Raw genomic sequence first — 264890 nt, 5'->3', positions numbered from 1 at the left:
TTGTTCCTGGTTCAGATCCTGTCTGAACAGTGTCCTTGTCCGTTACTTGTTTGTCTCTATGTTTGTATCTTCCCTTTTCCTGCAGTATCTGTACCTGCACCTAACTCCAACTCGTCTCTGTACTTCTGTTTGTGAGTTTTGTGTCCACTCGCTACTTCATTGCAAGTACCTTGTGTGTATCTGGTTCTGCTCGTTCTGTTTCCCTGCCTCTGTATCTAACTCCTGTGTTCCAGCTACCTTCTTGTGTTTTTCAGTCTGTTCCATGTGAACAGAGCCCTGTCCTGTCTACCACATCTGCGGGTTTTGCTTTGCTCTGCTTGCTCACCGTACCTGCGGTTTTGCTCTGCTTTGCTTGTTCACAGCTTCTGCGGGTTTTGCTCTACTTTGCTAGTTCACCGCATCTGCGGTTTTGCTCTGCTTTGCTTGTTCACTGCATCTGCGCGTTTTGCTCTGCTTTGCTTGTTCACCGCATCTGCAGTTTTGCTCTGCTTTGCTTGTTCACCACATCTGCGGGTTTTGCTCTGCTTTGCTAGTTTACCACATCTGCGGTTTTGCTCTGCTTTGCTTGTTCACCGCATCTGCGGGTTTTGCTCTGCTTTGCTTGTTCACCGCATCTGCGGGTTTTGCTCTGCTTTGCTTGTTCACCGCATCTGCAGTTTTGCTCTGCTTTGCTGTTCACCGCATCTGCGGGTTTTGCCCTGCTTTACCTGTTCACCGCATCTGCGGTTTTGCTCTGCTTTGCTTGTTTACCGCACCTGCAGCTCTGTTCCTGTATTCCAGTCTGTACTGGTCCCTATCCTGCCTACGTTCCTACTTGCCAGTGCCCACCTGTCTGCATACCAGCTGTGCCTGTCAATATCCATCTGTCTGCATACCAGCCGTGCCTGCCAGTACCCACCAGTCAATATGCTAGTTTAACCTGCCTGTTCCTGCATTCCTCGGTGTGGGTCAACAGCTGTGACCGGGGTCTGACCTGGAGTAGCACCTGGTCCCTCTGTTCGGTTCCTCCCTGGTTCATGGAGTCGACTGAGCCGCCGTGCGACCTTGGTCGGATCGGGTTGATACTTAGTTACGCCCCTCCAGGCACTCCTCGGTTCATGGTACAGTGGGATCACTAATCACGCTCACGCCAGTCAGTCCGGGCGCGAGCGTAACAGTTTGTATGGTGACCCGGGGGTTTAACCAGCTCACAGCTCTGACATCTTCGACAAGTGTCTTCTATTGTTGCTCGCAGTCGGGGATGATATACCAGCCTCTGCAACCACTGAAACGTCTTCTCTGGTCCAAAGTGAGCCCCTTGTTCATGAGCCTCCTTAGCCACTACTCCGACCAACTTCTCTGGAATCGCCACTTGCCAGGTGGTCCCAAACTCTCGTAGTAGCTGCACCCGTCGGTACAGCAGTCCGTCTCGCAAACACAGTCTCTCCCATTGTCCCAGCATTTTCAGTGCTCCCGGGGACAGGGTACTCCTCTCTTCTCGACTGGGGACTTGCCGCAAAGCCACCCATTGACGTAATTGAGCAACTTCTCTGTCAGTCTGTTGAAGTCAGATCCAGTCATCTCTTGGCCGCCCTAGCACTTCTTCTTCCGACGTCGCTCCGATCTGTCCCTACGCCGCGGCCAGCGGCCCCACGAAACTTCGGAAGATAGGGGTCTCATCCGCCTCCAAATCTTCATCGCGGTCATGATCAGGCCGTTCATAAGTCACTCTGGAGAGGGCGTCGGCGTGAGTATTCTCTGCCTTAGGCCGGTAGGCGATCTTATACCGGTACCTGGCCATGAGGGCCACCCACCGCTGCTCCAGGGCCCCCAATTTCGCATTCTCCAGGTGGGCCAGCGGGTTGTTATCTGTTCTCACCAGTACTTTGGACCCGGACAAATACTCTGCAAACTTGTCGGTCATTGCCCAAACCAGAGCCAGCAACTCAAATTTAAAAGAGCTATAATTATCTGGGTTCCTCTCAGAGTCGTGAAGGGAGCGGCTGGCGTACGCAATCACGCTCTCTTTCCCCTCCTGTACTTGGGATAACACGGCTCCCAGACCATGTAGGCTCCCATCAGTGTGGAGTATGAATGGTTGGGAGAAAGCCACATAGGCAAGTATTAGGGCCTCGGTCAGGGCCATTTTTAGGGCACGGAAGGCCTCTTCCTGGCTGCTTCCCCACCGAGTCACCTGATTCTTGGAGCCCGCCGGCACTCCCTTAAGTAGCTCCAGCAATGGGTTGGCTATGCGGGTGAAGTTACCCGGCAAGTCCCAGGAAGGCCCAAACGTTCTTCACTGTCTTCGGAGTAGGCCACTCCTGTACGGCAGCCACCTTTTCCTGGGTGGACCTTACTCCTTCACCGGACACAGTATGACTGAGATATTCGATCTGTTTGCGGAACAGGTGTCACTTCTGGGGCTTCACCTTTAGGCCATGACTCTGTAGGCGACTCAGTACTTGCTCTAGTCGCTGGAGGTGCTCCTCGAAGGTGGTGGCATAGACAATTATATCGTCAAGGTAAATCAGTGTCACCTCGAAGTTCAAATCGCCCAGGCACCTCTCCATCAGACGCTGGAACGTCCCGGGGGCGTTAGTCAGGCCGAAGGGCATCCGATTCAATTAGAACAGTCCCATGGGTAATATGAACGCCGTCTTGTTCGGCCACGGGCACCGGCCAGTACCCACTGCCCAGATCCAGGGAGGAGAAGTATCTTGCCTTCCCCAAGACCGACAGGGACTCTTTGATTTGGGGTAGTGGGTAAGAGTCCCGTACTGTACAGGCATTCAGTCTATAGTCCACACAGAACCGCAGGGTCCCATCTTTCTTCCGAACCAGGACAATCGGGGCTGCCCACGGACTCTGACTCTCCCGTATCACACCATTCTGTAACATATGGGCTAGCATCTCCTTGACCTCTTTATACATCTGTGGAGGTATCTGCCGGTATCTCTCCCGCACTGGGGCAGCGCTCCCCCTGGGAACCTCGTGGGTAATGGCTTCGGTGCAACCAAAATCATCCTCATGGCGAGCAAAGACTTCCTGGTACCGCTCCAGTACCTCCTCAACCTGCTGCACCTTTAAAGGTGTAAGTCCAGTCAATTCAGCCCACATTCGTTCTAGGATTCTTCGTCCCCCCTTCGCACTAGCCCGGTGGGATTCCGGCGGCACGGTGACTGCCAGAGTCCAGGGGTCTCCTCGTACAGCGGACAGCTGTACCACATCAGGTCGCACCAACTTCTCTGGCATTCCCAGAATCTGGGATATTTCCGCCCTGGGAGGAAGTGTGAGATCATCTTCACCCAGATTATAACATTGCCACCCTGAACGGTGGCCAGTGTCCGAGCCACCAAGAGTCCGGGGGGTACTTTGTCCATCGATGTTGGTTCTATCTGAACTTCGACCCCCTCAAGAGGTGTGCAGGCCCGTTCGGATAACATGAGTACAGTTTGTCCGGGCGGTAAGGTGAGCGCCGTAGCTGCTGGCACTATTATTTTCCCCAGGATCTTCCCTTCACTCGACGTCTCCTGAGCCTGAGCAGCTCGGATTAGTTGTTGAAAGACCCTCCTTTGGGGCGTTCGCGGGTCCCACTGGTCTAGAGGAATCTCCTTTGGCTCACTAATCAGGATTTGCCCGATCTCTTTCAGCACATTCATTCTGAGGGTCAACGGGGGTCCACTTCCGGTTCCCCCTATGACCAGGACGACTCCTTTTTTTCCCACATCTTTTCCACACACTCGGATCTTCATCCACACCACCCCTGCGATTGGAATGGGTAATTGATTAGCTGCCGTGAGTCTAATTACTGGTCCCCATTCAGGCCGTGCTATCTCTGGAAATCGCTGTTGAAAGTAGGCTTCTGTCATCGTAGTCACCTGGGATCCCGTGTCAATCAGGCAATGAACAGCCCGACCACTTATTTCGGCCCAGACAGTTGGGCTGGTGGAAACCAGGTCCTTGGGACTTCCTCTTTTTCTTTCCCCTTCCTCAGGCTTCGGGCTGTGTCCCTCAAACACGGAGCCTGCTAGTTTAACGGTTGCCGCGACAAGGGCCACCCTCTGCTAGAACAGCCCCTGGCGTAATGTCCTGTGCCTCCACACTTCCAGCAGGTCGTGCTTCTGTCTGTGTAGGGCTGCCTCACTTCTCTACGGAACTCTCCTGCAGGGGGGGTCCTGAATTCAATTCTTTCCATAACTGGAGCAATCGATCTGGGTATCTCTGGTGTCGGGGCAGGGGTCTTCTTGAGACTGGACCATTCATCCCGCATCTCCTGTATCTCATTTCGCATCTCTCGAGCATATTCCGGTTCAGCTGCAGGCGGGGTGGGTACCTCGTTACTCTGGACCATCCCTGCCAGGGCCGTCACCCCTATCTCCTGCTCTCTCACACGTGCCTCTGCCCCCACTTCTAGAAAAGTCATACGTGGGTTAGCGCGCAAGCGCTCCCGCAAGGCCTGCTTCAGCTGCACATCCCTGAGGCCTGCCACAAACTGGTCCCTTAAGATCACGTCAGGGGGGCCCATTCCCAAATTCCCCATGTCGTCTTTTCTAGTGATATAGACATGCACCCTCTGTAAGGCATTAACATACTGCGTCAGAGTCTCCCCCTCCTGCTGCACTTGGTGAAACAGCCGTATCCTCAGCTCTCTTACATTGGTGGGATCCCCATGCATCTCCTCCAGTATCCACACCACTTTTTCTACAGTATCCTGGTCATGGGGAGGACGGTACATCACGGATTGTCGGGCCTTGCCGTCCAGGGCCAGAAAGGTTATTTCGGCTTGCATAGCTGGGGTCATCGGATGCATACGTAACATACTCCTAACTCTCTCAATCCAGTCCCACAGCATCATATTGTCCCCGGTGAATTTTGGGAGATTGCTGAGCATGGCCCCCAGCGGCAAGCTAGATTTAGGGGCTCCCAGGATGGATTGCTCTGCAGTGTCTGTGTCTAACGACGGCATCCTGCCGACTACGCCAAATGTAACACGGGTACTTTAGATGCAGTGACACAGAAACACAGAGCAGGAAATGCAGGGTTAATAAACAGGGGACGTTTATGATAACAGGGTCAATCTCCACGCAGGGAGTAACGGGAAAATATGGGGGAAAACAAGGGAAGTAGCAAGTAAAAGTCTTTAACTGACAGTTTACAGTTTAACTAGATATAGCAAAGTCGAACCGGTTGTAAACGACAGTTTTTACACTTAGCTGACTCTCTTCCTCCACAAGGCAGTTGCCAGCTGATGCCGGTGTTGATTTCTTCACGGTTCCCCGCCCAAACAATGCTTCGTCTTCTGGCGGCAGCGGGCGGTCTCCGGTTTTACCCGCTGAGCCCCTAGTCCATAACACGGCACCTTACGTGCTCGGCTCCACAGACCCTGCGTCTCTTCTCCCTCTAGTCGGCTTGACTCCTCCGGTCCACTGCACTCTGCTCTTGCTCCCAGTACTGGAGCCAAGAGCCTGGACCCTCTCACACTGCTCTCCTGAGCGGGACTCTGCTCTCCCTTTCCCGCACAAAAGTCCTCGTCTCTCCCTCTCTCTAGCCACGCCACCAGTTTTCCGGTCACCTGACCTCCCAGCTCTCACTCTGGACACGCCCCCGGTCTTCCCTCTTACACTAGGTCAAAGGCTTCACATACTCCTGCTGCGGGGTTGCTTTGCCCTCTGGAGGTTCCTAGTGCCGTGGACGCATCTCACAATGGATTTTATTACTGATCTGCCTGTGTCCGAGGGTTTTACTGTCATCTGGGTGGTCGTGGACCGTTTTAGTAAAATGTGTCATTTGGGTCCATTCATTAAGTTGCCCTGCGCCAAGACACTCGCTAAGGCGTTTGTTAAGGAGATTGTCAAGCTCCATGACGTTCCCACGGATATTGTTTCTGATAGAGGACCTCAGTTTATGGCTCGCTTTTGGCGTACTTTTTGTGACAGGTAGGGAGTCCATTTGTCATTTTCGTCTGGGTATCATCCTGAGTATAATGGACAGACTGAAAGAAAGAACCAGGATGTAGAAAAGTTTTTGCGTTGTTTTGTGGCGGACAATCAGGAGGTGTGGTCTGAGGTTCTGCCTCTCGCAGAATTTGCTCTTAACAATCATACATCCTCCTCTGTGGGTGTTCTCCTTATTTTTGTTGTACTGGGAGACATCCGTCTTTTGGTTCGTTCTCCAAATTGGGGTCGGCGGTGCCGGAGGAGGAGAATTTTTCCGGTGATTTGGAGAGAGTTTGGACTAATGTACGTTGCCACCTTCAAGAGGCTAACAAGAAATCCAAGAAGTATTTTGTCAGGAAACGTAAGGAGGTTTTGTTTACTGTGGGTGACATGGTTTGGTTTTCCTCAAAGAACCCGCAGTTGAGAATTCCCTCTAAAAAACTGGGTCCTAAGTTTGCGGGTCCATTTAAAGTGCTTCAGGTTGTTAACCCGTCTGTGGTTAGGTTGGATGTCCCTACTTCCTGGAAGATTAATACTGTGTTTCATGTTTCCTTGTTGAAAAAGGCTGATGTTTCAAATAGGGATGCCACTGTCACAGTTCCCCCTGTGGAGAAAGGCCGTACTCAGCCCCTGGCTTCAGAGGGAGGCCGGCATGACAGGGTTAATGCGGGATAAAGGGAGGAGGGCTTATTGAAGTGGGGTGTGAATAGGGTTCGGAAAGGTACTTATGTTGGATTTGGTTGGTGAGGATTGTAGGGGAGGGTATTTAAGGGGCAGGGGCACTTGTAGGGGAGGTGTGGGGTTTATAAGGGACGGCCATTTGGGATTTGGCTGCCATTTTAGGTTGCCATCATCCCATACATATCATCTGTGTTAGGATGGAGGCCATTGATGTGATGCTGCAGCAGCTGTGGGAAGCTGCTGGTCTGAATGGGGCGGAATGGTTGCAGGCATCGGTCCAAAGCCTGCTTGCGGGTACTGGAGCTGGTAATGCTTCATCAGCTCCTGAGCCACATAGGACCAAGCCTCCAGCGCGCCTTAGTCCCAAGGAAACCCCCAGGGTCCGGCGGCGAGTTAGGGGCCCCTCTAGGGACCCTCCGGTAATCCACCTTCACAGCGGGACCTGCATCAGGAGGAGGTGTCGGCCTCCTCCTCTACAGCGTGGAGCGACATGACATCTGGACCTGGTGCGGCAGACCCCAGGCCGTGGCGGGGGCCTGCCTGACGCAGTGAGTTGAGGAGGACGCTAGGACGGGGGCCTAACCTGAGGGCCCCTCAGCGTGGGAGCAGCGTCAATCGCGCAGCTGGCTCCGCCCATCCTCCGGCGGTCCGGGCTGCAGAGAGAGTGGAATCACCAGCGGGCGGTCAGGATCTGGCTCGCTCCGCCCACAATTCAGGCTCCGCCCACAGTGCGGCCTTGGCGACTGTCAATCTGGCTCTCAATTGCGGGCAGCAGGCGGCTGGCTCTCCGGATGGGGGGGTAGGCAGCAGCACACATGCAGATGTGGGATCGACACACGGGCAGCACAGTGCTGGCCAAGCCCCCTTATCAGATATATCAGCAGTGCATGGCATTAGCCAGGCTGGCTACAGCCATTGGTCGGCTCACTCCCCACAAGATGTGGGGTCGGGAACAGAGTGCTTAACGGGGCAGCAGGCTGCTGGCCCTTCAGATCTCCCTTTTACAAGATATGGTGGTCAGCAAGGATCGGATGGAGGTCGTCAGCAACAGGATTCAGGATCAGCGGCTGCTGGGTTCACAGCACCTAGGCAGCCAGGTGAGTCGTTGCTAATTTTTCCTTTCAGGCCCCTGTTACCTTCTTTGGCGTTTAACAGTCAGGACATTTCTGGGGCAGTTAGCGGGGGTATTGGTATGCTGATGCAAGGTTTAAGGGATTTAGCTTCACTATTGGGGATGGGGACGAATACGTCACAGGGCATAGTGTCGCTTACCCCAGCATGGCTGGGTAATTTTCAGTCGGCCCAGTCGGGACATAGCGGGATGGGTTGTAATAACGCTGAGTTTTTGAGGGGTTCTAATAGAGCGGGCGCAGGGGGGAGGAAATCCGTCAATGAGTGAATCTAGCATGGGGGTACCAGGATGAACACAGGCTGTGGGGGGCGAAGGCGAGAAGGACAAAGATGACAATGTAAGGCTAGACGATATGGCAAGAGGGGAAGTATATGTTTGTTTTGAAGGGCCTTTGGGGTCTCATTTGAAGATCGAGGTGAGGGAAAAAATATGGAAAGGAGAATATGTAGAAATATTCTCGTTACTCCCATTGGAATGTTTTAAACTAGACAGGGCTAGAAAGGATGATTCCAAAAAAGAGGATGAAGAGAAACGAAGGTACCGGCTGATACCACGGACCTTTACGAACTGGTTACAGGCCTTGGCAATACTAACCAGTGTGATAGGCGAAAAAGCTCCAGAAAATTGTTCCGGTCTTTTTTGTTACATGGATGCAATTGGGGAGGCATATAGAGTGTATGGGGGACAGGGGTGGTTATGTTATGACAAACAATTTCATCAGAGGAAAGCGGTACGATCTAGTATCCGTTGGGATCACAAGGATATTGCCTAATGGCTGAGGGTAACAGCGCTGAGCAGGAGTGGGCAAACTATCCAGTCCTTTCCTGGGGGCAGCGGCAGTCTCGGCCAAACAGGACACTCGGCAGCTGTACAAAAAGGGTTATGTTTCCTCTTCAATGAAGGATCTTGTAAATTCGGAAATAAATGTAAATTTAAACACGACTGCTCCTCATGCGGTGGCAACCATAGTGCATCCAAATGTTTTAGAGGGGGAAAGTTCAGAAGCAACGAGGGTAGTGAAAAGAGGGGTGACACCGGTGTGTCTGGCAGAGATGCAGCTATTCCTAAGTAGATACCGGGACAGGGCGGCGGCCTCACTATTAGAAGAAGGTTCTGGAGTTGGTTTTAGGATACCGTTTATTGATAGCGAAGTTCAATTTAATGCAAAAAATTTAAAATCCGTGTTACAGTTTCCTGAGGTGGTTGCGGAAAAATTAGCAAAAGAGGTAGCTTTAGGGAGAAGGCTGGCCCTTTCGTTTCAAAGCCCATAAAGAACTTGCGGGTGTCCCCGCTAGGTATTGTCCCAAAAAAGGAACTGGGTAAATATAGGCTAATTCATCACCTCTCCTTTCCAAAGGACATCGGTGAATGATGGTATTGATCCAGACTTGTGTTCGGTGAGTTACACTTCCTTTGATATGGCAGTTAGCTGGGCCCGTTTTTTTTAGAAAAGGGGCATTATTGGCAAAGAAGGACATAGAGGCGGCTTTTAGATTGTTACCAGTATACCCGGAAAGCATGCATCCATTGGGTTGCTCTTGGAACGGCAGCTTTTTTCTAGATCGGTGTCTCCCAATGGGTTGCTCGCTGTCCTGTGCATACTTTGAAACTTTTAGCACCTTTTTTGAATGGGTTGTTAGGGATGTGTCCAGTCTAAATTCCTGCATCCATTATTTGGATGATTTTTTGTATGTTGGTCCTGCTAATTCTCCTGTCTGTTCTGTGTTGTTGCATACAATGGAGAGTGTGGCTAAGAAATTTGGTGTGCTTTTGGCAGTTGAGAAGACCGTGGGTCTGGTGACGTCTTTGAGTTTTCTCGGGATTTTAATTGATACAGCTAAAATGGAGTGTAGGCTACCCGTTGATAAGGTGGTTGATTTGTTGGGCGAGGTATCCCGAGTTAGAAAGCTACATAAAGTTATATTGCGTAAATTACACTCTCTTCTGGGAAAATTGAATTTTGCGTGCCATATTATGCCAATGGGCAGGGCATTTTGTAGGCATTTGTCACTAGCGACGGCAGGAGCAAAATCGCCTCGTCACTTCATTAGGCTACGGAAGGATTTGCGTGACGATTTGGAAGTTTGGGCTCAGTTTTTGGAAGCTTATAACGGCAAGTCGGTTTGGATTGCTCCAGTGGTGAATGCCGGCGAATTGGGATTGTTCATCGAGGTGTCGGGACAGCGTGGTTTCGCTATCTTTTTCTGTGGTAGTTGGATTGAGGAGAAATGGCCAGCATTATGATGTGATCGGAACTTGTTGGGTAATCATACATTGATCAACCCTTTTCCCATCATGGTCTCTTTGGCTCTATGGGGAGAGTATTCTCAGAACAAAAAAATCTGTTTTTCTTGCGAGAACCAAGGGGTAGTGTGTCTGCTATCAATTCTCTGTCAGCTGCATCGCCATTGGTGGTGAAAATACTACAAAGGCTGGTGCTGATTAGTTTATCATTGAACATGTGGATAGTGGCGGAGCTTAAATTGGCCCCTTTAAACCCGATCATCAATGCTATTTCTCATTCGCAGTGGGATCAGTTCCGGTTGCTGGCACCTCAGGCGTCATCGACAGGTTTGGTATGCCCTCCAGAACTATAGAATCTTCCCTTGGAGCTGTAAGGAATCTGATTGGTCAATCATTATCTACGAGGACCTGGTCTTCATATGAGGTCGCTTGGCAGCTGTGGGAGGAATGTAAATTTGCTACGGGAAACCCTTTAGAAAGCGATAGCCGATTATTATTATTGGTTGGTCATTGCTGGGAGGAGGGTTAGTCGGTTCCAAAAATAAATAATTTCATGGCAGGTTTGGCCTTTGGCTTTAGAATAAGGGGTCTTCCGTACATAACAAAAGTGACATTGGTTCGCCAAGCGCTAAAAGGTTGGCGGTAGGGTTGGAAGGTGAGAGATTGTAGGCGGCCCATATCATATGGACTATTGTTAACATTGGGGCAGCTTCTCGAGTCGGTATGTAAGTCCCCGTGGGATATCAGACTATTCCGGTTAGCTTTTTCTCGGGCCTTTTTCTGGGCCTTTCATTTAGGTGAGTTGGTTAGCCCATCAAGATTCGTCAGTGGGGGTCTTTCAAAAGAGGATGTGAATTTATATTTGGATAGAATAGAAGTATTTTTTCGTTGTTCAAAGACGGATCAATTTAAAAAGGGGTGTAAAGTGGTGTTGTTCGCAGTGGCTGGATCTGACATGTGTCCGGTACGCTGTGTGAGAGAATTTGGTTTGGGTTCAGGGGGGCATAAATCACCGTTGTTGGTTCACAAGGATGGCTCTTTTCTATCTCGCTAACAGTTTTTAGCGGTACTAAAAAAGTGTCTTGAGGCTTAGCGGTCACTCTTTCAGGATTGAGGCAGCTAGGAGGGGGCTGGGTGACGAGTTAGTCAAGAAGATCGGACGGTGGCAATCCATACGGTTTAGGTCTTCTATTCGCCCGGCTTGGTTGTAATCTAGAAGAATGTTCCGAGTTCTTGTTTGATGTTACCGTTTCTTAGATTTGTATTTTATTTGACTTCACAGATGAAAGTCCCTGGCTCATATGGATCATGGGCCATTCTTTTGTCTTCTGGGCTGCATTACGGGCAGCGGTGAGGCCTGCCGGCCGTCAGTTAGGATTCTCGGAGGATGAAGCCATTCTACGGTGGATTGGGAAACGGGGAATGGTGTGGAGGCAATTCCTGGCTCAGTTCCATCACTTTATGAGGCTTGATCGGTGCTACATTTGGGGGGCAATGACCTGGGTAAGAAGTCTTGTAGGGAACTCATAAAGGACATCAAATTTGATATATTGAGATTGTGGGCAATGTTCTAAAGGTTTTGGTTATTTGGTCTGATATTGTTCCACGACAAGTCTGGTGAGGGGCTCGATCAATTGAGGGAATCAATAGAGCCCGGATAAAAGTAAATAGGGCGGTGACATGTTTCATGGTACGAAACTGGGCTTTTGCCATATGCCATAGAGAACTTGAGTCTGGTGAAGGGGAATTTTGGAGGAGGGATGGGGTGCACTTAAACGCAGTCGGTAAGGATATGTGGTGCCTAGCAATTCAGGAGGGCATAGAAAAATGTTTAAGAGTGTGGAGGGACACAAATATTTGAGGTGTCAGAATATTTGTGCTCATGGCATGGGGGGGTCCTCGAAGTTGGTGATCATGGTTAATGGTGGATCAGTGGAGGGGGGACCTCGGGAAGTTCTGGACCCCCCTACATGGTATTCCGTGGTCGTGGGTGGTTGATCCCATGGGAATGGATCAGGGGGCCCGTGGTTTGGGGGCATGTTTCATTGGCCAGGCTGTTTGAATTGGTGCCTCCGAGCTGGTGATTAGCTGCTGGAGGTAATACGCAATCTGGCCTGAGACAAAGACATTATTGGTTTTTTGGTTTAAAATAGTTTGGGGCTTCGAGGACCACCCCTATAGGATGTGGTTTATAATGTTTGTATTTTATGTTAATAAACGGCTGTTGTGGCCAATTTAATCCAACAAAGAAATGTGTGGTGTGTTTATTTTAAAGGAGGACAAAATAGTTATAGTAAAAGAGTACTATTTATCCCTTGATTCGCAGACACCTGCTGTCATGGAAGATGGCGAATATGAAATTTCTCGTATCTTGAATTCTAGATGGCATAGAGGGAGATTACAGTATCTTGTCTCCTGGAAGGGTTTCGGTCCCAAAGATAACTCCTGGGTGTGGGCAGATGATGTCTCTGCTCCTAGGCTTGTTAGAGCTTTCCACAAGAGGTTTCCGGATAGGCCTGGGCCTGAAGGATCCGGATAATCCTCATAAAAGAGGGGGTACTGTTAGAACCCTCCTGTTTGTTTTTTCCATCTTGTGTTTTGCGGTCACGTGACCATCTGCCTTTATATTTCAGCTCCGCCCTTTTGGCTGTGGTGGACGTCAGTGTTGTTTGACTATTTTGCTAGCCAGGTGCTTCGGTGCCTATCTCTGTCAGTTCGCTTGGTCCTTCTGGGACCTCTAGTACCTTTTTGTCAGTTTATCTTTTTGTGTTCTGCAACAACTTTCTCTGTTCTGGAGGTGTCCCATTTTTGTTCCAGTCCTTAGTTCTTTTAGGGACTCCTTCCTTTACTCTATAGGTCTTCGTTCAGACTAGCCGAGGACTAAGGCGGGTCCGTTCGCAAGGAACAGGCAGCCCGCTACATCATAGGGATTCAGCTTAGTCTTACTGTAGGGACAGCTTTGCCCTTCTTTCCTTAGTACATGTTGCAGATCATAACAAATATAACTCCAAGTAAATCAAACTTCTGTGAAATCAAACTGTCCACTTAGGAAGAAACACTGATTGACAATCAATTTCACATGCTGTTGTGCAAATGAATAAACAATAGATGGAAATTATTGGCAATTATCAAGACACACTCAATAAAGGAGTGGTTCTGCAGGTGGGGACCACAGACCACATCTCAGTACCAATGCTTTCTGGCTGATCTTTTGGTCACTTTTGAATGTTGATTGTGCTTTCACACTCGTGGTAGCATGGACGGACTCTACAACCCACAGAAGTTGCTCAGGTAGTGCAGCTCATCCAGGATGGCTCATCAATGCGAGCTGTGGCAAGAAGGTTTTCTGTGTCTGTCAGCTTAGTGTCCAGAGGCTGGAGGCGCTACCAGGAGACAGGCCAGTACACCAGGAGACATGGAGGGGGCCGTAGGAGGGCAACAACCCAGCAGCAGGACCACTAGCTCCGCCTTTGTGCAAAGAGGAACAGTAGGAGCACTGCCAGAGCCCTGCAAAATGACCTCCAGCAGGCCACAAATGTGCATGTGTCTGCACAAACAGTTAGAAACCGACTCCATGAGGGTGGTATGAGGGCCCAACGTCCACAGATGGGGGCTGTACTCACAGCCCAACACCGTGCAGGACGCTTGGCATTTGCCTCAGAACACCAGGATTGGCAAAGTCGCCACTGGTGCCCTGTGCTCTTCACAGATGAAAGCAGGTTCACACTGAGCACATGTGACAGACATAACAGAGTCTGGAGACGCGGTGGAGAGCGATCTGCTGCCTGCAACATCCTTCAGCATGACCGGTTTGGCAGTGGGTCACTGATGGTCAGTAATGGTGTGGGGTGGCATTTCTTTGGAGGGCCGTCCAGCCCTCCATGTGCTCGCCAGAGGTAGCCTGACTGCCATTAGGTACCGAGATGAGATCCTCAGACCCCTTGTGAGACCACATGCTGGTGTGGTTGGCCCTGGGTTCCTCCTAATGCAGGACAATGCCAGACCTCATGTGGCTGGAGTGTGTCAGCAGTTCCTGCAAGATCAAGGCATTGAAGCTATGGACTGGCCTGCCCGTTCCCCAGACCTGAATCCGATTGAGCACATCTGGGACATCATGTCTCGCTCCATCCACCAATGTCACGTTGCACCACAGACTGTCCAGGAGTTGGCGGAAGCTTTAGTCCAGGTCTGGGAGGAGATCCCACAGGAGATCATCCGCAACCTCATCAGGAGCATGCCCAGGCGTTGTAGGGAGGTCATGGAGGCACATGGAGGCCACACACAATAATGAGCCTCATTTTGACTTGTTTTAAGGACATTACATCAAAGTTGGATCAGCCTGTAGTGTGTTTTTCCACTTTAATTTTGGGGGTGACTCCAAATCCAGGCCTCCATTGGTTAATAAATTTGATTTCCATTGATGATTTTTGTGTGATTTTGTTGTCAGCACATTCAACTTTGTACAGAACAAAGTATTCAATGAGAATATTTCACTCATTCAGATCTAGGATGTGTTATTTGAGTGTTCCCTTTATTTTTTTGAGCAGTGTATTTGTAATGGTAAGGAAAATGTGTGATCATTGCTCCCATAGATAAGTGAAAAGTGACATGGTCACACTTATGCACTACTGCTCTACTCACAAAAAGCTCATGAGACCCTTCTTCTTGTTATTATGGTGGTCACATTGGTCAGAGCGCTGTCAAGGCCGATTTATAGGTAGAAAGAGGCTAGCTTAGCTGGTCAGTTATACAATGATAAATTACTGCCAGATTGGGTAAGGTTTTCTTCAAGAGAATGAACATATCTGACAACTATTCCTGTGTAGTTGTAAAGCTGACCATACCAGATGCCACTCAGATTACTCAAAAACAAATTTAACTCATGTGATAGTATTGGGTATGTTTTTGGGATTATTATCCCACTCAAGGACTTATATTTACTGGTGATTTTATTCTGGGGTATAAATGAGTAGGATCTGTCTTGCTTAGATTTACCTTATATTATTTTAATTCCCACAGTTGTTCCATAATGTTTCTCAAACTGTCACTATCAAAATAACAAAGAAGCCAGTGAGAAGAAAAAGAAAAGTCTTTAATTGACATGCGGCAAATCTCAGCAAAACTGAACACAAAGAACTACGCAATTTATTTTGTCATATTGTTCTGCCATCTTGTGGATTGTCAACTAAAATCTGTACTGCATATGTGTCACTTTAGAGTTTTTATTCAACCAGTATTAGGCTCTTTAAATGAGATTTTTATTATTAGTTGGTACACAGTGCCACCTGTTCCACAAATAGTAAACATACATGACAAACCCTGAAGCAAAAATAATTCTGTATTAACAAAATTGTTGATATGGTGGTATATGATGACTACTAGTGTTGAGAATAAAGATTGTGTTGCCCTGGTCCGGCATCCTGTCTGGTCATCTGTGGCAGTCGGACAAGGGCATACTTCACATCAGCGTCCGGCATCCTGGGCGCCTGTTGTGCTTACTTGGTTCCATGACATCACATGAGGCCTAGTCATTAGGCCTCCTACCATGTCATGATGTGTATTGCGCCATGAAGTCGCAGGCCTAGTAAGTGGAAGAGTTGCCCAGAATACCAGGCCGAATATGCCTGCCACAGAAGTGAAGACTACCTAGTTCGGCTGCCACAGAGAACTGGACTGAATTCCAGACCAGGGCAGCGCAAATCTTTTTCCACAACTCTAATGGCTACCATACAACACAGGAGTCCTTAGTTTAAAACCGACCAGGTCGGCATCTACATGTAGAAGTGAAAGAGAAAGACCCCTGCAAGTCACAAGTTAAAATGATAAATTTATGTATACAGTCATGAAAGTATTGGGACCCTTGCAATTGTACTTGAAAAAAAGTACACACATTTAGAATGACCTCATCAATAAAACTGTCACACTCGTTAACCCCTTCAGTGAACAACGGAAAAAAAGTGGCAAAAAAACTAAACTTTTTCATCATATCACTGAACAAAAAGTGGAATAAAATGCAATCAAAAAGTCAAATGTAAAAAAAACAAAAAACAAGCCACCATACAGCTCTGTCGGTGGAGAAATAATAAAACCATACCTCTCAGAATACAGTGATGCAGAAACAACTTTTTTCTAGAAAATATTTTTTATTGTGTAAAAGCAGCAAAACATAAAAAAATATACATACATGTGGTATCGCTGTAATTGTACTGACATGAAGAATAAATCTTTCTATCACTTTTACCACACAGTGAACAGCAAAAAAAAAACCTCAAAAGAACAATTCTTGAATTGCTGGATTTTGTTCAATCTGCCTCCCAAAAATCAAAATAGAAAGCGATCAAAAAATGTCATGTGACCGAAAATGGTACCAATAAAAATGTCAACTCATCCCGCAAAAGACAAGCCCTCACATGACTCTGTCAGCAGAAAAGAACATCTTTTACTGTATGACAGCAGCCAAACATAAAAAAATTATATAAATCTGGTATCGCTGTAATCGCACCGACCTGAAGAATAAAGTCGTCTAATCACTTATACCACACGAGGAACGGCGTTAAAAAATAAATAAAACCAATTCTTCACCTGCTGTTTATTTGTTTTTTTTCTGCCTCTCAAAGATCGCGGTAAGGCTCAGCGCACATTTATCCTGCACTTTGTGCTTAGCGTATAATGAGGCAGATGGAGACACTATGGACTCTGTCAGGTGGTGTCCATCTTTTTAAGCGTGCATAAAACCTCAGTTGGGCCACAGTTTAACAGCTTACCGACCCTGCCCACTGTATATAAACATTAAGGGTTGCCTGGGCTCTGTGCAGCGCAGATGCTTATAAACGGTCAATGGTCCCGAGGAGCTCAGGACCCCCAGGGTCCTGCAAGCTCTGCGGTTGCGGTGCAGAGCAGTAACTCTGACAGGGGACATCATCGGGACCTGATTGGATCAGGTCCCAATGATGTTAACCCTTCGCTATCTTCTAGATGCCGCGATCCATAGCGATCGCGGCATTTAGAAGATAGTGAGAGGAGAGGAGGTCATCCACTTACCTTTCCGACGGCCCCCGTGATGCCTGAGAGGACCTGGCGTTGTCATGGCAGCCGGAGGTCACATGACCACTTCCGGGTCTGCCATGTACGGTGTCCTACTAGGCTCAGCCAGCAGCTGAGTCTAACAGGAGATCTGACAGTGTAAAACTGTCAGCTCTCCTGCAATGTAATACATGTCTATTACATTGCATGAGACCAGTGATCAGAAAAATAAAAATTGAAGTCCCATACAGGGACTAAGTAAAAATGTAAAAAAAAATTCTAAAAATGTTTTCGAACTATTAAAAAAATCACAAAATAAAAAAATATATATATTAAAACCAATAAATCTGTATATTTATGCAAAAACAAAAAAGTACACATATTTGGTATCGCCGCATCTGAAACAGCCCGATCTATAAAACTGTCACACTAATTAACCCCTTCTGTGCACACCGTAAAAAAAAAAAAAAAAGGAGCAAAAAACGATGCTTTTTCATCATATCGCCAAACAAAAAGTGGAATAAAATGCGATCAAAAAGCCAAATGGAAATAAAATGGTATTGCTGAAAACGTCATCTTGTTCTGCAAAAAAAAAAGTCGCCATACAGCTCCATCAGCCGAAAAATAAAAAAGTTATAGCTCTCAGAATAAAGTGTGGCATCCCTGAGGGTTCAGTCGCCACAGAGGTACTGCACCTCATCCAGAGTTGTGGTGTCTCTCTTCTCTCAGGTAAGGAGGGAGTGCTGCACGGAACCCCAAACACCTGCATCCAACACTATACTGCTCCAGGCCGGCTGGAGGGGCAACATGCAGAGCGCAGCTGCTGAGCCCTGACCCTGGCTGGAGTGGGGGGAACCCAAAGGTAGGGGGAACCAGTAGTGGGTGTGGGTGGAGGAAGTAGTTAGAGGGAGAACTTTAGTAAGAGTATAAAATAGGGAAGCCATCTTAGGGTGCAGAGCAGTTAAGTGAGTTCTAGGGAGCAGTTCAGAAGAACAGCTCGGGACGGTTCGGAAGAACAGTCCGGGAGCAGAGTCTCATTAGGAGATCTGCTCCACAGTTAGGACCAAGTCAGGAGGCCCAAGAGGGGAGCAGAGAGTAGGCTCCGTTCTAAGAAAGGATCCCAGGGGGTACGGCGCGTGCAGGATGGCACCCGTACGCCCTGCATCTGTCAGAAGACAGAGGGATCGCAGCCGCATTCTAGTCCCCTGAGGGTCAAGTAAGTCTGTGTAACTCCGACGGACAGGAGGGACTTCACAGTACCCGAACAGGACTGAGAGTGGGCAGCGCAGAGCAGGAGGGAGAAGGACCATTCAGAGGCCCGGCTGCCGAGTACCCCACGGCCCTGGGGGCGAGTCAAAAGCGATGCAAAACAAAATTTTTTTCTATAAAATAGTTTTGTGTAAAAGCGTCAAAGATAAAAAAAAACTATATAAGTGTAGTATCGCTGTAAACATACTGAACCGAAAAATAAATCTGCCTTATCAATTTTACCACACCCAGAACGAATTGTTGGTTTTTGTTCATTTTACCTCCCAAAAAACAGAATAGAAAGTGATCAAAAAATGTCACGTACCCAAAAATGGCACCAATAAAAACGTCAACTCGTCCCGCAAAAAACAAGCCATCACATGACTCTGTCGGCCAAAATATGGAAAAAATTATAGCTCTCAAAATATGGTGATGCAAAAACTAGATTTTGCAAAAAAAAGTGTCTTTTAGTGTGTGAGAGCTGTCAATCATAAAAACCCGATATGAATCTGGTATCTCTGTAATCGCACCGACCCGAAAAATAAAGTCATCTAATCACTTATACCGCACGAGGAACGGTGTAAAAAATGAGGCAGATGGAGGCACTGTGGATGCTGTCTGGCCTGTGATCCCACGGTGTCAATTTTTTTAGGCGTAAATAAAAGTGCGGTTGGCCACAGTTTTGTGCACTTCTGAAAAAAAGGACACCGCTATACAGAGGCCAGGCGGAGTCCAGAGTAACTTGGACGGGATCCATTCACTCTGCTTCATTATAGTGAATGGATCCCGCACGGGTTTCATCTGAATTACATCACTTGGAGATTTAGATAGAAACCCCAATGTAAGTGCTCAGCCTAGAGCGCCGGATAAACTTTATGTAAAATATTCCCAATAAAAGCTTCAACTCAGTCCTCAATAAAAGCAAGTCCCCACTCAGGTCCATCATCTGTTAAAAATATAAGGGACTTCCAAGTTACTGGTAGCACAAAGGCTCTGCAAAAGCGAAATGGCCCTTGCCCCCCAAAAGAAATTCAGAAAATGTTGTGCTCCCAAATCCAAATGCCTCCCTCCCTTCTGAGCCCCACAATGTGCCTAAACTACATTTAGAGTCCACATGTTTGGCATTCCTGTAGCAATGAGAGCCCGCCTAATTTACAGGTGCATGTCTCCAGAAGCATGAGCTGGGCACAATGTACTGGTCACTACAGCGTACTGGTCACTTCAATAATTATTTTTTCTTCACTGCCCAATGGTATAAATTTAAAAATTTAAAAATACTCACTACTTCCCTAGATGAATTCCTTGAGAGGTGTAGTTTACAAATTGGGGTCACTTGTGATGGTTTCTGCTGTTTCAGCATGTCAGCGACTCTTCAAATGTGACATGGTGTCTGCAACCTATCCCAGCCAACATAGCGCTCCTTTCTCTTCCAAGCCCTGCCGTGTGCCACAGCAGTAGTTTTCCACCACATATGGGGTATTGGCGTACTCAGGAGAAATTGCAAAACAAATTTCATGGTGCAATTTCTCCTGTTACCCTTAACCTTCGTCAGGCTGCATAATTTTACAAAAATATCTCGACCCCTTATCTCGGAAGGGGGTGGAGATATTTTATTGAAATTTGGCCAATATATTCTGGACCAAAACTGCAGAGATGTCACGAAATTTCAGCCCTCTACGGCTTTTCGAAAAAAAAAGTTATTGCAATTTTAAAACAGAATAGTTACAATTGTACCTACTCAGCCGGACGAAGGTTAAGATAATGCAAAATTGGGGGCTGAAAAACATTTTTATGGGAAAAATTTGAAAATTTTATTTTTACGGCTCAATATTATAAACTTCTGTGAAACACCTGGGGGTTCAAGGTGCTCACCACACATCTAGATAAGTTCCCTAAGGGGTCTAGTTTCCAAAATGGTGTCACTTGTGGGGGATTTCCACTGTTTAGGCACCTCAGGGGCTCCCCAAATGCGACATGGCGTCCGCTAATTATTCAAACAAATTTTACATTCAAAAAGTCAAATGTTGCGCCTTCCCTTCAGAACCCTGCTGTGCACCCAAACAGTGGTTTTCCCTCACATATGGGGTATCAGCGTGCTCTAGAGAAATTTCACTACAAATTGTGTAGTACATTTTTTCCTGTTACCCTTGTGAAAATAAAAAAAATGGGGTCTAAAGTAACATTTTTGTGAAAAAAAGTTAAATGTTCATTGTTTTCTTCCACATTACAAAAATTCCTGTGAAGCACCTAAATGGATAATAAACTTCCTGAATGTGTTTTTGAGCACCTTGAGGGGTGAAGTTTTTAGAATGGTGTCACTTTTGGATGTTTTCTGCCATAAAGGCCTCTCAAAGTCACTTCAAATAAGATGTGGTCCCTAAAAAAATAGTTTTGTACATTTTGTTGGAAAAATGAGAAATCGCTGGTCAACTTTTAACCCTTATAACTTCCTAACAAAAAAAAATTTTGGTTCCAAAATTGTGCTGATGTAAAGTAGACATGTGGGAAATGTTATTTTTTAACTATTGTGTGTGACATAGCTCTCTGATTTAAGGGCATGAAAATTCAAAGTTTGAAAATTGCTAAATTTTCGCCAAATTTCCGTTTTTTTCACAAATAAACGCAAGTCATATCGAAGAAATTTACCACTGTCATGAAGTACAATATGTTACGAAAAAACAATCTCAGAATCAGTGGGATCCGTTGAAGTGATCCAGAGCTATTACCTTATAAAGTGACAGTGGTCAGAATTGAAAAAATTGGCCTGGTCACGCAGACGAAAACAGGCTCTTGCGCAAAAGGGTTAAAAGAGGGCACCGCTGAACAGAGGCCAGACGGAGTGCAGAGTAACTCTGCTGCCTCCTTATATTGAATGGATCCCTCTGGGTTTCATCTGAATTACATCACTCGGACATTTAGATGGAATCCCTGATATAAGTGCTCAGCGGTGTAGAAAGCTGGATAAATGTGATCCAAAATGTTATGCAGATGACACAATTTTAACATTAACAGACCGTATTTAATCTTTATGAGAATTAACTTTAATTGGAATATTTTTAAAAATGTCATATTATAAAATCAACCTACTTAAATCAAAAATTCTAAGTTTCAACTTAGACCCAGAGACGAAAAGTATAATAAAAAATGAATTTCCTTATTCATGGGAGAAATCTAATATTACATATCTCGGGATAAAACTGACCAAACCTGGAAATAAGATCCTAGACATTAAAGGGAATCTGTCACCCCCTGGGACACTCTTAAGCTATTACTATGGGCATACAGGTAATAGGATTGTTCAAATAGTCCTACCTGTATGCCTCATAGCTTCTGTCTTGATGCTGAGAAATAGACTTTTAATCGTTTATATTACTAAGTTCTTCCAGGCTCCGGGACGTGAGGTGCCTAGAAGTAGCAGTAACTCGCCAGTGCCTGCGCAGAAGAAAGGTGAAGACACTGCCCATAGCAGGACGTAAAAGGCATGCACAATCATGGGAGTGCAGGGAGCAGGCATGGAATTCTGGCACCACAACTGCATGTCACAGGGCAGGGGAGGGGGCTGGTATGCAAATAAACACAGGAGGCCGAGTTTTCTTCCAGACTCCGCTCGCCCCAGAGCCTGGAAGAACTAATTAACATAAGCGATTAAAACTATGTTTCTCAACATCAAGACAGAAGCTATGAGGCATACATGTAGGACTATATTAAAAACACTTAACAAACAAAGTAGCACTCTGCAACGCTAAGTATTTAAATATGAAGTATGAAATATGAATAGCATTACTGCTGTAGAAAAGAGAAATAAATTAGAAATCTTAGCGCATAAATTGGCCAATTCATGTGTACTTGACAGCCGCGTTAAGGCGTTTCTCAATGTCAGGACCCTACCAATCTGAATACCTCTCTAAGGGACATTTATTTCTATTTTCTACACAAGTAATGCTATTCATATTTCATACTTCATATTTACATACTTAGCGTTGCAGAGTGCTACTTTGTTAATTGTATATGGAGGTAGCTTCACCTTGTAAGCACCTGTTCACACCTATTTCTTGTATTGGAAGTGCCGTCAGTTTTTTCTGTTTCTATATTAAAAACACTGCTATTACCTGCCCATAGTAATAGCTTAAAAGCATCCTAGATGGTGAAGATTCCCTTTAACTTAGCCAATATTTATAAGGAAGTACAAGATAGCATTAATAAAATAGAAAAAGTTGAAACATCTTGGTTGGGGAAGATAGTCTTACACAAGATGTCTCTACTTCCCTAACTACAATATATATTCCGCAATATACTGTAACAGGTCTGGGAGGTGGAACCTCTGAGCAACGATACAAAGGGGCAGTCCTTGTAAGGAAGCGGGTGGCTCCCAGGGTAGGCGGGCAGGTAGTCACGGCAAGTGACGGGGACAGTCTCTGGGTAGAAGGGCAGGAGGTCACGGCAAGTGACGGGGACAGTCTCTGGGTAGAAGGGCAGGAGGTCACGGCAAGTGACGGGTACAGTCTCTGGGTAGAAGGGCAGGAGGTCACGGCAAGTGACGGGGACAGTCTCTTGACAGGCAGGTGGTCACGGCAAGTGACGGCTAAGCCTCCAGATAGGCTAGCAGGCGGGTAGCAGGTGGACGCTCCCAGGTGAGCGGGCAAGAGTCTCTGGACAGGCAGGTGGTCACAGCAAGTGATGGCTAAGCCTCCAGGTAGACTAGCAGGCAGGTAGCAGGTGGACGCTCCCAGGTGAGCGGGCAAGAGTCTCTGGACAGGCAGGTGGTCACAGCAGGTGATGGCAGAGCCTCCAGGTAGGCTAGCAGGCAGGTAGCAGGCGGACGCTCCCAAGTGAGCGGGTAAGAGTCTCTGGACAGGCAGGTGGTCACAGCACGTGACGGCAGAGCCTCCAGGTAGGCTAGCAGGCAGGTAGCAGATGGACGCTCCCAGGTGAGGTGGACAGGCAGGTGGTCACAGCACGTGACGGCAGAGCCTCCAGGTAGGCTAGCAGGCAGGTAGCAGATGAGCGCTCCCAGGTGAGCGGGCAATCAGATCCATAGACAGACTGGCAGGGCTGGTAGGCAGACTGTCGGACCGCAGGAATGCAAGTAGATAGACAAGTATCAGGCAGGTATCAAGCAGGAATCTGGCAGGTAACTGGCAGGTATCTGGTAACGGGACCTGAGGGCTGAAGCAGAGTGACAGGCTATGCAACAACATTGCTCGGGCACCTCCATTTTGGAGGAGGTGCCTTATATATGGTGAGGTCCTCCGGCCATTGGCCGGGGACTCCTTAGGACGGCGCGCGCGGCCCCTTTAAGAGAGGGGGAGCGCGCGCGCGCCCTAAGCACAGTAGCCGGGAAGCAGTGCGCGCTGCCAGCAGAGCGGGAGGAAGACGCCGGGCACGGAGCGGAGAGGTGAGGGGAACAGCGTCCCTGCCTAGCAGGAGGCAGGGACACCGACGCTACATATACCATTTCTCATACCAAAAGTAAGGATGAACAAATTAGAAAAACAATTGTTAAATGTTATATGGAACCATAAACCACAAAGAATTGCCAAACAGACTGTGAAGGCATACCTTCTAATCTTAATTAGCCAAACGTCTAAATTCGTTAGGCCAGGAGAAATATACTGTGTTTATGTTGACTTTTGAATTTATGTGTTTTTCTTTCTTCGGGTAGAACAAGAAATATGGACTTTTGCAATAATTCTGAATGTTGACTTCTCTTGGCCTGTGAACAATGAATGTTTGCTAAATATGTTGATTAACCATTGTGTGGACCCTGTGGCTTGTTGACTCACAGAGCTGAGGAGTATAAGTTATGCAAATTGATTAAATGCTCAAACGATGAGACATGAGCCCGGCACCTTCCTCCCTGACCTGTGAATGATGACCTGAGCCACAGATGTACATAACAACAAGGATTACTATCGTGCTACAAAGAGAATAAGATAGACTATTCAGGACAGCAGCTTGGTAGCATGGCTCAATTCTGAGGGACACAGATTTGGATTCTACAGGATGCCAGCCTAATGGAACATTGTCCTGGCTGGAAGGATACAGATCTGCTTCATTGACCATTACTGACCCTATGGAGACATTTGGGGAAACGAGGATTGTGACCCTCTGGTCACCTGGTCCCATGGATATGTTCTGAGACACCAGCTTGGGACCATTGGGTCACCTGGTCCCATGGATATGTTTGGGTTAGCCAGGTTGGGACCATCCGGTCACCTGGAACCCATGGATACACTCAGAGAAATTCAGGTTGGGGCCATTCAGTCACCTGGATCCATGGATTTGTTTGGAGAAAGCAAGGGTGGGATCTTCGGGTCTCCTGGCCACGTACCTCAATGGACTGTCAGCTTCCTAAGCTTTCCTCTACCTCCTCTCTGTAGGTGCCCGCCAAAACCCGGGTGCCACTTGTTGAGGTAGTTAGCCCTGGAAGTCCCAAAGTCGCAGTTGCTCTATTCCTGGTGTGCCAGCAAAAGAATGAGACTGTGTAATTTTGAACCATCTTGGGTATTTGCTAGGACTGTTCTATATGTTATTGTCTGTTTGGTTGTTCAATAAAGCATTGCCACACTGTTTAACCCTCACTCTGTGTTGTCTGAGTAGTATTATGCCCATGGAAGACCCTGTGTCTTCACATGTACCATTTATAAACCCAAACTAAATGGAGGTAGGAGTGTCTCTAATTTAAGAACTTATCATTTAGCCAAATTGATTATGCAAAGCAGAAACTGCTTTTTAAATCCACCAATAAAAATATGTTGGACTGAATTGGAAAATCGTTCAACATGGATCTACCCATTCTTCCAACGATATCATATTTTTCTGATACATTTTTAAAATTACCTATCAATTCAGCTGAAAACTCATTAGTATTAGCATGGAAATTACTATACGGATCTACAAATTCTAACACTATACCAATTACTCTAGACAGTATTGCTATTTCCACTCTTAAGATAGCTATTGACAATTTTGATACTAAACTAAAAAAAGGAATTCAAGACTTCTCATGTATATGGAAAGAAAATAAAGAAAATTCTTTCTACTCTTTTCAACAACTCAAAGAGAAATATAAGCTTCCACAAATCGAGCTGTACACATTTCTTGAGATAAGGAGATATATAAGAAACAAATATAAATTTACTTTAATAATTCCCAGAGAAATATAGCAATTTCTAAAAAAAACCTAGAGAAGAATATCATTTGGAACACTAAACATATCTATACATTATACACAACTTATTCTCAAAACTCAATTACATGGATAATTGGGAAAGAGACCTCAGTACACAATTTTCGACAGATAGATGGCGTAAAGCATTAAAAATAACATATGCAAACTCAATTAATGCAAATTTACAAGAAACACATTACAAAACTCTAACTGGATCGTATTTCATGCCAGTAAAATTGAAGAAATTATTTAAGAGGCATTCAGAACCTACTGTAATTAGTTATAACTAGTGATGAGCGAGCACTAAAATGCTCGGGTCGAGCAAATTGGAATGCTCGAGTATTCAGTCCGCGCAATGAGCCCAATGTAAATCAATAGGAAACTCAAGGATTTTTCCGGCAGCTTCCCCCGGCGGTCTGCAGAGGGCCTAAAAATTCTCCAAATCGATGTGAACAGTGCTCAAATGACATGGGAACAGCATGTGGAAGACTACTGGAAGTATTTCTGACTCCCAGGTCACTGCTGTCAACAATGTTGTCAGAGTATTATGCCACTTTTAAGGACTCACAATAAAACATAAAAAAACTAAACCAAAATGGATTTTCCTGGGAAAAATGTTAAGGAACATCCTTTCCAGGGTAAAGACTTGTATATAAAGCAAAATAAATAACCAAAAACAAAAATGCTCCTCCACACCTTGGGCTATGTTCACACGTAGCGTTTTTGATGCATTTTTACACTTTTGCATTGCTTTCAACCGTGACAAATGCATTCACCGGGAAATGTCATTTTAACATTTTACAACCCTATCTGGCCAAGTGGTGTGTGATCATCAGACACATCCTGTCTCATTTATGAAGGAGGCATTGTGAAAGTCACAAACACTATTTTTACAGCCTTACTATTCTTAAAGGGCCAGCATTCGGCTATGCTTTGTTGTTCCCATTATTAAAGAGTTGGTCTCCTATACTGTTATTGCGTATACAGTGACTGCTAGGGCTGCCAAAAATTTGGATGCACCCCAATACCCCTTTGAAGAGACATAGAGGAAAATCTCAGTAAAAAAAATGTTCCTATTATAAAGGAGTGGGTCTCCTATAGTGGTAATGCCCATGCAGTGACTGCAAGGGCTACCAAAATTTCTGAAAACCCCCACTAACAATTTAAAGACACATAGAGCTGGGCCACAGTAACGACATATTCCTATCAGAAAGGAGAGGGTCTGTTATACAGTTATAGGGTATGCAGTGAGTCCAACGGCTGCCAAAATTTAGGAAAAACCCCACTAACAATTTAAACACACATAGAGCTGGGCCACAGTAATGACATATTCCTGTCAGAAAGGAGAGGGTCTGCTATACAGTTATAGGGTATGCAGTGAGTCCAACGGCTTCCAAAATTTAGGAAAAACCCCACTAACAATTTAAACACACATAGAGCTGGGCCGCAGTAATGACATGTTCCCATTAGAAAGGAGAGGGTCTGCTATACAGTTTGCCTATGGAGTGAATGCAACGGCTGCCAAAAATTTGGAGGAACTCCAATGTCTCTTGCAAGAAATGTAGAGGTCAGAGGGCCTCCTGAAAACAATGTTCCCATTATTAGGAAGTGGGTCTCCCATACAGCTGCCAAAAATTTGGAGGAACTCCAATGTCCCTTGCAAAAGACGTAGATATGGTGACATGGAAGATATGGTGGTGATATGGAGGAGGATGTGGAGGATGAGGAGGAGGAGGAGGACAAGAGCAAATAGACAAAATCAGGAAGTGTATGCCCATGTCTGGGTGTGAAGACAGAGGTGCATGGAAATAGAGTTAAACCTCCCAAAAAAAGACACTGTATTCGAGTTTATGTTACGCTATCATTCGGTGGTGTTGAGAAGTCTGGCCCAATCCAGCCCTTCTTCATTTTTATAAGAGTCAGCCTGTCAGCATTTCCAGTTGACAGGTGGATGCGCTTATCAATTATAATTCCACCGGTGGCACTAAAAACCGGCTCTGACAAAACTCTAATGGAAGGGCAGGCCAGGACCTCCAAGGCATAGAGAACCAGGCGTGCAGAGCGAGTTCATTCCAAGTGTCCAGCTTGGATACCCAATAATTATAAGGCACAGAGGAATCACGGAAAACGTTGGTACGCTTGGCAAGGTACTCCCTCACCATGTTCCGAAACTTTTCCCTCCTTGGAAGAGTACCCCGCGCCTCAGGGCCTGTGCAATGGAAGGACCTGAGAAAACTGTCCCAGAACTTTGACAGTGTTCCCCTGCCTTTGCTGGATTGCATTTGTGTCTCTCTCGCCTGTACTCCTTGTTTGTCCAACTAACTGTGACCTCTGCCGCCAGCGTTTTCAGATGGGAATTTTTTAAATAATTCCGCAACAAGGGACTTCTCATACTATACCATTTTATTAGGCCTGTCCTGCAAGGGAATAAGAGACAGAAAGTTCTCCTTGTAGCGTGGGTCTAGAAGTGTCACCAACCAGTAATGACTGTTACCCAAAATTTGGACAATGTGAGGGTCACGGGAAAGAGGGCGTAACATAAACTCAGCCATGTGTGCCAGACTGCTAACAGGCAAGACTTTCGAGTCCTCACCGAGAGGACGACTGACCATGCTCTCCCTTCCCTGTCCTCGAGCCATCCACGCTGAACAGACGGTATGACAGTTGTGCAGGTAGTACTGTCTATAGCGCATGAAACTAGCTCCTGTTCTTCCTCCTCCTCCTCATTGTCACCCAATCCACGTTGGGATGAGATGAGGCTGGGCTGTATGGTTCCTTGCTCCACCTCATCGTGCTCCGCCTGCAATGCATCCTTTTTAATTGTGAGCAGAGAGCGTTTTAAAAGACAGAGAAGGGGGGTGACGCTAATGATGGCGTCATCGCCGCTCACCATCTTGGTGTAGTCCTTAACGTTTTGGAGGATGGTACAGATGTCTGACATCCATGTCCACTCCTGAAGTCTTATGTGTGGAGTCTGACCTGAAAACGGACAGCCTTGTTGATGCTGATAGTCAACAACTGCCCTCTTCTGCTCACAAATCCTTCCCAACATCTGCAATGTAGAGTTCCAATGCGTGGGGACATCACAGATCAGTCGGTGAGCTGGAAGCTGCAAACGCTGCTGAAGCACGGCAAGGGCAGCGGAAGCTGTATCTGACTTTCTAAAATGGGCACACATGCGGCGTACTTTGGCAAGCACATCCGGCAGATCCGGGTAGGTTTTGAGAAATCGCTGAACCACGAGGTTAAGCGCATGGGCCAGGCATGGTACACGTGAGAGCTTGCGCCTCAGCACCGCAACCAGGTTCTGGCCATTGTCACACACGACCATGCCAGGCTGTAAGGTCAGCGGTGTCAGCCACAGATCTGCCTGCTCTTTCAGAGCTGTCCACAACTCTTCAGTGTTGTGCGTTTTTTTTCACCTAAGCATATTAGCTACAGCACAGCCTGTTGCCGCTTGGCCGAGGCAGTGCTGCAGGGCTTCCAGCTTGTGACTGAAGTGGTAATTTCGGAGATGGAAGCTGAAGAGGAGGAGGAGGTGCAGGAGCTGTACAATGTGGGGGCAACCCTGACTTGACCCAGGGCCCACAATCCTCGGCGTCGGAGAACATGTTCCATCCCAAGGTCCGACTAGGTCCCGGCTTCCACTATATTAACCAAGTGTTCCCTCAGCAAGATATACCATCCCTGCCCACAAGTACTTGTCCACGTGTCCGTGGTTAGGTGGGCTTACCCAGTAACTGCGTTGTTGAGGGCACGGCTAATGTTGTGGGACACGTGCTCGCGTAATGCGGGGACGGCACACCGGGAGAAATAGTGGTGGCTGGGAACCGAATACCGAGAGACGGCTGCAGCCATAAGGTTGTGGAAAGCTTCCGTCTCCACGAGCCTAAAAAGGCAACATTTAGAGCGCAAGCATTTGCGAAATGTGTGGATTTAGTAGTGTAGCCCGTGGGCCAATTAGCTGCGTATTTGCGCTTGCGCTCCAAGGACTGGGGTAGGGACAACTGAACGCTGCGCTGGGACAAGGACGTGCTTGCTGATGGTGCTAGTTAAGAGTGTGCAACGACACGTGCAGGGCGGGAGGCATCTTGGCATGCGCCATGGACAGGGGATTGGTGTGCACGCACAATAGCGGAAGCAGTGGTGTCACCCACAGACACTGTTTCTGGACCCTGGGGTTCGGCCCACTAGTCGGGTGCTTTGCTGCCATGTGCCTGATCATGCTGGTGGTGGTCAGGCTGCTAGTTTTGCTATCACTGCTGATGCTGGCCTAGCAGGTGGTGCAAATGGCCTTTTTTGGGTTATCTGCAGAGTCTTTAAAAAGCAACCAAACTCGGGAAGACCTAACATTTGTACTGGCAACTTCCGTCATGTTGGCGTTACGAGGAACACTTTCCCGCCTTGAAACTGCAGCCACCACACTGCTTCTTCCTGCTTGTTGTGGTCCTATGCCTCCCTCCCCCTGTGTGCTGCTGTCCTCGCTCTGTATGTCCCTCTGCCAGGTTGGGACAGTTACTATATCATCCACCACCTTGTCTTCCACATCCACACCCTGGTCCTCCTACATACTTTCTGGCAATTGTGTCTCATCATCATCATCATCCACCTCTTGCGACAGTAAATGCACTTTCCCACTGTTGCCTTCATGTCACCGTGGCTGCTCCAATATTTGGGCATCGCTACAGGCGTGGAAAACTCCCATGGAGTCAATATTGTCACTACACCTGTAGATAAATTGCCAGAGGGGTGTAATTTCCAAAATGGGGTCACTTGAGGGGGGATTCTGCTCTTCTGGCACTTAGGGGCTCTGTATATGAAGTCCGCAAACTATTCTACGATAATTTGTTCTCCAAGAGTCAAATAGCGCTCCGTCCCTCCCAAGTCTCACTTTGTGGCTATGCAGTACTGTACAGCCACATATGGGGTATTGCCTCATTTTGAGGCTCCATAGGCTTTGAACGACGGAATCGAGGAACATCAGGGGAAGCACTATGTCAGACTTGTGTGGTACCTTTTTTCATAATAAATTGGTGAATGAGGCACAGTGTCTTGTTTTTATTTATCTCTTTTTGTGTTTTTCAGGTTTCCATTTGTGGACTACGTCGGATTACCTGGACTACATCAGACCTGCTTGTTTTTTTGTTTTTTTTTAACAAATTGGTGAATTAGAGAAATTGTGGGGGAGTGTTTATTCAAATAAGCTATTTTTTTGTGTGTGTTTTTTTTTTTAATGACTGGGTTAGTAATGGAGGTGTCTGATAGACAACTCTCCATTACTAACCCCAGGGGGTTGATGCCAGCTGTGATCTTAGACAAATCACAGCTGACATCAACGATAAGCCCCATTACCCCAATTGCCAACACACCAGGGGAATCGGGAATACCGAAGACAAAGCGCCAGAATTGGCGCATCTAATTTGATGCTCCATTTCTGGGCCGGCTGCGGGTTGGTATTTTTAGGCTGGGAAGAGCCCAATAACCATGGACCTTCCCAGCCTGATAATATCAGCCCACTGCTGTCTGATTTACCTTTGCTGGTTTCATAAAATAGGGAGGACACCATGTTGATTTTTTTAAATATTTATTTATTATCTAATATCTTTCTATCATCTATTTATCTATATCTTTATATAAGATTGCTTTATTTTTGCCAGCATAGAGTATTATAGTATGTAAAAGATTATGTTATGAACACATTGCATATGCACGGACCTAGCACCGCCTCTGACATGGAAGCTTGGGAGAAGGAAAGGGACCAGGAGAGGGAGGCCCGCTGTCTCTACTTGGAGTCCAGAAACAACTAGTATCCTGAGCCAACACTTCAGGAAGCCAAGAAACCTGCACCCACCACTGCCAGGCTGTCTCCAACCTCAGCGTCCATCCACGAGACCGCCACCTCCAGCACCACCATGCTCTTTCCTGCGACCACTGCCTTTCCAACTGTTCAATGTACAGTCAACCACATTTCCATGGTGTACCTTCCGGCCTCTGCTCAGCCTAGTCCTGTCTTGCTTGACGTGCCGCCTGTTTTCAAAGTCTGCTACAGAGAAAGAGAAAGAAACCTCTACTAACTGAGCCATTGAAACAAACAACCAAAAGGAAATGGCCCCTTTAAGTTCTGCTTGTTGCATTATGACTGTTTGTAGAGACAGTACCCTGTCTTTCCTCTAACTGACTGTTTTCTTTCTGGGCCAGTCGGGCCCTAGACTCCAAGCTATTGTTTATTCCTGCTTAGGCAAAAAGAGCCGCTGTTCATTTCTAAAGAGAAAAAAAATGTGAGAGACTGTTGCTGTTACATATATACAGTGGGGAAAATAAGTATTTGATACACTGACGATTTTGCAAGTTTTCCCATCTACAAAGAATGAAGAGGTCTGTAATTATTATCGTAGGTACACTTCAACTGTGAGAGACAGAATCTAAAAAATTAAAACCAGAAAATCACATTGTATGATTTTTAAATAATTAAATTGCATTTTATTGAAAGAAATAAGTATTTGATCAACTACAAACCAGCAAGAGTTCTGGGTCTCACAGATCTGTTAGTTTTTCTTTAAGAAGCCCTCCTACTCTGCGCTCATTACCTGTATTAATTGCAACTGTTTGAACTTGTGACCTGTATAAAAAAACACGTGTCCACCCACTCAATTAATCACTCTTTGACCTCTCCACCATGGCCAAGACCAAAGAGCTGTCTAAGGGCACCAGGGACAAAATTGTAGACCTGCACAAGGCTGGAATGGGCTACAGGACACAATTATTAGAAAATAGAAGAAACACAAGATGACTTTCAATCTTCCTCGGTCTGGGGCTCCATGCAAGATCTCACCTCATGGGGTAAGAATGACTCTGAGATAGGTCATAAATCAGCCCAGAACTACACAGGAGGACCTGGTCAATGGCCTGAAGAGAGCTGGGACCACAGTCTCAAACATTACCATTAGTAACACACTACGCCAGCATGGATTAAAATCCTGCAAGGTCCACCTGCTCACGCCAGCACATGCCCAGGATCATTTGAAGTTTGCCAATGACAATCTGGATGATCCAGAGGAGGCATGGGAGAAGGTCATGTGGACAGATGAGACCAAAATAGAACTTTTTGGTATCAACTCCACTCGCCGTGTTTGGAAAAAGAAGAAGGATCAGTACAACACCGAGAACATTGTCCCAACTATGGAGGTGCTTTTCTGAAGCCAATAGAAAATCTTTGGAGGGAGCTGAAACTCAATGTTGCCCAGCAGAGCTGCCACCAGGAATTTCGGGGCCCCAAACTGGCAAAATTTTCAGGCCCCCTTGAGACTCTGCCCAGGCTCCACACCAGCTCTGCCTCCACCCCTCGAACCTTCCATAGTGCCACCGCCCACTCTTGGAAAAACTCCACTTTCTGCACAACGTCCTCGCCAATCACAACAGTTCCCATTGAACACCACATCATATACATAGCCAGCAGCTATTGTTTTGGCCAAAAGATTTTTTAAGCCGCCATCACGACAAAGTGCAATTTTTTTGGCTGGGCGCTACTCTATCCTAACCTATTAAAAATTTCTTATAATACCCAATACTCTTTTTAGGTATATTTTTATTTATTTTCTTTAAGGAAATGTGTCACATACATTTTTTAAAATGACCAATAATACCACATACAAGGGCCAAATACTGCCACATCATGACCAGATCACATATTACAACCACATAGTGACCGAATAATATCACATACAAGGGACGAATATCGTCACACTATGACCAGATCACATATTACCACTACATAGCAACTGAATAATAAAACATACAAGGAACAAATGCCACCATACATAGGCAGGTTAAAATGAGGGCAATCTGGGCTACTGCCCGGGGCCCGAAGCTCCGGGGGACCCATGGCCAGATTGCCACTGGCGACACACATATCCCGGCAGGCAGGAGCAGGCTGGGCAAGGAGGAATATGCCCCCTGGGGCTAGTCCCTTAGCAGCTGTTTAGGGCCGCTGGGGGACCGCATTCAGGGGCGGACATACCGCCGATGCAGCTGCCCCGGGGCTTGGATGTGGAGGGAGGCCCTTGCAGGGCGGCTGATATTGAGGGCAATCTCGCCTGTTTCTCAGAGTCCGAGGCTCCGGGGGGCCTGTAGTCAGATTGCCCTCATCATGTGCGGCGGGCAGGGAGTGATTCCTGCAGCCCCGCTGTTGACAGGAGAAAATGGCATCGGAGTGGAGCTACAGGGATCCGTCCACTGCTTCCTGCCTGGCAGTTTCTGTCTGACACAGGCAAGTGCGGCTTGATGATGTCAGCATGCAGTGCAGGCCTGTGTCACAGAAAGTTACCAGCAATGACAATGCTGTGGGAGAGGTGATTGTTGTCTTTTTTGTTTGTTTTTTTACCAATACACTGGAGAGAGGTCCAGGACAATGAAAGGTGGTTGGGGAGGAGAACAATGATGATGGAGGGGGAGGAGAACAATGATGATGGAGGTTGGGGAGACAATGATGGAGGTGGGGGAGAACAATGATGGGGATGGGGGAGAACAATGATGGAGGTGATGACAATGATGGAGGTGTGGGAGACAATGATGGGGATGAGGGAGAACAATGATGGAGGTGGGAAGGTGACAATGATGGAGAACAATGATGGGGATTGGGGAGAATAATAATGGAGATGGGGAGATGACAATGATGGAGAACAATGATGGGGATGGGGGAGATTACAATGATGGAGAACAATGATGGGGATGGGGGAGAACAATGATGGAGGTGGGGAGAACAATGATGGAGGTGGGGGAGAACAATGATGGGGATGGGAGAGAACAATGATGGAGGTGATGACAATAATTGAGGTGGGAGAAAAATGATGGAGGTGGGGAAGATGACAACGATGGAGGTGGGTAAGAACAATGATGGAGGTGGGGGAGAACAATGATGGGGATGGGGAGAACAATGATGATGGAGGTGGGGGAGACAATGATGGGAACAGTGAAGAACAATGATGGAGGTGGGGGAACAATGATGCAGGTGGGGGAGACAATGATGGGGATGGGGGAGAACAATGATGATGGAGGTGGGGGAGACAATGATAGGGAAGAACAATGATGGAGGTGGGGAGAATAATGATGGAGGTGGGAGAACAATGATGGAGGTGGAGGTGATTAAAATGATGGAGGTGGGAGAGACAATGATGGAGAAGGGGGAGAACAATGATGAAGGTGGGGGAGATGACAATGATGGAGGTGGGGAGAACAATGATGGAGGTGGGGGAGAACAATGATGGAGGTTGCTGAGAACAATGATGGGGATGGGGTAGAACAATGATGAGGATGGGGGAGAACAATGATGGGGTGGGGGAGAGGACAATGATGGAGGTGGGAGAGAGGACAATGATGGAAGTGGAGGAGAGGACTATGATGGAGATGTGGGGGAGGACAATGATGGAGGTCCACACCCAAAAACACACAGATAAAAAAGTGTCAGTTATTTTTTTAGTTTTCAAAATGTGTTCGGCCGGCGATAATGTCATGCAAGGTGTGGGAAAGACTTAGTGCAACACAAAGGGAAGAGGGAAGGGGAGCCCAGACTCTAGGGAAAGGGGGGAAAGTGGAGATCTCCTAGGTTTATCTAGCGTCACCCTGTCTTCCCTAATGCTCCTGTATTGGCTCTTAACCAATCGCCGCACGCTTACCTCACGCTGTATTTCCCTGGCGTTTGGCTCAAGCTAGGGAAGGGAGGAGATGAGCACTAGTCAATCTCCACTAAACACTACAGACAACAAGGAAGGACAAACAGGGGAAAAGTGCTTAGCTTTAGATGACTCCAGATACATGCACAAACAAGTCCTTAAACTCCACAGAGGAAAAGGTACTGTTCTTGCTAAGCCTTCACAAGGAATAATGAATATCGCCGACATCTCCCTCTAGCACACACCAGGTATTTATACACCAAGGTCAGGGAGTTAATTAGCCAAAGGGAGGTAGCTGCTGGGTCCTAGAGACAGACGAGACAGACTCTAAGAAGATGTCTGTAATGTCAAATGTAGAGATCTCCAGCAACCAACTGCAGGGCGACTGTCTGTCACCTCTGACACACCCATGACAGGTGGAGGAGATGACAATGATGGGGATGGGGGAGAACAATGATGGGGATGGGGGAGAGGACAATGATGGATATATTTCTATTGGTGCATGGCTAATAGTATATTAATGGTGGGGTACATATCTGTAGTCGGGGACACAGTGCGGGGAAGATGCATCTATATGTAGCACCCTGAGGGTTCGGTTGCTACAGAGGTATTGCACCTCAACCAGAGGTGTGATATTCCACTCCCAGGTAAGGATGGAGTGTGGACCAGGGCTCAGTTAGCTGCATACACACACATACACACTCCCCATTTCCGGGGGACAGCTCGACGGTGCTCCCATATAATTGCAGGCACAACTGACCATGTCCCTGGCTGGAGTGGGGAGGGAGGAGAGAACCCAGTGGTGTAGGAGCAGAAGGGGACGGTTTCTGGAGCATAGGAAGGAGCTCATTGGGTGCAGGTCACCTGAGCTCAGACACAGAGAAGTAGATAAAAGGTGGGCACCATCTTAGATCAGTGGTTATTTGGGAGAGAGTTCAGTCAGTGAGAGCTGACAGGGAGCTGCGTCTCAGTCTGAGCTGAGCTCCATGAGGCAGGCCTAGAGAGAAGGCCGGGGCCAGAGAGAAGAAGGGAGAAGGAGAAGGAAGGAAAGAGAAGAGACAGAGGAGTAGAAAGGCTCCAGAAACAAGAAGGCAGAAGGGACCCTGAGAGAGCAGAACGGACAACAACCGTTGCAAGCCCACGTTATATCGGGTGAAGGGTCAGGCCGTGGAAGGGTACCGGATTCCCAAGTTGGTGGAGGTAAATCATCCCTCAGCCAAGAACCGGAGGTCGTGATCATTTATTGGTGCGACCCCTTGCTACACCCGCTAGGAAGGCACCACATAGGGTCAGGGAAACTTGCACCAAGTTTTACCAGAGAAGGCACGAGGCAGCTGGACAGAAGCGTGGTCACTGGTGGGGCACGAGAGGCCAGAGAAAGGATAGAATGGGGTCCTGTGCCATACTCCTGAACTGCCTGGGGGTTGACCGAGCCCCTCACCTGGTGGACGCAGCACGGCTTGGGCAGTCCTTGCTGACAGAAGTGACTTGGAAAACAACTGTGAGTAAAAGGCCTGAACTGCACCATTAGACTCTGTGTGATTTATGCTGCGCCTGCACCATCACCCCCAGCATCCTCCTACATTGCCCTGAGGCTACACTCTTCCCGTGGGGAGTTATCCTATCCCTGTGCTGCACACCAACACCAGCCTCACAGGTCTGCCTTGCAGCGGCGGTCATCCCTAACCGCAATCCACGGGTGGCGTTGTCGGACATTCATAACTCTACAAATAGATTGCCACAGCATTTGGTCTGACCACCCTGAGCCACGGGATCGGGTTGCCACTATTACCCCCATCATCGCACTGAAGCCCGGTTCCGGGTGCCCCACAGCCCAGGGGGCGAGTCATATACAATATATGAGACCTTGTTATTTTTAGGGCTGCGGTGATCATCGTGACAAGACGAGTCGTGGCTGGGAGATGTCGGCGTAAAGGTATGACCAGATGGAGAAGAAGCAGCAGAACATAAGTAAACAGATGAGTCATCAGCGGTAAGTTCATGGATGTACAGTGGGTACGGAAAGTAATCAGACCCCTTTAAATTTTTCACTCTTTGTTTCATTGCAGCCATTTGGTAAATTCTAAAAAGTTCATTTTTTTTCTCATTAAAGTACACTCTGCACCCTATCTTGACTGAAAGAAACAGAAATCTAGAAATTTTTGCAAATTTATTAAAAAAGAAAAACTGAAATATCACATGGTCATAAGTATTCAGACCCTTTGCTCAGTAATAAGTAGAAACACCCTTTTGAGCTAGTACAGCCATGAGTCTTCTTGGGAATGATGCAACAAGTCTTTCACACCTGGATTTGGGGATCTTCTGCCATTCTTCCTTGCAGATCCTCTCCAGTTCCGTCTGGTTGGATAGTGAACGTTGGTGGACAGCCATTTTCAGGTCTCTCCAGAGATGCTCAATTGGGTTTAGGTCAGGACTCTGGCTGGGCCAGTCAAGAATGGTCACAGAGTTGATCTGAAGCCACTCCTTTGTTATTTTAGCTGTGTGCTTAGGGTCATTGTCTTGTTGGAAGGTGAACCTTCGGCCAAGTCAGAGGTCCAGAGCACTCTGGAAAAGGTTTTCATCCAGGATATCTCTATACTTGGCCGCATTCATGTTTCCTTCAATTGCAACCAGTCATCCTGTCCCTGCAGCTGAAAAACACCCCCATAGCATGATATTGCCACCACCATGTTTTACTGTTGGGATTGTATTTGGCAGGTGATGAGCAGTGTCTGGTTTTCTCCACACATACCACTCAGAATTATCACCAAAATTTCTATCTTCACCTTATCAGACCAGAGAATCTTATTTCTCATAGTCTGGTAGTCCTTCATGTGTTTTTCAGCAAACTCTATGCGGGCTTTCATATGTCTTGCACATATGGCTTCCGTCGGGCCACTCTGCCATAAAGGCCCAACTGGTGGAGGGCTGCAGTGATAGTTGACTTTGTGAAACTTTCTCCCATCTCCCTACTGCATCTCTGGAGCTTAGCCACAATGATCTTGGGGTTCTTCTTTACCGCGCTCACCAAGGCTCTTCTCACATGATTGCTCAGTTTGGCTGGACGACTAAGTCTAGGAAGTATTCTGGTGGTCCTAAACGTCTAAAATTTAAGGATTATGGAGGCAACTGTGCTCTTAGGAACCTTGAGCAATGCAGAAATTCTTTTGTAACCTTGGCCAGATCTGTGCCTTGCCACAATTCTGTCTCTGAGCTCCTTGGACAGTTCCTTTGAGCTCATGATTCTCATTTGGTCTGACATGCACTGTGAGCTGGGAGGTCTTATATAGACAGGTGTGTGCCTTTCCAAATCAAGTCCTATCAGTTTAATTAAACACAGCTGGACTCCAATGAAGGAGTAGAACCATCTCAAGGAGGATCACAAGGAAATGGACAGCATGTGACTTAAATATGAGTGTCTGAGCAAAGGATCAGAATACTTATGACCATGTGATATTTCAGTTTTTCCTTTTTAATAAATTTACAAAAATTTCTACATTTCTGTTTTTTTTCAGTCAAGATAGGGCACAGAGTGTACTTTAGTGAGAAAAAAAATGAACTTTTTAGAATTTACCAAATGGCTGCAATGAAACAAAGAGTGAAAAATTTAAAGGGGTCTGAATACTTTCCGTACCCACTGTAAATGTTATTCTGTATCTGCACTGTGTGACTTGGAGTGATAATGTTGTCTGTAAAATCCCTGAGGCTGCATTCTCAAATTTGTGTGAAATGTCCATGTGCTGTTACACGGACTCTTAGAGTTTTCTAGGTCCATTCAAACATCCATGAAAATCACGGATCTGAGAATGAGATCCGTGAGGGTCAGAGACTGTCCTATTGTGACATGCAGAAGTAGTCCTGTTACAGTGTGTGACATGCAGAAGTAGTGCTGCTGCTTTAAAAGCATTCAGCAACTATTAGAAGTAACACAAGCACAGGTAGTGTTGTGCTCCAGAAGCATCCAACAACTAGAGGGGTTAACACAGTCACAGGAGAAGGGGGGTGTTTAGCAGAGGATCAGGGGGATTGTGGGGAAGTGGTTTACTGTCTGGCTGGAGCCGAAGAAAAAGGTGGTGTGTGTGTTCTGTATCTCACAGAAGCGCCCCTGCAAGTGAAAAGGATTCAAGTCAGGAGTGAAGCTAAACACAGGTCAGGTAGAGTTCCTGAACTAGCAGTGCAGAGTATTGTCAGGCAGAAAGATAAGAATAGGAAGAAATGGGGTCACAGGGATCATCTCCCTCAGCAAACCCTCCCCCCTCCTCCATCTCACTGTGCTGTAATGAATGTGACTAGCCCAGGGGAAAGGGATTACTCGGTACCCGGGCCTTGGGGATGTCGCGGTGGTCGGCTCCCGGGCCCGTACCCTGGGGTCACTCTTTAAAAGGGTGGATATTTGTTAATTTTAAGAAAGAGTTCGTGACGCCACCTGTGGTTTCTGGTGAGAATCACCAGCGCTGCGCAGTCCACTGAGGCCGGTGATAAGGCAGCTTGATGGTATAGCTCCCCACAGGTGGGGCTGGGCCTCAGGGCAGTGTATGAAGGGGGATGCAGGGCAGATGAGACCCAGCCGGGTCTGAGCAAGAACAGGGACAGACACGATAGTCACTTCAGTACCTTTTACTGATGGAAATTCAGGCACGTCCCGGAGCACTGAAGGGTGAAGGGTGCATGTCAGGATCCTCCCCAATGAGCGGGTTTTGGGCCTCCTGTTACTTGCCTCTGCCTAGTAAGTTTCTGACCTGCCTGGAGCTAGGCCTAACTTTGTCTCTGTCCTGCGCTGGCTGACCTTGTGGTAGGGCCTTTTCTTGGAGTACACGCACCTTAGCTGCGGGCCTATGTGTCTCCCGGCTCTGTTACGTATCAGCACTTTAGCGATCCTAGGACTTGTAGTTCCCCAGGGAATCCGGTTATATCTTACTGGGTCGTGGAGATCCCGGTAAGCTTCGGACCCGGTGTCTGGTAACTTCTTCGGGGTGAGCCAGTTAAGCTCCTCTGCCCCCTTTGTACTAACTCTCCACTCGCCTTCGGCCTACTCAGGGCCCTCACTAGGCTACTCACACTGCAGCCGGGACACTGCTCTTCTTCGCTGCTCTCAGAGCGTCGGCACACTCCTAGCTCTCTATCCTGAGCTCTGTGAGTTCTAGTCTGGACTCACTCTACAGACTATACTGAACTCTTTCTGCAGGAACTGCTAGGCTCTGGCTCGACTGCACTGAGTCCTTCTGTGTCTGAGCAGGAAACTGCTGAATCACTTTCTGGGCTGCCTGGCTCCACCCTCCCTTTATATATCCCTAACGGACTCCCTCTGGTGGTCTGAGGTGGAAGGTGGAGGTGTGTGAATGCTTATGAAGTCCTCTTGTGGAGGAATCCGGTAATGCACCCCTCTAGGATCTGTGATACCAAGCGCAGCTGGGCGTCACAAATGCTGTGTTTATTAATGTGCCTTTGCATTAGAACTGTGCTGTCCTGTACTACTGGGAAGACTGTGAACTGCTGTGCTGCTAAGGAAACTGTACTGTTTGTAACTGGAGCCTGTTGCTCATAAGACTTAACTTGCACTGGCTGTGCGGCTTCTTATTAAATGTTACTGTTCTACCGTTTATGAGGACTCTTGTCAAGTGTGTCAGGTCAGCAAGTGAAACAACCTACGTGTCTGTGCCTGAGGGTCAATACCCCTTTGTGCCTGAGAGAAGCTGCAGCACATGGTCAATGGTCGCCCTGAGTAACGGTTCCCCCAGGATTCCAAAGAATTCATGTAACCCCCTGCTGCTCAGGTCCGGATTCCAGCATCGCCGGCGTCGTCCATCTCTGCGCTGCCTGTGATGGCTCAGGGGAGGGCGCCGTGGAAAGACGTCACCGCACCCTCTGACCTGAGACGTCACAGGGAGCACGCAGCAGGAAAACAGCGGATCTGCAGAGGCACGTGGAGAGGTAAGTATCCGGCTGCCGGGGCCCTGAGCAAGCGGGGGAGAAGGGCGGGCGCTGGACCGCTCTCCTCCACCCATAGCCCGGCGGGGTGCCCGACCGCAAGTGGGCCCCCCCGTCTGCTCAGGGCCCCGGCACTTGCCCGGGTGTGCCGGGTGCTGACGCCGGCCCTGCCTAGCGGCATGCCTGTAACATTAGTGGCTCATATGAAGAGTCCTAAGCGGGAATTAGCATGTAGAGGGAAAAGAGGAAAAGTGTCTGGAAAAACACAGCAGCACAGCACCACAACTCAAATCTGCTACACCAGTTAAAGGGGACCAGCCCTATAGAAAACTCACTAGCAGCAATGGATGTGGAAATACAAATGGACAGAATTAGTGAGCTGCTTCTTCAGTTAACCTGTGAAGAATTGAGAACAGTAGCAGAACATATAAAGATGTCAGAAGAACCGATTTCTAAAACACACAACCACAGGCAACTGTTAGCTGCCATTAATGCAAAAATGAATGAACTGGGGGAGAAAGAAGCTGAATACGTCATAGGGACATTCCTCCAGGAACTAACACAGTTTCTAACCAGGTTGAAATTGGAGGATGGAGGGGCGGCACCAATTACCAAAAGCAGGAATCTCTGTCCACAGACTGAACTACAGGAATTGAAAGAACAATTCAAAGCCCTAACAACAGCCCTGGAGGAATCAACCAAAACCTCTAAACGGGTGATAGACTCAGACACGACCTTTAACCTGCTCGGGTTAGGTAAATCAGGGAGAGAGTCCTCTCTAACACCACAAATCACCATAAGTAAAGAATTCAAGATCCTGGGACAGATTGGAGAGTGTGAACAGAAAGAGAGAGGTCTTCTAGGAACTAATTGCACTAGATCGATTAAGGCTTGCAGAAAGGCTAGCAGCCAGATGAGATTGTTAAGGGGGTGGTGAAAGCGATCAGCCCAGGACTGAACCTCTGTAGTATGCTAGAAATGAAGAGTCAATTGACCTTTAAACAGCTGAAGATGATTTTAAAAGGGCGCTATAAAGAAGAGAGTACTTCAGAATTGTTCCACCAACTCATTAACCTCTCACAGAAAAATAATGAATCACCCCAAAGTTTCTTGTTCAGAGCAATTGAACTGAAGGATAGACTGTTGTTTGCATCCAGAGATGTAGAAGCGGAAGAGAAGTTTGATGCTGGACTAGTCCAGAAGAAGTTCTTGAGATCATTGGGAACGGGGGTTAATCAGCAAAGACATCAAGTTGCAGCTGAAACAGTACCTAGAAGATCCTGAACTGAAAAAATGAATGAGGCAGCTAGTTTGGAGTCAGAGAGAGAACAGAAGTTAAAGAAAGGCTCTGCTCCTAAAATCACCAAAATGAGTCAGCTGACGTTGGAGACCCTTAGTGGCCAGTCCGAAGATCATCATAGAGACCCTCCAGTGCCACCTCCGAGAGGGAACCTTAAATCACCAACAAAAGAGAGGACCGCCAGCGCTGACTGGGAGGAAGTAATAGGAGAACTGCGAGCCAAGTTGATTGAGGTGAAAAAGTTGATTCGTTCCAGGCCAGAACCGGTATCCCTCAGACCCAATGGTGGGTTCCAAAACAGAAGATACCCGGCTTGTGAAGCGTGCCATTCATCAAATCAGAGTACGGTGTGCGTCCACTGTCTAAGATGTGTTGAGGAAGGACATTACGCCAAGGAATGCGAATGGTCACGGTCGTTTGGGTTAAAAGACAGGAGGTTACCAGTGCGGGGCGACTGGTAACCGCAACACGGAGGAGGCCCCAGAAGCAAATCCAAGTCTCACCAAACCCCAGAACAACGCATGAGGTAAAACTGCTGCGTCAGTTCTATCCCCAAGTGTGTTCCCGCCTACAACAGCTGCAAGGGAGACAGGGGCATCAGTTACTTAATGCCCAGTGCGGAGGTCAAACTATGTACTCCTGGGAGGAGGATTCCTCGGTCAGTAAACATAGCCTCATCAGCCTAATCGGTGAAAGGTGCTTTATACAGTGCCAGCTAGATGGACTCCTAGTAAAAGCACTGTGGGACACAGGAGCCCAAGTGAGCCTTTTAAATGAAGAATGGAGAAGGCACTACCTGCCACACACTTGCCTTCGGTCACTGAAAGAATTCTTGGGATCAGTGGAACTCCACGGCAAAGCCGTCAACCAGACCGAGATCCCTTTCATAGGCTGGGTGGAATTGACTTTCCAACTCAGGGCCATGAAGAACAGCAACACCATTGAGCTTTTGGTACCTTTTCTCATGACCAGTGATCAGAACGTGGCAGAGGATCCTATCCTGGGTTATAATGTAATCAGTGAGGTCATCACGAAACACAAGGCAGGGGCACTGTTGGTGGATGCAATCGCCACATCGTTCGCCATACCCAACGCCGTGGCGGAAAATATGATTCATCCTGTATCCTGTAAAGAAAGCACAGGATACAATGGACCTAAAAGAAGTCAGTCTGGAAGCAACTGAGAGCACTGCCCAAGCAGTACAAGCTTATCAAGAGGAAGACACACCATTTTGGTGTCCGTTGACGGTGGAAACCACCATAAAAGCAAGAGAACAAGATCACCCTTGGTCTGTTCAACAACTACCAAAAGGGAAAATCCATAGAGCACAACAAGAAGATCAGATAATTGGTAGAATACTACTTTATGTGGACAAAGATCGGTTTTCAAGTAAACGAGAGAGAGACAATGATTCACTAGCAGTATCTGTTTTAATTAAAGAATAGACGAAGCTCTACCTCAGTGAAGACGGTATCCTGTATCATAAACGAGGACAAAACCAGCAGTTGGTACTACCCAGAGTATTTCGTAGATTGGTCTTCAAAGAACTCCATGAAAACATGGGACACCTGGGAGTGGAAAGGACCACCAACTTGATCCGTAAACGTTTCTTCTGGCCGTACATGCAGAGAGATATTGAGAGGTACATGACCAGGGAGTGTGGGTGTCTGAAAGATAAACGACCCAACACATCAACCCGGGCACCTATGGGCAACATCCAAACTACGTATCCGTTTGAGATGGTCTCAATAGACTTTCTACATCTCGAGACGTGCAAGGGTAGTTACGAATGCATCTTGGTGGTTGTGAGGACCTGGCCGCTTACTAAATACTTTTCCAGCATTGAGCACCCATTTTCATCGATCTTATTTTTGTATTTTGTTAGAAATTTGCTTGCTGTGTTTTGTTAGTGATTTGTTTGCTCATCAGTTGAATCTCAGGTATTCATTCCATTCAGTGACCTTATCTCAGGGGCCTTGGACCATTGTTCTTTCAGCCAAGGGACCCCTTATGTAGATGGAAAGAGTGGATACAGTGGAGCTGTCACCACAGGAGGTCTTACATGCAGTCTCATGTTAAAGTAAATGCCTAAGGGGGAGGGTGTCATCACTTCTGACCTTTGGAGGGGGCTGACCCCAGGGAGGAAAACAGACACATGCTTTTGAGAAGAGTTGTGTGGAAGGATTGAAGGAAGAAGATGGAGACCGTGGACTTGGAAGGATGGATTGATAAACATGTTACCATTATGGATTATATCGTTTGGATTTAAACTTTCTTAAAAGGACTGCTGCTACTGGATACCTGTGCTTTCATCATTTTATCTGCCGTCTAGAGGATCATGGATTGTGGCTACAGACTATACTGGCTGGAGTTACGAAATCTGTTGGCCAACCAAAAGTTGGGAGACAGTGAGTATGGCCTTATACAAAGCCAGTGGAACTACTGAACCCAGATTGGGAACTTGAGGACTGAGAGATCTGTATTTTGGCCATTTACCTGGAATTGCATTATCACCATGGCTGTGATCAATAAAATATTGTTGCATCGTTAACCTGCCTAGGTGATTACTTACAATGCACAACCTCAGATCTTTACAAGTGGTGGCAAGTGGTGGGATCACCTGTCTCTGGACAGCATACCAGGGAAAGTTACTGAGTGGTGACTTGGCAGAAGAGATGGCAGACTCCATCTACAAAAGGCTCAAGAATGAGGAGCTGAGAGCCCTTTGTTCTGGGAGAGAGCTAGAGTGGTTGCCAGAGGATAACCGTGCGACCCTAATACAACGCTTGGATGAATGGGACCGTGAACAGCCACAGGAGGAGGTCAGTTCAGACATGGAGGAAGGCATCTCTGTAGAGGGACACAGCCCAGGGCTGTCATCCAGATGGCAGAGGATCAACCAACTGAGTTGAGGCGGCTGCTGGACGCGCTAGGAGAGCGGGCCACGGAGATGGAGCGAGCAGAAGTGTTAAGCAAATATCTGGGTGTGCATGTAGCGATAACCCCACTGCCCCAGTGCAGAGGACAATGGATAACAGGAGAGAAGGGCCTACATCTTTAAGGTACAGAGATATACCACAGTTTAATGAGGACACATCAAATATTGATGAACATCTCCGGTTATTTGAGAACCTCTGTATGCTGCATAAGGTGTCAATCGGTGACTGGCCCAGATTTTTGAGCATTGGCCTGACCGGAAAAGCAAGAGAAGCTTTTAACCCCTTAAGCCCCGGAGCATTTTCCGTTTTTGCATTTTCGTTTTTGCTCCCCTTGTTCCCAGAGCCATAGCGTTTTTATTTTTTGGTCAATATGGCCATGTGAGGGCTTATTTTTTGCAGGACGAGTTGTACTTTTCAACGCCATTACTAGTTTTACCATATCCTGTACGGGAAAACGGGAAAAAAATTCCAAGTGCGGTAAAATTGCAAAAAAAGTGCAATACCACAGTTGTTTTTTATTTATTTTTTTTACCACGTTCACTGAATGCTAAAACTGACCTGCCCTTCTTATTCTACAGGTCATTACGAGTTCATAGACACCAAACATGTATAGGTTCTTTTATATTTAAGTGGTGAAAAAAAATTCCAAAATTTGGTAAAAAAAAAAATAAAAAAATAGCGCCATTTTCTAAGACCCGTAGCGTCTCCATTTTTCGTGATCTGGGGCTGGTTGATGGCTTATTTTTTGCGCACCGGGCAAACGTTTTTATTGATAACATTTGGGGTAGATCCGATGTTTTGATCGCCCGTTATTGCATTTTATTGCAATTTTGCGGCGACCAAAAAACGTAATTCTGGCGTTTAGAATTTTTTTCTCGTTACGCCGTTAACCGATCGGATTAATTCTTTTTTTATATTGATAGATCGGGCGATTCTGAACGCAGCGATACCAAATTTGTGTATGTGGGTTTTTTTTATATATATTTTATTTTGAATGGGGCGAAAGGGTGGTGATTTAAACTTTTATATATTTTTTTTTTTTTTTATATTTTTAAAAACTTTTTTTTTTTTACTTTTTGCATGCTTCTATAGTCTCCATAGGAGACTAGAAGCAGCAACTATCCGATCGCCTCTGCTACATACAGGGGGCGAGCAGGTCCCCTGCATGCAGCAGAAATGGTCCTGTGCTATGAGCGCCGACCACTAGGTGACGCTCATAGCGACAAGATCATGACAACCACAGGCGTCTGCTGCAGACCCTGAGTTGTCATGCACGCCCATCGGCGACCCGTGATCACGTGACGGGGTCGCCGGTGGGCGGGGCTTATGACGCGCTACCCGGAAGCTCGCGTTAAATGCTGCTGTCGGAGATTGACAGCGGCATTTAACATGTTAACAGCCGCGGGTGGATCGCGATTCCACCCGCGGCTGTTGCGGGCACATGTCAGCTGTAAGAATCAGCTGACATGTGCTCCGTTCAGTGAGGGCTCAGCGCAGCAGCCCTCACTGAACCCGGGGCACGCAAATATGCGTACTAATACGTCCCCGGTAAGTAACTTGTCTTCGGTGGATCAGAGATGTTACTCTACCATTCGCAGTGCATGACTAGAGAGGTATGCAGTCACGCCGGAAACCTACCAGAGGAAGTTTTGGGAGACTGACAAGCCCACTGCACACACACATCGGGAGTTTGCCAACATGCTACGTACGGCATGCACTCGGTGGACTTAAGGACTGGGGGCTCGGGAAGCAGAACATGTAATGGACATAATCATGCTGGTATAATTTATGTCAAAGCTCCCAGGTAATTTAAAAGAATGGGTGGCAGATAGAAAGCCACTCAGCCTGGATGAGGCTGCCAGATTGGCTGATGATTGGTCTGCCAATCGACCCGGACAACATGGAAGTACAGCCCCAGTGAGTCGGGAACCTGGGCTTACACGGATACCAGTGAGACCCATGGACCACCGAGAGGAGGTACTGCAGGGATTTTGGACTTCACAAAGAGGGGGAGGTTTCCCAAGCCCTCAAGTACGGCCCACGTCAGGGCGACGAGGGCTTAACTGCCATAACTGTGGACGCATGGGACACTTTGCCATGGAATGTCAGAAACATTCTAGGCCACATCATCCGCATCCCCAACCTGTGAACCCTGTGCTGCAATGGGGCTGGAATGCTGAGGGAGAGAGGATCCCACTAACCCGACCGCAAGAAGAAGAGGCATATGTGGTACAAGGAGAAGTGTCCCGGACTAGATGGGAAACCTCAGAGTCTATTAATCAGCATCTGCAGCTGGTCTGGGTAGAGGGCGTGCAGGCTGTGGGGCACCGTGACTCCGGAGACTCAGTCACATTGATAAAAGACCATTTAGTACCGGACCAATGTATTGTCCCCAGCAGCCGTATGTTAGTCAATATAGCCGGAGGAGAAACTTTGAACATTCGGAGGGCCCGACTACATTTAGACTGGGCTCACAGTCATGGAATGGTGGATGTAGGAGTAGTGCGGCACCTACCAGTAGATGTGTTGCTGGGAAACAATCTGGGAGCAGGATTGGTGTGCCACTGGGCCAATGTCGTAACCGGAAGCCAAGGACCGGTTCACACTGCATCAGCCAATAGGGAAAGGAGCAATATAAACATATCAGCGGTGAGTGATATACAAAATGCAAAGACTGTCACAATGAAGGAATGTAATCTGGAGGAGGTAAATTACATCAGGGAGGAGGCCCAGGGACTCCGGGACACTAGATCTACTATCACCCTGGGCAGCCCAGATACTGTCCCCCAGAGCTCCCTTTACCAGGCCGCCAAGTGACCATCCTCCTAACTGGGTGTCAGCACTCTGGGGTTGGCCGCAATGGATCCAAGTTTGGTTCTCATTGGGCACATGGGGAGTTTCCCAGGACAACCCGGGGATCGGGGGGGGTATGGAGGGCCCCGCAGAAGGGACAGTCCCCTGAACCAGCTAACTAAATACAGAGTTCTCGTCTCAGGGCTTCCCCCATCGGGAAGTTGGCAGGATCTGAAAGATCATATGAGAAAAGCTGGAGATGTCTATTATACTGATGTATACAAGAGTGGAATGGGGACTGTGGAGTATATTCACAAGGGCGACATGGAATATGCTTTGAGGAAACTGGATGATACAAAGTTTCGTTCTCATAAAGGCGAGACCTCTTACATTCGTGTTTGTGCTGAAAAAGTGGGGGAGGAGTGTGAGGACCTGGCCACTTACTAAATACTTTTCCAGCACTGAGCACCCATTTGCTTGCTGTGTTTTGTTAGTGATTTGTTTGCTCATCAGTAGAGATGAGCGTTGTTCTACTCGAACTGTTCGCCAATCTCAAATTCGAGCTGTTTTGGGCGGTGTTCGAGCCGGTCGGCGAACACGAACAATTTGAGAAAAATTCGGCTGTTCGAGGTTATGTTCGATAACTGTTCGTGCACCAAAATCATAACTGGATTTTTTCTCAGTAATGATGAAAATTAATGTTAATACGCAGTTTGAGTGTACAGCGGGGCGGGGGGAGGGGCAGGGGATGGATCTCTGCAGGAACAATGAAGATCTCCATTTTTTTTTCTCTTTCCCGCATTTGCAGTGGGGAGGTGCAATCTGTCAGCCTATCAGCAGCGCACACACGGAGCGAAGTGCTTTTTTTCACACAAGCAAGGGCATGTGTGATTGGCAGTGTATGTCACATGTCCTTGCCCTATAAGACCAAGCCATTTTCCCCGTCGCCACCATTTTCTCACTGCTGCAGCTGCGTGTTAGACGGCACCGCTGTTGCTGTGTGCGCTATACCTTGTTAATTTCAAGCCAATTTTCGCACAAATATACAGATAGCTTGGGAGTAGGGAATAGTTGTGATTGCAGTCCTTTTAAGGACTAGGTTACAGCATTTCCTACGACTTTTATCAGGCAGGTCTGTGCTCTTAAATAGATAGATTGTGGGAGTAAAGACTAATTGTAATTGGAGTCCTTTTCAGGACTAGGTTACATCAGTTCCTATCAGTTTTTGCCAGGCAGGTCTGTGCCAGTGCTGTGCAAGTTTTTTTCACAGCATTTGGCTGAATCTAGCAAAGCTAATCCTTTTTGGCCTATTGCAGAGTGTGTTAGTCAGTGGAGTAGCCTATCTGTGTTGCAAGATATACCACCTGTGTATAGAATACCAATTTTTTTACTGCACCTAGTGAAGTAAAATCTTTTGGGCATAGCATCATTCTATTAGTCCATCTATACTGACCTCCATCAGGTTGCAAACTGAATATAATTTTTTTCTGCATCTAGCTCTGAAAAAATATTTGGGCTTCTAGCAGTGTGTGGGACTTGGTCTATTAGTCCATCTATACTGACCTCCATCAGGTTGCAAATTAAAAATAATTTTTTTCTTCATTTAGCTCTGAAAAAATATTTGGGCTTCTAGCAGTGTGTGGGACTTGTTCTATTAGTCCTTCTATACTGACCTCCAGCAGGTTGCAAATTGAATATAATTTTTTTCTGCATCTAGCTCTGAAAAAATATTTGGGCTTCTAGCGGTGTGTGGGACTTGGTCTATTAGTCCATCTATACTGACCTCCATCAGGTTGCAAATTAAAAATAATTTTTTTCTGCATCTAGCTCTGAAAAAATATTTGGGCTTCTAGCAGTGTGTGGGACTTGGTCTATTAGTCCATCTATACTGACCTCCATCAGGTTGCAAATTAAAAATAATTTTTTTCTTCATTTATCTCTGAAAAAATATTTGGGCTTCTAGCAGTGTGTGGGACTTGGTCTATTAGTCCATCTATACTGACCTCCATCAGGTTGCAAATTGAATAAAAAAAATTTCTGCATCTAGCTCTGAAAAAATATTTGGGCTTCTAGCGGTGTGTGGGACTTGGTCTATTAGTCCATCTATACTGACCTCCATCAGGTTGCAAATTAAAAATAATTTTTTTCTGCATCTAGCTCTGAAAAACTATTTGGGCTTCTAGCAGTGTGTGGGACTTGGTCTATTAGTCCATCTATACTGACCTCCATCAGGTTGCAAATTGAATAAAAAAAATTTCTGCATCTAGCTCTGAAAAAATATTTGGGCTTCTAGCGGTGTGTGGGACTTGGTCTATTAGTCCATCTATACTGACCTCCATCAGGTTGCAAATTAAAAATAATTTTTTTCTGCATCTAACCCAGCCAATAGTTTTGGCCTAATACCACAGTTTGGCCACTCAGCTCTGCTCGGTTACCATCCATTGTTTTTTTGTGCAAACAACTCCAGAGTTGTGAATTAGTTAACCACCAAAATGAGTGGAAAAAGGCCTGCTGCTGGTGGAAAGGGGAATAGGCGTGTTGGGAAGGGGAAAAAAGATTGTGTCCGTGGGGTAGGTGCAGAAGAAAGACCATCTTCCAGCCAAACTAAAATGTCTACTTCTTTTAGCGGACAATGTGATAAGATCCCTTTCTTACGGCCACGCCAATCGCTACAAATTCCAGATGAGGCACAAAAACAGCAGGTGCTTCAACGGATATCAAGTGCTCCTTTAAGTGGGCTCTCCTCCACATCAACTTCAACATCACAAATACTCCAGTCCTCAAAGGTGTCACCCAAATCGCACTTGCTTCCTCACAGCTCCCAAATCTCCAGCTGCCCGTCTGAGTATGAGGTAGAACAGATGGTTGAGTCTGCAGAGCTGTTTACTCATACTATAGCCTGGGAATCAGAGGTCGACTCCAGCGCTTCTGTGAATCCAGACGAGGAAATGATCTGCACTGATGCCCAGAATCTTTATGAGTCGGATCCAGGACCAGACGCAGAAGGTTCTGACCATAATGTAGACCCTCATTTCCAAACTGTAACTCCTGTTGGTGGAGACAATGAGGAAGACGATGATAAGACTCAAATACCTGATTGGAGCGACAACTTTAGTTTTTTGTCAGGGCAGGAACAGGTTGGCTCTGAGGACGACGGGTGTGATAACGCACAGGGTGATGATGATGAGGTCGGAGATCCCACTTACTGTCAACCCACAGTCAGCCAAGAGATGAGGTCAGCAGAGGAGGTGGAGGAAGATGCTAGTGACGACGAGGTCAGGTTGCGCCTTCCTGGACAGAGACGTAGTACTGGAAGCACGTCAACAGCTGCATCCTCAAACACAACTCTGCCTCTCACCACAAGTCGTGGTGGCTCTTCAGGTCGCATGGGTGCTAAGCCTTGCATAGCCTGGGCATTTTTTCAGATCGATAAAGATGACCCAACTCGTGTTATCTGTAACATTTGTCAGCAAAAGCTAAGTAGAGGCCAAAAAATACATAGTTTGAGTACTTCATGCATGAACCGGCACATGGACATGAAGCATAAGTTGCAGTGGGAAGCTCAGTGTGCTACAATGCGGTCTAGCCGGCCGGGCCAACCACCGTCTGCCATATCTTGTGCATCCGCGGCCTCTTCATCCTCTGTGACTGGGGGGACAGCAGTCACACCTGTTTTGGGGCGCAGACCTGCCACCTCTTTACCCGCAACAGCCAGCGTGATTGGCAGGTCATCATTTTCTTTGGAGGTGGTAACACCAGCTGGTCTTGAGCGCTGTCCGACATCGATAGCACCACCTTTGGATCAAGGCAACCTAACATGTCCGCCTGCATCTTCCTCACAGACCGGCAGTTTGCCGGGGACACCCTTATCAACCCCGTCTAAGCACAATAGCCAGCCCTCGGTCCCTCAGATGTGGACAAGTAAAAGACCATTTCCTCCTAGCCATGAGAAAGCTAAGAGGTTGAATTTCACCATCTGCAAGCTCTTGGCTACAGAAATGCTGCCTTTCCGCCTGGTGGACACAGAGGATTTTCGAGACCTTATGTCCGTCGCAGTGCCCCAGTACCAGATGCCCAGTCGGCACTACTTCTCAAAGAAAGGTGTGCCTGCGCTCCACCAGCATGTCGCACACAACATCACCGCTTCTTTGAGAAACTCTGTGTGTGACAGGGTGCATTTCACCACAGACACTTGGACGAGTAGGCATGGACAGGGGCGTTACATGTCGCTGACTGGGCACTGGGTAACTATGGTGACAGCAGGACAAGGGGCTGCTGTCCAAGTCTTGCCGTCCCCACGAGTTGTGCGTGAATCCTCTTTATGTCATTTTTCCTCCACTGCTTCTGCCTCCTCAACCTCCTCTCGGTCTTCCACCTGCACCCAAAGCCTGTCTGGTCATGCCACAAGCTTTCTAACTGCGCAGAAGGGATCCTGCACACCTCCTTACTATGCTGGCAGTAGGGCTCAACGTCATCAGGCGGTTTTTACATTGAAATGTCTGGGAAATGTGAGTCACACAGCTGAGGAGTTGTGGTCAGCTCTGGAGAACCAATTTCATGAATGGTTGTCTCCACTGGACCTGAAACCAGGGAAGGCCGTGTGCGACAATGCTGCAAACCTGGGTGCGGCCCTTCGCCGGGGCAATGTCACACACGTGCCTTGTATGGCTCACGTGTTGAACCTGGTTGTCCAGCAATTTTTAGCCCACTATCCCAGACTAGATGGCCTTCTGCAGAGGGCACGGTCGCTGTGTGCTCACTTCCGCCGTTCGCATCCCGCAGCTCAGCGACTTACATCTCTACAGAAGTCGTTGGGCCTGCCACTTCACCGGCTAAAATGCGATGTGCCTACCCGGTGGAATTCAACTCTGCACATGTTGCAGCGACTGTGGCAGCACCGACAAGCCCTGGTGCAATACGTTCTGACGTATAGCCTGGGCCAACGAGATTCAGAGGTGGGGCAAATCACGCTGGAGGAGTGGTCTCAGATCAGGGACCTATGCACCCTTCTGCACAGTTTTGAAATGGCGACGAAGATGTTTAGTGCTGACGATGCCATTATCAGCATGACTATTCCGGTGATTTACATGCTGGAGCACATGTTAAACAGAATTCGGAGTCAGGTGGTGGCACAAGAGGAGGTGGAGGAAGTAGAGGAGGAGGAGTTGTATGCGGAAGGGCTAACATCTGCAAGGTCCAGACGGTCGGCAGCACCAGGGCGGCAGGCATGTGAGGGTGGGGGAGATGATTTTACCAGGGCGCATGGTAGCAGCCAAACTAGTGAGGAAGGTGCAGGAGCCCAGGAAGAAGTGGAGGACGAACTGATGGAAGACTCATCAGATGAGGGAGACCTTGATCACATTTCTGTTGTGCGAGGTTGGGGGGAGAGGACAGAGGAAGGAAGCATGATTGTTACCTCGCCACCAACACAACAGGGACTTGGTGCTCCTGGATGCGCAACACACATGAGTGCCTTCTTGCTGCACTACCTGCAACATGACCCTCGAATTGTGAGAATTAGAAATAATCCTGACTACTGGGTTGCCACACTGTTAGATCCCCGGTACAAAAGTAAATTTGCAGAAATTATTCCTGCCATAGAAAGGGATGCACGCATGCAGGAGTATCAGCAGAGACTGTTGCAGAATCTTACATGTGCTTTTCCACAAAATACCAGTGGTGCACGTAGTGAATCTCACAGTTCCAACTTGCCAACCGTGGTCTGTATGGAATTGTTCAATAAAGGGCCCAAAATTAAGATAACATAGATGGGAGAGGTCTCTATGAATAGGAATTCCTAAGTATTTGATACCCTGTGAGGGCCAGGCAAAGGGAAAGTTGGACTGGATGGAATCCTATATGGATTTAGGGAGGGAGACATCGAGGGCCTCAGACTTCGCTGCATTGATTTTAAAATTTTACCATGTAACAAAGTGATCTATTTCAGCCATAACAGCAGGGATGGATATATGTGATTGAGTGATATATACTAGGACATCATCAGCAAATAGAGAGCACTTGTACTCGGTGCCTCCCACCTCAATCCGCCTAATATTGGGGTTATGGCGAATTGATGAGAGCAGGTGCTCCGTCACTAGGATGTATAAGAGAGGGGACAGAGGACATCCCTGCCTTGTCCCATTGGTGATTGTGAAAGGTGATGAAAATGTTCTGACGCACCCCCTGGGCCTTGGGACACCCGGAGCCGGACCCTTTTTGGTAGATGCTGGTGGTTGTAGTCTTCGTGGCGGCGATCCGGTTCCGTGGCTCAGGGCGGTCAAACCAGTGGCGGAACTATTTATGTGGTTTTGATGTTTAAATGTCCGACTACGCCACCCGTGGATTGCGGTCAGAGTGAACCGCCGCTACAGGGCAGACCGCTAAGGCTGGTGTTGTGGGTGCAGCAGAGCGTAGCATAACTCCCCACGGGAGGAGTATAGCCTCAGGGCAGTGTATGCGGAGGATGGGGGTGATGGTGCAGGGCAGCAGCAGTAACGACACGGAGTCAGTGATGCAGTTCAGGGCCTTTACTCACAGTTCTTATTATCCAGACCACGTCTGCAGGTAACGGCTGCCCACGTCGTACTGTGCTCACCAGGTGAGGGGCTCAGACAACTCCCAGATAACTTTGGAGCGCTTCACAGGACCCCCTTTGTGTGTCCTTTGTCTGGCCTTTCTTACCAACACTTCTGTCCGGCTGCCTCGGGCCTCCTCTTGGTAAACTTGGCGCCAGTTTCCCTGACCCTATGTGGTGCCTTCCTAGCGGGTGGAGCAAGGGGCTGCGCCACATAAAATGTCAGAGCCTCCGGTTTCTAGCTGAGGGTCGTTTCCTGCCTCCACTAGTTCGGGGACCGGTCTCCCCCTTTGGCCTGACCCCTCCACGCAGGTGGATTCGGGCGTGCGGTGGCGACTCGCCCGTCCGCACCCCTGGGATCCCTTCATTCCTCGTTCCTGGAGCCTTCTCCGCTCCTCTTCCTTCCTTCTCCCTCTTGCAGGCCTGGGCCTCTGTTACTAGGCCCGCCTCCGGAGCAGAGCTCATGCAGAGCCCCTGCTCCCTGCCACTTCTGCACAGACTTCTCTGCACTGAACTAAGATGGTGCCCACCTTTTATACTCCCTTCTCAATGCACCCAGGAACTGCTTCCTCCCTGCTCCTGCACTGCAGGGTTCCCCTTCCTCAGTGTTCCCTCCCCCCACTCCAGCCAGGGACAGGGACTGTCGTGCCCATCTCAGGGGCATATTGGTCGCCCTGCCCCACGGCAATGTGGTGTAATGCATGCAGGTGTCGGGTCCTGATCCACACTCCATCCTTATCTGAGAGTGAGATATCACACCTCTGGGTGAGGTGCAATACGTCTGTAGCAACCGAGCCCTCGGTGCTACAGTTCCATTTATCTTCAGCCTAGGTGACGTATTGTGATACAGGGCCGTGATTTTGGCTATAAAAGGGTCCCCTAGACCCCTACCCCAAGCTTTTTAAGAGAATCATATATGGCGTGCCAGGAGACTCTATGGAATGCTTTCTCAGCATCCAACGAGAGTATCTACTTACAAATTTTTAACTGCATCTAGCCCAGGAAATACTTTGTGCCTAGTAGCAGTGTCTGCTAGTCAGCGGATTATCCCGGCTGTTAAGCAAGCTACACCACCTGTAGTTTGGACACTTAATTTTTTCAAAGGAAATGCTTCGGGACCACGGGATACTTAGTGAAGAGCATCAGGAGGCACCCCAAGGCATAGGGGCTGGGACTGGCACTAGGATGCCTTGCGGTGGACAGCCGAGCTCGATCCTTATAAAAGCTTTTTAACTGCAGCAGCTTTAGTGGATGCTACTGGAGCTGGAATTACGCGGCTGCTGGCATGAGACTTGCCCTCCAATAGATCCTTGTAAATGGATTTAAAGTGTATTCATTCAAATTAGAGGGACAATTTAAATTAAAAAGCTTAGAGCTGCCTCCACCACAGGGGGGCTCTCTCGACCCACCAGCAGACAGGCACCAGTATTGGGAGAGGGGGGCTGGCCGTCAGGGTTCACCGCGGCTCTGGCACAAACCCGGCGACACGGAGGTGGCACGGGCAGGAGCGGACTGGCCGTCTCGGCTTCTCACTTTTTGGATTTTAGAAGGGCATGACATGCCTATATCTGTGTCTCCCCCTCCTTTTACTCCTCCACCTCTTTTCTTTTCGCATGACTATATGTACTTGTCACTTTTCCATGTGTTAGTTGTGTCTTCTGAGCAGTTTGTCAGCTTTTGGACACCTTTGAAGGTGTTTTCTATGTGTTTCTATGTGTTTTTGTTCGCCTGCCATTGGTTTTAACGGTGTTCGAAGGTGTTCGACGAACAGTTCGGCGAACACACGGGTGTTTGACGAACCGAACCGAACTCGAACACTACGGGGGTGGCTCAACACTACTCATCAGTTCAATCTCAGGTATCCATTCCATTCATTGACCTTATCTCAGGGGCCTTGGACCATTGTTCTTTTAGCCAAGGGACCCCTTATGTAGATGGAAAGAGTGGATACAGTGGAGCTGTCACCACAGGAGGTCTTACATGCAGTCTCATGTTAAAGTAAATGCCTAAGGGGGAGGGTGTCATCACTTCTGACCTTTGGAGGGGGCTGACCCCAGGGAGGAAAACAGACACATGCTTTTGTGAAGAGTTGTGTGGAAGGATTGAAGGAAGAGGATGGAGACCGTGGACTTGGAAGGATGGATTGATAAACATGTTACCATTATGGATTATATCGTTTGGATTTAAACTTTCTTAAAAGGACTGCTGCTACAGGATACCTGTGCTTTCATCTTTTTATCTGCCGTCTAGAGGATCATGGATTGTGGCTACAGACTATACTGGCTGGAGATACGAAATCTGTGGGCCAACCAAAAGTTGGGAGAGAGTGAGTATGGCCTTATGCAAAGCCAGTGGAACTACTGAACCCAGATTGGGAACTTGAGGACTGAGAGAACTGTATTTTGGCCATTTACCTGGAATTGCTTTATTACCATGGCTGTGATCAATAAAATATTGTTGCATCGTTAACCTGCCTAGGTGATTACTTACAACCCACAACCTCAGATCTTTACAGTGGTGATGGACCATTTCACTCAGTTTGCTCAAGCATATGCCACCACCAATAAATAAGGTCAAACAGTGGCAGAGAAGATCTTCAATGATTTTGCTTTGAGGTTTGGGTTCCCTACAAGGTTACACCACGACCAAGGAAGAGAATTTGAGAACCAGCTCTTTGCCAAGCTAGGAAAGTACTGTAGAATTCAGAGATCCCACACAACGCCCTATTACCTAGAGGGTAGTGGACAAGTGGAACGTTTTAACTGGACATTATTGTCGATATTGCGCACTTTAACAGCTGATGAGAAGAAAGACTGGAAGAGTTCCTTGTCAAAAGCGGTACATTCCTATAACTGTACAAAGAGTGATGCAATGGGTTACTCACCCTTTTTCCTATTGTATGCACGATCGCCAAGACTGCCAATCGACATCATGTTCGATACTCCGGTGTCAGAGACTTACAGAACATATCCGGAGTATGTTCGGAAATGGATGGAACGGATGGCAGAGGCATACAACATAGCGTCCAAAGTGGTTACGCAAGGACAGAGCAAGAGTAAGGAGTACTATGATCGAAAATGTGATGGAGCAGAATTGGCACCGGAAAGCCGGGTGCTTTTCAAGAACGTACGTGAGAAAGGCGGTCCAGGAAAACTTTGTTCGTACTGGGAATACATGGTGTATGTGGTCGTAAGGAGGAAAACTGATGACAGCCCAGTGTATGAAATCCAATTGGAAACAGGAGACAAGAAAACCAGAATAGTCCATCAGAATTTATTATTACCCTGTCATTATGTCCCACTACAACAACACTTCCCAGAAGTAGACCAACATCATCCGAGATCGACTAAGGGACCACCACAGACTGAAGCTCCGGAGGTGGATAGTGACCTTGAAAGTTCCGATGGAGAAGAACACACCGTTGTATTTCTCGGACCGGCAAGGAGAGGGATGTACTATCCTCAGGAGAGTGAACTAAGTCCTGAGGCTCCAGAGTTCGTACTAAGGAGTCAAAATCAGATCTGATGATCGAACACCGGCCACTGAAGAGACTGATCGACACTCAGGAGGAGTGGAATTACCAGACCGTGCGGAAACAAGTGACTGAAACAAAGAGTGAAAAATTTAAAGGGGTCTGAATACTTTCTGTACCCACTGTATGTATAACACCGTCCCTTATTATATAGCTTCCTCTGCTGTTATGTACAGTGCTGTCCCTTACATAGCGTATTCTTGTTATTTTTGTCAGTCATAGCGCCCTCTTTTATTACACAGTCCTCTCTTGTTCGATATAAAATGACTGCTGATGGAGCAGCCGGTGACCAGAAGACCGGTCCATCAGCTTCTCCATCAGAAAATAAGCTTTCCCTACGCTCCATCAGCAGTCATTGCATTATATATCGAAGAGGAAGTGAAGATAGATCCAGCTCAACACACCAGGCAATTGATTAAAATTCAACAATCTTTATTGGCAAATCCTTTTAAAAATTTGTAGAAAAAAAAAAAATGGACATCTCAGATGACAAAGCATATATTATGGGGTAGTGTGTATAAAAAATGCCATACGCGTTTCGAGTAAAAAAACTCTTGAACACTTCCTCATTGACCCAGGCGCTGTGCAGCAGCGAGGATTTCATGCTCCATGCTGGACTGGGATTGCATCTCAGGGGTGAGCTGAAAATTTTCTCTTTATTCATATTATATATCGAACAAGAGAGGACGGTATGTAATAAAGTCAGGGCTCTATATAATCCTACAGTGGGTATGGAAAGTATTCAGACCCCTTTCAATTTTTCACTCTTTGTTTCATTGCAGCCATTTGGTAAATTCTAAAAAGTTCATTTTTTTTCTCATTAAAGTACACTCTGCACCCCATCTTGACTGAAAAAAAAACAGAAATGTAGAAATTTTTGCAAATTTATTAAAAAAGAAAAACTGAAATATCACATGGACATAATTATTCAGACCCTTTGCTCAGTATTGAGTAGCAGCACCCTTTTGAGCTAGTACAGCCATGAGCAGCTGTTCTATCCCAGGAGGGCGGAGCGGAAGGGTGAGACTGTGTAATGTTGTCCCATCTTGGGTATTGCTGGGACTGTTCTATGTGTTTATTGTCCATTGTGTGCTTCAATAAAGTATTTCCACACTGTTTTACCCTCACCCTGTGTTGTCTGAGTCATGTTACTCACAGCCCCCATCCTGTCATGTGCTGCCCCCACCCTGGTATGCTTTCCCCCACCCTGTGCCCCCTTCCTGGTATGTGCTGCCCCCATTCTGGTATGTGCTGCCCCCACCCTGTGCCTCCATCCTGGTATGTGCTGCCCTCACCCTGATATGTTCTGCCCCCATCCTGGTATTGTATGATTTTTACATAATTAATTTGCATTTTATTGTATGAAATAAGTATTTGGTACAATAGAAAAACAGAACTTAATATTTGGTACAGAAATCTTTGTTTGCAATTACAGAGGTCAGACGTTTCCTGTAGTTCTTGACCAAGTTTGCACACACTGCTGCAAGTATTTTGGCCCACTCTTCCATAAAGATCTTCTCCAGAGATTTTCTATTGTGTTCAGGTCTGGAGACTGGTCCAGGACATTGAAATGCTTCTTATGGAGCCACTCCTTAGTTGCCCTGGCTGTGTGTTTCGGGTCATTGTCATGCTGGAAGACCCAATCATGACCCACCTTCAATGTTCTTTGAAGAGGTTGTTGGCCAAAATCTCGCGATACATGACCCCCATCCATCCTCCCCTCAATACGGTGCAGTCGTTCTGTCCCCTTTGCAGAAAAGTCCCCCAAAGTATGATGTTTCCCCCACCATGCTTCACGGTTGGGACAGTGTTCTTGGGGTTGTACTCATCCTTCTTCTTCCTCCAAACACTGCGAGTGGAGATGATACCCAATAGTTCTATTTTGGTCTCATCTGACCACATGACCTTCTCCCATGCCTCCTCTGGAGCATCCAGATGGTCATTGGCGACCTTCAAACGGGCCTGGACATGTGCTGGCATTAGCAGGGGGACCTTGCGTGCCCTGTAAGATTTTGGTCTATAGTATCTATATTGTACATATGTTCATTATATATTATCTGATCACCTATTGAGCAGTTCAAGTAGTGGTAGGGCTACATAGGGGCAGTCGACGAGGAGAGGGGACACCATACCGTTTCAACATAGGGTGCCAACCTCCGCTGTCAGGAAGAGAATTGTGAAGTGAAGGGCAAAAACTAGTCCTCGTCTCCCCTCATTTCTGCTTGTTTTTTAACTCACTGTTTTTCTGTGCAGATGTGAGTGCATTTATGTCTTTATGTATTGGGTTTTTAAAATAATTAAAGAGAGAATTTTTTTATATATTTTTTTATTATGGTTTACATGTATAAGGGCCCCATAGGTTGTTCGCTTTGGTTGTTGATTGAAGGGGCTATGTGGGGGCTTATGCTGTATATAGGGGCTGTTGGCATACTTATTTCTGCTCAATATTAAATGATACAATTAATATAAATTAATGTTAATATTGAGCAGAATTAATTTCAGCCTATTGGTTTGGTCTCCACAACAGTCAGTTTCTCATGTGACCCCTTTTGAAAATTAATCTCCCTCCTCTGCTCTATTTTATATAGCGCTATGTTATGTACACCCCCAGAAGAAGGCTTACGCCGAAACGTGGGTAGGGGCTGGTAGCACTGCCCAGTAATACGTAATGTATGATTCTTTTGATTGTTTAGTCTATATTTATATGCGGGGATAGCGAATTGTCCTGTATGTCAGTCCACTACATTAGAAACTAAGTTTCTCTCTATAACTTATGTTCCCTGCTTCACCATAAACTTTACTCCCCTTTTCTTGTTTTCACTATTATGGGCTTGTGCTGCCATCTTGTGGTTTCCCACTGTAACTTTTAATGTGATTTGCTTAATTTTATAAATTTTTTTTTTTTTTTTTTGTATTCAATAAAATATTTTATTTTTCATATCTTGGTTCTTGAGTACTTTATTCTTATATGATAATTAATTATATGTGGATTCTGCTGGAAGTGTCATCCACATCAATCAATGCTGGAGAACGGCTTTTGGGGCAAAGGCACGGCACAGACGCCGAGGAAATGACGCCCATTGGACTAGACCAAAAGCATTTACATACAGCGCGGGGAAAATAAAAAGGTATTTTTGGTGGTATACAAGGGAATACAGGGGATAATGGACACATTTGTGTAATGCAGTACAGGCGCTCAGAAAGGTGGTGGCATTGGTTCACACACTAAAAAATGAAAGCTTTTCTCTGCTAAAAAATACATAGAAAATCTGCACCAAAACGTGTCACATAATGGGGGAAATGTATCAAAAATGCTATAACCACTGAAGGTTTTTATCACATAGTATGGTGCAGACGCTTGAAGCAAACATGAGATGAAAAGCAGCCTCCCCATAGAAGCCCAGAGAAAAACCGCACAGTTCAGCAGCGTCTTTACACGCACAGCGGGCACTCTTCATAGAAAAGCATCCACTGTGCTGGGACAGATAAACACGGCAGATTTTCCACAAGAAAAAAATGCAGCTGAAAAAAAAAAACAACATTTACCCTACATGTGAACATGACCTAAAAGTTGCTGGACGCTCCAATGAGAAAATCTGGTGGGGTAATATTTGTCGCAGAGTGCATCTTCTTACAGTCACCACTGTACTTATGAGAGCTTCAATCAGCAAGATATCTTGAGTAAACAGTATTTACTTCATACTGGTTAAACATGAGATACAATTCAGTGTCACACAATCCGTGTGCTGCTGACATAACACATTCAGGAAAAAAAAGGAAAACACAGGAAGTAAAAACAACCAACAATTGAGAGCTTTCCTCCCACACATTACAGCAAGCATATAACTTTACACACTATCGCCATCTGCTGTCTGGTTAGTATAAAGTCCTCCTTTCACTTATAATAAGTCCTAATCTGTTGTATATGCCAACACCCTTTCTCAACAGTAAGGACTTATTCAATCAAACCCAACTTTTTTATTAGTCTCTGGTGGTTATCAGCATTCAACGCCTTCGGGAAGATGTCTGCTGTCATTTCTTCAGTAGGACAATACTCTAACTTCAAGACTCCTTGTTCCTGATAATCTCACAAGAAATTATATTTCACATCAATATGCTTGGTTCTTGGATTGACTCTTTCCATCTCTTTCCATCTGAGCAAGAACAAGACATCCTTGATTGTCCTCTTTCAGTTTTGTTGGTTCCAACTGTGGTTGTCCTAATTCTGTCAACAATTGTCTTAACCACAGTACTTCTTGACTCGCATGTGCTGCGGCAACATATTGACTGTTTCTTACTTGTCCAACTTATTGGTCCACCTGAGAGGAAAAAAATATGTCCACTGGTAGATCTTCTGTCAGCTGGATCTCCAGCCCAATCTGTATCAACATATCCTGTTAAAATGCAATTATCACTTGTGGGTAATTTCAGCTTAACATTGCTAGTTCCTTTCAAATAACGCATTACACTCTTCACGGCATTCCAATCAGCTTTATTTGGTTTTTATACCTTTCTACTCAGGATTCCTACTGCTGCTGCGATGTCTGGTCTTGTAACGGTCGCTAGATACAGTAGTTTTCCTATTGCTGTTCTGTATTCTTCATTATTTGGTAGCATATTTTTTTCACTGTTCATCTCTTTGAGATAATTAGTTTCCATTGGAGACTTTACTGTTTTTGCATTCTTTAATCCAAATTTTTCTGTTATGTCTTGAATCATGTGATTTTGATTCAGTAGGAAACTTCCGTCTTCTTCTCTTTCTACCTGTATTCCTAGGTACTGTTTCACATTTCCCAAGTCTTTGATTTCGAAATGTTGCTTCAGGATTTTTAGAATGTTTTCTTTATCCCTTTCTTGTTTAAAACAAATCAAAATGTCGCCTACATATATGAGTACATAAATCCATCTATTAATCAGCCTTTTTGTGTACAAGCATGGATCAGCTTTGCTTCTTTGAATGTTTTCATTTGTAAGTACATCCGTGATTTTGTCATTCCACGCTTTAGCTGCTTGTTTTAAACCATATATGCTTTTCTGTAGTTTGCAAACTTTGTTTGGATTTCTTTCATCTTTGAATCCTGGAGGTTGTTCCATGTAAATGTCTTCTGTTAAATCTCCATTCAGAAAAGCTGTCTTTACATCCAGATGTCTCAGTTCCATCTGTTTCATTGCTGCAACTGTAAGTAAAGTTCTTATTGTAGTGTGTTTGACAACTGGAGCAAATGTCTCATCATAGTAACATAGTAACATAGTTTTTAAGGTTGAAGGAAGACTAAGTCCATCTAGTTCAACCCATAGCCTAACATGTTGATCCAGAGGAAGGCGAAAAAAACCCATGTGGCAAACACTAAGCTCCACATTGGGGAAAAAAATTCCTTCCCGACTCCATATGACAATCAGACTAGCTCCCTGGATCAACGCCCTATCAAGGAATCTAGTATTTATAACCTGTAATATTATACTTTTCAAGAAAGGCATCCATGCCCTTCTTACATTTTAACAGTGAATCACTCATTACAACATCATGCGACAGAGAGTTCCATAGTCTCACTGCTCTTACAGTAAAGAATCCCCGTCTGTGATTATGATTAAACCTTCTTTCCTCAAGACATAGAAGATGCCCCCTTGTCCCTGTCTCAGGCCTCAGAGTAAAAAGATCAGTAGAAAGGTCTTTGTACTGTCCCCTCATATACTTGTACATAGTAATAAGATCACCCCTAAGCCTTCTTTTTTCCACAGTTTAGTGTCATCTGCAAATATTGAAATACTACTCTGTATGCCCCCTACAAGGTCATTAATAAATATGTTAAAAAGAAGGGGGCCCAATACTGACCCTTGTGGTACCCCACTGTTAACTGAGACCCAATCTGAGTGTTTTCCATTAATAACCACGCTTTGTTTCCTATCCCTGAGCCAATTCTTAACCCACATACATATATTTTCCCCTATCCCCATTGTTCTCATTTTATGGATCAACCTTTTGTGTGGAACCGTATCAAAAGCTTTTGAAAAGTCCATATACACAACATCCACTGCATTTCCTTGGTCCAGTCCCGAACTTGCCTCCTCATAAAAACTGATCAGATTAGTTTGACAGGAACTGTCCCTCGTAAACCCATGTTGATATTGGGTCATGAGGTTATTCTTCTTCAGATACTCTATTATAGCATCTCTTAGGAAACCCTCCAGGATTTTACCCACAGTAGAGGTTAAGCTTACCGGCCTATAATTTCCAAGTTCAGTTTTTGTCCCCTTTTTGAATATTGGCACCACATTTGCTATACGTCAGTCCTGTGGTACAGACCCTGTCATTATGGAATCTTTAAAGATTAAAAATAATGGTCTATTATTATTATTATTATTATTATCTATGACGTTACTTAATTCCTGCAGTACTCACGGGTGTATCCCATCTGGGCCCGGGGATTTGTCAACTTTAGTGATTTTTAGACGCCGCCGTACTTCCTGTTGGGTTAAGCAAGTGACATTTAATGGAGAATTTTTGTTATCACTAATCATGTTTTCTGTCATGCGATTTTCTTGTGTAAATACAGTTGAAAAAAAATCATTTAGCATATTGGCTTTTTCCTCATCCTCATCCACCATTTCACCCAGACTATTTTTAAGGGGGCCAACACTATCATTTTTTAATTTTTTACTATTTACAGTACAGACCAAAAGTTTGGACACACCTTCTCATTTAAAGATTTTTCTGTATTTTCATGACTATGAAAATTGTACATTCTCACTGAAGGCATCAAAACTATGAATTAACACATGTGGAATTATATACTTAAAAAAGCGTGAAACCACTGAAAATATGTCTTATATTCTAGGTTCTTCAAAGTAGCCACCTTTTGCTTTGATGACTGCTCTGCACACTCTTGGCATTCTCTTGATGAGTTTCAAGAGGTAGTCACCGGAAATGGTCTTCCAACAATCTTGAAGGAGTTCCCAGAGATGCTTAGCACTTGTTGGCCCTTTTGTCTTCACTCTGTGGTCCAGCTCACCCCAAACCATCTCGATTGGGTTCAGGTCTGGTGACTGTGGAGGCCAGGTCATCTGGCGTAGCACCCCATCACTCTCCTTCTTGGTCAAATATCCCTTACACAGCCTGGAGGTGTGTTTGGGGTCATTGTCCTGTTGAAAAATAAATGATGGTCTAACTAAACGCAAACAGGATGGAATAGAATGCCGCTGCAAGATGCTGTGGTAGCCATGCTGGTTCAGTATGCCTTCAATTTTGAATAAATCCCCAACAGTGTCACCAGCAAAGCACCCCCACACCATCACACCTCCTCCTCCATGCTTCACGGTGGGAACCAGGCATGTAGAGTCCATCCGTTCACCTTTTCTGCATCGCACAAAGACACAGTGGTTGGAACCAAAGATCTCAAATTTGGACTCATCAGACCAAAGCACAGATTTCCACTGGTCTAATGTCCATTCCTTGTGTTCTTTAGCCTAAACTTGTCTCTTCTGCTTGTTGCCTGTCCTTAACAGTGGTTTCCTAGCAGCTATTTTACCATGAAGGCCTGCTGCACAAAGTCTCCTCTTAACAGTTGTTGTAGAGATGTGTCTGCTGCTAGAACTCTGTGTGGCATTGACCTGGTCTCTAATTTGAGCTGCTGTTAACCTGCGATTTCTGAGGCTGGTGACTCGGATAAACTTATCCTCAGAAGCAGAGGTGACTCTTGGTCTTCCTTTCCTGGGGCTATCCTCATGTGAGCCAGTTTCTTTTTAGCGCTTGATGGTTTTTGCAACTGCTCTTGGGGACACTTTCAAAGTTTTCCCAATTTTTCGGACTGACTGACCTTCATTTCTTAAAGTAATGATGGCCACTCGTTTTTCTTTACTTAGCTGCTTTTTTCTTGCCATAATACAAATTCTAACAGTCTATTCAGTGGGACTATCAGCTGTGTATCAACCAGACTTCTGCACAACACAGCTGATGGTCCCAACCCCATTTATAAGGCAAGAAATCCCACTTATTAAACCTGACAGGGCACATGTGTGAAGTGATAGCCATTTCCGGTGACTACCTCTTGAAGTTCATCAAGAGAATGCCAACAGTGTGCAAAGCAGTCATCAAAGCAAAGGGTGGCTACTTTGAAGAACCTAGAAAATAAGACATATTTTCAGTTGTTTCTAATTTTTTTGTTAAGTATATAATTCCACATGTGTTAATTCATAGTTTTGATGCCTTCAGTGTTAATGTACAATTTTCAAAGTCATGAAAATACAGAAAAATCTTTAAATGAGAAGGTGTGACCAAACTTTTGGTCTGTACTGTATGTAGTTAAAGAATATTTTGGGGTTATTTCTACTTTCTCTGGCAATGATTCTCTCTGCCTCAATCTTTGCTGCCTTGATTTGTTTTTTACATAATTTATTTAATTTTCTATATTTATTTAATGCCTCATCACTACCTACTTGCTTTAGTTCTCTAAATGCTTTCTTTTTGTCACTTATTGCGCCCCTTACAGCTCTATTTAGCCATAGTGGTTTCCTCCTATTTCTAGCATGTTTATTCCCAAAGGGTATATATTGTGCACAGGTACTATTCAGGATGTTAATAAATGTCTCCCATTTGCTTTGTGTAGCTTTATGTCTCAGGATATCATCCCAGTTTATTGCACTAAGATCATCACTCAACCGTTGGAAATTAGCCTTCCTGAAGTTTAGTGTCCTTGTAACCCCTCTACTACACAACTTATTAAAGGTTACATGAAAACGTATTATTTTGTGATCACTATTACCCAAGTGACCCCCAACTCGTATATTTGATATGCGGTCTGGCCTATTGGTTAATATTAGGTCTAGCAGTGCCCCCCTTCTTGTTGGGTCCTGAACCAGTTGTGAAAGGTAATTGTCTCTCATAGTTGTCAAAAACCTATTACCTTTGCTTGAACTACATGTTTCTGTCACCCAATGTATTTCAGGGTAGTTGAAGTCTCCCATAATAATGACTTCTCCTTGAGTCGCTGCTTCATCTATTTGCTTTACGAGGATATTCTCCGCTACTTCCATTATTTTTGGAGACTTATAACAAACCCCTATCGGTAATGTATTATTTTTTCCCCCTCCCCTTATCTCCACCCACAGGGACTCTACATTTTCATTAGTTTCACATATATCCTCCCGCAAGACAGGTTTTAAGGATGATTTTGCATATAAACACACACCCCCCTCTCGCTTGTTTGTACGGTCATTTCTGAACAGACTATAGCCCTGTAAATTAACTGCCCAGTCATGGCTCTCGTCCAGCCACGTCTCAGATATCCCTACCATGTCATAATTATTTTCCAACAAAATTAATTCTAATTCCTCCATTTTGTTGGTGAGGCTTCTGACATTAGTGTACATACATTTTATGTATCTCTCTGTACCCCTATTCCTTCTTACTTTATTGACTGTTCTAACCCCACCCCCAATTTCTTTATTTGTGCCCAGGTCACTATCTGCACTATCTTCCCCACCTATAAAATGAATACCCCCCCCCAATCCCTAGTTTAAACACTCCTCCAACCTTCTAGCCATTTTCTCCCCCAGCACAGCTGTACCCTCCCCATTAAGGTGCAGCTGGTCCCTAGCGTAGAGTCTGTAGCCAACTGAGAAGTCGGCCCAGTTCTCCAGGAACCCAAATCCCTCCTTCCTACACCAGTTCTTGAGCCACTTATTTATCTCCCTAATCTCCCATTGCCTCTCTGGCGTGGCACGTGGTAACGGTAGTATTTCAGAGAATACCACCTTGGAGGTCATTGCTTTCAGCTTGCAGCCTAATTCCCTGAAATCATCTTTAAGGACCTTCCACCTACCTTTAACTTTGTCATTTGTGCCACTGCGCACCATGACCGCTGGGTCCTCACCAGCCCCTCCCAGTAATCAGTCAACCCGATCAGCGATGTGCCGGACTCAAGCGCCTGGTATGCAGCACACTGTTCGATCCCTGTCTTTGTGACAGATTGCCCTATCTGTTCCCCTAATAATTGAGTCCCCCACTACGAGCACCTGCCTAGCCTGCCCTACTCTCCTATTTCCCTCTTTACTGGAGCTGACACTCCTCCGGCATTCAGGGGACATGCCCTGCTGCAGCAGTGCTACCCCTGTACCGTCACTCCCCTCATCTGCCAACTTTGCAAACTTATTGGGGTGTGCCAGATCAGGACTAGCCTCCCTGGCACTCTTTCCTCTACCCCCCCTTCTAACTGTCACCCAACTAACGGCCTCACTGTCCTGCAGCTCCCGACTACCACCCTCCCCCACATCTACCCCAGTGAGCTGCTGCTCAGTGAGCAGCAGACTCCTTTCCATGTTGTCAATGGATCTCAGTGTTGCCAGCTGCTCATTTAAATCCAGTATCTGGGCTTCCAAACGCACAACGTGCACACATCTCGCGCAGCAGTAAGCAACCCCGACCGGCTGTTCAAGGATTGCATACATGTGGCAAGATGTACACTGGATAGCATTGTCAATAATGGAGTTCATTTCCTAATGGGGATTGCAATTAACAGAATGTTAAGTAAAAAGAAAAGCAAAGAATTAATGAAATACAGACAGCAATTCAGTCCAAAGTACTCCCTTCCAAACTCCCTGAATCCAAGTCACTGAAAAACAAGTCACACACTTACTTTCGTTCGCACTTACGCTCGTTCACACTCGCAGATTAAGAGATTTAAAGAGTTTTTTTTTTTTTTTTTCCTCTTTTCCAGCAATGCACCCTTCACCTCAATGCACTTCCAAAAAAAGGAATAGTCTTCTCCATATTTTTGAGAATACCCTTTACCTACGAGTCTTGCTCGGTATCTTTCAACTGTGCCATCTGTTTGGTATTTTACTTTAAAAATCCATTTACATCCTATGGCTTTTCTTCCTTCTGGCAAATCTGTTAGTGTCCATGTATTTGAATCATGCATGGATTTAATTTCTGTTTCTGTTGCTTCTATCCATTTATTAGCTTCTTCTTCAGGAAGTTTAGATATGTCTTCCCAAGAGGTAGGCTCATAGATTTTTCTTATGCTTGTCTTGTATGAGAGACGTTTTGGTGGTTTTTCTTTGTTCTCTCTCATTGAACGTCTTGGTTCTGTGTCTGTATGTAGTTGTGATTCTTCACTTTCAGCATTTTGTTCTTCATTGATTTCTACTTCTTTCTCATCAGATATTTCTTCAGTTATGTCACTATTGTTTTTCTCATTTTTTGTTTCAGCTGAAATCATAATGTCTTCATTTAAATCTTCAATGAATGTCACACTGTTACTCACCGTAACTCTGTCTGCTTTGGGATCTAGGATTCTATATCCTTTGCAATTTTCACTATATCCAATGAATATTCCTTCCATGGATCTGTTTTGAAGTTTGGAATGTTTTTCTGTTGGAATGAATATAAAAACTTTACATCCAAAAACTTTTAAATGATTGACACTTGGTTTCATACCTTGCCACAGTTCATATGGAGTTTTCGTCAGTTTTCTGGAAAAAAGTCGGTTCTGTAGATATGTAGCTGTCATTGCTGCCTCACCCCAATATTTCTCTGGTAGTTTGGAATCTGTCAGCATACATCTTATCATTTCTGTTAGAGTTCTGTTTTTCCTTTCTGCTACTCCATTTTGTTCAGGTGTGTATGGAACAGTTTTCTGGTGATCTATTCCATTTTGTCTTAAGCAGTCTTCTATTCTGTGACCTGTAAATTCACCTCCATTATCACTTCTGATGACAATTGGCTTCCTTTGAAATTTGTTACTTGATCTTGTTACATAGTCTACAAGTGTTAGAACCCTCCTGCTAGTTTTTTTCTATTTTGTGGTCACTTGACCTGCTGCCTATTTATTCCAGCTCCGCCCTTCTGGCTTTGCTGGACTTCAGTGTTACTTTGACTCTTAATCTAGCCAGGTGCTTTGTACCTATCTCTATAGTTTGCTTGGTCCTTGGACCTCTAAGTATTTTTGTCTGTTTGTCTTTTTGCTCCACTACAACTTCTGCTAGGAGGTGTCCAATTTTGTCCCAGTCCTTAGTACTTTTAGGGACCTCTCCCTTATATCTATAGGTCTGCTTTCAGACTATCTGAGGACGAAGGCGGGTCTGTTCACAAGGAACAGGTTGCCCACTGCATCGTAGGGAATCAGCTTAGTCCTATTGTAGGGACAGTTTTCCTATCTTTCCTTAGTTCTTGTAGCAGATCATAACAGTAAGTCCAGCCAAAAATCAAAAAAAAAATCCTAAGGAACGAGATCCGGAGATCAGCATGGTGTCTGTTCAGGAGTTGGCTCAACGCCTGCAGGGATTGTCTCTTGAGGTGGCCGAGCTCCAGCAACACGTGAGTAGCTGTCCTGGAGCGCATTTTGTTGAACCGAAGGTAGGACTGCATGATTGGTAAACAACAAGATTTTTTTTTCCTTTAAAAATGCTTGTTTATTATATTTTCGTTTGAGACCCAGGTCCTCTGGGAATGAATCACAGCGCATTGGGTTTATTATGTCACTTTTGAGCAAGGAACCACAGGGATGGGCCTTTTCTCTCCAACCTAATGATCCGTGTTTTAGATCAGTGGAAGATTTTTTTTCCGCTATGGGGTTGTTGTATGACGATCCTGATTGAGTCTCTTCTGCTGAGACACAACTTTGACGTTTAAAGCAGGGGGCAGGTGATGTTGAAAATTGTTGTACACACTTCAGAAGGTGGTCTTCTGAAGTGAGATGGAATGATTCGGCGTTAAAATGTTTGTTTCTTGCTGGTCTAAGTGAAAGGGTTAAGGATCTGCTGATTGCTTTCCCTGCACCTGGAAACTTGCAAGAAGCCATGCAATTAGCTATAAGGGTGGACAGGAGACTGCATGCCAGGGTTAATGAGGAGAAAACTCCTGCTATGGCAGCTCCTAGTCATCAGAGGGTCTGCTCGGAAGCGGGGGAACCGATGGAGATTGGGGCGATGTCACTCCGCTCTCAGGAAAAAGACCGCAGGTTTTCCAAGGGATTGTGTTTTTATTGTGGTAAATCTGACCATTTTGTTAAGAACTGTGAGATTCTGTTAAACAAAGAAAAAAAAAAGGTCAGTTACACCCGTATAGCTTGTTTAAACTCTAAGGGAGTATTTCTTTCAGGGAGTACCTCATTGCAGGAGGAGTTGATTGAATTTCAGGTTTTTGTGGTTTGTGGTTCTACACTGAATGTGATTGATAAGGGATTTTTGGAAAAACTTAAATTGGAACCTAAACCTTTGTCATCTCCTATTTCTGTGGTTGCTGTTGATAACACTCCTTTGAAATGTGTTACTCACAAGGTTTTTGAATTTCCCCTCACTATTAATGGTATTCACCAAGAGAATTTGGATTTAGTGGTATTAAATAATTTACCTTCTCCAGTAGTTTTAGGTTTGCCTTGGTTAAAACTGCACAATCCTTTACTGGACTGGTCTACTAATGAGATTAAATCTTAGAGTCCTAAGTGTTATGATAAATGTTGTAACGGTCGCATTGCTGCTGTGGAAAGAGGGGAATTACCTGTACCTATTCAGGATTTTTGGAAGTTTTTTTCAGAGGAGGAGTCGCAAATTCTACCTCCTCATAGGGACTATGATTGCACCATTGAGTTTGTTCCTGGAGCTACTCTTCCCAAGAGTCGCTTATTTAATCTTACTATCCCTGAAAGAAAAGCCTTGCAGGAATACATACAGACGAGCTTGGCTGCTGACCACATTAGAACTTCTAAGTCACCTGTGGCTGTTGGATTTTTCTTTGTAAAAAAAAAAGACGGCGGTTTACGTCCATGTCTGGACTTTTGCGAAATTAATAAAATTACCGTACGCAGTTCCTACCCACTGCCGTTAATTCCTGACTTGTTTAACCAGTTAGTGGGGGCCAAGTGGTTCTCTAAAATTGATCTCCGGGGGGCATACAATTTGTTGCGAATGAAGGAGGGTGATGAATGGAAAACTGCTTTTAACACTCCGGTAGGTCATTTTGAGAATCTGGTTATGCCTTTTGGTCTTACCAATGCACCAGCGTTTTTTCAGAACCTTATTAATGACATCCTGAGACCTTTGATTGGTAAGAATGTGGTTGTGTATTTGGATGACATTTTGATTTATTCGCCAGATCTGGAGTCTCATTGGCAGAGCGTACGTGAGGTATTGCAGTTATTAAGTGACAATTCACTTTTTGCTAAGCTGGAGAAATGCGAGTTCGCTGTGCAGAGAATTAGATTTTTGAGATACATTATCCCCAGCGAGGGCTTTGAGATGGACCCGGTGAAGGTTCAGGCTGTGCAGGAATGGCCTAGGCCTATTGGTTTAAAATCGATACAGAGATTTTGGGGTATCGCCAATTATTACAGAAAATTCATTAAGAATTTTTCTATAATTGTTAAGCCGCTGACCGATCTCACCAGGAAAGGTGCGAATACGGTCCAGTGGACTACTGAGGCCATTGAAGCTTTTGTGTATCTCAAGGAGAGGTTCAGTTCTGCCCCCATCCTTATGCAGCCTGATGAGACCAAGCCTTTTTTGGTCGAGGTTGATGCTTCTTCGGTGGGGGTCCGTGCGGTTTTGTCTCAGGAGAACAAGGATGGGGTTCATCCCTGTGCTTTTTTTTCGAAAAAAAATTCTGAAACCGAACTTAATTACGATGTTGGTAATCGGGAATTGCTGGCTATCAAACTCGCATTTGAACATTGACGTCATTTCTTGGAAGGTGCTAAATTTCCCATTCAGGTTTTCACTGATCATAAGAATCTGATCTATCTAGATGCTGCCAAGCGCTTGAATGCCCGTCAGGCTAGGTGGGCAATTTTTTTTTTGCAGTTTAATTTTTCTGTTACTTACATCCCGGGTACTAAGAATGTTAAAGCTGATGCTTTATCTCGCAGCTTTTCTCCCATGGTTGGTACCGAGGAGGAGGAGAGCATTTTACAGGAAGGAGTTGTGATAGCAGCATTGGACTCCGTTTTGGAAGACGGGATTCTGAAAGCCCAGGAGGATGCCCCATCTAACACTCCCCATGGGAGGTTGTTTGTACCTAGAACCTTTAGGAGAGAGTTGTTTGTGGAGTATCATGAATCTCGGTTGGCAGGTCATCCAGGAATTTCTGAGACTAAGAGATTGGTAGGTCGCAGTTTTTGGTGGCCTGGGTGGCAGAAGGAAATCATTAAATGGGTGTGTCAATGTACGGTGTGTGCTAGATCAAAGGCTTCACATGCTCCTGCTGCGGGGTTGCTTTGCCCTCTGGAGGTTCCTAGTGCACCTTGGACGCATCTTGCAAAGGATTTTATTACTGACCTTCCTGTGTCCGAGGGTTTCACTGTCATCTGGGTGGTCGTGGACCGTTTTAGCAAGATGTGTCACTTGGTTCCTTTCATTAAACTACCCTGCGCTAAGACGCTCGCTAAGGCTTTTGTCAAGGAAATTGTCAGACTCCATGGCGTTCCCACCGACATTGTTTCTGATAGGGGACCTCAGTTTGTGGCTCGTTTTTGGCGTGCCTTTTGTGACAGGTTGGGAGTCCATTTGTCATTTTCATCTGGGTATCATCCTAAGTCTAATGGACAGACAGAAAGAAAGAACCAGGATGTTGAGCAGTTTTTGCATTGTTTTGTGGCAGACAATCAAGAGGGGTGGTCTGAGTTTCTGCCACTTGCTGAATTTGCTCTTAACAACCACACATCCTCTTCTGCTGGGTGTTCTCTCTTTTTTTGTTGTACTGGGAGACATCCGTCGTTTGGTTCGTTCTCCAAATTGGTGTCGGCTGTGCCGGAGGAGGAGAATTTTTCCTGTGATTTGGAGAGAGTTTGGACTGATGTACGTTGTAACCTTCAAGAGGCTAACAAAAAGTCCAAGAAGTATTTTAACAGGAAACGTCAAGAGGTTTTGTTTACGGTTGGTGACATGGTTTGGTTGTCCTCAAAGAATCTGCGGTTGAGGATTCCTTCTAGGAAATTGGGTCCGAAGTTTGTGGGACCATTTAAGGTGCTTCAGGTGGTTAACCAGTCTGCTGTTAAATTGGAGGTTCCTTCCTCCTGGGAAATTAATCCGGTGTTTCATGTTTCCTTGTTGAAAAAAGCTGATGTATCGGATAGGGATGCCACTGTCACAGTTCCTCCGGTGGTGGAAGACGGTGAATATGAAATTTCTCGTATCCTGAATTCCAGAAGGCATAGAGGGAGATTGCAGTATCTCGTCGCTTGGAAAGGTTTCGGTCCTGAGGATAACTCCTGGGTAAGGGCAGATGATGTCTCTGCTCCTAGACTTATCAGAGCGTTTCACAGGAGGTTTCCTGATAGGCCTGGGCCTGAAGGATCCGGAGGATCCTCATAGAAGAGGGGGTACTGTTAGAACCCTCCTGTTAGTTTTTTTCTACTTTGTGGTCACTTGACCTGCTGCCTATTTATTCCAGCTCCGCCCTTCTGGCTTTGCTGGACTTCAGTGTTACTTTGACTCTTAATCTAGCCAGGTGCTTTGTACCTATCTCTATAGTTTGCTTGGTCCTTGGACCTCTAAGTATTTTTGTCTGTTTGTCTTTTTGCTCCGCTACAACTTCTGCTAGGAGGTGTCCAATTTTGTCCCAGTCCTTAGTACTTTTAGGGACCTCTCCCTTTTATCTATAGGTCTGCTTTCAGACTAGCTGAGGACGAAGGCGGGTCTGTTCACAAGGAACAGGTTGCCCGCTGCATCGTAGGGAATCAGCTTAGTTATATTGTAGGGACAGTTTTCCTATCTTTCCTTAGTTCTTGTAGCAGATCATAACAACAAGTTTATCAAAAACTTCACTTTTGTTCTTAATTAAGTATGTGACTGTGTATCTTGAGTAGTCATCTACTGTATAAAAGTCAACATGTATCTATTGCCTCCTGATGTAGTCACTTTCATGGGTCCACATACGTCAGTATGCACCAAATCAAGTGGTCTTTCGCTTTTCATCTCAGTTTCTTTTGGAATAGATATCCTTGTGGCTTTGGATTTTATACAACATTCACATCTTACGGTAATTGAGCAATCTGATATCTTTAAATCTTTTGTCAATTCTTTTCTCTGTAGTTCCCTTATACTGTCAGGGTGTCTATGTCCTAGACGTCTACGCCACATGTGAATACAGTTTTTGTGATCATGTGTACATACCTTCATCTGTTCCATTGGTGTGTCAAAATGATATAATTGTTCATCTGCCTTGACTTTGGTGATCACCTTGTTTCCTGCAATAATTGCACACTCATTGTCTTTGAATTTTACTGTAAGTCCTTTTGCTGTTAAACGTTTCACAGATAATAATCCGCCTTCCAATTTTGGAACATACAACACATCCTGTACAAGTATCTTTGAATCTTGTCCGAACTTGTTTGAACAATTTAGCATACCTTGTCCGATACCTTCTGCGGTTATTTTGCTTCCATCTGCAAGATAAATGGCTTCTTTCTTATCTAAATCAAGATCAGTAAAGAAATTCTTGTCACTTGTCATATGACTCGTTGCTCCTGAATCAATAAACCAACCAAGTGATGATTTCTTGTCTGTTACTTTAAATGTGCCATTCCAATTATTCTCACATGAATCAGAAATTGTGTTTTTTACTTTCTGTGTATGCTTTTTATGTTGTAATTTTTGTTGTTCTGCTTTCCTTATGGTACAGTCTTTCTTTAAATGACCTTTTTTCTTACATCTGAAGCATTCTCTTGTCTCTTTATTATAGGGTTTTTTAAATTATGTAGCTTTAAGAGCGTTTTCACTGTCCTTTTCAGTAGAAGAATCATTTCTTTGTTCTTTTCTTCTCTGATATTCATCTATTAGTCTTGTTTTCACAAAATCTAATGTAATGTCAGTTTCTGGTCTCGTCTCAAGGGCATTTATCAAGGCTGTATACGAATCTGGTAAACTGCACAATAATATAGCTGCTACATGACTTTCTTTAATGTCTTCACCAATAGATCTTAGCTGTGATATCACTTCCATCATTGAGAATATGTGCTTCTGCATGTCGTCATTTGCACTCAATCTCATACTGTAAAGCTTTCTTAATAAAAATAACTTGTGATTCAAGCTAGGTCTTTCATACAGTTTTCTTAATTCTTCCCACATTCCTTTAGCTGTTTCTTCATTTCTTATATGTATTAATTGAGCATCATCCACTAATAAGCTAATGGTGGCTCTCGCTTGTCTATTCTTCTTATCCCATGTCTGATTATCTTGATCTGGTCTTTCTGTAACAATTACTTGCCATAAATCATCCTTAGATAACAACATCTCTACTTTGAATTTCCATAATTGATAATTTTCACTATTCTGTTTAGCTACTGTGAATTTCAGTTCTGTGTTACTCATCATCTTTATATAGTCTTACTTGTTTAGAGAGTTGTACTGAAGATATTCTCCTGTTTTTTTCTTCTTGATAGTTCCTGTATGTCCTGCCTGTGTTGAATTCTCTGTAATTATATCCAGCTCCTGGGATCATGAATTCCTTTGTCACTCTGTATCTGGATTTATTTCCTTCTGTTTACAGAGGTTATCAGTGTGCTCCGTTATCTGGGATTATAAACCAGGATCCTCTTGTAGTGCAGGCCTGTAGTGTCTGGGCTTTAGTGTCTGGGTTCCGGCCTGGGCCCATAACCTGTCGCAGAGTGCATCTTCTTACAGTCACCACTGTACTTACGAGAGCTTCAATCAGCAAGATATCTTGAGTAAACAGTATTTACTTCATACTGGCTAAACATGAGATACAATTCAGTGAAAAATAACCTTTAATATTGACGTTTAAAACTATTAAGAGTCTCACAACAAATACTAAGTAACAAGAAAAAGACCTAAAATATAGGCATGTGATCCGAACCTGTTTATATAAATCACCCCAATCTTAATATTCACTCTGTGAGGGTGTCTTAAAAATCCATTAGTACAACCCAGGAACACCTAATAACAGCATATAAGGCCTCACAGGCCGCCCCAATTATCTTAATGACATGGATCTCTGTTTCCCCATCAGGTAAAGGCTTCCAGACTGCATTTTATCAGCAGGACATCATATCAGTGCTGATCATGCTGAAACAAACACTTTTCTCCTGATGAACCTTTGACTGAACGGGGAAACGCATTGAGAAAATCTAGAGAGAATTAAACATCCCTGATCTGATTAAACACTTGGAAGCCTTTACCTGATGGGGAAACAGAGATCCACGTCATTAAGATAAGTTGTTTCCTCATCTATTGTTTTTGGATTTAAATTATGTCATGAACTAATGAATAGTGATTTAAATACCGGGGAGGTCTATATATGTCTTATTTTTTAATAAGGCTTGGCTCATTGTGAAGGCTATATAGGTATTCCTGTGGGGAATATTACTGCAGGGGGTTACATAGTTACATAGTTTATAAGGCCGAAAAAAGACAAGCGTCCATCCAGTTCAGCCTATTTCTTGTGCACTGCAGCTATTCCGCAGCGTTGATCCAGGGGAAGGCAAAATAAACCCATGCGGTATAGGCCAATTTACATCACTGAGGAAAAATTCATTTCCCGACACCAATCTGGCAGTCAGATTAAATCCCTGGATTAATTAACTATCACTAAGCATAAGATGTAATTTTATTGTTCTCAAGAAAGGCGTCCAGGCCTCTCTTGAACTCTTTAAGTGAGTTGGACATCACCACTTCCTCTCCCAGAGAGTTCCAGAGTCTCACGGCTCTGACCGTAAAGAATCCCCTTCTATGCTGGTGCAGGAACCTCCTTTCCTCCAGACGCATAGTGTGCCCCCTCATCTTTGTCACCATCCTTGGTATAAACAGGTCATGGGAGAGATCTCTGTACTGCCCCCTGATGTATTTATACATGTTTATGAGGTCTCCCCTAAGCCTTCTCTTTTCCAATGTAAATAGGCCTAATTTTGACAACCTCTCTGGGTATTCTAGTCCCTCCATTCCCTTTATTACCTTAGTCGCCCTCCTTTGTACCCTCTCTAGCTCCAATATGTCTGTCCTGAGCACCGGAGCCCAGAACTGTGCACAATATTCTAAGTGCGGCCTTACCAGCGCTTTATACAGAGGAAGAACAATGTTCTCATCATATGCCCCTATTCCTCTTCTGATGCATGCCATGACTCTATTTGCCTTCGCAGCTGCTGCCTGACACTGGGCACTCCAATTTAATTTGCTATTAACCAAGACGCCCAGGTCCTTCTCCATGTCAGATTTCCCCAACGGTTTCCCATTTAATATGTATGGGTGACTGCTGTTTTTCTTTCCCATGTGCATGACCTTACATTTATCGGCATTGAACCCCATTTGCCATTTTTTGGCCCAACTCCCCAATTTATCTAAATCCTCCTGTAGCTGTGCCCTATCCTCATCTGTATTAACTACTTTACAAAGTTTAGTATCATCTGCAAATATTGCTATTTTACTATGCAACCCTTCCACTAGATCATTAATAAATATATTAAATAATATAGGGCCCAAGACAGACCCTTGAGGCACCCCGGTAGTAACCCTGACACACCCTGAGCTTACTCCATTGATAACCACCCTCTGCTTTCTATCACTCAGCCAGCTATTTACCCACTTGCACACATTATCCCCCAGACCAAGCATTCTCATTTTATATACCAACCTTTTGTGTGGCACGGTATCAAACGCTTTGGAGAAGTCAAGGTATACAACATCCACTGACTCTCCCCGTTCCAGCTGTGAGCTCACCTCCTCGTAGAAGGCGATCAGGTTTGTTTGGCAGGAGCGATCCCTCATGAATCCATGTTGATATGGAGTTATTAATATTATTATTATTTATTATTATAGCGCCATTTATTCCATGGCGCTTTACATGTGATAGGGATATACATAACAAAAGCATTTACATAATCTTAACAAAACGAGTCAGCGACTGGTACAGGAGGAGCAAGGACCCTGCCCGCGAGGGCTCACATTCTAGAAGGGATGGGTGAGGATACAGTAGGTGAGGGTAGAGCTGGTCGTGCAGTGGTGTTTACTGCAGGTTGTAGGCTTGTCAGAAGAGGTAGGTCTTCAGGTTCCTTTTGAAGGTTTCCACGGTCGGCGAGAGTCTGATATGTTGGGGTAGAGAGTTCCAGAGTAGAGGGGAAGCACGGGAGAAATCTTGTATACGATTGTGGGAGGATGAGATAAGAGGGGAGTAGAGAAGGAGGTCTTGTGAGGATCGGAGGTTGCGTGCAGGTAAGTACCGGGAGACTAGGTCACAGATGTATGGGGGAGACAGGTTGTGGATGGCTTTGTATGCCATGGTTAGGGTTTTGAACTGAATTCTCTGGGCAATGGGGAGCCAGTGAAGGGATTGACAGAGAGGAGAGGCCGGGAAATAGCGGGGGGACAGGTGGATTAGTCGAGCAGAAGAGTTTAGACAGTTATTATCATTAAGATATTCTACAATAGCATCTCTAAGAAATCCTTCAAACAATTTACCCACAACAGACGTTAAGCTGACTGGTCTATAGTTCCCAGGGTCACTTTTAGACCCCTTTTTGAATATTGGTACCACATTTGCTTGGCGCCAGTCTAGTGGGACAGTCCCTGTCCATAAAGAGTGCTTGAATATAAGATACAGCGGCCTGTCTATCACATTACTTAATTCTTTTAGTACCCGGGGGTGTATGTCATCTGGGCCTGGTGACTTGTCTATTTTGATATTATTTAGGCGTTTCTGAACTTCCTCCTGGGTTAGGTGGGTGATATTTAGCGGAGGGTTTACTTTATCACTCTGCAATTCCTCTGATAAATTGTTTTCTTTTGTGAAAACAGTGGAGAAGAAGCTATTGAGTAGGTTTGCTTTACCCTCATCGCCCTCTATGATTTTACCCAGGTTATTTTTCAATGGGTCAACGCCATCAGTTTTAATCTTTTTACTGTTTATATAGTTAAAGAACAGTTTGGGATTCGTTTTACTTTCCTTGGCAATTAGTCTCTCTGTCTCCTCTTTAGCTATTCTTATTTGTTTTTTGTTTTCTTAGTTATCCCTGATAAAATGCTGCTATAAGGGAATCTGCAATGCACTTTATATTGTCAGGCCCCCAAATTGGGGAGGCCTGTGAGGCCTTATATGCTGTGTCCTGGAGATATATCCTTTAAAATACCAATTAGGATTATTAATTCCTCTTAGTGAGGTGGATGTATCAACTTAATTAGGGGATCTATGGTGCCCCATTGTTATTATAGAGTGTCTTTTTCTATGCTCTGTGGATAAAAGTGTACTATTCCCTTTATGTATTGTGCTATGGTGATCCTGTCTGGATACGTCCAATCTTCTGTTATTAGGTGTTCCTGGGTTGTACTAATGGATTTTTAAGACACCCTTACAGAGTGAATATTAAGATTGGGGTGATTTATATAAACAGGTTCGGATCACATGCCTATATTTTAGGTCTTTTTCTTGTTACTTAGTATTTGTTGTGAGACTCTTAATAGTTTTAAACGTCAATATTAAAGGTTATTTTTTAATGGGTATTTATTGTAAAAAGGTTTCTAGGCTACCCACGTTATTTATCGATTTTTGTAAATTGATACAATTCAGTGTCACACAATTCGTGTGCTGTTGACATAACACATTCAGGAAAAAAAGGAAAACACAAGAAGTTAAAACAACCAACAATTGAGAGCTTTACTCCCACACATTACAGCAAGCATATAACTTTACACACTATCGCCATCTGCTGTCTGGTTAGTATAAAGTCCTCCTTTCACTTATAAAAAGTCCTATTCTGTTGTACATGCCAACAATATTACCTGGGGCCCTGTGGCCCCACTGCTGTAGGGCCCCGTGATGTCACTAAATGACTGCAGCACTTCTCAGGCTGCCTACTCTGTGCATGTGTAGTCTGAGACACTCCTATACTGGGAATCATAAAGGTAGGATGGTCAGTGGTCTGAGAAGCGCAGCAACACCAAAGGGAGCCACAAAAGGCCAGGGGTAATATTACTCCACATACACCCTCACAAGACTACCTGGACGGCAGGCAGGGTTGTTCTCAGAACTATGGAACAAAAAGTAGAGCTACCTCAGAAATCAGCCAATCCGATCACAGCTTTCATGTCCCATTGGAGGTTCTAAAATAAAAGCTGTGATCGGATTGGTTGCTATCAGTAGCACTGTTGTACACCTAGTAACAAGCCGCTTCCAACAGTCACCTTCCCGTTAAACTGTCAGCGCCGCTCAGTGAGAGAAGGATATGAGCAGACACTTCCCGTTACGTCGGCCAGCATCCTATCGCTGCGCACGTTAACCAACAAGGTAACTCACACATACTCCCCCCATTCCTACTAATTACTACCGAGGGGTCTCAGACTGTGCGCATCACGTAACGCTCTACCTGGGCCACGCCCTCTTTCAGCCCAGGTGCCAATCATGTTCATCGCTCACGTCCGGGCCACGCTGCTCCTCCTGCTCCAGTGCTCGGCGGCTGGAGGTAATAGGGATGGGCAGTCCGGCTCTCTTTGGTGATCTGGCTCACTCGGCTACGCTCACCAAACAGAGCCAGCTATTTTTGGCACAAAAAAAGTATCTTCTTACACATAGTGCTACTTTTCCCGCTGTTCTCACTCCAGGCCTCATTATACACCTATATAGGCATCTAGTGAAGCAGTACAGATGGCTTTTTAGCATTGCTGTGTCCTCAGAGTGTCAGCTCCTGTGCACATGCCGCTCACTCCTGGTTATTGCTGACCTGTGTTACTGTGTAATATCTGATATTGTTTGTCCTTTCTGCATTAGTCAGTGCTGTGATATCTGCTGGCGCTGGAGAAGATTCTGATTCTTAACAATAAATACTTGGAGACGCGTTCCAGGCTCTTACAGAGTAACTATGACACATGACCGCACACACACAGATTAAAGGGAACCTGTCGTGTCCTTTTTGTCTATTAATCTGCCCCCAGTGTGTTGTTATGCAATGTGCTTTACTAACATTGTTTTCTCTAAGAAAAGCTCCCAGTAGATATGTGTGAGAAACACATTATATCATTAGGGGATACCCTCACATACCTTTTGTTTCAGTCATAGGGGCGGCAGTCAGTCATGGTCCTGTTCAAAATTCCATGTGATTGATTGCTGTGACTGGCTTGACGTCATGGCACCCACCTAGCAAATACCGCGTGTACGCACTGCACATCCCTGGGCATGCGCACTGACGCTGGGAGTACAGCCCCATATCAGATGTGTGCATGCTCCAGAGGCTTGACCTTCTTTTATCTTGAACTGTATTGATAGCAGCTGCAGCAAAACAGCAGGAAAGCAGCGGGCCGCAGAGCAGAGGGGATGCGGCAGCCCGCAGAGTGGACGCGGTTGCGTGTACAGCAGAGGGCACACGGTGGCGCGTAGAGAGGAGGGGACGCGGCGCGCAGAGAGGAGGGGACGTGGCGCGCAGAGAGGAGGGGACGTGGCGGCGTGCAAAGCAGAGGGGACACGGCAGCGTGCAGAGCACAGGGGACGCAGCGGCGTGCAGAGCGGAAGGGACACGGCGGCTCGCAGAGCGGAGGGGACACAGCGGTGCGCATAGTGTGCGAGTTCAATATAGCCATTGACTCACAGCAGCTCTGGATCATGCACACATGTGATATGAAGCTGGGGCTGTACACCCAGAGGCAGTGCACATGCCTGGGGAGCAGATGGGCAGTTTTCTAGGTGGTTGCTGTGACGTCAGGCCAGTCATTGCAAACAATCACATGTGGTGGACGTGAATAATTTTGAACCGGACCATGACTGACCGTGACTGAACCAGTAAAAAGTGCCACCTCTATGACTGAAACTAAAAGGTCTGTGATGCAATATACTAATGATATCAAATGTTTTTTACACGTACAGTACAGACCAAAAGTTTGGACACACCTTCTCATTTAAAGATTTTTCTGTATTTTCATGACTATGAAAATTGTACATTCACACTGAAGGCATCAAAACTATGAATTAACACATGTGGAATTATATACTTAACAAAAAAATGTGAAACAACTGAAAATATCTCTTATATTCTAGGTTCTTCAAAGTAGCCACCTTTTGCTTTGATGACTGCTTTGCACACTCTTGGCATTCTCTTGATGAGCTTCAAGTGGTAGTCACCGGAAATGGTCTTCCAACAATCTTGAAGGGGTTCCCAGAGATGCTTAGCACTTGTTGGCCCTTTTGTCTTCACTCTGCGGTCCAGCTCACCCCAAACCATCTAGATTGGGTTCAGGTCTGGTGACTGTGGAGGCCAGGTCATCTGGCGTAGCACCCCATCACTCCCCTTCTTGGTCAAATAGACCTTACACAGCCTGGAGGTGTGTTTGGGGTCATTGTCCTGTTGAAAAATAAATGATGGTCCAACTAAACGCCAACCGGATGGAATATCATGCCGCTGCAAGATGCTGTGGTAGCCATGCTGGTTCAGTATGCCTTCAATTTTGAATAAATCCCCAACAGTGTCACCAGCAAAGCACCCCCACACCATCACACCTCCTCCTCCATGCTTCACGGTGGGAACCAGGCATGTAGAGTCCATCCGTTCACCTTTTCTGCGTCGCACAAAGACACGGTGGTTGGAACCAAAGATCTCAAATTTGGACTCATCAGACCAAAGCACAGATTTCCACTGGTCTAATGTCCATTCCTTGTGTTCTTTAGCCCAAACAAATCTCTTCTGCTTGTTGCCTGTCCTTAGCAGTGGTTTCCTAGCAGCTATTTTACCATGAAGGCCTGCTGCACAAAGTCTCCTCTTAACAGTTGTTGAAGACATGTGTCTGCTGCTAGAACTCTGAGGGGCATTGACCTGGTCTCTAATCTGAGCTGCTGTTAACCTGCGATTTCTGAGGCTGGTGACTTGGATAAACTTATCCTCAGAAGCAGAGGTGACTCTTGGTCTTCCATTCCTGGGGCGGTCCTCATGTGAGCCAGTTTCTTTGTAGCGCTTGATGGTTTTTGCAACTGCACTTGGGGACACTATCAAAGTTTTTCCAATTTTTTGGACTGACTGACCTTAATTTCTTAAAGTAATGATGGCCACTCGTTTTTCTTTACTTAGCTGCTTTTTTCTTGCCATAATACAAATTCTAACAGTCTATTTATTCTGTAGGACTATCAGCTGTGTATCAACCAGACTTCTGCACAACACAGCTGATGGTCCCAACCCCATTTATAAAGCAAGAAATCCCACTTATTAAACCTGACAGGGCACACCTGTGAAGTGAAAACCATTTCCGGTGACTACCACTTGAAGCTCATCAAGAGAATGCCAAGAGTGTGCAAAGCAGTCATCAAAGCTAAAGGTGGCTACTTTGAAGAACCTAGAATATAAGACATATTTTCAGTTGTTTCACACTTTTTTGTTAAGTATATAATTCCACATGTGTTAATTCATAGTTTTGATGCCTTCAGTGTGAATTGTACAATTTTTATAGTCATGAAAATACAGAAAAATCTTTAAATGAGAAGGTGTGTCCAAACTTTTGGTCTGTACTGTATCTACTGGGAGCTTTTCTTTGAGAAAACAATGTTAGTGATTGCACACTGCAGAATATGGCATGCAACACTAGTTACATACTAACTTTAGTTACAGTGCAGTTACAGTAAAAATCATTGAGGTAGTATTGCATGTAGAATAGGCTTAAAGAGGTGTCCACAACTTTAACATTGATGGCCTAGTCTTAGGATAGGTGATTATCTAAAGTCAGCAAATGATGTGGGCTTTTTTATCACTGCTGGAGTGATTCTTTAAACCCAAGTCCCCTGCTCCCTGTCTTATACTCACCTTCCAGCATCTTCCTTGTTTTCCGGTCCCGCAGCGCCATCTTGTGAACGCTGCTTTTGATTGGTTGGAAGTCCGAAGCTACGTCACAGCCTCTCAGCGAGGCTCCCATAGACTTACATGGAGTAGTGACCTGCAGCAAACACTGGAGCAGTTGGCAGGTCACAAACTGCAGGAGACTGATTGGAGGAGCTGTGAAAACAGATGAGGACGCTAGAGGGTGAGTATATAACAGGGGTCAGGGGACTGAGGTGTAAAGCGCCACTCCAGCAGTGAAATAAGAAAAAACTGCTGGAGTGGTGCTTTAACTACACTAACAGCTTTTCTTGTTTTCTACTTCCTATTGACCACACTTCATTTGAGAATCTCATTGTCTACTGGGATGCTCAAAGGGAGCATCATCAGATAACAACCGGGATCACTCCCACCTTTACCCTGGTGAACAATAAAGAAGTGTTCAAAAAAATAAAATCACATTTGGTATCAACGTGTCCACAAAAGTATGATCTATTGAAATCGAAAATTAACCCAATCTGAAAAAACTACAAGGGCTTGCTCACACGAGTGAATATATCAGACAAGTGCAATCCGATAAAAAAATTGGATTGTACTTGACCAGTGTAATAATATGGGGCAGTGTACATCTGTGCTTATTTTCTCTCACCGATTCGGCATGCGAAAATTAATGTCTCCGTCTCTTCTGCTCATGCGAGAGGATCGGAGCACAGAGCACTGACACTCGGCTCACGCTCACAGCAGACCAGGAGCCGAGTGTTATTAGCATATCGCATCCAATGTGACTTTGGCCTAAAAGAGAGAAAAAAATGCATGGAATGTATGAATTGTGGAGTCACCGCAATTCCACAAAGAAAATGCATTAGGAAGCAATCAAAGCATTGTGTGCACCCAAAATAGTATAAATAAATAAGAAAAATGTAAAAAATCCCTCACTCAGCTCCGTCCACCTAAACTGACACATGCTCTGGGTTTTAGAGAAATGCAACTCCAGTAAAGTTTTTTGTTATGAATTTCTCAATTTTTTTTCATCACAAAAATAAAATAAAAGGAAATTTAGTGTCATGGTGAGCGATGCACCTGAACAATCATATCTCCAGGTCAGTTTTACTGCAGAATGAATGCTGGGAAAAAAAAACATTGTTGAATTGATTTTTTTCTTTTTTATTGCATATTTTCTAGCAAACCATATAAAACGGATGGTGTCAATCAAAAGTAGCACTGGTCCCACAAAAAGAACCGAGCGCAGCGGGAAAATATAACGTTACAGCTCTGGGAAGAAGGGGGAGGAAAGAAATACTAACATTGCATGACTGCCCCCTGCTGAAGGGGTTAAATGCTTGGCCATGTCAGGTAGGGGCCACGTGTGACACTCAGTGCTGGCTTATACTATACTCTCTCTATATATAAACTGCTCAAAAAAATAAAGGGAACACTTATACAACAGAATATCACTCCAATTAAATCAAACTTCTGTGAAATCAAACTGTCCACTTAGGAAGCAACACTGATTGACAATCAATTTCACATGCTGTTGTGCAAATGGAATAGACAATAGATGGAAATTATTGGCAATTATCAAGACACACTCAATAAAGGAGTGGTTCTGCAGGTGGGGACCACAGACCACATCTCAGTGCCAATGCTTTCTGGCTGATGTTTTGGTCACTTTTGAATGTTGGTTGCGCTTTCAAACTCGTGGTAGCATGAGACGGACTCTACAACCCACAGAAGTTGCTCAGGTAGTGCAGCTCATCCAGGATGGCACATCAATCCAAACTGTGGCAAGGTTTGCTGTGTCTGTCAGCATAGTGTCCAGAGGCTGGAGGCGCTACCAGGAGACAGGCCAGTACACCAGGAGATGTGGAGGGGGCCGTAGGAGGGCAACAACCCAGCAGCAGGACCACTACCTCCGCCTTTGTGCAAGGAGGAACAGGAGGAGAACTGCCAGAGACCTGCAAAATGACCTCCAGCAGGCCACAAATGTGCATGTGTCTCCACAAACGGTTAGAAACCGACTTCATGAGGGTGGTATGAGGGCCCGACGTCCACAGATGGGGGTTGTGCTCACAGCCCAACACTGTGCAGGACGCTTGGCATTTGCCACAGAACACCAAGATTGGCAAAGTCGCCACTGGCGCCCTGTGCTCTTCACAGATGAAAGCAGGTTCACACTGAGCACGTGACAGACGTGACAGAGTCTGGAGACGCTGTGGAGAGCGATCTGCTGCCTGCAACATCCTTCAGCATGACCGCTTTGGCAGTGGGTCAGTAATGGTGTAGGGTGGCATTTCTTTGGAGGGCCGCACAGCCCTCCATGTGCTCGCCAGAGGTAGCCTGACTGCTATTAGGTACCGAGATGAGATCCTCAGAACCCTTGTGAGACCATATGCTGGTGTGGTTGGCCCTGGGTTCCTCCTAATGCAGGACAATGCCAGACCCCATGTGGCTGGAGTGTGTCCGCAGTTCCTGCAAGATGAAGGCATTGAAGCTATAGACTGGTCCGCCCGTTCCCCAGACCTGAATCCGATTGAGCACATCTGGGACATCATGTCTTGCTCCATCCACCAACGTCATGTTGCACCACAGACTGTCCAGGAGTTGGCGGAAGCTTTAGTCCAGGTCTGGGAGGAGATCCCACAGGAGACCATCCGCAACCTCATCAGGAGCATGCCCAGGCGTTGTAGGGAGGTCATACAGGCACGTGGAGGCCACACACAATACTGAGCCTCATTTTGACTTGTTTTAAGGACTTTACATCAAAGTTGGATCAGCCTGTAGTGTGTTTTCCACTTTAATTTTGGGGGTGACTCCAAATCTAGGCCTCCATTGGTTAATAAATTTGATTTCCATTGATGATTTTTGTGTGATTTTGTTGTCAGCACATTCAACTTTGTACAGAACAAAGTATTCAATGAGAATATTTCATTCATTCAGATCTAGGATGTGTTATTTGAGCGTTCCCTTTATTTTTTTGAGCAGTGTATGACGCACCCCCTGGGCCATGTGCAAGGGATACCCGGAGCCGGATTTGGACAGGGGTAGTAGTCCTTGTGGCGGTGACCCGGTCCGTGCCCAGGGTGTCAAACTAAGTGGCAGTCTATGGAAGTAGATGTTAATTTGATTGTCGACTACGCCACCCGTTGAGTGCGGCTTTGACGCCGCCGCTGCAGAGCAGTCCGCTGAGGCCGGTGGTATATGTGCAGCAGTGATGGTATAACCCCCAACGGGAGGGGTATGGCCTCAGGGCAGCAGGTGTGGATGATGGGGGTTGTGATGATGCAGAAAGAAGACTCAGAGTCAGGAGATGCAGTTCAGGGTTTTTACTTACTGGTGTTCTTTTGGTCACTCTGGCCTTGAGTGACCACCCGAGCCGTGCTGCGTCCACCAGGTCCTGGACTCGGCTAACCCCCAGGCGATTCCGGAGCGTGGTCCTGAGCTCCCTTCTGACTCTCTCTCTCTCTGGCCGTTCCCACCAGGGATCCACCTGTGTCCGGCTCCCTCGGGTCTCTTGTTGGTTGAACCTTCCCTGGCTTCCCTGACCCTATGCTCGGTGTGCCATTCTGGTGGATTTGGTGAGGGTCGTGGCAGATCCTGCCCACGACCTCCGGTTCCTGGCTAAGGTTTGTTTTGGCCTCTGCCAGCTTGGGATCCGGTACCCTTGTCCGCCAACCCTTCACCCTTTTGTCTTTATTCTGGGGTCTTGGGGTTCCCTTCTTGTCTTTCTCTCTGGGTCCTTCTTTTCTCCTCTCTCCCTCTGCAGGCTTGGCTCTGGAGCTGGGCCCAGCCGGAGCCACAGCTCCCTGTCAGCCCTCCTGGCTGAACTCCTCTGCTCTGCTCCTCAGGCTAAAAAGACCCTGTCCTAAGATGGTGCCCACCATATATACTCCCTCTATGTGTGAGCCCAGGTGACTAGCACCCAATGAGCTCCTAGCTTTACCCAGACTACTCCCCCTATCTGCCCCTACACTACTGGGATGTTCCACCCCCCTCCCACTCCAGCCAGGGACAGACGCTGTCGTACCTGCACATATACTGGTGGGAGTACCGTAGTTCTGTCCCCCGGAAATGGGATGTATGTAGTGCATGCAGCCTACTGAGCTCAGTCCCACACTCCATCCTTACCCGGGAGTGGAATACCACACCTCTGGAGTGAGGTGCAATACCCCTGTAGCAGCCGAATCCTCAGGGTGCTACATGTATATATGTCGGCTGCTGCTGACATAATATCAGTGTAAGGGTATGTGCACACGATGCAGAAATGAAGCAGAAAATTTCTGCATCATTTCTGCATCTCCCTGGCAGAAAAAACGCATGCAGATTGTGCATGCGTTTTTCCTGCAGAATACATGCGGATCCACATGCAGATTCACATGCGTTTCCGCATGCAGATTGACAAGCACTTTCCAGGCGATTTTAGCATCACCTGGAAAGTGCTTGACAACTAGGTCACACTATATAAATCCATGCAAACTGCATGGATTTATATAGTGTGCCCCGAGAGAGTGTATATACTTACCTCCGATGGCCCGCGCTGTCCTGCTTTACAAAGTTCCCGGCTGCCGGCAACTTTGAATTGAAAGACCTGCCGACGTCAGCGTCACGTGACCCGTCACATGACTCTGACGTCAGCGCAGGTCCTACAACTCACTGCAAGTGCCGGGAACCAAGCGGGAGCGCTGTGCGGGCCGACAGAAGGTAAGAATACATTTATTTTTTATTTTATTCTTTTTTTACAGCTTTTTTAATGGTACCTGGGTGTGGATGAGACTCTCCTCTCCTCCACACCCGGGTACCATCCGCATATTAGAACGCGCCAATAGCGCAAGTACAGATGCAGTCTTGTGGAATTGGCGCGTTCTAATGCAAGTCAATGGCGGCGAAATCGCCGCGTTTCCGCAAAATTAATTGACATGCTGCGGATTTTTACTGCGGAAAAATCCGCATCATGGGCACAGCACATGCGGATTTCCATTGGGTAACATTGCTGCCCTTCTACCATGCGTTTTTCATGCGTTTCCGCGGCGTTTACGCAACTGCAAAAACGCCGCGGAAACGCATGAAATACGCATCGTGTGAACTCAGCCTAAGGCTGTGTGCCCACGTAGGGTTTTTCAAGCGTTTTTGATGCGGAATTTCCGCAGCGGAAACGCTTGTAAAACGCTTGGTAACCCGCACCCCATGGTCCCCAAGGGGATTCCGCAACTTCTATGCACATGCTGCGGATTTTTCCGCAGCGTTTATGCCGCGTTCAAAAATCCGCAGCATGTCATTTAATTTTGCGTTTCCGCAAGCAGAATTGCCTTAGTCCAATGCATAAAAAACGCAAGGCAATTCCGCATGTGGAAAACGCGTGATAAACGCGCGAAAAATGCGCGATAAACGCGTGCGGAATTCCGCATGCGTTTTTCCGGGAGAGGACTTGCATTTATGCAGCAGAAATTTTCTGCTTCATAAATGCAACGTGGGCACATAGCCTTACACTATCACTGCTGTCACTGACTCCTGTACCTTATACATTATGCCAGCAATTTCAGCACTTACTTCAGGACCTTAATGATGTCACCGATCATGTGTGCTGTAAGCAGCCAACCAGAATCCATGTAAGCGTTCATGTGGGAGGAGCCCGGTCACAGCCACGGCCAATCATTGCACAGTACATGCTCCCTGCTCTCCTGTCTCCTCGGCTCCTCCCAGTCCCCAGTCATGCCTGAATAAACTCGCAGCCAGGGAAAAAAAAAATTGGCTGAGCTCCCAGTGGTGAGCCGGCCCCCATCATTCACACACAGGAGCCGGCTCTTCGTCTCGGATCGTTCAGTAACGAACGACACATCACTAGGAGGTAACCGGGAGCAGGGTGTGGCAGGACGGGGCTGACTCCGCCCGGGGGGACCCCGCAGCATGGGGACAGCCATTACAGTATCAGGCTTGGCGGAAGTTTTGCCTCTGTGAATGCAGTGTAGTTGCATGGAGGCTAGTGCGAGGCTGGCTGGTGATTCACAGAGTGCCAAGATGACGTGGGAGCCGCGAATGTGGGAAGTGCCGGCTTGTCCCCTGTAATCCTTCATGTGGCTGTGACCTGCAATAAATAAAAGGGTTTGGATGCCAGTCAGGGTGCTGCCTGTGTGCCCGCCCCCGTGTATGGGGAAACTAAGGGTGGCATCTCAGCTGGTGTGCCCATTGTGCATGGTGTGTGCCCGCCCCCGTGTATGGGGAAACTAAGGGTGGCATCTCAGCTGGTGTGCCCATTGTGCATGGTGTGTGCCCACCCCCGTGTATGATGAAACTAAGGGTGGCATCTCAGCTGGTGTGCCCATTGTGCATGGTGTGTGCCCGCCCCCGTGTATGAGGAAACTAAGGGTGGCATCTCAGCTGGTGTGCCCATTGTGCATGGTGTGTGCCCGCCCCCGTGTATGAGGAAACTAAGGGTGGCATCTCAGCTGGTGTGCCCATTGTGCATGGTGTGTGCCCGCCCCCGTGTATGAGGAAACTAAGGGTGGCATCTCAGCTGGTGTGCCCATTGTGCATGGTGTGTGCCCGCCCCCGTGTATGAGGAAACTAAGGGTGGCATCTCAGCTGGTGTGCCCATTGTGCATGGTGTGTGCCCGCCCCCGTGTATGAGGAAACTAAGGGTGGCATCTCAGCTGGTGTGCCCATTGTGCATGGTGTGTGCCCGCCCCCGTGTATGAGGAAACTAAGGGTGGCATCTCAGCTGGTGTGCCCATTGTACATGGTGTGTGCCCGCCCCCGTGTATGAGGAAACTAAGGGTGGCATCTCAGCTGGTGTGCCCATTGTGCATGGTGTGTGCCCGCCCCCGTGTATGAGGAAACTAAGGGTGGCATCTCAGCCGGTGTGCCCATTGTGCATGGTGTGTGCCCGCCCCCGTGTATGAGGAAACTAAGGGTGGCATCTCAGCCGGTGTGCCCATTGTACATGGTGTGTGCCCGCCCCCGTGTATGAGGAAACTAAGGGTGGCATCTCAGCCGGTGTGCCCATTGTGCATGGTGTGTGCCCGCCCCCGTGTATGAGGAAACTAAGGGTGGCATCTCAGCCGGTGTGCCCATTGTGCATGGTGTGTGCCCGCCCCCATGTATGATGAAACTAAGGGTGGCATCTCAGCCGGTGTGCCCATTGTTCATGGTGTGTGCCCGCCCCCGTGTATGAGGAAACTAAGGGTGGCATCTCAGCCGGTGTGCCCATTGTGTATGGTGTGTACCCGCCCCTGTGTATGAGGAAACTAAGGGTGGCATCTCAGCCGGTGTGCCCATTGTGTATGGTGTGTGCCCGCCCCCATGTATGATGAAACTAAGGGTGGCATCTCAGCTGGTGTGCCCATTGTTCATGGTGTGTGCCCGCCCCCGTGTATGAGGAAACTAAGGGTGGCATCTCAGCCGGTGTGCCCATTGTGTATGGTGTGTGCCCGCCCCTGTGTATGAGGAAACTAAGGGTGGCATCTCAGCCGGTGTGCCCATTGTGTATGGTGTGTGCCCGCCCCTGTGTATGAGGAAACTAAGGGTGGCATCTCAGCTGGTGTGCCCATTGTACATGGTGTGTGCCCGCCCCCGTGTATGAGGAAACTAAGGGTGGCATCTCAGCCGGTGCGCCCATTGTGCATGGTGTGTGCCCTCCCCCTTGTATGGGGAAACTAAGGGTGGCATCTCAGCTGGTGTGCCCATTGTGCATGGTGTGTCCCGCCACTCTGCCATAAAGGCCTGACTGGTGGAGGGCTGCAGTGATAGTTGACTTTGTGGAACTTTCTCCCATCTCCCTACTGCATCTCTGGAGCTCAGCCACAGTGATCTTGGGCTTCTTCTTTATGTCTCTTACTAAGGCTCTTCTCCCACAATTGCTCAGTTTGGCTGGACGGCCAGATCTAGGAAGACTTCTGGTGGTCCCAAGCTTCTTCCATTTAAGGATTATGGAGGGCACTGTGCTCATAGGAACCTTGAGTATTGCAGAAATTCTTTTGCAACCTTGGCCAGATCTGTGCCTTGCTACAATTCTGTCTCTGAGCTCCTTGGGCAATTCCTTTGAGCTCATGATTCTCACTTGGGCTGACATGCACTGTGAGCTGTGAGGTCTTATATAGACAGGTGTGTGCCTTTCCAAATCAAGTCCTATCAGTTTAATTAAACACAACTGGACTCCAATGAAGGAGTAGAACCATCTCAAGGAGGATCACAAGGAAATGGACAGCATGTGACTTAAATATGAGTGTCTGAGTAAAGGGTCTGAATACTTATGACCATGTGATATTTCAGTTTTTCTTTGTTAATAAATTTGCAAAAATTTCTACATTTGTTTTTTCTCAGTCACGATGGGGTGCAGAGTGTACATTAATGAGAAAAAAATGAACTTTGTAGAATTTACCAAATGGCTGCAATGAAACAAAGAGTGAAAAATTTAAAGGGGTCTGAATAATTTCCGTACCCACTGTATGTTGTGTGCCCACCCCTGTGTATGAGGAAACTAATGGTGGCATCTCAGCTGGTGTGCCCATTGTGCATGGTGTGTGCCGGCTTTTACTGCAGCTGCTAATAGTGTGGCCAGCTATGGGGGAATGACCACCATCAGGGGGGTAGCGATTGTTGGCAACTTTCTTATGGGAAGAGATGGTATGTTTGGAAAAATATGGCACATAACACAGCGCGCATTAATTTCCAAAGCATGTGCCCGGATGCATATTATTTGTGTGTGAGTATGTAAATCATATCTGGGTCCTATATATTCTTACAAACTCTTCTAGCATACTCTCATCTTGTGTCTCTCTGTTGTTAAGAGTGTGGAGAAATTGCCCTTAAAGGGTACCTATCATTTGAAACATTTTTTTTTAGAAGTTATAGTGGCAATGTTCTTTGGACCAGTAGAGCCCATACACAGCCCTATGTGCGCAACTCATGCAGGAACTAGACTATTCTGACTTGTGACCCTGACACCCACTGATCTGCAGCCGTTATGGCAAAAAAAAAAAGATCAAATGATACATGCTTTTTAAACCTTCACGACTCTGATGGGAGTATGATGGATGTGTGTTGTGGCCATAAGGGTACATGCAGTACTGCACATTTAAGCCAGTAACCTTTGTACTTACTCTATCCTTTAGTGGTCTCCTTGCAAAAAGCGTTAAGAATAGCTGAGATCCTGGCGCAAGAGGAGCAGGAACCATCGTGGGCCACTGGGGAAACAGAGGTAAGAGATGGGGCAATAGAAGTTAGTTTTATTATAGGGTATACATTTTACTGGACGTACTCGTTTTGTCTTTCAGGAAGCGGAGGCTGACTTTCATGACTTACTGGCATTTTACGGCTATGATGTATCAGATTGTCTATCAGACAGTGAAGTAGATAATACTCAGCCTGAAACTACGCAGACTATTGGTTTTCTACAACCGGTAAGATACTGTGGGCAGGAAAATATCCCATCGAATAATGTTCTTTATAATTATTAGAGATGATCGAATCTTTTGAAATTCAAATTCACTAGGTTCCTTGATTTATATATTTTTATATATATATATATATATATATATATATATATATATACAGTACAGACCAAAAGTTTGGACACGCCTTCTCATTTAAAGATTTTTCTGTATTTTCATGACTTTGAAAATTGTACATTCACACTGAAGGCATCAAAATATGAATTAACACGTGGAATTATATGCTTAACAAAAAAGTGTGAAACAACTGAAAATATGTCTTATATTCTAGGTTCTTCAAAGTAGCCATCTTTTGCTTTGATGACTGCTTTGCACACTCTTGGCATTCTCTTGATGAGCTTCAAGAGGTAGTCACCGGAAATGGTTTTCACTTCACAGGTGTGCCCTGTCAGGTTTAATAAGTGGGATTTCTTGCCTTATAAATGGGGTTGGGACCATCAGTTGTGTTGTGCAGAAGTCAGGTGGATACACAGCTGATAGTCCTACTGAATAGACTGTTAGCTGCTTTTTTTCTTGCCATAATACAAATTCTAAGTAAAGAAAAACGAGTGGCCATCATTACTTTAAGAATTGAAGGTCAGTCAGTCCGAAAAATTGGGCAAACTTTGAATGTGTCCCCAAGTGCAGTTGCAAAAACCATCAAGCGCTACAAAGAAACTGGCTCACATGAGGACCGCCCCAGGAAAGGAAGACCAAGAGTCACCTCTGCTTCTGAGGATAAGCTTATCCAAGTCACCAGCCTCAGAAATCGCAGGTTAACAGCAGCTCAGATTAGAGACCAGGTCAATGCCACACAGAGTTCTAGCAGCAGACACATCTCTTCAACAACTGTTAAGAGGAGACTTTGTGCAGCAGGCCCAGGGGGGGGGAGAGTCAGCCTGAGACTGCGCTCGTAACATCCCCCTGTCGCTGTTGCTTTTACGTCCAACAGCTGGTATGTAAAACCATGCGTGCATTCGAATGCAACATTGTCAAAATTTCAAAGCAATTGGTGAGGAACTTTCGGAGATTTTAAGATTTTGAACAAACTAATATTTACTTTTTTATTTATATAGATTTTTTTTAATTTAAAAAATTTAATTTGCTGCAAATCACAGGTACTCCAATTGCCCTGAGAAGAGATATATATACCGTATTTTTAGGACTACAAGACATCTCCAGAATCCGATCTTTTCTCACTTTTGAAACTGCTAAAACTCTTACTGTCGCTCTTATTCACTCTCGTCTGGACTACTGCAACTCTCTTCTGATCGGTCTCCCTCTTACCAAAATTTCCCCTCTCCAATCTGTCCTGAATGCGGCAGCCAGGGTCGTATTTCTGTCCAGCCACTTCACCGATGCCTCCACCTTGTGCCAGTCATTACACTGGTTATCCATTCGCTACAAGGTCCAATATAAACTCATTGCTCTCACCCACAAAGCTCTCCACAGTTCTGCACCACCTTATATCTCCTCTCTCATCTCAGTCTATCGTCCTACACGTGCCCTCCGTTCCACAAATGACCTAAGACTAACATCCCCCATAATCCGAACCTCGCACCTCCGTCTCCAAGACTTCTCCTCGTGCTGCGCCAGTTCTCTGGAATGCTCTACCCCAGACGATCCTATTGATGCCTAGCCCTGATGTCTTCAAGCGCGCTTTAAAAACCCATCTCTTTAAACAAGCCTACCACCTCAAATACCCAGTAAACTAACTTTCCCCTGTTCCCTCCTAAATACTATTCAGAATCTGCTCCCTACTGTTCATCTGTCTCCACACCCTCCATGCACACAATAACTGCACTCGGTAATTGAGTATTGCACTTGAACATACAGGCTGATGACCGGATCATACAGCTTTATATGATAATCCCGACTTATTATAATTGCCAGACCTGAAATAACAAGCACTTTCCACCTATTGTGTCCCCCCATTTCCTTGTAGAATGTACAGTTATATGAAAAAGTTTGGGCACCCCTATTAATCTTAAGCTTAATGTTTTATAAAAATTGGTGTTTTTGCAACAGCTATTTCACTTTGACATATGTAATAACTGTTGGACACAGTAATGTTTCTGCCTTGAAATGAGGTTTATTGTACTAACAGAAAATGTGCAATCTGCATTCAAACAAAATTTGACAGGTGCATAAGTATGGGCACCCTTATCATTTTCTTGTTTTAAATACTCCTACCTACTTTTTACTGACTTACTAAAGCCCTTTTTTTGGTTTTGTAACCTCATTGAGCTTTGAACTTCATAGCCAGGTGTATGCAATCATGAGAAAAGCTACTTAAAGTGGCCACTTGCAAGTTGTTCTCCTGTTTGAATCTCCTCTGAAGAGTGGCATCATGGGCTCCTCAAAACAACTGTCAAATGATCTGAAAACAAATATTATTCAACATAGTTGTTCAGGGGAAGGATACAAAAAGCTGTCTCAGAGATTTAACCTGTCAGTTTCCACTGTGAGGAACATAGTAACTAAATGGAAGAACACAGGGACAGTTCTTGTTAAGGCCAGAAGTGGCAGGCCAAGAAAAACATCAGAAAGGCAGAGAAGAAGAATGGTGAGATCAGTCAAGGACAATCCTCAGACCACCTCCAGAGAGCTGCAGCATCAACTTGCTGCAGATGGTGTCACTGTGCATCGGTCAACTATACAACGCACTTTGCACAAGGAGAAGCTGTATGGGAGAGTGATGCGAAAGAAGCCGTTTCTGCAAGCACGCCACAAACAGAGTCGGCTGAGGTATGCAAAAGCTCATTTGGAGAAGCCAATTTCTTTTTGGAAGAAGGTCCTGTGGACTGATGAAACTAATATTGAGTTGTTTGGTCATACAAATAGGCGTTATACATGGCGGCAAAAATACACAGCATTCCAAGAAAAACATTTGCTACCCACAGTAAAATTTGTTGGAAGTTCCATCATGCTTTGGGGCTGTGTGGCCAATGCCGGCACCGGGAATCTTGTTAAAGTTGAGGGACGCATGGATTCCACTCAGTATTAGCAGATTCTTGACAATAATGTTCAAGAATCAGTGACAAAGTTGAATTTATGCAGGGGATGGATGTTTCAGCAAGACAATGACCCAAAACTCCGCTCCAAATCTACTCAGGCATTCATACAGAGGAACAATTACAATGTTCTGGAATGGCCATCCCAGTCCCCAGACCTGAATATCATTGAACATCTGTGAGATCATTTGAAGAGGGCTGTCCATGCTCGGCGACCATCAAACTTTACTGAACTGGAATTGTTTTGTAAAGAGGAATGGTCAAAAATACCTTCATCCAGGATCCAGGAACTCATTAAAAGCTACAGGAAGCGACTAGAGGCTGTTATTTTTGCAAAAGGAGAATCTACTAAATATTAATGTCACTTTTCTGGTGAGGTGCCCATACTTATGCACCTGTCAAATTTTGTTTGAATGCAGATTGCACATTTTCTGTTAGTACAATAAACCTCATTTCAAGGCAGAAACATTACTGTGTCCAACAGTTATTACATATATCAAACTGAAATAGCTGTTGCAAAAACACCAATTTTTAAAAAACATTAAGATTAAGATTAATAGGGGTGCCCAAACTTTTTCATATAACTGTAAGTTTGCGAGCAGGGACCTCACTCCTGATGTAACTGTTTAAGCTGTCTTACCTTGTATTGAATTTATCGTCTGTACATGTCCCTGCTTAATTGTAAAGTGCTGCGGAATATGTTGGCGCTATATAAATAAAAATTATTATTATTATTCTTACCCCCCCCCAAAAAAATTTTGGGGGGAAAATTGGGGTGCATCTTGTGGATCGAATGTAACTTACCAGGGGGCCAGCGGCAGGAGTCGGGCGATGCTGAGGGTCCTGCGCTTGGAGGAGGTGATGTCTGGAGGTGTGACGTTGCATGTCCCAGGGTGGTAAGAGTGGCTGCTTAACGGTCCTTGTCGGTGTGGGGGCTCTGCCGACATTTTGTGAAAGTCTGGAGCCCCCGCACTTCCATGTTCTCTATGTGGTGGACTCCGGGAAAATGGCCGCCCGAGGCACTGAGGTCTCGGGAGATTGTGGAAGTCCGGAGCCCCGGCACCGCCGAGGACAGTCAGACGCCCCCTCTTACCAGCCTAGGACATACAATGTCGCACCTCCAGACATCCCCTCCTCCAAGCACAGGACCCACAGCATCGCCTGCGATATCGCCCGACTCCTGCCCTGAGCACCGCTGAGCAGCCCTTTGTTCCAGCCTGGAATGGGAAACCCAGAATCACCCCGCAGCGTTTCACGTCCGAACACCTTCTGTGTCCCTGCTCCACCGCTGCCGCTCCTCGCCTGTAAATTGAATTCGAACTGTAAGACAGACCCCCATTTGACGCATTCAATTTTTTTCCCTATTTTTCTCCTGAAAATTTGGGGTGCATCTTGTAACACTTTGAGGACGCATAAGACTGTATCCAACCCATCTCGCACTCCTTAACGCAAACACAGCCCTAGGGCTCATTCAGACGTCCATGGATCTTGGTCCAAACTCGGACCTCAATTGATGGACTGGCTGCAACTCTCCTGACCCAGGCATGACAGCCTCATAAAAATATATGAAGCTGTCACGGCCAGTCCATGCATTGCGGTCCGAAATTGTACCGGAATCCAAGGACATCTGAATGAGCCTTTAGTTATGTCAGTCACCTCACCATAGAAACTGATAGTGCACGGTGATATTGAATGGGCACTGACAGACTTTTCATGTTTTTCAAATTTAAAAAAAAAAACACTCCCAAGAACCATCCCTCGTCATCATTTCTCATCAGGTAGACACTTCTGTGCACAACATTGATTGAATCTGACACGATCGCTGTCAGAGGTAACATCATTCTGCTGTGAGTGAGATGAGTGATGTGCCATATATTCCATATTGACCTCCACTTCCTCCCCACTAGTACACTTGCAGAAGCCAGTTGTGTCCTACACTTGGTAGTACTAATGCCCGCATGACTAGTGGTGATGCTTCTGCAGCTGCTAGCTGCTCCCATATACCTAGCCGTGGTATTTTATTTTATTTTTTTCTGTTCTTTACACTAACCTGTTCATGGCCATTGCAACTTTTTCTTTTTACTATACATTTTGTACAATACTATAATTGACATTTGCCAGTCTTGTCAACCTCAGTTACTCAACCCTTGCTAAAAAAAAGGGCATAATATGAATTGCAGGGTAGATAAATGGCAAAATAAAGGTACAGCACTAGCAATATAGCAGAAAGATACAGGTGGGTGCAAAGCCTCACAGGCAATACCAAACTTTGTAATAAGTCCAAGGATATCAATTCCGTGTGCTTTTACTGACCCATCATGTCAAGGGTGGCATAGTTTCGTCGCTAGAGACGAAACATTGCCACCCTTGACATGATGGGTCAATAAAAGCACGTTGAATTGATATCCTTTGAGTGCTGCCTCTATTTTTCTTGGACTTGCTGGGTAGATAGTTACATGTACAGAAAGCAAAATGTAGCAGCAGTATAGATGTGGCATGTACGGTATTGGACAAGTAAAACAAGCATGAGCACTTAAATGTCTACTTTTTTTTTTTCCCAATAAAATTCAACCCCTTCCCAAAAATACAAAATAAGAGATGCTTAGAAAGTACACTACCTACAACTGGGCGCTGTATTTGTGTGACCTGTACAAATCTAAATTTGACTAGTAAAACATATTCAAAAAAAATTGTTTGCAAAACACACATTTTGTGACATAAGGGGATTTTATTTGTATTTCTCAAAAGCATTTTTTTCCTCCCTTTACAAAAACTATTGCACAAGAACTGTAAGAATTGTGCTGCTGTCACGGGTGTGTCAGAGGTGACAGTCGCCCTGCAGTGGGTTGCAGGAGATCTCTACATTTGGCATTACAGACAGCTCCTTAGATAAGAGGCTGTTTTTAGGACCGAGCGGCTACCTCTCTTGCTAATTAGCTCTCTGGCCTGGGTGTATATATACCTGGTGTGTCTGAGAGGGAGTCACAGGCTATATCCATTTCAACTTGTGAAGCTTAGCAGGAGCAGTACTTCGTCACCTCTGGAGCTTGAGGCCGTGTGCTTATTTGAAGTTCATCTAAAACTAAGCCATTTCCCCTGTTTTGTCCACCCTTGTTGTCTATAGAGTTTAGTGGAGGTTGACTATCGCTCATCTCCTTCCATCCCTAGCCGTAGCCATACGCCAGGTAGAGTAGGGCGAGGTAGGCGTGCTGCGATTGCTGAAGAGGCAATATAGGAACGATAGTTGAGACAGGGTGATGCTAGACCAAACTAGGAGGTGGAGTGGAGACCTTCCCCCCCGCACACACACACACACACACACACACACACACACACACACACACACACACACACACACACACACACACACACACACACACACACACACACACACACACACCTTTCCTTAGTGTCTGGGCTCTCTTTCCCTCTTCCCTCTGTGTTGCAGAGTCTTTCCCACACCTGACGTGACATTATAGCCGACCGAGCATGTTTTGAAAAGGGGAAAAAAAAAAAAAAAACTGACATTTTAGGTTTTTTTTTTTTTCTTTGTGTGTTTTTGGGCGTGCTCCCTTTTTTTAAATTTTTTTATTTTTTTACTTTCTCCCTTGGATATGGGTTCAGTTGCAGAGCGGCCGCATAGGCTGTCTCTGGAGGTGAATGACCTCCGTGGGGAGGTATAGCAGCAGCATCAGCGGTTACAGGTCGCCAATATGGTGGTCTCTGCAGGTAGGCCTGTCCAGCCTGAACCCAAGGTTGCCCTCCCGGACAGGTTTTCAGGAGGTAGGGACAAGTTTTTTTGTATTTAAGGAGGCATTCAAATTGTATTTTAAACTTCGTCCCTACTCCTTCGGTAATGAAGAACAATGGATTGGTATTGTAATCTCTCTATTGCAGGGCGATCCTCAATCATCGGCGTTTTCGTTACCGCAGGGCTTGGTTTGTCTCCAATCCGTGAAGGGGTTTTTTCGGAGCTCTGGCCCTCATCTATGATGACCCTGACTGAGTCTAGGCTACGTCTCCTTCAGCAGGGGATTCGTTCAGTGGAAACATACAGTTCGGAGTTCTGTAGATGGGCAACGGATTCCAAATGGAATGACTCGGCCCTTAGAAGTCAATTTTGTGAGGGGCTAACTGAAAGGTTGAAAGATGCCTTGGCTGTATATGAAACTCCTCAGTCCTTGGAGGCTGCCATATCTTTGTCCATACGTCTTAATAGACGCCTTCGGAATAGACTGGTGCGACCACCTTCTCCGGGGCCTTCTTGCTGGGATTGTGCACCTCTGCCAGGGGCGCCGTCTGGGGGAGGTGGAGGAACCCATGCAGTTAGGGGGTGTCTCTACATCCTACATCTCCCCGGAGATTCGCAAGAAAAAGGCATATGTTTTTTGTGGGAAAAAGGGACACTTTGTTGGGACCTTCCTTCAATTCCTAAACAAAAAGAGACTTGATTAACTCTCGGTAATCTGGAGTTGGATAAACAAGGGGTGCATTTGTGGCCAAACTGCAGTTCCCGCTTTGTCCTGACAGCAGAGGTGGTGCTAGAGAGCAAAACAGAGAAAATGTCTGTGTTTGACAGTGGAGCCGGAGTCAGCATGGTTGATTCTGAGTTTGTGAAAACTCATGGTCTTGCTTGCTGTGCTTTAGCTGAACCTATTCCCATCTTTGCTATTGACTCGGCACCACTTGCACAGAAAGCATTTACTCAGATTGTACATAATGCAAAACTGAGGGTGGGGTCAGTTCATTGTCTAGAACATAGCAAGGGATGATTTTACAATCTTCCCAATCCGATTGTCTTGGGTATACCTTGGCTTGTTAAACATAATCCGTTGGTGGATTGGCAAACCGGGGAGATTATTGAATGGGGAGATTACTGCCATAACTGTCTAGATATTTCCATTGCTACTGTCTCTATGGAAATATTACCTGCTTTTCTGTCTGGTTTTGAGGACGTTTTTTCTGAGAAGGGGTGTCAGGATTTGTATCTTCATCGTGCTTATGACTGTCCTATTAACCCCTTAAATACCGGGGACGTATTAGTACGTATATTTGCGTACTGCCCGTTCAGTGAGGGCTGCTGCGCTGAGCCCTCACTGAACGGAGCACATGTCAGCTGATTCTTACAGCTGACATGTGCCCGCAACAGCCGCGGGTGGAATCGCGATCTACCCGCGGCTGTTAACATGTTAAATGCCGCTGTCAATCTCCAACAGCAGCATTTAACGCGCGCTTCCGGGTAGCGCGTCATAAGCCCCGCCGACCAGCAACCCCGTCACGTGATCGCGGGTCGCCGATGGGTGGGCATGACAACCCAGGGTCTGCAGCAGACGCCTGTGGTTGTCATGATCTTGTCGCTATGAGCGCCACCTAGTGGTCGGCGCTCATAGCACAGGACCATTTCTACTGCATGCAGGGGACCTGCTCGTCCCCTGTATGTAGCAGAGGCGATCGGATAGTTGCTGCTTCTAGTCTCCTATGGAGACTATTGAAGCAAGCAAAAAGTAAAAAAAAAAAAAAAAAAAAGTTTTTAAAAATATAAAAAAATATAAAAGTTTAAATCACCCCCCTTTCGCCCCATTCAAAATAAAATATAAAAAAAAAAAACCCCACATACACATATTTGGTATCACCGCGTTCAGAATCGCCTGATCTATCAATATAAAAAAAGAATTAATCAGATCGGTAAACGACGTAACGAGAAAAAAATTCTAAACGCCAGAATTACGTTTTTTTGGTCGCCGCAAAATTGCAATAAAATGCAATAACGGGCGATCAAAACATCGGATCTACCCCAAATGTTATCAATAAAAACGTCAGCCCGGCACGCAAAAAAATAAGCCATCAACCAGCCCCAGATCACGAAAAATGGAGACGCTACGGATCTTAGAAAATGGCGCTATTTTTTTATTTATTTTTTTTACCAAATTTTGGAATTTTTTTTCACCACTTAAATATAAAAGAACCTATACATGTTTGGTGTCTATGAACTCGTAATGACCTGTAGAATAAGAAGGGCAGGTCAGTTTTAGCATTCAGTGAAGGTGGTAAAAAAATTTTATAAAAAACAACTGTGGTATTGCACTTTTTTTGCAATTTTACCGCACTTGGTATTTTTTTTCCCGTTTTCCCGTACAGGATATGGTAAAACTAGTAATGGCGTTGAAAAGTACAACTCGTCCTGCAAAAATAAGCCCTCACATGGCCATATTGACCAAAAAATAAAAAACGCTATGGCTCTGGGAACAAGGGGAGCAAAAACGGAAAATGCTCCGGGGCTTAAGGGGTTAACCTGACCCCCGGAGCTAAACTACCCAAGTCCAGACTGTATAATCTTTCTGGCTCTGAGAGACAAGCCATGAAGGATTTCATTGCGGAAAGTCTGGGGAAGGAACATGTCAGACCCTCATCTTCGCCCGTGGTGGCAGGGTTCTTTGAAGAAAAAATATGGTGGTCTACGTCCCTGTTTAGATTTCCGGGAATTAAATCAAAGTACCATCCGTGATCCATACCCTCTTCCGCTGATTCCTGATTTGTTCAGCCAGGTTGTGGGAGCTAAGGTATTCTCCAAGTTGGTTTTAAGGGGAGCCTACAATCTGGTTAGAATCAGAGAAGGGGATGAATGGAAGACAGCGTTCAATACCCCGGAAGGTCATTTAGAGAGTCTGGTTATGCCTTTTGGTTTGACCAATGCACCTACGATTTTCTAGCATTTCATAAATGATATTTTCCATCATTTGGTGGGGAGGTTTGTGGTGGTCTATCTGGACTATATATTGGTTTACGCCCCTGATTTTGAGACTCATCGGGGGCATGTTTAACAGGTGCTCCAGATATTAAGGGATAACAAACTTTATGCCAAACTAGAAAAATGTGTTTTCTCTGTTCAGGAGGTGCAGTTTTTGGGGTACTTGTTGTCATCTTCAGGTTTTCGGATGGATCCGAAGAAGATCCGTGCAGTCATTGACTGGGAACATCCCGAGAACCTGAAGGCTCTACGTTTTCTGGGCTTTATTAATTTGTACAGGAAATTCATCCAAAATTACTCGGTGGTAGTGAAACCCCTTACTGATATGACTAAGAAGGGGTCTGATTTTTCCAACTGGTCAGATGCTTCCCTCCAGACTTTTTCTTCCTTAAAGAATCATTTTGCCACTGCACCTATACTCATTCAACCTGATGTTTCTCAACCTTTTATTGTGCAGGTCGAAGCTTCGGATGTCGGGGTTGGGGCTGTGTTGTCTCAGGGTTCGACCCCTGGTAAATGGCGTCCATGCGCCTTCTTTTCTAAAAATTGTCTTCGGCTGAGAGAAATTATGACGTGGGTAATGGGGAACTTTTGGCGATCAAATTGGCGTTCGAGGAATGGCGACATTGGTTGGAGGGGGCGGTCCATCCTATTACTGTTATTACTGACCATAAGAACCTGTCATATCTCCAGTCAGCTAAACGTCTCAACCCTAGGAAAGCCAGATGGTCCCTGTTTTTTACTAGGTTCAATTTTGTTGTCACTTTTCATCCAGGGGTCAAAAACGTCAAGGCTGATGCTTTGTCCCAGAGCTTCCCTGGTGGTGGTGACCATGAGAACTCTGCCCCGATATTACAGAAGGGGGTAGTCGTTTTGGCTCTTTATCCTGAACTGGTGGGTGAGGTGTTGGAGTCTCAGGGGGACGCCCCTGCCTCCTGCCCTTCAGGAAAGTTATTTGTACCATCTGATCTGCGCCGTAAAGTGATCAAGGAACATCATAACTCTGTGCTTGCTGAGCATCCAGGTGATAAGGCAACCGCGGACCTCCTCTCTCGTTGTTTTTGGTGGCCGGGGTTTCATCGGGATGTAATTTAACATGTAGATGCTTGTAGTATTTGCGCACGTTCTAAGGTTTCGCATACCCGTCCACCTGGTACTCTTCTTCCGCTACCACTCCCTAGTAGGCGATGGACACACTTGTCCATGGATTTTATTACTGACCTACCGGTTTCTGCAGGCAAAGTGATGGTTTTGGCCGTAGTAGATAGGTTCAGTAAAATGGTTCACTTCGTCAGATTACCTGCACTTCCCAATGCCAAGACTCTTGCTCAGGTGTTCTTAAATGATATTGTGAAGCTTCATGAGGTTCCCTCCGATGTGGTGTCTGATCAGGGGACCCAGTTTGTTTCCAAGTTCTGGAAGGCATTCTGTTCTCGACTGGGGGTGCAGCATATTTGTAATTCCAATCCAGGAAGACATATGCCATCTTCACCATATCACTGAGTCTGGCACTGGTATATGCTGTTACCTATCTCTCTCTCCCCCTATCAACTGAATCTCTGTATTATTTCCAGACAATTACTCTTCTCTTCACTGTTGCAATTGTACAGCATATTACTGTGTGTATTTGTCCAATGTTTTACAGTTTTGTCTTCCTAACTTTCTGAGCTGTAAGCTCTGTTCTACTCCCACTATCCTAAAATGATTGCTATATACCCTGCCTACATTTTTTTGCAAGCTATGAATCTCCCTTCTGATTGGCTGCACTATGCCGTGTGATGTGATAGCTGCAAAGCACTAGGCGGAAGCTTGCGTGGTCAACCTTATGTGACTGATACAATTTTCTACAATGTGTTTAAAAGACAGCGGGCAATCCATGACTTGAGAATGTAATAGGTTTTCAACCCAAATTCCGTTGGCATCTAATTGATTGGATTCTTTTATACTTAAGTTGTTTTTTTTTTTTTGTATTTTTTTAGGAGGAAGTGTCTGAACCTGCACAGATGTCTCCCTCCCTGACCTCAGGAGGGTCCACTGATCTCTCCCCACGCTTTGCGGACTGTAAGTATATGCAATAGGACTTTGTGAGTAATTCCTCCACTCTACATACAGACAGTTTATTTTCTATGGCAGATTCACACTTGTATTTCAGTGATAACATTCACACTGATGAAATTTGGCATGCACTTGAAGCTATTCTTGGAAAGCCCATTGTGGCCCTCAATGTAAGAATATTATAGAGGGCTCATTCACACACAATCACAAAAGGATATTCTTGTACAACTTGGAACAGAACCAAAAAACCCCAACAAAGCCACATTTGATGTCGCTTTTCACTGCCATAATTAGGACTCTATAAGATAATGAGTCCAGGAGACAACCGTACAGGTTTTTACACCTTTCATTTTCAGTAGCATATATCTAAGGTGACATGGAAACAATCAAGTGGGCATTTATAGAAATACATTGTCGCTACTCAGACACGTATCAGCTACTAGTCCTCATGAGAGTATTGCTGCATTAGAATCCAAACAAGTTTTCCAAATCCAACATTTTACCTACATGACATCAAAAGGAGACATGTCATTGGAATAATTTTTTTTTTATTTTTACTTTTTCTGTTTTTGTTAGCCTATTGTGACTTTAGCTGTGATCCAGGTTACACAGGCAAAGACAGGTATATGTAGCTGCTGCATCGCAGTGCAAAACAACCTGTTTGGATTTTTGAAAACTTGTCTGGCACGGTACTCTAAGGGTTGCAATGTGACCCCACTCACTTGTATTGTGCTGCGATGCAGTAGCTACATGTCACGTTCTGTGGCCAGGTGACCGGTGTCGCAGCCAAAGTCACTGTGCAGTCCCAGTATAATATTAGATGTCAGCACAGTCTCTATTATGTATTGGACAGATTTATAATGTTATTCGTTAGAAACTCCACTCTGTAGTACTGGGTCAAGATTAGTGCCAGGCCATAGAGACCCAACACTTTCTTAGACAAGTGAATACACTTTTTATTATATATGAATGACTTAAGGAATAGAGCAGTATATTGCTAATCAGATGTATCATATGGATATCCATGTTACTGCCTAATAAACGACTATTGAGGGACAGATTGTCCAATAGATAATTAAGGGAGGAAACTGCAAAGCAGAAAAAATGACAGTCAATTTTTGTGATACCTTAAACAGCCACAGACCACTGTCACCTCGACGCGCGTTTCAGCACGAGCCTTTCTCAAGGGGCGAGAAAGGCTCGTGCCGAAACGCGTCAGGGTGACGTGCACAGTGGTGGAATTCTGATAGCGGTCTGCAGCAGTTTAAGGTATCACAAAAATAGTTTGAGCCTATGTCTATAGATATATGCAATCATATGTTTATCACTAGGCATGTGAGCCTTATCACTCAGTTACTAGCTTTGGTGTCCATATAAAAGATAATCATTTCATAGTTGTACTAATTTTGTATAAGATTCCATCTATGATGCTGGCCCTGAGTTGTTTGCTGTATGACCACTATACAGTGGGTACGGAAAGTATTCAGATCCCTTTAAATTTTTCACTTTGTTTAATTGCAGCCATTTGGTAAATTCTAAAAATTTCATTTTTTTCTCATTAAAGTACACTCTGCACCCCATCTTGACCAAAAAAACCCCCCAGAAATATAGAAATTTTTGCAAATTTAATAAAAAAAGAAAAACTGAAATATCACATGGTCATAAGTATTTAGACCCTTTGCTCAGTATTGAGTAGAAGCATCCTTTTGAGCTAGTACAGCCATGTTTCTTCTTGGGAATGATTCAACAAGTTTTTCACACCTGGATTTGGGGATCATCTGCCATTTTTCCTTGCAGATCCTCTCCATTTCCGTCAGGTTGAATGGTGAACGTTGGTGGAAAGCCATTTTCAGGTCTCTCCAGAGATGCTCAATTGGGTTTAGGTCAGGGCTCTGGCTGGGCCAGTCAAGAATGGTCACAGAGTTGTTCTGAAGCCACTCCTTTGTTATTTTAGCTGTGTTCTTAGGGTCATTGTCTTGTTGGTAGGTGAACCTTCGGCCAAGTCTGAGGTCCAAAACACTTGGTGGAGATTTACAAGGAGTGGACTGCTGCTGGAGTCATTACTTCAAGAGCCACCACACACAGACGTACCCACACTCTGTTTGTAATGACTCTATAGGAGTTTCACTTTTTGTATTGAAAAACTGAAATTAACTTTTTGATATTCTAATTTAGTGAGAAGCACCTGTATATGGGCTTACTCCTTATATATTTATATAATCAGGTATTCTACACACCTTTTGGCATTCTCTGAAGCAATGATGCAACAAATATTTCACACCTGGATTTGGGGATCCTCTGCCATTTTTCCTTGCAGATTCTCTCCAGTTCCGTCAGGTTGGATGGTGAATGTTGGTGAATTTTCAGGTCTCTCCAGAGATGCTCAATAGGGTTTAGGTCAGGGCTCTGGCTGGGCCAGTCAAGAATGGTCACAGAGTTGTACTGAAGCCACTCCTTTGTTATTTGAGCTGTGTGCTTAGGGTCCTTGTCTTGTTGGAAGGTGAACCTTTGGCCAAGTGTGAGGTCCAGAGCACTCTGGAAGAGGTTTTCATCCAGGATATCTCTGTACTTGGCCTCATTCATGTTTCCTTCAATTGCAACGAGTCATCCTGTCCCTTTAGCTGAAAAACACCCCCATAGCATGATGCTGCCACCACCATGTTTCACTGTTGGGATTGTATTGGGTAGGTGATGAGCAGTGCCGGGTTTTCTCCACACATACCGCTTAGAATTATCACCAAAAAGTTCTATCTTCGTCTCATCAGACCAGAGAATCTTATTTCTCATAGTCTGGGAGTCCTTCATGTGTTTTTCAGCAAGCTCTGTGCGGGCTTTCATAGGTCTTGCACTGAGGAGAGGCTTCCGTCTTGCCACTCTGCCATAAAGGCTCGACTGGTGGAGGGCTGCAGTGATAGTTGACTCTATTGAACTTTCTCCCATCTCCCTACTGCATCTCTAGAGCTAAGCCACAGTGATATTGGGGTTCTGCTTTACCTCTCTCACCAAGGCTCTTCTCCCATGATTGTTCAGTTTGGCTGGACGGCCAGGTCTAGGAAGACTTCTGGTGGTCCCAAACTTCTTTCATTAAAGGATTATGGAGGCCACTGTGGTCTTAGGAACCTTGAGTATTGCAGAAATTCTTTTGTAACCTTGGCCAGATCTGTGCCTTGCCACAATTCTGTCTCTGAGCTCCTTGGGCAGTTCCTTTGAGCTCATGATTCTCATTTGGTCTGACATGCACTGTGAGCTGGGAGGTCTTATATAGACAGGTGTGTGCCTTTCCAAATCAAGTCCTATCAGTTTAATTAAACACAGCTGGACTCCAATGAGAAGTAGAACCATCTCAAGGAGGATCACAAGGAAATGGACAGCATGTGACTTAAATATGAGTGTCTGAGCAAAGTGTCTGAATACTTATGACCATGTGACATTTCAGTTCTTCTTTTTTAATAAATTTCCAAAAATTTCTACATTCTGTTTTTTTTGAGTCAAGATGGGGTGCAGAGTGTACTTTAATGAGAAAAAAATGAACTTTTTAGAATTTACCAAATGGCTGCAATGAAACAAAGAGTGAAACATTTAAAGGGGTCTGAATACTTACCGTACCCACTGTAAAATTCTGTGACACACCCATGGTGTTAATATGATCACTACACCCTTAGATGAATTCGTTGAGCGGTGTAATTTGTAAAATTAGATCATTTATGGGAGGTTCTGCTGTTCTGGCACGAAAGTGGCTCACCCATTGGTTCATGGCACCGGCAAACTAGAACAGTAAAATCTGCACTATAATATGGCACTCCTTCCCTTCTGAGCTTTCCACTGTGCCTCAAAAGTATTTTCCGATTAATGCAGGGTATTGGCGCAATCAGAAGAAATTGCACAACAAACTGTGAAGTCCATTTTTTTTCTATTAGCCCATATCAAAATTAAAAACCTGTGGCTATAACAATATTTTAGCGGTAAAAAAAGTGATTATTGTTTCTTCAACGCTAAGTGGTATAAAATTCTGTGAGGAACATGTGGTGTAACCTTCACTGCACCTCTAGATTAATTCACTGGGGGAGTGTAGTTTGTAAAATTGGGTTAGTTATGGAGGAGTTCTGCTGTTCTGGCACCTCAGGAGCTCTGTCAATGTAACATGGCTTCAAACCATTCAGCAAAATCTGAGCTTTGGGGTATTGGCGCACTCAGGAGTAATTGAGTAACAAATGGTATGGTCCATTTTTCTCCTATTATCCCTTTTTAAAAATTAAAAACTTGTGGCCAAAACAACATTTTGGTGGAAACAATGGTAATTTTCCATTTACTTAGCCCAATGTTATACAATTCTGTGACTCACCTGAGGGTTAAAAATGGTCACTGTACCCCTAGATGAATTCACCAAGAGGTGTAGTTTCCAAAATAGGGTCACTTATCGGGGGTTTCCACTGTTTAGGCACAGCAGGGGCTCTTCAAACGCAACATGGCGTCCGCTATCTATTCCAGCTAATTTTGTGCTCCATAAGTCAACCTTCCGAGCCATTTTGTTGGAAAAATGAAAAATTGCTAATTAACTTTTAACCCTTCTAACTTCCTAATAATAATAATAATAATAAAAAAAAAAAAAAAAAAAGTTTTGACAAATGATGCTCATATAAAGTAGACACGGCAAATGATGTTTGTTTTTTTGTGTGACATAGCTATCTGATTTAAGGGCATAAAAATTCAAAGTCAGAAAATTGCAACACTTTTTTTTCCTTGTGAAATTTTCAATCTTTTCACAAATAAACACCAAACATATCAACCTAAATTTGCCACTAACAAAGTACAATGTGTCATGAAAAAATACTTCATTGTCATGAAGAATCACTGGAATATATTGAAGCGTTCCAGAGTTATTACCTCATAAAGTGACACTATTCTGAATTGTAAAATTTGCCTCATCAGGAAGCTTAAGAGGCTTGAGGATAAAGAGGGTGAAAAGTTATGTAAACCACATATGAGTTCAAACTACTCAACACACCCCTAGATGGTTGTAGTTTCTAAAATGTGGTCGCTTGTAGGATTTTCTGCTGTTTTGGTACCTCAGGGGCTCTGCAAATGAGACATGGTGTCTGCAATCTATTCCAGCCAAATTTACATTCCAAATACCAAACGTGGCTTCTTCCCATTCGGGCCCTGCAATGTGTCCAAACAGTACTTTCTGACTACATGTGGGGTGTCACTACGATTGGAAGAAAGTTGGTAACAAACTGTGGGCTCCGCTTTTTCGTGTTACCTCATACAAAAGTGAAAAATGTGGGGCTAATGCAACATTTTCGTGAAATTGAAATTTTTCAATATAACGACTAGTGAGTTTGCCTAGCATGCTCTGGTATGTTAGAGAGCCACAAAACATGTGGGGATTGACCATGTTTGTCAGGCAATTCCCGCATGTTTTGTGTCTAACAGCCAAGGAACATATGGCTGTGGGGACACGAACATGTCACTCAAGCACCAGCGATAATACTCTGCATACCTGAGCACTCTAGGCGAACTTGAGTAACAAGCACTTGCACTCATCACTAGTAATGACCTAATGTTATCAAATTCTGTGTTGTACTTGTGTTTCCAAAATGGGAGTCAGTTATTTTTTCTGCTTTTTAGGCACATTAGGGACCCTGCAATTGTGACATGGCGCCCGCAAGTTGTGTTCCAAAATTCAAATCGTGCTCCTTCCCATCCGAGCCCTGCTGTTTGTCCAAACAAACGTTTCTGACCACATGTGGAGTATCAACGTGCTCAGAATTAGCTGGGTGACAAATTGCGGGGTCCATTTTCTTGTGCTAATCCTTGTAAAAGTTAAAAATTTGGGTCTAAAGCAACATTGTAGAGGAAAAATTTACATTTTTCTTTTTCATTCCAAAAGGGTTAAGAAATTCTGACTGCTGTTTTAAGTATTTGAGGGGTATGGTTTTGAAAATGGTATCGACTTTGGAGCTTTTCCAATGTATAAGCCCCTTCAAAGTCCACTTAATCCCTTCAACCTGGGCGATTTTCTGTTTGTTTTTTTTTGTATGTTCACTATACAGTAATGCATGTATGCAGATACCAAACATGCAGTTTTGTTTTTATTTAGAGAGAAAAAAAATGATTTGTCTCCATTTTCCGAGAACCATAACATTTTTTTAATTTTTGGGCTATGGGGCAGTGTGAGGACTTATTGTTTGCACCCTGAGCTGACATTTTTATGATCTCATTTTGGAGTAGATACAATGTTTTGATCACCTTTTATTGCATTGTTGCGGCGGTCAAAACGTCTAATTCTAGCCTTTGAAATTTTTTTTTCGTTACGCCGTTTACCGATCAAATTAATCCACTTTATATTTTGACAGATTGGACTTTTATGAACGCAGATTTTTTTTCTCCTTTTTTTCACTTTTTACTGTATTTGTTAGTCTTTTTAGGGAACTTGAAACTGGGATCGTCTAATCGCTTGTGGTAACATAGGGCATCAGCACTGCTATACTTAACAGAAATCACAGTCTCCTATGAAGGCGAGCCGCCGCCTGGCTTTCACAGGAGAATTGTAATTACATTCACAGGGGTCATCAGTAGACCCCCGGCTGTCATTACCCCACAATAACATCACGGGTGCGCCATTGGGAGCGTGGAACGACACATGCCCCCATGCCGGCACATGTTAAATGCCAGTGTCAAAGATGGACAGTGGGCTTTAACAGATTAATATTCGCGGCTGTTAAAGGCAAATAATGGCCAATTAATTCAGCCATCATGTGTGGGGAAAGATCTGGGCTCTGTGCGCGCCCGCATCACAGTCAGTGACACGACTTTTGATTTACACGTATGCCAAAATTGTGAGAACGATAAGAAATGTTTCTGTAAAAATTGCTGTTAAACTTTTAACCCTTCTAACATACCAACAAAATAAAATATTTGAAAAAATTATGCAAAAGTAACGTAGACATATTGGAAATGTTATTTATTTTGTACAGCATGACTATCTGGTTTAACTTTTAATGACCAGGCCAAATTTTTTAAATCTGACCAGCGTCACTTGATGGTAATAACTCTGGAACAGCTCAACACATCTCAGTGATTCTGAGATTTGTTTTTTCGTGACATATTGTGCTTCATGATGGTGGTAAAATTTCTTCGATATGACTTGTTTATATGTGAAAAAAATGGAAATTTTGCAAAAATGTAGTAGGGAAATATATATATATATATATATATATATATATATATATATATATATATATATATATATATATATATATATATACAGTACAGACCAAAAGTTTGGACGCACCTTCTCATTTAAAGATTTTTCTGTATTTTCATGACTATGAAAATTGTACATTAACACTGAAGGCATCAAAACTATGAATTAACACATGTGGAATTATATACTTAACAAAAAAGTTTGAAATAACTGAAAATATGTCTTATATTCTAGGTTCTTCAAAGTAGCCACCTTTTGCTTTGATGACTGCTTTGCACACTCTTGGCATTCTCTTGATGAGCTTCAAGAGGTAGTCACCGGAAATGGTTTTCACTTCACAGGTGTGCCCTGTCAGGTTTAATAAGTGGGATTTCTTGCCTTATAAATGGGGTTGGGACCATCAGTTGTGTTGTGCAGAAGTCTGGTGGATGCACAGCTGATAGTCCTACTGAATAGACTGTTAGCTGCTTTTTTCTTGCCATAATACAAATTCTAAGTAAAGAAAAACGAGTGGCTATCATTACTTTAAGAAATGAAGGTCAGTCAGTCCGAAAAATTGGGCAAACTTTGAATGTGTCCCCAAGTGCAGTTGCAAAAACCATCAAGCGCTACAAAGAAACTGGCTCACATGAGGACCGCCCCAGGAAAGGAAGACCAAGAGTCACCTCTGCTTCTGAGGATAAGTTTATCCGAGTCACCAGCCTCAGAAATCGCAGGTTAATAGCAGCTCAGATTAGAGACCATGTCAATGCCACACAGAGTTCAAGCAGCAGACACATCTCTTCCACAACTTTTAAGAGGAGACTTTGTGCAGCAGGCCTTCATGGTAAAATAGCTGCTAGGAAACCACTGCTAAGGACAGGCAACAAGCAGAAGAGACTTGTTTGGGCTAAATAACACATGGAATGGACATTAGACCAGTGGAAATCTGTGTTTTGGTTTGATGAGTCCAAATTTGGGATCTTTGGTTCCAACCACCGTGTCTTTGTGCAACGCAGAAAAGGTGAACGGATGGACTCTACATGCCTGGTTCCCACCGTGAAGCATGAGGAGGAGGTGTGATTGTGTGGGGGTGCTTTGCTGGTGACACTGTTGGGGATTTATTCAAAATTGAAGGCATACTGAACCAGCATGGCTACCACAGCATCTTGCAGCGGCATGCTATTTCATCCGGTTTGCGTTTAGTTGGACCATCATTTATTTTTCAACAGGACAATGACCCCAAACACACCTCCAGGCTGTATAAGGTCTGTTTGACCAAGAAGGAGAGTGATGTGGTGCTACGCCAGATGACCTGGCCTCCACAGTCACCAGACCTGAACCCAATCGAGATGGTTTGGGGTGAGCTGGACCGCAGAGTGAAGGCAAAAGGGCCAACAAGTGCTAAGCATCTCTGGGAACTCCTTCAAGATTGTTGGAAGACCATTTCCGGTGACTACCTCTTGAAGCTCATCAAGAGAATGCCAAGAGTGTGCAAAGCAGTCATCAAAGCAAAAGGTGGCTACTTTGAAGAACCTAGAATATAAGACATATTTTCAGTTGTTTCACACTTTTTTGTTAAGTATATAATTCCACATGTGTTAATTCATAGTTTTGATGCCTTCAGTGTGAATGTACAATTTTCATAGTCATGAAAATACAGAAAAATATTTAAATGAGAAGGTGTGTCCAAACTTTTGGTCTGTACTGTGTGTATGTGTGTGTGTATATATATATATATATATATATATATATATATATATATATATATATATATATATATATATATATATATATATATATATATATATATATATATATAAATTATTCTTGTACCGCGTTAGCTAGTAGATAGAAAAATATTTAGATTTGAGAGTCCTCAGTGGTTGATACCTTTTAATCGCTAACTGAAAAGATGGTAACAAATTGCAAGCTTTCGAGACCACCTTGGTCTCTTCATCAGGCTGGTATACCACAAAATCTGACCTGATACCAGAGAGTCCAAGAATAGGGACATGCTATATGCTCCCCAAAATCCACAAATCTGGAAATCCAGAAATACCGATTATTTCATGTGTGGGCACCCTTACTGAGCAAGTTTCTGGATGGGTAGAGTGTGTTCTTAAACCACTGGTAAAGACTACACCCAGCTACATTCAGGACACGACAGACTTACTGACTAAACTAGCAGGAATAGGTCCTCTACCAGAAGGAACCATCCTGGCCACCATGGATGTGGAATCTTTGTACTCTTAATACCCCACACCAGGATGGATTAAATGCCTGCAAAATCTTCATCGAAAATACAGGAATTGTTGCTGATTCTGTAGTCAAACTTACAGAATTCATCCTCACCCACAATTACTTTGAATTTGATAACAACATATATCTACAGTAGACTGGTACAGCAATGGGAAGTAAAATGGCTCCACAGTACGCAAATCAGCAGCAGAATGGAAGGAAGGGAGACACAGACATTACTAGTGGGTAGGCGGAGCCCACACAGGATAGAACACCTCAGATTACAAAAAAGTGTTGACCGGCCCCTCCAGCTTGGGCTCCTCCTACTCCAGCTCCCCAGTCTAAAATTTGAGATCGCAGAGGATAGTCGCTGCGGGAGAAGGTTTGCTGTGTTTAGCTTACAAGGGTGGTCAGCTGTTTGGGTCTGACCTCACGGAACTGATTGCTAAGGCCAAGGCAAAAGAAACGGCCTTACCGCAGCGAAGAGCTGTGGCTTCTGCGTCTGGCAAGTCTAGTGTCGGTAGTAGTCGGCGGCCCTTTCGGCCCAGGGGACGGTTCGGTCAGCCCTCTTGGGGATCGGGTCGTCCCTCGTTTTCAGGAAAAAAGACCTCTCAGAAATCCCGCACTCCCTGGAAACAACTTCCGTCAAGACAAACGGGAAGCTGACAAAAAGCCTGCTAAGGCGGACTGACGCCAGGGTCTCACTCGAGGGTCCTCGAGTGGGGGGGTCGCCTGCTCCAATTCGAGTCGACTTGGGCGTCCCACTTTTCAGACGCCTGGGTGACGCGGGTTGTGTCGGCAGGCTATTTCATAGTTTCTTTCTCGACCCCCGGACAGATTTTGCCAATCTCGCATTCCGTCAGAGCCCGAGCTAGCTGCCGCTCTACGGCGGGAGGTCGATTCCCTTCTGCAGAATGGTGTGGTGGTGCCGGTTCCGCCGGAGGACTGGGGAAGGGGGTTTTACTCCAACCTCTTTGTGGTCCCCAAAAAGGAGGACAAATTTCGCCCCATTCTGGATCTCAAAAAACTGAATCTGCATGTCCGGACCCGGAAATTCCGCATGGAGTCGCTTCGCTCGGTTGTGGCGGCTCTGTCGCAGAACAATTTTTTTAGTGTCAATCGATATTCGCGACGCTTATTTGCATATTCCCATCGGAAGGGCCCACCAGCGCTTCCTACGTTTTGCCATAGGTCAGGACCATTACCAGTTTGTGGCCCTGCCATTCGGGTTGGCCTCAGCGCCCAGAGTTTTTACAAAAATTCTGGCACCTCTCATGGCGATCCTTCGAAGGCAGGGGGTTACAATTCTTCCCTACCTGGACGACCTTTTGATTGTGGCGTCCACAGAGGAGGAGGCGATGAGGGCTCGCAACCTATCCCTTCAGCTCCTGGAGGACTTCGGATGGCTAGTCAATTGGAAGAAGTCATCTCTGGAACCGTCGCAGTCTATCCTGTTTTTGGGGATGCACTTCGACACGGTACGGGCAGTGGTGTCCTTGCCTCCGGACAAGCAAGCAAGTCTTCGTCAACATGTACGGGTTATGAAGTCTTCGACAGCAATGTCCCTTCGAAGGTGTATGCGCCTTCTGAGTTTGATGGTGGCGTCAATGGAGGCGGTCCCACTTGCTCAATTTCATTCCAGGGGTCTCCAAATGCTCATTCTGACCCGTTGGGATCGATTGCAGGCTTCGCTGGATCGCAGTGTCATCATCTCACACAGGGTGAGTGGTTACATCAAGAAGCGTTATCCCAGGGGAAGTCCTTCCTTCTTCCACGGTGGTCGGTCATAACGACCGATGCCAGTCTGACGGGCTGGGGGGGGGTCTGGAACGATCTCTGGGTTCAGGGAGTATGGTCGTCAGAAGAGTCTGTCCTGCCGATCAACATCCTGGAGTTGAGGGCGATTTTCCTTTGCCTCCAACACTGGACGGTCCCTTTAAGCGGTCTGCCAGTCCGAGTGCAGACAGACAACGCGACAGCGGCCGCGTATATCAACCATCAAGGTGGGACGAGGAGTTCCAGGCTCATGATTGAAGTCTCTCAGATCATGGTATGGGCCGAGGCCAGGGTTCCAGCCATCTCCGCGATTCACATCCCAGGAGTTCAGAATATCACGGCGGACTTCCTCAGTCGCGAGAAGGTGGATCCCGGAGAATGGAGTCTTCATCCGGAAGTTTTTGCATTGCTGTGCTCCCGTTGGGGAACTCCCCAAGTGGATTTGATGGCATCCAAGTTCAACGCCAGGTTACCGACGTTAATGTCCAGGTACAAGGACCCGGAGGCTGTGGCGGTGGATGCTCTAGTGGCTCCGTGGGACCAATTCGAGCTGATCTCTGTGTTTCCGCCGATATCCTTACTTCCTCTGGTGTTACGTCGGATCAAACTGGAGATAGTCTCGGCTATGTTGGTGGCCCCAGATTGGTCAAGGAGGACGTGGTTCTCAACGCTGGTGTCGCTTCTGGCAGCGCCTCCGCTTCCACTTCGCCCGGACCTGTTAACCCAAGGGCCCATTCGTCATCCGGACCTGAAGTCTCTGTTTTTGACGGCGTGGCTCTTGAGACCGAAATCTTGACCCGTCAAGGATTTTCAGCCGAAATCATTGCCACTCTGCGAGCGGCCAGAGGTCCTGCTACCACTAGGATTTATCACAAGACTTGGGAAGCCTTCTTCTCGTGGTGTTCGGGTTCTTCAAGGAACCCCAGGATTTTTTCCATTCCCAATTTGTTGGCCTTTTTGCAGTATGGGCTGGACAAGGGTTTGGCAGTTAGCACCCTGAAGGGTCAGGTTTCCGCTCTATCCTTGCTGTTTCGGAAGGCTATCGCCTCGCGTAGGGACGTACGTTCCTTTTTTCGCGGGGTAACCCGTCAGTTTCCGCCGCGGAAGGCACTTGTGACTCCTTGGAGGCTCAATCTTGTCTTGGAGGCTCTTCAACATGGGCCTTTTGAGCCTATGGACTCTGTTAGCCTTTCATTGCTTTCCTGGAAGGTTGCCTTCCTGGTGGCGGTCACCTCTTTGAGAAGGGTTTCTGAGTTGGCGGCTCTTTCTTGCTCGCCTCCTTTTCTGGAGTTTCACCCGGATCGCGTAGTGCTTCGCACACGGGGCAACTTTCTACCTAAGGTGGTGTCACAATTTCATGTTAACCAGGATATTGTGTTGCCCTCGCTCTGTCCAGAACCGAGGAATGCGAAGGAACGGGTCTTGCACACATTGGATTTAGTGCGGGCGTTAAAGTTCTATTTGTCTATTACTCAAGGTTTTCGGAAGTCTGACTCACTTTTTGTGATTCCAGCAGGTCGTCGTTGTGGTCAACGAGCTTCCAAGGACACTATATAGCTCGATTGGATTCGGTCGGCCATTTTAGAGGCTTACCGACTTAAGGGCGGGCCTTGCCCAATTAAGATTCAAGCTCACTCCACGAGAGCTGTGGGTTCATCGTGGGCTTTTCATCAAGGGGCCTCGGCAGCTCAACTCTGCCGGGTGGCTACCTGGTGCTCCGTCCACACTTTTACAAAGTTTTATAAGGTGGACGTCAGTGCTTCCGCTGATGCTGCCTTAGGACGTAGGGTCCTGCAGGCGGCTGTAGTTTAGGTTATCTCTTTAACTTGTGTTTAGCGCTGGTTGCGCATTTATCTAAGTTCTTGGGAATCTGCCTCTGTTGTTTTTTTCCCACCCTTAATTTCTGGACTGCTTTGGGACGTCCCACTAGTAATGTCTGTGTCTCCTTTCCTTCCATTCTGCTGCTGAAAGACGGATTTTGGTAAGAGCTTACCTGTAAAATCCTTTTCAGCGAAGGAAGGAAGGGAGACACAGCTCCCTCCCATGGCAGAAGTGTGCTGTTGTGTTTTCAGATGCGGCATGACCCTTCTCTGATGGCGGTTATCTGGGCTGGGGTTGGCGCGCTAAGGCTCTGTTCCAGCATTGCCAGCTCATCGCAGTGGTCAGGTCCAGTGAGTAGTACCTGGGACTGTGTGGTTTTTTCTGTTATATGCATAACCTGTCTTCTTGCTTTTTTCTGAGTTTTTCAGAAGGGGTTGTGTTGCTCCGCTGGTGTTAATTGCTCTTCCTTAGCTTGTGTACAGACTGGGGAGCTGGAGTAGGAGGAGCCCAAGCTGGAGGGGCCGGTCAACACTTTTTTGTAATCTGATCTGTTCTATCCTGTGTGGGCTCCGCCTACCCACTAGTAATGTCTGTGTCTCCCTTCCTTCCTTCCTTCGCTGAAAAGGATTTTACAGGTAAGTTCTTACCAAAATCCGTCTTTTCATGGCCAACCGTGAAAGTGACTTTTTGTCCTCATGTCCCATCAGGCCTATGGCCCACTATCATTTCATTGATGATATTTTAATCATCTGGACGGGTTCTGAGCAACAGCTGAAGACGTTCCATGAACACTTTAATCGATTTTGATCCCACCATCAACCTAACACTCAACTACTCCTGTACTGAAATTAACTTTTTGGACACCATCATCAAGCTACAGAACAATGAAATAGTCATCCTTGTACCGGAAACCAATCGACCGTCCTACATACCTTAAATGGGACAGTTTCCATCCAAAACACATAAAAAACTCTATTGTTTACAGCCAAGCCATCAGATACAATCGGATATGTTCCAACCAGATGGATAGAGACAAACACCTTGATGGCCTCAGACAGACCTTTTTGAATCAGGGCTCCCATCCAAGAACAATTGAGAACCAGATTACAAGAGCCACCAGAATATCAAGGAATCATCTCCTACATTACAAAACCAAACAATAAAGCAACCGGGTGCCTTTAGTAGTCGACCTACAATCCAAATCTGGAGGCGCTAAGGAGAGCTGCACGGAAACTACAACCCTTACTACAAAAAGATGCCCGATTGCAATCCATATTTCCAGAACCCCCACTTCTGTGTTTCAGGCAGCCCCTAAATCTAAGAAGCATCATTGTCAGAAGCTCCCTGTCATCTCCTCCAGCTACAGGTACCTTTCCTTGCTAACAGAAAAAATGTAAAACCTGTCCGTTTATAATGACCACAGACAAGATAAAGATCCCCAATTCACATCAGGACTAAGATCCCAGGTACATTCAACTGTATCACATCTAATGTACAGTCATGGCCAAAAGTATTGAGAATGAGACAAATAGTAATTTTTCCAAAGTTTACTGCTTCATTTTTTGTAATGGCAATTTGCATATACTCCTGAATGTCAAAGAGTGATCAGCTTAACAGCAATTACTGTACTTGCAAAGTCAATATTTGCCCAGAAAATGAACTTTAACCCCCAAAACACATTTCGACATCTTTGCAGTCCTGTCTTAAAAGGAGCAGCTAACATCGTTTTAGTGATTGATCCATTAACATAGGTGTGGGTGTTGATGAGGACAGGGCTGGCGATCAATCAGTCATGATTAAGTAAGAATGACATCACTGGACACTTTAAAAGGAGGCTGGTTCTTGGTATCATTGTTTCTCTTCAGTTAACCATGGTTATCTCTAAAGAAACACGTGCAGCCATCATTGCACTGCACAAAAATGGCCTAACAGGGAAGAGTATCGCAGCTACAAAGATTGCACCTCAGTCAACAATCTATCGCATCATCAAGAACTTCAAGGAGAGAGCTTCCATTGTTGTCAAAAAGACTCCAGGGTGCCCAAGAAAGACCAGCAAGCGCCAGGACCGTATCTTAAAACTGTTTCAGCTGCGGGATCGGACTACCAGCAGTGCCGAGCTTGCTCAGGAATGGCAGCAGGCTGGTGTGAGTGCTTCAGCACGCACTGTGAGGCGGAGACTCTTTGAGCAAGGGCTGGTTTCAAGGAGGGCAGCAAAGAAGCCACTTCTCTCCAGAAAAAACATCAGGGACCGACTGATATTCTGCAAAAGGTACAGGGAGTGGACTGCTGAGGACTGGGGCAAAGTCATTTTCTCTGATGAATCCCCTTTTCGATTGTTTGGGACATCTGGAAAACAGCTTATTCGGAGAAGAAGAGGTGAGCGCTACCACCAGTCTTGTCTCATGCCAACTGTAAAGCATCCTGAAACCATTCATGTGTGGGGTGGCTTCTCAGCCAAGGGAATCGGCTCACTCACAGTCTTGCCTAAAAACACAGCCATGAATAAAGAATGGTACCAGAATGTCCTCCAAGAGCAACTTCTCCCAACCGTCCAAGAGCAGTTTGGCGCCCAACAATGCCTTTTCCAGCATGATGGAGCACCTTTCCATAAAGCAAAGGTGATAACTAAATGGCTCATGGAACAAAACATAGAGATTTTGGGTCCATCGCCTGGAAACTCCCCAGATCTTAATCCCATTGAGAACTTGTGGTCAATCATCAAGAGACGGGTGGACAAACAAAAACCAACTAATTTCTGGCAAAATGCAAGCATTGATTATGCAAGAATGGACTGCTATCAGTCAGGAGTTGGTCCAAAAGTTGATTGAGAGCATGCCAGGGAGAATTACAGAGGTCTTGAAGAAGGGGCAACACTGCAAATATTGACTTGCTGCATTAACTCATTCTAACTGTCAATATAACCTATTGGTACTCATAATATGATTGCAATTATATTTCTGTATGTGATATAAACATCAGACAAACACTAATAAAAACCAGAGGCCAGCAGATCATGTGAAAATATAATTTTGGTGTCATTCTCAAAAATTTTGGCCATGACTGTAGTGTACTTAATTAGATGTACCAAATGTCCAGCTGGGGGTCTTTATGTAGGGGAGACAGGACAAAAACTTAGGACAAGGATGAATCATCATCACCACACAATTAAAGAAAAAAAGAATAGATCTGCCTGTAGCCAAGCATTTTTGTTCCCCTGATCACAGCATAAAAGACATGAAATTACTGGTATTAAAAGGTAACTTCAAATCTCAAAGAGAAAGAAGAATCTCAGAATATAAACTGATGATGACCTTTAACACTTTCACAGCAGAAATGAATGTGTCGCATGGATTTATGTCATTCTACATCAACTAAGGAATGTGCCCCTCAGACTTGTGAGGCCATCACAACACTGGACCTAGTCACAGGACAATAAAACCTTCACACTCCTTATCTATTAACTGCTAAAATATTTATAGCCAGAACTGTTTATCTCTTCCATAATAACTCTGCTTTCCATCACCTGTCTTATCTATTGCATTATTTTTGTGTCTTACTGTGTATAAATATGTGACTCTTCAGATTTTGTGGTATACTAGCCTGATGAAGAGACCAAGGTAGTCTCGAAATCTTGCAATTTGTTACCTTTTAATCGCTAACTGAAAAGATGGTATCAACCACTGAGAACTCTCAAATCTAAATATTTTGCAAAAGTGTAGCAAACTTTCAATTCTTTCAATGCCCTTTAATCAGAGTTATCTCACACAAAATAGTTAATAAAAAACATTTCCCACATGTCTAGTTTTACGTCTGCATTATTTTTTAAACTAAAAATTAGTAAGTTAGAAGGGTTAAAAGTTGACCAGCAATTTCTTATTTTCCCAAAATAATTTAAAACATTTTTTTTAGGTACCGCATCACATTTTAAGTCGCTTTGATGGGTCTGTATTCAATCAGAGAGATATGTCACACAAAATAGTTAATAAATAACATTTCCCACATGTCTACTTTTACATCAGCACAATTTTGGAACCAACATTTTTTTTCCGTTAGGGAGCTATAACGGTTAAAAATTGACCAGCGATTTCTCATTTTTGCAGTAAAATTTACAAAACCATAAACATAATTTATTTTAGCCCCCATTTTTTTTATTTTCACAAGGGTAAAAAATGGACCCCAAAACTTGTTGTGCAATTTCTCCTGAGCACGCCGATACCTTATATATGGGGGAAAACTACTGTTTTGGTGCACGGCAGGGCTTGGAAATGAAGGAGTAACGTATTTGAAACAGACTTTGATGGAATTGTCTGCGGGCATCTTGTTTGGAGAGCCCCTGATGTGCCTCAAAGACCCCATTTTGGAAACTACATCGCTCAAGGATTTTATCCAGGGGTATGGTGGGCATTTTGAACCCACAAGTACTACATAGAATTTGATAACATTAGGTCGTCATTAGTGTTGAGCCACCCCCGTAGTGTTCGAGTTCGGTTCGGTTCGTCGAACACCCGTGTGTTCGCCGAACTGTTCGTCGAACACCTTCGAACACCGTTAAAACCAATGGCAGGCAAACAAAAACACATAGAAACACATAGAAAACACCTTCAAAGGTGTCCAAAAGCTGACAAACTGCTCAGAAGACACAACTAACACATGGAAAAGTGACAAGTACATATAGTCATGCGAAAAGAAAAGAGGTGGAGGAGTAAAAGGAGGGGGAGACACAGATATAGGCATGTCATGCCCTTCTAAAATCCAAAAAGTGAGAAGCCGACACGGCCAGTCCGCTCCTGCCCGTGCCACCTCCGTGTCGCCGGGTTTGTGCCAGAGCCGCGGTGAACCCTGACGGCCAGCCCCCCTCTCCCAATACTGGTGCCTGTCCGCTGGTGGGTCGAGCGAGCCCCCCTGTGGTGGAGGCAGCTCTAAGCTTTTTAATTTAAATTGTCTCTCTAATTTGAATGAATACACTTTAAATCCATTTACAAGGATCTATTGGAGGGCAAGTCTCATGCCAGCAGCCGCGGTAATTCCAGCTCCAGTAGCGTCCACTAAAGCTGCTGCAGTTAAAAAGCTTTTATAAGGATCGAGCTCGGCTGTCCACCGCAAGGCATCCTACTGCCAGTCCCAGCCCCTATGCCTTGGGGTGCCTCCTGATGCTCTTCACTAAGTATCCCATGGTCCCGAAGCATTTCCTTTGAAAAAATTAAGTGTCTAAACTACAGGTGGTGTAGCTTGCTTAACAGCCGGGATAATCCACTGACTAGCAGACACTGCTACTAGGCACAAAGTATTTCCTGGGCTAGATGCAGTTAAAAATTTGTAATTAGATACTCTCGTTGGATGCTGAGAAAGCATTCCATAGAGTCTCCTGGCACGCCATATATGATTCTCTTAAAAAGCTTGGGGTAGGGGTCTAGGGGACCCTTTTATAGCCAAAATCACGGCCCTGTATCGCAATACGTCACCTAGGCTGAAGATAAATGGAACTGTAGCACCCTGAGGGCTCGGTTGCTACAGACGTATTGCACCTCACCCAGAGGTGTGATATCTCACTCTCAGGTAAGGATGGAGTGTGGATCAGGACCCGACACCTGCATGCATTACACCACATTGCCGTGGGGCAGGGCGACCAATATGCCCCTGAGATGGGCACGACAGTCCCTGTCCCTGGCTGGAGTGGGGGGAGGGAACACTGAGGAAGGGGAACCCTGTAGTGCAGGAGCAGGGAGGAAGCAGTTCCTGGGTGCATTGAGAAGGGAGTATAAAAGGTGGGCACCATCTTAGTTCAGTGCAGAGAAGTCTGAGCAGAAGTGGCAGGGAGCAGGGGCTCTGCATGAGCTCTGCTCCGGAGGTGGGCCTAGTAACAGAGGCCCAGGCCTGGAAGAGGGAGAAGGAAGTAAGAGGAGCGGAGAAGGCTCCAGGAACGAGGAATGAAGGGATCCCAGGGGTGCGGACGGGCGAGTCGCCACCGCACGCCCGAATCCACCTGCGTGGAGGGGTCAGGCCAAAGGGGGAGACCGGTCCCCGAACTAGTGGAGGCAGGAAACGACCCTCAGCTAGAAACCGGAGGCTCTGACATTTTATGTGGCGCAGCCCCTCGCTACACCCGCTAGGAAGGCACCACATAGGGTCAGGGAAACTGGCGCCAAGTTTACCAAGAGGAGGCCCGAGGCAGCCGGACAGAAGTGTTGGTAAGAAAGGCCAGACAAAGGACACACAAAGGGGGTCCTGTGAAGCGCTCCAAAGTTTTCTGGGAGTTGTCTGAGCCCCTCACCTGGTGAGCACAGTACGACGTGGGCAGCCGTTACCTGCAGACGTGGTCTGGATAATAAGAACTGTGAGTAAAGGCCCTGGACTGCATCACTGACTCCGTGTCGTTACTGCTGCTGCCCTGCACCATCACCCCCATCCTCCGCATACACTGCCCTGAGGCTATACTCCTCCCGTGGGGAGTTATGCTACGCTCTGCTGCACCCACAACACCAGCCTCAGCGGTCTGCCCTGTAGCGGCGGTTCACTCTGACCGCAATCCACGGGTGGCGTAGTCGGACATTTAAACATCAAAACCACATAAATAGTTCCGCCACTGGTTTGACCGCCCTGAGCCACGGAACCGGGTCGCCGCCACGAAGACTACAACCACCAGCATCCACCAAAAAGGGTCCGGCTCCGGGTGTCCCAAGGCCCAGGGGGTGCGTCAGAACATTTTCATCACCTTTCACAATCACCAATGGGACAAGGCAGGGATGTCCTCTGTCCCCTCTCTTATACATCCTAGTGACGGAGCACCTGCTCTCATCAATTCGCCATAACCCCAATATTAGGTGGATTGAGGTGGGAGGCACCGAGTACAAGTGCTCTCTATTTGCTGATGATGTCCTAGTATATATCACTCAATCACATATATCCATCCCTGCTGTTATGGCTGAAATAGATCACTTTGTTACATGCTAAAATTTTAAAATCAATGCAGCGAAGTCTGAGGCCCTCGATGTCTCCCTCCCTAAATCCATATAGGATTCCATCCAGTCCAACTTTCCCTTTGCCTGGCCCTCACAGGGTATCAAATACTTAGGAATTCCTATTCATAGAGACCTCTCCCATCTATGTTATCTTAATTTTGGGCCCTTTATTGAACAATTCCATACAAACCACGGTTGGCAAGTTAGAACTGTAAGATTCACTATGTGAACCACTGGTGTTTTGTGGAAAAGCACATGTACACTGCGTTCCAATTTATTATGCAAAAAGTGTTTAGGAGTGATAAGGGAAGAATTTGTTTGTTTGTCAGTTAAACTCATTGATGGTGATGTGTGTCAGGGCTCTTTATATCACTGTAAGCAATTGCAGACACCAGTGCTAATTAGTTTGGCAGGTGTGTCCAATGAAAGGCAAGACTACTTAAGAAGGCTCTCTCACATTATTAAGCAGCCTACATTTTCTGCCAAAATGGGAAAGAAAAAGGATGTGTCGGCTGCTGAGAAGCAACAAATTGTGGAGTGTTTAGGTCAAGGCATGACTACAATCAACATTGTGCGATGATCAGGATGAAGTGTCTTGGCAATCAAGAAGTATGTAGCTGATTCACAGTACACACGTGTGCGTGCTGATAAGGGCAAATTGAGGACTCTTTCCTACAGGCAATTACGTCAGGTTAAAAGAGCAGCGGCAAGAAAGCCTTGTCATAGCAGCAGACAAGTTTTTGAAGCTGCTGGTGCCTCCAACGTCCCCCGAACAACAAGATGCAGGGTCCTTCAGAGGTTTGCAGCTGTGCATACGCCATCCTGTCTACCTCCTCTATCCACTTCACACAAGCAGAAACGGCTCCAGTGGGCCAAACATTACATGAAGACTGATTTCAAAACTGTTTTGTTCACGGATGAGTGCCGTGCAGCGCTCGATGGTCCAGATGGATGGAGTGGAGGATGGCTGGTTGATGGACACCCCACGCAAACACGGCTACAGCGCCAACAAGGAGGAGGTGGAGTAATGTTTTGGGCTGGAATCATGGGGAGAGAGATTGTCGGCCCCTTTAGGATCCCTGAAGGCGCTAAAGATGAACTCCATAATGTATGTGGATTTTCTCAAACAGCACTTCCTGCCATGGTTCAAGAAGAAGAACCGTGTATTTCACAGCAAGATCATTTTTCTGCATGATAATGCACCATCTCATGCTGCACATAAAACATCTGCATCTCTGGCTGATATGGGCATAAAAGGGGACAAACTTATGGTGTGACCCCCATGCTCCCCTGACCTCTACCCCATTCAGAACCTTTGGAGCATCATTAAAAGGAGTGTCTATGATGGCGGGAGGCAGTTCACATCTAAGCAACAGCTCTGGGAGGGTATTCTGTCCTCATGCAAAACAATTGAAGCAGAAACCATCCAAAACCTGACAAATTCAATGGACGAGAGAGTTCAGAAGCTCCTTTCGAACAAGGGGTCCTATGTGAAAATGTAACATCACCTACAATAAAGTTTTGAGTTGAAAACTGTTTGATTTCAGTTTCTAACAACCTGCTAATGCTTATAATTTCAAAAATGACCATTTTTTTGGTCTTTATTAAAATGAAAAGGTTGATCGAAAAGTTTGGGGGATCTAAGAGTGTGGCAACCCAGTAGTCATGATTACTTCGAATTCTGACAATATGAGGGTCATGCTGCAGGTAGTGCAGCAAGAAGGCACTTATGTGTCTTGCGCATCTCGGAGCCCCAAAATTATTTTCCGGGCTAGATGCAGCTAAAAATTATTTTTAATTTTAAATCTGGTGGAGCTTATTATAGATGGCCTAATAGGATCAGTGCTGCACACTGCTACAAAGCCCAAATTATTTTCCAGTCAAGATACAGATAAACATGATTAGTAATTTGAAAGCTTAAAACGGTTGGTAGGGTGATTTTAACCAATCATCAAGCTTTTACTCTCCCCAGGATGACACAGGGGTAGAAAAGTCGTTTCGGATCCATGATTTGTTCATCTTTATGAACGTGAGTCTGTCTACATTATCAGTGGAGAGCCGCGTGCGCTTGTCTGTCAGCACACCACCAGCAGCGCTGAACACACGTTCAGACAGAACGCTGGCTGCGGGGCATGACAAGATCTCCAAGGCGTAAGTGGCTAGCTCCGGCCATTTATCCAGATTGAAAGCCCAAAAAGAGCAAGGGTCCAGTGACACAGTCGTGGCTTCAATGTTTACTTGGAGATACTCCTGTACCATCGTCTCTAGGCGTTGACTATGTGTCAGACTTCTTGTCTCCTGTGGCCTTGCAAAGGATGGGCTAAAAAAGTGGTGAAATGATTCCGCAAAATTGATGTTACCAGCAGATACTGTGGTTCTGTTACGGTTTGAGTGCTGAACACTTGACGGTCCCACGGTTGGCAAGTTGGAACTGTGAGATTCACTACGTGCACCACTGGTATTTTGTGGAAAAGCACATGTAAGATTCTGCAACAGTCTCTGCTGATACTCCTGCATGCTTGCATCCCTTTCTATGGCAGGAATAATTTCTGCAAATTTACTTTTGTACCGGGGATCTAACAGTGTGGCAACCCAGTAGTCAGGATTATTTCTAATTCTCACAATTCGAGGGTCATGTTGCAGGTAGTGCAGCAAGAAGGCACTCGTGTGTTGCGCATCCAGGAGCACCAAGTCCCTGTTGTGTTGGTGGCGAGGTAACAATCATGCTTCCTTCCTCTGTCCTCTCCCCCCAACCTCGCACAACAGAAATGTGATCAAGGTCTCCCTCATCTGATGAGTCTTCCATCAGTTCGTCCTCCCACTTCTTCCTGGGCTCCTGCACCTTTCTCACTAGTTTGGCTGCTACCATGCGCCCTGGTAAAACCATCTCCCCCACCCTCACATGCCTGCCGCCTTGGTGCTGCCGACCGTCTGGACCTTGCAGATGTTAGCCCTTCCGCATACAACTCCTCCTCCTCTACTTCCTCCACCTCCTCTTGTGCCACCACCTGACTCCGAATTCTGTTTAACATGTGCTCCAGCATGTAAATCACCGGAATAGTCATGCTGATAATGGCATCGTCAGCACTAAACATCTTCGTCACCATTTCAAAACTGTGCAGAAGGGTGCATAGGTCCCTGATCTGAGACCACTCCTCCAGCGTGATTTGCCCCACCTCTGAATCTCGTTGGCCCAGGCTATACGTCAGAACGTATTGCACCAGGGCTTGTCGGTGCTGCCACAGTCGCTGCAACATGTGCAGAGTTGAATTCCACCGGGTAGGCACATTGCATTTTAGCCGGTGAAGTGGCAGGCCCAACGACTTCTGTAGAGATGTAAGTCGCTGAGCTGCGGGATGCGAATGGCGGAAGTGAGCACACAGCGACCGTGCCCTCTGCAGAAGGCCATCTAGTCTGGGATAGTGGGCTAAAAATTGCTGGACAACCAGGTTCAACACGTGAGCCATACAAGGCACGTGTGTGACATTGCCCCGGCGAAGGGCCGCACCCAGGTTTGCAGCATTGTCGCACACGGCCTTCCCTGGTTTCAGGTCCAGTGGAGACAGCCATTCATGAAATTGGTTCTCCAGAGCTGACCACAACTCCTCAGCTGTGTGACTCACATTTCCCAGACATTTCAAAGTAAAAACCGCCTGATGACGTTGAGCCCTACTGCCAGCATAGTAAGGAGGTGTGCAGGATCCCTTCTGCGCAATTAGAAAGCTTGTGGCATGACCAGACAGGCTTTGGGTGCAGGTGGAAGATCGAGAGGAGGTTGAGGAGGCAGAAGCAGTGGAGGAACTTTGACATAAAGAGGATTGACGCACAACTCGTGGGGACGGCAAGACTTGGACAGCAGCCCCTTGTCCTGCTGTCACCATAGTTACCCAATGACCTGTCAGCGACATGTAACGCCCCTGTCCATGCCTACTCGTCCAAGTGTCTGTGGTGAAATGCACCCTGTCACACACAGAGTTTCTCAAAGAAGCGGTGATGTTGTGTGCGACATGCTGGTGGAGCGCAGGCACACCTTTCTTTGAGAAGTAGTGCCGACTGGGCATCTGGTACTGGGGCACTGCGACGGACATAAGGTCTCGAAAATCCTCTGTGTCCACCAGGCGGAAAGGCAGCATTTCTGTAGCCAAGAGCTTGCAGATGGTGAAATTCAACCTCTTAGCTTTCTCATGGCTAGGAGGAAATGGTCTTTTACTTGTCCACATCTGAGGGACCGAGGGCTGGCTATTGTGCTTAGACGGGGTTGATAAGGGTGTCCCCGGCAAACTGCCGGTCTGTGAGGAAGATGCAGGCGGACATGTTAGGTTGCCTTGATCCAAAGGTGGTGCTATCGATGTCGGACAGCGCTCAACACCAGCTGGTGTTACCACCTCCAAAGAAAATGATGACCTGCCAATCACGCTGGCTGTTGCGGGTAAAGAGGTGGCAGGTCTGCGCCCCAAAACAGGTGTGACTGCTGTCCCCCCAGTCACAGAGGATGAAGAGGCCGCGGATGCACAAGATATGGCAGACGGAGGTTGGCCCGGCCGGCTAGGCCGCATTGTAGCACACTGAGCTTCCCACTGCAACTTATGCTTCATGTCCATGTGCCGGTTCATGCATGAAGTACTCAAACTATGTATTTTTTGGCCTCTACTTAGCTTTTGCTGACAAATGTTACAGATAACACGAGTTGGGTCATCTTTATCGATCTGAAAAAATGCCTAGGCTATGCAAGGCTTAGCACCCATGCGACCTGAAGAGCCACCACGACTTGTGGTGAGAGGCAGAGTTGTGTTTGAGGATGCAGTTGTTGACGTGCTTCCAGTACTACGTCTCTGTCCAGGAAGGCGCAACCTGACCTCGTCGTCACTAGCATCTTCCTCCACCTCCTCTGCTGACCTCATCTCTTGGCTGACTGTGGGTTGACAGTAAGTGGGATCTCCGACCTCATCATCATCACCCTGTGCGTTATCACACCCGTCGTCCTCAGAGCCAACCTGTTCCTGCCCTGACAAAAAACTAAAGTTGTCGCTCCAATCAGGTATTTGAGTCTTATCATCGTCTTCCTCATTGTCCCCACCAACAGGAGTTACAGTTTGGGAATGAGGGTCTACATTATGGTCAGAACCTTCTGCGTCTGGTCCTGGATCCGACTCATAAAGATTCTGGGCATCAGTGCAGATCATTTCCTCGTCTGGATTCACAGAAGCGCTGGAGTCGACCTCTGATTCCCAGGCTATAGTATGAGTAAACAGCTCTGCAGACTCAACCATCTGTTCTACCTCATACTCAGAAGGGCAGCTGGAGATTTGGGAGCTGTGAGGAAGCAAGTGCGATTTGGGTGACACCTTTGAGGACTGGAGTATTTGTGATGTTGAAGTTGATGTGGAGGAGAGCCCACTTAAAGGAGCACTTGATATCCGTTGAAGCACCTGCTGTTTTTGTGCCTCATCTGGAATTTGTAGCGATTGGCGTGGCCGTAAGAAAGGGATCTTATCACATTGTCCGCTAAAAGAAGTAGACATTTTAGTTTGGCTGGAAGATGGTCTTTCTTCTGCAGATGTTACTGTTGCTTTAACACCTACCCCACGGACACAACCTTTTTTCCCCTTCCCAACACGCCTATTCCCCTTTCCACCAGCAGCAGGCCTTTTTCCACTCATTTTGGTGGTTAACTAATTCACAACTCTGGAGTTGTTTGCACAAAAAAACAATGGATGGTAACCGAGCAGAGCTGAGTGGCCAAACTGTGGTATTAGGCCAAAACTATTGGCTGGGTTAGATGCAGAAAAAAATTATATTCAATTTGCAACCTGATGGAGGTCAGTATAGATGGACTAATACAACAAGTCCCACACACAGCTAGAAGCCCAAATATTTTTTCAGAGGTACTGTAGATGCAGATAAAAATTATTTTGAATTTGCAACCTGATGGAGGTCAGTATAGATGGACTAATAGAGAAAGTCCGACACACTGCTAGAAGGCCAAATATTTTTTCAGAGCTAGATACAGAAAAAAATTATATTCAGTTTGCAACCTGATGGAGGTCAGTATAGATGGACTAATACAACAAGTCCCACACACAGCTAGAAGCCCAATATTTTTTCAGAGGTAGATGCAGAAAAAAATATATTCAGTTTGCAACCTGATGGAGGTCAGTATAGATGGACTAATACAACAAGTCCCACACACAGCTAGAAGCCCAATATTTTTTCAGAGGTAGATGCAGAAAAAAATATATTCAGTTTGCAACCTGATGGAGGTCAGTATAGATGGACTAATAGAATGATGCTATGCCCAAAAGATTTTACTTCACTAGGTGCAGTAAAAAAATTGGTATTCTATACACAGGTGGTATATCTTGCAACACAGATAGGCTACTCCACTGACTAACACACTCTGCAATAGGCCAAAAAGGATTAGCTTTGCTAGATTCAGCCAAATGCTGTGAAAAAAACTTGCACAGCACTGGCACAGACCTGCCTGGCAAAAACTGATAGGAACTGATGTAACCTAGTCCTGAAAAGGACTCCAATTACAATTAGTCTTTACTCCCACAACCTATCTATTTAAGAGCACAGACCTGCCTGATAAAAGTCGTAGGAAATGCTGTAACCTAGTCCTTAAAAGGACTGCAATCACAACTATTCCCTACTCCCAAGCTATCTGTATATTTGTGCGAAAATTGGCTTGAAATTAACAAGGTATAGCGCACACAGCAACAGCGGTGCCGTCTAACACGCAGCTGCAGCAGTGAGAAAATGGTGGCGACGGGGAAAATGGCTTGGTCTTATAGGGCAAGGACATGTGACATACACTGCCAATGACACATGCCCTTGCTTGTGTGAAAAAAAGCACTTCGCTCCGTGTGTGCGCTGCTGATAGGCTGACAGATTGCACCTCCCCACTGTAAATGCGGGAAAGAGAAAAAAAAATGGAGATCTTCATTGTTCCTGCAGAGATCCATCCCCTGCCCCTCCCCCTACCCCGCTGTACACTCAAACTGCGTATTAACATTAATTTTCATCATTACTGAGAAAAAATCCAGTTATGATTTTGGTGCACGAACAGTTATCGAACATAACCTCGAACAGCCGAATTTTTCTCAAATTGTTCGTGTTCGCCGAACGGCTCGAACACCGCCCAAAACAGCTCGAATTTGAGATTGGCGAACAGTTCGAGTAGAACAACGCTCATCTCTAGTCGTCATATTGAAAAATGTTTTTTTTTTTTTTGTTCACCAAAATGTTGTGTTAGCCTCACATTTGTAATTTTCGCAATGGATAATAGGTGAAGACAGACCCCATAATTTGTTACGCAATTTCTCCTGAAAGCGATGATACCCCATATGTGGTCAAAAACTTCTGATTGGGCACATGGCAGGGCTAGGAAAGGAAAGAGCACTATTTGTCTGGAATAGATTGTGAATGCCATGTTGCATTTGTAGAGACCCTGAAATGCGAAAACAGCACAGCACCCACCTCCCCCGCAAGAAATTCATCTAGGGGTGTACTAAGCATTTGTAACCTACATGTGATTCGCAAAATTTTATAACATTTAGATGGGAGACTGTTTGTTTTAGCATCAAATGTATAATTTGCACGAGGAGTAATAGAAGAAATTGTGCCCCACTATTGTTTATGCAATTTCTCCCAAATGTGGCAGTACCCCATATGTGGCTGAAAACTACTGTTTGAGTACATGGCAGGGATCGGATGGGATGGAGCGCTACTTGGCTTTTAGAATGCAGGCTTCATTTCGTCTGACTAGATTGTGGGCTTCAGTAGCCGAGCCCCTGAGGTGTCAGAACAGCAGAGCTCATCTAGGGGTGTAGTGAGTTTTTTGAACCCACAGGTGCCTCACAGAATTTTATAACATTGAGACGCGGAAATATGATATTTTAGCACTAGAGTTCAAGTCCTATTCCTCTCTGAAGAGACGATTTGCATATTTAATTTCCCAGAGGAGTATGCAAGGCGTTTAAGCCTCCTCATAGTGGCGTGCTAGGCCTGGCATGTCACTCTCCATATGGAGAACACTTACCCCTTAGATCCCGACTTAGCCTCTCACCCAGCCAAATCAGACCTGCGTTGCACTGACGAGGGGCAATAGGCCGAAACACCGTGTCTGCAAATTGATATTCTGATTTGGCCTTTATCCTAAGTCATATTACAAGGCTCGTTAAAGGGTAGATATTGACTTGTAGGATTGCTACTTCCAATAGGTGCACTACAGTTCAAGTCCTCTTCCTCTCTAAAGAGACAATTTTCAAAGTGGTAAAAATGTTATTTTTATGTTTGCTGCAAATTTGTCAGGTACATAAGGGTTAATAAGTGAAATTGGACCCATAATTTATGGCGCAATTTTTCCCGAGCGTGGTGATGGCCCATATGTCGTCAGGAATTAATGTTAGGCCACACGTCAGGGCTGAGAAGGAAGGAGCGCTTTTTGGCTTTTGGAGCACAGATTTTGGTAGAATAGTTTGCGGGTGACATTTGTAGAGCCCCGTAGGTGCTAGAACAGCAGAAAAAAAAAAATGGCTCCATTGTAGAAATTGTACCTCTCAATGATTTAATCTACAGCTGCAGTGACTATTTTGTAACATCCACGCCTTTATTCTGGAGAATTGCTAATATGCCAGTTTAGTGCCCATATATTGTGCCCCCATACAGTGTAGAACCCCAAAATATTGTAGTGCCCCCATACATTGTGCCTAGCTTGTGCTTTTGGCTATACACGCCCCGTGAATGAACCCCTTTCTGACGTGAGGCATAATAATACGCCCCTGTGCCCTGGGCCTTAATGACCAGGTACATATTATTATATCCCACAACGTTCCTGGCACTTTAACCCCCTAAATGCTGCAATCGCTGCATTTAGCGAGCAAGCAGAGGGACGCAGGGCTCAGAAGGGAAGGAGCACAGTTTGCCTTTTGGAGCGCAGAATTGGCTGGAATAGACAGCGGACGCCATGTCGTGTTTGAAGAGCCCCTGCTTGCCTAAACAGTGGAAACCCCCGATAAGTGACCCTATTTTGGAAACTACACCTCTTGATGAATTCATCTAGCGGTGTAGTGACCATTTTTAACCCTCAGGTGATTCACAGAATTGTATAACATTGGGCTAAGTAAATGGAAAATTACCATTGTTTCCACCAAAATGTTGTTGTGGCCACAAGTTTCTAATTTTCAAAAGGGATAATAGGAGAAAATGGACCATACCATTTGTTACTCAATTACTCCTGAGTGCGCCAATACCACAAAGCTCAGATTTTCCTGAATGGTTTTAGGGTGCCATGTTACATTGACAGAGCTCCTGAGGTGCCAGAACAGCAGAACTCCTCCATAACGAACCCCATTTTACAAACTACACCCCCCCCCCCCCACCCCCAGTGAATTCATGTAGAGGTGCAGTGAATGTTACACCACATGTTCCTCACAGAATTTTATACCATTGGGCGGTGAGGAAAAAATAATTACATTTTTTACCACTAAAATGTTGTTATAGCCCCAGGTTTTTAATTTATATATGGGCTAAAAGATAATTTTTGTGGAAAAAAAGTTTTCTTTTTTTTTTTTTTTTACGGTTTAATAAACTTTTGTGAAACATTTGGGGGTTCAAAATGCTCACCACACATGTAGATAAGTTCCTTAAGGTGTCTAGTTTCCACAATGGTGACACTTGTGGGGGGTTTTCACTGTTTAGGCACAAACAACAACATGGCACCCACTAATTATTTAACCCCTTAACAACATTTGACGTACTAATACGCGTCTGTGCCCTGGGACTTAAGACCCAGACCCGTATTAGTACGTCATCGCCATCGCGCGCGCACACAGGCTGTGTGGGCACGATCGCCACCGGGTGTCAGCTGATTGTCACAGCTGACACCCGGTACTATGTGCTGGGAGCGGTCCTGCACCGCTCCCAGCACATTAACCCCCGCTATGCTGCGATCGAAGTCGATCGAAATCGATCGCGGCATTGCGGGGGCAAGGGGAGGTGATCGGCGATACTCACCTCCTCTTCCGGCTTCCAGCGCAGTCTGCAAAGGCTTCCCGGGTGTTGCCATGACGACCCGATGTCGTCATGACAACATCCGGGACACCAGAGAGCAGGAAGATTGCTTGGACATGCGCAGTGCATCTCCAAGCAATCTTCACACTGTGCACTTCTGACAGTCTTCATGGCATAGGGATGGTGCTCCATTCCTGTGCCATGCAGGCGATCAGAAAAAAAAAGTGAAAGTCCCAGAGTGGGACAAAGTAATAAAGTGTACAAACTGTCTGAAAGTGAAAAAAAAAAAAAAAAAAAATGTGCAAAAATATTATAAAAAAATAATACACCAAAAATAAAAATATAATGTACCCATCAATAAATATTATTATAAAAAAAATTAAAAAAAAACAATAAAAGTACACATATTTGGTATCGCCGCGTCCGGAACAACCTGACCTATAAAACTGTCCCACTAGTTAACCCCTTCAGTGAACACGGTAAAAAAATAAAAAAAAAAACGAAGCAAAAAACAATGCTTTATCACCATACCGCCAAACAAAAAGTGGAATAACACGCGATCAAAAAGACGCATATAAATAAAAATGATACCGCTGAAAACGTCATCTCGTCCCGCAAAAAACAAGCCGCCATACAGCTCCATCAGCCGAAAAATAAAAAAGTTATAGCTCTCAGAATAAAGCGATGCTAAAAAATATTTTTTTCTATAAAATAGCTTATTGTGTATAAGCGCCAAAACATAGAAAAATGATACAAATGTGGTACCGCTGTAAACGTACTGACCCGAAGAATAAAGCTACCTCATCAATTTTACCACACGCGGAACAGAATAAAAAAAAAAAAAAACAATTCCTGAATTGTTGTTTTTTGTTTATTCTGCCTCCCAAAAATCGGAATAGAAAGCGATCAAAAAATGTCACGTGCCTGAAAATGGCACCAATAACAACGTCAAGTCATCCCGCAAAAAACGAGCCGTCACATGACTGTCTGCCAAAATCTGCAAAAATTATAGCTCTCAAAATATGGCGATGCAAAAACTAGATTTTACAAAAAATGCGTCTTTTAGTGTGTGACAGCTGTCAGTCATAAAAACCCCATATGATTCTGGCATTGCTGTAATCACACCGACCCGAAGAATAAAGTCGTCTAATCACTTATACCGCACAAGGAACGGCGTAAAAAATAAACTCTTGGGTTAGGATTGGGCTAGGGTTAGGGCTGGGTTTGGGGCTAGGGTTGTGCTGGGGCTAGGGTTGTGCTGGGGCTAGGGTTGTGCTGGGGCTAGGGTTGTGCTGGGGCTAGGGTTGTTCTGGGGCTAGGGTTGTGCTGGGGCTAGGGTTGTGCTGGGGCTAGGGTTGTGCTGGGGCTAGGGTTGTGCTGGGGCTAGGGTTGTTCTGGGGCTAGGGTTGTGCTGGGGCTAGGGTTGTGCTGGGGCTAGGGTTGTGCTAGGGTTAGGGCTGGGGTTGGGATTTTTTTCAAAAGTAAGAAAAAAAGATGACTATATGGCGACTAGTGTTGAGAGCAAGTGCTCGCTACTTGAGTTTGCATCGGGTGCTCTGGTATGCATTGAGTATCGTGGGTATTTGAGTGACATGCTCGAGTCTCTGCCCCATATGCTTCGCGGCCAAAAAACTTTACAGGGATTGCCTGCCATGCACGAGCGATCCCCGCATGTTTTTTTTTGGGTGTCTAATAACCGTGAAACATGCGGAGCAGGGACTCGAGCATGTCACTCAAGCACACGCTGTACATGGTGCATACCTGAGTACCCGATGCAAACTCAAGTAGCGAGCACTTGCGCTCAAGAATAATGACAACTTATTCAATATGATGACCTAATGTAAACAAATTCTGTGCCGTACCTCTGGGTTCAAAATGTTCACTATACACCTTAATAAAATCCTTGAGGGGTATAGTTTCCAAAATTGGGACACTTGTGGGGGAGCTCCACTGTTTAGGCACATCACGGGCTCTCCAAACGCGACATGGTGTCCGCTAACAAATTGAATGGAAAATCGGCTCAAATTGTTAGCGGATATCATGTTGCATTTGGAGAGTCCCTGTGTGCCCAAACATTGGAGCTCCCCCACAAGTGACCCCATTTTGGAAACTAGACCCCAAAAGGCACCTATCTAGATGCATAGTGAGCACTTGGAACCCCAGGTGCTTCACAAATTGATTCATAAAAATGAAAAAGTGATTTTTTTTTTCACTTTTCCATTATTACGAATCAATTTGTGAAGCACCTGGGGGTTCCAAGTGCTCACTATGCATCTAGAAAGGTGCCTTGGGGGGTCTAGTTTCCAAAATGGGGTCACTTGTGGGGGAGCTCCAAAGTTTGGGCACACATGGGCTCTCCAAACACAACATGGCGTCCGCTAATTATTCAAGCAAATTTTACAATCAAAAAGTCAAATGGCGCTCCTTCCCTTCCGAGCCCTGCCGTGCGCCCAAACAGTGTTTCTTCCCCAAATATTGGGTATCTGCGTGCCCAGGGGAAATTGCACAACAAATTTTGGGGTCCATTTTTTTTTGTTACCCCTGTGAAAATAAAAAAAATTGGGTCTAAAGTAACATTTTTGTGAAAAAAGTTAAATGTTCATTTTTTTCTTCCACATTCAAAAAATTCCTGTGAAGCACCTGAAGGGTTAATAAAGTTCTTGAATGTGGTTTTGAGCACCTTGAGGGGTGCAGTTTTTAGAATGGTGTCACTTTTGGGTATTTTCTGTCATAAAGACCTCTCCAAGTGACTTCAAATGTGATGTCCCTAAAAAAAATGGTTTTATAAATTTTGTTGGAAAAATGAGAAATCGCTGGTCAACTTTTAACCCTTATAGCTCCCTAACAAAAGAAAATTTTGGTTCCAAAATTGTGCTGATGTAAAGTAGACATGTGGGAAATGTTATTTATTAACTCTTTTGTGTGACATATCGCTCTGATTTCAGGGCATGAAAATTCAAATTTTGAAAATTGCAAAATTTTCAAAATTTTCGCCAAATTTCCGTTTTTTTTCACAAATAAACGCAAGTGATATCGAAGAAATTTTTCCACAATCATGAAGTACAATATGTCACGAAAAAAACAATCTCTGAATCGGGGGGATCCGTTGAAGCGTTCCAGAGTAATTACCTCATAAAGTGACAGTGGTCAGAATTGTAAAAATTGGCCCGGTCATTAACGTGCAAACCACCCGCGGGGCTTAAGGGGTTAAGTACATTTTACATTCAAATAATCAAATGGCGTTCCTTCCCTTCCGAGCCCTTCCGTGCGCCCAAACAGTGGTTTCCCCCCACATATGGGGTATCTGCATGCTCGGGAGAAATTGCAAAGCACATTTTGGGGTCCATTTTTTCCTGTTAGGCGAAGTGCCCACAATGCAGAAATGTTGCATATGTTTTCCACTTCTCCCTGGCAGGAAAAACGCATGCGGATTTTACATGCGTTTTTCCCGCCAGGTAGAAACGTTTGTCAAGCCTTTTTGCATGCATTTCTGCATGCGGGTTATCAAGCTCTTTTCCAAAGTGCTTGACAACTTGGTCACACTATATAAATCCATGCAACCGGCATGGATTTATATAGTGTGACCAAATAAATAGTTAAAAAAAAAAAAAAGTAAGAATGGTAAAAAATAAAGATTATACTTGCCTTCCAATGGCCCCCGGTCTTTTCTCCGCTGCGTCCGGTCTCTTGTACAGACCTGTCACATGACTAAATGACATCAAGGAAGGTCCTTTTAGACCATCGTGAGCCGCCCTACACACCGGATGCATCGCTATGGAGACCGGGGGCCATCATAAGGTGAGTATAATCTTTATTTTTTTATTTTAAATTCTTTTTCTAACAGGTACCATGGTACCCGAGTCTGGAGGAGAGTCTCCTCTTCTCCAGGCCTGAGTACCATCCGCACATTGAATCGCTTAATATCCGCATGTGCTGATGTAGTGATGCGGATATTAAGCGATTCAATGCAAGTCAATGGCGGCAATTATGCTGCGTGTCCGCAAAAATAATGGACATGCTGCGTATTTTTCCGCAATGATAATCCGCAGCGGAAATTTCCGCAGCATGTGCACAGCACAGCGGATTATCATTGGGGACCATGGGGCACGTATTACCAAGCGTTTTCGCTGCCGAAATTCCGCTGCAAAAAACGCATAGTGGGCACCCAGCCTTACCCCTGTGAAAATAAAAAATTTGGGTCTAAAGTAAAAATTTTTTGAAAAAAGTTAAATGTTCATTGTTTTCTTCCACATTCCAAAAATTCCCATGAAGCACCTGAAGGGTTAATAAACTTCTTGAATGTGGTTTTGAGCACCTTGAGGGGTGCAGTTTTTAGAATGATGTTACTTTTTAGGTATTTTCTATCATAAAGGCCCCTCAGTCATTTCAAATAACCCTTATAACTTCCTAACAAAAAAAAAATTTGGTCCCAAAATTGTGATGATGTGGAGTAGATATGTGGGTAATATTATTTATTAACTATTTTGTGTGACATATCTCTCTGATTTAAGGGCATAAAAATTAAACGTTTAAAAATTGCGAAATTTTCGCCAAATTTCCGATATATTTTTTATTTTTTTGACAAATTTAACGCAAGTCATATTGAATAAATGTTACCACTATCATGAAGTACAATATGTCACGAAAAAACAGTCTCAGAATCAATGGGATACGTTGAAGCGTTCCAGAGTAATTACCTCAAAGTGCAAGTTAATGACCAGGCCAATTTTTACAATTCTGACTAGTGTCAAACAGCCTTTGGGGGTAAAGGGGTTAAGAGCGCTCTCCCCGTTACAATAATGCCAAGCATGTTGCCGTTAAGGCTACGGTATGTGCCCACGATGCAGAAATGCTCCGGATTTTTCCTGAACGTTTCTGCATCTCCCTGGCAGATAAAAACGTATGCGGATTGTACATGCGGATTGTACATGCGGATTGTACATGCGTTTTTCCTGCCAGGGACATGCGGATGTGACGCGTTCTTCACTTGCATTTCCGCATGCGGGTTATCAAGCGCTTCCCAAGCGATTTTAGCATCACTTGGAAAGTGCTTGTCAACTTCACACTATATAAATCCATGCAACCGGCATGGATTTATATAGTGTGACCGAAAGAATGGTAAAAAATAAATCTATACTTACCTTCCGATGGCCACAGGAATCTTGCTTCAATCCGTCCTCGCTTGCCGGCAGCTCACGGTACACTGAAGGACCTGCCATCACATGACTATGATGTCAGCGCAGGTCCTTCAGTCCACCGCGATCTGCCGGCAAGCGAAGACAAGGAGACCGGGGGCCGTCAGAAGGTAAGTATAATATTTATTTTTTATTTTATTCTTTTTTTCACAGGTTCTATGGTACCCGGGTCCGGAGGAGAGTCTCCTGTCCGCCACACCTGAGTACCATCCGCACATTGAAACGCATGGATTCCGCATGTACAGATGCAGTGATGCAGATTCCAATGCAAGTCAATGGCGGCGAAAACGCAGCGCTTCCGCAATATAATTGGTAGTGCTGCGTTTTTTTTCCGCAGCGGAAATTTCCGCAGCATGTGCAGAGCACATGCGGATTATCATTGGGGAACATGGCAGGCCTTCTACCATGCGTGTAAGCGTTTCTGCAGCGTTTTTGCCGCTGTGGAAACGCTTAAAAAACGCATCGTGGGCACACAGCCTTACTATGGTTTAGGCACAGTTGGGCTCAGAAGGAGAGGTGATTTGGATTTGGGAGTGCTGATTTCACTGTATTTTATTTGAGGGGGTGTGAGCGGTCGCTTTTCCAGAGTCTTTGTTTTACCAGTTACGTGGGAACCTCCTGTATTTCCAGTGACAGATGATGGGCCTGAGTGGGGGCTGGTTTTGTGTGGGATAATTTAGGGTTTTTATTGGTAACCTTTTGGGGTACATCATACTTTTTGATCTCTTCCAGAGAGGCTGGGATCACAATTTTGTATTCTACGCTGAGCACTTGCGTCGGGGTTTACGTGTAAATCCCACAAAAATGTGGACTGCATGATGGCTTAGTGGTTAGCACTGCAACCTTGCAGCGCTAGGGTCCTGGGTTCATATCCCACCAAGGACAACATCTGCAAGGAGTTTGTATATTCTCCCTGTGTTTGTGTGCGTTTTCTCCGGTTTCCTCCCACACTCCAAAGACATACTGATAGGGAATCTAGATTCAGTGCCCATAATGTCTGTAAAGTGATGTGGAGTTAATGGCGCTATATAAGTGAGTAAAATAAATAAATAAATGCGATTGACTAAATCACCAACGGAACCACCCACCATAATGAGGCAGATGGAGACATTTTGGACTTTTTGCTATCTGGTTCCGGTGGTATCCATCTTTTTAGGCGTACACAGATCTGTGGTCACCCACACTTGTGCGCTAAAAAGACACCTAAAATTATGGGACACCGCCAAAACAGAGACCAGTCCAAAGTGACTCCACCTGCCTTATAAGTGAGGGGTTCCGTCCGTTTTTTTGCGGTTTTGGGTAATTTACACGAAAACCCCAACGCAAGCTCTGAGCGGAGATCAGCAGTGACCCGAGCCTTGTTAACGATTTTTGGGAAGTAGAATGAACAAATGGACAGCAGTACAAGAATAGTTCTTATTTTTATTTTTGTGCTGTATAAGTGATAAAGGAGGATTTTATATATATTTTGCTGATATCACACAAGTGCTTTTTTTCTAAAAAAAAAAAAAATTTTGTCGCTGTATTCTGACAGCTGTAACTTTATTTTTTTGCTGAACTGAGCTGTATGAGGCTTTATTTTTTGCGAAACAAGTTGCAGATTTTTTGGGGTACATAATTTTTGATCGCATTTTATTCAGATTTTTCAGACACAGAATGAACAAGAAAAACAGCAATTCAGTTATTATTTTTTACGTTGTTCACCGTGCGGTAAAAATTATAAGACCGATTTTGTTCTGTCTGTACGATTACAGAGATACCAGATTTTTATATATATATAATATATTTTATGCTTTTGCTTTTTTTTTACACACTAATCAATATTTTACAAAAATTAATTTGTTTTTGCATAGTCATATTCTGAGAGCTGTAGCTTTTTTATTTTTTTGCCGAATAAGCCATATTAGGGCTTGTTTTTCGCAGGACAGGCAGTATGTTTTCATTGATACCATTATTTTTTATTTATTTATTTTTTTTTTTTTACATATGACTTTTTGAGCGCGTTTTATTCACTTTTTTTATGAGTCAGTCTGATGAAAAAGTGAAATGTTTAGCATATTTTTTTTTTTTTTATGGCATTCACCATACGGAATAAATAACGTGCACGTTTTATAGAGCTAGTCGTTTCGGACGCAGCAATAGCAATTATTGTGTATGTTTTTTTTGTTTTATCACACATGCTGTGTTTTGAGTGGTGAAATGGCTTTTCGTGATTTGTGTGCATTTTTTTTTTTTTTTACATATTTTATGTAACTTTTTTACTTAGTCCCACTGTGGGACATGTATAATTTTTATATTGATTATTGGTCTCATACATACACTGCTGTTCTCGTGTACTGCAGTGCACGAGACTGGCAGTGTCTCACTGACATAGCCTGTGAGACCCAGCTTATAGCTGGATCTCACAGTCCACCTTACCTGGGGGTCATCAAATGACCTCAGGGTACCACGGTAACCATCAGCACCCGCGATGGTTACAGAAGGGGGTCTTGTAACCCCCTTTGGAACCATTTAAATATGGCTGTCGTGATTGATAGGGGCCGATTAAACCCTTAAATACCGCTATCAGTTACAAAACTGTCCGTGGCCGATACCGCAGGATGTTGGCTGTCATGTACAGCTGACACCCGTGGGAATTGCAGCTGCCGGGTTGCGCTATAATCTTATTTCCGATCCCGAGGGAATAAGGCCCCTTAACGACAGCCGTTTTAAAATATATTGGCGGTCGTTAAGGGGTTAATACTTTTTTTTATTTCTTTTTTGTGTGATATATACCTAGAATTACTAGAGTGTCATGGTGGTAATCGTGACAGTGGTCTCCTCTATTTTTCCAGGGTCAAAAGATCGCAGCGTTTGGCTACTGGCATGCCTGCACTGGTTGGATCTGCTTTGCTTTCTAGTTAGCAGTGCAGATTTCCCTTGTTCGTTTGTTGCAAGAGTTAAATTCACCTGCTTGTCTCCTAAAGTCTCCTGTCCTGAGTTATTTCAGCTTTTTTGATTTTGTCCACTCTCCTCTGGTATAAGTGCTCACCTCTTAGCTTGGGTAGTTGCCAATGATAGCTTGCTATTTCTTGGAATTGATTTGGAGCTGTGAGCCGTTGAAAGAGCAGTCATTTAGGAGTAGTCTCCGGAGATTGCCATTTGGAAGTTTGTCTGGTGTCTTGCGTTTCATTTTCTCCCTTTTTGGTTTTCCTCTCCCCTCCTTTCCCTTTATGTACCATTACATCGTTTTAGTTTGGGAGTGCGTTGAGTGATTGCGGTTTTCTTTTACCCTTGTCTGTTTCCCTTTGTGTCTTTATTATAGAGCAGGGCTAGTGTTCCTGCTGCCCTACGCACTAGCCAGGGCCGTGCTTAGGGCAAGACAGGGATAGGAACTCAATTGCCGCACAGGGTGAAAGAACCTGTCTAGGGAGCTCAGGGTTATGCAGGGCAAGTTTCAGGGGTTGCCCCTCTAATCTTTCCCTAGTGGCAGTGCTTCCCTTCCCATCCGTCTTGCTGTGCGCTGTCTGGCTCCTTGGTGGAGTGTGACAGAGATTAGGAGATCACATATCGCTCTCCTTTCCCTGCCGCTTGCCATCTCACCCATAGGATAGGTAGTAACTTAATAATCACTGGGAAATATGACCATGGGAATCCACAATGATCTCAAGAGCGGAGCAGAGTTCAATCTTGCACACATTCACTCCAGTATTCACTGTGTATGGCACTGCCAGATATTGATGCTCTTGGTACTCTGTCAGTTCCATAAAGAATGAATAGAGTGGAGGTTTGCATACTCTTACCACTGTTCTCTAGATAGTTTGGGGACACAACGTCCGGACTCCCAAGTGGAAAACAGTTTTAAATTAAAACCAAATTCGACTTCAATAAGTGATGTTGCCTAGTATATGATTTACTTTTGGGTTAAAGTTTAGATGATGTACCAGTGTGTTACTAAAGCTAGATGATCCAAAATATGGTACTATTGTATAGTCACTTTATCCTTAGTGTGGAGCATAATAATCTTGTGTTCAGAAGGTTTCTCTCTGAATGTGAAATCATTCATCTTTTTTACATGTTGATTTTGCAGTGACGTAGATGAGAACATTATTTTGGCACTAAACAATATATCTCATCAGGCATACTTTATGCCTTTTCTTATATATATGTGTTTTGTTTTGTTTTTTCCACAGCTCCAGATGACTGGACCATGGAGTCTGAAATGAGGGCCGAGGTAAATGTTCTGTGTCATTCTTGTACACATTAGATTATTTTAAACACCTAAACAAAATATCACATGAGGGGCCTAATAAATAGAGACAACCAGCAGACACATAGCCCCCCTAAAAAATAACTTTTATTAATAATCTCTAAAAAGGACCTAAAAGTCCATAGACAAACAACAATAATACTCTAAATGATAGGACATATAGAATCAGGTAATACACCGACCGGGAGGGAATACAGATTCAAGCTGTCCCTGTTATGTCCCTAAATCCTGTCCCTACCTGACAGCGGAGGTTGGCACCCTAATTTGTACTTCGTGGCGCCCCCGCTCAACGTCGGTATCCCTAATGTCCCTACAAGGACCCTTGTCTTAAATTAAACAAAACCACAATAGTGAGAAAGGGTAGAAAAAGTGAACGTATAAATACAGAAGCCGATAGTAGGTCAATGATTATAGATGGCCAAATTCATTTGGTCGGGTAAACATAAATGCTCTAGGGTAGAGGAGCACAGTGCTTATTTCTCTATAGCCAAAACAAATCAAATAGCAGCCAGAGCAATCAAATATGGACACATGCTACACTTTGATAGTCCAGCTATATACCTCAAAAGGGGGCTCAGAAAGCAAAATCCCACCCAGATAGATGTTTCCCCATACATCAAATGGAATTTAAGTATTGGTATTTGAAAAAGCATAATATCTATATCAAAGTATCAGGTCCAGACTCTGTCTGTCATAGATGTACATAATAGTAGACAGAAGGAAGGACACTTATCATTATTAGTCCCTATACCTTTTCAAAGAGAGACACTCATCATTATTAGTCCCTATTCCTTTTCAAAAGACCAGAAAATGGCAATCAGAATATACATTTTCATTAGTAAAAAAACAATAACACTAAAACCTTAATGGTCCCCAATTCCAGCAGTCAGAAAGTAGATATCATTAGTAAGTAAAAAAATGACACTTATCCTTAGTAGTCCCAACGCGTTTCCCCCTAGTTTCCACCAGGGTTCATCAGGGGATCTGGGGAAGACCTCAATCCCTCACCCCAGATTGCCAGACAATGCTGCATGTGTAGGAAATTCTTGCACATATACCTCCCTTATAAACTCAGCTCAGCCCCATAATTAGTGATAATCGCAAACGCCTGTGTACTGCTGTCATCGTACACATGCCCGGCGTCCACCGCCAAATGTAAGTCCGTGGACTGCACATGGAACGCACGCACCCGGAAATGACGATATGCTAATGACACCCACCGGAAATGACGTCACCAGACTGCATCAGAGTATCTGAAGCGCATCTGGAACGCACACACCCGGAAGTAACGGTGTCTAACTAGCGTCCATCGGGATATGATGTCATCCAAATGTGGCGGTACATGGTTAGGAGGCAAAGTCTACACCCATCCCCATATACGTTTGTCAGTAATTGTCATGGTAGCCAGCAATGCAAACACCGGCCAGACGGGCATACCTCCCACCAACATACCCCATATATTTAAAGTGCCATAGACGGACAGGTCGGCACCAGGGCTAAGATGTCCAAAAGTTATTCAGCGCAAAATAAATGTACACGCTGTACACCGGAGGACAAAGGCATTCAGTATATAATAAATAGGAAGGTTGGAGTCTGACTATTATATAATTGAAGTGTTATCCACATATTACAATGTTGTTTATCATCCACAGAGTATTTAACGCTGTTAGAGTAGGAGAAAAATAAGTCCCAAACATATAAATACATATTTAGCCACAATGGGTATATACATATGGTGATCATTAGACCAATACCATATAGGCTGGTTCTATTCGGCCCCTAATATCACATTCTTGGAATCAGATAAAACTCGAGAAGCTCAACTGTTCATTAATGCCCCCAGGGGCCATTGACTCCATCCAAAAGATCCAACGGGCCTCCCGTTGGAGTATTTTTTTATTCCAGTCACCCTGCCTGATTGACCGTGCCACAACCTCCAAAACCCTAAATGAAATGCATCTCACATCACCCCCATGTTTAGATATTATATGTCTGGCGAGTGGTGTATCCCTGCCATGCCTAACGTCTCCAAGGTGCTCGCCTATCCGGACGCGTAATTCACGTTTCGTTTTCCCGATATAATCCATTGGACACGTACACGTGCAGAGGTACACCACTCCTGACGTTTTGCAGTTGGCGAAATCTTTCATCTCGTATGTGCGTTTAGTCACTGCACTCACAAAACTCTTTGAAGGTGTGACAAATTTACAGAAGGAGCAGTGACCACATCTGAACGTACCCTTAGACCTACTTCTCAACCATGTGATCTCCTTCGTCTGAGGCGTAAAGTGACTATGTACGACTGTATCCTTCACGGATCTCCCCCTCCTATATGTAACCGAAGGTGTTTTTGGGACCAAGCCCACCACATCCGGATCTGCTCGTAGGATCCCCCAGTATTTTTCAAGAATGCCCATTACTTTTACTCCGCTGTCAGGTAGGGACAGGATTTAGGCACATAACAGGGACAGCTTGAATCTGTATTCCCTCCCGGTCGGTGTATTACCTGATTCTATATGTCCTATCATTTAGAGTATTATTGTTGTTTGTCTATGGACTTTTAGGTCCTTTTTAGAGATTATTAATAAAAGTTATTTTTTAGGGGGGCTATGTGTCTGCTGGTTGTCTCTATTTATTAGGCCCCTCATGTGATATTTTGTTTAGGTGTTTAAATTGATTTTCTAGTATGGCTGGCTTCTTATCAGGCCCTTTTGATACTAATAAATGGATGGATGATGCTCGAGAGGTTTTTTCTGAAGCTGAATTGGAGAATAGCTCCTCAGCAACTCCTACCCTAAAAACAGTGTTTACTGAGCTACTGAGTGCGTTTAAAGACAACATTAAATCTTGGTGGGAGGTACAATCCCTTGAGAGTTATATTAAACAAAAAATAGTCCCAAGAGGCCTGAGAATACACATTGCACCAGCACAAAGGTGTAGAACTCCGGGTCTGTTGTCTAGGTGGGAGGAGTAGTCTACAGCTTCCTCCGTTAGGTTTATGCAGATTCTATTGAATGAGGAAAAAATAACATTGGAAAGAACTTCTAGTAGACTGAGAGAGCTAACTGAGGAAGTATTGAAATATAGGACTAACCCTGACTTTTCTAACAAGGAGGATAATCTAAAAACTGCGGTTGAACGTTTTCAACTAAATATTAAAGATAGAAAACATAAGAGGTTTTTGAGGGTCTGTGCAGACTTTCGTGAAAAGCGTGCTTATCCGGGCCTTAGTGAGGGGGCTAACTTCCCTGTAGATATCTCCTCCTCCGACCCTAAGTCTTCAGATGCTGAAGGGGGAGTAAGGCACCTCGGTGGTAAGGTTAACCATAGAGGTAGGGGACGAGGGAGGAGGGGATACCAAAGGAGATGGCAGGGACAAATTTTGGAACAAAGAGGGGGCAGTCTTATATCCCCATCTGCACAGTCCTCCTCTTCCTCATCGTCTTTTTTAGAAACAAGGGGCCTTCTTCCTTACAAACTGCGGGAACGCACTGGGCCCCAAACACACAGGTAATGGGTTATAGGACTAATGATCTTCCAGAGGATAATGAAAACCAGATAATTAATATATCTTCTTATGCTTTGTCTGATTGTGAGAGGTCTGTCCTCCGGAAAGGCCTCACATTTGTCCCAACAACGAGATTTGACCCTTTTTCTTGGATAAAAGATATTAACCTCTTTACCAGAAAATTAAAATGGAGAAAGTTTTTTCTGCATAATGACGGATTGAAGTGCCAACATTTGGGCATATCCCTGGAGGATCTCCCGGATGTGTTAACATTATCAGAATTATCAGAGGAGGGACAGAGGAGTCCTGGCCTCGGACCCTTCTCTGATCTGAAACCTAGGAGCACTAGGATGCCCCCAGTCGGTGACATAGGGGGCATAGATATCTTCCTTAAATTGGTTTCTGAAGAGATCCGTAATATTAACCCAAGATATGAACCAGCACGTTCTAATTTGTCTTTGGGGGAAAAAAGGGCGTTGGAATCCCTGGGTGCTAATAATGCAGTAGTGCTGAAGCCCTCTGATAAGGGCGGCAACATTGTTGTCTTGGACGACACCCAGTATATTGAAATGTGTCAGGGTCTCCTATCAGATGTGTCCACATACGAAGTCTTGCGGAAGGATCCCAGCAGTGAATATATGGTGGGACTATCTAAGATTCTGTCATGTGCACTGACAATGAATCTGCTTTCGAAAAATGAATATGATTTCCTCATTCCGAAATGGCCTGTAACAGCGACGTTCTATGCACTTGCCAAGATACACAAGGGCATCAGCCCCCTCAAGGGAAGACCTATTGTTGCAGGGATTGATGCCCTATGCCAAAATTCGAGTGTGTATTTGGATAAGGTCTTGAGACCATTTGTCCTAGCCCTCCCATCATATCTGAGGGATACTATGGACCTTTTGAACAAATTAGAAGGTGTGTCCATTGATTCCAATACGATTTTGGCCTCAATTGATGTTGAGGCTCTATATAGTAGTATTCGACACGAAGTGGGTTTAACAGCCGTCGAATACTATTTGAAAAGTAGAGGGACACACCTGAGGCCACACAATAAATTTCTCCTGGAACTTTTGGATTTTGTATTACGACATAATTATTTTCTATACAATGGGAGATACTACCACCAACTCAGGGGCACAGCGATGGGGAGCCCTTGTGCCCCTACGTACGCTAATTTGCTCCTGGGTTGGTGGGAGGATACTGTTGTGTTCAAAGACGAGGATGTCGTCTGGGCCCCACGGATACTTTTCTGGGGCAGATATATCGACGACATCCTCGTCCTGTGGGCAGGGGATGAGGCATCTTTTCGGATGTTCGTGGCACATCTGAATGTTAACCCTTTTGGACTATCCTTCACTTGTGAGGTGGGAGTGGACGAGATCTCCTTCCTGGATTTAAAAATCTCAAGAAATGGTGATGGTACTTTAAAAACTTCACTGTATCGTAAACCTTCTGCGACCAATAGCCTTCTAGAGTGGGGGAGCTTCCATCCTCCGCCTCTAAAAAGAGGCATTCCTAAGGGACAGTTCCTTAGGGTGCGGAGGAACTGTTCCTCGTGGAATGACTTTCAATCTGAGTCATGTAATCTATCTTATAGGCTTAGAACTAGGGGTTATCCTGAAGGAGTAATAGACAAGGCATATCAACAGGCAAGGACGACAGATAGATCGTCCCTCCTCACTCCAAGAGATAGATGTAACTCTGAGTCCATCACACGACTGATAGGCACCTATGATGATCAGTCAAGAAAAGTAATGGGCATTCTTGAAAAATACTGGGGGATCCTACGAGCAGATCCGGATGTGGTGGGCTTGGTCCCAAAAACACCTTCGGTTACATATAGGAGGGGGAGATCCGTGAAGGATACAGTCGTACATAGTCACTTTACGCCTCAGACGAAGGAGATCACATGGTTGAGAAGTAGGTCTAAGGGTACGTTCAGATGTGGTCACTGCTCCTTCTGTAAATTTGTCACACCTTCAAAGAGTTTTGTGAGTGCAGTGACTAAACGCACATACGAGATGAAAGATTTCGCCAACTGCAAAACGTCAGGAGTGGTGTACCTCTGCACGTGTACGTGTCCAATGGATTATATCGGGAAAACGAAACGTGAATTACGCGTCCGGATAGGCGAGCACCTTGGAGACGTTAGGCATGGCAGGGATACACCACTTGCCAGACATATATCTAAACATGGGGGTGATGTGAGATGCATTTCATTTAGGGTTTTGGAGGTTGTGGCACGGTCAATCAGGCAGGGTGACTGGAATAAAAAAATACTCCAACGGGAGGCCCGTTGGATCTTTTGGATGGAGTCAATGGCCCCTGGGGGCATTAATGAACAGTTGAGCTTCTCGAGTTTTATCTGATTCCAAGAATGTGATATTAGGGGCCGAATAGAACCAGCCTATATGGTATTGGTCTAATGATCACCATATGTATATACCCATTGTGGCTAAATATGTATTTATATGTTTGGGACTTATTTTTCTCCTACTCTAACAGCGTTAAATACTCTGTGGATGATAAACAACATTGTAATATGTGGATAACACTTCAATTATATAATAGTCAGACTCCAACCTTCCTATTTATTATATACTGAATGCCTTTGTCCTCCGGTGTACAGCGTGTACATTTATTTTGCGCTGAATAACTTTTGGACATCTTAGCCCTGGTGCCGACCTGTCCGTCTATGGCACTTTAAATATATGGGGTATGTTGGTGGGAGGTATGCCCGTCTGGCCGGTGTTTGCATTGCTGGCTACCATGACAATTACTGACAAACGTATATGGGGATGGGTGTAGACTTTGCCTCCTAACCATGTACCGCCACATTTGGATGACATCATATCCCGATGGACGCTAGTTAGACACCGTTACTTCCGGGTGTGTGCGTTCCAGATGCGCTTCAGATACTCTGATGCAGTCTGGTGACGTCATTTCCGGTGGGTGTCATTAGCATATCGTCATTTCCGGGTGCGTGCGTTCCATGTGCGGTCCACGGACTTACATTTGGCGGTGGACGCCGGGCATGTGTACGATGACAGCAGTACACAGGCGTTTGCGATTATCACTAATTATGGGGCTGAGCTGAGTTTATAAGGGAGGTATATGTGCAAGAATTTCCTACACATGCAGCATTGTCTGGCAATCTGGGGTGAGGGATTGAGGTCTTCCCCAGATCCCCTGATGAACCCTGGTGGAAACTAGGGGGAAACGCATTGGGACTACTAAGGATAAGTGTCATTTTTTTACTTACTAATGATATCTACTTTCTGACTGCTGGAATTGGGGACCATTAAGGTTTTAGTGTTATTGTTTTTTTACTAATGAAAATGTATATTCTGATTGCCATTTTCTGGTCTTTTGAAAAGGAATAGGGACTAATAATGATGAGTGTCTCTCTTTGAAAAGGTATAGGGACTAATAATGATAAGTGTCCTTCCTTCTGTCTACTATTATGTACATCTATGACAGACAGAGTCTGGACCTGATACTTTGATATAGATATTATGCTTTTTCAAATACCAATACTTAAATTCCATTTGATGTATGGGGAAACATCTATCTGGGTGGGATTTTGCTTTCTGAGCCCCCTTTTGAGGTATATAGCTGGACTATCAAAGTGTAGCATGTGTCCATATTTGATTGCTCTGGCTGCTATTTGATTTGTTTTGGCTATAGAGAAATAAGCACTGTGCTCCTCTACCCTAGAGCATTTATGTTTACCCGACCAAATGAATTTGGCCATCTATAATCATTGACCTATTATCGGCTTCTGTATTTATACGTTCACTTTTTCTACCCTTTCTCACTATTGTGGTTTTGTTTAATTTAAGACAAGGGTCCTTGTAGGGACATTAGGGATACCGACGTTGAGCGGGGGCGCCACGAAGTACAAATTAGGGTGCCAACCTCCGCTGTCAGGTAGGGACAGGATTTAGGGACATAACAGGGACAGCTTGAATCTGTATTCCCTCCCGGTCGGTGTATTACCTGATTCTATATGTCCTATCATTTAGAGTATTATTGTTGTTTGTCTATGGACTTTTAGGTCCTTTTTAGAGATTACACATTAGATTATATTAGCTTTCCTAAAATATATCAGAATACTTTGTAAACCATTTTTTGTGATTTTTGTACCCATTTGCAATGCTGTTTTTCCAGTAATCTTTTACAATATTAAAGGGGTTTTCCCACAAGCAAAAGTTCATTTTATTAATTGTCTGTGTCTGAACATGGTCTGATCATACCACATCTCCTGGGCAGGGGAGGAAGCAAAAGACTATACAGACATTTCAGCATGTGATCACAGCTGATTCTTTCTGTGAGGTAAAACATTTCCCTGCCTGTTTGTTTTACCTCACAGAAATATTGTTTATAAACAGGCAGGGAAATGTTTTACCTCACAGAAAGAATCAGCTGTGATCCCATGCTGAAATGTCTGTATCCTCTTTTTCTCCCCCCTGCCCAGGAAATATAGTATAATTAGACCATGTTCCTGCACGATCAGACACAAACATTACACAGGGGAACATTTATAAGATTATCTCCGCACAGAAACATATTATTTAAACTCATCCAATTGTGGAACTTATTAATATTTAAAGATCTATTGATTAAAATGTTGATTGAAATTAACTTTGTGGGAAAACACTTTTAACTCCAACCTATTAGCAAGTAATAGAATTTCTTAGCAATGTGCCATCAGTTTATTGGATGCTAAAATCTTTCAATCCTCTCTAATGTAGATGTTATCTTGATCTATTAAACTCTTTCTGCAAATAAACATCCAAAGTCTTCTAACCCAAAATGGACATAAATAATAGAACATTCTGGTGTTTTCTCCTTCCCCCATGACTGCACCATGGAGAGAGGGGATCTGCCCTTCAAGGACAGGGAACCTACAGATAAAAAAGGCGGTACCTCTCTCCCGCATCAGTTGGTTTCCTGTCCTTGACGGGGAACCTGCAGTACGGCTTACCTGTGTAAGAAGAAAGGATGAATCCTTGTTGGACCTGGGCCAAACCAGTCTGACTCAGGCAGTGGGGGTTCCCTGCCTCAGCTGGTGCGGTGACCCGAGGCGCCACCGCTGGGGTCAGTGGGCCTCTAGGGTGTGCGGGGGAAGAGGTAGTGGAAGATGGAGTGATGCACATGCTACCTCTCCCTGGATTTTCATGGCGGCGACGGTGAGCTGAGGTCGCGCTGAGAAGACGTGCAAGGAACTTCCGGGGTTCCAGTGCGCGCGCAGGAGTGACACGCCCCCTTGACACGTCACGCCATACCCATGATGCTGCGCGCTCCTATGGTGGGCGGGTGTGATGCGCCTCTATGACGCGACCACTCCCATGGTGGGCGCGCCCCCTGCTGACGCAGCACCGCAAAGCCTGACTGGGAGTCCAGTCAGGCGTCCGTTTCGGGGACAACTTGCGAGGGCAGATGCATGGCGTCCTTTAGGAAAGGGATATGAGGGCGCTATTTGCGCTCAGAAAAAAAAAGGAAAGCGGCAGACGGAGAGGAGACCAGGTATACAGTACAGACCAAAAGTTTGGACACACCTTCTCATTTAAAGATTTTTCTGTATTTTCATGACTATGAAAATTGTACATTCACACTGAAGGCATCAAAACTATGAATTAACACATGTGGAATTGTATAGTTAACAAAAAAGTGTGAAACAACTGAAAATATGTCTTATATTCTAGGTTCTTCAAAGTAGCCACCTTTTGCTTTGATGACTGCTTGCACACTCTTGGCATTCTCTTGATGAGCTTCAAGAGGTAGTCACCAGAAATGGTCTTCCAACAATCTTGAAGGAGTTCCCAGAGATGCTTAGCACTTGTTGGCCCTTTTGCCTTCACTCTGCGGTCCAGCTCACCCCAAACCATCTCTATTGGGTTCAGGTCTGGTGACTGTGGAGGCCAGGTCATCTGGCGTAGCACCCCATCACTCTCCTTCTTGGTCAAATAGCCCTTACACTGGTTCAGTATGCCTTCAATTTTGAATAAATCCCCAACAGTGTCACCAGCAAAGCACCCCCACACCATCACACCTCCTCCTACATGCTTCACGGTGGGAACCAGGCATGTAGAGTCCATCCGTTCACCTTTTCTGCGTCGCACAAAGACACGGTGGTTGGAACCAAAGATCTCAAATTTGGACTCCTCAGACCAAAGCACATATTTCCACTGGTCTAATGTCCATTACTTGTGTTCTTTAGCCCAAAGAAGTCTCTTCTGCTTGTTGCCTGTCCTTGGCAGTGGTTTCCTAGCAGCTATTTTACCATGAAGGCCTGCTGCACAAAGTCTCCTCTTAACAGTTGTTGTAGAGATGTGTCTGCTGCTAGAACTGTGTGTGCCATTGACCTGGTCTCTAATCTAAGCTGCTGTTAACCTGCAATTTCTGAGGCTGGTGACTCGGATAAACTTATCCTCAGAAGCAGAGGTGACTCTTGGTCTTCCTTTCCTGGGGCGGTCCTCATGTGAGCCAGTTTCTTTGTAGCACTTGATGGTTTTTGCAACTGCACTTGGGGACACATTCAAAGTTTGCCCAATTTTTCGGACTGACTGACCTTCATTTCTTAAAGTAATGATGGCCACTCGTTTTTCTTTACTTAGCTGCTTTTTTCTTGCCATAATACAAATTCTAACAGTCTATTCAGTAGGACTATCAGCTGTGTATCCACCTGACTTCTGCGCAACACAACTGATGGTCCCAACCCCATTTATAAGGCAAGAAATCCCACTTATTAAACCTGACAGGGCACACCTGTGAAGTGAAAACCATTTCCGGTGACTACCTTTTGAAGCTCATCAAGAGAATGCCAAGAGTGTGCAAAGCAGTCATCAAAGCAAAAGGTGGCTACTTTGAAGAACCTAGAATATAAGACATATTTTCAGTTTTTTCACACTTTTTTGTTAAGTATATAATTCCACATGTGTTAATTCATAGTTTTGATGCCTTCAGTGTGAATGTACAATTTTCATAGCCATGAAAATACAGAAATTTCTTTAAATGAGAAGGTGTGTCCAAACTTTTGGTCTGTACTGTATATATATCGCCAGAGAGCACTGCAGAGGACTTCTGATGGGCTCTGGCAGTCTCCTTCGGTCATAAGTGAACAGGAGCACCACCCCCTTCACCATGTTAACCTCAGTCGCAGCAGCAACAGAGGATGAAGCGTGATAAGGAAACGGGACGTCAGGACGCTCGTGATGACAGCGGGAGTGAGCGTTCCTGCAGATCGTCCCAGCAGAGCAAGGACGTCAGCGTGTCGCCAAATCCAAGAGAGAACCAGTCTACAAAAACTGTTCCTCCTCCTAACCCGGTACCTCTTCTTTCGTCTGAATGGTAAGGGATCTTCGTGAAAGTTCACCTTATAATTGGATCCCCCCTTTTTTCTCTTATCTCATTAGGGAAGGAAAAGTGTGGGCAAGACAAAACATAGGACCTGTGCACTTTGCGCAGAAGAGTTACCCACTACATGGGAAAAGTGACTCTGCGGCTCTTGTATAGAGCAAACGATTTGTGAAGAGACCCCAAAGTTTGCTTCAGAACTTAGGTCAATTATAAGTCACATGTAGAAGACACTGTTAGTTCCCTCCAGGGGAAGGGGAAAAAACCCAAATGTGTGTCCCTGAATCCGGATCCAGTAGTCCTGAGGATGATGATGATCTATCCAGTTCATCGTCATCCTCATCTAGGAATAGAAACGGGCGTAGCTGCTTTCCCATAGCAGAAACAGATGGTCTCATCAAGGCCGTCAAGGCAACTATGGGGCTGACTGACCCCCGTCACAAAAGATCTGTCCAAGATATAATGTTTGAGGGTCTTGAACAAAAAAAAGAAAAACCTTTTTCCCTTAATGAGAAATTCCACTCTTTTTAATTAAAAAAGACCAGAGAGAACGGGCCTTTTATTCCCGAAGAGAAAATACCCATTTGATGTTTCGGGATGTTCCTTCTGGGAAAAAGCGCCAAAACCGGATGTGGCTATAACTAAGGCCTCCAAAAAGTTTTCTCTTCCACTTGAGGATATGGGGGTATTAAAAGATCCTATGGACAAAAAAGCAGACACCTTCTTAAAAGCTTTATGGGAAGCCGCTGGGGGAGAGTTGAGTCCCACGGTACAGCCATTTGTACAGCCAGATCTTTGATGGTCTGGTTGGATCAGTTAGAAACACACTTGAGGGAAAAAAACTTTGAGGGATACTATATTAGACTTCATCCCTGTAATGAAAGCTGCTGTTTTTTTGGCAGATGCCTTGGCTGACTCGGTCAGGTTAGCAGCCGGGGCAGCAAGTTTTTCCAATGCTGCCCGGCGGGCCATCCGGCTTAAATGTTGGCCTGGAAATCTCCAGACAAAGTCAAGATTATGCTCCATTCCCTGTGAGGGCGAATTTTTGTTTGGTCCTACTCTGGACGATATCCGGGACAAAGCCGGGGACAAGGAAAAAATGTTTCCCTGTCCTGTCCAACAATAGGAAATCTTTTCGGAGTAAGAAATATATCCGTAGGAAACACCCCCCCACACCACCAGGGACCAGGATAAGTGGAAGGATAGAAGGAGAAAGGCCAAAGAATTCCTGTTCAGCAGACCCCCCAATGATAATAGAAAGCCCTCACAATGAAGGTTTTCCCCGGGTGGTGGGAAGGTTATCCTTGTTTCTTCCGACCTGGGAAGGAATGTCCTACAGCTCCTGGATCTTAAACATAATAAAATCAGGGCTGAAATTCCAATTCCACTCAAATTCCCCATCCAAATTTCATAGGGACTCCCAAAAGGCCCTCAAACGAAGAGCAGCTAGTCTTAGAGCAGGAAGTTCTAGGCCTGATAGAGGAAGCAGTCCTTCAAGAAGTCCCTTCCCAGAGAAAAGGCGAAGGTTTCCACTCCCCTCTTTTCCTGAGGAGAAAACTGGACGGGACTTACAGGACAATTGTAAATCTCAAAAAATTGAACAAGCTGTTGAAGATTCAAACCTTCAAAATGGAGTCAATAAAGATGTCAGTAAAAATACTGTTTCAGGACTGTTTCATGACGGTTCTGGACTTAAAAGATGCTTACTATCACGTCCCTATCGATGGGGAGGTGGTCAAGCACTACCAGTATACAGCTCTCCCATTCGGTCTAGCCATAGCCCCAATTGTATTTACCAAAATAATTTTGGAGGTAACTGCACACCTGAGAGAACAAGACGTACTGATTGTCCCATACCTGGACGATTTTCTGACAACCGGAAAAAAGGGCATGGATTCCTTGAGCAGCTTAGGCTGGCTTTTAAATCTAAAAAAAAAAAAAATCCAGAACAGAGCCGAATGAAGTACAGGAATATCTAGACATCATATTAGACTCAAAAAATCAAGAAGGTCACCTCCCGGCAGGAAAGATTCAAAAGATCATAGCTCAGATTTCTCGGATATAGGATCACCCATCGATGCCTCTACTAAAAGCTATGTCCCTCCTTGGTTCCATGATGGCCTGTTTTCCGGCCGTTCAATGGTCTCAGATACATACCAGACAGTTGCAGTGGGAGATTCTAGGAGACGAAAGCTCGCTAAACGGGCATTTAGGTCAGCTAACCTTGTCGTTAAACTAGGTTTTCTCTGGGATTTTGAATGAGGAAGGACAATTTGACCCGGGGTATTCCATGGGTGATTTGAGTCCATCAGATCCTGACCACAGATGCAAGCCCCAGAGGCTGGGGGGCTCACTGGAACGACCAGGTTGCTCGGGGGGTTAGGACAGATGACCTGAGTTCAGCATCCTCAAACATGAAGGAGCTGCTAGCAGTGGAATTCGCCCTTTTGGAATTCCTGGACACTTTGCGGGGTCTCCACTGAGTTTTTTCAGACAACCGGGTTGTAGTAGCATACCTGAACCACTAAGGGGGTACCTGGTCCCGTCATCTGATGCTAGTGACAGAGTCTATCTTTCAGTTAGCTGGAAGCAATCTGAAGTCCCTATCTGCCCTCCCACAAGGGGGATAGAAAATCACAGGGCAGACTACCTGAGCAGAACCCAGCTGAGACAGGGCGAGTGGGAACTGAAAGAATCAGTGTTCAATCAGATCACAGAGATGTGGGGACATCCAATCATAGACCTATTCGCCAACAGTCAGAACCGGAAAGTGGAGGCGTTCTGCTCAATAGACCCCAAAGGGAACCCCGTACCATTAGACACCTTTACGATTCCATCTCATACCCCTCTAGGCTATTATTTTTCCTTCGATTTGCCCTGATTCCGGCTGTTCTTAAAAAGATCAGGGAGGACAGAGCAAAGGTAATCTTAATAGCTCCCTTCTGGCCGAAGAGGACATGGTTCTCTTGGCTGAGGATGATGTTCTTCTCTGACCCCTGGGTTCTTCTGGAACTTCCGGACCTTCTTTCTCAGGGGCCAGTTTATCATCCTCAGGTGAAAGACTTGCACATGACAGCCTGGAATTTGAAAGGGCTCTCCTGAGGGTTTTTCGCAAAAGTTTAACCTCCCCGCTACTACAGAGTAGGAAGCCAGTAACCACCAGACTTTATGGGAAAACTTGGAGGAAGTTCCTTTCATCGTCCGGTTTCGGGTTGGACTGAGGGGTTCCATTGTCAGCGATTTTAGAATTTCTGCAGAAGGGATTGGAAAACGGTCTACCTACAAGTACCTTGAAAGTTCAGATCGCAGCATTAGGCTATGTGCCCACGATGCAGAAATGAAGCAGAACATTTCTGCAGCGTTTCTGCATCTCCCTTGCCAGAAAAAACGCATGCAGATTGTGCATGCGTTTTTCCTGCAGAATACATGCGGATTCACATGCGTTAACGCATGCGTTTCCGCATGTGGACTGACAAGCACTTTCCAGGCGATAGCATCACTTGGAAAGTGCTTGACAACTCGGTCACACTATATAAATCCATGCAAACGACATGCATTTATACAGTGTGACCGTAAAAAAAAAAAAAAATAAAGCTATACTGGCCTCCGATGCCCCGCCGCGTGTGCTGTCGCGCTCGTCCTGGCTTCTTCCTGGTTGCCGGGCTCTCGCGAGACAGCCTGCGGTCACATGACCACGACGTCATCTCAGGTCCTGGAAGATGAGCGCTGCCTGCAAGCAGAGAGAAGCCGCCGGACAGGTGAATATGAACTTTATTTATTATTTTATTCTTTTTTTTACAGGTACAATGGTACCCAGGTCTGGAAGAGAGTCTTCCAGAACTGGGTACCATCCGCACATTGAAACGCATATAATCCGCGTGTACAAATGTACAAACACGGATTATATGCGTCTCAATACAAGTCAATGGCGGCAATTCCGCTGCGCTTCCACAAAATTAATGAACATGCTGCGGATTTAGGAGTCCTGCAGAAACGCTGCGGAAAAATCCGCAGCATGTGCATTGACATTGCGGAATGCCATTGGGGACCATGGGGTGCGGATTACCAAGCGTTTTTGATGCGTTTCCGCTGCGGAAATGCATGAAAAGCGCATCGTGGGCACGCAGCCTTAGGAGCCCTATCAAACTGCGACCTGGCTAGAAATGGATGGATATCTAGGTTCATCCAGGCATTTGCCAGATCTAGACCTATCCCCTCTCGGAACACGCGTCGTCCTTGGGGTCTATACGTGTCTTCACAGCTCTAACCAAACCTCTCTTCGAGCCATTAGCAGACACATCTCTAAGAACCCTGTCCCTTAAAACATCACTGCTAGTAGTACTCACATCAGCACGTAGAGTCAGCGATATCCAGGCACTATCTGCAGGCCTTTCCTTTTACTCCAATCCCAAAAACAAGGGAGAAAGGGACTTGAATACACTAGACGTCAGAAGGTGTCTAGTCCAGTACCTAGCGGCCACGCAAGAGTGTAGGAAGGGCAGGGCTCTCTTTGTGTGCTTTCAGGGAGCTCGGAAGGGGCGGAAAGCTTCTAAAGGCACGTTGGCGTGATGGATAACAGACACCATCACCCTGTCATACTCCTCACTTGGGGAAGCCACCTGGAGAATCTGAAGGTTCATTCAACAAGAGCAGTGGCAGCCTCCTGTGCAGAAAGAGCTGGGGCTTCGATAGAACAGATATGTAGAGCTGCTACATGTTAATCTACCTCTACATTCTTTAATCATTCTCGGCTGGCCCTAGCCTCTTCTTCAGACCTTACTTTTGGTAGAAGGGTTCTGGAAGCAGTGGTCCCTCCCTAACATTGCATTTCTCTGTAATTCTCTCCGTGGTGCCGTCATGGGGGAAGGAGAAAGACGTAATTACTTACCGGTAACGGGATTTCCCAGAGTCCATGACGGCACCCGTACATTCCTCCCTTCACGCGTTGGTGTGCACACTCACTTTTATAGTTTATACGTAGTCACATGATGTTCCTAATAATCATCATAATAATGTTGTGTATTATGTTATTACTCTGGCGGTCCTCTCGTGCTCTGTAAACAACTGGTGCGGGAGAGAGGTACTGCCCTTTTATCTGTAGGTTTCCTGTCCTTGAAGGGCAGATCCCCTCTCTCCGTGGTGCCGTCATGGGCTCTGAGAAATCACGTTACCGGTAAGTAACTACTAGTGTTGAGCCACCCCCGTAGTGTTCGAGTTCGGTTCGGTTCGTCGAACACCCGTGTGTTCGCCGAACTGTTCGTCGAACTGTTCGTCGAACACCTTCGAACACCGTTAAAACCAATGACAGGCAAACAAAAACACATAGAAACACATAGAAAACACCTTCAAAGGTGTCCAAAAGCTGACAAACTGCTCAGAAGACATAACTAACACATGGAAAAGTGACAAGTACATATAGTCATGCGAAAATAAAAGAGGTGGAGGAGTAAAAGGAGGGGGAGACACAGATATAGGCATGTCATGCCCTTCTAAAATCCAAAAAGTGAGAAGCCGACACGGCCAGTCCGCTCCTGCCCGTGCCACCTCCGTGTCGCCGGGTTTGTGCCAGAGCCGCGGTGAACCCTGACGGCCAGCCCCCCTCTCCCAATACTGGTGCCTGTCCGCTGGTGGGTCGAGCGAGCCCCCCTGTGGTGGAGGCAGCTCTAAGCTTTTTAATTTAAATTGTCTCTCTAATTTGAATGAATACACTTTAAATCCATTTACAAGGATCTATTGGAGGGCAAGTCTCATGCCAGCAGCCGCGGTAATACCAGCTCCAGTAGCGTCCACTAAAGCTGCTGCAGTTAAAAAGCTTTTATAAGGATCGAGCTCGGCTGTCCACCGCAAGGCATCCTACTGCCAGTCCCAGCCCCTATGCCTTGGGGTGCCTCCTGATGCTCTTCACTAAGTATCCCATGGTCCCGAAGCATTTCCTTTGAAAAAATTAAGTGTCTAAACTACAGGTGGTGTAGCTTGCTTAACAGCCGGGATAATCCGCTGACTAGCAGACACTGCTACTAGGCACAAAGTATTTCCTGGGCTAGATGCAGTTAAAAATTTGTAATTAGATACTCTCGTTGGATGCTGAGAAAGCATTCCATAGAGTCTCCTGGCACGCCATATATGATTCTCTTAAAGAGCTTGGGGTAGGGGTCTAGGGGACCCTTTTATAGCCAAAATCACGGCCCTGTATCGCAATACGTCACCTAGGCTGAAGATGAATGGAACTGTAGCACCCTGAGGGCTCGGTTGCTACAGACGTATTGCACCTCACCCAGAGGTGTGATATCTCACTCTCTGGTAAGGATGGAGTGTGGATCAGGACCCGACACCTGCATGCATTACACCACATTGCCGTGGGGCAGGGCGACCAATATGCCCCTGAGATGGGCACGACAGTCCCTGTCCCTGGCTGGAGTGGGGGGAGGGAACACTGAGGAAGGGGAACCCTGCAGTGCAGGAGCAGGGAGGAAGCAGTTCCTGGGTGCATTGAGAAGGGAGTATAAAAGGTGGGCACCATCTTAGTTCAGTGCAGAGAAGTCTGAGCAGAAGTGGCAGGGAGCAGGGGCTCTGCATGAGCTCTGCTCCGGAGGCGGCCTAGTAACAGAGGCCCAGGCCTGCAAGAGGGAGAAGGAAGGAAGAGGAGCGGAGAAGGCTCCAGGAACGAGGAATGAAGGGATCCCAGGGGTGCGGACGGGCGAGTCGCCACCGCACGCCCGAATCCACCTGCGTGGAGGGGTCAGGCCAAAGGGGGAGACCGGTCCCCGAACTAGTGGAGGCAGGAAACGACCCTCAGCTAGAAACCGGAGGCTCTGACATTTTATGTGGCGCAGCCCCTTGCTCCACCCGCTAGGAAGGCACCACATAGGGTCAGGGAAACTGGCGCCAAGTTTACCAAGAGGAGGCCCGAGGCAGCCGGACAGAAGTGTTAGTAAGAAAGGCCAGACAAAGGACACACAAAGGGGGTCCTGTGAAGCGCTCCAAAGTTATCTGGGAGTTGTCTGAGCCCCTCACCTGGTGAGCACAGTACGACGTGGGCAGCCGTTACCTGCAGACGTGGTCTGGATAATAAGAACTGTGAGTAAAGGCCCTGAACTGCATCACTGACTCCGTGTCGTTACTGCTGCTGCCCTGCACCATCACCCCCATCCTCCGCATACACTGCCCTGAGGCTATACTCCTCCCGTGGGGAGTTATGCTACGCTCTGCTGCACCCACAACACCAGCCTTAGCGGTCTGCCCTGTAGCGGCGGTTCACTCTGACCGCAATCCACGGGTGGCGTAGTCGGACATTTAAACATCAAAACCACATAAATAGTTCCGCCACTGGTTTGACCGCCCTGAGCCACGGAACCGGATCGCCGCCACGAAGACTACAACCACCAGCATCCACCAAAAAGGGTCCGGCTCCGGGTGTCCCAAGGCCCAGGGGGTGCGTCAGAACATTTTCATCACCTTTCACAATCACCAATGGGACAAGGCAGGGATGTCCTCTGTCCCCTCTCTTATACATCCTAGTGACGGAGCACCTGCTCTCATCAATTCGCCATAACCCCAATATTAGGTGGATTGAGGTGGGAGGCACCGAGTACAAGTGCTCTCTATTTGCTGATGATGTCCTAGTATATATCACTCAATCACATATATCCATCCCTGCTGTTATGGCTGAAATAGATCACTTTGTTACATGGTAAAATTTTAAAATCAATGCAGCGAAGTCTGAGGCCCTCGATGTCTCCCTCCCTAAATCCATATAGGATTCCATCCAGTCCAACTTTCCCTTTGCCTGGCCCTCACAGGGTATCAAATACTTAGGAATTCCTATTCATAGAGACCTCTCCCATCTATGTTATCTTAATTTTGGGCCCTTTATTGAACAATTCCACGGTTGGCAAGTTAGAACTGTAAGATTCACTACGTGAACCACTGGTGTTTTGTGGAAAAGCACATGTACACCGCGTTCCAAATTATTATGCAAAAAGTGTTTAGGAGTGATAAGGGAAGAATTTGTTTGTTTGTCAGTTAAACTCATTGATGGTGATGTGTGTCAGGGCTCTTTATATCACTGTAAGCAATTGCAGACACCTGTGCTAATTAGTTTGGCAGGTGTGTCCAATGAAAGGCAAGACTACTTAAGAAGGCTCTCTCACATTATTAAGCAGCCTACATTTTCTGCCAAAATCGGAAAGAAAAAGGATGTGTCGGCTGCTGAGAAGCAACAAATTGTGGAGTGTTTAGGTCAAGGCATGACTACAATCAACATTGTGCGATGATCAGGATGAAGTGTCTTGGCAATCCAGAAGTATGTAGCTGATTCACAGTACACACGTGTGCGTGCTGATAAGGGAAAATTGAGGACTCTTTCCTACAGGCAATTACGTCAGGTTGAAAGAGCAGCGGCAAAAAAGCCTAGTCATAGCAGCAGACAAGTTTTTGAAGCTGCTTGTGCCTCCAACGTCCCCCGAACAACAAGATGCAGGGTCCTTCAGAGGTTTGCAGCTGTGCATACGCCATCCTGTCGACCTCCTCTATCCACTTCACACAAGCAGAAACTGCTCCAGTGGGCCAAACATTACATGAAGACTGATTTCAAAACTGTTTTGTTCACGGATGAGTGCCGTGCAGCGCTCGATGGTCCAGATGAATGGAGTGGAGGATGGCTGGTTGATGGACACCCCACGCAAACACGGCTACAGCGCCAACAAGGAGGAGGTGGAGTAATGTTTTGGGCTGGAATCATGGGGAGAGAGATTGTCGGCCCCTTTAGGATCCCTGAAGGCGCTAAAGATGAACTCCATAATGTATGTGGATTTTCTCAAACAGCACTTCCTGCCATGGTTCAAGAAGAAGAACCGTGTATTTCACAGCAAGATCATTTTTCTGCATGATAATGCACCATCTCATGCTGCACATAAAACATCTGCATCTCTGGCTGATATGGGCATAAAAGGGGACAAACTTATGGTGTGACCCCCATGCTCCCCTGACCTCTACCCCATTCAGAACCTTTGGAGCATCATTAAAAGGAGTGTCTATGATGGCGGGAGGCAGTTCACATCTAAGCAACAGCTCTGGGAGGGTATTCTGTCCTCATGCAAAACAATTGAAGCAGAAACCATCCAAAACCTGACAAATTCAATGGACGAGAGAGTTCAGAAGCTCCTTTCGAACAAGGGGTCCTATGTGAAAATGTAACATCACCTAGAATAAAGTTTTGAGTTGAAAACTGTTTGATTTCAGTTTCTAACAACCTGCTAATGCTTATAATTTCAAAAATGACCATTTTTTTGGTCTTTATTAAAATGAAAAGGTTGATCGAAAAGTTTGGGGGATCTAAGAGTGTGGCAACCCAGTAGTCATGATTACTTCGAATTCTGACAATATGAGGGTCATGCTGCAGGTAGTGCAGCAAGAAGGCACTTATGTGTCTTGCGCATCTCGGAGCCCCAAAATTATTTTCCGGGCTAGATGCAGCTAAAAATTATTTTTAATTTTAAATCTGGTGAAGCTTATTATAGATGGCCTAATAGGATCAGTGCTGCACACTGCTACAAAGCCCAAATTATTTTCCAGTCAAGATACAGATAAACATGATTAGTAATTTGAAAGCTTAAAACGGTTGGTAGGGTGATTTTAACCAATCATCAAGCTTTTACTCTCCCCAGGATGACACAGGGGTAGAAAAGTCGTTTCGGATCCATGATTTGTTCATCTTTATGAACGTGAGTCTGTCTACATTATCAGTGGAGAGCCGCGTGCGCTTATCTGTCAGCACACCACCAGCAGCGCTGAACACACGTTCAGACAGAACGCTGGCTGCGGGGCATGACAAGATCTCCAAGGCGTAAGTGGCTAGCTCCGGCCATTTATCCAGATTGGAAGCCCAAAAAGAGCAAGGGTCCAGTGACACAGTCGTGGCTTCAATGTTTACTTGGAGATACTCCTGTACCATCGTCTCTAGGCGTTGACTATGTGTCAGACTTCTTGTCTCCTGTGGCCTTGCAAAGGATGGGCTAAAAAAGTGGTGAAATGATTCCGCAAAATTGATGTTACCAGCAGATACTGTGGTTCTGTTACGGTTTGAGTGCTGAACACTTGACGGTCCCACGGTTGGCAAGTTGGAACTGTGAGATTCACTACGTGCACCACTGGTATTTTGTGGAAAAGCACATGTAAGATTCTGCAACAGTCTCTGCTGATACTCCTGCATGCGTGCATCCCTTTCTATGGCAGGAATAATTTCTGCAAATTTACTTTTGTACCGGGGATCTAACAGTGTGGCAACCCAGTAGTCAGTATTATTTCTAATTCTCACAATTCGAGGGTCATGTTGCAGGTAGTGCAGCAAGAAGGCACTCATGTGTGTTGCGCATCCAGGAGCACCAAGTCCCTGTTGTGTTGGTGGCGAGGTAACAATCATGCTTCCTTCCTCTGTCCTCTCCCCCCAACCTCGCACAACAGAAATGTGATCAAGGTCTCCCTCATCTGATGAGTCTTCCATCAGTTCGTCCTCCACTTCTTCCTGGGCTCCTGCACCTTCCTCACTAGTTTGGCTGCTACCATGCGCCCTGGTAAAATCATCTCCCCCACCCTCACATGCCTGCCGCCTTGGTGCTGCCGACCGTCTGGACCTTGCAGATGTTAGCCCTTCCGCATACAACTCCTCCTCCTCTACTTCCTCCACCTCCTCTTGTGCCACCACCTGACTCCGAATTCTGTTTAACATGTGCTCCAGCATGTAAATCACCGGAATAGTCATGCTGATAATGGCATCGTCAGCACTAAACATCTTCGTCGCCATTTCAAAACTGTGCAGAAGGGTGCATAGGTCCCTGATCTGAGACCACTTCTCCAGCGTGATTTGCCCCACCTCTGAATCTCGTTGGCCCAGGCTATACGTCAGAACGTATTGCACCAGGGCTTGTCGGTGCTGCCACAGTCGCTGCAACATGTGCAGAGTTGAATTCCACCGGGTAGGCACATCGCATTTTAGCCGGTGAAGTGGCAGGCCCAACGAATTCTGTAGAGATGTAAGTCGCTGAGCTGCGGGATGCGAACGGCGGAAGTGAGCACACAGCGACCGTGCCCTCTGCAGAAGGCCATCTAGTCTGGGATAGTGGGCTAAAAATTGCTGGACAACCAGGTTCAACACGTGAGCCATACAAGGCACGTGTGTGACATTGCCCCGGCGAAGGGCCGCACCCAGGTTTGCAGCATTGTCGCACACGGCCTTCCCTGGTTTCAGGTCCAGTGGAGACAACCATTCATGAAATTGGTTCTCCAGAGCTGACCACAACTCCTCAGCTGTGTGACTCACATTTCCCAGACATTTCAATGTAAAAACCGCCTGATGACGTTGAGCCCTACTGCCAGCATAGTAAGGAGGTGTGCAGGATCCCTTCTGCGCAGTTAGAAAGCTTGTGGCATGACCAGACAGGCTTTGGGTGCAGGTGGAAGACCGAGAGGAGGTTGAGGAGGCAGAAGCAGTGGAGGAACTTTGACATAAAGAGGATTGACGCACAACTCGTGGGGACGGCAAGACTTGGACAGCAGCCCCTTGTCCTGCTGTCACCATAGTTACCCAGTGCCCAGTCAGCGACATGTAACGCCCCTGTCCATGCCTACTCGTCCAAGTGTCTGTGGTGAAATGCACCCTGTCACACACAGAGTTTCTCAAAGAAGCGGTGATGTTGTGTGCGACATGCTGGTGGAGCGCAGGCACACCTTTCTTTGAGAAGTAGTGCCGACTGGGCATCTGGTACTGGGGCACTGCGACGGACATAAGGTCTCGAAAATCCTCTGTGTCCACCAGGCGGAAAGGCAGCATTTCTGTAGCCAAGAGCTTGCAGATGGTGAAATTCAACCTCTTAGCTTTCTCATGGCTAGGAGGAAATGGTCTTTTACTTGTCCACATCTGAGGGACCGAGGGCTGGCTATTGTGCTTAGACGGGGTTGATAAGGGTGTCCCCGGCAAACTGCCGGTCTGTGAGGAAGATGCAGGCGGACATGTTAGGTTGCCTTGATCCAAAGGTGGTGCTATCGATGTCGGACAGCGCTCAAGACCAGCTGGTGTTACCACCTCCAAAGAAAATGATGACCTGCCAATCACGCTGGCTGTTGCGGGTAAAGAGGTGGCAGGTCTGCGCCCCAAAACAGGTGTGACTGCTGTCCCCCCAGTCACAGAGGATGAAGAGGCCGCGGATGCACAAGATATGGCAGACGGTGGTTGGCCCGGCCGGCTAGGCCGCATTGTAGCACACTGAGCTTCCCACTGCAACTTATGCTTCATGTCCATGTGCCGGTTCATGCATGAAGTACTCAAACTATGTATTTTTTGGCCTCTACTTAGCTTTTGCTGACAAATGTTACAGATAACACGAGTTGGGTCATCTTTATCGATCTGAAAAAATGCCCAGGCTATGCAAGGCTTAGCACCCATGCGACCTGAAGAGCCACCACGACTTGTGGTGAGAGGCAGAGTTGTGTTTGAGGATGCAGTTGTTGACGTGCTTCCAGTACTACGTCTCTGTCCAGGAAGGCGCAACCTGACCTCGTCGTCACTAGCATCTTCCTCCACCTCCTCTGCTGACCTCATCTCTTGGCTGACTGTGGGTTGACAGTAAGTGGGATCTCCGACCTCATCATCATCACCCTGTGCGTTATCACACCCGTCGTCCTCAGAGCCAACCTGTTCCTGCCCTGACAAAAAACTAAAGTTGTCGCTCCAATCAGGTATTTGAGTCTTATCATCGTCTTCCTCATTGTCTCCACCAACAGGAGTTACAGTTTGGGAATGAGGGTCTACATTATGGTCAGAACCTTCTGCGTCTGGTCCTGGATCCGACTCATAAAGATTCTGGGCATCAGTGCAGATCATTTCCTCGTCTGGATTCACAGAAGCGCTGGAGTCGACCTCTGATTCCCAGGCTATAGTATGAGTAAACAGCTCTGCAGACTCAACCATCTGTTCTACCTCATACTCAGACGGGCAGCTGGAGATTTGGGAGCTGTGAGGAAGCAAGTGCGATTTGGGTGACACCTTTGAGGACTGGAGTATTTGTGATGTTGAAGTTGATGTGGAGGAGAGCCCACTTAAAGGAGCACTTGATATCCGTTGAAGCACCTGCTGTTTTTGTGCCTCATCTGGAATTTGTAGCGATTGGCGTGGCCGTAAGAAAGGGATCTTATCACATTGTCCGCTAAAAGAAGTAGACATTTTAGTTTGGCTGGAAGATGGTCTTTCTTCTGCACCTACCCCACGGACACAACCTTTTTTCCCCTTCCCAACACGCCTATTCCCCTTTCCACCAGCAGCAGGCCTTTTTCCACTCATTTTGGTGGTTAACTAATTCACAACTCTGGAGTTGTTTGCACAAAAAAACAATGGATGGTAACCGAGCAGAGCTGAGTGGCCAAACTGTGGTATTAGGCCAAAACTATTGGCTGGGTTAGATGCAGAAAAAAATTATTTTTAATTTGCAACCTGATGGAGGTCAGTATAGATGGACTAATAGACCAAGTCCCACACACCGCTAGAAGCCCAAATATTTTTTCAGAGCTAGATGCAGAAAATTTTTTTATTCAATTTGCAACCTGATGGAGGTCAGTATAGATGGACTAATAGACCAAGTCCCACACACTGCTAGAAGCCCAAATATTTTTTCAGAGCTAGATGCAGAAAAAAATTATTTTTAATTTGCAACCTGATGGAGGTCAGTATAGATGGACTAATAGACCAAGTCCCACACACCGCTAGAAGCCCAAATATTTTTTCAGAGCTAGATGCAGAAAAAAATTATATTCAATTTGCAACCTGCTGGAGGTCAGTATAGAAGGACTAATAGACCAAGTCCCACACACTGCTAGAAGCCCAAATATTTTTTCAGAGCTAGATGCAGAAAATTTTTTTATTCAATTTGCAACCTGATGAAGGTCAGTATAGATGGACTAATAGACCAAGTCCCACACACTGCTAGAAGCCCAAATATTTTTTCAGAGCTAGATGCAGAAAAAAATTATTTTTAATTTGCAACCTGATGGAGGTCAGTATAGATGGACTAATAGACCAAGTCCCACACACCGCTAGAAGCCCAAATATTTTTTCAGAGCTAGATGCAGAAAAAAATTATATTCAATTTGCAACCTGATGAAGGTCAGTATAGATGGACTAATAGACCAAGTCCCACACACTGCTAGAAGCCCAAATATTTTTTCAGAGCTAGATGCAGAAAAAAATTATTTTTAATTTGCAACCTGATGGAGGTCAGTATAGATGGACTAATAGACCAAGTCCCACACACCGCTAGAAGCCCAAATATTTTTTCAGAGCTAGATGCAGAAAAAAATTATATTCAATTTGCAACCTGCTGGAGGTCAGTATAGAAGGACTAATAGACCAAGTCCCACACACTGCTAGAAGCCCAAATATTTTTTCAGAGCTAGATGCAGAAAATTTTTTTATTCAATTTGCAACCTGATGGAGGTCAGTATAGATGGACTAATAGACCAAGTCCCACACACTGCTAGAAGCCCAAATATTTTTTCAGAGCTAGATGCAGAAAAAAATAATTTTTAATTTGCAACCTGATGGAGGTCAGTATAGATGGACTAATAGAACAAGTCCCACACACTGCTAGAAGCCCAAATATTTTTTCAGAGCTAGATGCAGAAAAAAATTATTTTTAATTTGCAACCTGATGGAGGTCAGTATAGATGGACTAATAGACCAAGTCCCACACACCGCTAGAAGCCCAAATATTTTTTCAGAGCTAGATGCAGAAAAAAATTATATTCAATTTGCAACCTGCTGGAGGTCAGTATAGAAGGACTAATAGAACAAGTCCCACACACTGCTAGAAGCCCAAATATTTTTTCAGAGCTAAATGAAGAAAAAAATTATTTTTAATTTGCAACCTGATGGAGGTCAGTATAGATGGACTAATAGACCAAGTCCCACACACTGCTAGAAGCCCAAATATTTTTTCAGAGCTAGATGCAGAAAAAAATTATATTCAGTTTGCAACCTGATGGAGGTCAGTATAGATGGACTAATAGAATGATGCTATGCCCAAAAGATTTTACTTCACTAGGTGCAGTAAAAAAATTGGTATTCTATACACAGGTGGTATATCTTGCAACACAGATAGGCTACTCCACTGACTAACACACTCTGCAATAGGCCAAAAAGGATTAGCTTTGCTAGATTCAGCCAAATGCTGTGAAAAAAACTTGCACAGCACTGGCACAGACCTGCCTGGCAAAAACTGATAGGAACTGATGTAACCTAGTCCTGAAAAGGACTGCAATTACAATTAGTCTTTACTCCCACAATCTATCTATTTAAGAGCACAGACCTGCTTGATAAAAGTCGTAGGAAATGCTGTAACCTAGTCCTTAAAAGGACTGCAATCACAACTATTCCCTACTCCCAAGCTATCTGTAGATTTGTGCGAAAATTGGCTTGAAATTAACAAGGTATAGCGCACACAGCAACAGCGGTGCCGTCTAACACGCAGCTGCAGCAGTGAGAAAATGGTGGCGACGGGGAAAATGGCTTGGTCTTATAGGGCAAGGACATGTGACATACACTGCCAATCACACATGCCCTTGCTTGTGTGAAAAAAAGCACTTCGCTCCGTGTGTGCGCTGCTGATAGGCTGACAGATTGCACCTCCCCACTGCAAATGCGGGAAAGAGAAAAAAAAATGGAGATCTTCATTGTTCCTGCAGAGATCCATCCCCTGCCCCTCCCCCCGCCCCGCTGTACACTCAAACTGCGTATTAACATTAATTTTCATCATTACTGAGAAAAAATCCAGTTATGATTTTGGTGCACGAACAGTTATCGAACATAACCTCGAACAGCCGAATTTTTCTCAAATTGTTCGTGTTCGCCGACCGGCTCGAACACCGCCCAAAACAGCTCGAATTTGAGATTGGCGAACAGTTCGAGTAGAACAACGCTCATCTCTAGTAACTACGTCTTTTGTTCCGTTACTGCTTGAGCACGGCTGTGATTGACAACCAGGTTCCTGCTGTAATGGCTAAAATGAAAGGGACATCCAATCCCTCCCTATTTAACTCCATAGGCCACGTTCACACGTTCAGTATTTCGTGAGTTTTTTTACCTCTGTATTTGTAAGCCAAAACCAGGAGTGGGTGACAAATATTGAAGTGGTGATGTGTTTCTATTATACTTTGCCTCTGATTGTTCTAGTCCTGGTTTTGGCTTACACATGCTGAACTAAAATACTCACCCAATACTGAACATGTGTGTATGTGGCCTTAGATGCCAGTCACTCATTGACTGCAAGATTGGGAATTAGTTACCAAAGCCATCGGGTGCCTAATAAAGTCATAGGCTGATAGCTTATCTAACATACTGAAAGGCAGTATTGCTGTGGTATAAATAGGTATTCCAAAGCATTATACACTGCTCAAAAAAATAAAGGGAACACTTAAACAACAGAATATAACTCCAAGTAAATCAAACTTCTGTGAAATCAAACTGTCCACTTAGGAAGCAACACTGATTGACAATCAATTTCACATGCTGCTGTGCTAATGGAATAGACAATAGATGGAAATTATTGGCAATTATCAAGACACACTCAAAAAAGGAGTGGTTCTGCAGGTGGGGACTACAGATCACATCTCAGTACCAATGCTTTCTGGCTGATGCTTTGATCACTTTTGAATGTTGGTTGTGCTTTCACACTCGTGGTAGCATGAGACGGACTCTATAACCCACAGAAGTTGCTCAGGTAGTGCAGCTCATCCAGGATGGCACATCAATGCGAGCTGTGGCAAGAATGTTTGCTGTGTCTGTCAGCATATTGTCTAGAGGCTGGAGGCTCTACCAGGAGACGGGCAAGTCCACCAGGAGATGTGGAGGGGGCTTTAGGAGGGCAACAACCCAGCAGCAGGACCGCTACATCCGTCTTTGTGCAAGGAGGAACAGGAGGAGCACTGCCAGAGCCCAGCAAAATGACCTCCAGCAGGCTACAAATGTGCATGTGTCTGCACAAACGGTTAGAAACTGACTCCATGAGGGTGGTATGAGGGCCCGTCGTCCACAAATGGGGGTTGTGCTCACAGCCCAACACCGTGCAGGACGCTTGGCATTTGCCACAGAACACCAGGAATGGCAAAGTCGCCACTGGTGCCCTGTGCTCTTCACAAATGACAGCAGGTTCACACTGAGCACATGTGACAGACGTGACAGAGTCTGGAGACGCCATGGAGAGCGATCTGCTGCCTGCAACATCCTTCAGCATGACCGGTTTGGCAGTGGGTCAGTAATGGTGTGGGGTGGCATTTCTTTGGAGGGCCACACAGCCCTTCATGTGCTCGCCAGAGGTAGCCTGACTGCCATTAGGTACCGAGATGAGATCCTCAGACCCCTTGTGAGACATATGCTGGTGCGGTTGGCCCTGGGTTCCTCCTAATGCAGGACAATGCCAGACCTCATGTGGCTGGAGTGTGTCAGCAGTTCCTGCAAGATGAAGGCATTGAAGCTATGAACTGGCCCGCCTGTTCCCCAGACCTGAATCTGATTGAGCACATCTGGGACATCATGTCTCGCTCCATCCACCAACGTCACGTTGCACCACAGACTGTCCAGGAGTTGGCGGATGCTTTAGTCCAGGTCTGGGAGGAGATCCCGCAGGAGACCATCCGCAACCTCATCAGGAGCATGCCCAGGAGTTGTAGGGAGGTCATACAGGCACGTGGAGGCCACACACAATACTGAGCCTCATTTTGACTTGTTTTAAGGACATTACATCAAAGTTGGATCAGCCTGTAGTGTGTTTTTCCACTTTAATTTTGGGGGTGACTCCAAATCCAGGCCTCCATTGGTTAATAAATTTGATTTCCATTGATGATTTTTGGGTGATTTTGTTGTCAGCACATTCAACTTTTTACAAAACAAAGTATTCAATGAGAATATTTCATTCATTCAGATCTAGGATGTGTTATTTGAGTGTTCCCTTTATTTTTTTGAGCAGTGTATGTTGCTAGTGATTGCAGCTGCTAAAAATGTATCTAGAATTTTGTTTGTTAAATTTTAATACCTTTTACAATAAAGCTTACTTGCACCACGTGACGAATAACATATTACAATAATGGCAAAAAAAAAGTGACAAATTTGAGAGGGGCAGCTGGTGATTGATCAGGGAATATTGGTGTGCTGCTGAGGGACATAATTCTCATGGCATTGCAGAACCTGTAGCTGACACTGGTCATGGTTTTAGCTCTGCTCGGTGTAGCAGCTCTTCAGTTTTTCTGTATTGGGACAGTATAAAGGGTTTGCTATGTTAACCCTTTCGCGCCAGAGCCTGTTTTCGCCTTCATAACCAGGCCAATTTTTTAAATTCTAACCGGTGTCACTTTGAGGTAAGAACTCTGGAACGCTTCAACGTATCAGTGATTCTGAGAATGTTTTTTCATGACATATTGTACTTCATTATAGTGGTAAAATTTGTTCTATATAACTTGCGTTTATTTCTGAAAATATCAGATATTTGGCAAAAAATTTGAAAATTTTCAAACTTTTAATATTTATACCCTTAAACAAGAGAGATGTCACACACAATATAGAATTAATAACATTTCCCAAATGTCTACTTTACATCACCACAATTTTTGAAACATTTAATTTTTTTTGTTAGGAAGTTATAAGGGTTAAAAGTTGATCAGCAATTTCTCATTTTTCCATCAAAATTTGCAAAACCAAATGTGATGTGGTCCATAAAAAAAAATTGAATTGACTTTTGGGTATTTTCTGTCCTATAGACCCCTAAAAGTGACACCATTCTATAAACTGTACCCCCTCAAGGTGCTCAAAACCACATTCAAGAAGTTTTTTAACCCTTTCAGGTGCTTCACAGGGATTAATGGAATATGGAAGGAAAAAAATAAAGTTTTACCTTTACAAGGGTAACAGGAGAAAATGGAACCCACAATTTGTTGTGCAATTTTTCCTAAGATACCCCAAATGTTGTTGAAAACTAGTGCTTGGGCACACAGCTGGGCTTGGAAGGGAAGGAGCGCTATTTTAGCTGGAATAGGTTGCAGACACCATGTCACATTTGAAGAGCCCCTGACATGCAAAGACAGCAGAAACTTCCACAGGTGACCCCATTTTGTAAACTACACCTCTCAAGAAATTCATCTAGGGTAACAGTGAGTATTTTTAACCCTCGGGCAATCCTCAAACTTTATAACATTGAGCTGAGTAAATGAGATATTACTCTTTTTTCCACTAAAATATTGCTCTGACCCCAAGTTTGCAATTTTTTAAAAGGGGTAATAGGAGAAAATTAACAGTACAATTTTCTCCTGGTCACATAAATACCCTATATGTGGTCGAAAACTACTTTTGAGGCATAGTGCAAAGCTCAGAAGGGAAGGAGTGCCAAATTGGAGTTCAGATTTTGCTGGAATGGTTTGACGGTGTCATTGGTAGAGCTCTTTAGGTGCCAGAACACCTGAACTCTCTCCCCCATAAGTGACTCCATTTTATAAACTACACCTCTCAATGAATTCATCTATGGGTGCAGTGATCATATTAACACCACATGTAACTCAAAGAAATTTATACCATTGGGTGGTGAAAAAAAAAATTACATTTTTAACCACAAAAAATTAGCCCCAGATTTTACATTTTCACACGGGACATAAAGGACGAAAAAACACAGAGATCAAGAATCCAAAGTAAATGCGCAAATCTTAATTTTATTGGGTCAAGTTTTAAATATATACCGGGGTGGGAGAAACAACCAGAAGAAGAAGGACCTAATACCAGGTGGCAATCCGGAGAAAAAAAAACACTTGTACGAGAATATAAATATATAGATTAATCACTGTTTTTGGTGTAAGTTATATTGCCACATTTCAAACTATTTATCAGTTGGTGCAGTAGATTCTAAGAAAACCAACACTCAGCATTCATGATCTGCATGATTTGGAGTCTGTGTATTTGAATAATTAATTGTAAGGGGTTGTGTTCAATATAATAGCAGTGTGGAGTTCAATTAGTGAGGTCATTCATTCTGTGAAAAAACAGGTGTGAATCAGGTGGCCCTTATTTAAGGGTGAAGCCAGCACATGTTGTACATGCATGTCTCCTTGAAAGCCTAAGAAATATGGGTCGTTCGAGACCTTGTTCAGAAGAACAGCGTACTTTGATGAAACAGTTGATTGGAGAGGGTAAAACGTATGAAGAAGTGCAGACAATGATAGGCTGTTCAGCTAAAATGATCTCCAATGCTTTAAAATGGAAAGTAAAACCAGAGTGACGTGTAAGAAAATGGAAGACTATCATTCGAATGGATCGAAGAATGGCAAAGGCTCAGCCAGTGATCAGCTCCAGGATGATCAAAGATGGTGTCAAGTTACCTGTGAGTACTGTGACAGTTAGACGCCTGTGTGAAGCTAATCTCTCAGCAAGAAGTGTCCGCAAGTACTGAAGCGGTTATAATTTGCCCAAAGACACATCAACTAGCTTAAAGAGAAATGGAGCAACATTTTGTGGACTGCCGAAAGTAAACTTCTTTTTGGGTCCATGGGCCGAAGACAGTTCGTCAGACGACCCCCAAACTCTGCATTCAAGCCACAGTACACTCTGAAGACAGTGAAGCAAGGTGGTGCAAGCATCATGATATGGCCATGTTTCTATTACTATCAGGGCTGTGGATCGTTGCCCATTTCGGTGGAGTCGGTATAAAATGGACCGACTTCGACTCCTAAAATATATAATAAATTGGGTACAGTAGTTCAATGCAGTTTGTGGGGAATATTTTTTCAGAAGAATTTTGGAAAGTTATCAAATGTCCTATACATGTCTATCCTATTCCTGATCTAAGGGTCTAGACTTTTAGTTTAGATGAATCTGTGCTACAGTAAATTCATCACTTAAACATGAGCCATGTATGAGGGAGTCGGTGTCATGGAAATTGAGGAGTCTGAGTCGAAGGTTTGGCTTACCGAATCCACAGCCCTGCTTACTATGGTGCCGGACCTATTTACCGCATACCAGGGATCATGGACCAGTTTGCATATATTAAAATACTTGATGTCATGTTGCCTTACGCTGAAGAGGATATGCCCTTGAAATGGATGTTTCAACAAGACAACGACCCTAAACACACCAGTAAACAAGCAAAATCTTGGTTCCAGCCCAACAAAATTGAGATTATGGAGTGGCCAGCCCAATCCCTGGACCTTAATCTGATAGAACACTTGTGGGGTGACATCAAAAATGCCAATGTGCTTTTTTTTTTCTTTTTTTTTTTTCTCTGGCCTCACTCCTCTGTGCTTAGTCATCCGAGTAGATTTATTTATTCTTCTGTCACAGCCCTTCTCCTTGGCTCACTGGTATACGTGTTTACGATTCAGCTCTTCTGTCAGTTGAGACACAGGTCCTGGGAGTTGTTTCTTCAGCAGCCTGTCCTCACACATTACTAGGACAGGCTTCTGTGTGAATTATGTGACAGGGAATTACATTTTGGGGAAACGCCTTTAATTTTTCACACTGCTGCTGCATATTGGCCTAGCTTATGTTAAATATATAGTGACTGTGTAATTTGTGATGTGTTTTTGTTGGTCTGAGGTAGTATTTACCTTTAATTTTAAGACCTTCGGACCATATTTTCTTAAGAATTATGTCCTGATATGTAAAACCATAGACTACTTAGTTTCTCATGACTGAATATATGTATGTTCTAAAATAAAATGTTGCAATACATCATGGCTATAGATTCATAATCACAAAATTCAGGCCCTCATACTGCTTTCTCAATCTCCACTTGGAGCCTGTCTATAAAAATACATTTATTTTCCATAAAATATGCTTTTTTCTGTATGAACATCTATGTATATCACGTGTTTTATTTGGTATTGCCTTAACTTTATGCTTTGGATTGTAACAATTATCATGTTGTCGATTCCACACGTTAAAGAGAACCTGTCGAACCTGTCGGCAAAAAAACTGTATTTACCTACAGCTGTAGTGGTAATTGCAAGTAAATAATATTTTAAATGTGTGTGTCCAGTTGGAAATGTAGCTGCAGAAAGAAAATAATGAACAAAGAGAGAGACTTCGAAAAACGTCCCAATTAGAAAATATATCAACTTTTATTTAGCACAATATAGAATTAGAAGGGGACACATATGGATCACACACAAATATATAAAAAAACAATGGAAAAAGAGCTTGGAGACAAAACTGGCCTTATCTTCATTGTTATATAGAGGTGAATCAAATGAAAATACACTGGAAGCACAAATACAGTAGGTCGTAGGGGACAATGTGCATGTCTATACTGGGATATTAATTACATTCTCATGCTCATTGAATATGTCTCATATATGACTGGTCAGTATTAATACTCTAAGGCAACAGTGTGTATTACAGGAATTTCCATATCTTAGACATTTAATTGCCTTAAATTAATCCCCACAATAGTGCTCTGTATATAGAGGTGTCATGATTACACCATATGTACTCATAATGATACTTGATTGCAGAGGATACCTGAACTCATATGTATACCCAGTCACTGTGAAAAATAATGAAGGAGTTGTGCACCATAAATATGCATAGTGTGATCAGAAAAGATCACTTACTTACAGCAACTGGGAGAGTCACGCCACTTGCTCCTGCTCAGCCCTACGTGCGTTTCAGCTGGAATTGCCTTCGTCAGGGAAGCAGGAGCAAGTGGCGTGACTCTCCCAGTTGCTGTAAGTAAGTGATCTTTTCTGATCACACTATGCATATTTATGGTGCACAACTCCTTCATTATTTTTCACAGTGACTGGGTATACATATGAGTTCAGGTATCCTCTGCAATCAAGTATCATTATGAGTACATATGGTGTAATCATGACACCTCTATATACAGAGCACTATTGTGGGGATTAATTTAAGGCAATTAAATGTCTAAGATATGGAAATTCCTGTAATACACACTGTTGCCTTAGAGTATTAATACTCAGCAGTCATATATGGGACATGATATTCAATGAGTTTGAGAATTTAATTAATATCCCAGTATAGACATGCACATTGTCCCCTATGACCTACTGTATTTGTGCTTCCAGTGTATTTTCATTTGATTCACCTCTATATAACAATGAAGATAAGGCCAGTTTTGTCTCCAAGCTCTTTTTCCATTGTTTTTTTATATATTTGTGTGTGATCCATATGTGTCCCCTTCTAATTCTATATTGTGCTAAATAAAAGTTGATATATTTTCTAATTGGGACGTTTTTCGAAGTCTCTCTTTGTTCAATCTTTGGTATATATATACTTCGGTAGTCCTTTGTTATTAACAAATAAGTCATAGTATGGGGTTTTATGTATTTTCACGACTGAATTACCCCAAATGTTCCATATTGTTAACTATTAGAAAGAAAATAATAAAGCTACACTCTCCTTGCAATCACTCTCTTCCCCTTCTCCCATGACCGCACCACCTGAGACAGGGTATCCGCCCATCAAGGACAGGAAACCTACTGATATAAAAGGGCGGTACCTCTCCTCCGCATCAGTTTGGTTTCCTGTTTTATAAAGGAAACCTCTGAAGGAGCGTTGCTTCATGGAGTTTACCAGCCTGGAGGGTGGCCATTGATGGAGTATACCTTCTTGTCTGTGATGTGCTGCTGGGCAGGAGGTTGGCGGTGCAGTGGCATGCAGGTGGGGTCCTCTTGCTACTGTCCCTGGCCAACATGCATCCCGGGACTGCGCACACCGGGGTCTGCCAGAATGCCAGGGCATGTCCCCGGGTCTGTGCAGTAACGCTAGTGTATTAGACCTCAGATGGGGTGGGCCAGGACCTGCTTCCGAGACTGCGTACACGTGGGCACGCTGGTGGTCATATCCGGTGCGGCCGATGACAAAGCAGGAAGGCAGGGCCACCCGGGTCTGCGCAGGGCGCGTGACAGGAAGTCCCGGCGCTCCGGAGAATAAGCGGTGTTCCATGTCTACGCATGCGCAGAGGCAGCCGGGGCACTCTGCGCTGACCCGTTCTCGAGGTGGAATAGTGTTCCTCAAATATAAAATAGAGGGGCAGCCACAGAATTGGTGGTGCCTGCACATCTTATCCACGCTATGGTCCAAGAGCAGCAGTCACCTGAGCAGCAGCACCACGGTCAGGGACACAGCAGTGGCAGTCAGACAAGTGGCACCAAGACCAGCCAGAGGAACAGGGCAGGTCGTGAGTCCACCTCCAGGAGAGCGAGATCATGTGAACTGATCCAGCCTCCATCTCTGGTATCTTAGACTGAACAGCAGAGTGGTGAGTGATCTTTGTGAAAGTTCACCATGTTAAACAGGTCCCTTTCTCTGTGTTTTTTTTACTAGGGAAAGTCCATGGAATGAAGCGCCAAACAGAAAAATAAAGAATGTGCGCTGTGTGGGGTTAATCTACCCAACACATAAACCAAAGGACTCTGCCCTGGGTGTATTCAAAAGACCATATGGGAAGAAACCCCCAGTTTTGCCATGGATTTAAAGTCTATAATCAAAACAGAGGTTAGAGACTCCCTTAGAACACTGATTTAAATGGAAAAATGGAAAGCAGCCAAAACATCAGACATTTGATTAATTTTAGAGGATAGGGAAGAATCGAACTCCTCTTCTGACTCCTCTTTGTCGTCATCATCTTCCTCAGAGAGTGATACGGGGGATAGACCGTGTTTTCCGGCAGAGGACATGGATAAATAAGGCCATAAAAATGACCATGGGCATAGCAGATACCAAAACCCCTAGAACAATCCAGGACATGTTCGGGGGACTAGATCAGAAGAAGAGGCGCACATTCCCCGTCAAATGAAAAAATGAAGATGCCCATTGATAGGGAGTGGAGAAGACCTGAAAAGAAAGGGCAGCTACCATCATCCTCAAAAAGGAGGTATCCATTTGACGAAGAGGATACAGCTAGGTGGGATAAACTCCTAAAATTGATGTGGTGAAATCATCTAAAAAATCCACCCTGCCGTTTTGAGGATCTAGGTACCCTCAAAGATCCTCTGGACAAAAAAGCTGAAACTTATCTAAAACAGACATGGAAGTCCTCAGCGTGAGCATGAAAGCCAGCAGTCGCAGCCACTTGCACAGCCAGGTCAATGATCTGTTTGCAACAGTTAGAGGATCAGATGGGAGATGACATTCCTAGGGAGAAGATCCTAGCCAATGTCCCACTAATGCAGGGAACTGCTGCCTTCCTCGCGGGTGCATCTGCAGATTCGGTGAGATTGGCAGCCAGGTCAGCGAATTTGTCCAATGCTACCCGCTCAGCACCGTGGCTTAAGAGCTGGCCAAGAGATGTCCAGTTCAAAACCAAGTTGTGCTCGATCCCATGTGAAGGTGAATTTCTCTTCGGTCGAGCACTGGACGACATACTGGACAAGGCGTGAGATAAAAATAAAGGATTCCCCAATATATCTTTCTGCAGTACAAGAACTCCTTTTGTAAAAGGAGATATACAGTGAGGAAAAGAAGTATTTAGTCAGCTACCAATTGTGCAAGTTCTCCCACTTAAGTTTAGAGGGGCCTGTAATTGACATCATAGGTAGACCTCAACTATGAGAGACAAAATAAGAAAACAAATCCTGAAAATCACTTTGTCTGATTTGGAAAGAATTTTTTTTCAAATAAGTATTTGGTCAATTACAAACGAGCAAGATTTCTAGCTCTCACAGACCTGTAACTTCTTCTTTAAGAGGCTCCTCTGTCCTCCACTCATTACGTGTAGTACTGGCACCTGTTTGAATTTATCAGTATCAAAGACACCTGTCTGCAACCTCAAACATTCACACTCCAAACTCCACTATGGTGAAGACCAAAGAGCTGTCGAAGGACACCAGAAATAAAATTTCAGCCCTGCACCAGGCTGGGAAGACTGAATCTGCAATAGGCAAGCAGCTTGGTGTGAAGAAATCAACTGTGGGGGGCAATAATTAGAAAATGGAAGACATACAAGACCACTGATAATCTCCCTCGATCTGGGGCGCCACACAAGATCTCACCCCGTGGGGTCCAAATGATCTCAAGAACGGTGAGCAAAAATCTCAGAACTTCCCTGGGGGACCTAGTGAATGACCTGCAGAGAGCTGGGACCAACGTGACACAGGCTACCATCAGTAACACACTACGCCGCCAGGGACTCAGATCCTACAGTGCCAGACGTGTCCCCCTGCTTAAGCCATTACATGTCTGGGCCCGACTGAAGTTTGCTAGAGCGCATTTGGATGATCCAGAAGAGTGTTGGGAGAATGTCATATGGTCAGATGAAACCAAAGTAGTACTGTTTGGTAAGAAACACAACTCGGTGTGTTTGGAGGAAAATGAATGCTGAGTTGCATCCAAAGAACACCATACCTACTGTGAAGCATGGGGGTGGCAACATCATGCTTTGGGGCTGTTTTTCTGCCAAAGGACCAGGACGACTGATCAGTGTACATGAAAGAATGAATGGGGCCATGTATCGTGCTATTTTGAGTGCAAACCTCCTTCCATCAGCAAGGGCATTGAAGATGAAACGTGGCTGGGTCTTTCAGCATGACAATGATCCCAAGCACACTGCCAGGGCAACAAAGGAGTGGCTTTGTAAGAAGCATTTCAAGGTCCTGGAGTGGCCTAGCCAGTCTCCAGATCTAAACCCTATAGAAAACCTTTGAGGAAGTTGGAAGTCCATGTTGCCCAGTGACAGCCCCAAAACATCACTGCTCTAGAGGAGATCTGCATGGTGGAATGGGCCAACATACCAGCAACAGTGTGTGCCAAACTTTTGAAGACTTGCAGAAAACGTTTGACCTCTTTCATTGCCCACAAAGGATATATAACAAAGTATTGAGATGAACTTTTGTAATTGACCAAATACTTATTTTCCACCAAAATTTTAAAATAAATTCTTTCCAAATCAGACAATGTGATTTTCAGGATTTCTTTTCTCATTTTGTCTCTCATAATTGAGGTCTACCTATGATGTCAATTACAGGCCTCTCTCATCTTTTTAAGTGGGAGAACTTGCACAATTGGTAGCTGACTAAATACTTCTTTTCCCTACTGTAACTGGAGCAAATTCTCCAGAGAAATGGTGGAAATGGAAGGATTGGAAGCCGAAAAGTGGAGGCTTCATGTTCGGCGGTCGATCCTCTGAAAATGGAAAAACCTCCAAATAACGAGCCTCCCCAGGTAGAAGGAAGACTGTCCCACTTCCTGCCTGCTTGGGGAAAAATTACATCCAGTGCCTGGATTTTGGGGATCATAAAATCAGGGCTGAAACTGGAATTCACATCTGTCCCTCACAAACCTTCAGGATTTCATGTCCCAGGGAACATGCAGCCCTAGAAAAGGAAGTATTAAGTGTAGTAGAAAAACAGATTCTGAAGGAAACACCGGTGAAGGAACCAAGGGAAGGGATTTTATTCTCCCTTGTTTCCAATAAAAAAAAGACTGCACCTTCAGGACCATAGTCAACCTGAAAGGCCTGAATAAATTTTTGATCTACAAACCCATGAAGATGGAATCTATAAGGTTGGCCATAAACTTGCTGTTCCTGGGATGTTATAAGTGTCCTGGACCTGAAGGACACCTATTACCACGTCCCAATCTATGTCAAGGATTAGCAATTCCTGAGAGTAGCTGTATGTATCAACAAGTGAGTCAGGCATTTTCAATACAGCTTTGCCCTTCGGCCTGTCTATGGCCTCAAGGATCTTTACAGAGATCATTCTGGAGGTCACGGCACACCTTCGGGAACGGGATACCTTCGTAATCCCATAACTGGACGATTTTCTGGTGGTAGGCAGGTCAGTATACCACTGCAATCTCAAGGTGACAGAGGTCAGAACCAGTCTGGCCAAACTAGGATGGATACTGAATCTAGAAAAATCAAGGCTGGAACCACTGAAGGTGGTCGGTCTTAGGGCTTACCTTGGACTCGGGGGAACAGACTTGTCTGCTACCGAAAGAGAAAAGATCATGTCCTTGGTTTCAGCAGCAGTCACAAAGCCATATATGACCCTATGGAAGTCGATGTCTCTACTAGGGACAATGACTTCATGTATTCCAGCAGTGCAGTGGGCTCAGATACACAAACGACCTCCGCTGTCATATAGAGGGGAAAATAATTGATCCCAGTCAGCTATCATTTCAGCCGCATATTGACTAGAATTAGGGAACCTGTCTCATGGGGTTCCATGGTCTCATCAAATTCAGGACATAATTCGAATAGACACAAGCTCATGTATGGGGAACACATTTGAGGGATTGTGTAATCCAAAGAGTCAGGTTGGACGCAGAAAGGAGTTACTTCAAATATGAAGGAGTTGTTGGCAGTGAAGAGTGAAGTGATGAAACTCATTCTCAGTTTACAAGGGCGTCATGTTCGCATCATGTCGGACAACCATGCAAGTCGCCTATATCAACCATCAAAGGGGCATGAGATCTCGACTCCTGATGTTGGTGACAAAATAGATCTTACAATTTGCAGAACAGCACTCAGCGCTGCATACACGACTGAACGAGAACGAAAGGGCAGATTTCTTGAGTCGGAATATACCGAGACCGGAAGAATGGGAGCTAAACCCAGCAGTATTTAAACAAATTGTGGACGGCTGGGGTCTGCCAGAAATGGATCTGTTCTCAAACAGGAAGAACAGGAAAACAAAGGACTTCTGCTCTTTGAATTCAAAGGAAAAACCCTATGCAGTGGATGCGCTGCAGATTCCCTGGAACTTCAAACTGGCCTATGCTTTTCCGCCCATTAATGTTGATTCCAGCAGTGTTGAGGAAGGTCCGAGAAAAGCAAGCAAGAGTTATTTTGATGGCTCCATTCTGGCCCAGGCGACCATGGTTCACCTGGATAATTATGATGTCCGAATCAGATCCATGGGTCTTTCCAGATGTTCCGCATCTCCTCAAACAGGGTCCAGTCTTCCATCCTCAGAGGTCAGGCCTGCATTTGATGGCTTGGAGTTTGAGAAGTCATTGCTGATCCAAGAAGGTTTTTCCCCAAACCCAGTCACTACTCTGCTTAAAAATAGAAAGCCAGTGACGACTATTTATGGTTGAACATGGGCAAAATTCTTGTCCAGTTCAGGGCAATCGGCAAAAGTTAGAATCCCTATAAAAGCCATACTAGAGTTTCTCCAGAGGGGCTTGGAAATGGGGTTGGCTACCAGCACCCTTAAGGAGCAAGTGTCGGCTAGCCCTGTATAATTACAATTTGACAGCAGATAGGTGGGTCACTAGGTTGATAAAAGCATGTGACCGATCCAGATCGATTATTTCCCCAAGAATGCCTCCCTGGGATCTGAACCTTGTCTTAGAAGCCCTGACTAAGCCTCCCTTTGAGCCTTTAGAAAAGTTGACAATAAAGGCTCTCACCTTGAAGATGGTAATTCTGGTAGCTCTCACATCAGCCCGCAGGGTTAGCGACTTAGGCCACAGTCCCACTATCCAGTATTCGGTCAGTATTTTTTCTCAGAAGTGGGAGACAAAACCAGGTGAGGAACAATCAAAGAAAAGTATCATAGAAACCACTGCACCAATTCTGCATTTCTCACCCACTCCTGAGAAATACTGCAAAATACTGATAGTGAGGCCTTTGTCTTACAGGCACTATCGGTTAACCACCCGTTCACACAGGTCACTGAGGATTGGGTTACATTAAGACCAGACCCGGTCTATCTCCCGAAAGCACCTGTACTTGATTTGAACAGTCATTCTGTGCCGACACTGTCCCATTGACTGTAAGCTAGTGGCTGCAGGGAGACTAGCCACACTTCCAATTAGACACCTGCACATGTAAATAGCCAGCTCCCTGTAAACTGAATTGAAATAAATAATGAAAAGTGAGAATTGTCCACAGAATTGCCCCAACCTTAAGAAAAAATTTAAGTTATTAAATTGTCTCCCAAAATGGAGTTTTTGGAAAATACATCTTGTCCCCCCCAAAAAAGCAACCTCTATCACCTTTGTCGATAGAGGGAAACAAAAGATATGGCCCATGGAATAAGATGATGTAACAGAAAACAACTCTGTTGTGAAGACCCAACACCGGCTGCATCTTTATCCAGCAAGACCCCTCCAACAATTCATTAAAACAGAACACAGAAACTCAAATACTGTACAAAGTACAACTAACAGTAAAGCTTATATATATATATATATATATAATATATTATATTAGTACAGACCAAAAGTTTGGACACACCTTCTCATTTAAATATTTTTCTGTATTTTCATGACTATGAAAATTGTACATTCACACTGAAGGCATCAAAACTATGAATTAACACATGTGGAATTATATATTTAACAAAAAAGTGTGAAACAACTGAAAATATGTCTTTTATTCTAGGTTCTTCAAAGTAGCCACCTTTTGCTTTGATGACTGCTTTGCACACTCTTGGCATTCTCTTGATGAGATTCAAGAGGTAGTCACCGGAAATGGTCTTCCAACAATCTTGAAGGAGTTCCCAGAGATGCTTAGCACTTGTTAGCCCTTTTGCCTTCACTCTGCAGTCCAGCTCACCCCAAACCATCTCGACTGGGTTCAGGTCTGGTGACTGTGGAGGCCAGGTCATCTGGCGTAGCACCCCATCACTCACCTTCTTGGTCAAATAGCCCTTACACAGCCTGGAGGTGTGTTTGGGGTCATTGTCCTGTTGAAAAATAAATGATGGTCCAACTAAACGCAAACCGGATGGAATAGCATGCCGCTGCAAGATGCTGTGGTAGCCATGCTGGTTCAGTATGCCTTCAATTTTGAATAAATCCCCAACAGTGTCACCAGCAAAGCACCCCCACACCATCACACCTCCTCCTCCATGCTTCACGGTGGGAACCAGGCATGTAGAGTCCATCCGTTCACCTTTTCTGCGTCACACAAAGACACGGTGGTTGGAACCAAAGATCTCAAATTTGGACTCCTCAGACCAAAGCACAGATTTCCACTGGTCTAATGTCTATTCCTTGTGCTCTTTAGCCCAAACAAGTCTCTTCTGCTTGTTGCCTGTCCTTAGCAGTGGTTTCCTAGCAGCTATTTTACCATGAAGGCCTGCTGCACAAAGTCTCCTCTTAACAGTTATTGAAGAGATGTGTCTGCTGCTAAAACTCTGTGTGGCATTGACCTGGTCTCTAATCTGAGCTGCTGTTTACCTGCGATTTCTGAGGCTGGTGAATTGGATAAACTTATCCTCAGAAGCAGAGGTGACTCTTGGTCTTCCTTTCCTGGGGCTATCCTCATGTGAGCCAGTTTCTTTGTAGCGCTTGATGGTTTTTGCAACTGCACTTGGGGACACGTTCAAAGTTTTCCCAATTTTTCGCACTGACTGACCTTCATTTCTTAAAGTAATGATGGCCACTCGTTTTTCTTTACTTAGCTGCTTTTTTTCTTGCCATAATACAAATTCTAACAGTCTATTCAGTAGGACTATCAGCTGTGTATCCACCAGACTTGTGCACAACACAACTGATGGTCCCAACCCCATTTATAAGGCAAGAAATCCCACTTATTAAACCTGACAGGACACACCTGTGAAGTGAAAACCATTTCCGGTGACTACCTCTTGAAGCTCATCAAGAGAATGCCAAGAGTATGCAAAGCAGTCATTAAAGGTGGCTACTTTGAAGAACCTAAAATATAAAACATATTTTCAGTTGTTTCACACTTTTTTTGTTAAGTATATAATTCCACATGTGTTAATTCATAGTTTTAATGCCTTCAGTGTGAATGTACAATTTTCATAGTCATGAAAATACAGAAAAATCTTTAAATGAGGTGTGTCCAAACTTTTGGTCTGTACTGTGTGTGTGTGTGTGTGTGTGTGTGTGTGTGTGTGTGTGTGTGTGTGTATATGTATGTGTATATATATATATATATATATATATATATATGTATAAAACATGCATGTTTTTCTCGATATCTGACATGAAATCAGAATAAACCTTTTAGGTCAATTAGGATTACCATAATTTTTAATATTTGCCAAATGCCACAATAATGAGAGAGGGAGAATGTTTTAAGGCATTTTTATTACTTACTGCAAAGTCAAATATTTATATATATTTCAATAGTATTTGGTACCATTTTCCTTTTAAACTGAATGACTTGGGTCAAATGTTTGGGATATTCTTCATGTTGATACAGTATTCATGTTACCCATGTTGATACAGTACTCGTTTCACTGTGGTTATTGGCACAATCTTACCAGCTTCCGCCATCATCTTCATAAGGTCTTTTGCTTTTGCCCTTGGGTTGATATGCACATGTCGGACCAAAGCACGTTCATCTCTGGGACACAGAACCTGTCTCCTTCCTGAGCGTTATGTTGGCTGAACATTCCCATCTTGTTTATACTTGCGTATAATTGTTTGTACAAATGAATGAGGCATCTTCAGGTATCTTGAAATTGTACCCAAGAATGAGCCAGACTTGTGCAAGTCCACAATTCTCTTGTATTGAACTGAAATAAATGAACTTTTTGATATTTTAATTTAGTGAGAAGCACCTGTAGGGTATGTAAACTACTGGTTTCAAGTGTGTGTATATATATAATATATAATATATGTATGTATGTAATGGTACCCCTCATTTAATGAAAGAAAAACCCTCAATGGTCACAGAAATAACTTGAATCTGACAAAAGTAGTAATAAATTAAAAATCTATGAAAATGAAAGTCAGACATTGCTTTTCAACCCTGCTTCCACTGAATTTTTAAAAAAATTTAACTCCTGAAATAGGCCGGGACTGAAATGATGGTCCCTCTGAAAGTAGTGTGACAAAGGGACATGTTAAATCAAGTTGTGTCCACTAATTAGAATCACAGGTGTCTACAATCTTGTAATCAGTCAGGTGGCCTGTATATAGGGCTACAGATACTCACTGTGCTGTTTAGTCACATATTGTGTACCACACTCAACATGGACCAGAGGAAGCAAAGGAAAGAGTTGTCTCAGGAGATTCGAAAGAAAATTAGACAAGCATGTTAAAGGTAAAGGTTATAATACCATCTGCAAGCAGCTTGATGTTCCTGTGACTACAGTTGCACATATTATTCATAATTTTAAGATCCATGAAACTGTAGCCAACCTCCCTGGACGTGGCCGCAGGAGAAAAATTGATGACAAATCAACGAGACAGATAATACAAATGGTAACAAAAGAGCCCAGGAAAACTTCTAAAGAGATTAAAGGTGAACTTCAAGGTCAAGGAACATCAGTGTCAGATCGCACCATCCGTCGTTGTTTGATCCAAAGTGGACTTCATGGGAGACGACCAAGGAGAACACCATTGTTGAAAAAAAATCATAAAGCCAGACTGGAATTTGCCAAACTACATGTTGACAAGCCACAAAGCTTCTGGGAGAATGTCCTATGGACAGATGAGACAAGAATGGAAGTTTTTGGCAAGGCACATCAGCTCTATGTTCACAGACGGAAAAATGAAGCATATCAAGAAAAGAACGCTGTCCCTACTGTGAAAAATGGAGGAGCCTCTGTTATGTTCTGGGGCTGCTTTGCTGCATCTGGCACAGGATGTCTTGAATCTGTGCAGGGTACAATGAAATCTGAAGACTATCAAGGGATTCTAGAGAGAAATGTGCTGCCCAGTGTCAGAAAGCTTGGTCTTAGTCGCAGGTCATGGGTCTTGCAACAGGATAATGACCCAAAACACACAGCTAAAAACACCCAAGAATGGCTAAGAGGAAAACATTGGACTATTCTGAAGTGGCCTTCTATGAGCCCTGACCTAAATCCTATTGAGCATCTTTGGAAAGAGCTGAAACATGCCGTCTGGAAAAGGCAACCTTCACACACGAGACACCTGGAGCAGTTTGCTCATGAGGAGTGGGCCAAAATACCTGTCGAGATGTGCAGAAGTCTCATTGACAGAATCGTTTGATTGCCTCAAAAGGTTGTTCAACAAAATATTAAGTAAGAGTATCATCATTCCTGTCCAGGCCTATTTCATGAGTCTAATTTTTTTTAAAATTCTGTGGAACCTGGTTTGAAAAGCAATGTCTGACTTAGATTTATTAATTTTCATAGATTTTTAATTTATTACTTTTGTCAGATTCAAGTTTTATTTCTGTGACCATTGAGGGTTTTTCATTCATTAAACGAGGGGTATCAACAATTTTGACCACGTGTGTGTGTGTGTGTGTGTGTGTGTGTGTGTGTGTGTGTGTACAGTACACACACAGTCACTGCCAAACTCCACTCTGCAATAACCCAAGAAAAACTAGCTTCCTCTATCCATCGTTTGTACAGGCTGACTGGACACCTGTTTCTGGCAACACATGATCTCATGAGGCTTCGGAGATGTGGTTTATAGGGCAAAAAGAACAAAGCTTTTAAATTTAATTTGTTTAATTAAAGTGGGCAGTGTTTATAAGAATACACAAAAGGGGACAAAACAATACAATATATACAATCACATAAAATAAAAAAGGGTACCAAAGGCAAAGTACTAGACCTGATGTCACGTAAATGGTTCCGGTATTTGTGGAGCACTTTGTTTTGGAAACTGTACAGAATTACAGCAAGCTGGATTTCCCAGCACTGAACAATGACAATAATTCAAAATCTTCTTTTATCAGATGTCACCCCCACATACCTCCCTTTGGTGAGGTAATCTCAGATGGGGCAGGTAAATGGGATGTGGCTCAGGTCCCCAAAAAATTAGGAGATCTCCAGTCTTCAGAATATCTGCCTCCATGGAGGTCCCAGGCGGCCATATTTCTTATCATAATTTTAGTACTCAAAAAAATAGGAAACAAGGCATATATATCGTTATCCATCTGGCCAATATTAATTCGGGAATAATCGGAAGACTGCACTGTGATGCAAGTAAATGCATTGTGTCCGCCACTTCGTCACAATGCCGAAAATGTCTCCCATAACTATAAGACCTACTACTGAAAAAAAAAAGTTCACAAGGGGACACCGGTGTCAGAGTGTCTGACATTCTTGGCAAAATGTGACTTTGAAAGAGTGAAAACTTATTTTTATAGGCGAGAAGTCACGCCTCCCACCCACTTGTACAGACTTTGTCCGAACTTAGTTTCTGCCCTCCATCAGATTGCCTACTTCCATTACTTGTTCATAGCAGTAGGTCATAGTGCAACCGGGGTCAGGTTGGAGTGTTGGCTCTTTTTCTGTATATGATAAAGCCATGCTTCAATCCCCAATAAGATGGTGACACATCCCTTCTCAAAAGATGGTTTTATAAATTGGTCCTATTTTACCATTATATTATGACGGCACCCAATTCATTATTCTCCTGTTTTTTTGTTTACCGCTTTGCAGGAGGAGTCTAGCAATTCTAGATGTTTTAGCCTGATTCATCATTTGCAACTTTTTAAAGTCACAAAATTTGACACAACTTCACTCCAGCCACTCCCCCTTCCTCTGTATTTTTGAATATGCCCACATTTTGGCACAGTTATTGTGGCTTTTGGCTCCAAAAGTCACAAAAACAATTGGACATCCCATTTTTGACTTTGCGCCAAATTCATAAATTACCCATGCGCTTTTTTAATGATTCTGGCACCAAAATGGCAACTAATACCTCTAGACAAAGGAAAGTGACCTAAAAGAAAAATGAAGAATCTGTTTAACCATTTAAGTGAAACGTCATGAGAAGATATGCCAATATAGCTGAAATAAGATGCATGCCATAGTTGGATATCTGTGCTAGATACGTTATCACACTAGATACGTTATCACATTAACTCCTTCATCACCTTAGACGTATCCATATGTCCAGGTGGGGAAGGACTTCCCAACCTTGGATGTATTTATACACCCTGGCTATTTTGCGCGCACAGGCGCAATTGCTGCCGGGTGTTCAGTGAATTTGACAGCTGAAACCCGGCTCTCGCTGCAGGGGCGGTACGGTTGATATTGGTCACAGCATTTAGAAGGCAAGGAGAGGGATAGGGCTCACTCTCCCCTCTGATCGGCGACCCGCGAGGTTATCTGCCTCCCAAAGATCGCAGTAAGACTCGGCTCACATTTATCCTGCACTCTACTCTGAGATCTCACCCCAGGGATTCCATGTAAATCTCTGAAATAAGTGTTTTAGACGGAACCATTGATGGAAGATTCCCTATAATGAGGCACTTAGGATGTTGTCTGGTCTATGATCCAGCGGTGTCAATCTTTTTAGGCGTACATAAAACCTGCCGTCGCCCACAGTTTTGTGCTCTTCTGAAAAGGACACCGCTGAACAGTGGCCAGACGGAGTCCAGAGTAACATTGCTGCCTCAAAGTTAATGGATCCCTCGGGTTAGATGGAAACCCCGAAGTAAGTTCATCATAGAGCGCTGGATAAATGTGATTCCAATCGTTATGTAAAATGTTTTCAATAAAAGCTTCAACTCATTCCACAAAAAAAGAAAGTCCCCACTCTGGTCGGTCAACTGTTAACAGAAATATAGGGGGCTTCTACGTTACTGGTAGTTCAAAGGCTCTGGAAAATCGCTATGGCTCCTCACCCCCCAAAAGAAATCCAACAAATTCTGCACTCCCAAATCCAAATTGGTAGTGCAGGGCCCTTTTGAGCCACACAGTGTGCATAAACCACATTATGGTCCACATGTTTGGCATTTCTGTAGCGATGGGAGCCCATTTAATTTATGGTTGCTTGTCTCCAGCAGCACGAGCTGGGCATAATGTACTGAGCACCTCAATTTTGCAATTTTCACTCAGCAACATCCACTGCTGGCTGTTTCTGGAAAATGCCCATGGAGTCAAATCCTCATTATGCTCCTTTGGTAATTTATCTACAGGTGTAATTTCCAAAATGGGGCCACTTAAAGGGGGTTTTCTACTCTTCTAGCACTTAGGGGCTCTGTATATGGAGTCTGAAAACTATTCTAGGAAAATCTGTGCTCCAGGAGGCAAATAACGCTCCATCCCTACTGAGTCTCGCCGTGTGGCTAAGCAGTACTGTACAACCACATATGGGGTATTTTCACGTTCAGCAGAAATTGTGCGACACAGTTTAGTGCCAGTTTTACCTATTTCCCCTTGTGAAAATGTAAAATATGGGGCTAAAACAAAATTTTGTGGTAAAAATGTAATTTTTTTTTTTTTTCACTGCCCAATGGTATAAAATGCTGTGACACACCCGTGGTGTCAATATGATCACTGCACCCTTAGATGAATTCATTGAGAGGTGTAGTTTGGAAAATTGGGGTCCCAGTGGGTCATGGCACCCGCAAACAATAACAGTAAAATCTGCACTAAATTATGGGGCTCCTTCCCTTTTGAGTTTTTACTGTGCCTCAAAAGTAGATCCCAATTTACTTGTAGGGTATTGGCATACTCAGGAGAAATTGTACAACAGTATTGTAAACTTTCTTTAATCTGGCATAGATGCCAGAATAATCAAAATACTGTGGCTTATTAAGTGGCTATAGAAACAAATATGTAATTTATCAGGGTAGAGCACTATTCAAAAATAGAATCTGCTCATTCTGCTCATTCTTTGTGTGTTTTTGTGCGTGCACCTTTTTTTTTTTTTTTTTTTCCTTACTCCCTTTAGTATGGGATCAGTTGCAGAGCTCGCAGAGCAGTTCCACTGTCCGTCTCTGGAGGTGAATGACCTCCGCTGTGAGGTTCAGCAGCAGTATCAGCGGTTACAGGCCGCCAATGCGGGGGTCTCTGCAGGCAGGCCTGTCCAGCCTGATCCCAAGGTTGCCCTCCCAGACAGGTTTTTTGTGTTTAAGGAGGTATGCAAATTGTATTTTAAGCTTCGTCCCTACTCCTCCGGTAATGAGGAGCAACTGGTTGGCATTGTGATCTCTCTACTGCAGAGAGATCCTCAGTCGTGGATGTTTTCGTTACCGCAGGATTCAGTTTGTCTCCAATCTGTGGAGGGGTTTTTGGAGCTCTTGGCCTCATCTATGCTGACCCTGACCGAGTCACCTTGGTTGAGTCTAAGCTTTGTCGCCTTCAGCAGGGGATTCGTTCAGTGGAAACATACAGTTTGGAATTCTGTAGATAAGCAACGGATTCCAGATGGAATGTTTCAGCCCTTAAAAGTCAATTTTGTGAGGGGCTAACGGAAAGGTTGAAAGATGCCTTGGCTGTATATGATACCTCTCAGTCCTTGGGGGCTGCCATGTCTTTGGCCATACGTCTGGATAGGCACCTTCGGGATAGACGGGTGCAACCTCCTTCCCTGGGGCCTTCTTGTCGGGGTTGTTTACCTTTGCCAAGGGAGCGGTCTGGGGGTGAACCAGTACTGGGGGAGGTGGAGAAACCTATGCAGTTAGGGGTGTCTTTACATCATACATCTCCCCGGAGATTCAGAAGAAAAAAGGCGTATGTTTGTTTTTTTTTGTGGGAAAAAGGGACATTTTGTTGGGACCTGTCCTTCAATTCCTAAACAAAAAGAGACTCTATTTAACTCTTGGTAGTCCGGAGTTGGATAAACAAAGAGTTTATTTGTGGCCAAACTGCAGTTACCGCTTTGTCCTGACTGCAGAGGTGGTGCTAGAGAGCAAAATCGAATAAATTTCTGTGTTTGACTGTGAAGCCGGGGTCAGCATGGTTGATTCTGAGTTTGTGAAAACTCATGGTCTCGCTTGCTGTGCTTTAGCTGAACTTATTCCCTTCTTTGCCATTGACTTGGCGTCACTTGCACAGAAAGCATTTACTCAGATTGTACATAATGTGAAATTGAGGGTGGGGTCAGTTAATTGTGAAATCATTCCTTGCTATGTTTTGGAGAATCTCCCTACTCCGATTTGTTTTAGGTATCCCCTGGCTTGTTAAACATAATCCATTGGTGGATTGGCAAGGCGGGGAGATTATTGAATGGTGGATTGGCAAGGCGGGGAGATTATTGAATGGGGAGATTGCTGCCATGAGAACTGTCTGAATGTTTTCATTGTTGCTGTCTCTGCGGAGATACTGCCTGCTTTTCTGACTGTTTTTGAGAACGTTTTGTCTGAGAAGGGGTGTCAGGATTTACCTCCTCATCGTGCATATGACTGTCCTATTAACCTGACCCCCGGAGCTAAACTACCCAAGTCCAGACTGTATAATCTTTCTGGCCCTGATAGACAAGCCATGAAGGATTTCATTATGGAAAGTGTGGAGAAGGGACATATCAGACCCTCCTCTTCGCCCTTGGCGGCAGGGTTCTTCTTTGTGAAGAAAAAGGATGGTGGTCTATGTCCCTATTTAGATTTCCGGCAATTAAATCAAATTGCCATCCATAATCCAAACCCTCTGATTCCTGATTTGTTCAGCCTGGTTGTGGGAGCTAAGGTATTCTCCAAGTTGGTTATAAGGGGAGTCTACAATCCGGTTAGAATCCGAGAAGGGGACGAATGGAAGACAGCGTTCAATACCCTGGAAGGTCATTTCGAGAGACTGGTTATGCCTTTTGGCTTGACCAATGCACCTGTGGTATTCCAGCATTTCATAAATTTATATTTTTCATAATTTGGTGGGGAGGTTTGTGGTGGTCTATCTGGACGATATATTGGTTTACTCCCCTGATTTTGAGACCCATCGGGGGCATGTTAAGCAGGTGCTCCAGATATTAAGGGATAACTAACTTTATGCCAAGCTAGAAAAATTTATTTTTGCTTTTCAGTAGGTGCAGTTTTTGGGGTACTTAACTCCAGGCTTTTTGTACGTTAAAGAATCATTTTGCCACTTCACCTATTCTCAGTCAACCCGATGTTTCTCAACCCTTTACTGTGGAGATCGATGCTTCGGATCATGGGGTTGGGGCTGTGTTGTCTCAGGGTTCCTCCCCTGCTAAATGGTGTCAGTGCGCCTTCTTTTCTAAAAATTGTCTCCGGCTGAGAGAAATTATGACGTGGGTAATAGGGAACTTTTGGCGTTCGAGGAATGGCGACACTGGTTGGAGGGGGCTGTCCATCCTATTACTGTTATTACTGACCATAAGAACCTGTCATATCTCCAGTCAGCTAAACGTCTCAACCCTAGGCAAGCCAGATGGTCCCTGTTTTTTACTAGGTTCAATTTTGTTGTCACTTTTCGTCCAGGGGTCAAAAAACGTCAAGGCTGATGCTTTGTCCCGGAGCTTCCCTGGTGGTGGTGACAATGAGAACCCTGCCCCGATATTACAGAAAGGGGTAGTTATTTCGGTTCTTTTTCCTGAACTGGAGGGTGAGGTGCTAGAGGCTCATGGGGACGCCCCTGCCTCCTGCCGTTCAGGAAAGTTATTTGTACCACCTGATCTGCGCCATAAAGTAATCAAGGAACATCATAACTCTGTGCTTGCTGGGCATCCAGGTGGTAAGGCAACCGCGGACCTCCTCTCTCGTCTTTTTTGGTGGCCGGGGTTGCATCGGGATGTAATTGAACACGTAGCTGCTTGTAGTATTTGCGCACGTTCTAAGGTTTCGCATACCCATCCGTCTGGTACTTTTCTTCTGCTACCTATCCCTAGCAGGCCATGGACACACTTGTCCATGGATTTTATTACTGACCTACCGGTTTCTGCAGGCAAAACGGTGGTTTTGGTAATAGTAGATCGGTTCAGCAAAATGGTTCGCTTCTTCGCTTAACCCGCACTTCCCAAAGCTAAGACACTTGCTTAGGTGTTCATAAATGAGATTGTGAAGCTTCACGAGGTTCCCGCCGATGTGGTGTCTGATCGGGGGACCAAACTTGTTTCCAAGTTCTGGAAGGCATTCTGTTCTCAACTAGGGGTGCAGCTGTCCTTTTCCTCTGCCTTCCACCCTCAGTTGAATGGTCAGACCGAGCGGGTCAATCAGAACTTGGAGACATACCTCGGGTGTTTCGTCTCCGAAAATCAGGAGGATTGGGCATCCTACTTACCGCTGGCAGAATTTGCCATCAATAATCATCGTCAAGAATCCACTGGCAGATCACCGTTTTTCGGTGGATACGGTTATCATCCACAGTTTGGTACTTTCGGTGGGGGAGGCGCTTCAGGAGTTCCTGAAGAGGAGCGGTTTGCTTCATCGCTCTCCTCGGTGTGGCAGGGTGTTCTGTGTAATTTTGAAGACCATGGATGACAGGTATAAATGTATGTGTGGTTGTCTACCAAGAATATAAGATTGAAAGTTCCTTCTTGGAAGCTGGGACCTAGGTGTATTGGTCCCTACAAAATTACCGCCGTCATTAACCCAGCAGCGTTTCGTCTTGAACTTCCTCCGGCCCTTAAGGTTCACAATGTGTTCCACAGGTCCTTACTCAAAAGGTACGTAGAACCTCTTGAGCCCTCACCTCTACCACCGCCCCCAGTAATGGTTGATGGTAATTTGGAGTTCGAGAGTTCACTCTTTTCACACCTCTTTTCCTGAGACACCCGGTCCTGAGTGTACGGAGGCCACTCGTAGAGGGGGGGGGGGGGTACTGTCACGGGTGTGTCAGAGGTGACAGTCGCCCTGCAGTGGATTGCAGGAGGTCTCCATGTTTGGCAATGCAGACAGCTGCCTAGATAGGAGGCTGGGTTTAGGACCCAGCGACTACCTCCCTTTAGTCTGGGTGTATATTTACCTGGTGTGTCTAGGTGGGCGTCACCGGTTATACTCATTTCTACTTGGAACTTGGCTGAAGCAGCATCACGTCCTCTCTGGAGTCTTGAGGCCGTGTGCCCTGTTGGAGTTCTTCTAAAGCTGAGTTGTTGTTCCCCTGTGTTGTCTTCCCCTTTTGTCTTTAGAGTGCTAGCAGAGGTTGACTAGTGCTCATCTCCTTCCACCCCCAGCTTCAGCCTTACGCCAGGGATAGTAGGGTGAGGCACGTGATCGGCGAAAACTGTGGAGGTTGTGTAGGGACTTTAGGGGGAGACAGGGTGATGCTAGTCCAGATTAGGAGTTCACCTCTTCCCCCTTTCCCTAGTGTCTGAGCTCCCTTTCCCTTTCCCCTCTGTGTTGCACTCACACCTGGCGTGACAGCTCAGGAGCTGTGGTCCCTCCACACCCTGCAGATGCCAACTATATTAAATAGCCGACATGTGTCTTTAACAGCCGGAAATGAGCTCTGGCCGCAGTTGTTAACCATTTAAACGCCGCTGTCACTCTGACAGCAGCATTTAAATGGAACTTGCACCACTGCTCACTCTTACGAGCTCCCATCGGTGCCATGTTATGCAATCGTTGGGCATCGATGGGTTAAATTGGCAGCCAGGGACTTTCTGAAGGTCGCTGTTGCAGCCATCTGCAGCCATCTTGGTACTCTTCTGAAGCTATGTTATATGTTGAGGTTCAAAGGAGACAGAGGTTTATACTTCATAAAAGTTTTAAATAAAAAAATCTAAAAGTTCAGCTTGCTCCACTTTCATCCATTGAAATTAAAGAAATGTAAAAAAAATAAACATTTGATATCACTGCACTCATTAAAGTCCGATCTATCAAACTTAATATAACCTTAACCCAATCGGTAAATGGTGTAACGAGAGAGAGTCAAATGTCTGGGTTTGTTGGTTTTTTGGTTTTTTGGTTTTTTTTTATAAAAAGCAATAAAACAGATCAAAATGTTGTATATAGCCAAAAATGGTATCAATAGAACAGTCAGGTTGTCGTGGAAAAATAAGCCCTCACCCTGCTCAATTGATGGGAAAGCAAAAATGTTATGGGTCTCAGGATATGGCAACACAAATGTAAACCCTGTAATCATACTGACCTTGAGAATCATGATTCAGTGTAACTTTTTTCACAGAATGTACATTGTAAAAACAAAGCACAATAAACCATAATACAATTGCATTTATACCCAGTTACATCGCCCCTTAGACTTTTTTTTTTTCTCTGTGTTTCAGTACGTTTAATAGTAAAATGAACCGTGTCATTCAAAGCCACTACTTATCATACAAAAAAATATGCGGTCATACAGCTACAGGTGCTTCTCACTAAATTAGAATATCATCAAAAAGTTAATTTATTTCAGTTCTTCAATACAAAAAGTGAAACTCCTATTATATAGAGTCATTACAAACAGTGATCTATTTCAAGTGTTTATTTCTGTTAATGTTGATGATTATGGCTTACAGCCAATGAAAATACAAAAGTCATCTCAGTAAATTAGAGCAATTAATAAAAAAAAAAAAAAAAAAACGCCTGCAAAGGCTTCCTAAGCATTTGAAAAGGTCCCTTAGTCTGTTTCAGTAGGCTCCACAATCATGGGAAAGACTGCTGACTTGACAGATGTCGAGAAGGCAGTCATTGACACACGCCACAAGGTCCCAAAGTTCCAATTTTCTTTTGGAAATCAAGGTCCCAGAGTTTGGAGGAAGAGTGGAGAGGCCACAATCCAAGCTGCTTGAGGTCTAGCGTGAAGTTTCCACAATCAGTGATGGTTTGAGGAGCCATGTCATCTGCTGGTGTAGGTCCACTGTGTTTTATCAAGACCAAAGTCAGCACAGCCGTCTACCAGGAAATTTTAGAGCACTTCATGCTTCCCTCTGCCGACAAGCTTTTTGGAGATGGAAATTTCATTCTCCGGTAGGACTTGGCACCTGTCCACACTGCCAAAAGTACCAATACCTGGTTTACACACAACAGTAGCACTGTGCTTGATTGGCCAGCAAACTCGCCTGACCTTAACCCCATAGAGAATCTATGGGGTATTGTCAAGAGGAAGATGAGAGACACCAGACCCAACAATACAGACGAGCTGAAGGCTGCTATCAAAGCTACCTGGGCTTCCATAAGACCTCAGCAGTGCCACAGGCTGATCGCCTCCATGCCACGCCGCATTGATGCAGTAATTGATGCAAAAGGAGCCCCGACCAAGTATTGAGTGCATTTACTGAACATACATTTCAGTAGGCCAACATTTTTGGATTTTAAAAACATTTTTCAAGCAGTTATAAAGTATTCTAATTTACTGAGATAATGACTTTTGTGTTTTCATTGGCTGTAAGCCATAATCATCAACATTAACAGAAATAACCACTTGAAATAGATCACTCTGTTTGTAATGACTCTATATAATATGAGTTTCACTTTTTGTATTGAAGAACTGAAATAAATTAACTTTTTGATGATATTCTAATTCAGTGAGATGCACCTGTATGTGGACAGAAAAAAATAAAAAAGTTATGACTTTTGGGAGAAGGGTAGGGAAAAAAAAACGTAAAAACAAAAATTGTCTGCGAAAGGAAGGCGTTAACACTGCTGTAGGTCTCTCTTGTTTTTTGTTTTTTTTTCGTATTCGAACTTGACCTCCCTCTAAAATTCATAAGTAATGCCAATGTTATGACAAATTGATAAATTTAAGCCACTTCTTGATGTCTTCATGGTGCTTCATGGTATATCTGTCTTAGACATTTTTTTGTACCCTTCTCTTGATTGATAACTTTCAGTAATGAGATTCCTTTGCTGTATTGTAATATGCTTACAGATCATGGCATTTGCTGTAAAATGCAACTACACAGCTGTGTATTGACTACTATTTAACATGAGATTGGCTGATTCTGAACACAACCGCATCCCCCAATTTCAAGAGCGTGTTCACACTTGTGCAACTACATTGTTTAATTTTTTTTTTTATTTTCCCCCTGAAGATTATTTGAATTTTGTTTCTCAATGGATTTGACAAATATTGTTAAAGGGTTGTCTGGTCTTCTACCAAAAGTCTATAGTCACTGTCAGGTTTCTGCTGTATTGAATAGAGTCGGCGGTCACGTGACCACAAGTATGCGATTTGCATACTTCCGGCAACATTCCAACTAGACGTGCTCAGCATTACTCTAGTTCAGGCATCATTTTGACTAGATGTGCTTGGACTTGCTCAGTTCTGCTGAGCATGTTTGGTCAGATTGTGGCAGGTAGTATGCAAATCGCATAGTTGTGATCAAGTCTCCTCCTGCTCTTAACAGCAATACCTTAGAATCCTGAGAGCATGCGGTGTACACACTTTAAGGATTCAGAACTCTGCAGTCACACAGACTGACAGCAGGCTTATAGCAGAAAACCCCTTTTAGGCTAAGTGCACACGATGCGTATTTGAAGCGGAAATTTCCGCTTCATTTCCGCATGTCCTTTTTCCTGGAAAACGCATGCGGAATTTGGCATGCGTTTTTCGCGCGTAATTCGCGCGTTTTGCACATGCGGAATTGCCTTGCGTTTTCTACTGCATTGTAGATGGCAATTCCGCATGCGTAAACGCACAAAGAATTGACATGCTGCGGAATTCTCCGCACAACAAAACGCTGCGGAAAATTCCGCAGCGTGGGCATTACAATTGCGGAATGCCATAGGGGACCATGGCAGAAGGCTAACATGCGTAATTCATGCGTTTACGCTGCGGAATTTTCCGCACAAAATACGCATGAAATACGCATCGTGTGCACATAGCCTTTAAAGGTGGAAACATTTCTGAAATTATTCTTCTTGGTATGTTTTTGTTTTTTTTTTACATGTCAAAAACCTGGCATTTTTAATAGGGGTGTGTAGACTTTTTATATCGACTGCATTATAGACAACATTTTATTACATAATAACCATCTATTGATTCTTTTTTCCCCAGGAGGCCATGTTTGGATCTGAGCCTCAGCTGCCATATCTAAGATATACTCCAACAGGTGGGAGAGGTAGGGAATGTTCTAGCATGTGTTCTAGTGTTAAGTATTCCTATGGATTTAACCAGGGGTAGTTATAATGAATTGCTTCAAAATTTGCCTTTTAAAATGATTAATACTGCATCACTTTACAATACGCATGTATATTTTCAGTAGTCTTATAATTTCTGTACTGCATTTTTAATTATTTAGAATACAGAAGTACTCATCTCGGTAGGTAGTTGCCAAACTACCTGCTTGTTCTGCTGTGCTCCGATCTCTCCCGTCTCTGAGCAGTCACAGAACCGCTTCTGGCAGTAGTTTTCCCACTTCCTGTGATGTCTACTCAACAGAGCAGTTCCTTCTATTCCACTCTGCTCTATCGGCCGGATGTCAATGACGACATGTTGATTAACTGCCGGCTAATCGCTGCCTAAATTGGCACTGGTCCACTGAGTTTGTGCAGTTACGTTGTATGTGCAGTGAGAGAAGTAGTAGCACTTATACTCAGCATAGACTCTGGGAATCAGTCACGTGCGGAGATCTTTGCACTGCTCATGCGCCAGCCGTCTCTCTGCTGCCTATCAACCTATTCTGTAGACAGTGCAGAAGAGAAGGAATTGCTCAATCAACGAGGCGCCACAGTAAGTGTAAGAATGGCCACCAGAGAGATCTGCTCATGGCGGAACAAGCAGGTAGTTGGCAACTACTTACCGTTTGTTTGCTTTAACACACATCACAAATTGAATTAAACTGTGCTAATATTAACTTCCCAGGCTCATGTGAGGAGACGAAGATATTTTGGTTTAAACTTGGGAAAATCAGAAAAATAAATGGGTTTCACATCCTGCTGTCGACATGCCACAGTTTTCCAATTCAGTTAGGGGAAAAACCACGAGATTTCTGAAATCTCATAGCTTTTGCTGGTTTGATTTAACTGACTGAATTTTTTAATTCAATGGGTGAAAAGCGCGGCAAAAACGCATAAATAATTGACATGCTGTAGATTTAAACGCACTGCAAATACTCAAACGAAAATTACTGATCATGTGCACAGCACTTAATTTAATTAGCTGGCAGAAGGATTCCCTAGCATTTTTGTCCCAATTCCGCGTGGAAAAAACTCAGTGAAAACACACAGTGTGCACACAGCCTGAGAAGCAGCTTTTAATTTGCATAAAGCAGCAAAAACGCAACATGTGAACATAGCCTTTTGAAGCATTTCATATCTTTTTATTGACAAATACATCAAGTTTATATAAAGACTCCACATTTACCTTTTATTTTACAAGACTTCTGCAGTTCACCCTGCTATCCTGGATATCTGCTTATGGCCAAATACTGACTGATAGCAACCCATCAGTACAAGCACTGAATGCCTAATCAGTGCTTGTACAAACAAAAACACAGAAATTTTGATAAACTCCATCTGCTTCTTGAGTATTGACCAGCGGTTCTCAATGACATTGAAATCTAGCGAGTTTTTTGGCCACGGACCCAAAAAGTAAATTTTTTTGTTTAGTTATCACTTTTGCTTTGTGTCATTGTACAAGCCTTATTTATTACTAAATTACTTCTGGATCGTTGGGAGAAGTTGCTCATGGAGGACATTTTAGATACCACTTTTTATTTATGACTGTGTACTCACAGGCAAAATTGTGAGTGAGCGCCTTCCCTTGGATAAAAAGCAACCGTACGTATGAATGGTTTTAAGATTCTTTAAGCTGAATTAACACTGAAAGATTATTGTGAATAAGCTGTCCTAAGAACACTCGTTCACAATAATCTTTCAGGGTTAACAGGCTGCCAATCACCCCATAATCCGGTGAAATTGTTTGTATAGCGCAAAAGATCATCGTTCTTGGTCGTGTATTCTCTTGTATAAACAGGAGTCACAGTGCCAAAACAATGGTAGCCTATACACATTCAGTGATCATCTACAGATCTTTTAGTGCGCGACATAATTTTGGTTTGCCGGTGTAAACAGGCTATTAACCCCTTAATAACATCTGACGTAGTAATACGCGTCTGTGCCCTGGGACTTAGGAGCCAGACCCGTATTAGTACGTCATCGCGATCGCGCGCGCACACAGGCTGTGCGGGCGCGATCGCCGCCGGGTGTCAGCTGATTGTCACAGCTGACACCCGGTACTATGTGCAGGGAGCGGTCCTGCACCGCTCCCAGCACATTAACCCCCGCGATGCTGCGATCGAAGTCGATCGCGGCATTGCGGGGGCAAGGGGAGGTGATCGGCGATACTCGCCTCCTCTTCCGGCTTCCAGCGCAGTCTGCAAAGGCTTCCCGGGTGTTGCCATGACGACCCGATGTCGTCATGACAACATCCGGGTCACCAGAGAGCAGGAAGATTGCTTGGACATGCGCAGTGCATCTCCAAGCAATCTTCACACTGTGCACTTCTGACAGCCTTCATGGCATAGGGATGGTGCTCCATTCCTGTGCCATGCAGGCGATCAGAAAAAAAAAGTGAAAGTCCCAGAGTGGGACAAAGTAATAAAGTGTACAAACTGTCTGAAAGTGAAAAAAAAAAAAAAAAAAAATGTGCAAAAATATTATAAAAAAATAAAAAAAATAATACACCAAAAATAAAAATATAATGTACCCATCAATAAATATTATAAAAAAAAAAAAAAAATAAAAGTACACATATTTGGTATCGCCGCGTCCGGAAAAACCTGACCTATAAAACTGTCCCACTAGTTAACCCCTTCAGTGAACACGGTAAAAAAAAAAAAAAAAAACGAAGCAAAAAACAATGCTTTATCACCATACCGCCAAACAAAAAGTGGAATAACACGCGATCAAAAAGACGCATATAAATAAAAATGATACCGCTGAAAACGTCATCTCGTCCCGCAAAAAACAAGCCGCCATACAGCTCCATCAGCCGAAAAATAAAAAAGTTATAGCTCTCAGAATAAAGCGATGCTAAAAAATATTTTTTTCTATAAAATAGCTTTTATTGTGTATAAGCGCCAAAACATAGAAAAATGATACAAATGTGGTACCGCTGTAAACGTACTGACCCGAAGAATAAAGCTACCTCATCAATTTTACCACACGCGGAACAGAATAAAAAAAAAAAAAAAAAAAAAACAATTCCTGAATTGTTGGTTTTTGTTTATTCTGCCTCCCAAAAATCGGAATAGAAAGCGATCAAAAAATGTCACGTGCCTGAAAATGGCACCAATAACAACGTCAAGTCATCCCGCAAAAAACGAGCCGTCACATGACTGTCTGCCAAAATCTGCAAAAATTATAGCTCTCAAAATATGGCGATGCAAAAACTAGATTTTACAAAAAATGCGTCTTTTAGTGTGTGACAGCTGTCAGTCATAAAAACCCCATATGATTCTGGCATTGCTGTAATCACACCGACCCGAAGAATAAAGTCGTCTAATCACTTATACCGCACAAGGAACGGCGTCAAAAATAAACTCTTGGGTTAGGATTGGGCTAGGGTTAGGGCTGGGTTTGGGGCTAGGGTTGTGCTGGGGCTAGGGTTGTGCTGGGGCTAGGGTTGTGCTGGGGCTAGGGTTGTGCTAGGGTTAGGGCTGGGGTTGGGATTTTTTTCAAAAGTAAGAAAAGATGACGATATGGCGACTAGTGTTGAGAGCAAGTGCTCGCTACTTGAGTTTGCATCGGGTGCTCTGGTATGCATTGAGTATCGTGGGTATTTGAGTGACATGCTCGAGTCTCTGCCCCATATGCTTCGCTGCCAAAAAACTTTACGGGGATTGCCTGCCATGCACGAGCGATCCCCACATGTTTTTTTTTGGGTGTCTAATAACCGTGAAACATGCGGAGCAGGGACTCGAGCATGTCACTCGAGCACACGCTGTACATGGTGCATACCTGAGTACCCGATGCAAACTCAAGTAGCGAGCACTTGCGCTCAAGAATAATGACAACTTATTCAATATGATGACCTAATGTAAACAAATTCTGTGCCGTACCTCTGGGTTCAAAATGTTCACTATACACCTTAATAAAATCCTTGAGGGGTATAGTTTCCAAAATGGGGACACTTGTGGGGGAGCTCCACTGTTTAGGCACATCACGGGCTCTCCAAACGCGACATGGTGTCCGCTAACAAATTGAATGGAAAATCGGCTCAAATTGTTAGCGGACACCACATTGCGTTTGGAGAGCCCCTCTGTGCCCAAACTTTGGAGCTCCCCCACAAGTGACCCCATTTTGGAAACTAGACCCCCCAAGGCACCTTTCTAGATGCATAGTGAGCACTTGGAACCCCCAGGTGCTTCACAAATTGATTCGTAATAATGAAAAAGTGAAAAAAAAAACACTTTTTCATTTTTATGAATCAATTTGTGAAGCACCTGGGGTTCCAAGTGCTCACTATGAATCTAGATAGGTGCCTTGGGGGGTCTAGTTTCCAAAATGGGGTCACTTGTGGGGGAGCTCCAATGTTTGGGCACGCAGGGACTCTCTAAATGCAACATGGTATCCGCTAACAAATTGAATGGAAAATCGGCTCAAATTGTTAGCGGACACCACATTGCGTTTGGAGAGCCCCTCTGTGCCCAAACTTTGGAGCTCCCCCACAAGTGACCCCATTTTGGAAACTAGACCCCCCAAGGCACCTTTCTAGATGCATAGTGAGCACTTGGAACCCCCAGGTGCTTCACAAATTGATTCATAAAAATGAAAAAGTGTTTTTTTTTTCGCTTTTTCATTATTACGAATCAATTTGTGAAGCACCTGGGGGTTCCAAGTGCTCACTATGCATCTAGAAAGGTGCCTTGGGGGGTCTAGTTTCCAAAATGGGGTCACTTGTGGGGGAGATCCAAAGTTTGGGCACAGAGGGGCTCTCCAAACGCAATGTGGTGTCCGCTAACAATTTGAGCCGATTTTCCATTCAATTTGTTAGCGGATACCATGTTGCATTTAGAGAGTCCCTGTGTGCCCAAACATTGGAGCTCCCCCACAAGTGACCCCATTTTGGAAACTAGACCCCCCAAGGCACCTATCTAGATGCATAGTGAGCAGTTGGAACCCCCAGGTGCTTCACAAATTGATTCGTAACAATGAAAAAGTGTTTTTTTTTTCACTTTTTCATTTTTACGAATCAATTTGTGAAGCACCTGGGGGTTGCAACTGCTCACTATGCATCTAGATAGGTGCCTTGGGGGGTCTAGTTTCCAAAATGGGGTCACTTGTGGGGGAGCTCCAATGTTTGGGCACACAGGGGCTCTCTAAACGCAACATGGTGTCCGCTAATTATTCAAGCAAATTTTACAATCAAAAAGTCAAATGGCGCTCCTTCCCTTCCGAGCCCTACAGTGCGCCCAAACAGTGTTTTTTCCCCAAATATTGGGTATCTGCGTGCCATGGGGAAATTGCACAACAAATTTTGCGGTCCATTTTTTCTTGTTACCCCTGTGAAAATAAAAAAAACTGGGTCTAAAGTAACATTTTTGTGAAAAAAGTTAAATGTTCATTTTTTTCTTCCACATTCAAAAAATTCCTATGAAGCACCTGAAGGGTTAATAAAGTTCTTGAATGTGGTTTTGAGCACCTTGAGGGGTGCAGTTTTTAGAATGGTGTCACTTTTGGGTATTTTCTGTCATAAAGACCTCTCAAAGTGACTTCAAATGTGATGTGGTCCCTAAAAAAATGGTTTTGTAAATTTTGTTGGAAAAATGAGAAATCGCTGGTCAACTTTTAACCCTTATAGCTCCCTAACAAAAAAAAATTTTGGTTCCAAAATTGTGCTGATGTAAAGTAGACATGTGGGAAATGTTATTTATTAACTCTTTTGTGTGACATATCGCTCTGATTTCAGGGCTTAAAAATTCAAATTTTGAAAATTGCAAAATTTTCAAAATTTTCGCCAAATTTCCGTTTTTTTCACAAATAAACGCAAGTGATATCGAAGAAATTTTTCCACAATCATGAAGTACAATATGTCACGAAAAAACAATCTCAGAATCAGGGGGATCCGTTGAAGCGTTCCAGAGTAATTACCTCATAAAGTGACAGTGGTCAGAATTGTAAAAATTGGCCCGGTCATTAACGTGCAAACCACCCGCGGGGCTTAAGGGGTTAAACGACCACCGATTGGTAAACATTTACCAATCTGCAGTCGTTTAGTGCTGCTTGATTGGTCTCTTTTAAATAGACCATTATTTTTGAATTGACACAGGACTCATTGTAGCACTCGCCTTTTCTTCTCTGCACAATCATTCTAACAGATCACAAACAGTCTAAAGGGGGCTTCATCAGAGAAAATTTCAGTCTATCCTTTGTTTTGTTTTTCGGAGAGAAGTTTCTTGACATCAAGGTAGCATTCAAATGCTTTGCCTTACAGTGTGTGCAGATGCACTGACACTATTCCTGAGCAAGCTCTGCACTGGTTTTGAACCAATCCCATAAATGAATCCCCTTTAGGAGATGTCCTGGCACTTGCACGCTCAAGCCTTCTTCATAGCAATTGAACCTCCTTTTGAAGTTTTTGAAAATTTGCATTTCATCTTATCAATCATCATAACAATCTCTAGTTAATGCAAATTGCCACTATAAAAACTGAAGCAACAAACTTTGTGAAAAACAAAAATTTTTGTCCACAGTTCTACATGTAGAAAACTTAGATTGGTAACTTCATGGTGTGTATTTCAATGATTTTGTCAGATTCTCAGGAAAAGGACCATCTGCTTTGGGATCCTAATATTCTACCAGAAAGAGAAGTGGAGAATTACCTCAGTCAGGCAGCGGAGTACCAACACAGAGTTGGTGGAAGATACAGCCAAGATGAAGGAACTGTCAGGGATAATGAGCAGGTGAATGTGCAGATGTTTCTGGTGTTTCACCTTTTGTTAAGACTATTTCTGTGTCTTTACTGGTTTTACCTTTACCATGGTTTTAAATTCTCATCAGGTTGCTTCCCTATTATTTGCACTCTGATTAGACTTCTTTACCACCTTTTTTTTCCTTTTTCTTTTTTGTAGGCTCTCTATGAATTGGTGAAATGTAGATTCAACACAGATGAGGCTCTACGAAGGCTTTCTTTTAACGTCAAAGTTGTACAAGGTGAGTGTTATGCAGGTACATGCTTGCTAAAGAGGAGCAAAATGATTTTTTTGTACCCAGTTCCGACCTATGGTCTGGTCACCTGATGAAGCTAGGTTTCACTTCTACGTCTTGCATCCTCGGGCTGGCAACTCCTGGGTGCCCGTCACTTCCTAGGATTCGAGACACCATGAGGTTGTGGTAGGTCTAGTCATTATGCCTCAGACAACACAATGAAATGCGTCATGCTGCAACGTCAGGCCGGAACTGAGCACCATGAATCTTTTTGCAGATTTCTAATAGTTACAGAAGTAATGGTGAAAGGTTTTTTTTTTGTTGTTGTTGTTTTTTTTTTATAACCATACATAAATATGATACAATTGGATGTAAAGTCTACACACCCCTGTTAAAATGGCAGAATTTTGTTATGTAAAAAAAAAAAATTATACCAAGAGTAAACCTTTTCAAACTTTTTCCACCATTTAATGTCACCCATAATCAATCTGCACAGATCCATTGAGAAACAAACTGAAATCCTTTTTCAAGAGGGGGAAAAAAAAAAACTTAAATGCTGTTGTTGCAAAAGTGTGTACATCCTTTTTATAATTGGGAATGGAGTTGTGTTCAGAATTGGTCAAATACATTTAGTGCGCAGTCAGACGGCCGTATAGCACGGGCGACGATCTCATCACAATGCTCTGACTTGTCGTAGCGCTTGAGTCAGTACAGCTGCCAGCCAGTCCGTGCACGGCAATGTGACCGTCGTCCGTGTTATACAGCCGTCTGACTGCGCCCTTAAACTAATGATAAATAGTAGTCGGTACACAGTTGCCATATCGCAGTGATTATGAAATTATTTTCCATGGCATATTGTGCATAATGACAGTGGTAAAATTCTTCGATATGACTTACGTTTATTTGTGACATTATCGGACGTTTGGTGAAAAGGGTTAAAAGTTGAACAGCGATTTCCCTTTTTTGTGCAAGAAAATTTACAAAACCATTTTTTTAGGGACCTCTTCATATTTAAAGTAACTTTGAAGGGCCTATGTTACAGAAAATACCCAGAAGTAACACAATTCTAAAATCTACACCCCTCAAAGTGTTCAAAACCACATTCAATAAGTTTATTAACCCTTTAGATGCTTCACAGGAATTAAAGCAATGTGGAAGGGATAAATGAACAAAAATGTTATTTTAGCCTCAAATGCATTTATTTTCACAAGGGTAACAGGAGAAAATAAACCCCAAAATTTGTTGTACAATTTCTCCTAAGTACGCCGATACCCCATATATGGGGGAAAAACTACTGTTTGGACACACTGCCGAACTCCAAAAGGTGACGTTTTGGAGCGCAGACTTTGATGGAATGGTCTGCAAGCGGCATGTCGCATTTGGAGACCCCTGATGTACCTAAACAGTGGAAACCCCACAAGTGGCCCCATTTTTGGAAACCACATTCCTCCAGGAATTATCTAGAGGCGTAGTTTATAGTAATGATAATAATTCTTTTGGTTTTTGGCTTCTGGTGTATGAATTTATAATCTGGTGGTATGTATAAATTGTGCGGAGTACACCAGATTATAACAGTTTGTTCGGTCAACAGGGTAAAACCAAATTTTATTGATTTATGGATGTGTGGTACGCTTTGAAGAAATCCTTAATGCAAAGGGCAGGTTTCTTAGAGCAGATTTCATAATTGTAAATTGTGTACTTTCGTATTCCCCTCTTGGACCATACTCTGCACCTTTTTTGTGTTCACTTCTTCGCAGTTTGGGGAACCTCACCAGGAAAATGATGACCTGGTACGATATGGGGACCATCAGTTTCAAAAGTACTGGGACCCTCACCTTCCTGAGTGCCAAACATTAGAGCTTTGATGACTACCTCCTGAAACCGAAGGAAGGTCCCCGTATTGCCACCAGATCGAAACAGCACAAAAGCATTGTACAGTGCCATCTATAAAATGTGCACGGACATTTTTTTTGTATCATAATTAGCTTTTCCCATGGAACTGTATGGTTTGAGGACCTGATCTGAGAGATCTACACCCCCCCATGAATTTATTATAATCCAGGATACAATCTGACTTTGGGACTTCTGTTGTGGTACCTCAGACAGTGACGAGAGCTGTTGTCCGTGTATGGTGGTCAAGATAACGACATCCCTTTTGTCCTTATGGTTGACCACCAGCATCTTGTCTCAACATTGGGCTCTGCTCTTGCCGTTTCTCAGCAATTACCCAATTAGCGATACGAGAAGGTACGAGAAGGCCCTACCTATAAGGCTACTTGGCAAAATCTATTGTTCGTTTTTATTTTGCACGAAAAAAAAAAAAAAAGACGTCACTAACACTGCGACGTCCAGTCCCCTAATGCGCTAGCTAAAAAGGTACCCAACTCTTCTTCTTCTTCTCCTTCTCCTCCTCCTTCTCCTCCTCCTTCTCCTCCTCCTTCTCCTCCTCCTTCTCCTCCTCCTTCTCCTCCTCCTTCTCCTCCTCCTTCTCCTTCTCCTCCTCCTCCTCCTCCTCCTCCTCCTCCTCCTCCTCCTCCTCCTCCGTCCTCCTCGTCCTCCGTCCTCCGTCCTCTGTCCTCGTCCTTCTCCTTCTCTCAGCGCAGGATGCCAGACACGTAAAAGACGCAGTACAATAGGAGAGTGTGGGGGTGTGGAGCTGGAACAGGGATTTGGGAACTACTGCTGGTCACAGACAGCACGCAGCACAAGATTGCACTGGCCACCAATGCAAATCTTTTTTTCAGGTAACAGGGTATCTACACAACCGCTATGCACGCCACATCAGAGGCAAAATGGCATGCAGAGCGGTGATCGTTATTTTACATCCACCCTTTTGGCGCCGATTGGCTGAACAATACTCTGTCAAAAGGGTTAATCAGCAGAGGTGATGTCCCAATCACACCATTCATTTTGACTGCTGTGAATGGTGCAGCATATCACATTGATGTTTTGTCTTTTTTTTGTAACTTTATTGTCAAATCGTGTGATTGGCTGATCATAATTGACCGGCCAATCACAGCGATAGCCAACGCGGAGCGGGGTGGACGGTAAATAGCAGCGCCGTACATGTACAGCGGTTTGCGGCATGCACTTCCCGCAAACTACACGTCTGGCGGAAGTCATGAAGGGGTTAAAGTGATTCTGATTATCCCCGTATAAAATTTGGCTGTTCTAGTAGGATTTTTCAGAAACTTTCGTAGATGCATTTTACAACAAAAGCCATGGTCTGTAAATGGCTTACAATACAGCACAGGGATCTCATTGTTGGCAGTTATCAGTAAGGAGAAGGCTACAAAAACATTTCCAAGGCGCTATATACACTACCGTTCAAAAGTTTAGGGTCTTTTAGACATTTCATTATTTTTGAAAGAAAAGCACATTTTTTTTCAATGAAGCGAACATTAAATAAATCAGAAATACACTCTATACATTGTTAATGTGATAAATGACTATTCTAGCTGCAAAAGTCTTGTTTTTATTGCAATATCTACATAGGTGTAGAGGCCCATTTCCAACAACCACCACTCCTGTGTTTTAATGGTACATTGTGTTTGCTAACTGTGTAAGAAGGCTAATGGATGTTTAGAAAACCCTTGCACAAGTATGTTAGCCCAGCTGAAAATGGTTTGGCTGATTTGAGCTAGTTGAGAATCTGGATTATTACATTTGTTTGTTCTATGAAACTCTCAAAATTGCCAGTAAAAGAGAACTTTCATGTGAAACTCTACAGTCTATTCTTGTTCTTAGAAATGAAGGCTATTCCATGCGAGAAGTTGCCAAGAAACTGAAGATTTCCTACAACGGTGTGTACTACTCCCTTCAGAGGAGAGCACAAACCGGCTTTAACCAGAGTAGAGAGAGAAGTGGGAGGCCCCGCTGCACAACTGAGCAACAAGACAAGTACATTAGAGTCTCTAGTTTGAGAAATCGACGCCTCACAGCTCCTGAGCTGGCAGCTTCATTAAATAGTATATGCAAAACGCCAGTGTCAATGTCTACAGTGAAGCGGCGACTCTGGGATGCTGGCCTTCAGGGCAAAGTGGCAAAGAAAAAGCCATATCTGAGACTGGCTAATAATAGGAAAAGATTAATATGGGCAACAGAACAGACATTGGACAGAGGAAGATTGGAAAAAAGTTTTATGGACAGACGAATCAAAGTTTGAGGTGTTTGGATCACACACATCATTTGTGAGACGCAGAACAACTGAAAAGATGCTGGAAGAGTGCCTGACGCTATCTGTCAAGCATGGTGGAGGTAATGTGATGGTCTGGGGTTGCTTTGGTGCTGGTAAAGTGGGAGATTTGTACAAGGTAAATGGGATTTTGAATAAGGAAGGCTATCGCTCCATTTTGCAACGCCATGCCATACCCTGTGGACAGCGCTTGATTGGAGCCAATTTCATCCTACAACAGGACAATGACCCAAAGCACACCTCCAAATTATGCATGAACTATTTAGGGAAGAAGCAGGCAGCTGGTATTCTATCTGTAATGGAGTGGCCAGCGCAGTCACCAGATCTCAACCCCATTGAGCTGTTGTGGGAGCAGCTTGACCGTATGGTACGCAAAAAGTGCCCATCAAGCCAATCCAACTTGTGGGAAGGGCTTCAGGAAGCATGGGGTGAAATTTCTCAAGATTACCTCAGCAAATTAACAGCTAGAATGCCAAAGGTCTGCAATGCTGTAATTGCTGCAAAGGGAGCATTCTTTGACGAAAGCAAAGTTTGAAGGAGAAAATTATTCTTTCTAATAAAAATCATTATTTCTAACCTTGTCAATGTCGGGACTATATTTTCTATTCATTTTGCAACTCATTTGATAAATAAAAGTATGAGTTTTCATGGAAAACACAAAATTGTCTGGGTGACCCCAAACTTTTGAATGGTAGTGTACATTGCTTAGAACTGAATATCCCTCACAAATTGATGAAAAGACAAAAAGAAAATTGGTCCGGGAGGCAGCCAAGAGGGCTACAATAACCTTAAAAGAGCTGCAGGAATTTGTGGAAAGTACTGGTTCTGTACTGCTTGTGACTTAATCATTTAGAAGAAAAAAGCACTACCGCCTATAGAAATAATTACAAAAAGTTTATTGAACATAGACACGCAGTATTAAAATAATTTAAAAGACCATAAACATGGTATATGAGATGTCCCCCACAATACAGATATCATAAGTAACCATATATAACAAACATGCAAGCCCCAAAATGAATAACCTGAGTATTCAGAAAAGCAGTAGTAAACCCCAAAGTAACATGAAATGCAGTACCAAGGAGTCCCAACCGTAATTGCACAAAACAGAAATTCTGTCCTATAGATGAAAGGCATGGTTACTACAAATATATAAAAGATAATATCAACATGTACAGATACTATAAATGCACCATAAGGAATCCCCCAGCGAATAGGCATAGAGGGGAATAACAATAGCGTACCGAACCATACAATGAGTTAGTTACCCTCAGAGAGCTACACTGCTCAAAAAAATAAAGGGAACACTTAAACAACAGAATATAACTCCAAGTAAATCAAACTTCTGTGAAATCAAACTGTCCACTTAGGAAGCAACACTGATTGACAATCAATTTCACATGCTGCTGTGCTAATGGAATAGACAATAGATGGAAATTATTGGCAATTATCAAGACACACTCAATAAAGAAATGGTTCTGCAGGTGGGGACCACAGACCACATCTCAGTACCAATGCTTTCTGGCTTATGTTTTGGTCACTTTTGAATGTTGGTTGTGCTTTCACACTTGTGGTAGCATGAGACAGATTCTACAACCCACAGATGTTGCTCAGGTAGTGCAGCTCATCCAGGATGGCACATCAATGCGAGCTGTGGCAAGAAGGTTTGCTGTGTCTGTCAGCGTAGTGTCCAGAGGCTGGAGGCGCTACCAGGAGACAGGCCAGTACACCAGGAGACATGCAGGGGGCCGTAGGAGGGCAACAACCCAGCAGCAGGACTGCTACCTCCGCCTTTGTGCAAGGAGGAACAGGAGGAGCACTGCCAGAGCCCTGCAAAATGACCTCCAGCAGGCCACAGATGTTCATGTATCTGCACAAATGGTTAGAAACCGACTCCATGAGGGTGGTATGAGGGCCCGACGTCCACAGATGGGGGTTGTGCTCACAGCCCAACACCGTGCAGGACGCTTGGCATTTGCTACAGAACACCAGGATTGGCAAAGTCGCCACTGGCGCCCTGTGCTCTTCACAGATGAAAGCAGGTTCACACTGAACACATGTGAAAGACGTGACAGAGTCTGGAGACGTCGTGGAGAGCGATCTGCTGTCTGCAACATCCTTCAGCATGACCGGTTTGGCAGTGGGTCCGTAATGGTGTGGGGTGGCATTTCTTTGGAGGGCCGCACAGCCCTCCATGTGCTCGCCAGAGGTAGCCTGACTGCCATTAGGTACCGAGAGGAGATCCTCAGACCCCTTGTGAGACCATATGCTTGTGCAGTTGGCCCTGGGTTCCTCCTAATGCAGGACAATGCCAGACCTCATGTGGCTGGAGTGTGTCAGCAGTTCCTGCAAGATGAAGGCATTGAAGCTATGGACTGGCCCGTCCGTTCCCCAGACCTGAATCCGATTGAGCACATCTGGGACATCATGTCTTGCTCCATCCACCAACGTCACGTTGCACCACAGACTGTCCAGGAGTTGGCGGATGCTTTAGTCCAGGTCTGGGAGGAGATCCCGCAGGAGACCATCCGCAACCTCATCAGGAGCATGCCCAGGCGTTGTAGGGAGGTCATACAGGCACGTGGAGGCCACACACAATACTGAGCCTCATTTTGATTTGTTTTAAGGACTTTACATCAAAGTTGGATCAGCCTGTAGTGTGTTTTTCCACTTTAATTTTGGGGGTGACTCCAAATCCAGGCCTCCATTGGTTAATAAATTTGATTTCCATTGATGATTTTTGTGTGATTTTGTTGTCTGCACATTCAACTTTGTACAGAACAAAGTATTCAATGAGAATATTTCATTCATTCAGATCTAGGATGTGTTATTTGAGTGTTCCCTTTATTTTTTTGAGCAGTGTATATAGAGATGTCATTAATGCCAGCCAAAATTCACAGCATGTAATTGATCTAGAAAAATGCATTTACGGTTGGGACTCCTTTGTACTGCATTTCATGTTACTTTGGGGTTTACTACTGCCTTTGTGAATTCTTTTTGCAGGTTATGCATTTTGGGGCTTGCGTGTTTATTATATATGGTTACTTATGATATCTGTATTGTGGGGGACATCTCATATACCATGTTTATGGTCTTTTAAATTATTTTAATACTGCGTGTCTATGTTCAATAAACTTTTTGTAATTATTTCTAATTGAAAGTCTGTGGGTTGACCATTTCCTTGTAATCTGACAGATTTGGAGCGCTACTGCAAGGAAGAGTGGGCAAAGATGCCAATTCTAGTTGTTCCATGCTTGATGGCTGAATGCTGTCATAAATTCTAATGGTACTTCAACACAGGTATTTTTTAAGGGTGTGTGTATTTATGTAACCACATCATTTTAGTTTTTTATTTTTCCCATCCAAAAAAGATTTCAGTTTATTTTCAACTGAAGGGTACAGATTATGGGTGACCTAAAGGTCGAAAAAGTTCTTCCTGGCATTTCAACCGGGTCATTATATATAGATAGAAAATAATCCTGACTTGTATTTTTTTTTAAATTCTAATGTCCTGCTTAGGTCATCTGTGTGCATGGAGTGAGGATGAGTGCAGAAGTTTTGAGCAAGGGTTTCGTGTCTATGGTAAAAACTTCCATCTTATTCAGGCCAACAAGGTAAGGTTCTTCGCAATATGTTTAAGTACGGTATGGATGGGTACGTCTGAATAAGAATCATGTAATTTTGCCTTATTCTCACTTGTTTGTTAAGGTCCGTACACGGTCAGTGGGGGAGTGTGTACAATACTACTACACCTGGAAGAAGTCTGAACGCTTTGAGCACTTCACACAGAGCCGCCTGGGAAGAAGAAGGTCACTGATGAACACTGCATCAGTGTGAGTTGTTAGTATTGGCAGCTTAAATTGTTGATAGTATTGCACACAGAAAATAATAACGTGGTTTATCTCCTCTGCTGTAGAGAATATGACTGTGATATGCAAAATATGGATTGTCCATTTGGATTGCGGGGATCTGCATTCAGGAAAGATAGTATTGGTAAGACTGGTTAATTTGTATCCTTATTGCTTGTACGTTGTGACATGTAGTCTTCGTCCTGTTTTTATTGATATATCCTTCTTACTTTAGTGTTTTTGTGCATATTTAAACCCCTTCTCAACCCTGGGATTTTCCGTTTTTGCATTTTCGTTTTTTGCTCCCCTTGTTCCCAGAGCCATAGCGTTTTTATTTTTTGGTCAATATGGCCGTGTGAGGGCTTATTTTTTGCGGGACGAGTTGTACTTTTCAACGCCATTACTAGTTTTACCATATTGTGTACGGGAAAACGGGAAAAAAATTCCAAGTGCGGTGAAATTGCCAAAAAAGTTCAATACCACAGATGTTTGTTTTTTTACCACGTTCACTAAATGCTAAAACTGACCTGCCATTATTATTCTCCAGGTCATTACGAGTTCGTAGACACCAAATATGTACAGGTTCTTTTTTTATTTAAGTGGTGAAAAAAAATTCCAAAGTTTTGCTAAAAAAAAAAAAAAAAAAAAAAAAAATGGTGCCATTTTCCAAGACCCGTAGCGTCTCCATTTTTCGGGATCTGGGGCCGGGTGAGGGCTTATTTTTTTGTGTGCCGAGATGAAGTTTTTATTGATACCATTTTGGGGTAGATCCGATGTTTTGATCGCCTGTTATTGCATTTTATTGCAATGTTTTGGCGACCAAAAAACGTAATTCTGGCGTTTAGAATTTTTTTCTGGTTACGCCGTTTACCAATCGGATTAATTCTTTTTATATATTGATAGATCGGGCGATTCTGAATGCAGCGATACCAAATATGTCTGTGGGTTTATTTTTTATTATTTTATTTTGAATGGGGCGAAAGGGGGGGGGGGGTTTAAACTTTTTTATATTTTTTTACATTTTTTTTAATATTTTTAAAAACACTTTTTTTCACTTTTTGCATACTTCAATAGTCTCCATAGGAGACTAGAAGCAGAACTTGTCTGATCGCCTCTGCTACATAGATGTGATCAGCAGATCACCTCTGTGTAGCAGAAATGGTCCTGTGCTATGAGCGCCGACCACTTGGTGGCGCTCATAGCGATCAGCTCATGACAACCACTGGAGTCTACTGCAGACCCAGGGTTGTCATACCCACACATCAGTGACCCGCGATCACGTGATGGGGTCACCGATGGGCAGGGTAAGTGACGCGCTTCCGGCGGCGCTGTTAAATGCCGCTGTCAGAGATTGACAGCGGCATTTAACATGTTAACAGCCGCGGGTGGATCGCGATTCCACCTGCGGGTGTTGCTGGCACATGTCAGCTGATTCTTACAGCTGACATGTGCCCGGTTCAGTGAGTTTGTCAATGCAGCAATCCTTAAGAAGCCACTTATTGACATACTTTGATTTTCATAAACGTTACTAGTTTCTTTACATTTTTTTTTCTCTATTCATAAATAGAGGGAGAGAAGGTTTTATCTTGGAGGTGATCAAAAAATCATTTTATGGGGCTCTCAAAGGCCATTGACACCATGAAGATATGGAAACATGCTGGGGCAAATTTGTATTTTCTTCCCTTGAAGGGTCTCTTGCTTCCGTGCAAAAATGTTATCCTCTGAAAGTATATAGTGTTGGAGTACCTTATAGACCATAATCAAAGTGCCCCCATCTACATTGATATAACTACCAAGCTCCCAATTACAGTGCCTGACACATGCTGACACACAGAGGAGGATATTACAGTAGTCGAGGCGGGAGATGATTGGGGCAATCACTAACCTTTTAGTAGATTCAGGGTTGAGGAAAGGATGGATTCTGGGAATATATTTGAGTTGGAGGTGGCAGGAAGTGGCGAGAGCTTGGGTGTGTGGTTTGAAGGACAATGAAGAGTCACGGGTTACTCCGAGGCAGCGGACTTCCGTTACTGCAGAGAGCATGGTGTCGTTAATTGTGATAAATCGGGTAGGTGGGCTAGGTGAGATGGGGGAAAGATGAGGAGTTCAGTTTTGTCCACATTGAATACTAGGAAGTGAGAGGAAACTATGAACTATAGCTTGCGCTGCCACTGTTAACCCACCATATATGGCACAAAACATTGTATGTTACACACATGTATACACACACATGTATACACTGAGCACATATAGTATATCACAAATGTGATTACACTTCTCACATTTTGGAAATATTTTATTATATCTTTTCATGGAACAACATTGAGGATATGACACTGATACAATGTAAAGTAGTCAGTGTACAGCTTGTATAAGGCTATGTGCCCACGATGCAGAAATGCTCTGGATTTTTCCTGAGCGTTTCTGCATCTCCCTGGCAGGGACATGCGGATGTGAAGCGTTCTTCACTTGCATTTCCGCATGCGGGTTGTCAAGCGCTTTCCAAGCGATTTTATTATCACTTGGAAAGTGCTTGACAACTTGGTCACACTATATAAATCCATGCAACCGGCATGGATTTATATAGTGTGACTGTAAAAGAATGGTAAAAAAATAAATATTATACTTACCTTCTGATGGCCCCCGGTGTCCTTGTCTTGGCTTGCCGACAGCTCGCGGTGGATTAAAGGACCTGCCGACGTCAGCGGTCGCGTGACCCGTCTTATGACTAAATGACGCCACCGCAGGTCCTTTTAGTCCACCGCTAGCTGCCGGCAAGCTGAGACAAGGACACAGCTGGCCATCAGAAGGTAAATATAATATTTATTTTTTAGTTTATTCTTTTTTTTACAGGTTCTATGGTACCTGGGTCCGGAGGAGAGTCTCCTCTTCTCCAAACCCGGGTACCATCCGCATGTTGAATCGCATGGATTCCGCATGTGCAGATCCAGTGATGCATATTACATGCGTTCCAATGCAAGTCAGTGGTGGCGAAAACGCCGCGCTTCCGCAAAATGATTGGTAGTGCTCCAAACTTTTCCGCAATAATAATCTGCAGTGGAAATTTCCGCAGCATGTGCACAGCACATTTGGATTATCATTGGGGAACATGGCAGACCTTCTACCAAGCGTTTTTTAAACGTTTCTGCAGCGGAATTGCCGCTGCAGAAACGCTTAAAAAACGCATCGTGGGCACACAGCCTAACAGTGTAAATTTGGAATGCTACGCCACACTCAGCCATTAGTGTCTAAACCGTTGGCAACAAAAGTGAGTACACCCTTAAGTGAAAATAGCTATATCGTGCCCAAATTGTCAATATTTTGTGACCACCATTATTTTCAAGCACGGCCTTAACCCCTTAGTGACCAATAGATGTCTTTTTACTGACCTGCGATATAAGAGACTAGCGTTCCCCGACAGGTGACAATCCTGTAACTGTCACCTGTACACTATAGCTGACAACTGGCTGCATCAGCCACGATCGGTGTTGGCACCAACCATGGACGTTTAACCCCTTAGATTCTGCTGTCAATAGTGACTACAGAATCTAAATAGTTAACAGAGTGTGGGGGCTCCCTCTTTAACCTCATCGGCACCCAGAGATCTTGATTGTGTGGTCTTCATGGTTGCCATGTCCTCCAGAGAGACGCTCTTTGAAACCACTTATACTCTGGCCAAGAGATGAGGATTCTGAACACAGGACTCCTTATATTAACCACTTCCTGACATGCACTGTATATATACAGCACAGTGATCGCGTGGGCTCACTCTAAGCGCCACCACAATCAAATGCGTGTGTCAGCTCTATGTGAGAGCTGACACCCCGCAGCAACGCCCATGAACAGTGCTAGCACCGCCTGTGATGCTGCTGTCAATAGTGACAGCGACATCGCTGGGCATCACAGAGGGAGTGAGCTGTTAGATGAGCTGTTGGAGAAGGCATCTGATAAGAAGTCGTCTCTGCCAGAGCCAAAGAGTCCAAAAAATTTTTTAGGAAAAGACCATTTCTTCCACCTCAACAACAGCAAACATTTCAGTATGGAGGCTAAGGTAAATCCAGTCGCTGGAGTTACCCCAAAGGTGGGAGAGGAAATAATATCTTTCAGAATCCTAGGCAGGACAGGCAATGATACCAAAAGTGTAGGAGGCAGGATTGAAAATTTCCTTCCACAGTGGCAACAGATGTCAACAGACAGGAAGATCCTAGAAATTGTTGGAATAGGAGCAAAAATCGACTTCACTGCCTACCCTCCACAAAGGCTAAAAATAACCTTGTCATCTCCAAGATTACAAAGGATCTTAATATCGGGTCTTCAGGATCTGCTACATTCAAAAGTTATTTCACCAGTACCTTACATGGAACAAGGAGAAGGTCACTATTCTCCGGTATTTCTATTAAAAAGCCATCAGGAGCCTACAGGATAATTCTCAACCTGAAACATCTCAATCAATATGTCAAGTACAGAAGGTTCAAGATGGAATCTATAAGATCTACAATTCCACTAATTTGGGAGGATTTTGTCATGGCAACAATAGACCTTCAAGAGGCATATTACCACGTGCCTATTCATCCTGTCTACAGGAAATTGCTCAGATTTGCTGTAAAACAGAATCAGAGGATACATCACTATCAATTCAATGTGCTTCCCTTTGGGATGTCATCGGCACGTCAGCTCTTCACAAAACTCATGGCTGAGGGTGTAGCTTTCCTATGAAGGTAAAATATCGGTATCGACCCCTATTTAGATGATTTTCTAATAATGGCTCCCTCAGTTCCAATATTGGAGAAACACCTGCAGCTGACCCTCCAGATTCTGGAATCGTTAGGATGGTTGGTAAATGGCGGAATATCGGATCTAATTCCCTCCACCAGAAAGACCTTCTTGGGAATTCTCCTAGACTCCCAACAGCAGGCCTTGCTTTTACCCAGGCAAAAGCAAATTCATTTGAGGTCAAAACTCTATGCGCTAAAAAACTGGAACACTGTTTCAATAAAATTCGCCATGTCATGTCCTCGGGACTATGACCGCCTCCATTCAAGCTGTACCATGGGCTCAAGCTTCAAAGCTACAGTGGGTTCGGAAAGTATTCAGACCCCTTTAAATTTTTCACTCTGTTTCATTGCATCCATTTGATAAAATCTAAAAAGTTCATATTCTCTGTCCCCCATGACGGCACCACGGAGAGAGGGGATCTGCCCTTCAAGGAAAGGAAACCTGCAGATTAAAAGGGTGTTACCTCTTTCCCGCATCAGTTGGTTTCCTGTCCTTGACGGGGACCTACAGCGTTTCTAAGAAGAAAGAAAAATGATAATGACATACCAGGCTCAGGCAGCGGGGGTTCCCTGCCTCGGCTGGCGCGGTGTTCTGAAGCGCCACCGCTGAGGTCAGTGGGCCTCCACGGTGGCAGGGAGACGCGACGCAGAAGGCTGGAGCCGTCGCGTTCTCCGGTGGTGTCGGGTGCCCAGGACGGTGAGTAGGCCTGGGACTTGCGGGTCTCACTGCGCAGAAGCACGCTCGTCGAGCGCCTCTCCATGACGCGAGCCGTGGAGCACCACTGGGGAGTCAGCGTAACTGGGCGCGCGCGCGCCGGACGTGACTCAGTGCATTTCTGGGTAGCGGCGCGTCTGAACTCGCGCGCGGGATCCCTGGACCGGACAGAGACACCACACATTGCGCCCACCACAGCGCCAGGGGGGGTGTCCCCCACACTGGAAGAGGTGCACGCCCATATCCCCCAAGGAACGGGGGGTGCAGCGCACAAATGCTCCACAGCTGGCTGATTGAAAATTCAAGCCAGCTGAGGAGGGGTGAAGCCCTATAGAGGGGTTCAAATACCGGGGTTAAGCACTGGGAAAGTGCTTCTTTAGCACACTCTGGCACTAGCTATGAGCGAGCAGGAGCTACAGGAGGTTCAGTCCCTGCACCCCCACTCACCACCACCGCAACAAGGGAAGCGTGCGAAAGGACCCCCCAGTGACCCTTCCCACCAGCATGAGCAAGGTAACGGCGGAAGCGGGCGTTCTGGCAGGTCTTCGCAGCGCGGCAAGGACTCCAGTGGGGCGTCAACCTCGAGGAAAAATCCATCTACAGGAACGGGTTCCTCTCCAAATCCGGGAAGGAAGAGTACGGGCAAGTCCAAACACAGGACCTGCGCGCTTTGCACAGGGGATCTGCCCACCACGTGGGAGAAAAGACTATGCAGCTCTTGTATTGAACAGACAATTTGTAAGGAGACCCCTAAGTTCGCCTCAGAGCTCAGATCCTTGATTAAATCCCAGGTAGAAAATACCTTCAAGTCCCTGCAGGGGAGGGAAGAAACAGGAGAAAACAAGGAATCTGTTTCGTCCTTCTTCTTATCTTCGTCCTTCTTCTTATCTTCGTCCTTCTTCTTATCTTCGTCCTTCTTCTTATCTTGGTCCTTCTTCTTATCTTCGTCCTTCTTCTTATCTTCGTCCTCATCATCTTCCGGAGGTGGAGGGGGACGTAGCTGTTTCCCTATAGAGGGAACGGACAATTTAATTAGAGCAGTCAGGTCCACCATGGGGTTGGTAGATCCTCGCCCCAAGAAATCGGTCCAGGACATGATGTTCCGTTGCCTGGAACAAAAGAAAAGAAGATCTTTCCCTCTCAATTATAAAGTCTACTCCCTGATTAAAAGAGAATGGAAAAAGCTGGAAAGAAAGAGCCTGTTGTCCCCTAAGAGGAAAAAATTTCCCTGCCGTTTGAGGACATGGGGGTACTAAAGGACCCAATGGATAAAAAAGCGGATACCTTACTAAAAGGGGCTTGGGAGGCCGCAGGGGGGGGGGGTTAAAACCCGCAGTTGCAGCCACCTGTACAGCCAGATAATTAATGATCTGGCTAGACCAACTAGAGGCACAACTTAAAAACAAAATATCCAGGGATAACATACTAGGCTTCATCCCAGTAATGAAGGGCACAGCAGCATTTTTGGCTGATGCGTCGACTCTTTGTTAGGCTGGCAGCCAGGGCAGCGGTCTTCTCTAATGCAGCCAGACGGGCCCTCTGGCTTAAATGCTGGCTGGGTGACCACCAAACAAAATCAAAGCTGTGTTCCATTCCTTGCGAAGGCGAGTACCTATTTGGACCTACTCTTGACAATATCCTCGACAATGCTGGGGATAACCAGAAACGTTTCCCTGTCCTCTCTAGTACTTCATACAGGAAGCGCTTTCGGGGCAGAAAATTTATACGCAGGAAACCCCCCAAAGACCAGGATAGGTGGGAGGATAGGAAGAAAAAAGCTAAAGGATTTATGTTTAACAGACCCCCCAGTGACAATAGAAAACCCGCCCAATGAGGGTCAGCCCCAGGTGGGGGGACGGGGGGACTTTTTTATTTCCTCCCAACCTGGGAAAAGATATCAAACAGCTCTTGGATTTTAGACCTGATTAAAAACAGGTCTAAAATTTCAGTTTCACTCCATTCCCCGACCGAATTTTGTCATAACCCCCAAGAGGTCATCAGAAGTAGAACAATCAGCACTAGAACAAGAAATTCTAGGTCTAATAGAAAGAGCAGTCCTTCAAGAAGTCCCTGCCCAGGAGAAAGGCGAAGGATTCTACTCCCCCTCTGTTCCTGTTATGATCTGCAACATGTACTAAGGAAAGATGGGGGAAAGCTGTCCCTACAGTAAGACTAAGCTGAATCCCTACGATGTAGCGGGCTGCCTTTTCCTAGTGAACAGACCCGCCTTAGTCCTCGGCTAGTCTGAACGAAGACCTATAGAATTAAGGGAGGAGTCCCTAAAAGAACTAAGGACTGGGACAAAAACGTGACACCTCCTAAACAGAGAAGTTGTTGCAGAACACACAAAGACAAACTGACAAAAATGTACTGGAGGTCCCAGAGGACCAAGTGAACTTGGCAGAGAAAGGCACCGAAGCACCAGACTAGAGAAACAGTCAAACACTGAAGTCCAGCACAGCCAGAAGGGCAGAGCTGGAGTATAAAGGCAGATGGTTAGGTGACCGCAAAACACAAGATGGAAAAAACAAAACAGGAGGGTTCTAACAGTACCCCTCTCTTTTATGAGGATCCTCCGGATCTTCCAGGCCTATCCGGAAACCTCCTGTGGAAAGCTTTAACAAGCCTAGGAGCAGAGGCATCATCCGCCCTCACCCAGGAGTTATCTTCGGGACCGAAACCCTTCCAGGAGACAAGATACTGTAATCTCCCTCTATGCCATCTAGAATTCAAGATATGAGAAATTTCATATTCGCCGTCTTCCACCACAGGAGGAACTGTGATAGTGGCGTCCCTATCAGATAAATCAGCCTTTTTCAACAAGGAGACATGAAACACAGAATTAATTTTCCAGGAAGTAGGGACATCCAACCTAACAGCAGACGGGTTAACAACCTGAAGCACTTTAAATGGACCCACAAACTTAGGACCCAGTTTTTTAGAGGAAATCCTCAACCGCAGGTTCTTCGAGGACAACCAAACCATGTCACCCACAGTAAACAAAACCTCCTTACTTTTCCTGTCAAAATACTTATTGTTAGCCTCTTGAAGGTTGCAACGTACGTTAGTCCAAACTCTCTCCAAATCACCGGAAAAATTCTCCTCCTCCAGCACAGCCGACCCCAATTTGGAGAACGAACCAAAAGACAAGTACAACAAAAAAAAAGAAAACACCCAGCAGAGGAGGATGTATGATTGTTAAGAGCAAATTCCGCGAGAGGCAGAAACTCAGACCACACCTCTTCATTGTGTTGTTTTGTGGCGGACAAAAACTGTTCAACATCCTGGGTCTTTCTTTGTCTGTCCATTAGACTCAGGATGATAACCAGATGAAAATGACAAATGGACTTCCAACCTGTCGCCAAAAGCGAGCCACAAACTGAGGTCCTCTATCAGAAACAATATCCATGGGAACGCCATGGAGCTTGACAATCTCCTTAACAAACGCCTTAGCGAGTGTCTTTGCGCAGGGCAGCTTAATGAATGGAACCAAATGACACATCTTACTAAAACGGTCCACGACCACCCAGATGACAGTAAAACCCTCGGACACAGGAAGATCAGTAATAAAATCCATTGTGAGATGCGTCCAAGGTGCACTAGGAACCTCCAGAGGGCAAAGCAACCCCGCAGCAGGAGTATGTGAAGCCTTTGACCTAGCACACACAGTACACTGACGCACCCACTTGATGACTTCTTTCTGCCATCCAGGCCACCAAAAACTGCGACTAATAAGTCTGTCTCCGAAATTCCTGGATGACCTGCCAATCGAGTCTCATGACACTCCACAAACACCTCGGCACTGACCGTAGGAGAGAAGCTGCGAGATAAAGCATCGGCTTTAACATTCTTAGTACCAGGGATATAGGTAACAGAAAAATGAAACCGAGAAAAAAAAAAGTGCCCACCTAGCTTGATGGGCATTCTAGCGCTTGGCAGCATCCAGATAGATCAAATTCTTATGATCTGTGAAAACCTGAATAGGAAATCTAGCGCCTTCCAAAAAATGACGCCAATGTTCAAACGCAAGTTTAATAGCCAGCAACTCCCGATTTCCAACATCATAATTCAGTTTGGTTTCCGAATTTTTTTTCGAAAAGAAAGCACAAGGATGTACTCCACCCTTGTTCTCCTGAGACAAAACTGCTCCGCCCCCCACCGATGAAGCATTGACCTCGACCAAAAAAGGCTTGGTCTCATCAGGCTGCATAAGGATAGGGGCAGAACTGAACCTCTCTTTGAGATATTCAAACGCTTCAATGGCCTCAGTAGTCCACTGGGCCGTATTCGCACCTTTCCTGGTGAGATCGGTTAGAGGTTTAACAATTAAAGAAAAATTCTTAATGAATTTCCTGTAATAATTGGCAAATCCCCAAAATCTCTGTATAGATTTCAAACCAATAGGCCTAGGCCATTCCTGCACAGCCTGAACCTTCACAGGATCCATCTCAAAGCCCTCGCTGGAGACAATGTAGCCCAAAAAACTAACAGCGAACTCACATTTCTCCAGCTTAGCAAAAAGTGAATGATCACTCAATAACTGCAAAACTTCACGTACACTCTGCCAATGGGACTCTAGATCTGGTGAATAAATCAAAATGTCATCCAAATGCACAACCACTTTCTTACCAATCAAAGGTCTCAGGATGTCATTAATAAGGTTCTGAAAAAATGCAGGTGCATTGGTAAGACCAAAAGGCATCACCAGATTCTTAAAATGACCTACCGGAGTGTTAAAAGCAGTTTTCCATTCATCACACTCCTTCACTCGGAACAAGAACCACTTGGCTCCCATTAACTGGTTAAACAAGTCAGGAATTAACGGCAATGGGTAGAAATTGCGTACGGTAATCTTATTAATTTCACGAAAATCCAGACATGGACGTAAACCGCCGTCCTTTTTTTTTAACAACGAAAAATCCAACTGCCACAGGCGACTTAGAAGGTCTAATGTGACCAGCAGCCAGGCTAGTCTGTATGTACTCCTCCAAGGCCTTTCTTTCAGAGATAGTCAGATTAAACAAGCGACCCTTGGGAAGAGTAGCACCCGGAACAAACTCAATGGTGCAATCATAATCCCTATGAGGAGGTAAAACTTGCGACTCCTCCTTTGAAAAAACCTCCAAAAATCTTGAATAGGTACCGGTAATTCCCCTTTTTCCACAGCCGCAATGCGACCATTACAACATTTATCATAGCACTTCAGACTCCAAGACTTAATCACATTAGTAGACCAGTCCAATAAAGGATTGTGCAGTTTTAACCAAGGCAATCCTAGAACAACTGGAGAGGATAAATTATCTAAAACAACCAAGTCCAAAATTTCTTGGTGAACTCCATTGATAGTGACGGGAAATGCAACAGTCTTGTGAGTAATACATTTCAAAGGAGTGTTATCAATTGCAATCACAGAAATAGGTGATGACAAAGGTTTGGATTTCAATTTTAAGGTTTTCCAAAAACCCTTTATCAATCACATTAAGTGTTGAATCACAATCCACAAATACCTGAAATTCAATCAAATCTCCCTGCAAAGTAGTACTCCCAGAAAGAAATACTCCTGCAGAGCGTAAACAAGCTATACGGGCGTAACTGACCTTTTTTTTTTCTTTACTTAAACGACGCTCGCAATACTTAATCAAATGGTCAGCTTTACCACAATAAAGACACAATCCCTCGGTAAACCTCCGGTCTTTTTCCTGAGAGCGGAGTGACATCGCCCCAACCTCCATCGGTTCTCCGCCGTCAGAGCAGATTTTCTGGGGACTATGACCTGGCATTACAGGAGTCTTTACCTCATTGAGCCTGCACCTCAGTCTCCTGTCTATACGAACAGCTAACTGCATAGCATCCTGCAGAGTCTCAGGTGCAGGGAATGCAATTAGCAAATCCTTAACCCTTTCACTCAGACCAGCAAGAAATAAACATCTCAGCGCAGGATCATTCCCCTTAACTTCTGAAGCCCATCTCCTGAAGTGTGTGCAATAATTTTCAACATCATCTGACCCCTGATTCAAACGCCTGAGTTCTGATTCAGCAGATGAGATTCGATCAGGATCATCATATAATGGCCCCATAGCAGAAAAAAATTCTTCAACAGACCTTAAACACGGATCATTAGGCTGGAGAGAAAAGGCCCACCCCTGTGGTTCATTGCGCAAAAGTGACATAATAAAACCAATGCGCTGTGATTCATTCCCAGAGGACCTTGGTCTCAAACGAAAATATAACAAACAAGCATTTTTAAAAGAAAAAAAATCTTTCTGTTTACCATAAAAAACATCAGGCAGTCCTACCTTGGGTTCGACAAAATGCGCTCCAGAACAGCTACTCACGTGTTGCTGAAGCTCGGCCACCTCCAGAGGCAGTCCCTGCAGGCGTTGAGCCAAATCCTGGACGGAAACCATACTGATCCCCGAATTTCTTTCCTTTCAGTTTTTTGGGCTGGACTTACTGTTATGATCTGCACCATGTACTAAGGAAAGATAGGGGAAAGCTGTCCCTACAGTAAGACTAAGCTCCTAAACAGAGAAGTTGTTGCAGAACACAAAAAGACAAACTGACAAAAATGTACTAGAGGTCCCAGAGGACCAAGCTAACTTGGCAGAGAAAGGCACCGAAGCACCAGGCTAGAGAAACAGTGAAACACTGAAGTCCAGCACAGCCATAAGGGCGGAGCTGGAATATAAAGGCAGATGGTCACTTGACCGCAAAACACAAGATGGAAAAAACAAACAGGAGGGTTCTAACAGTTCCTAAGAAAAGAAAAACGGACGGGTCTTTCAGGACAATTGTAACCCTGAAAAAATTTCTGAAGGTTCAAACCTTCAAGATGGAGTCAATAAAATCATCAGTAAAACTGTTGTTTCCAAACTGTTTTATGGCTGTTCCGGATCTGAAGGACGCCTATTATCACGTCCCCATACACAGAAATTACCAGAAATTCCTATTTGTAGCAACATTGATAAAGGGAATAGTCAAACACTACCATTCAGTCTAGCTATAGCCCCACTGGTTTTCACAAAGATAGTGACGGAGGTAATGGCCCATCTAAGGGAACAAAACTTTCTGATTATCCCGTACCTGGACGATTTGCTGATAATAGGCAACTCTTTCAATCATTGCAAAGACCAACTGGCAAGGGTCATGGATTCCTTGACGAATTTAGGCTGGCTTTTGAACCTAAAAAAGTCCAAGATGGAGCCGGACCAAGTACAAGCGTATCTAGGCATTTTATTAGATTCGAGGAATCAGGAGTGCCGTCTCCTGGCAGAAAAAAATTCAGAAAATGATAGCTCGGATATCTCAAGTAAAGGACCACCCCTCTATGACTCTGCGAAAAGCATTGTCCCTTCTAGGTTCCATGATTGCCTGTATTCCGGGGGGTCTGTTGGGCCCAGATACATACCAGGGACTTACAATGGGAAATCTTGGGGGCAGAAAAATCGCTAAAAGGGCACTTAGACGGTCAGCTAACTTTGTCATCAAAAACTTTACTTTCCCTAGATGGTGGTCGAAGGTGGACAGTTTAACCCGAGGCGTTCCATGGATGATCTCAGTCTTGCAGGTCCTGACTGCAGATGCAATCCCCAGGGCGTGGGGGCTCACCTAAACGACCAAATAGCTCAAGGGGTCTGGACAAAGGACTTAAAAGGCGTATCCTCCAACATGAAGGAACTTCTAGCAGTAAAATTAGCCCTCTCAGAATTTCTAAACACTCTACAGGACCACCATGTAAGAGTGTTCTCGGACAACAGGGTAGTAGTAGCATACTTAAATCACCAGGGGGGACCCGGTCCCATTCTCTACTACAAGTACCAAAATCCATCCTCCTGTTAGCCGAGAACAATTAGGGGTCTCTGTCTGCACTCCACATAAAAGGAACAGAAAATCTCACAGCAGACTTCCTGAGCTGAGCCCAGCTGAGACAGGGCGAATGGGAGCTGAATCAGTTAGTGTTCAACCAAATCACAGAAATGTGGGGATACCCTTCCATAGACCTATTCGCCAACTGGCAGAACAAAAAAGTAGACCTATTCTGCTCGATAAACACCAAGGGGAACCCAGCTGCACTAGATGCATTTACAATCCCATGGAACCACCAGCTAGCCTATGCCTTTTCCCCGATCGCACTGATTCCGGCAGTTCTGAGGAAAGTCAGGAAAGACAGGGCAAACGTAATTTTGATAGCCCCCTTCTGGCCAAAGAGGCCCTGGTTTTCCTGGCTGAGGATAATGTCCACCTCCTACCCCTGGGTTCTTCCGGAAATTCCGGATCTCCTTTTCCAGGTACCGGTCCTCCATCCTCAGGTAGCAAATCTACACATGACAGCCTGGATTTTGAAAGGGCGCTCTTAAGAGATAAAGGTTTTTCCCCAAATTTGATCTCCACTCTACTACAGAGTAGGAAACCCGTAACTTCCAGACTTTACGGTAAAACCTGGAAAAAATTCCTTTCATATTCAGGTTCTAAGGTACAAGGGGAGGTCCCCATTACTTCCATCTTAGAATTTATACAAAAGGGGTTAGAACGGGGTCTAGCCACAAGCACACTGAAAGTATAGGAGCCCTATACAGTTGCGACCTGGCCAGAAATAGGTGGATATCTAGATTCATCAAGGCATCATTCAGGTCTAGGCCCATCCCCTCCTGGAATACTCCTGCTTGGGACTTAAACTTAGTCCTTATAGCCCTAACCAAACATCCCTTCGAACCTTTAGCTGATGCATCTCTAAAAACCCTATCTCATAAGACGTCACTCTTAGTAGTTTTCACATCGGCACGAAGAGTTAGCGACATACAAGCTCTATCGGCGGGGCCCCCCTTCACGCACATCCTAGAGGACAGGGTGACACTTAGGACTGACCCAGCATACCTTCCTAAAGTGGGATCACACTTTCATAGATCGCAGGAGGTCACCCTCCCTTCCTTTTGCCCTAGTCCTAAGAACAGGGGGGGGGGGGGGGAGACCCACACACCTTAGACGTCAGAACGTGCATTATCCAATACTTAGAGGCCACACAGGAGTGTAGGAAGGATAGGGCTCTTTGTGTGCTTCCAGGGACCTTGGAACGGACAAAAAGCTTCCAAGGGCACACTGGCAAGATGGATAAGAGACGCCATCTCCCTGGCATACTCGTCAAGCGGGGAAACTGGGCCGAAGAATCTAAAAGCCGGCGTTTCAATAGAACAGATATGTAGAGCTGCCACCTGGTCTTCCCCCTCTACATTCTTTAAACACTACCGGCTGGATCTAACCTCTTCTTCAGACCTTACTTTTGGTAGAAGGGTTCTGGAAACGGTGGTCCCTCCCTAAACGACACTTCGCTGTAATTCTCTCCGTGGTGCCGTCATGGGGGAAGAAGAAAGATGTAGTTACTTACCGGTAACGGGATTTCTCAGAGACCATGACGGCACCCGTACATTCCCTCCCTTCACGCATGGGTGTACACACTTATTTGTTACTTATATGTAGTCACGAGGTGTTCCTTATAAACTCCTTAAAAATGTTAAAATTTGTGTTACTAACCTGGGGATCCTCCCTGTGCTCTGTAAACAACTGATGTGGGAGAGAGGTACCGCACTTTTTATCTGTAGGTTTCCTGTCCTTTAAGGGCGGATCCTCTCTCTCCGTGGTGCCGTCATGGGCTCTGAGAAATCACTTTACCGGTAAGTAACTACGTCTTTTTTTTTTTTCTCATTAAAGTACACTCTGCACCCCATCTTGACTGAAAAAAAAAAACAGAAATGTAGAAATTTTTGCAAATTTATTTAAAAAAGATAAACTGAAAAATCACATGGTCATAAGTATTCAGACCCTTTGCTCAGTATTGAGTAGAAGCATCCTTTTGAGCTAGTACAGCCATGAGTCGTCTTGGGAATGATGCAACAAGTTTTTCACACCTGGATTTGGGGATCCTCTGCCATTCTTCCTTGCAGATCCTCTCCAGTTCCGTCAGGTTGGATGGTGAACATTGGTGGACAGCAATTTTCAGGTCTCTCCGGAGTTGCTCAATTGGGTTTAGGTCAGGGCTCTGGCTGGGCCAGTCAAGAATGGTCACAGAGTTGTTCTGAAGCCACTCCTTTGTTATTTTAGCTGTGTGCTTGGGGTCATTGTCTTGTTGGAAGGTAAACCTTCGGCCAAGTCTGAGGTCAAAAGCACTCTGGAAGAAGTTTTCATCCAGGATATCTCTGTACTTGGCCGCATTCATGTTTCCTTCAGTTCCAACCAGTCCTGTCCCTGCAGCTGAAAAACAGCCCCATATCATGATGCTGCCACCATGTTTCACTGTTGGGATTGTATTGTGCATGTGATGAGCAGTGCCTGGTTTTCTCCACACATAACGCTTAGAATTATCACCAAAAAGTTCTATCTTCATCTCATCAGACCAGAGAATCTTATTTCTCATAGTCTGGGAGTCCTTCATGTGTTTTTGAGCAAACTCTATGCGGGTTTTCATATTTCTTGCAGTGAGGAGAGGCTTCCGTCGGGCCACTCTGCCATAAAGGCCCGACTGGTGAAAGGCTGCAGTGATAGTTGACTATGTGGAACTTTCTCCCATCTCCCTACTGAATCTCTGGAGCTCAACCACAGTGCTCTTGGGGTTCTTCTTTACCTCTTTCACCAAGGCTCTTCTCCCACAATTACTCAGTTTGGCTGGACGGCCAGGTCTAGGAAGACTTCTGGTGGTCCCAAACTTCTTCCATTTAAGGATTATGGAGGTCACTGTGCTCTTAGGAACCTTGAGTAACGCAGAAATTCCTTTGTAATCTTGGCCAGATCTGTGCCTTGCCATAATTCTGTCTCTGAGCTCCTTGGGCAGTTCCTTTTGAGCTCATATTTCTAATTTGGTCTGACATGCGCTGTGAGCTGTGAGGTCTTATATAGACAGGTTTGTGCCTTTCCAAATCAAGTCCTATCAGTTTAGTTAAAAACAGCTGGACTCCAATGAAGGAGGAGAACCATCTCCAGGAGGATCACAAGAAAATGGACAGCATGTGACTTAAATATGAGTGACCATGTGATATTTCAGTTTTTCTTTTTTAATAAATTTGCAAAAATTTCTACATTTGTTTTTTTTCAGTCAAGATGGGGTGCAGAGTGTACTTTTAATGAGAAAAAAAAATGAACTTTTTAGAATTTACCAAATGGCTGTAATGAAACAAAGAGTGAAAAATTTAAAGGGGTCTGAATACTTTCCGTACCCACTGTACATCCTTTCACGCTGGGACAGATCTCTGTTCTCTCACCAGCAAAATCCCTCTGCCAGATCAGGTAAAGACAACTTTAAGTTGGTGGCTTTGTCCAGAAAATCTAGGGAAAGGAACACCATGGATTCGATATCCAATGATATCCCAGGTGGCCTTTCAGGGAATCTGGTCACAAGAAATTACTAATCAGTCCTCGAATCTGAGAGAATTGAATGCGGTATAACAGACCCTCAGGGCAGCCAAATCACTACTTCAGGGGTCGCATGTCAAATAAATATATTCGGACAATATGATGACTGTAGCCCACCTGAGACATCAGGGAAATACAAGGAACCAAAAGCTGCAAGTAATCTCAGCAAGAATCTTCCACTGGGCGAAGCATCATCTTCTGTACAAATCAGTTCTGCACTTGAAGGGCTCCTACAATTACCAGGCAGATCTGCTGAGCAGAAAGGATATACATCCTGGGGAATGGAGTCTGAACTTAGAGATATTCCACATGATTTTACAGAAATGTGGAGATCCACAGGTGGATCTATTTGCGAACCACAAGAACACAAAAGTAAGAACATTCTTCTCCCTGGATCCCAAAGATCCGTCAGCAGGGGTAGATGCATTCGCCCACCCTTGGAAAGCCAAACACGCGTATGCATTTCCTCCAATTCCATTGCTGCCATAGACGCTTCAAAAGGTCAGGTCAGATCGTGTCAAAACGATTCTCATAGCACCGATGTGGCGAAACAGAGTATAGTTTAGAGTGCTGAACAGTCTGAAGGTGGAGGGTCCGCTGATTCTTCCTCAGATTCACGATCTGCTGTATCAGGTTCTGATCTACCATCTGACCCCCCAATATTTATCTTTAGCAGCCTGGCTTCTGAAGCCTCCATCCTAAGAGCCAGGGGCCTTTCAGAGGATGTAATCCATACACTGCAGAAAGCAGGTTACAAACTCTATTTTCAGGAAAATCTGCAAAACCTTCATACTATGGTACGGACCTCATACATTAGATCCCTTTCGGCCAGATATAGTCAAAATTCTGGACTTTTTGCAAAACGGTCTGTCTAAGGGATTAAAAGTACACTCAAAGTCCAGATTTCAGCCTTCAACTCCTATTTTGATATGAACTTAGCCCAAGACAAATGGATCAAAAGATTCATGACAGCCGTATCGCGGATAAATCCAACAAAAACAATTCCACCTTGGTATCTAAATACTGTTCTTAAAGGTCTTACTATGCTGCCAGGAGAGTGGGGGAAAACCAAGCATTTTCCATCAGACACCCATATTTAAGAATTTTGGAAGATAGACTCATCCTCCAGTTGGAGCCTTCATTTCTTCCCAAAGTCACGTCTGAATTTCATGTCTCCGCCCATAATCCTCCCATCCTTTTGTCAGAATCCTTTAAATAGCGGAGAAGAGGAATTCCACACTTTAGATGTCAGAAGTAGAGTTGAGCGAGTATGTTCTGTTAACCCTTTCGCCGAGTATGCTCGGGCCGAGCTCCGAGTATTTACAGCTGCTCGGTGATATGCTTGAATCGCTCCCGTGTTCATGATTTGCGACTGTTTGACAGTTTTAATACATGTGAGGAATGTCTATTTCTTACACATTCCGCACATGTAATAAAGCTGTCAAACAGTTGCAAATCATGCACACAGGAGCTATTCAAACATATCACCGAGCAGCTGTAAATACTCGGAGCTCGGCCCGAGCATACTCGGAACAGAACATACTCGCTCAACACTAGTCAGAAGGATTATCATCTATTACCCAAGTCAAACTGAAGCTTGGAGGAAAGATCAGTCAAATTGCAATTGCTCAAATTGTATGGTGAAATTTCTCTGGTTACCCCTGTGAAAATGCTAAATTTGAGGCTATAAATTATTTTTGTGGGAAAAATGTGTTTTTGTTTTTTTTTTATTTTCACAGCTCAACTTTCTAAACTTCTGTGAAGCACCTGGGGGTTCAGGGTGCTCACCACATAGCTAGATAAGTTCCTTGACGGGTCTAGTTTCCAAAATGGTGTCACTTGTGGGGGGGGTTTCCACTGTTTAGGCACATCAGGGGCTCTCCAAACGCGACATGGCGTCAGCTAAATATGCCAGCATATTTTACATTCAAAAAGTCAAATGGCGCTCCTTCCCTTCCAAGCGCTGTCGTGTGCCCTAACAGTGGTTTTCCCCCACATATGTATCTGTGTGTTCAGGAGAAATTGCACAACAAATTTTGGGGTCCATTTTCTCCTTTTACCCTTGTGAAAGTAAAAAAAAATTGGGCCTAAAGGAAAATTTTTTTTCAAAAATAGTTAAATGTTTTTTTCCTTCCACATTTCATTAATTCCTGTGAAGCACCTGAAGGTTTAACAAACTTCTTGAATGTGGTTTTGAGCACTTTGAGGGGTTCAGTTTTTAGATTGGTATCACTTTTGGGTATTTTCTGTCATATAGACCCCTCAAAGTCACTTCAAATAATTTCAAGTGTGTTGAAATGAAATAAAAAAAAACAATTGTGGAATTGCACTTTTTTTGCACTATGTATTTTATAGGGTAAAACTGACCTGGCAATATAGCCAAACATGTATCATTTTCTAAGACCTGTGATGTTTTCATTTTTTGAGATGGGCTGTGTGAGGGCCTATTTTTGTGCCCTGAGCTGACGCTTTTACTGATACCATTTTGGGGGGTAGATACGATGTTTTGATTGCCTCTTCGTGCATTTTATTGCAATGTTGCGGCGGCCAAAAACGTAATTCTGGCGTTCTGATTTATTTTTTTTTGCTAAGCCATTTACCAATCGGATTAATTTACTTTATATTTTGTTAGCTCTGACTTTTACAAATGCAGCAATACCAAATATGTGGAGTTTTTTTTAATTGTTTTAATGCTATTAGTGTAGCCCCTGCTGTAGAGGCTGGGGGTCCCAAAGGGTGTGGGGTCCCCGGGCAATTGCCCAGTTTTCCCACTCCCCCGAACGCCGACCCAGATTGCAGCCCCATAAACAGTGATATAGCCACAAAGTTCCCATTTAATGCCTGACACGCATTCTACTTATAAAGAGTGCAGCGCCTATATAAAATGTGCACTGAACATTGCAGTGTATTGCCCATTTTTACGCTCCACCTATATAAAATACATGCCTTTCGCGGCCTGCAGCCTCATCCTCTTGTCCTCCTTGAGATGACAAAATACAACTTGACTCTGTGATGCTGCATGATTTCTTTTCTGAAACAGGAATCCTGATTATTGTTAGCGATAGGAGAGCCTGAGACTACAAAATTAATAACATCTATTTGTCCTATTAATTTCCCTAATCTCTGGTGCATCCAGCACTATTTTCCTGTAGAGCATGTTTTCTCTTTAGATAATATGGTGCTGTGCTCTTGCTCCATTCAGCAATATTATCAGCTGTCATAATGGCTTTTTTTTTTTTGTTTCCATGTATACAGCCGGCTCTAAGCAGAATTCTTCCAAGAGCACTGTCTGCTCCTGTGATGGAGACAAGTTTGCTTGTGGTCTACATTCCCGCACTTCTTCCAACCAGGAGGATCCCAAAGAGTCTCCTCCAATCAATAGTGAAAATATCAATCTTGACATCTGCCCTCCTGAAATGCCTGTATTGCCTGATGTCAGGAAGCAAGACCATTCTTTGGAAACCTTTAATATGGCTGACTTGTCTCTTCCTGGCTTTATGTCAAGACCATCTATTTTTTGTACCAATCCACTCGCCCCCTGATTAAACACCTTTGTATATAGATAAGGAGAAGTCTGTTTTGGACCGCCTGATGTGTCCACTGCTGTCGCCAGTTCCTTGTGTTCCTATCAGCTGATTTTCATAATCTCAGGAAGACATACCCAACAGTACCAGATATTTTGGAGGATTTGCTATTTGAAGTATTGAGTTGGTGACGTGCAGAAACTAGCTATGTACAGTGTGCTCTTTTTATTTAATTGTATTTTTGTATGGATTTACAATTGACCTTTTAAATTGCACATGAATTCTGATTATACATAACTGGTTATTTGCACAATCTGCCTATGTACTGTACTATATATTTTTTCCTTACACATTCCACAGTAGATCTTTTTCGTAAGGTCAGAGTGCTTCTGTGTCAGTTTATCAACTTTATAAATGATGAATTTTTGACAATGTAGCTAAGATACCTAGATGGTACATATTTATGTATTTGTTTTCAGGCCAGACTGGCAATTCTGGTATGCTTGTAGATTAATTCTGTACCCAACTTGCTCAGTCTCAGTATTTTATTATCTTGTTTTGTTTTTTTATGGCTACTGCCTTTTTGTAAGGTTAGTCAATTTTGCGTACTTGATTCCATGGGCTGCAATAACCGCACGGTAAACTCAGCCCCTGCTGTTATATGAATTGATAGCCTACGAAAGATAAAGCCATTTCTTACCTTAGGCTGAGCAGAATTTTTCTTGGCTTATTTGCAGTTTGTGCTGTTCTGCAGGTCAGTCACTCTATTCATTAACTTCTCAACCTCAACTAATTGATTTTTTTTTTCTACTGCATTTTGTATTTTAATCTACACTGTTTAAAGGGGTTTTCCTACTATCTAGTTTTTGTTTTGTTTTTCTCCAACCCTTGCCTAACCTTCCAAAACTTTCACAAACCTACCTACTGTAATATCCGTTTTGGTTTGCACAGCTTCCTTCTTCCACTTTTCCTGACCCCTACAGAATCAGTAATTTTTTTTTATTTTGCCTGAAATGGTCAATCCAGCAGAGGTTGTCTCGTGACTCCCAGATGAACTACACTACCCATGACCATTCTGCTCTTCTGTGAAAGCAGGGCAAACAAATCCAACATTAATGGCCTCTGTGTCCTCGAACCACTGTCCGAGCGAGTATCCACAAGACATCCTCCTTGCATTGCAAATTGAGAGTGAGCAGTCAGCAACTGTGCATGCTCGACATGTTAAGTACTACACCTGGCCAATCCTCTTGCAGCCTAAGTGAAAACTGCAATAGGATTTGGGGCACTTAGGGGAAAGTTTTCTCGTGGACCCTGCAATTTGATTAATTTGTGTAAATTTCATAAATTTGAGTTTTGTATAATTTAATAAGATGTGGTTTGTTTTTTTTAAGAGTGAGATTAACACTTTAATATTTAGGAAAAAACAAAACTGAGTTAAAGGGTAACCGTACTTTGAAGTAACTTTTCAGAATAAGTTTTCCTGTGTGAGTATATAAGGAAAAACACCATATCTCTGGCCATTATAATACTTGTATCCTACACTTTCATTGGTTTGGCCCTTTGCAGACACTCTCAATTTGTAATCCATTCTGAGCTTGTTGGAAGAGACTAGCTGCTGTGATCTCTCCCATGCACAGCACTATGGGATGGATGCTTGCTCTTTATTCCTTACTTGGCACAGAGGCAAGAAGTAGCAGCATGTAGGAAATTACTCAGCAGTACTGATCAGTGTACATGTGAATCTAGCTTTGGGGTGAGGTAAAAGACTTGATAGAAAGCTCAGCATGTTCTTTGTGTTTCCCTCTGCCTGTTTCCACTGCTTTTCTCTCCTCCTCCCAGTGGAGTATAATGAGCTGTGTAATCTAACACCACAGTGAGCTGGCAGTCAATCTTCTTTGAGCAAGATTGAAAAAGTCATCTCAGGGTGGGAGACATTGCTGATGAGTGATAAAGGAGGCTGGTTTCTCTGATCTTATATTATAAAGTTATGTACTGTTGCATTAAGCAAAGTGTTGTGTAAGCAGTTTCCATCTAAATAATACAGGTTTACAATATACAGTAGTTTGCAAAACTTTTAGGTAGGTGGAAAAATGCTGCAAAGCAAGAATGGTTTCAACAATAGAAGTGTTAATTTGTAATATAATAAACAAAATAAAAAGTGAAGGAACAAAGAGAAATTTAAATGTAGTATTTGGTGTGACCTCACTTTACCTTCAAAACATCATGAAAGCATCAATTCTTCGATACGCTTTCACACAGATATTTGAAGGCCCTTGGCAGAGAGGTTGTTCCGAATATGTTTGAGAACGAACCACAGATCTTCCGTACATTTAAGCCTCCTTTCTCTTCATGCCCTCTTGTACAGACTTGATGTGGACATCAGTGCTATGTAGGGTCAATATCATCACTTCCAAAACTTGTTCTTTATGCTGAAGACATTTCTTAATGACATTGACTGTATGTTTGGGGTTATTGTCCTGCTACGGAATAATTTTGGAGCCAGTCAGTTCTTTCCCTGATGCTTTTGCTTGATGAAGTATGTGCCTGTAGTTCTCAGTATTGAAGACACTGATAAACTTGGCTTATTCGCCAACTCTATTTGCTTTAATGAATACCAAACTTGCAGGGAACCTCCACCATGCTTCACTGTTGCCTGCACACATTATTTAACAGCTCTCCAGCTCATTGGCGACCACACTGTCTTCTGTTACAACCAGATAATTCACATTTTGACTTTAGTCCAGAGCACTTGCTGACATTTTTGTACACCTCAGTTTCTATTTTTTTCGTGCATAGTTGAGTCACTTGGCCTTCTCTCCATGTTGAAGGTATATGGTTTTTTCGCCACAATTCTTCCAGGAAAACCGTTTCTGGCCAGACTTCTCTAAACAGTATATGGGTGTTGCTGGGTCCGAGTGGTTGCTGCCGGTTCTGAGCTGATGGCACTTCTGGACTTCTTCCCATTTCAAATGGAAGTAAGAATTGTGTGTCTTTCATCTCTCATTGGGTGGCCTCTACTTCTATGGTCGTTAATGTCGTTATTTCTTGGTGTTCTGTATGCTCGAAAATACAGGCCGATACTTGGCATCAGAGAGGCTCCAATTTATTCTGCATTAGGACTAATACACCAAACATACAATTAATTCCATTAAGAATCTATCTTAAGTGTAAAGAAGAAAAAAATAATCCTGGAAGTGATGAGATCCCTCAACAGAGCCCTAATTTCTACAATGAGTTTCTGATTACATGAAGAGACAGAATGATTTATGCAAGTTTGCATCCAGAGAAGATCTGTGGTTTGTCCTCCAAGCTATTTGGAACAACCTCCCAGCTGATGCTGTCTTGAAAGCAAAGAGTGGTTACACCACATATTGATTCCAATTAATTTGTCTTTTGTTCATAAACTCTGCATTCTGTTACTAGTTTTTAATCAATTAATGCTTTAATTTTATTTTAAGCATTCTTATTTTGCAACTTTTTTTCCACACCTGCCTAAAAACTTGATGAAGTTGTACAAACTTCTAAATTTGTTGAAGTGTAAGATATTTATGTATATTGTTTACTTATTTAATCTGCTTTATTTCATTCATGTTTATCCATATACAGATTTTATGTACTACTACTTTCATATCTATTTATTTTCTAGCCAACATTCTCACAGCACAGTGTATATTTTTGTACAGATTTCATCCTGTTTTGTACTTGCAAAATTGGATGTTTACTTATGTTTTAATCCATTTTTTTAAAGCAATGAAATGACAATCCATTACATCCTTTTACACATACTTCCATGTGTGAATAAAGATTTGTAAATACAGCCGTAAAGTCTGGAATCATAAATTTTTTGCGATGATCGGGACCAACGAAGAATTTTGTCCTCTTTCCAATCTGACCTTTCCCTCTCCATTTTACAAATGACGAACATAATTGTATTCCATGGTATGTCTTCTGTTGTAAAATTAATATATGAAGAACTTGGCACTCAAGTATAATGTGAAGAAGTAATTTTAATTGCAAGCTACAGTAAAATCATGTTTCGGTCTATTATTGACCTTCTTCAGACAAACAAATTGCCCATAGAGTAGGTGACACACAAAGATGCTGAAAACTTGTATGAAGTGCAGTGCGAAGTAATAGTGGAATCCCACTGCAGGTATGGCGCCTATGCAAGGCTGCTGTAAAGGGTTCCTTCGTAATCTGCAGATTGCTGAGGGTCCTAGCAGGACGACACTCTATAATCAGCTGGCATCTGTTGGGAAATCTGATGGTAACTGACAGCCTCACCATAGGGGATATTTAAATGTTAAATATCGCCCAGTGATGTTAATGAGTTTTCTGTGTAATACAAGGTATGACCTCCAGCGTGAGAGATACTTCGTAACTGTTTTACAATCTAGCTATGAGCTGAGGGTAGAGAGGGAATTCTTTCAATGGCATTAACTTTAAAAAAAAATAAATAAATGATGGCCATGTGGTGCTCAAATATTTCCACTATTAGTGACTGCATAAAGCATCCCCATAGTGCTGACACTATGGTTATAACATCACATGCATATATGAACACTTCATATGCATGCTCCATACTTACACATGTGCAGTTTCCACACTACAGCTGCTACAAGCCGGCAGTCACCTGTACGCATCGGCTCTACTGTAAGAGGCATACCTGGGACAACCATCAGTCTTTCTCATACGTTAAAGAGACAGATTCTCCTCAGTGTTTGGGCAATGTGTCCATTTTTTACCATAAATTTTCTCATATGCCAAAAAGAATAAAATTGTAAACTTGTCCTACCTATTACAATGGTAATTATGTACATAACATGGATTTCGGATGACACTGTGCTGTCTGTGATTTGCAAGGGACACCTACACTTGAATCAAAAACTGACACTTTGATTTTTTTTTTTCAAACAAATGGTCCACAAAGAAATGGATATATTCACCGTCTCATAGACTGTAATGGGTACACATTGGCACTGCGGAAAACTGACATCTGAATGAGAGCTTAAGGTTTAACCAATTGGGTTCTCACACACACAATTGTAATTAGATGAAGTCATGGATGAGATTGAAAACCAACCAGCAACCACAGATCCAGAGAGGTAGTTAACACGAGTGTCCAGAGCTGTGGTGAAAAATTATTTAAATCGGGTAGATTTATATACCCCACTGTATGACATGCACTACACTGGCTGATGGGACTTGGGAAGATGGTACTGGAGCAGAAAAAGTATATAACTAGATACAAGTATGCACTGATATGTAAACACTCACAACATAGCTGCACACTAATCACATACAGGCAAGCAGGCACACACTATATTCATGCACACTTTAATCCCTATACACACTCTCTAGAGTCAAACATACACACACACACCCACACCGTTGCTTAATTTTGCACACCAATATGTACAACCATGTGGTATCAAGCACTTCCCATGACCGTGTACGGCCAGTACGGCTTTCTTACCGTATTTTCCTCGTTCCACCTTCTCCAACGCTACACCTTACCCCCCACGAATAAAAAACACTTCAACACTGGATTCTTTGGATAAATTTGGCCACAGCGGCCATTTTATTAACAAACATTAACATATTAACAATAATAACTGATAAATTAAGAGGGGAGGGTTCTTGGAGCTAATAAGTCTGGCTTTTATAACACAAAAGAAATCCAACCGCCATCTTACCCTCAGCCGTGCACCACCAGCTCGAGGGCACCATACTTCCACAATACATGAAAGATTAATCACCTAAGAGCTCCCAGGGTAAAAACCTCATCCAGAGCCCTGACCAAAAATTGACAGACCACCCCCAATGTAACTTCAAATTACCCGGAATTCTCGCAAATTCCTTGTACCAACAAATCCATACCAACTCCAAGAACCCCGCCAACCACGCACAGCCCTGACACACCTCAGGCTCGTGAGTGCCCCAACCCCAACAATGCCCTTTCAATTCCATCCTGTATTGCCAAAGTCCAGAGATCAATTCCGATGGCATTCAAATGAACACCGTCCACCATCCAAAAATTCCCTGTTCTGGACTCTAAATCTAAATGTCTAATACTTATACCTCCATTCCTGATACAAAGGCCCCTATGGCCCTATTCAACTTCACCCTCGCTCTATTGATCCCTTTTAACGATCTCGCCGCCCTCCACTTCTGTCTAGACACTATATCTGACCACACCATCAGCAACCCTGGAAAAGTTGTCCATAATCTCAAAAAATCAAACCGAATGTCTTGAATTAATTCCCTAAGGGCCTTGTTCCCAAATCATTCCCACCTATGTGAACCACCAAGATATCAGGTGGTCTATCCAACCGTGCCGCTTTGTGGAATTCGGACAAAAACCGACTCCACGCCATCCCCCTAAAACCCAGCCAGCGGACAACAATCTGCTCCCTACCAAAACCCAGTTGCCTACCGTCCGGCCTTACGTCGGCACGCAGTGCCCCCCAATGTACGAATGAATATCCGAAAATCCAGGCTAACAATGGACCAGCACCTAAAATGATTAACGAAAAACATATTAACCAACTTGACAAACCACTTTTTCCATTGCCTTATCATAATTAATACCTCACATACGTAAGATAGCGGTCAGAATTCCACCTGCCGATGCGCTTTATCACCTCAGCACCCAAACCGCACCTATCTGCCTCTGATGCTGCGCCAATCCTAAATGAATGTGAGCCATATAATTCGGGGCTAAGCCCCAACTTGAGACTCCCTTTTTTAAGTACTGCAGTAAACTGAAAACGGGACAATAACGTTCCGTCTTCATGGCATAGAAGCGGGCCAGCTCTACCCGACCATACTTGCCAATATTCTTCCAAACATCTCCTTGGGCACATCATTGCCCTGTCCACCTTGCCCAACACCACACGCCTGCGTTTTCCAGCTTGATCCGTCTTAGAGTGTCTTAACCAAAAATCAATGTCCCCAACCCAATATCCCACATCCTCAGCCCGCAGTCTCCCCACCCTGCTTTTACTTGGAGCCACCAATTCCGCAACTCGCATTGCCCCAAAGAAAGCTAACGAAAAAGCCAGCCTAAACAATGCCAACTCAAAACTAGAACTACAAATCTTCCTTAGTACTGCACCCAAACCCTCTAACGTTGTAAACGACACTGGTCTCCGTTTGTCCGGCATTTTGTCCGGCATGTGTCTGCCCCTCCTGAAACCCTTTAATGCCTGCCTGACTAAAAAGGATTTTGTAGCGTCCCCTACTCCCTGCAATTTAAAACCGAACGCCAGCCCAGCCATGAACTTACTAACCCTTGACCCGGACGACCCAATCTCTGACGCCTTACCAATCAGAAACAAAACCACCAAACTTCTATCCTCGTCACTTACAATTGGCCCCCATTCAGCCACCCAAGTTTGCCATACTCGCCACGATGCCTCGTAAGCAGACCAGGTATTACTCGCTATAGATTCCCGAATTAGCCTTCCTGCTCCTCCGTAATTAGTTGCCACAAGTGTGAAGGCCATTCGTCTCCCACGTCCTTCGCTTCTGGCGCCAGAGCCCGGAAACGGTCACACTGAAAACGAGACCATGCATCCGCTATAGAATTCTGAACACCCGGAACATGTACACCCGAAATCCAAGCATTCAATTCAAGACACCTGAGCACGAGTTCCCTGAGCAACTTAATGACCGGAGGGGATGAGGCTGACAAACTGTTAATAACCGCCACCACTGCCATATTGTCGCAATGAAAACGTACCCTCCTATTCAAGAAAAATTCCCCCCAAATAGAAACCGCCACCACTATTGGGAACAACTCCAACAAGGCCAAGTTTTTTGTGTAACCCTACTGTTTCCACGATGTTGGCCACGCTCCAACACTCCAGCTCCCCTTACAGTAAGCTCTGAAACCTGCCCCGCCGGCTGCATCCATATAGATTTCGCAATCAAAACTGTCCACGAAATCCTGCTGAATTAACGACCTCCCATTGTAATTCTCCAAAAAACGTTTCCTCACTTCCAAGTCACCTCTGTGGTCTCTATTCAAACGAATGAAATGGTGCTGTGCCCTAACACCTGCAGTCGCCCCGGACAACCTGCGACAAAAAATTCTGCCCATAGGCATAATTCTGCAAGCGAAATTCAACCTCCCCAACAGGGATTGCAACTCCTTCAACGTTACCTTATGCAAGCTCCCCACCCTGTTCACCTCCTGCTTCAGCATGAGCAATTTATCCTCTGGTAAACGACATTCCATCTTTTCTGAATCAATCAGAATACCTAAGAAATTCAACACAGTAGAAGGCCCTTCTGTTTTTTGCTCTGCTTGCGGAACACCAAAAAGCTTAGCCACCCAAAACATAGATGCCAACAAGTTCCCACAAACTAACGATTCTGGAGGACCTATAAACAAAAAATCATCCAAATAATGAATGACCGACTGTACACCTGCAACGTCCCGTACCGCCCATTCCAAGAAAGTGCTAAAAGTTTCAAACAAGAAATTGCACAACCCATGGGCAAACATCTATCTAGGTAGTACTCCTCACACCAAAAACGCCCTAACAACGGAATGCTATCCGGGTGCACCGGAAGTAATCTGAATGCCGACTCAATGTCGGTCTTAGCCAACAACGACCCAGGCCCGTACCTGCGCACCCATTTTACTGCCGCATCAAATGATGTATACACCACCGAACATAGATCCTGATCAATACCATCATTTACCGAAAGCCCTTTTGGATATGACAAGTGCTGGATCAGGCAAAATTTATTCGGTTCCTTCTTTGGCACAACTCCCAAAGGCGAAATAATCACACCCTCACCTGGCAAACGCTGAAAAGGACCAGCCATACGACCCAACTCCACCTCTTTAGACAACTTTGCACTGACCACGTCCGGATGCAACTGGGCCGACCTCAAATTCTTAAGTGAAAAAGGAACTTTATGTGCGGGTGGAGGAATCCTAAAACCTTCTAAAAAACCGTGACCAATAACATCCGCTTTTTCCCGATCTGGAAATCTACTTAGAAAGGGGGCCATCCCGGGAAGTTTCACTGGAGTCTCCCCCTTGACGGGACCCACTGAAGGCTTCCCTTCTCCTTTCTTGAAACATCTAGAGGCGCTGTGGGAACTACCACTACAATGGGAACACACGTGTTTAAACTTACAGCTGTTCCCGTATTTGCATTGGCCGTCATTAAACTGCCAACATGTTCCCGATTTTTCTTTTCCACCCTGCGCTACCGCGTTACCCTCCCCCCCGAGTCCAGACGATTGACTACCGTTGCCTCTGCTCCCATGAAAGGACTGCCCGTATCTGGCCGGAGCCATTACCTTAAGCCACAACCCTATGTCCTTCTGATCCCACTTAATTTCTGGCCTCATCGCCTTCCTCTGCCTGAACTGCTCGTCGTAACGTAACCATGCCTGTCCCCCGTATGTACGGTGGGCCTCCCCTATGGAGTCCAAATAACAAAATAAAGCAGAGCAATTTTCTGGAAACTTCTCCCCGATAACGCTAGCCAATATTGCAAACGCTTGCAACCAATTTACAAACGTCTGGGGAATCAAACGCCACTTCCGCTTTTCTTCCTTCTCCTTCTTGCTATTGTCCTTCTTTCCCTTATCTAAATTGAACTTTTCCAAGAAGAGGAGGGAGAGTATTTTGACATACTCATCCCGCCAAATTTTTTCCCTTACCTCTTTTTTTAACTGTGCCCCCAAAGGCCCCTCGAAACACACGTACACTTCACCCTTGCCCTGTCGTCCAGCTTTACCGTATCTCCTTTTTCTTTCTCGGTTTGCACAGATACCGGAACCCCGGAGGACACCTCCCCGCTACCAACTACTGATCTGACCACTTCTGGCCCAGCCCACTGCGCTGCCGCCTGCCCAGGCAACCAAGCTCTCACGGGCGAGACATCCGTCTCACCTGCTACCCCGCCATCTAACTTCAGCAAGAATTACGACATAGTGCGTAAAATATCACTAAGCCCCGGTACCTGTGCCCCACTCGGCCCACCCACATTCCTCACGTCGTACTCCACCAATTGACTATTCGCTACCCCTTGTAATACAGCTCCTGCGGGCAATAAACCAGACATATAATCATACTCACGTAGCTGCGCAGGTGCTGTGTCCCCGCCAGCCGACAATCCTGAGTCCTGCCGATCCCGTGAGTTGTCGGTTCCTTGTTCAAAATCCGATTCTTCCGATTGGCGGCCATGCTCCAGGCCCGCGGCCCCGGCCTCCTAGTCACCAGGGGGACCCGAGCGCCTGCCGCAGCCGCTGATGCTCCCACGCCTGGAGTTCGCCTCCCGCTTGTCCTCACTCTGCTCCGCTTAGTAGGCCTGTCACCCCGATCGCCCCCAGACCTGGACCAGCCCGTGCTGGATGGGATGTGACTGCCAGGCTGCTCCACTCTGCCGTCTACCGCAGACTGAAGAGCTGGGCCTGCCAGTGCTGCTTCTCCCTGCTGCTGCCTGCCCTCCGATCGCTGCCGTATGGTGAGTCTCCCGCTCCGTCTGGCAGGTACCCCGACAGGAGCATCGCCAGGGATACCTGCTGTTCCAGATGTCCGTCCCGCCTGCTCCACCGCTGCGCGCCTCAGATCTCCAATTTTATGCCGTGTGCAGGCAGACTTCCGGTCCGGGCTGCGCTGCAGACGCAGGCTGCACTTCCTGTGCAGGCTGCACCTCAGTGCCGGTCCCCGATCTACGCCATTCAGGGCCCGCAGGCCGGCTGTGTGGATTCCTGCCGGTGCGAGCACGGCGGCGTGGCACTACACTGTGCTGCTCGCTACCCGCAGGGTCCCGTTAGGGGCTCCGCAGCCACCCGCAGATGCTCCATAGGCCGCGATCTTCGCGGTGTCCCGTTGGGTCCCGGTGCGTGGTCCGCTGCACGTGCTGCCCCCAGCAAGGCTGACAGCTGGGGCGTCAGCCAGCCTCCATCCTTATAACGGGCCGTGTCCCGCAGCTGGGCCACCAATGAATCCACTGACTCCATAGAGGTAGGGATTTGTGCTATGGGTCTTCCCTGTACCGAGTCCTACAGGAGAATGGCCCTTCCCACTCTATTCCCCATAAACCACCCCTCAACTCTTATAATGCCCGCCCCCATACTTCCTCACCCAATCCTAAACCCCCGCATCTTCCAAACTCAAAATCCTCCCGGCCAATTCCAGTCATGGGGGGACTTCCCTCTAGCTACACCCGACTCCAGCCCCCTCCTTGAAGTTTGAATACTGATGTACAAGTGTCTGAGGGTATAGAATATGCTTCAACACAAGAGTCCGCTAGGTGGCAGCATTCTACATCAAAGCAGCATAGCATGCTGATTGTCTATGAGGCTGAGTGCCCACGTAGCGTTTTTCAAGCGTTTATGCTGCGGAATTTCCGCAGCATAAACGCTTGTGAAACGCTAGGTAATCCGCCCCCCATGGTCCCCAAGGGGATTCCGCATGTTCTATGCACATGCTGCGGATTTTTCCGCAGCGTTTATGCTGCGTACAAAAATCCGCAGCATGTCATTTAATTTTGCGGAAGCGCAGCGGAACTCCCGCCATTGACTTGCATTGAGACGCATAGAAACCGCGACTGTACATTTTTACAAGCGGCTTCTATGTGCGGATGGTACCCAGTTCTGGAGGAGAGGAGACTCTCATCCAGACCTGGGTACCATTGTACCTGTAAAAAAAGAATAAAATAACAAATAAAGTTTATATTCACCTGTCCGGCGGCTTCTCTCTGAATGCTGGCATCGCTTGAGGACCTGCGGTGACGTCACAGTCATGTGACCGCAGGCCCTTCACCGCTCTGTCTCGCGATATGCCGGCATCCAGGAACCAGACAGGAACGAGCGCTGCAGCCATGCCGGGGCCTTGGGGGTGAGTATAGCTTTATTTGTTTTAATTTTTACGGTTCACACTATATAAATCCATGCTGTTTGCATGGATTTATAGAGTGTGACCTAGTTGTCAAGCACTTTCCAAGTGATGCTATCGCCTGGAAAGCGCTTGTCAATCTGCATGCGGAAACGCATGTGAATCCGCATGTATTCTGCAGGAAAAACGCATGCACAATCTGCATGCGTTTTTTCTGCCAGGGAGATGCAGAAATTTTCTGCTTCATTTCTGCATCGTGGGCACATAGCCTGACTCTCCCTCGTAAGGCCTTGTCCAGTAGATTTGTAAGCCAAAACTAGGTGTGAAACCTACAGACTGAAGAGTTCAAAGGCCACCTTAAGTATTGTTCAGTATTTTACATCTGTATTTGTAAGCCAAAATCAGGAGTGGAACAATCAGAGGAAATGTTAGGCATCAGGCAGTTGCTGGACCTGAAATTGGGTCAGAATCATCTGTGGTCTCCCATTCTGGTCCAGCCAGGGCAGATGCTGCTTAGCATTACCATTGGTCCCAACGCCTAACCTAAACACTTCTTAGCCTCTGTGCAGTGAACACGGCTACGGCTACGGCTACGGCTACGGCTACGGCTACGGCTACGGCTACGGCTACGGCTACGGCTACGGCTACGGCTACGGCTACGGCTACGGCTACGTTTACGTTACTTGTCGCACATCTCTCGTGCAGTTAACGGAGATAGTGCGAATCCCTTTTCCCGTCTTGGTGTGCAGTAACACTGGAGGGATTTATATATTAGTTGGTTGTTTTACCTTCTTACCCGGAAGGTGTTCGGCCGCAGTCTTCTAGGCTGCATCGCGGACCCCGGGTTCGGTTGCTTTCCATTATTAATAAAGTTGTTTGCAACCATCCCCATAACAGTATCAGAGCGCCAGGGTCTTGCCGAACATGGCTGACAACCATATTAAAAATGCTCTATCTACCAGAGAGATTCCAACCTCCCTGGAGGAGTTAATCTCTCTCACTAACCGAATAGATTTGCGTCATACAGAACACAAGTTAGAGCTGGAGATCTCCAGACTTCCGTTTCGGTTGGCACCTTCATTCTCTAGACCCATTTCCAAACCCGCGACTCACGATCCGGAGCCTGAGGCTATGGATATATCCCGGACTGAATCTAGCTCCTCTCGTTCCCGACCTGCACATCTCATGGAGCACCCCATTAATAAGGATTCCAAGCAGTCGGGAAAACGAGTGTGTCTAACCGCCGTTGGAGGAGGTGTGTTAGATTCCGGGGCTTCTTCCTCCAAATTATTGTATAAGGTGACGTTGCTCTTTGGAACAACCACGGTTACTGCCAAGGCGTGGGTGGATTCTGGCGCTGATGGCAATTTTTTGTCATCTACGTTTGCCCAGAAGCACGCCATTCCTATGGAGTTACTGCCAAAACCAATGAACATTAGGGTAGTCAACAGTTCACTGCTGGACACTCAAATCACTCACCAGTCGATTCCCCTCACCATGTCGTTCCCTCAGGGTCACCGGGAGGTTGTCTCATTTCTTATTATTCCCGGTGGATTGGATGAGGTGCTATTGGGTCTTCCATGGTTACATTGTCACACTCCACACATTGACTGGAATACATGGAGAATTTCTTCCTGGGGTGAGAATTGTGTGTCTCAGTGTATGGTTACAGCCACCCGGAGGGTAGTCTCTGAGCCTTCTACCGACTTGGCCGCTCTCACTGTGCAATATCAGACTTTTGCGGATGTCTTTCCCAAAAAGGCTGCAGACACTTTACCTCGCCGCCGACCGTATGGCTGTCCTATTGATTTGGTCCCCGGCACAGATCCTCTGTCTGTCCCCAAGACCCAGGTCTTGTCAGATTATATCAAAAAGAACCCTTGGGTAGACCCTTTGTCCCGATCCATGGATACGGCTGAAGACGATGACGAGCCCAGGCTTACCATTCCTTCGGGAAGTATGCGGATGGTGGCTCCAGTGTCCCTAAACCAGGTTCCTTCTGGGAGGACGTTCGTTCCTCCTAATCTACAAAATGAAGTGCTCTCCTGGGCACATGCCTCTAAGATCGGAGGTCATTTTGGGGTCAAACGTACCACAAAGTTTCTCCAACGGCCGTATTGGTGGCCCCGGTGGCACCAGGACGTTAAGGAATATGTTCTAGCGTGTGTCTCCTGTGCGAGAGATAAATCATCCCGTCAAAGTCTGGCTGGTCTTCTCCATCCGTTACCCGTGGCGGATTCCACAGATCAGACTCCGCTTCTTCTGAATAATGGCCAACATCTGCACGTTCCGGTTCCTATGCCAGTTCCCTCTGTGGAACCTGGGGTCAGAGATTGGGCTCTGGAGGCGCGGGAGGTTTGGGACCATACCCAGGATGCTATATTGGCCTCCAAGAATCGGATGAGAGAGTTGGCTGACACTCTTCGTCGTCCAGCCTCCGTATTCTATCCGGGCAACAGAGTGTGGCTCGCGGCTCGCAATATCAAAGCACGCGGGGAATCTGCTAAGTTTGCCCCCCGCTTTATTGGTCCTTTCAAAATTTTGGCCCAAGTAAACCCCGTAGTGTACCGTTTACAGTTACCATGACGCCTTAGGAGTCACGACACTTTTCATGTGTCGCTCCTTAAGCCCGTTCGCCTGACAAGATTCGCTGAACCCCAACCTGCTACAGACACCAGGGGTGATGATCTCGAGGTGCAAGCTATTGTGGGGTCTAAGATGGTTCGTGAAAAAAAATATTTGCTGATACACTGGAGGGGTCATGGATTGCTCCTGGGAACCAGTGGACCACATTCATGCCCCCCTGCTCATTGAGGAATATGAGCATCAAGTGGAGGGGGATAATGTTAGGTGTCAAGCGGTTGCTGGACCTGAAATTGGGTCAGATGCTGCTGTGGTCTACCATTCTGATCCAGCCAGGCAGATGCTGCTTAGCATCACTGTCAGTCCCAACAGATAGCCAGTGTAGGAGAAGTACAGGCTGTCTCTTGGGTCCTTGTTACTAGTATTGGTAAGCATAGGTTGCGGAGGGGAACAAGGGCTGCTACAGCCCGAGTCCAGGATGCACTGCACTGAGCATGCCCGTGACATGGCGGACCGTGATTGGTGCTTTGGTGTCAGCTGATCCGGTGACCTGGCACCGCCTGATTGGCCGTGGGTGACATCATCAGTAGTACAACCAATAATGTGACAGTGGGCGGGGCTTAGTCTTTAAATAGGCCGCCCACAAGCATGGCAACGTGCTCTGATCATTGAGCTAAGGTTGTGTTCATGTGTGGACGCTTGTCTGTTTGAGCTCCACGTGCTGTCTTGCTGCTCTAGCTTCGGACAGGCAGATTTAGCTGGGGATAGGCAGTCTTAGCTGGAGGGAGGCAGGTAGTTCCGTTTGACAGTCTGGTTCCGACAAGGGGGTTGTTATTCCCCCCCGAGCAGACTGCAGACTCCGTATTCCTGGCACCGCCTGTTAGTCACGTGGAGAGTGACTCCGCAGTCCGGTCGCACACCGGCTGGGAGCAAGTATACGCCGGCGTGAGTCACACACACTTCTTAGCATCTGCTGCGTAGCCTCTGTGCAGTTAACAGGGCTACGGCTACGTTATTTGTCGCACATCTCTCGTGCAGTTAACTGGAGGGATTTATATATTAGTTGGTTGTTTTACCTTCTTACCCGGAAGGTGTTCGGCCGCAGTCTTCTAGGCTGCATCGCGGACCCCGAGTTCGGTTGCTTTCCATTATTAATAAAGTTGTTTGCAACCGTCCCCATAACAGGAAAAGTATAATAGAAACACGTCACCACTTCTGCATTTATCACCCACTCCTTTTTTTGGCTTACAGATACTGATGTGAAATACTGACCAAATACGTGTGAATGTGGCCTAACTGAAATATTCACTCTTCTGCTGTCTTGGAGCCACTCCTGGTTTACAAATACTTATGAAATACTGATCGGTGAATAATGTCTGTCAGTCCTGGCTGTCTGAATCATTAAGACCACAGTTACCCAACAGTCATTGCAAATGCTGCCGTGGAGCGTTGTGGGGTGCTGCTTAGCTGCCAAAGATCCCACAACCTGGCCCCCACTGCAGAGTTAGGTCCTTTTAGAAGCTGCTTGGGGACAGTTTCGTTAATTTCCTTTTTAATGTGTCATATTTAGAACCATTTCAGTGCATAACTCCTTATTGTGGTTTTAAATAATAAAAAAAAAATGCAGCCACAGGGAGTCGCCGGAGGCCAGTGATCGTGCTTCCGGTGATGAGAGCGCCGCAAGGTAAGAAGAAACTTTTAAAGCCACACTATGAGGGCAGGATGGAGAGACATGGGGGGCCAAATGGAGACATTGCGGGCAGAACGAGTGACATGGTAGGCAGAACGGGAGACAAATGGAGACATTGGGGCAGGATGTAGGATGATAATACTGTAGGACATTATTACTGCTGTGATGTATTTTATTTTTGAGGATACTGTTTTCAGTGGGAAGAGGGGGCACTATGTCACTTTTTTTTCTACATCTAGTGTAGTGTAGAAGTTGGGGAAAAATTGGGGAATGTGGTCTGTAAGCTGCTCTAGATAACTGTTATTTTATGCAGAGGCGAGTCCTGGCTGAAAGTGATGGTTGTCTGTGCTGGATGAACAAGTAAAGCGAAGATGAAGGACTTCAACTAGAGATGTCACTAGTGAGTCGGTGTGTTATCTGTACGTTGACACTATACACTGTGTACTATGCACAGAGCTCCTGTGTATAATGACACTTAGGCTGTGTGCCCACTATGCGTTTTTCAAGCGTTTTTGCCGCGGAATTTCCGCAGCGAAAACGCTTAAAAAACGCTTGATATTACGTGCCCCATGGTCCCCAATGATAATCCGCATGTGCTGTGCACATGCTGCGGAAATATCCGCTGCGGATTATCATTGCGGAAAAAAACGCAGCATGTCCATTAATTTTGCGGACACGCAGCGTAATTGCCGCCATTGACTTGCATTGAAACGCTTGATATCTGCATCACTACATGTGCACACGCGGATATGAAGCGATTCAATGTGCGGATGGTACCCAGGCCTGGAGAAGAGGAAACTCTCATCCAGACCCGGGTACCATAGAAACTGTAAAAAAAAGAATTTAAAATAAAAAATAAAGATTATACTTACCTTCCGATGGCCCCCGGTCTCCACAGCGATGCGTGCGGTGTGTTGGGCGGCTCGCGGTGGTGTGAGGACCTGACGTGACATCATTGAGTCATGTGACAGGTCACGCGACCACTGACGTCGGCGGTCGCGTTACCTGTCACATGACTCAATGACGTCATCGCACGTCCTTCACACCACTGCGAGACACCGGGGAGACCGGACAGAGCGGAGAAGGAGACCCGGGGGCATCGGAAGGTAAGTATAATCTTTATTTTTTATTTTTCACCATTCTTATTCTTTTTTTTTAAACTATTACTTGGTCACACTATATAAATCCATGCCGGTTGCATGGATTTATATAGGGTGACCAAGATGTCAAGCACTTTTCCAAGTGATGCTAAAATCGCTTGGAAAAGCGCTTGATAACCTGCATGCAGAAATGCATGGAAAAACGCTTGACAAATGCTTCTACCTGGCGGGAAAAACGCATGTAAAATCCGCATGCGTTTTTCCTGCCAGGGAGAAGCAGAAAAAATATGCAGCATTTCTGCATCGTGGGCACATAGCCTTATGGTAATATTAGTATTCTGTTTTTTTAGTAATGATTAGTATTATAGTATTCGGTCACTATGTGGTGGTAATATGTGTTCTGGTCACGGTGTGACAGTATTTGTTCCTTGTATGTGGTCATTTTAAAAAATATATGTGACACATTCCCTTAAATAAAAATATACCCCAAATTCTTTTTAGGTATATTTTTATTTATTATAAGAAATATTTAATAGGTTAGAGTAGAGTAGGGCCCGGACAGAAGAGTCTCTTTGTTGTGGTGGCGGCTTTAAAAAAATCTTTTTGTTAAAACAAAAGCTGTTGGCTATGTATGTAGTCTTGCGTTCGATGGGAACTGTAACTGTGTAATTGGTGAAGACGTGCATAAAGTAAAGTTTTTCCGAGAATGCGGTGGTGGGACTGTGGATGGGATGGAGGTGGAGGTATGGAGGTGGAGCCTGGACGGAGTCTCAAGGGGGCCCGAAAATTTTGCCAGTGTGGGGCCCCGAAAATTCCTGGTGGCAGCCCTGATATGGGCTATAAAATAGCACTTACTGTATTTTTCACCTTCTATATGGCATGCTGCCTCTATTTTTTTTTTAATATAAGGTTTTGTATATACAGTGGCATGTAAAAGTTTGGGCATCCCTGGTCAAAATTATTGTTAGTGTGAACAGTTAAGCAAGTTGAAGATGAAATAATCTCTAAAAGGCCTAAAGTTAAAGATGACACATTTGGGCACCCTGCATGGTTAGTACCTAGTAGCCAGGGCTGTGGAGTCGGTGAGCCAAACCTCCGACTACTCAATTTCCATGACACCGACTTCACGACTCCGACTCCCTCATACATGGCTCATGTTTACGTGATAAATTTACTGTAGCACAGATAAATCTCAGCTAAAAGTCTAGACCCTTAGATCAGGAAGAGGATAGACATTTATAGGACATTTCATAACTTTCCCAAATTCTTATGAAAAACTATTCCCCACAAACTGCATTGAATTACTGTACCCAATTTATTATATATTTTAGGAGTCTGAGTCGGTCCATTTTATACCGACTCCGACTCCACAGCCCTACTAGTAGCACCCCCTTCTGAAAGTATCAAAGTTTGTAAATGCTTTTTGTAGCCAGAGAAGAGCCTTTCAATTCTTGTGTGAGGGATCTTCATCCATTCTTCCTTGGAAAATTCTTCCATTTCTGTGAGATTCCTGGGTCATCTTGCATGCACTGCTATTTTGAGGTCTAGCCACAGATTTTCAATAATATTCAGATCAGGGGATTGTGAGGGCCATTGTAAAACCTTCAGCTTGCGCCTTTTGAGGTAGGCTATTGTGAAATTTTGACGTGTGTCTTGGATCATTATCCATTTGTAAAAGCCATCCTCTTTTCAACTTCAGCTTTTTTACAGATGGTTTGCATCAATAATTTGTTGAAGTTTCATTGAATCCCTGTAAGAGGGTGACCGGGATGGTCATGCGCCTCTTTCCCTTTTGTGAATGTATTGTTCTACTCTCTGTTTAATTATGAATATGTAAATGTCTAATGTTAGTTACAGGGACAGTACATGTTAGGAGTGGATGGTATATTATATTTGGAATTGGGTGCAGTGCAGTGGTGGGCACAATAGTTTAGGATAGAAATAGTTAATATATTTAGTAATAGCTCCAGTGTAGAAGGAGCCGGAGTAGTAACGGAGTAGTTTGATGATTGGTCCAGTTGAAAAAGGGGGAGGAGTTTTGGCCAGAGGGGAGCAAAGGTGGCTACTTTGAAGAACCTAGAATATAAGACATATTTTCAGTTGTTTCATACTTTTTTGTTAAGTATATAATTCCACATGTGTTAATTCATAGTTTTGATGCCTTCAGTGTGAATGTACAATTTTCATAGTCATGAAAATACAGAAAAATCTTTAAAATGAGAAGGTGTGTCCAAACTTTTGGTCTGTACTATATATATACCAGGGGAGGAGTCCTGAGGAGATAATTTGCATATTCCCACTGCATTTTGGGGTAAGTGAAGAGTCTCCGCGAGCTCAAAGAACACTGGATTTTGGCTGTTGGAGCTGAAAAGAGGACATCGGTAAACCAGGGGAGGAGTCCTGAGGAGATAATTTGCATATTCCCACTGCATTTTGGGGTAAGTGAAGAGTCTCCGCGAGCTCAAAGAACACTGGATTTTGGCTGTTGGAGCTGAAAAGAGGACATCGGTAAACCAGGGGAGGAGTCCTGAGGAGATAATTTGCATATTCCCACTGCATTTTGGGGTAAGTGAAGAGTCTCCGCGAGCTCAAAGAACACTGGATTTTGGCTGTTGGAGCTGAAAAGAGGACATCGGTAAACCGCGCATTTTGAAGCTTTTTTTTTAACCTTTTTTCACTGTTTTCAGAACATTAACAATAAGAACATGGAAGAGTCCAGGAGCCATTTGGTGAGCTGCATATCCTGCTACATGTTCACAGACTTGCCAGTGGAAAAGCCAAACTTCACATGCCAGAAATGCAAGCTTGTGTCCCTGTTGGAGGAAAAGTTGCGAAATCTAGAAGAGAGGTTAACTACCTTGAAAATCATTAAGGAAGGTGAAGAGTTCTTAGACAGAGCAGAATTATCTCTTCATGATTCAGAAAGAGAAGAAATTCGAACTGCACCTGACGAAACAGAGGAATGGAAGCATGTGACCCACAGAAGCAGGAGGATCGAGAGGCAGTCAGCACCCATACTGCTCAGGAACCAGTACCAGGCTCTCACGCAGGAGAACCATGAAGAAATACAGCAAAATAAGACTTTGCCAGCAATGAATAACCTTGTAAGCCCTCAGAATCCTCCTGGATGGAGAAAGAAGAATGTTGTGAAGAAAAAACGGAGAGTGGTGGTCATGGGGGATTCCCTGTTAAGAGGAACAGAGGCCGCTATCTGCAGACCAGACATCACCTCAAGAGAAATGTGCTGTCTTCCAGGAGCAAAAATTAAAGATGTGTCTGACAGGATATCTAGACTCTTCAGACCTACAGATCACTACCCATTCCTGCCAATACATGTGGGGACAAATGACACCGCAGGAAAGGACCTGGAAACCATCTGCAGTGACTTTGAAGACTTAGGCAAGAAAGTGAAAGAATTGGGAGCGCAGGTGGTCTTCTCATCCATCCTCCCAGTGGATGGCCATGGAACAATGAGGTGGAATAAGATTCTACAGGTGAACAACTGGCTACGTCGATGGTGCCGTCAACAAGGATTTGGATTTCTGGATCACGGAATGAATTACCTATACGATGGACTACTTGCTAGAGATGGGGTGCACCTTACGAAGACTGGAAAACATGTATTTGGAAGTCGCCTTGCTACACTCATCAGAAGAGCTTTAAACTAGAACAATGTGGGAAGGGAAGCAAAAGGCCCGAAAAAGCCATACAGCTGACAAATACTATTGAGATCTCTGCTACTGGAAGTGGAAAAGAAGAACAAAGACAAAAAAATCTAAATAATAAAAATATGGGAGGAAGAGAAACCAATCACAAACTAAAATGTTTTTATACAAATGCACAAAGCATGGGCAACAAACAAGGAGAATTGGAACTACTAATGCAGGAAAAGGAATATGATGTCATTGGAATCACTGAAACTTGGTGGGACGATACACATGATTGGAATAAAAGGCTAAAAGGATACAACTTATTTGCAAGAAACAGACTTGATAAACGAGGAGGAGGTGTTGCATTGTATGTTAGAAAAGCATATATCTGCACAGAGATTGAAGCTTCAGAGGCTGGGAGTTCTGTGGAAACTGTTTGGGTAAGAATACAAGGAGAGAACAACGGAAAGGACACCATTGTAGGCATTTACTACAGGCCACCTGGGCAAGCTGAAGATATGGATGAACTCTTTATGTATCAAATTACCAAGTTCTCCAAAAAATATGACGTAGTGGTCATGGGAGATTTCAACTATCCAGACATTTGTTGGGAATCTCTCTCAAGTAAAACTAACAGGTCAAGCAAATTCTTATCTTCTCTTACTGACAACTTTATCTTCCAAAAGGTAGGGGAGAAAACAAGGGGATCTGCTACTTTGGATCTAATCCTTATAAACAGGGAGGAAATGGTTGAGGAGGTAAAGGTGGCTGGGACCCTAGGAGGCAGCGATCATGCTATTATAGAATTTTGGATAACTAGAGGAGGAAGACATGTGAAGACTCAAACTTCAAGGTTAGATTTTAGAAAGGCAGATTTTAAGAGACTCAGAAAGAGAATAGGAGGGATCCAATGGCTGGATGTCCTTAAGGACAAAAATGTCCAGGAAGGATGGGAAATTTTTAAAAATGAGATTCTCAAAGCACAATCGTTAACAATCTCGAAAAGTAGGAAGAATGGGAAGCATTTAAGGAAACCAGGATGGATGAAGACAGAACTTAAACACATGCTAAAAAGAAAGAAAGAAATGTTTATTAAATGGAAAGAGGGAGGCATATCTAAAGAAGATTATAATGCAGTCTGCAGATCCTGCAGGGCACGTATCAGGTTAGCTAAAGCTGACAATGAATTAAGGCTTGCAAGAGATGTCAAAAGCAATAAAAAAGGATTTTGGGGGTATGTCAAAAGTAAAAGAAAAGTCAAAGATGCTATAGGATTTTTACAGGATGAAAATGGAGAAATGGTAAGAGAGGATGTTGAGAAGGCCGAACTTTTTAATTCCTATTTTGCATCTGTTTTCTCTCAGAAAGAAAATGTAACATCAACTGATCTTCACTGTCCTTTTAAAGGAATAGAGGAATCCAAGTTATCTGTAAACAGAAAGATTGTGAGGGAATATTTAGCTAACATAAATGAGTTCAAGTCTCCAGGTCCAGATGAATTACACCCCAGAGTACTGAAGGAGATCATAGAAGAAATTTTAGAACCACTCTCCATAATCTTTGAAAATTCTTGGAGAACAGGAGAAGTCCCAGAAGACTGGAGAAGAGCAAATGTTGTTCCTATCTTCAAAAAGGGGAAGAAGGTGGACCCAGGGAACTATAGGCCGGTGAGTCTGACTTCTATACCAGGAAAGATCTTTGAACAAATTATTAAACAATATGTATGTAAGTAAATGTATAAGAATGAAGTGATTAACCAGAGTCAGCATGGGTTTGTAACTAACAAGTCATGTCAGACTAACTTAATTTCCTTCTATGACAGAATCACTGACTGGGTGGATCAGGGAAATGCTGTAGATATAGTATATCTTGACTTCAGCAAAGCATTTGACAAAGTATCTCACACCATCCTTATTGAAAAAATGACCAAGTATGCAATGGACCAGGCAACTCTTAGGTGGATTCATAACTGGCTTAGTGATCGGACTCAAAGGGTGGTTGTAAATGGCTTTACATCCAGCTAGATGAATGTCTCAAGTGGGGTACCACAGGGCTCCGTCCTGGGACCTGTATTGTTCAACATCTTTATCAATGATTTAGATGAAGGAATTGAGGGTAAACTGATTAAATTTGCTGATGACACAAAGCTAGGAGGGATAGCTAATACTAGAGAAGAGAGAGAGAGGATTCAAAAAGACCTAAATAAACTGGAGCAGTGGGCAGCAACCAACAGAATGGTTTTTAACAGGGAAAAATGCAAAGTACTACATCTGGGCAATAAAAATGAAAAAAGCATATACAGAATGGGAGGAATAGAGCTAAGCAACAGTACATGTGAAAAAGACTTAGGTATACTAATAGATCATAGACTGAACATGAGTCAACAGTGTGATGCAGCAGCAAAAAAGGCAAATACAATTCTGGGATGTATTAACAAAAGCATACAGTCTAGATCACGTGAAGTCATTATCGGTCTTTACTCCTCTTTGGTCAGACCTCATCTGGAATACTGTGTACAGTTTTGGGCACCACATTTTAAAAAAGACATAGACAAACTGGAGCAAGTTCAGAGAAGAGCGACCAGAATGGTGACTGGTCTGCAAACCATGTCCTATGAGGAACGGTTGCAGGATTTGGGAATGTTTAGCTTGCAAAAAAGAAGACTGAGAGGAGACTTAATAGCTGTCTACAAATATGTCAAGGGCTGTCACATTGTAGAAGGATCATCTTTATTCTCATTTGCACAAGGAAAGACTAGAAGCAATGGGATAAAACTAAATGGGAGGAGACACAGATTAGATATTAGAAAAAACATTTTGACAGTTAGGGTGATTAATGAGTGGAACAGGCTGCCACGAGAGGTGGTGAGTTCCCCTTCAATGGACGTCTTCAAACAGAGGCTGGACAGACATCTGTCTGAGATGATCTAGTGAATCCTTCTTTGAGCAGGGGGTTGGACCAGATGACCCAGGAGGTCCCTTCCAACTCTACCATTCTATGATTCTATGATTCTATGATATATATATATATATATATATATATATATATCTTTCTCTGCAGTATCTGTGCATCATGAATCATGGTATGTGTTAAAGGGGGCAACTGAGACTCTTTCGCCCAGGGCCCACAAAAACCTGGAGCCGGCCCTGCCTGCACCCCTCACAAAACCTCTACCCTTGAAATGTTCCCTGTGCCATTGGCTGCAACACAATCCCAAAGCATGATTGATCCATCCCCATGCTCAATGGTTAGCGAGATCTTGTTTTCCTGAAATTCTGTGTTTTTTCTCCACACATACCTTTGATCATTGTGGCCAAAGGGTTCTATTTTAACCTCAATGGTCCACAGGACTTGTTTCCAAAATGCATCAGGCTTGTTTAGATGTTCTTTTGCATACTTTGGACGCTGAATTTTATGGTCAGGATGCAGGAGAGGTTTTCTTCTGACGACTCTTCCATGAAGGCCATATTTGTGCAGGTGTCTCTGAACAGTAGAACAATGTACTACAGCTCCAGAGTTTGCTAAATCTTTCTGAAGGTCTTTTGCAATCAAGTGGGGGTTCTGATTTGCCTCTCTAGCAATCTTATGAGCAGCTCTCACTGAAATTTTGCTTGGTATTCCAGACCTTATCTTGACCTCTACTGTTCTTGTTAACTGCTATTTCTTAATTACATTTCAAACTGAGGGTAACTTGAAAACGCTTTGCTACTGTATGTGTTTGTGTATGCAGGTCCGTATTTGGCATTCATGCTATCATAGGCACTTTAAGTGATTACGCCCCCTGGTAAGTCAGACTAAGGGTATGCGCACACAATGTATTTTTCAGGTGATTATGCTCTGTAAATCATTTGGGAAAAATTAATAAATATATGCCCTACAGTGTAAAAACAACTTGCTGTGCATATGTTTAGTCTTCTCTCTTTAAAGGCATTATCCTGTCCAAATCAATAAGTCTGCAGTCACTCCGTGTGACTGCAGATCTATGAACCCCCCCCCATCGCACAGTGTGTGTGATTCGCTGATTTATGAGCCAGGACTGGCGGGTATGTATGCGTTATACATACTCCGGCCAAAGCCCATCCGATGGGTGTGGCCTCGCTCCATACAATTGTCCATACACCTAGTCGGTGTTTGGCCTCACTCAATACAAGTGTATGGAGCGAGGCAAGTGAATGCTCTGGGTGGATTTGACGCGCCCCCTGGGCCGTGGGGTACTCGGTAGCCGGGCCGGTCGATGATGGGGGATGTCACCGTGGTAGTTTATGATTTCGTTCAATATATTAACAATAATCCGTTTAATATTTCTTTCACCTTCCAACAAGAAAAGGAGTCCATTCTATATTTGGATATCAACCTAAAAGGGTCAATTATAACTGGTAAAATTGATTGCTCCCTATTTCGCAAACCTACTGCTGGGAATTCTATATTGCATGCTAACAGCTGCCATCCCAGGCATGTTGTGAATAATGTTCCAACAGGAGAATATATTCGAGCTAAAAGATGTTGTACTAACAGAGAGGATTTTTTGAAGGAGTGTACCATTATTGACCGTAGATTTAAAAACCGTGGCTATTCAACTAATGTGCTCGAAAGGGCAAAAATTAAAGCTGATAGTAAAAGCCGAGCAGAATACTTACAGCAGAAAAAAACTGCACGAGAAAATCTGCCTAATCTAACTTTTTCAACTACATATAGCAGTAATTTTCATCAAGTGACTGATGTGATTAAGAAATACCTTCCGGTGTTATTGACTCGCCCTCCCTGAGCGGTGGGGATACACGGAGCCGGGCCAATGTATGGTGGGCGGTGTGGGATGTCGTCGTGGCCGTGACCCGGTCCGTGCCCAGGGCTGTCACACAAAAAAAATGGGCTTTTGGATGAGTGGTTGTTTGACTACGCCACCTGTGGTTTCTAGTGAAAGCCACCAGCGCTGCAACAGTCCTCTGAGGCTGGTGTTCTGGCAGCTTGGTTGGTACTACTCCCCACAGGCGGAGTAGGCCTCAGGGCAGTGGGTAAGATCTGGAGAGTTGTGGTGGGTGCAGTGCCATGCAGGAATGAACAAACGGAGGCAATAGATGAAGTCATCCAAGCTTTACTCACTTTGGTGAAGTAGCAGCTGCAAAGCTTCTCTCTGCTTCTTGTGGTGCGCTGCAGCCACCAGGAAGGGGCTCAGCACTCCTCAGGTAGACCAGGAGCACCTGTCAAGACCCCGCTGGTGTGTTCCACTCCTTAGTAAGTTCTCCCACTGAGTCTTCTCCTGACTGTCTGTGGTATGAACGTGGTGTAAGGCCGGGTCCCACTGGGTAAACGCAGGTTGAGAGATACAGGTGGCGACTCCGCTCCGTCCGTATCCCCCTGGGATCCACTAAGCCTCCGGGCTTTTCTGACTGAGACGTGAAGTGACAAAGTCAGATATCGGGGGCCGGTTCAGGGCCGGCTCCAGGTTTTTCTGGGCCCCGGGCGAAAGAGTCTCAGTGGGCCACTTTAACACATACCACGATTCATGATGCAGAGATACAGCGGAGAAATATATATATATATATATATATATATATATATATATAGTACAATGCAAAGATTTCACTTCTTACATTACATGAGTGATATCTATTGTAAATTCCACAATAGCTCAGAAACCGGTGAATCGCTCCACACAGAATACTGGCCCCCATATAAGGCTCCATACGGAATACTGGCCCCCATATAACGCTTCATACAGGATACTGGCCCCCATATAACGCTCCACACAGAATACTGGCCCCCATATAACGCTCCATACAGGATACTGGCCCCCATATAACGCTCCACACAGAATACTGGCCCCCATATAAGGCTCCATACGGAATACTGGCCCCCATATAACGCTTCATACAGAATACTGGCCCCCATATAAGGCTCCATACGGAATACTGGCCTCCATATAAGGCTCCATATGGAATACTGGCCCCCATATAAGGCTCCATACAGAATACTGGCCCCCATATAACGCTCCATACAGGATACTGGTCCCCTTATAAAGCTCCATACAGGATACTGGCCCCCATATAACGCTCCATACAGGATACTGGTCACCTTATAAAACTCCATACAGGATACTGGCCCCCATATAACGCTCCATACAGGATACCGGTCCCCTTATAACGCTCCATACAGGATACCGGTCCCCTTATAACTCTCCATACAGGATACTGGCCCCCATATAATGCTGCATGCAGGCTGTTACCCCCCACATAATGCCCCATACAGGCTGTCCCCCCCTTATAATGCTCCATGCAGGCTGTTACCCCCCACATAATGCCCCATACAGGCCCCCCCCTTTTAATGCTCCATGCAGGCTGTTACCCCCCACATAATGCCCCATACAGGCTGCCCCCCCTTATAATGCTCCATGCAGGCTGTTCCCCCCCACATAATGCTCTATGCAGTCTGCCCCCCCCTTTATAATGCCCCATGCAGGATGTCCCCCCCCCTCTATATAATGCCCCATGCAGGATGTCCCCCCCCCCTCTTTATAATGCC

General features: G+C 44.8%; 1 protein-coding gene across 1 annotated transcript; it reads left to right on the top strand.

The window, feature by feature from the left end:
• Positions 1-90887: 90887 nt before the first annotated feature.
• LOC141148949 (mesoderm induction early response protein 2-like) lies at positions 90888-241304 on the top strand (the record flags this gene model as incomplete). The annotated part of the gene is made up of 12 exons (XM_073638165.1): positions 90888-90927; positions 93976-94061; positions 94138-94263; positions 106035-106116; positions 145475-145515; positions 201929-201992; positions 208630-208778; positions 208947-209028; positions 216737-216831; positions 216926-217050; positions 217134-217210; positions 237211-241304. Coding segments are annotated over 12 exons (1254 nt in total), but the record flags the coding sequence as incomplete, so codon positions are not given.
• Positions 241305-264890: the final 23586 nt, after the last annotated feature.

Source organism: Phyllobates terribilis, unplaced genomic scaffold (genome assembly GCF_046119375.1).
Source record: "Phyllobates terribilis strain yellow unplaced genomic scaffold, ASM4611937v1 Scaffold_1__5_contigs__length_1240528914, whole genome shotgun sequence".
NCBI lineage: Eukaryota > Metazoa > Chordata > Amphibia > Anura > Dendrobatidae > Phyllobates > Phyllobates terribilis.
This window is presented reverse-complemented; position numbering and strand designations above follow the sequence as displayed.